The sequence below is a fragment of the Erithacus rubecula genome (genome assembly GCF_903797595.1).
Source record: "Erithacus rubecula genome assembly, chromosome: 6".
Classification (NCBI taxonomy): Eukaryota; Metazoa; Chordata; class Aves; order Passeriformes; family Muscicapidae; genus Erithacus; species Erithacus rubecula.
Genome location: NC_136688.1, coordinates 18,277,215 through 18,564,169, shown reverse-complemented (window position 1 = coordinate 18,564,169; position 286,955 = coordinate 18,277,215). Strand labels below are relative to the sequence as shown.

Here is a 286,955-nt window from a genome sequence, read left to right as displayed (position 1 = left end):
TTATTTTCTGGATGTAAGGATTTGGACCTGTGCAGGGTACAGTTGGCCCTACCTCAAAAAATTAAATCAAAATATTTCACCTTGCAGGTATAGTTTAATGTATTGCAAACAACAGTTAAAGAATTACTAATTACCTGAACTGAGGTTGTAAAAGAGATATTTTCCTTAATAACGTACACAATTGTCAATGATACACACAACCAATATCACTACTCAAAAGAACATTATTGTCCAAAATGAGATTTAACAACAGACATTAAACAAAATACAAAGAAAAGTTACTAAAACTAGACAATTTTTTTAAACACTAGGCTGCTCAAAATCATTGATTTCTAGAATAAATTACCTGAACTACTCCTCATACTTAAGCTTGGACTGCATATTAAGCTACTTATTCTTTATTAATTTCTTCTTTGGTTACCATTACTGGCTGCAGTAATTGTTTCTGCCCAGCAAATGCACATGGTGAAATAACCAGAGAGGAGCCAAAAATTAATGAAACCTTCCACCACAGAATAAAGGAAAAAGGAATCCCAAATGACTTGGAGTTTTGGGGAATGCAGGATATCACTTGCAGAACTTCTCTGTGACAGCAGGAAACCTTCCAAAAGTGCAGCCCACCCAGCAGCAGGTCTGGAGAGCAGAGCAGCAGTGCTTGTGGTTTCTGGAATATCTGAATGACAAGTTCTGCAGTGAAAACTAAAGCACTTGGAGCACTTCACTGAGACCTAGAAAAGAGAGGGCAAAGTTAAGAGAAGAGCAGCCTGCCACTTGGAGGTGTGCCCTAAATATTCAAGGAGGTTACATCCAAAGGTTTAAAAATGAATATATTGGTGGTACAGATTGCCAGATGAGGGAGAAGGATCGTGTTCCCTGCACGCAAATGCAATACTGAATTTTAAATTAACCTAGGGCTTTCTAGAAAATACACAAGCAGCACTAAAAGATTACCAAGATAAGGAAAACACTTTCATAATATTTACATTATTTTTGGACTAGTGTTATGTTTTTTAATAGGCAGAACACACAGCATTTCTTTGACATCCTCTGAACTCCTTCCAATTTGATAGACCCAAATCCAATGCTCAGTTCAACTTCCTGCCTCTCTTTTTCTCCTTTCCCAACACAACTGCACAAACACAGATTTGCTAGGTTCCTTGAAAATAAAGACATTTTCAAAACAGTGTAAATATTACCTGTAGTAAGTTATTGTAGGACTTCACAGATGCCTAGGATGAGCACGTGTCACGATTCCAAGGACAATTCCTGCAGCATCACAAAAGAGCAGCACAGAGGTTTTCTGTAATGCTGATAAGATCCTTCCCTGTTTAGCTGACTTGTCTCTCCAGTCACAGAACCTAATATTAACTTTGAAACATGCATGGTTGTGGAGCTGGAACCTAATTAAACTATTCCCAGCTCAGAAAGTATAAAAAAGTGTATTCTTATAAGAATGTACCATGGAGCACAGAGGTCCCTGGATGTTACTGTGCTTGGGGAGAACACAGACCTCAGTAAGATAAACAAGCATTCTTTACCTCTGATAGGGGTGTAATCATTTCAGTATAAGGGCACACTTCTTTAAATTCACTGCATTCTATTACACTGAAATAAAACAGCCCTAACAACTGCCAGTGAACCCATGTAAATACATCCCTTGTAGTTTGCTCAGCAGTGGAACACAAAGATGTTTTAGCCTTATTAAATTCCTGGTGGGTTTGGGGGTTTTTTTTCCACCATGTTTTCTGGCATTGGATTCATGCCTGGTGTTTTGGAAAACTCAGCATCTGAATCACCTCTGACTGTAAAGAAACAAGATTAATGTAGCAGTATCTGATCATAGTATTAAATATTTATTACTTGGTGAAATCACGATTTTCCCTTTCCTGTGAAAATGCTACACCTGCAGGAAGATGTTTAACTGGTCCAAATATTTACATATGCTTAGAAAAGAGGTGAAAATGTCACCAGCAGCTTCTAGTGAGGAAAGCCCTCATTAGCATCACTTCCAATCCAGCAAGGCAAACTCTCTGAGTCACTGCAGGCACCTCCCTGCTCAGGGAGGAGGTGCTGAGCTGGAGGATCTCAGTGGTCTCTGTTTGCCCTGCTCACTCTCCTGCTGAGCAATTCCCCTTCCCCATTTCACTGGCAGGTGCAGTGAGAAACCTGACTTGCTTTTTGTTTGAATTATGAATACTGTGTTGATAATTCTGTTAATTTTTTTGTTGGATGTATTGAAGTAGATAAGATATAAATATTATTATGATGATAATTAGTATATATATGTTCATTTTTTAAAGGTTTTTATAATGGTGTGAGATATTAATATAAAACACCTTATTAGTTATTTTACTTGTTGGCAAGTTTTCTTTCTGGAAAGTTCTTTATCATCAGGCTAACCTTCGAATTTACATAATTTAAGCAAGTTTATTTCCTTCTTCCAGGTTTAACTGGGAGAGACCAGGAAAAGTGAGAAGTCTTGAAATTATTGTGAAAAATATCTAGTGTATACAGTAATTTGCAAAATTGGAAGTGTCACAAATTGCATCATGCATGGTACAGACTAGTGTTCACATGCATCTATGCCATGCTGTTGCCACACTTCCCACATTTTTAATTTCCATATTCTTTTCACGTGCTTTCTGACTATATCATCACTGAGCACAAGGAAACATGGATAATATGCTGCTAAAGCATACTATTAAAATAAAAATGGTCTCTCCCTGCAGACCCTAAGAGATGTGAATCTGTTCACATCAACCCTCTTAGCACAGTGATAGAGGAAGATCTACTTGTGCTCTCAAGAAAACATTAAGTTGCTGGTTTTTAAATGACATTAAGGCATGTTATAAATTCAAAGAAGAAAGAATATCAAGCTGCATTAACATTTCACTAAAGGATTCTAATGCCTAACTTCTTCTAATGTACAGATACATCCAGTGTACAGCAGAAGACACTGCCTGGGTTACTGTCAGTTTTGAAAACCAGAAATTTCCTTCTCTGGGTTCAAAATAGCAGCACTTATCACTACTCCAATCATCTCAGGATTTGTCTCCTGGATACAAAACTCTAAGCTCAACTATTTCAGCTGTGACAGTGTGGACATAAATGTTTGCTAACTAGAAATAAATAATGCAAATATGTAAAGGCACTTCCCTTTAGAAATGTAAGAAAGTGCAAAACTGCTAATGAAATGTAAGTAGATAGTGGCAAATCACAAACTCAGCTATTTCCTAGTTTCAAAGCTGCAGCAACACTCAGACACTGAACACATCTCATGTACCTAAACAATAAAGTACAGACTGCTGCCATGTACTGAAGCAAATAGTCAAGGAACAGGACCAAACATAACCATGGATTCAAAATCAAACTGCTCAATTTTTAAAAATTGAACACCCACTTTAATTCTTAGTGCTTTCAGTTTTCCCCCTTCCTCAATTAAAAAGAAAAAATCAGCTAAATACTTCATCCTGAGACAGTGCCATGGTTTAAGCAGCCAAAGGACCAGAATCAGACTAGCAGTGAGGCTTTGAGAATTGTTTCTTACACCACAGATTTATTTCCAAACATTAAATCACAAAAGCATCTTCAAAACACCATTGGATGAGCACTATTTTTATTCACTTCAACACAGGAATTCTTGGTTTCATTACCTGTTCAGGAGCTGCCCTTTCAGTTTTCAAGAGGCTCTATAAAAGTGCTGCTGCAGCCAAGCACTGTACAAAAGACTCCCCTGAAGACCCTGTTAAATCCATTTTGGCTGTACAGAAATGTGGTGATCAAAGGGGATAAAAGTCCTTGCATATGGCAAAAACCACCATTCCAAGGCTGCCAAAACATGGATGTTATTGTGAGGCACTCAGTGCAAGCTTCATTAACCTCTTCATGCCTGAAACATGAGTACTACATGAGTGCCACCCTGGGTAAATCCACAGCCATGCAAATAAATACCATGGGGATACAAAAAGCGGATTAACAAAAGACAAACTACTGTTTCAGCCGGGCTCTGAAGGAAGAGGCTGAGGGAGTAGCCACAAATTAAGAACAGACTGAAGAATGGTCAGGGAATTAGCAGAAAATTTGCAGTTAGAAAACATGTTATCAACATGCTTTCATTTTTCTTAGAATTCAGAGGTGGGAAGAGATAAAAACCCTAAAAGACAAATGCAACTGCTTTGATTATCTTTGTTTGTAACTTCTTAGGCAATAGGGACAATAACCCTCTAAGGTCTGAGGCTTGCATTTTCCCTATTTGAGAAACCCTCCCAGACTGAAAAAGGAAAAATCTGCCATAGATTTGGAGTGCAGAGCAGGACAGGAGCTTAATTATGGATGCAAATCTTCCCGTAGGTACAAACAAATCCAGAACATCACAAAGTTTATGGATGGTTCTTATCCTAGTAAAGAGCATTCCCATCAGCAAGTCTGGAAGTTGGTGTCCTGTGAGTATTTGCATTGCTGGTGGTACCAAGAGCACAGCTCTGCCTGCAAGAATTTAAAATTGGTCTGGGCTGCTTAACATCAATCTTTTGTTGCCGTGAGGGACACAAAGGCAGCACCTATGCAAAGGCAGACATTTCCAGCACAGAATTCCATATGGAAAGCACTGTGGTAAATACTGCAGCAGCAGCCCATGATGACACCCCTGAGGCTGGCATGGAAGCCCTGCTGATTCATGCAGCCCTGCATTCCATGGGGGCACACCTTGTTAGCAACCAGCCAACCCCAAAACCCAAGCAGCCTCTTCCTTTAACAGCTGCCTACAAAAGAATGCTCTGCTGGAGACCTCAGTCCCAGGAAAGGGTTTGGAGCCAATCCAGATAATTGGAACTTGTCCCTACGCACGTGGACACCTCTGGAAGATGTGCCACATCCAACAGGCCCAATTAAAGCCAGGTTTAAATCACAGGTGAGAGGTTAAATGGGTACGCACCTAACTCAAAACAGCCAGCACAAGTCATTGCAAGGAAGCAACAACACTGAAAGAAATCTACTTCCCATACTAACAGCAAATATGAGATTCAAGTTGCATGGCCAAACCTCCCAACCCAGATGTTGAAGAAACAACTGCTCTGCAGACACATCTATTCACAAAGGCAATGACAACAAGGACAATCTTTTTATTATTTATCCCAGGTTAAATCAGTTCAATCAACAGATAAATCACAAACATTTGAAAGAAAAAGTCCTTTAAAAAGAATCAAAATGAGATACATGTGACCAAAATTATTGCATTTAGGAACTGCATTGTCTCAGCACTCTCACCACCCGTGCTCTGCCCTACTCTTTCAGGCAGAAGAGAGACTCCCAGCACCACAGGATTACTTTATCAGTGTACACCCCACACTCCGACAACTACTCACAGCCAGGCTGGGTACAAAGCACAGCAGCCAGGGGCCAGCAGCATTTCCTTATATATGACCCAAGCCACACAGGAGCCAACTTGCTGGGAGGTTTCCAGAAGCACTTCACCCACGTCAGGATGCTCTGTACACAAGTCCCTGCCCTGCCTGACTCATGCTGTGTCCACACTGGCATTCCCTGCATTTGTCCTGTGACAACATTCCCCTGCCAGGGCTCCAGGGCTGGCAGCTGACATTTCAAATGCTATGTAAGACCTCTGGCAGCTCCCTTTGCTGCTGCCAAAGGTAAAGCTGCAGTCATTAATGCAAGGAAGAGCTCAGCAATCCCCCAGCAGGCTGCAATGCTCAGGACACAGCACATTGCAAAACAAGGACAAGGTTGAGCCTGGAGAAGCAGGGAGCCAGCAGCTGGGTTCAGAACAAGCCTCCCCCAGCTCTGCACACATTGCCTAAAGGGTGCTTTAGGAAGGTCTCAGCACAGGCATGACAGCAGATGAAAAGTACCTTTCCTGCCCTCAGCAGTCCTAAACCAGCTATAAAATAACCAGGTGCAGCCCAGTACTCCTCAAAACAAAGTTCCTCCCATCACCAGTGGAAGAAAATTACCCAAGAGCACAGAGCAAAGCAGAGAGGGGTACCAAGCAGAGAGAGCAAGCACCAGTCAAGCAGAAATGGGGAGATGGTGACAATCCCTCCAGGAGAGGCTGGCAGGTGTGCCCTGCTGGGCACTGCCAAGCCCAAAGGCACACCACACCAACATCCTGCTGCACCTCCTGCCCTGGGACTCCAGTGCCTTTTCTGCCCTCCTCTCAGTGGAGCACGGGGTGGGGCCCAGGCAGCTGTGAGCTACCTCTTTCCACTGATTACCATGACAAAGAAAAGGTGAAGAAAACATATTTCATCCAGGGGAACGTAAATGTGGGAGGATGGAATGTTCTCTATGTGCTAGGGCATGCTGAGGATGGGAAACCACTTCCTGCTCACCCAAAGAGCTGCAAGCAGCATAATGAGCACTCAGGTGGAATATAAAACGTCACCAGCTGTCATCTGAAGAGTCACTGGGAACCCCTGGTGCCAAGTGAACTGTTAAATTGCCCGGGAGCCAAGGGCAGCTGTAAACACCTGACTGTCCCTATAGGAAGCTCCTGAGGGTGTCCTGAACGCAGGCTGCTCTGTGAGTCCTGCACAGGACAGCCTGCTGCTCACTGCTGCCTTTGTGCTCCCAGGCTGACACATGCAGGAGTGCTAATTCAGGGTTTTGATACACTGGCTGTGTCACTGCCAGCTGTTTTGAACCTCTGAAGCAACTGAGCCATGCTGGTGATTGCATTGCTGTCTTGGCATGCATTCAAGGCAGCTCTCCTTCCCTCCTGCTTTCTCACAGGCAAGGCTCTGCAGGGATTGCTCAGCCCAGCCTTGGACAGCACGGAGCCCACATTCCAGAGAGGATGCATGCACTGCACCAGGCTGCACTCTCCAAAAGACAGCAGACTTCCCAGCTGCTGCACATTTAGGTCCAGCAGAGCCAGCCTGGCCCCATGGCCAAGGCAGCAAACTGCATGTGAGATGCACTTGGAACTCACCCCCCTTCCCAAACTCATCACATGAAGTGGAACTTGGCCTGCCACCACACACCTTTTGCTCCCTGTGGCACCAGGAAGGTTTTGACAAGCGCATCAAGAGGTCAAACACCCCGGAACTGTGTTTTGTTTAGGCTACTAATGCCAGAAACTGCTCTGCAGTCACAGCACACTATGCTGAAAATTTTAAGCCAAGCTGGTAAAAGCACTCAGTGTTAATAAACGAATACACAATCCTGCAAAACTCTGCAGTGCTTCTCTTTACAGCTGTAATTTGAGCTCCAAACTCCTGTGGGAATTCATACATAAGGTTAGTGCCATCATGGAAAAGAAAACTAAATTCTTAAGCCAGTGTCTGAATACTCAGTGTCTTGAAACTAGAGTAATAAGACAATCTTTAACAAAAAACATCAATGAAACTTGGCTGCTGATTTATAATTAATTAAAATAATCCCCTACTGGTTTTGATCAAAAAGATCTTGGCATGAAATACCGTGTCAGAGGAGAGAAAAGCAGTTGCCTGCTCATAAAGATTATGGCAGAACACACTGCTTAAGAACCACAGAACACAATGTTTAGCACTGAACATAAACCATTTTTCCCGAATTTCATGATGTTTAATTTCAGAGGGTTGCTTACCTACCCATTACAATCACAAGACCTGCAACATTGGTCCCTCTAAAACAAAATAATACTTTTTCCACAATACATCTCCCATTTAATGTTTTAATTTTCCACCCCATTGTCAACTCTTTGAAATTCTTTACTTTCTAAAATTCTGCTTCAAAATACACATCTTCCAACACTAAAGTCTATATGGGAGTTTTAAAATACATATCATAGAAAAGAATTTTAAAATTTTTATCTTTAAAGTAGTATCTTGATTCCAGTGCTTAACACATTCAAGGAACAGTCTAAAATACTAAAATATAAAAGTCTCTTAACAGATATAGAATTTTTTAAAAAAGCAGTGTCCTTTTTCAAATACCTTAATTTGCTCTTTAGCCTTTTATTGATCTGTTTCAAACTTAAGGAGCTAGATCAAAGAGATTATTATATACCATTTTCTCCTTTTTACTTCTACTAATTCTAGTTGTTCTTCCTATTAGTTCTTCCCTCCATCCATATAAGGGCTGAATTTACCGATTCAATTTTTAACTTTCCTTATTGAAAGGACTGGATGACGCAGGCAGATTTTGAGATAAACACTCCAAAATGTGCTGTGCAACTGGGGAAAAGTTCCCTGAGGAGGCTCAAACAGCAGCACAATGACCTGCTGGACTGTGACATCCTGACCTTTCACACACCTCCCTCCGCTGCTATCAGTGGGTGTGGAATTGCCAAAGATTGGAAAGGGAAGAGCCTTGAGCTGTGTTTTCTGAGCGTGCTGCCAGTGCAGGAGAGCTCTGAGCCAACCCTGCACTGCTGGCAAGCACAAGGACTGCAAACCCCAGCTTTAGGGGGGAGGTTGAGGGTTTGGAGATTTTGGGGTTTTTTAGTTGGTTGTGGGAGAGTTGTTTTTTTGTGGTTTTGTTTGGTTGGGTGTGTTTAACAGGACAATAGAGAAAAAAACAAGCACTGCAATGCTGGCTCTGAATCAGGACATGGATCTCCCACTAACAGCCTATTTGAAAAATCAAAACCAGGTGTTTCAGAGAAGATATTCCAAACCCATGGCATTAATCTACACCATACTCTTTCCTTAGGCTTTCCATTTCAGACAGGTAGGATAGCATGACTTCAGGAAAGACATCTGTTGACAGCATCTAACTCCACTTGTGAGAGAGACAGATGGCAGCACTCCATTTCCTTCTTAGAAATTGCTCCAAAACTTTATTAATTATCTGTCAAATCCTGGGACAAGATTCAGTGACTCCTTACAGAGAAGGAGGAATGATTAGAGCACAACCTTTAAAGAGGTATCCCATTCCTACAGACTAATTTAGAAGTTCAGCATCCTTCAAAGTAGAGGTTTGCCATTTCCTTTAATCCTTTCCTTTAGTTTCCTTGATGCACTGACAGTGCATAACTGTATTTCCATTAACCCAGGGCATACATCAGTGTGACAAGCACTGTACTGACTGCAAACCCACACACTGCAGCATTTGTGACTCCCATTAATGTCTCTGAGCAAGTTTGGCAATCAACAGCCCAACAACTTTACCTGTACCTGCAAATCCAGCATCAACTGTAGCCTGAGACATCAGTTTTCTCCTTCACATTGAAAACAAGTTAAACTTGTATTAAATCAATCTTCATGTAAGGCCAGGATTCCCTTCATGAAACTCAAAATACTGCCTATTCCTCCTTAAGAAGTCTCACATAAAGAGATTAAATACTGTAGCATCCACAATTTACAAAAGCTCCTGGAGATTTAATTATTAACTAGAGATTATTACTCCATTAAAGATGTTTTATGCACACATGCTGCATGGGATGTTTGCACAGTTTTAAAGGTTGGCAGGAGGATCTAACAAAGTATTTCTTTAAAAAAACAAACTCCTGATTCTTATCTGACAGGCACATATTTGTGGTAGCCACATATTTGTGGTAGCTACCTCTTTATTCTAATAGAAAAATATATTTCAAATAAAGTCATTGAGTTCTGTAGCTTTTCCCCTTGTCATGCACAAACATCAGCAAAAAATAACCTGTAAAAACATTTTAGAGAGCCAAAAGAACTTTCCAGAGTAACATCTCTGAAAGTATCCTTCAAGTAACTACACATGTTGACATAATTTTTCACTTCTCCTGCAGTCATATCTTCTCTTACACCTAGATGCCTACAAAGTCCCCCTCAAAAAAAAAAAAAAACCAAAACAACAAACAAACCCAACTAAATCCCAAACCTTTTAATGCACAGCACAGCTGATAAGCGTGAGTAAAACTTTTCAGAAAGACATGAGTTCATTCATTTCAAACTGCCTTTTCTACTAAAAATCCCACTATTTTAGGTATTTTTCTTTCTGTTGTAGAGGGGTAGCTCTACAAAACCTTGTGCCTAACACAGAGTAACATTAACAGCAAGAGACTCACAGGTTGCTGTCTCAGTACTTGTTTTTATCATATTAGAGCTCAAAGGTCTAAGATGAGGGGCTTTACAGGTAAAAAATATTTCAAACTCACAGGGCAAGGGCTCCCATGTCAAAGAACCCTCTGACCTTTACAAGATAAATAACTTGAACCCATTAAGTTACATAATGCAACACAGGTTAGAAATGCACTTAAAAACTGCTTTAAGTTTTCAGTAAGAGTTTCTATGCTTGATTCAAGGAGCAAAATTAAAATAAAAAAAAACCAAAATCAACAAATAAAAACCAAACCAAACAAAACCAAACAAAACCACAACAAAGCCAGAAACACAGCATACTTGAAAGATTAAAATAAAACCACAGATGTTATTTACAGATATAATCATTTGAAAGCCTCTTAAAAAAAGCATTAATATACTGTACTAATAAAAACACTAAAAATATATCCTGATTCCAAAAGCTGCCCCTTATCTCTGAGAAAGCAGAGAGGAACCTGAGAAGTGACATACTCTGAACACGAAAAGGAAGAAGAGATCATTCCATTTTATCGACTCTTCAGTAGCATCCAGTACAATGGGTTTCAAAAATTACCCCAAAACTTCATGGACACAAAACCAAAAACTATCCTCAGTACTGCATTTTTCCACAAGGGGACACTAAAATAGTAAGAAAAGAAGTTGTGCAGAAATGTACAGCTACAACACAGCATCGTTCATCAGCCAAGCAGAAAGGTTTTCATTTATAAACTGTTTTGCAGTGAAGGAAGCATTAACTACTTTTCCTCTGGTGTGTGTTTTAGCCATTCCAGTGATTCGGCTTTTAGTGTGTTTCAGGTGGCACAAAAACCAGATATAGTTCAGCTCGTTGTGGACAAAAATCAACGATTAAGCAACGCCACAGAAATAGCCTCGCAGCGCGTTTGGAAACGAGCTACTAATCTCGGATTTACAGCGGGGACACTCCGCACGTCACGGTATGACTGCAAGGAACAGCTCCAGCAAGGGCTCGCATGACAGGCAAAGGGGCAAAGCGAATCCCAGCGGGATCCCTCTGTCCCTGCAGCCCGGGAGAAGAGGGAATGTCACCACACGGCGAGCGAATGTCGCACAGCCCCGTGTCCCTGCGGAAGGGGTGGCGAGGGGAGCGCTGAGGGGACGGAGCCGGGCGGCGGGGCCGGGCACTACGAGCTCCGAGAGCATCCCCGGCAGGGAATTAAGAGCTCCGAGCGCCCTCATGGCCGGGCACTACGAGCTCCGAGCCGCACCTGCGCCACAGAGTCCGGCCCGCTGCTCCATTTGCACGGACTCAATAAGCTCAAAAAACACCTCTGAGATCACCCAGCCCACCCCATGACCGAGCACCACCGCGGCACGCCCGGTCTTCCCCTGAACACGGTGCCCATTGCATTTATTGAGTCCCGCAGCCTCATGCCGGTCCCCAGGCCGGGATAACGTGACGGGGAGCGGCTGCGGACACCCCGTGCGCGGCGCGGCTCCGGTCGCCCGTCGAGGCTCCGCGCTGCGGCTCTGACACGGCCCCTGGTGCTCGGTGAGCACCGCGCGGCTCGGCTCGGCTCGGCTCGGCTCGGTTCGGTTCGGCCGGGAATGCACGGCAGCGGCAGCAGGCCCAGCCCCAGCGCCGCCATGGCCGGGCCCAGGGCGATGAGCGCGGCCGCACGCAGCGAGCTCGGGGTGGGGCGGCTCTCGCGAGAACCGCGCCGGCGGCCATTTTGCCATGGATTGGCGGCGGGGCGGAGCCGCGGCGCTGCCCGCGGGAGCGGAGGAGGTGGAAGAGGAGGAAGAGGAGGAGGAGGTGGAAGAGGAAGACGAAGAAGAGGAGGAGGAGGAAAAGGAGGAGGAGAAGGGGGAGGATGAGCCGCGGGCGTCCCCCCGCCTCCCGCTGCTGCTGACGACGGCGCTCGGTTCAGCCTGCTGCGGGCTCCGCGCCGCGCCGCCGGCCATGGTGCCCAGCGAGGAGAACCAGCTCGTCCCCAAGGAGGTGAGGCGGAGGCGGCGGGCGGCAGGCCCGGGACGCCGGCGGCGGATGGGGAGGGAGCGGAGGAGGCCCGGCCCGGCCCGGCTCCGCTCGCTCCCTGCGCAGCCCGCGGGCCGGGCCCGTCTTTGTGCGGGCCGGGCCGATGGTGCGCGGCTGGCGGGGCCACCCGGGGAGGAGGAGGAGGAGGAGGCCGGGCTGAGCCCGAGCGGCCCGAGGGCTGCACCTGTCCGTGCCGAGGCATGCGGGCCCGGCCCGGGCCGCTCCGGTGTCACGGGGTCGGAGGCGGCGCGGCCGCTCCGGCGGGGCTGCGGCCGAGGCCCGGGCCCCGCAGGAACCGGGCCGGCCCCGGTGGGTCTGGGCCAGGGGGCACCGCAGGAACCGGGCCGGCCCCGGCGGGTCTGGGCCCCGGGCCCCGCAGGAACCGGGCCGGCCCCGGCGGGGCTGGGCCCAGGGGCGGCTCCGGGAGCGCCGCAGAGCGGGCGGCAGTGCCCGCGGTGGAATGGGGTGAGCAGCTGCCAGTTTCCTTTATTCCGGGCCCCCCATCCTCCCCTGCTGCAGGAGAAGGGGAAAGGCTTGCTTTTGGCCATAGGCTGGAGATAAGAGCCCGGGTGAAAGAGGAAGGCGAAGCCTCTGTCCTGCAGCGATAGGCGAATGACACGTGTCAAGTTGGAGCGATACTGTGCTGGGGAAGGAGTTCGAGTGATGGCATGGAATGTTTGGAAACAGCTGCTGGTAGAGTAGTATCAGCATAAACTTTGTTTCCTGAGCAGGTACACTTACCCGTTTTGCCAACTTTCCTGGTAGTTTTGCAGTTCTGATAAGTTACTCAAACCCCTTCCATTGTTTTTCATCAAACGTCAGTGTTTGTTGCGTTTACCTGCCGTGTGTTCTTGCGGGAAACCTTGGCAGGCAAGGGCTCCGTTTTTGTGGAGCTTAGCAAAATGATGTGCTGATCCTTAAATGGTATTCTTGAGTAGATCTGGGAAGCAAATAACACTGAATATTAGAGACAATTTTTTTTGTGCGTGTGAATACAGGATATGTGTAGGAAAAAGGTAACTTTAGCTTTACCTCGTTTCCTTTCTTAAAATACTAAGGTTTATAGGACTACGTCTTGTCCTTCTTCCAGGTAAGTGAAATCTCCAGAAACTTTAAAAAAGGGATGGAGTGTAGCAGCTCATATGCTTAAATGTTAGCTTTTAACAAAAATCTTTAGAAATATAAAATCAGGGGCAAAAGATAGAGTAGCTGATACACTCAAAGATTTCATTTTAGAACCAAAGAAACATACAGATAAGGGATGGTGGCAGCAGAAACATTGTGGCAGTAGCTGTAGTTAAGTGGAATAGACAAGGTATTAATAAAAGCAGCTAGCCAAGGCTGTGTCTTTAGTTCTATGTATTAATAGTATCCCCCTTGGCTTTAGAGTTGTATTCAGAATATACTTATGATTCAGATGTGTATTTTTAACTGACTCATTGGACGAGGCTTTTGAATGCACTTTTATCTGTAGGGGGGGAAGTATGGGGAAAGGAAGATGAATATATGTGATCAGAGATATGGCTATCTTAAACAAACAGTGTGAAATCTATAAACTTTGTACACTGATAACGCTAACAGGAGTCGGTTTTTTCTCAGCAAGTTTTTTCAAGTTCTTTATTGTGTATTATGCAAAGTAAGTGAAACTGAACAGGATATTAATGAAATCAAATTGAGAAGGAAAACAGATGAACTATTTGTGTTAAGCCCATCTGGTTATATCTATATATATATATTGCAACAGAAGTTTGTCTTAGACTTTTCCAGTGTTTTTCAGCATATCCTCTTTTTTTTTTAGTGGTAGGGAGTTTTAATGCCTGTTACACTGCAGCATTCCCATTGAGTCCTTCTGAGATTCATTAATAGTCCCATTGCAGAGAACACTGAGTTGTGGGTAAACAGAATTCTCCAGGTCTGAGTTGCCCACAGCCTGCTCCTAGATATTCCTTTTGTGCCCCCCAGAGCAGCTGGAGGTGAAGCAGATCGTTTGGAGCCTCAGCTGTGGCCTCTGGATAAAGGAGCACAGCTCAGGGCTTCGTCCCCTCCTGGTGGGCTGGGGGTGTCACTGGTGCAGCTCAATGTCTGCTGCTGCTTTCAGACATTTCAGCTGGGCTCTGGACCAGCCTGCTGAAGACCTTCCTTGGCATTCCAGTGAGAAAGAACAAGGAGAAATGGAATGATGTTTGCTTTAGGCTGGTTTAGGGCATGACTAATCATCCAAAGGAGTTCATGGGAAAAGGATTTTGGTTCTGGGCTGAAGTCCGTGATGCCTTGGTAGATAAGTGGTAGGAGGTGTCTCACACTACCAGCCTGTGTGTGCTGGAGTGGAAGGGTGGGTAATAAGTTCATTGTGAGTCTTCAGTTTGTGTTTGTATCCTTATTTTGATGTGTTAACAGCAGCTCAGATTGCTGTTTGCAAAGTAGAATTGCTTGGATTTTTTTCATATTTTCATGGATACAAAGTGAATACAAAGTTTCACTGCTGCACTTCAAATATCTTTGTTAGTTTCTTATGAAAACTTTTCTTTTGGACATTGTATTGCTTCAACTGAATCTCTTAAGTCCAGGTAATCAGGGCCTTGTTACTTTCTCTTGCTCATAACTTTGGGACAAAGTTCTTTTTCCTTTGGAAGTGGTGTATTAAAGCAGTTCCTAATAATCCAGCATTGGGATTTCTTTTTGCCTGAAGGTTTTTGCCTGGGCTGTGCAGGCACTTAGTAGCTTAATTCTGGCATTCCTACTCTGATGCTTTCCCAGCTGTTCTGTTGTAGTGTGAGCAGTAATTCCTTATGGTGGGGGCAGTGGGAATCCCTGTTCACTGGAGCTGGGCTTCAGTGTTAACTAGTCCCAATTCCTTTTCCTTCCAATCCTCAATTACTTTGCTTTCTTCATCTAAAAGATTAAATTCAGTCTTCTTTTATATCCAGTAAACAGCAGGCACTGAGGAAAACAGTTCATTGCTGCACACTGGTAGCAAAATTTGAGCGTATTCTATAAAAGTTGCTGTATTAATAAGTGTGGATTTTTACACAGTAAGCCTGGGAAGGGAGGGTGAATAGTATGAGTAAGATAATTATGGAAACAAGAAGAGAATGATGCTATCAAATTGGAAAATATTCCTATGGCTTTCAGTGTTTCTTACAGGAAAAGTTGACTTGAAACTTATTTTGGGAACATCTGCCTCAAATAGGAAAAAATAAAATATTCTTATCAACACAGTTGGTGAGAAAGATGCCTGTGTGTGCTTACTGGTAATACAAGTGAACTTTGCAGAGACTGATCCTGAAAATCAAGATGTATGAGAACTCAGTGAGTATTGGTGAGAGTATGAGAAGTGTGTTCTGCTATGAGGTTTCTGAAGTGTTTGAGCTACTGATTAAATAAATGCTGTGCAGATGCTTTTTCCAGCATGAACTCTCCAAAGTGCACCTGTCAGAATAAAGGTGTGTATAAATACATCTCTGCTGCCATTGCATCGAGCACGGTGCTGTGAGTTCTCTCTCAGCTCACTCATGTGAGCCTTTGCACTCATGAACCCATTTTAATCTGCACTGAACAAATCAAATGTGTCTCTTGATGGATATCATTCTGACTTCCTCATTAGGAGAGCTGCAATCTGATTAAGATATTTTGCAATTCTCTTAAGTAAAGGGACGCTGTTCTTTTCAATGCTGATGACATCCTTGTTTTTTCATTCCCATGTATTAAAAGATTCTACAAGTGGTTACAGCTTGCATAATTCATCAGTTTTTCCTGCTTTCCTTCTCGTGCTCCATTGGAAAACATAAAGGTAGGATTGTGACAGCTAGAGAAACTGACTGAGAAGGTGTTTTGGAGATCAAATAAAAAATCCACATGGAATTCCACCAAGTCATTTGTTCTGAAGGATGTTTGTACAGTTACTGACTTTGGTGAGTAAAGCTTAGGAGTAGAATTCAAGAGCTTTTTTCCAGCCATTGGAATTCCCAGTTCCTGTTCACTTTCCTCTCATCTGGCTGTTTAATCTGCAGCATGTGAGGGTGATGATGATAATGAACTGTCAGCACCTCCAGACCATCTGATGAGCTGTTTTTGCCTAAGAGGTACCAGCTGCCTGATGGGCAGCACTTGGTGCTGGAGCCTCAGACTGTGAATGCTGCTGGTGGAGGTTACTGCTCAGAAGAATCTGACAATAAATAACTAAACACCTCTTCTGTTCCTGCTGTGATACCTTTTGAACATTACCACAAACAATAAATGCTATTTTTTCTCTACTGTTTTGTGTGTCACTGGTGATAAAAATTTTGGAATCAAAGCATCAGTAGTAGAAGTATAAAACCCTAGTTTGTTTTGAGTTTTTTTGTGCAGTTACACACTCTTTCTCAGACCAGTAATGAACTTTTCCTTAAATGGAGACTAATTCAGAGATTTGTTAGTGTTACATTCTGCACTCTTTGAGCTCAGAGTATCATATGCAACAAAAAAGTTTCCAGTGCTTTGTTTGTTGCCATTATGAAATAAAGTCTCCAAATGACATTTTCTGTTCTTTTTAAAACTTGTGGATATAATCAGTGCAGCCTTGCATCACAGTTTTTAAATGTTACTTGTAGAAACACTAATATACTGATGAAAATTATTACAGTGCTGCCTCTTTCTGATAGAATGTATTGATATCAATACAACATGAAAGCTTGTGGTGATTTACTGAAATAAACCAGTGCCTTGAATTTGTGCTACCTTTGAATTGCATGTTTTAGTCTTGTCAGAATTAAATGGAAGTGGGGTGGGGTTTTATTCTAAGCTTTTCCCCCCAGTACATTACAATTGGTACTGCACAGCACTGTATTATGTACACGTGTTCATATAGCCAGTCACAGCTTCACTCTTGTTGTTGTGTTTGAAAATATATTGGGTTTGTCTAAGAAAATAAAGGTGAAAGTTTCTGTAGAAAATGGAGTGATTGAATTACATTCAGCCTTTTTATTCAGTTTGAAAAAGTTATTAATTCCTTTTGTGAACATTTAAAACTGCTATTTTACACTTGCCCTATAAGATTTAATGTGGTGTACCTTTGGGTGAGCTGCCATTTAGCATTTTGTTGTTTTTCTTGTTTTGCATGAACTCTTCTCAAATAATGCCACTAGTTACTAAATAATTTATAATTGTGAGTATAGTAAGTCACAGAATTTTTTTTTGTGGAGTTCTGATAAAATAACAATGAACTTGACCACAGTTTCAGGCACTGGATTTCAGGCAAGGATTTTTGTTTCCTTTGGTTTTTGCAATCCTTGGCATGTAATCAGCTTGCACTGAGCAATGCTCTTGCACAGCATTGGCAGATGAAATAATTTCTGAAGAGGATGTTGTGCATGTTCTAAAAATACTAGGGGTGAAATTGGTACAGATCACTTGATTCATATAATTGTTGAGATTGTGATCACAAGGATGCTTTAGGTGCTTCTGAAAAAATGGCAACAGATTATTTTAGATTGGCATTTCTGTGAATAGCTTAGAGCTGGTATGGTGCTGCAGTTCAGGTGTAGCTTCTCCATGGGCATGTGACCAAAGCTGCCTCAGTAACATGAGCCAGTGTGCCTGAATTCCTGAGGATTGGTGAATGCTCTGCTTCCAGAGCTTCAGGAGAAATAGCTGTGATGTAGTGTGAAGTTTTCCCAGTAAATAGTGTCTGAATGTGTAAATGGCATTTTCCAGAGAAGTCTGGCAGTGTGCAGGAGCTGAAGGAATGCTGGCAACCATGCTCACTGATTTGTGTAGGCATTGGGTTGACATCAGTGGCACTGAATGAGAAGAATAGCACATACAGAAACTCCTCTTTTTTTGTAAATAAAATGCTCCCATCAGTTTATATGTGGAAAAATTGTCTAGGTCCTTTCTCACCTGGGCGTTGTCATCCCTGCTCCTTCTGTGGGACATGGCTCCAAAGTTGTGTGTTCTCCCTGGAGCCCTTTGTGGCAGTGGCAGCATTCACAGCTTGTGCCCAGGTCCTTCCACTCTGAGCTGGACCATTTGATCTGTGCAGAATTCCCAGAGAGCTGCACAAAGAATCTCTGCTATCTTCTGTAGGGAAGTAAACCTTCATTTCAAAATTGTCCATGAAGAGAAAACTCTTCTGAGTACTGGTTTTGCTCAGACTCTTAATTTGTTTTTATGCTGTTGCATTTGTAATTCAGTCTAGCCAAAAGTTCTTCAGAATAGGAGCAGAAAAGAAAAATGTTTCCATAAAATTCATACTTGAAAAAATGGAGGGCAAGTCCATCCACTGTTTCTGTGACTTACAAGCAAAGGAAGCTGTAGAAGAAGAGGCTGTTTCAGATCTGAGTGTAAAGGTTTTAAAGGATGTAGAGAGTCTGGGCAGGTAGTTTGTGAATGTAGAGAATTTCACTGACATTTAATTCTCACGATGATTTTAGTGTGGTGGCAAAACCCTTTTCAAGTTCAACAGCTTTGGGTCAGAGGAGTGAAGAAAATAGGATCGGCTGAAATTAAAACCTTTAAGAGAGTGAAGTACTCTCAATATCCAGTGGTTAAAAGATAAGTATAAGTATTTAAACTATTCCCTGAAGGAAACTTTGTTATTTCTTGTGTGATCTGCAGACTGACCAGGAAATATTTGCACTCTTTTGTTACTGGCAGCTGCTTTGCTTGACTTTTTTTAAGGGAAGTAATCTTGAATCACCTTAATTTACTGTATTTAAAAGGCCATAAGGGGATAAGTGATAGAAGACTGGTTCTTCAGGATGTCCTTAGTAAGACATATTTAAAGTCTTCTAAAATATGAAAAGTAACCTTCTGTACAAACTCAAAGTGGACATTTTGGTCTCCAGTTCAGCTCTCCCCAGACATATGTCCCCTCACACTAAATCTTTTTCTATAGTCTTTTGAACAATCTCCAGGCTTGTACTTACTTCTGGCCCCATCCCAACTTTTTTTGTCATTCCTGTTCATTGTTAATGTTTTTTTACAAATTATCCAGTAATACACAGCAGTAGGAGCAAACTCTCAAAGGGAAACACTAGCCTCATAACACACTCTCTATTTCTGAGGCACAGGGTTATTTTTGGACATGTTTGGAAAGTTGGAAGTAATAGACTTTGAAGTGTATATGTATTATAAAATAATTTGTCCCCGTGCATTTTCCAGGAGTGACAGATGACAGCTGGCATGCAGCTGGTTCAGTGACGTGGCACTTCCAATTCTTTTTAACTAAAATTTTGTTACTAAGGAAGCGTTTCTGAGAAGGTACCTTTGAAAACAATAATAATCTACAGAAGGCAGAGAAGAGAGTAAATCATATACCCTATTTTCCAAAGGGGGTGGGATCACAGGGGCTCTGCTGCAGACTGATTTTGTACCTCCTCCCTGAATCAGGGCATTTCCAGAGAGGAGTTTACTCCTCTTGTCCTGTAGGCAGCACTGCCATTTGCACACTCAAACCCTGCCTAGGGATTGCAGGGGGTCTCAGTTCAGTCTCTTAGGATACCACAGAAAATTGCAGTTATATCCTGGTGCTGTTGGTATTTAGTGATGTAAGCACTAGTGCATGTAATGCATGCATTTAAAATACTGCTACTTTTAACTCTCCTGAAAACCCCCCAATAAACCAGGGAGGGGGCAAAGGTTCAATAACTAGGACAAATGGTCAGAGTCAAGATATATATTTTGAATTGTCATGGTATTTCAGGCTCCTTGTGAAGCACTTTTTTTCTCTTACTTGTAAAGGGACAGAAGACCTCTCTTTAGTTTCACTAGATTCAGAACATTGTTGGATTGTGCCTGAAGTCTCCCCAGGTATAATAAAGAATTCAAAGGTGAGGATAAAGTTTGTTATTGAGGTACTCAGAAGCCTGATACTTTAAAGTCAGTCAGATTCAGAATTAAATGATTGTGTCTAAAGGTTGTTCAGAGTTTTTGTTTTGTTTTTTTTTTTTTTCTTTTGCCTCAGGAAACGTTCCAACAAGATCTGTCAAGTTAACAGATCAAAATTACTCTGTTTAAGATCTCCTGGGATCTGTGTTTTAAAAGTGTATTCAGTTTGCCACAAGTGTGCTATAAAATAGTCTTTGTAAGTGTTTTGTTTGGGCATTTGTAACAGGATTCTAAGTGCACTGTTCTCTCATTAACTCAGACTGGGCTGCAGCAAAGCCTCTGTGCTGAGTAACACCTCAGTGCACTGACAGCATTAGTTCAGTTAGCTGGATTTCAAAAAGAGGTGCTTCTTTCTCTAAAGTACAGCCACATCTGAGTGAGAGCACCTGCTCCATGCTTCCCTCATTCCAGTGACCTCTATTGTGCTGTGTTCACCTCCCATACAGGAACCCTGCTCACCTGGCTGTACCAGGGAAGCTGGCCTCTAAAAAGAGCTTCCTTGGGCTTGGAAAGAACATGGAGCAGGAGTAGCTGTGCTGGGTGAAAGGGGGTGTGGGTTGTAAGGACTCTGTGGTTCAAAAGCACAGGGTGGGAAAAGGGGAAATGGTGGGAACGGGTGGAAATTGGTACCCCAGTGCTCACTGACTGGTTCTCCCCTTATTTGCTGTCTATTGGTAAGATCTTTGATCTTTGCATTTTCTGCAATGTGCAGTGCTGTCAACATGTATCCAGTGTGGCATTAATGGATTTGGTTTCTTGCCGTAGGTGAAAAACTGTATTATGGTTGTGGGTTCTCAAGGAGCTGATTTGATAAAAGTTTGCCGTTGCTGAGAGAGAAAGAAACATTCAGACACTTGACAGTGGTTCAACTGGAGAGAAACTTGTTTCTACTATGTGATTGTACTTCAGAAATAAAAGGTGCAGATGCACACTACTTGAGTGTCATTGGAGCTCCAGATGTCACTTATGCTTGTAATTGCTGGAAACGTGCATGCAGTCACTTCCACAGCCCTGGAATGTGCACCCCAGAGTTTGGCCAGCAGTGACAGGCAGTGTCACTTAAACGTGCTTCCTATGGGAGTCTGAAGTTACTGAAGCTACATTAGCTTTGGGAATTGCTGTCTTAGGCTTCTTCATCCAAGTAATTCTGTGAATATGAGATTGATGTCTGCTGCTTCTACTGATCTCTTTGTCTTTCCTCTGTTACGGGGTGTGGACATGTAGAATCTTCTCTAGTGGTGATCCTTTAAGACTCAATAGGACATTAACTTTACTTGGCAGTAAAACTTCACAAGTTGGTTCAACTCTTGACCTGCAATTTGGAAATATTGAGTAGAATCTATATGAAGTTTGACCTTAGCTTTAGGTTTTACTTTCAGTCTCTGAAAATAGTTTTATTTAAATGAAGCAGTAGTTAAAATAGTGAAATGCTGCTATAAAATTTTAATTAACTCAGTGATTCAAGGCTGAAAAATAGCAAGCCACATCTAAATGCAGTGTTAAAACCACTGTAGTTCTACATTTATTGTTGTGACAGATCTAGTAACACTCTATTTTTATTGTTCCTTTATTTTCAATAAATACAGAACCTATATGGTCAAAGCAAATGTCTGTCTTGCAGATGGCACTAATAACAATGCTGCCTTTGTATATACAGAAATACAGCTTGAATTACTTCAGTGCAACAACATGCTTTATGCTCTGCAACTTGCAGGTGCAGGTCTTTCATGGAAGAAAGATTAATATTTTTTAGACAGGTACATGAATTGTAAATTCTCACATAGCATGGCCCTACTGTGGACCCTACCTATTTCCAGCCAGATCAGACCTGTGTGTTGATTGCATGTTGGTATTGTAAAGAGTCTTTTGTAAGTCTGGTCTCACAGTCAGAAATCTTCTACATGCAGGTTTATCATCATCACATTTCTAGAAATGGAACAATTTAAAGGGCCATAGAATGGCTTGGGTTAGGAGTGACCTTTATCATGCATGGGCAGAGATACCTTCCACTGGAGCTGGTCTCATAGCCACATCCAGCCTGGCTGTGAACACTTCCAGAGATGGGACATTCCTCAAATTCCCTGGGTAACCTGTGCCAGTGCCTCACTACCCCCAGGTAAAAAATTCCTTCTATCTATCTAGTCTGAATTTCCCCTTTCAGTGTGAACCCATTACTCCTTGTCTTGGCATACAGTTCCTGATGAGCAGTTGCTGTCTGGCTTCCTTGTAGGCCCTTCAGATGCTGCTGCTGGGAGGTGTCCGTGCAGCTTTCTGTGCTGCAGCCTGAGCAGCCCCAGCTCTGTCACCCTCTCATTGCAGGAGAGGTGCCCCAGTCCCTTATCCACTGCATGCCCCTGCTCTGCACTTGTCCCCACAGTCCCACGTCCTCTTGCACACCAGGGTGTCCCCAGCACTTGGGCTGGGGGCTCACGAGGGCAGGGCAGGAGCAGCACCTGCTCCCCTGACCTGCTGGCCACGCTCCATTTGATGCAGCCCAGGGCACATTTGGCTTTCTGTGCTCACAGTAAGGTTTTCACCAGCCGTCACCCCAAGTGCTTCTCCTCTCTCAGTCACTGCTCTGCACAGCCTCTAGGTGTGTTTGGCATTGTCCCAGCTCAGGTGTAGGACCTTGCACTTTGCTTTATTGAACTTCAGCAGGGTCACCCAGCCCCGCCTCTGAAGCTGTCATTGTCCCTCAGGATGGCAACTCTTCTATCCAGTGTGTTGGCAGCAGCACACAGCTTATTGTCATCAGCAGACTTGCTGAGGATGCTCTCCATCCCAGGGGATCCCCACCCTCAGCAAGATGGAGTGACTCGGGATGAAAGTGTCAGTGTTTCAGTGTTTTTTAAAATTACAGCTAACAGTTGAAAGTACAATTTCAAATATCCATTGACTAAAATATTAGCCTGAGAAGACTTCGGTGCTAAAATAATCATAGAATGATTTTGTGAATTGTAGCCTTAATTAGCAGTCTGCATTTGCCTTTTAGGTGTTTTTGCAGTTGGAGCTTGTTTTCCTAAGCTACTGGTGTACTATGTCACACTTTGGCAAAGTAACAGCATGGAGCTTTGAGGACTTCTCCCAAGTACTGGATAGATGTGCTTGCTACCTGAGTAGTTGCTCTTATTTCTTCTGAGGAAAAGGCAGTAAGATGTTTCTGCATTTGCCTGGGAATAGTGTGTATGTTAATTTGAAAGCCTTGAACTGTGTAGTTAATGTGTCTGTTGATTTTGTGAGGTGCAATAATTGGCTTGGTGCACTCCAGAGTAACTTTTATCAGGGTAAAATTAAGCAACTTTGTAGAAGACCTTTGGTCTCTTAATTGTACTTTAAATGTGTTTCCGTGCTGAGAGGAGCTTTTTGTAAAATGTAGAATTGCACTAGTGATTATTGTGAAGTTTATTTTGAGTGTTTGAGGGAACGCTTTAATTGAGAATGGAGAATGCTGCATTTGAGAGATGGACACATCCCTGTGATTTTAACAAGGCCAGGTGCTGTGTCCTGCACTTGGGCCACAACAACCCCGTGCTTTGCTACAGGCTGGGGAGACTGGCTGGAGTGGAGCCTGGTGGAAAAGGACCTGAGGTGCTCATTGCCAACAGCTCAAAGTGGCCAAGGAGGCCCACACCCCCTGGCCTGTATCAGCCATGGTGTGGCCAGCAGGAGCAGGGCAGAGTGTCCCCTGTGCTGGGCACTGCTGGGGCCACACCTCAAGTGCTCTGTCCGGTTGTGAGCCCCGCAGCTCAGGAGGGACTTGGAGGGGCTGGAGAGAGCCCAGAGAAGGGAACAGAGCTGGGAGGGGCTGGAGGGTAAAAGCCCCATGAGGAGCAGCTGAGGGTGCTCAGCCTGGGCTAAAGGAGGCTCAGGGAGAGCTCATCTCTCTAGAACAGTCTGACACACAGGAGAGCAGGGGGGATTGGCCTCTTCTCCCAAAAAACAGTGACAGAATGAGAGGACAAGCCGTGCCAGAGGAATTTCCTCATTGAGAGGATTGTCCAGCACTGGAAGGGGCTGGCCAGGGATTCCCCATCCCTGGAGGTGTTCACAAAACAAGTAGATATGGTGCTTAGTGCCGTGGCCTAGTTGACATGGTAATGGTCAGTTAAAGGTTGGACTCAATGATATTGGAAGTCTTTTCCAACCTAAATGGTTTTATGATTCTGTGACTTGTGATTTGTCTTGTCAGAGAAGCTCTCAGTTACTTCTGAAATTTCTGAACATCATATAAAGAGTATGATTTGTAATTCTATTTGTTTGATCTCTTACATGGAATTTGTTTAGTGAAAGTAGCTCTTGAAAATCTTCCAGCAGACCTTAACTGAAAAAAGCAAGAGTTGAGAAGCCAGCACAGGAACATTTTCATAAAAGAAGTAACCTGAAGGTAGTTCTGTGCAGGTGGTACCTGGAGCCTGTCCTCCCCTTCCACCCTCACTGTGTGCACCAAGTTGAATAGCACACTACAAAATGACATGTGCCCTGTGTGTACCAGACTTGGCCTGCCTCCTCTGGAGAAGAGTTCAGGCTAAAGTTAGGGTTCTCTGGGGTCCCTGATTAGGAGGAAAATTGGAAGTCTTAATTAAGTCTTTGATGCAGTGTTTTGGTGTGAAAAGACAGGTGTCTGCTAAGGAAGGTAGGAGCCTCTCTTGGAATGGAAAATGTAAATCCTTTCCTTCCTAATTATTATAATTTTACAATTAAGGGGCTCTCAGGCAAAGATATGAGGATAGGAATAACAGTTCTTTAGTAGTATGTATAAATAAGAAGTCCCTACAAACTACAACTTAATAGGAAACTTCAAATAAAATTCAGTAGTACAAAAACAGTGACAGAGTCAGAATCCAACCTGACACCTTGTCATTAGGGTGTTGGTAGCAGTCCTATTAAATGGTGGCTTGCAGTCTTCCTGCAGTGGCAGATGTGACTCAGTAGAGGGATGTAGTTTTACTGAAGGTCCAGTGTGGTGTAGAAGGGTCTGATCTTCCTCTGGGAATCCAGTGGAAAAAGGCTGCCTGTGGTGTTCCAAATCTCAGATTATATCCAGGTAGGAATGCCTGGCTCCTCCCTCTGGGAGAAATTTTATCAATTCCTTAAAGAGACTGATTGGCCCATAAACAGAGAGTACCTCCTGGAGGGAGGATGGGTCCTGGAACAGATCAAGAACACTGCCCCACCTGGATTTAACAGCTGGTAATAGAATACAAACCTGTGCTTACATCTTGCATTGCAACCTGAGGCACACAGGGCAATGTATTTGATAGCAATGATAATATTACAAACCAGCAGTTTCAGGTGTGTGGTTCTGGGACTTCCATTAACCTTGGGTCATTTTAACAAGATGTACGTGACTTTCGGTTAAGAGCAGGTAAAACCAGCAAGCAGCAAACATTTAAATTGTGTCATTTAAATCTGAAATCTCTCAAATCTGAAATTACAGACTGGTATGTAAAGGAAAGTGCTAAACACAGTCTTGTCATATTAAAACTTCCAAACTGGATCTTCAGTTCTCAGTACATGAAGAAAAAATTCTTGCCTTACATGTCATCCTGCTGGGAAATTAAATGCAGTAGTCTAATTTGGGCTATTTTTGTAGGTCATTTGGTGGGGCAAATAGGGCACGTCAGTAAAGATCATGTCAGTGGTTTTTGTTTTGATAATCCTTACTGAGGAAATTTGGAGAAGAACAGCGATGTTATGAGCATCTTCATTGTCACTTCCTGATTTTCCTTTCTGGAAAAGTACCAAGTGCACCACTTGAGATTCAGAAACTGGTTAATTTGATGTTTAGTCAGAAAACAATTTTGTGCAGTTAATGTTTGTTGTTGAATTTTTGATGGTACATGAGAGATACCAAGGCAGGCTTTCTTAACAGTGGTAGGAATGGTCAGTAACTTCATCTCTTTACTGCCTTCAGCTGCATGCTTCAAAATGGGCTCATACTAGAAAAATTTCCCTACAGGAAATACTTTAGATGTGAAAGAACAGTTTCATGTGAAACTGGACAGCTTCATAATTTATAAATACAATAATAAACTGAATTAGAGGGTTATATGCTAATCCTACCCTTGAACCATGGGAGGTAAAATACTTATTTATGTCTGTGGCACATTTTAAAGGTAATCAAGGAAAGTGTTAATAGAAATTTATATCTTGAAATTGTTATTTAGATTTTCTTACCGTTCACTTCTTACTCTGTGAAATGTAGTGTGTGTATTGCAACTTAACTGACATTGTCTGTAACACTGCTCCTATGATAATTTGAATATTAAAACAGGCTATTCCTTCTCAAGTTATTCTGTGAATGGTGTTTCCAAACTCAGTAATAATGTTTTTTTATACTATGAAACTGACTTTATATAAATGAAAGCCAATTACAACTTCCAATTATTATGACTTGTTAATTTTGTTTTCATATACTGTAGGATATGTTTTGGAGTTGCAGACAGAGTATCTTTGCTGAAATGAAGAAGAAATTTTCACAGGTAGACAGATGAAATCAACTTTATAAAATGATAATCAAGAAACATAATAGCAGCATGATGCTGTAGCTTCTGTTTATTTTAAACATGAGCATGAGCTATTGACATTGGACTCTATGTGCATGTTCTTGAATACAAAGATGATGTACCTATTAAATTCACTCTTAATGGTAGCTTCAGACTGAGTGTGTGTTTCCATGCTTTTACACTGGTCTGTGAGGCTTTGGCTCTCTATCTCTCCATTAAAAAAAGGAATTGTTTTGCTCTCATAGTGTATCAGATTATGTAATGGTTGCAATTAATTTCTGTGTTTCCCTTGTGGACTTGGTTTGGTAACAGTCTGTCAGAATAGCTGAGGGATCCCTCACTGGCCAGTTTTGCTTTCCACACTGTTCCTGCACTAAAGCAGCCCCAGACAAGGTGCTGCACTGTTGTCTCCCAGTTCAGTTGGTGTGTGTGAAAGCTCTCCATGAGCAGAGTTGGGCTGAGGTTATTTTTGCTTTATCTATTTACTACTCACAACTTGAAGTGGTGGCAGTGTGAATGAGTGACAGCTTAATACCCTTTGCTGTACTGGCCCTGAGCTAAACCAGTTCAGTCTGTCAGAATGACATCTGTGAGCAAGGCAGAGATCATTTGTGTGACGTGCAGCATGCAGCAACCCAAGCAGCAAATCTTCTGGAATCGTCTGTGATTTGTTCCCTTGGAGTTATTTCCATCCCTCAGACACTGTGTGCCTAATTATTTTCAGTAGCAGCTCTAGTGTGAGTCAGAGCTGCTTCCCCATCCCGGGTAGCAGGGGAAGGGGGAGTGGGAGTTGCTGGCTCTGCAGGGACTCCTGCAGGGAGCAGGGGAGTCAGTGCTGGTTATGTCAGGGCAGCAGCAGCAGCAATTGAGTGTCCATGGAGAACTGCTCATGAGGGATCACACACAGCAGCCATCAAGCTCCAGCATCAACAGAGAACCAGTGCAGGGACAATTCAATCCAAATTCACTCCTGTTTGCTGAGATGGACCTCTGAATAGTAGCAAATGCCTCTTAACCTCCCTGCAGTGTTCTCTAGAGCGGGGCAGGCTCCCACCCAGAGCAAGCCTTTACCACTGCTGAGGCACCTGCATGCAAATATAGCTTGATCTTACAACTTGGCTGGGTCTTAACTGCTGCTCACCTTCTCAAAAAAAACCCAAAAAAATCTAGAAAGAACACTGAACAACCTTTACCTCTCTTTCCTAATGACACAGTGAAAGAGAGAACTTGCTTCTTCAGAAAAAAAAAAGGAAAAAAAACCAAGAAAACAAAAGAAAGATGCTGTGCTGGGAAATTTCAAGGGAAGAGCCCAGGAGAAGTAATCACTGGTGAAATTTAATTTTAGTATACTTAAGTACAGCCCTGTGTGCCTCTGTGGGAGCTGTAGATGAAAGTGAGGAATATAATATGTCAAAATTACTTTGACTTCTAAATTGTGTTTTCTCCTTAATGTGTGGTTAATGTTTCAGGAATAGTTTTGTGTGTCTTCTTGGAAAGTAGTTCATAAATGTAAAATTCTCCCATAAAGATAAAATGTATGAAGTGTTACAGATTTGCTGCAAATGCTGCTTTGAATCTTTTTGAGCAAACAGTTAATGAAGGCTTTCACACAGGATACTTCATTTGATAAACATAAAGAAATTGGACTCCAAAGTGTTTAAAAAAAATCCCAGTCAAAAGCAAAGCAACATAGTACAGATGAGGTCAAGGGTGGTTTTATTTGCCTTTCTCTAACAACCTTTTGTGATGCTGATAGGAATAGATGCTGCAGTCAGCTAACATTTCATTGTACCCTTGTGTGAGCACTGCCAGCAGATCCTGCAATCCCCTGTAATGAAGGCATGAAGGAATGCTGTGTCCCTTTTCCAAGGGTTTGTGATGTAAGAGCTTTCAAAAGGACTGTACCACGTTGGTGCTGCTCATCTGTGCTGTGAGGCTGCTTGTGTAGGAATACAGGGGATTCTGAAAGTGTTCAGCTATCTGTGCTTCTCTAGAAGCTGCTTGTGATGTGGCTGAGAGTTTGAGCATGAACAGAATTATTGCCATTTGTTGTTCTTGTCTACTGAGAATCATCATAGCACTGCATGTGGTTTTTTGCCTTTTTGGATGCTGTGGCCTTTGTCCTTTATCCGTGGACTGAGATTTGGGCACTCTGACAATGCATTATTAATGCTTCTGTGTGTTACAGCTTGAAAAGGCTGAGTCCCTGAAGGACTAATTCTTTTTACTTACCTGATCTTTTCCTATGAGATATGCATTTAAATATCAGTTATTCCTACTTGTTCTACAGTTTGGGATAATTAAGAGAATTAATTGAATGTGCTTAGATCTTTGACTTCATGGGTTTTAATGTTGGAAAAATGCCATTTTTATGACTTATCTGGGTCCAGAAATTTTCATTCAAGATCATATTGTTGTGATTTCAGATACATTGAAGTTTCTGTTTAAACTCGATTTACTTTGTCCAGTAGCCATTTGTCAATGCTAATTTTCTTACTTTATTCAGGCAGAATAATACCTCTTGCAACTCAGACAGCAGCAGAGTTAGTGGCTTGATTATAAAATTTCTTGTTTAGTGGTCAGCTTCCTGGGCTGCTTGGAAGCTTGCAAGTTTTCTGAGTTGCATTCCTGAAAGTCACAAAAGGTATATTCTGCCTCAACCGGATTTATGATTGTGTCAAAGCAAAATATGAGCTAGAAGTGATGACTTGGAAGTCTGTTCCTGATTTTGAAGCAGTATTCTATCTGGTTGCTGGCTGAAATTCTGTGTGCAGCCTGAGCACTTTCCTCTGTCCCACACCCATACAAATTCCTTCTTGTTCTATAAAAATGGAGCTTGTTTTTTAGAGATTTTTCAAAAGTGGCAGGTTCTTAATTTTCTCATGCTTGCTTTGGAAAAAAAAAAAAGCCAGATTTAGGAACATTAGGCTTTGAAAGTATACAACACTTTATTGTAGAAGTTTTAATTTTTCAGTTAAGCTCCTAACTGTTGCTCCTTCTGGGTGGCTGTATCTGTCCTTGCAGGCAGAGTGTGCTGCTGAGGAGCCCCGGGTGCTGTGCATAATCCAGGACACCACCAACGCCAAGACGGTGAATGAGCGCGTGACCCTGAACCTGCCGGCCTCCACCCCGCTGCGCCAGCTCTTCCAGGACGTGGCTGCCAAAGTGGGCTACGAGAATGGCTCCTTTGAGCTGCTCTGGGGCAACGGGGACACTGCCACTGACACGGTAATGGCTCCTTGGGGCTGCTCTGGGGCAACGGGGACACTGCCACTGACACGGGGACACTGCCACTGACACGGTAATGGCTCCTTGGGGCTGCCCTGGGGCAACGGGGACACTGCCACTGACACGGTAATGGCTCCTTGGGGCTGCCCTGGGGCAGTGGGGACACTGCCACTGCCACGGTAATGGCTGCTTGGGGCTGCCCTGGGGCAACGGGGACACTGCCACTGACACGGTAATGGCTGCTTTGAGCTGCCCTGGGGCAACGGGGACACTGCCACTGACACGGTAATGGCTCCTTGAGCTGCTCTGGGGCAACGGGGGACACTGCCACTGACACGGGGACACTGCCACTGACACGGTAATGGCTCCTTGGGGCTGCTCTGGGGCAACGGGGACACTGCCACTGACACGGTAATGGCTCCTTGGGGCTGCTCTGGGGCAACGGGGACACTGCCACTGACACGGTAATGGCTGCTTTGGGCTGCTTGGGGCAACGGGGACACTGCCACTGACACGGTAATGGCTGCTTTGGGCTGCTTGGGGGCAGTGGGGACACTGCCACTGACACGGTAATGGCTGCTTGGGGCAACGGGGACACTGCCACTGACACGGTAATGGCTGCTTTGGGCTGCTTGGGGCAGTGGGGACAGTGCCCCTGCAGTGGGGACAGTGCCACTGACACGGTAATGGCTCCTTGGGGCTGCTTGGGGGCAGTGGGGACAGTGCCCCTGCAGTGGGGACAGTGCCCCTGCAGTGGGGACAGTGCCACTGACACGGTGTGCAGCACTGTTGTTCCTCTGAGCACCAAACACTGCCCTGCATGGAAAATCTCCTTGTCCCATGTGCTCACCTAATTCCTGTAACTCTGCATCACAGCAGGCTGATGTCCCTGGCTTGATTTGGCTGAGTTTTAGTCTCAAAGTGTGCTCTCTAATGACACATCTGTTTAATCATTAATCAAAAGCTAATACAGTTCAGATGCAGTGTTAGTTTTTGTTATCAATATATATCTTTAATAATAATGTCCGTGATAGTCTCAGTTTCCTGTGGTCTTGTTTGAGAAACGTTTTCTTCTCAGCAGCAGTATGTTGTGTAGTGAGTCCTGATGTTTCTTAGATCTATTTGAATATATTTTAAAAAATTATTATCACTCCTATGCTTTATTGTTAATCAGTGTTGATTTTAGTTAATGTTGTTTCTGTTGATGCACCTAGAAAGCTTTCTAAGGTTTGTTAAGAAATAGATGTTAGTTTATTTCAGGTCATGTTTATGCCTGCTGAAAATAATTTTTTTTTCTTTTAAAGAAAAAAGTGCTCGTAGTGGCTCTAGAGGACACTGGATAATGTGAGGTTCACAAGAAACTTAGAGTGTTTGACTCCTGAATAGTTTAACCAACTGTTAAGATTAACTACTGCATTAGACTGTAAAGTTTCTTAAACTGTTCCCAAGTTATTTCAGTACTGATGATGGTGTTTTGTTCACTGGATAATTATTTATATTTTCATAAATATTGTGGTCTTACTGTGTCAGCAACCACATCATGCAGTGTACTTGAATGGAACCTGTTAATTGCATATGGATCTGTTTCTAGAAAGTGTTTGTGTTTTAATCTCTTTTAGCAGACTCCAATAGATCAGAACAGTGACAAAACCATTCTTGATGCTGGTTTTGAGCCTGGGAAGAAGAACTTCCTGCATTTGACAGACAAGGATGGTGAGCAGCCTCATGTAATGCAAGTGAGTAAAATCTTCACTCCTTGTAGTGCTTGTGTAAGATCAGAACATGTAATAAAACTGGGCTGAGTATTTCATCCTAAGCTGCTTTGGGAACCTGACTATATTGACATCTATATTCACATTTCTCCTGAGTGAGACTAATTTCATTTGTAATGATTTGCTGTCATTCTGTTCATGCTTGTCAAATATTTATGTGATGTTTGCTGCAAGGGATTTTCTAAGGTTATATAATTAATCTTTGACACATTCAGAGATAAGTCTTAACAATACATATTTAATCATATATCCAATCCCTTTCCTCTGGGTGTTTGAAATTAATATTAGGCCTTTCTGGCAGAATTCTGAGAAATGGCAGCCCTGCATTGACAGCAGCTGGCTGCTCCCACATTTAGCTTTATGGGAAAATAAATAAATGTAAAAGAAGAGTTGGCAGTGTTGCTAGAAGCCACTGTTTCCCATAACAAGTACTTTGAAATTTTCTGTTTCTCAAATACATGATACATGCAGCTGCAATATATTCAAATCAAGGATTGGATAGCCTAGTGATATATTAAGTTTTATTACTTAGCTCTTGTATCAGCATAATGTTTGCTTACTTAGCCTTTGTGGAGTTTAATTACCTGAAAAAGGGAAAAAAACTCCACATGTAAATATTTGTGCCCAAGACCAGAATTTAAGAATAATTTTGAAAAGTGTAATAGAGTGAGATTTTTATGGCTGGAAAAAATCTTATTCTGTATTTCAGTGCAGAAAATTTGAGGCACAGGCAATGCTAAATTGCCAGCTTGCTTGTAATACTGGGTAATACTTGATTGTAATACTGGGTTTGGATGTGCAGTGTTCCAAAGGACCTTCCATAAGAGCAGTGTGTCAGGGGCTTGAGAATCTGGAGAACTAAAGTTACACTGTGTATCTGCAATTCTGAAAAAATGGTGTGATGTACTTAGCAAAATTGGGTTCTTAGCCATGGGAGAAGAGTAAATGTGGCAGGTACCTCAATGCAAAGGTGTTGTCTAACTCTGCACGTGGTGGGTGTGTTTGTGTTTCCAGGAGGAGGCAGCTACAGCAGAGGATGGAGCACAGGAGAGGTTTATAGGTCCCCTACCCAGAGAAGGCTCCATGGGATGTACCAATGACTATGTCAGTCAAAGCTACTCTTACTCTTCAGTCCTGAGCAAATCAGAGACAGGTATTGTGTTCTCTCTTGTAATGGCAATGCTAGTTTGTAAGGACTTTTTTTTAATAAATTGCAATTTATTTTAAAAATATCCACATCACTCTGCTACATTTTTTATTCATGTTTTTTATGATATTCTCCCATCACTTTGGAAATGGAAGAACTGTATTCCATCCTTTCCTTGCTTGGGACAGGGTAGCTCAGACTCTGTCAGGGATCAACAGAGTGCCCAGCTCAGGCTGTGTTCAGGGGGACTGGGCAGCCTGTTCTGGAGGGGCTGCTGCCACATCTGAGCCTGGCCTGGAAATTCCTGCCCTTCTCCTGCATCCCCCAGCCAGTGCCAGGGTGCTGGAGGCTGCTCAGCAGGACAGGAGGGGACAGATGACAGGTGCCAGCAGAGAGACTCCAGAGGAGAGGTACTGAGCAGCACAGAGCTGGCACTTGTCCTTAAGGTGCAGCTTAAGCACCTGCTTAAGGCTTTTTTACAAACCAGAAAGGCTGTCTGCCTTTTTTTTTTTATTTGATATAACTGAAAAGATGATCTACATAATGTAGATTAATAAATAAAGTACATATGTTCTGACTCAGTCTCTTCACAGAAGATGCCTGCGTGTTGAGTAGCTGCCTTTTCATTACCAGTCTGGTACTAAAATTTTTTTTCCCCAATAATTCTCAGAGCATAAATAGGCATTTTTATTTTCTTAATTATGCTATGCTTCGGTATATGCTCCTCACTTACCAGTTATTGCTAATATTACATATTTTGGAGAAGATCTTAAAATCACATCGTAGGTTAATGTAAGTAAATAATTTCATTTTCAGCTAGTAAAAATGACAGCATTCTAGTAGTTCAATTGGTTTTTATAATTAGTTATTTAAGGGGTAAAGGTTGGAATAGTAGTGTTGTGGGCACTTGAGATTTAGTTTTTTTTTATTTCGGATTTGAAATCAATAATAAAACCAGTGCAGATACAAATTATATTAACATTATTACTGGGATACTTCTAGCAGCATCAAAGAATAATTAAGCTGATACACAATTGTTCTTGTTTCTAGTTTATTCTGTAAAATATTTAAATCTGCTATTAAAATTTTACAGTTACCTACATCCCCATTGGTGTAGTATTCAGCATTAAATATTACTTTTTATTGTGATCAAAAAGACAGCTTCATGTCCTTCAGGAGAATTATTTTTATTATATAAACTGTTATTCTCTGTTGGTATGAGAGATGATGATATTCCCTCCATTTACAGTGTAAATAACACTAAATAACAGCAGACAAATACAGTTCTTAAACACTATCTCAGAACTGTTTTCTTGTCAAGTGTTTTAACTCTTGAAGTGATTTGCCATCTTTTTGCATTTTTTCCATCTCATTATTCTCGTATTTTTAGGTTATGTGGGGCTGGTAAATCAAGCAATGACTTGCTACTTGAACAGCCTTCTGCAAACACTTTTCATGACTCCTGAATTTAGAAATGCATTGTATAAGTGAGTATATAGAATCACAAACTTCTTGAATTTCTGCTGGTTCATGTTGGTAGGAGACCCTTTGGAATTCCACCTGTCAAAATTTCCATGTTTGGGTTACACAAATGGCAATGGAAGTCGAGCTGGATAGACTTATAAATTAAATCTGCTTAAAAGCTTCAGCTTTGCAGTAAAATACAAGTTACTGGTTGTGGCATGGATGAACTTTTTTCTTTTTCAAGAATCTTGAAAACATCAAACTTAAATTTGATGCTAAGTACAGTGAATGGCTTCAGAATTTTCATTTGTTTTCATGTTTATACTTTTGAAGAGTATATTGCCATTTACTGCAGCAAACAACTGCATTTGACTTCTGCCAAGAAACAGAGGTGCAGTTAACCTGTGACATGGCAGACATGCAATGTAGTAAATGTTGATTTAATGCCTTCTGAGTAACATTTGCAAAGCAGTTTATTTGTCAAATATCTTGTGTTGCAAATAGGTGGGAATTTGAGGAATCTGAAGAGGATCCTGAGAGGAGTATCCCCTACCAGCTTCAAAGACTGTTTGTTTTACTGCAGACCAGCAAAAAAAGGGCAATTGAAACAACAGATGTCACCCGGAGTTTTGGGTGGGACAGCAGTGAAGGTAACCTGCAGCTGTGTAACTGCTCTGCTTTGCTTCAGCTGCTGCCTGCAGGGGCTGAAGGGCTGCTCTGGGGAAAACACCAGAACAATTCTGAGTAATTAATAGAATCCACTTTTTCAATGGGAGCAGAATAGCCTGTGTGGATACTTTGTTGTGGGGTGTGTCTGATGGTAAAGAAATGGCGTCTGTGAGCTTTAGGCTGTTAAAGGAAAAAGCATTCAATTTCTGTAATTACACTGTCATTACACATGTTAATTGTTTCTAAGAAATAACTCTTTCTAAGAAGGAAACTTGCTTCTGTCTTGAATCACAGGTGTCAAATGCCCATGTTACATTTATAGAATTACCCATATTATTATCTTACTTCAAATCAAGCACTGTGTGTGTCTTTTTTATACTTGTGTGGTGTAATTTTACCCCATAACGTGTTGATTTTTCTATCGTCACATGTTGATAAGGAATTAGAAGTTGGGTTTTGGAGAATCAGCCTGAAGTAGAGCAGAAATCAGAAGCAGTTTGTTGTATGCCAGTGTATGTTAGCAGTTCTGTGTTTTTCACATATTTTTGCTTGTGTACACAGTTCTTGTTTATGCATAAACATTGTGAGCAAGCTGGCTGCTTATTTTTCTGACTTAGATTGAGAGGCAGCTGCCTGTGGAATAGAGCACTGGCCCAGTAGTGAATAATGCAGGTACACACTTAAACTAATGAGTAGTTTTTCAGGAAGCATTCTCAGGCTGCAGTCAGTATTGGGACTAATAACATCTCCTGTTGTAACTAATAATAGTTTCAATTTCTAACAGCCTGGCAGCAGCATGATGTGCAGGAGCTTTGTAGAGTCATGTTTGATGCTTTGGAGCAGAAATGGAAGCAAACAGAGCAGGTAAGCTTGGAAAAACCGTCTTCATTCAGAGGTGTAATATTGTGGGTGTTTGTTGGGTTTTCTAATGATTGTAAAAATCATTTAGTAAATTTTAAATGCCAACTTATTGAAAATCTGTAGTGGTTTCCAGTTTTCTTGTTTGATGCAATAGTTAAGCTGCTGTGATGTATGACTTTGAGGAATGTATTGCACCTGTTTTCCTCCCCCAATTAAAAGTGGAATATTCTGCACTCTGGATACCCAGTCTTTATTTGAAGCACAGAAAGTGATTGTGTAACTCTCACAGTAACTTTCTCACTGTCAGTATTCATTAGGCTTTGTTGTGGCCTCTTGAAGCTCAAGGTCCCCCTTCTTAATGCTGGAGAAAGTTAGGAATGTATTTATGCACAGGAAGCATTCTGATAAATGGCCACCTTCTTGCAGGCCAGTTTTGGTAAATAGGAGTAATTGGGAAATTGTCCCTGGAAACAGGAGAGAGTCAGTCTGTTAACAATGTCTGTGAGATCAGGTTCGTTTTAGAACTTCAGTTTGGTGCTTTTGTAGTCACTTGAGGCACAACTGGAAAGGACACTGAGGTTTATGTAACATGATTTGATAAGCTCATTTGATAGATGGAATCAGGGGGATGGATGTCCTGCTGGGGAATGGTATATTAAATGTGTAGCCATGCAATTAAGACTTAGTTGACAGCAAGTATTTCACGTAAAACTCAAGAAATACAGTGTTGGTCATTTTTAAAAAATCCCTGTTGCTGCATGTGTTTGTTTCAGGCTGATCTCATAAACCAGCTGTACCAGGGCAAACTGAAGGACTATGTGAGGTGCCTGGAGTGTGGCTATGAAGGCTGGAGAATCGACACGTACCTGGATATCCCTCTGGTCATCCGGCCCTATGGCTCCAGCCAGGCCTTTGCTAGCGTGGTGTGTACTATTATGGTCCTAATAGTGCATCCATACACACATAGAGTACATAATGCCCCAGTGCTAGAATTGGTTCCCTGGTAAGTATCATCCTAGATACTCCATCTTGGGGTGTTCGTCTTTGTGCAGTGAACCAGCTAGCAAGTTCTAGAAGATTTTTCTTTTATTTTGGCTTTTTGGTTTATTTTTTGGTTGGTTTTTTTGTTTTTCTTTTGCCCTTCAATGAGTCCTACTGGTGCATGTATAAGGGAGGGGAAATGCAACTTTATTGCCTTAGAGCTGCAGTAATCAATTATTTCTTCCTGATAAAATCTTCAGCGTTTACTGAGAGATTTTTATGAGATCACAAAGTTTTATTTGGGTTGTTCTTTTTATTGGCACATCCGCTAAATTTTCATAGCATAATTGAAAATGTTAGTGAAGGAAGAGAGCATTGACATAAAAATTTTACTTCAATTGTCATGTTGTTGCTGTGCTTTTTAAAGATCACTTCTTAAATACCATATCTTTTAAATAAGGAATTTGATGATGATTCAAAAATCCTGTTCTGCATCAGTGTTCGTGGTCTCTTTTGCTCCAGCTTTACTGGTGCTGGCAAGCAGAACTATTGCTTAATAAATCTGTGGAAGTTGTTTTGTTTGAGTTTTTCCACCCCCCTGAAATGAAAAGATTACAAACTGTGAAATTCCACAGTATACTGTGGATGGAGTTGTGAGAAAGAATAGGAATAAACAAGTCTTTCAGTAAAGGTTGTTTTAAATGAACTTGTGTAATTGGCTTGTTTATTATAGGCCAAGTATTTTTCCTTCTGTATTTAATGTGCTGGCAAGATTTTTAAAGCACTAATAGTCCATAATTCTTAACAGTAATTCTGTTAAGAATGGTTAGAATAAATTTTAATTGCAGTATATCTTCAAAGTGCTTCATACTTTGAAACTTTAAATAACAGTCTGAGAAGTAGTAAAGGTGAGGGACATTGATCTTGGAAAAAGGATTCAAGTTAGTAACGTCTTTTGAATTCTTTTTAAGATTGCATTAAAAATTTTCTGGAACTATCCAGCTAATTAAAGCTGTCTTAATACAAATGGATATTTTATACAGATGGCTTCTCTTTTCACCTTTTAACCCTAATTTCTAGCAGTATTCCCTGAACCAAATTTTTTTTTGCTTTAATTTTTATTCAATAATTAGATTTTTCTGATCATTAAAATAATGAAAACTATTCAGTTCATGTAGTTTAATTCTGCATTTAAGAATGCATTGTTCATGTGTTTCAGATGAAAAATATTTTTCCTTAGTGGACAAGTCTGTAATGCAATGCTAAAAAAAGACTTTGTCTATTTGTAAAACAGAAAACTTGAATTAGTAAGAAGTTAAATATCAGATTACTTTTAATAGTATTTGATATTTTTCCTTTCAGTCAGCATTTACTGGGTTACTATGCTGAGGAAAATAGTTTTAAGATTTTTGTTACACAAACATACATGGTTGCAATTTGTATTGATGCTTCAAATTTTGAGCTTTTTCAATTCCTACTCTGATTACATTCAGTTGATTCTCCTCCCTGCATATGTCCAATGGATAGCAGTTGTAATTTTTAGTTCTGTAGTCTGCAGCAGTGGGGAGATATGGAGGATACTTGCTTTTGGAGAAGGGAAAAATCGCCTGTTCTAAATGGAATTCTCTGAAGGTAGTATCCTCCATTGATCCATAGATGATGTGATTCAGTAGGTGCAGGCAAAAGGCTCTGGGAGATCAAAACCTTCACACATGCGCTAATAGGGCTTATGGAAGGGAATGGAAAACTTTTTAGACCTTGCTAGTCAGCTCCTGAGGGAACTTGCAGCAGGCGACACAACCCAAGATAGGGGATCTAAGGAGGATACTACCTTCAAAGAACTCTAGTTAGAGGTAAGTGATTTTCCATACTTCAAATGAGAGAGTGGATGGATGAGCCTCAAGTAAGGGGAATCTGGAGAATGCCATTTAAAGAGCATTATCCCACTGTTTGACATTGTGTACTACCAAAAAAATGCAGACACTTGAAATGTTTGTTTCATTTATATGTGTATTACTTCTCAATACATGGGAACATTAAGAACTGGGAGGATAATGTCATGTTTTCTTTATTTCCTGCTGTGAACTAATTCTGAAATCATTCAGTGTGGTCTTAAGGTTTGCATTTTAATTTTTCTGATTGCCCATTCCATCCCCCAACTCCACATAGCATAGCTGCCAACTCACTAGGGCAGCTCTGGGCATTGAGATGTTGTCAGTGTGTAACTCAAGATGGTATCTGAAAAAGTACTATGTAATCTGCAATATTCAAGGGTATGGTTATAAAAAACCCCTGAATCAGGCTTTTCTTGAGGTCAGTAGAAATCTGGACATAAAAACATTTGGCTTATTTCAGGGATGTAAACAGGAGCAACAATTCACATTCTGATTTTTGTAGGTACTAGTGTCTTTTGTATGGATGCCTGATTTTAACAGCACTAGGCATAAGCTGTAAAAGAAAATACTTTGCAGGATGAGCTGTGGAGAGAAAGGTAGATGCAACTAGAAACTAGCAGTGATGCTGAAATTGTAAACCACTGAGAGTTGATTTGTAACACCAGAAAACTAATAATGATCCAAGTGTTCTGGAGATGTAGCAAATACAGTCGTGTTTTGTTAGGTGCTGTTAGTTTTCAAGATCTTTTGTACCACAGCTTTTCTTTTGAGAGTGTAAGTATGTGTACAGGTAGTCCTTCTTAGGGCAGAAATTAATTTGAACTCTATGTGAACTTACTTGGTGGTGTCCTTGCCAAACTGTTGAAGGCAGAATATGGATGATGTGATAATTCCTTTTTGTTTTTAAAGCTAGATCAGAAACAAGGTCTTGTACTTTTCATTGCATATGCTCTTTGAACACAGGGAAACTGATAAGCTCTGAAAACCTGAGATGGCAGTTGGTTTCTGGCTTTTTCCAAGAGCAGTTTGGCCTAAATGCCATTTGCTGTGTAACTTTTCATAAAGGTCCTACTGCTCCTATTGAGAGGTTTTACAGATGTACACACGTATGAATGCTTGCAGTATGGCACCTGTCAAACTACTGACTAGGTCATACTGCATCTTTATGGAGGGAAGGTTCCCTGCAATGTCTCTCTTGAGCCATAATTAGGTCGAATTGTTACAGAATTTTAGTTGTGCTAAGTGACAGAAATCTCAGAGTATTAAAACCTGGATGCACTCACAGCTTGGCTGGACAAGGCTCTGAGCAATATGCTTGAAGTTGGACCTGATACGAGCAAGGGATTAGGATCAGATGATCTCCAGCAATTTCTTTCAGCCTGTATTGTTCTTTTGATTCTTTGAACTAGAAAGAAGTTTAAAGAGCTTTTGTCATCCTAATCTGTAGCTTGATCACTTACACTTTATTTTGAAGCATGTGTAGGGGGTTTTGGAAATGCTCAGCAACTCCAAGGGTAGGTAACAACTGCCACTTTGAAGGTAACTCCTAAGGTAGCACTGGCTTGTGGTGGCACTGCAGGGCAGGGGCTGTGTGCTGTGACAGGCTGTGCAGCTTTGTCCCTGCTTTTGCTGACTAAACTGTCAGAGCAGAGAGCAGTGAGCTGCACTAGAATAGGAATTGGATTAAGAAACCTCCTAATCAGCAGAACTAACCTCGGTTGTAAAGATCGTTGTAGGAGGCAGAGAGTCTGGTCATGATCCAAGGACTGAAAAATACATGGCTTTTTATATGGCTCAACAGTCATAGAGGTCCCAGGAGCTGCAATCAGGCCTTTCAAAGCACAGCTCACTCTGTGTAATAAGCAGTGAAACCTCAGCAGTGATGTAATAATGCTTCATTGCCTTCTCAGGGGTCCAAAGCATCATCACTTCTTGCCTTATGTAAAAATCTGTAGGGTGTTTCCTTGTTAAATTGCACATCACGAGTCTACATTAGCATTACACAATCATTTGTGTCCCATCCTTCATATATTCCCATTTATATTCATGTTGATACATGAGCTGCAACCTTTTTCTTACACTTGAAATATCTTTTTCTTGCTTTAATTGGCACTTGGCTCACAAGGGAGAATTCTGTCACTGTGATTATAATGTCATTATGTGATGTTTTCTGATTCATGTTTTCTATGTTGGCCATTAACTTTTTTTGCTTTCCCTTAAATAATTCTGAATAATAGTCAAAATGCAGCAATGCATTTCTTCTGCTTTCTTTTAAAGCAGATTCTAACTTTAGTCCTTTTTTCTTACATTTTAGAATGAGATTTCTCACATTTTACTACATAATCTTACTAAACATTAGCTGTCTTTGGCCCTGGTGTAAACAGCAACTCAGCCTCTGTAGCATTTAGGAAGTAAAATATAGACAGCAGTTCAATTCAGTCTCTAAAAGGTTTTTCACATGTCTGCAGAGTCTCTGCCCAAGAGCTGTGGTTTCAGGGCTGTTCAAAGGCCTTTCTGGCTGGCTCAAAAAATGGGAAATTGAGATGACTGCCCTCACTGTACAGTTGTGCTGTGATTGTTTGGCAGCTCTTTCATTTGTGAATAATTGTCACCTGGAATAGAGTCTTTTTTCAAAAGTTCTTTCTCCTAGAACTGCAACAGAGCTTTTGTAAAATGCTTGCTTTGTTGTTCTTGCTGCTTGCCTCCATTCTTGGAAAGAGAGAAGGGAAGATCTGGAGGCTTTTGTGAAGAACTTGGCATGCCCTTGATTTGTTCCCAAAGTGGGATTTTCCAAACACCACAATTTAGAAACCAGTCTTAAGTTCTTTGCCTGCTCTCTTGGGACTACTGAGTTTACCCTTCCCAGTTAATCCCCTTCTTACTTACTGAGAGTTCAGGGGAACAGCCACAGCCCTTCATTAACAGATGATGACTTTAAAAACCTTGTTGCAAGTTGTATTTGTTTTCACCTCCATGGGTGAACAGAGAAATTCTGGCTTCTACGTGGAGTTCAGAAACCCAGAGCCTCTTGGCTTGCAAGATGACTGGGTTATAGGTTTTAACTTTGAAAATCTCTAGGTGAAATTCTTCAGTGAACCCATCTCAATATTCTTAATGAATTCTGTTTGAACGAGTTTGTTCTCAAGTATTTACATTTTAATGTGCAATGTCATTGCTGTGAACTGTGTTAGGGAGAGGAATAATGATCAATTTGGTTGTATTTTGAATATTGTTTGCTATAGTGAGGAGCAACGTAGAAATCATTGAAGTCCCAGGTGAAAGCATTAGTAACAGAAATTTTGGGGTTTTTTGAACTACCCCAAACTGTCAGAAGACAAAATTGCAGTTTTTGCTTAGTTGCCTCATAAGGTTTGGCTAGGAACCTCTTTCTTTCTTTATAGGAGATGTCCATCTGATTCTCACTCCTTTGGGAGCAAAACTCAAACACTCTTCCCTCTGTCCTTTCCTCAGCTTTTACTTAAAAGCAGCATCTTCAAATGTGAATTCCTAGGACTTTTGGTAAAACAGGACTAAGGCTATCTTCATGCAGTGCAATGAGAAACCAAGTAACATTTTTTTTCCTGCCACTTCCTCTTTCCCCCTCTAAATATCGGATTGGATCTCTTGAGAAAAATTGCTTTAGAAATGCAGAAGAGCCATCTCAAAATTCTGGGAGAGCAAGGCAGGGTTTAAAAATAAGCTCATTTTCACAGCAGATGACTCTACAGACATGACTAAATGTGATGTGCAAGGTAACAGGAGTAAATGTAGCTATTAAACCAAAGACAATTGGGGTTCATGAAATACTGAATGAGATACAGTTTACACAAGTTGTGGATTTATTGTTTACCTTGGCCTGGATAGGAGGGTTGATTCTGGTCATGTTCACCTGAATATTGTGTCTGTACCAAAGTTTTTCAATCAAATTTTGGTGGTAGATTTAAATGAAGTGTTTGTATGTGTTTGCAATCTCACTGTAAATTTATAGCTGCATAGTAAACACTCTCTAAAAATGGGGTAACATGTTTTTGTTCTTAGGAAGAAGCACTGCATGCTTTCATTCAGCCTGAGATCCTTGACGGCCCAAATCAGTACTTTTGTGAGAGATGTAAGAAGAAATGTGATGCAAGGAAGGTAAAGACTGGTCAAATGACTTTCAGAAATTGCTTTTCATAAATACCAGTCCTGACAACAGGAGCATAATGTTGTCCTTGTTTCCTTTAGGGTCTGCGGTTCTTGCACTTCCCCTACCTGCTGACGTTACAGCTGAAGAGATTTGACTTTGATTACACCACAATGCACAGAATTAAACTCAACGATCGCATGACTTTTCCAGAGGAGTTGGACATGAGTGTCTTTATTGATGTTGAAGATGAGGTAAAGTATTTGGTTTCAGAGAAAAGCATTTAACTTCCTGCAAGTTTCTCATCAAGAAAATCAAAATTCCAGTCTTATAAACCCATTTTAACAACATTATTTGGCTAACATAAAATGTTCTTTAGCCATGCTAGTGCTATAATTTGAAGATTTAAAATCTGTCCTTGTGGATTTTTATTTTTTTTTAAGTATTGCCAACAAAACATGTTCTCTGTAGTTGGATTCCTGCTTTCATAAAGAAGCTGTTTCAGATTTCTTACATCCTCACTCAGCACATTAAAAAACATGAGTCTCAGGGTTTCTACATATATTCTGCAATTCCAGAGTGGGTTTATCTGAGTCTTGTGTCTGAATCATGTTGGTCATAAGAGGTGACGTAAAGTTTCAAAACTCTGAATACTGAAGTTAGTCCAGAAATCATTAGCAATGAATTCCTTCCCTCTGAATCACCATGTAATGTATACTGTAGAAATAAGATTTTTAATTTTTTTTCCATCCATCTTCTGGCTTTTTGCTTTTTGGGTTTTAACCAAAGTTCATGTTATGCAGTTACATTCACCAGTAAGTATTTACTGTGCCTTTTGCATTGAAGACCAAAGTAATTCCTCTAATTTCATTCCTGAAAACATCTGCTGGCTTGCACTGGTATCAGGCAATACTGCCTGGATGTGCATATGGAGAGGCTTTTCTGGCTCTGTACAAACCCTTGTCTTAGGAAGGATGCCATGTAGACAGTTTGATACCTCTCTAAGTGTCACTGGGCATGGGGCATAAATGACAGTGGAGATTGATCTGGGAGAATAGAACTTAGATAAAATGAACTGTCAGGAACTCAAAACCATTATCCAGAGGCAAGAGGATCAGGTGAGAGGTGAATATACTGAGTAGCTGCATTCACAGTGTTGGTGACACCTGCTGTTAAGCTAACAGAACAGTAATCAGTCTAACTTAATACCTTGGCTCCAGTGAGTTAAAATGTTAAAAAAAAGGCTTTGGTTGTGATTGAAAATATTTTCAGTCAGTTCTGACTAAACAGGGCCATGTTGCAACAGCTTTGTTGTTTGGTATCAGTCTTCCAGGTATTGAATTGGGATAGCTAGTGCATGGAACAGGCTAGTAACAAATAGAACCTTGCCAAGTCTGAAAGCTGCTGATTACCCTTTGGTTGCACATAGAGTCCAGGAGGACTGAAGTGGACTGAGGACACCAACAGAAACAAGTCTGTTCTTGGTGCTGAATTGCAGAGGTCTCTAGTTTTTTTTGAGGAATTTAATTGCTTCATAGACTGTTTCTTGTTTGTTTTTTTCATTTTACAAACACTCTTATTTCTTGTTCCATGCAACTTTTAATGTTGTGTATAATGTTAGTTTGTATGTCTTATTTTTAAGAAGTCTCCTCAGACCGAGAGTTGCACTGATAGTGGAGCTGAAAATGAAGGCAGTTGTCACAGTGATCAGATGAGCAATGATTTTTCTAATGATGATGGAGTTGATGAAGGAATCTGCCTTGAAAGCAACAGTGCAGCAGAGAGGATCTCTAAAGCTGGCAGTGAGAAGGTATGATAACACTGGGGTGTGAGAAGGGTGGGCAGGAGGCTGGCAGGAGGGACACAGCTGGCAAAACTGACCTGGATTCACCACCAGGACATTCCATGCCACGTTCCCTGCTGTGCACCTTCATGCTCAGCAGGAAAAACTGGGTGCTTTCCAAACTTGCTGTTGCTCAGAGGCTGGCTGGGCATTGGTCTGTTGTGGGGAGGATGTGGTGCTGAGTAATGCCTTTGCATCACTGCACTATTAATTTTTGTTTCTGTTTCCTTTATTTATTAAACTGTTATTGACTCCAACCACAAGTGTTCCCACTTCTGCTCTTTCTGATTTTCTCCACCATCCCTCTTGAGGGGAGTAGTGACTGGCTGGATGGAAGGGTGCTTTGTTCTTGGCCAGGGTCAACCCACCAGAAATGTAATTTATAGGAATAAAATTAATTCTGACATTGGGGGTGAGGTGAGGGGTTGGGAATGTGTGAGTTTATTGAAATTTTCAAAAATTGACATTACGACAAAGGAAAGAATTCAGCTGATTTGGAGGTCACCTGAGAATCAAGGTCTTCCCAGCTTGTCAGACTGAGAATTTCCAGCAACTTGTTCTGGCAGCAGGCCCTTAACCTGAACACCTGTCCTGCCCTGTCTTGGGAGCAGTGTTTTCTCTTGTGGCTAGCTGCCAAAGGCCTACCAGATTTAGCTGCTAATGCATCTTGCAGACTAGCAGAAGAAAATTGAGAAGTTTTGATCAGTGGTATGGATGAAGCCAAGGGTCTAAGCATTAAATATTCCTTCAGTCATCTTAATGTAAAGGGGTTAAATAGCAAGTCAGTCCATCTGGCCCTGCTTGTTGTTACCTTGAATCATTTGAGAGAGTTTTTTTGGTATATGTACTGAATACTATTGGTCTGAGTTGGAAGTGATGAAAAAAATTAATTCAAATCAGACCAGACCAGACCAGAATATTTTAATGTGTCTGTAATGCAAATGGGATGTCCAAGTATTGACAGTAGCTTTGGCCAGTTACTTCATACTACTTGTTCTCAAGGCAAACAAGCTGTCAAGCCAAGTTTTTTGGTTTGGATATCTTAGTAATGGATGTGGGATATGCTGAGAACATTCAGTCTTTCTTCTACATAGTCTAAAAATATCCTTATAACACTTGTGAGTCAGTATGATTCAATTTTATTGTAGTTTATATGCAACACTGAAGGCATGTGCTTAGTGCCCTGTATTTCCATCCATTTCTCTAGGAAAAACAAAAGGTGTATATGACAGCAAGTGTGGAGAAGGGTGACAGCAAATACACCTAGACTTTGTAGCTACAAACTCCTGTTTGTTTTGTAAAGTTCAGCATAGCAGAGCTCTGGTTTTCTTCAGTGCCTGTTGCATTAATTAATTTCCATTACACAAAGCCACTCTTTGCATCCAACTATTTACATACCTGGGTTTGTGTCCTTGTTTGAAAACTTTTTTTAAATTAGCATTTGCTTAGCTTTCCTTCACTGGATATGTATGACATCTTTTTCTTCTCTCCACAGAGTTCTTTACTGTATGAGCTCTTTTCTGTCATGGTTCATTCTGGAAGTGCTGCTGGTGGCCATTATTATGCCTGTATAAAATCTTTTAGTGATGATCAGTGGTACAGCTTTAATGATCAGCATGTTAGCAAGGTAAAATTTGTATTTTTAGTTATGTTTTCTACTCATAAATGAATTGATAAGTTTCTGTTTTGTGGTTTTCCACTTGACTGCCCATAAAACCAGCTTCAATATGTATGTCAGGTATTGCCTTGATTTCATCCTCTCATCCTAGTGTCCTGCCATATGCATATATTTCACACATAAGCTTAACTGACTTCTGGGGGTTTGGAGGTTTTTTATTTATTTGTCTGTGTATTTTTGTGTGGTGGGGAAAAGGAGTGTTTGTCCTTGGCAGTGATGGTGGGATGGTTCCCAAAAAAAGCCTTTATTCATGTACAGAGCAGATTGGATGTCAAATTTTGCATTCTGTACATGTAAAGAACATTTCTTGCTTAGAGAAGTGTTTGTAGATCTGTTCCAGCCCAGCCTGTGCTGTTGAACTGTGCAGCTGATGGAGGTGTCCCAGCTATCATCCATAGGTACTATTGCAATCAGGAACCTGGCTCTTTTTCTCTGAAAGTTCCTACTTTGAAAACTAAAAAGTATGTTTGCATTCATTGTAAAATGGAGAAGCAAATCAGTTTGAAATTGGTTTTGGAAGTCAGAAAATAAGCAGAAATATTTTAAAAATTTGAATTATTAATATAGTGTTTTGTGTAATGCCATGTTTCCTAGTGAGAATAAATGCATCTGAATTTGTGCAAATTTCTCAAATAATCATTACATTGATTTTCTGTTAGATAACTCAGGAAGATATTAAGAAAACATATGGAGGATCTTCTGGAAGCAGAGGCTATTATTCCAGTGCTTTTGCTAGGTTAGTAGTACTGTAATGTTACTTTTCTTTCTAGTGGTGTTTTAGTGTAATCAAATGGATGGCCAAGGTGCATGTGCCTAACATGTTACCTTAAAATTAATAGCAGATGCTTCAGTAGTAAGAACTACTCTGACTGCTGTTTCAGATCATTAAAATAATGTGATATTTATTTTTGAAAATCCTTCTTGGTTAGTGTATTACTTAGATATGACACAGCTTCTTACTGAAAGATAAAGAAACCAGAGCAGCTTCTGAAGCCAGTATTGTCTCCTGAGTGGTAAATTCAGCTGTCTCTTCTCTTCCCCCAGCTCCACAAATGCTTACATGCTGATATACAGACTGAAAGATCCAACAAGAAATGCAAGTAAGTCAGACATCTGTATTTGCAGAAGTTGGGTTGTTTTTTTTTTAAACTTAAGTGTTGCATGTTGTGGTTTTGTTTCTTGGTATGAAACCATGCAGATTAGTGTGCTTTGTGACATTAAGTATTTATTTTATCCACATATAGATGATATCTTGAGACTTCTATTGTCAACAAATTCACTTTCTAAAAGAGAATTTCCATTTATTGTAAAAACAGGATCAATGCAGTCATCAGCTTTAGTGTATTTTTTTACTACAAACAGCAAAGCTTTGTGTACTGGTACTGGAATCTTTTGCTGCCATCACTTTCTTGTGCTGCTGATAACATAAGTAAGGGGAATAAGAGGCTGACTTCAGTTTAATTTAAATACTGAAAAAGAGAACAGGGCATGGTATAATGGGAAATTTGTGTAGAAAAAAAGAAAGGGATTAAAAAGCAAGAAAGATAACTCAGATATACCTATAATGCCTTAAGGGTTTGCCTGCTGCAGAAAAACTGTTTCTTTAAACTATTGCTTTGTTTTCACTGACAGAGTTTCTTGAGGCACATGAATATCCAGAGCACATTAAACAATTGGTTCAGAAAGAGAGAGAATTGGAAGAACAAGAAAAGAGGCAACGTGAAATCGAACGCAACACATGCAAGGTTAGAAGTTCTGCTGGACTGAGTAACTCTGCATTGCTAGTGGGAAATGTTTCTACAGTAGACAGAGGTTTTTCTACAATACAAGGACTCCTTTGTGATAAATGTTTGCACTAACAATTCTTTTAAGTGAATTGCACACCTGTTGGAAACCTGGGCATAATGCAGGAGAAGGATTCACCAGACATTTCTGTTGAATTCATGTATTGCATGTGGATTTGAATTGGTATCAAAACCAAATCAAAACTAGTTCATCTGGCATCACTTAATTTTCAGCAAAATTACTTCCAAAGAATGTGTAATGCTGTATGTTAGGTGTTTTGTACTGTTCAGTCTTTTCATATTGTGACCCTTGACTTTGTGCAATGGTGTTTCTTAAACTAATTCTAAATAGTTACTTGGCAGAAAGAGCAGAATTTTTTCCAGCCCTAGATCCAATAGTAACAAACAAAATAGGAGCTCAGTGCCTTACAAGCGTGGCAGTCAGCTGCTCTATCTGTGAATCAAGGGGTTGTTTTATGAGGAAGTTCTCTCATTGCAAAATGTGTAACTCTCTGTGTGAAAAAGGAATTTACATTCATTGTTCATATGTGTATTTTGCTTTGAAGCATTTGCTCACTGCCTGTGACTACAAGGTGATCTGGTTATAGAAGCTGTACCCTAGCTGGGAGAAAGATTCAGATACACACATACACCTCATGTGCCTTTGACATTTCCTGTCTGCAGCTGTGTAACAGCTGGAAGGAAACTGTCCCAGAGCTGAAGCAGAGCTAAAGGTGTATTTCATATTAGATTGATTGAATATGGACTTTGCAACTTGAATGGAAAGATGTTTGAAAACACCTTCATGAGCATTTTTCTTCCTTTGTATTTCATAGATTAAATTATTTTGTATGCATCCCACAAAGCAAATAATGATGGAGAACAAATTGGAAGTTCATAAGGACAGAACACTGAAGGAAGCTGTGGAAATAGCTTACAAGGTCTGCCATGCATAACAAGATGGTTAAAGTGTTTGATGTAGTGCTTTCTGCTGTGTATCTTCAGACTTTAAATTTGTAATACTGTGGGAATGCTTGAGAGGGCTTGGCTGTGGGGTATTTTGGGGGCTGGTTCTTGGGAAGTTCTGTATGGTGATGTTTTTGGTTTTGTTTTAAGGATGTTCTGGTTTGCCATTGTTGCCTAAGTTTTCTGCCAGTAGCCATCAGCTGATGACTGATGGGAGTGATGCAGCCTGCCCTTGTAAAAGGCAGTATGATCTGGCACACCCTTGTTTTAAATTCAGACAATGAGAGCTGCTGTTAGGCTCACCATGGCCTCAGCAAATTGAAAGAATTCTGAACACTTTCATTTGTGTGGCAGTAAAAACCTTGTATTAGATACCTAATGGCTGGGTTCTTGAGAATCTTCCTGGGCAGCTATTTCAGCAACAGGAGTGAACATCAAGGCTCCTGTTGATCTCTGCCTCCCACAAACAGGTGGGGGCTGAGGACATCAATTCTTGCTCACCCGTATAAAATATCTGTGCTGTGTTTTCTAAAGCCGAATTGGCCGTTGTGAGTTCAGGGGGTTCCTGGGTGTGCACGTGTGAGGTATTTCTAACTTGCAGGTTAGAGCTAAGCTCCCAGCTGAGGGTGTCACTAACATCTGGGGCTCTGTGTGTGCCTGTTTAGTTGATGGATTTGGAGGAGGCTGTTCCCTTGGACTGCTGCCGCCTTGTCAAGTACGATGAGTTCCATGACTACCTGGAGCGCTCGTACGAGGGGGAGGAGGAGACCCCCATGGGCTTGTTACTTGGAGGGGTCAAGTCAACCTACATGTTCGACTTGCTGCTGGAAACAAGGAGGCCTGACCAGGTTTTCCAGTGCTATAAACCTGGGGGTAAGATCTGTAGTCACATACATGCTTTTAGTTTGTCCTTGCCTATGTTGTGTGATGGCACAAGCACAGAGCTGTAAAACAGCTTCAGTATGAGGTGCTGAAAGAATTTTACAGTCTGAATTTTACAGTCAATATTCAGAACTACCTCATGTGCTGTGCTGCTGACTTGCTTCTAGTTGAAGGTATACTAAAATTTGCCAAACCGGAAGGTTTTTTTCCTTTTTTTGCATTAAATTTGATCAGAAAATGTAATTGTGAAGTTGGACTGCTTTTCAAGTTCTTACTGTTTGTGTTTAATGCAACCCCTTAATTATTGCATCAGACAAGCATACATGTGTTTTCTTTGCCTGTTGAATTTTCTTTGTGTATATATGTGACTTTGTTTGCTTTTTTCTCCTCTCTGCAGAGGTCATGGTAAAGGTTCATGTAGTTGACCTGAAGACTGAATCTGTTGCTCCTCCAATCAGTGTGCGAGCTTATTTGAATCAAACAGTTTCAGAATTTAAACAGCTAATTTCAAAGGTATTTTACAGTCCTTAAGGACTTGTATTTACGAGTTTTCATTCGTTGTGACTATGAAATGTGTCATAATTTACATATCTAAAATGAGAGCCTGCATCTTTTGCAGATCATGCTGTGAGTCCTGTCCAGTAGGGTTCACTTAGATGCCACAGTTGAGTTTGTCCACCTGCTCACTCCTGCTGAAGCAGGCTGCTTCTTGCTTCCATCCATCTTTAACAACCTCACTGAGAGTCCAGCTGGTGACAGAACTAGTGAGCTGTTACCATACAACTGAACCAAAGTGTAACTTCCCTCCCAGTTTCAGTATTTGACACCTAACATCCAAAGCTGTCCACATTCATTATACAAGCTCTCCTTTTCATCCCAGCAGCCACTTATTACTGAGATGCAAATTGATTTTTACATGGCTTTAAACCAAGGAAAACTACTGCTTCCATTGCATTGGAAGATGGAGATTGCATTTGCCCATTCCTGTGTAAAATAATTTAGTGGTTGATGTAAGTTGATAATATTTGTTATAAAATGTAATTCCAGCAATGTGAGTTCCGTGTAAGAATTAACACTGTGCAGAACCTGTTGTTCAAGAATATTTTTAATTTTCAATTGGTTCATACATCAAAGATAAGACCATTGTCATAAATGATTTTCCAGTTCTCTGCAAAGCCAGCCCATTTTATGCCTCTGACCTTTTGGAAAAACTGGTACTTGCTACATATTAAAGGGTGGAGGAAAGGCAATGGGACTGAACAGGTTTGGGAGGCTCCCTTGTGTTCTCTTTTGCAATTTCCAAGTTGATAAACAAACCTGCTGCTTTCCCTGTGAAGAATCCCAGAAAGGAAGCACTTTTTTCAGTTTTGGAGGTGTGTGTAATGTCCCTGTCCTGTTCCAGGCCACACAGCTGCCTGCTGAGACCATGCGGGTGGTGCTGGAGCGCTGCTACAATGACCTGCGCCTGCTGAACGTGTCCAGCAAAACTCTGAAAGCTGAAGGCTTCTTTAGGAGCAACAAGGTACATGCTCTGGGGTTAAAATCCTTCATTCCTTGTGTGTGTTCACCTGTTGTGCTGTAAAAGGCATGGAGGGGGTATGGAGTTGATACTGGGTAAGTGACACGTGTTTTGCTCTGTAGCGTGTGGGGTTTCTGTGCCCAGTGCACTGGTGCTCATCAATACTCTGGGCTATGTTAAACCAAGTGTACACAGGAGAGAATCCACCTGCTGTCAGTATTAAACCTATTAAAAAAACAATATCAAAATTAAAAGCAAGTTTTTGGTGGGTTTCCATCTTAAATTCAGTAGTTCTCACTATGAAGACTCCCTGTGGACAATCTATATTATTTTTTCAAAAAGGACTTCTAATGTTTCCAATAATAATTGTGTAATGCATTCAGAAAAAGAGTAGCTTACTCAAATAACTAACATTTTAAATGCATACACTGCCCTGTACTTCTACTACAGTAGAAGTAGCACATCTTTTAGTAATTTCTGCACATCCTCTGTCTCTGAAGTTGAAGTTCAATGTTAAATCTTCTTGATGAAGAAAGAGTAGGGAAAACTTTGATGGCTCACAGCTGAGCAAAACAATGGCACTGAGTTGTTATTCAGTTATTTAGAGGCCTTTGGAGCCCTTTGACAAAGGGAAGAGAGACACTTGATTTGCACTATTGCTTGCACATGTATACATTTAAATCCCCCTTATGGCACTAGAAAATAAAGAGAGTCTGCTGCAGTGTTGGGGCTCACTGCTCTCCAAACAGTGCTGTGCACAGGTGAAGGGTGCACATGCAGTATTTATGAATCCCCTTCTCAATGTGTTCTGGAGCTGGTCAGTCTGCTTCCAGTTCACTCCAGTCTTAAGATGATTATGAAAACAAGGCAAGTGAAATCATTATTCTGATTTTAACACTTTGATAAGAGGTGGTGTTTCTCGATGGCGTTATTTCTAATGCATGTTCAATCCTGTGTCTGCTGTTGGTGCATTTATGTAAAATAACACTACATGATGGGGCACTTCTCTCCTGTTCAGGTGTTTGTGGAAAGCTCAGAGTCCCTGGACCGCCATGTGGTGTACACAGACTCTCAGCTGTGGAAGCTTTTGGATCGCCACGCCAACACCATCCGGCTGTACGTCTCCTTGCCAGAGCAAGCTCCTGGCTCTCAGCTCAGGAGGGCGCTTTATCAGAAGTCTGGTGGGGCTGCAGGAAACTTGGAGGAACCTTGTGAAAGAGTAAAAGGACCTGTAGGCAATATGAAATCTGTAGAGGCAATTTTGGAAGAAAGCACTGAAAAACTGAAAAGCTTGTCCCTGCAGCAACAGCAGCAGCAGGAGGGAGATAATGGAGACAGCAGCAAAAGCACAGAAGCCAGTGATTTTGAAAACATTGAGTCACCTTTAAATGAAATAGACTCTTCAGCATCAGCAGAAAACAGGGAACTTGAGAACCAGATTCAGGTTTCCGACCCGGAGAACCTGCAGTCGGAGGAGCGCTCGGACTCGGACGTCAATAACGACAGGAGCACAAGTTCCGTGGACAGCGACATCCTCAGCTCCAGCCACAGCAGTGACACTCTGTGCAACGTGGACAATGCCCCCCTGCCCCTGGCCAACGGGCTGGATTCTCACAGCATCACCAGCAGCCGGCGCTCAAAGGCCAACCAGGGCAAGAAGGAAACCTGGGACACGGCAGAGGAGGACTCTGGAACGGACAGTGAATACGATGAAAGTGGCAAGAGCAGAGGAGAAGCACAGTATGTGTACTTTAAATCAGAGCCCTACGCTGCAGAGGAGGGTTCAGGAGAAGGGCAGAAATGTATGTATTCTTTTTTAAGTGCCTTAAAATAATTCTGTGGGGTTTCCTGCTTAATTCACATGCTGTGTTTAAAAAGTCTAATGGCAGTATTGAAAAACTTGATTATAATGTGAAATTAAACCTAGTGAAAGCACAGACAGGATGCGATGTTCAGCAAAAATTTTGCCTAATTTTGATCTTGTAATAAGTGATTACATATTTGAGAAGTGTCTTGCTCTTTTGTTTCCAAGAAAATGAACATCTACTTACGTGTATTGATAGTGTTCCCTGGAGAGCAAGCTGAGTTGTCTTCCAGTGAAAGGATCATAGTTGCATCTGCTGCTGATGATTCACCTGTTTCAGAAGGCACTTACTTGATGTGCTTGAAGCAGCATATTTCTGTTACCATTGAGACTAACAAAGCTAAAAAGCCCTAGTCATTTGACTGTAAAGGAAATTGAAATACACTTGATAGTGACAATTTAATTCAGTAACTGAAATACAGTGGGTACAGTGAGGCATAAGACTGGCATGGAAGTGTCCAACTGAGTTCAGTATAAGAGCCTCAGGGGTATACAACTGTGATAAAAATAAATAATTTCATTAATGCTCCGTGCCTGCATGTGCTTTATAACTAACAGAATAATTTAAGAATAGCAGGATGTAAGATAAATATTTTGAAAGGCAAAGGCTTTTGTGTCAATCCAGAAACTCTGATTGTGATAGTAATAGATAAAGAATTTCTCACAGAGAAATTGGTTTGCATCTACTAAAGCTTTGGTAACATTACTCCTTTGGCTGGGAATGGTCTTTGTTTGGAGCTGACTGTGAACTGCTTTCATTTTTCATGTTTTATTTTGGTAGGTCTAGTTGGATTCAGGAATTCTTTGTTGGCTGTAATTTTGATGTGTCCATAGTACACTGTGTAAACTATTATCCTGAGGGGAGAGCTTTTATTTCTTTTTAGTATAATTCAAATGATTTATTTGTTTACTTCAGTATTCTGAACAGTTTATTCTAGAGTGTCATGGAGTTCTATAATCACCACACAGTTTGTAGTGTAGTACAAATTGCATGTATTAAAAAACATACTTTCTAAAGATGAACTATTCCCTTTACTTTCCAGAATTTCATGTTACTATAGTTTTTCCTTAATTACAGCATTATTCCATGAAAAAGTCCCATAATCTGGATATGTCTTGATACCCAGTGGCCTTCCAGAGCACAGAATTAACCTTTTCAGTGCTGAAAGCCAGGAAGGAAAACAAGGGGTTGGGTGGCCTGTGCCTGGCCAGTCCCAACACCAAGACAATCCCTTCTCCCTTGAGGCAGGGAAAGCTGTAGGAGGATTATCTGCAATTGCTCCATGGAATTGTGTTTGTCTTCTTTCTGAACAGACAAGGTACTGCTCTGCTGTGCTGCATCACTGAATGCAAGCCAGGCAGTATGGAGTCCCCCAGAAATACCTGCCACAAACACTTAAAATAAAGTTCTTAAAGGTTGCAATAACATCCTTAGATAAAATGTGCATGTAGCATTAACCATAATTCAGGCTTTTCAGTACTGTTTTGCTGCTAGAGCTAACTCTGAATATGTGGAAATATGAGAGTGGGTTTTTTTTGGTAGCAAAGTGTTTCATACCATTTTTATCTTTGTTTTTGCTTAGGGCTGATGGTGCATGTTGATAAAAGAATTACACTGTCTGCCTTCAAGCAACACTTGGAGCCTTTTGTTGGAGTTCCATCTTCTCACTTCAAAGTCTTTAGAGTCTATGCCAGCAATCAAGAGTTTGAGAGTGTTCGGCTGAATGAGACCCTTTCATCATTTTCTGATGACAATAAGGTTGTTTAGAAGTTTTTTTGAGTCATTGAAAGTGTATTGATACAATATAGATAAAGTTCATTTACAACAGGTGAAATAATTATGTGGGTCTTGGTAGCATGTTAAAAAACACAATTCTGATTTTGACATCAGATCTAACATATTCCTTTTGCCTTCTAGATAACTATTAGACTTGGAAGAGCCCTTAAGAAGGGTGAATACAGAGTTAAAGTCTATCAACTCTTGGTAAATGAGCCTGAGGTAAGGCATTGAATGTTTCAAGGCTGATTCATGAAAATATCAATATGTGCCTTGGCCAAGGTTTTGCTTTGGAATCTTGGGCAAAAAATGAAACTCTATCTTCACATTTCCCTGCAAGTTTTCCTGGATTTAGAAAAGGAGTTTGAGATTTCTGTTCCAAGTAAGCAACTGGAATGTGATTTACACTGTCTCTCAAGTGTCTTTATTTCTGTAGTGTAAATGGAGGACAAGTGAATTGTTTCTTTGTTTCCCTTAAATGCATGATAGTCACGTAGCATTCTCTCCAAAGAAGAAGCTGTGTGTGCTCGTGGCTGTGGTTTTCAGTGATGCTGAACTGATCTAATTGATCCCATTCATGTGCTGCAGATTGTGCTTGTCAGGGGGGTTATCTGGGTAATGGGCCCCTCTGCAGAAGGCAAGACTGAAACAGAAGTGCTTCTTTTGCAGTAAAGCAGCTCATAAGCTTGTTACATCTTTTGGGACATGAAAAATACAGAACTGGGTATATAGACTGTACACTGGATAGATTGCAGTCTTTAGAAGTTGACTTTGTGTGCACTTTAATTTTATTTTTTGGACAAAACTGCAGAATATGGATGAGTCTAAGCTGAACTGCTAAAGCAGGGAATAAGATAAATGTAAAAGCAACTTTCATTGAGTCATGGAGTTGTGTGTGATCCATGAAAGCCAAGACAGTGGAATCTTTTTGGTATGGCTTATTTAATTGGAAAGCTCCTTTGCCATTGTGTGCAATGTGAATGCAATGGTAGCAGTAGCAGCACAGTACAGGCAGGCAGAGGCTTGGAGTGCCCTGCCAAAGGGCTGTGCTACACTAATTAGTACACCCCATCTTAATGAAGTCACTGCCCACTTGTTAATGAGAAATCTTCTACTGATATTGCCAGGTGGATGGGACTGGTCACAAAGCACAATCAGAGCAAAAACAGAGTTTTATGTTCAAAAGAATTCTCTTTAATCTCTTTCTGTTTTTGTTCACAGCCATGCAAGTTTCTTCTAGATGCAGTTTTTGCTAAAGGAATGACTGTCCGACAGTCCAAAGAGGAGCTGCTTCCTCAGCTTAGAGAACAATGTGGCCTAGACCTGACAATTGACAGGTAAACCTGATTAAATATCATTTTAGAATATGTGTTTGGGGATTTCCTTCCTCTTGTGGAGAAAGAAAAATAAATTGCTGTGGTCTTCGAGTCAGTTTGTCAATACAAACACTAATTCAGCAATTCTTGGCTTCCATCTCATACAGAATAAATTCTGTTTGGGATAATATTTCCATAGAATTGCCTGTGTGCAACATGTCTGCAGCTTCAGATCTTTCTAATGGTGATTTCCTTCAGGAAGGGAAGCATTAAGTAAATCAATTCTTGAAAAAGCCCCCTGCTCTCTACATGCAAGCCCAGCACAGATCACCACATCAAACTGCTTGTGCACATCATCATGTGTGTGTATACAGCACTGGTCTGGGCTGTTTGCCCTCTGCCATAATTGGGTAATTCCTAATTAGGAAACTGTTTTCTTCCCTTAAATTCCCTACATATTTCCTACACTGAACAAGTGGAATACAGAGTCGTTTCCCTTGTGCTTATGAATGGCTCAGCACTGAGCCACCAGTGATACCCTGCTGTCAGCACTGTTTCTGAACATTAAACTGCACCAAGCCTTGATTCAATGAGTTGGAGTGTTTCAGTTTTGTCAGAAAACACTCAGTTTTGATCTCTGCCAGTGCTAAGTGTTCATGTGCAGTAGAAACTCACTGGAGTTTTTTGTGGTGTATTCATAGGTTTCGCCTACGAAAGAAAACCTGGAAGAATCCAGGCACTGTGTTTCTGGATTATCATATCTATGAAGAAGATATCAATATTTCCAGCAACTGGGAGGTCTTCTTAGAAATACTTGATGGTAATTGTTTATTTTTGAATTTGTATTGGTAATGAATAGGTGCAGATACATAAGACACTGTATAATTTCAGTCATTTAGTAGTTTTCAGACAGGATTGAGATAACACTTCTGTCATGAAGGAATTTGGAACAGAAACCTTTGTTCATCAAACAATTTTGGAATTAAATGTCAGAGCACAGAATGCTTCTGAAATTTTGCTTAAATATCATTTAAATTATGCCATTTCTTAAGTATTCCTTTGCATATACACTTAAAATTTTGATCCTGAATGCAAAAGCATAATTTAAGGGTAAGAAAAGTAAGCCATGCTCTCTGGCCTGTAGATTAACAAATACTGCAGTTAATGTGTAGATGAAGAATGTGAATTCCATTCACTCAGCAATTTTCTTCCCAAGCATTCCTGGTTTAAGAAGTCTCACTTAGCTCTTAGTCGAGTATTTTGGCAGCTGTGTTCAATTCTGGTATTTTCAGTTTTAACAGAATTGTGCCAATCCACAGTCTGGAGTCAGCCTCTCTTTGGGTTGGGTGGATAGATCTGCTGTGGATGACTGAGCTGGGCCTTAAAGAAAACTGCCCTGTGCCTTCAAGGAGGTCCTGCCCATGAAAAATGCCTTTAAAGGGGCTGATAACAGAAAACTTGACCTAATCTTAGTCCTTTCCTCTTCTCCTTTTTTGTAAGGGAACTGCTTGCAGCACACTGGGTTACTTCATTTGTCCATGTATCTGTAGGGCAGCCTTCCATATTAGAGTATCTTTGAGGAGACAAACCCTAATTTAAAATTGGGTATTTTGTGATGTTAATACAAACATTTCTCTTTCTTTGCTAGGAGTAGAAAAGATGAAATCCATGTCACAACTTGCTGTTTTATCGAGGCGATGGAGGCCGTCAGAGATGAAATTAGATTCTTTCCAGGAGGTAGTACTAGAAAGCAGCAGTGTGGAAGAATTAAAAGAGAAGGTAAAATGTGCAACATGATGCAAGTTTCTTGTGATGACCAAGAGCCTTTTTGATGTTCTCTGGTGGGAAGCACAAAGATGTCATAGCTCCAAAAATCCTGTTGCATGGTTATTATTTCTCCCGAGGAACTGATTGCCTATCCCATCCCATTACCAAACCACATGAATTATCAACTTTACTTCTTAGTTTCACATAATGGTCTGGTCTGAAAATATTCAGGTGAATATACATGGAAAAAGTCACATCTTGAAGTTTATGCAGCTTAATAGTACCTGTGTCCCTTGTCCTCAAAAACACAAATGAAAGAAAAGCTAAGTTATTGCTTCCTGGTGTTTTCTCAGGCTAATGTTTTGTTATTCCAAAGTACAAAATCTTTCAGCCTGCGCCTGTTTGAATTTGAGAGCTGTTGCTGTATCAAGTAGGTTGAAGTATGTTTAGGTTGGAGAGAAGGGTGGCTGTGGTGTGGTTTGGTTTTAGTGAGGCCAGGATGCTCTAACAGGTAAGCAGGCCTGGGGGATCCCAGCAGAAATCTGGAGTAGGAGTGTCTCCTGTTGAGACTGTTCTGTTAATCCAGAGTATCACAGGGTTCCACTCATGGAGAAATGTTTATTCCTATGTGGCAATACCCAGTTGTTAGGAGGCCACCTTGGATGTTGAGACCAGTAAAAGTGCTGGTGTCAGTGACCCTGAGAATTGATAAATTAAGGGTGTTAGTTCACAGGCTGGGCTTGTGTTTGACACAGTTAAGCTCTGGGCTGCTTTCTTGCATTCCTGAGGTAGAAAGGAAGTTATGACTGCAGGTTCTTGCACGCAGTCAAGAATTCCTTCTCACTTGTATCTGAAGAAAGAGTTGACTGCCCTTGTTTTCTTGCCTTAAGAATTCCCTGATGTGCAGGGACAATTTTACTTGTTGAAGTTGTGCTAGGAAGTGGAGATGGGTTTTAGTCATGTGTATTTTTTTGCAGCTGTGCCTGCTCCCAGGTTGGCTGGATAACACCTTCCATGTCACACAGGATTTAACATGAGGCACTTGTGTCTTGGAACTTGAATGTTATTCATGGATTGTTTCTATGAACTTTTTTGTCTCCCCTTCAGTATTAAGAGAAGTGTGATGAAATGCTGTCACAGCAAGCATCACTTGTGGCACACACTGGTAACTTCAGAAATGTTAACAATGTGTACTTGTCACTGTGATTTTGTACACTGGAGGACTTGCAGATAATTGGACTTCTGGATTTGTCAGCTATTGACTTTGTGTAGACACTGTGTAATATTGCGTTGGAACAGTATTAAATCCACCATTTCTCTTCACAGCTAAGTGAAATAAGTGGAATACCCTTAGAAAACATTGAATTTGCAAAGGTGAGCAAGATTTTGTGTATTTTTACCTTTTAATGGCACAGATGTGTGATGAGTTTTATTGTAATCACTGAATAATTGCTTTTTTTCAGGGTAGAGGAACTTTTCCATGTGACATTTCCATACTAGAGATTCATCAAGACTTGGACTGGAATCCGAAAGTATCTACACTGAATGTCTGGCCCCTGTACATTTGTGATGATGGTGCAGTAATATTTTATAGGTGTGTATTTCATTACAGTATAATAAACCACACAAAAAAAAAAAAAAAAAAAGGTGTGGTTAACATTTGTGTGGTGATGTAATGGACAGAAACATAAAATACTCTTTGTTACCTTAAAGAAAAGGTTTAAAACATTCAGCTGAAATATTTAAAAGCCTGAATATTAATTAACTTTAAAAAATGAGCACTGCACCTTTTTACTCAATCCTCCCTCCTAAACCACTGAAATTAAAGGTAGTTGCTATGCTTGAGTGTGGATCGGGATTTAATTTCTTAAAATAGAACCATATTCCACGTGGAGTTAGTGAGAGTCTTGCTGAAGGTTTTGGAGAGCAAGGATTTTATTGTCTGAGCTTATTCCTTTGAGATATTAGTATGGATTTTTTTCTAAAAAGCCTGTTATGCTAAAAATTCAGTTGAGTTGAAAAATGTTGATCAGGGCAGGAGTTGATGAGGACTGAGAGCTTGAGTATTGTCATTTCTCCTCTACTTGGTAGGTGGGGCAACCTCATGGGCACATTGCTGTGGCATTTTGCATAATGGCACATGAGCTGGGGCAAAACAGCTGGTTAATGATGAGCTGGTCCTGATGAAAATTACTTGGGAGAACATCTGGTAAGGACTGGCTGGCACTGCTTGCAGCTGTTAGCACTGAGACCAAAACAGAGCAGAGCTGCCTGTCTATAAAGAAGAGGAATGAGAGGGATGGAGGACTATGGGCTTGTTTCTTGCTCTGGTCTGTAGTCAGGCAGCACACTGAATGTTTCTGCTGGAAAAGCAGGTTTAGACACATTGCCTGTTCCTGCAGAGTAAAGCAGTCCCTGAGAAGTATTATGCTTAGTTGTGGTTTTTACTAAACCACAAAGAAAAAAAAAAAAGCAGAAGTCTACTTGTGTTTACTGTATTGATCTGAACTTGAACCTGTGTTTGCATTTTAGGGATAAAACTGAAGAATTAATGGAATTAACAGATGAGCAAAGAAATGAACTGATGAAAAAAGAAAGCAGCAGACTCCAGAAAACTGGACACCGGGTAACCTACTCTCCCCGTAAAGAAAAAGCACTAAAAATTTATCTGGATGGAGCACCAAATAAAGATTTGACTCAAGACTGATACTTGCTCTAGCATTTTCCCTGGGGAATTTTTTTTGTTTCCAATGCAAAGGTTGGCTCGGAGCGTAGCGCCATTGCGGCAGGACATTCATTAGGTGTGAATGGCAGCAGAGGGGCGGGCGGCGCCGGCCGCGGGCACCGCCGGACTGCAATCATGTCGTGCACTAGAGTCACACGTACTGTAAAGATAAAAGGGATGTGCAAACGCAGATTAGAGCTCAACGTGGGTGGGAGGGGAACGCTGGAAATTGAGGACAGTGTGCACATAGTAGCTAGTGAAACTAGCCTCCAACAGGATACTCAGAGCTTAATAATAAAAGCTGCGCAAAGGCCATGAAAGAATCTTTTTTCTGTTTGTTTCACTGATACACGCATTACCTCATCAGAGAGTCTGGAGCAAACCTTACCAGTGGTAAGGAGAGCAGCGGGAAGGGCCGTGGGGGAGTGCTGCACGTGGCAGGGGTTAGAGAATCTTCCAGAAAATGGGGTCTGAGGTGCTGCAGGAGGCTGCTGGCAGGCAGCTGTTGTTGTTTGGGAAATGCTGTTGTAAGGTAAAGTGGTTTTTAATAGGTTACTGACGAGCAGCTCTAGTGTATTGCGTTCGATGTGTAAATAAAATCTGCCCTGTCCATTTACCAGAACTGCAGTTCAGCTATTTACCATGCTATTTCTTTACACATATCAACATGCGTTGTGTACATTTGGAAGTGTAGTTGCCTATTTAAATTTGTATTCATTTTATGTTTGACAATGCTGGGTACTTTAGGGTTGTACTTCCCCCTGTTAATGAAGTTTTTGTTCTGTTCCGCTACTTTTTGTACATTTTGTTTTTAAGACTATTACAAGTTTGCATCTTCTCCACCTGCTGAAAGTCAGTTTGTTTTTCCCAGAGTTGATTCCATAGCTACATGTAGTCAAATATTGGGGCAACCTCTTAACACCTCAATGTATGAACTCGGTAGTTCAGGCTGTGGTGCAAAGACTGATGCAGTCAACATGATTTCATTGCAAAGCCTAGGAACAGCAATTCTTTGCTTTGGTCCATAAAGATCAATAGAGAACAATTCTCCATAGTTTTTGGAAAAAAACACCTAATTTATAACAAAAGATTTTGGTAAACTTTTTCATGCCAGATGCTGTTTACAACGATGAACATGCCAATAAAATATTTGTTCATTCTGTTGTGTTATTTTAATCATTAAATGCTGTGTTTTTTATTTTAAAAAAAGTATGGAATTGTTTCATGGAAATACAGAGTTCCCCAGGGCAGTGCTGGAATTGCAAGGCTGTGTGTTTGTGTGTATGTGCACACCCCCTCCATGTACAAGGTGTTAGAGGAGCTGTTTTGGAGCCTGGCTGCTGCTCCTCTTTACATTCACCTGTGAGTTTCCTTTTCCAGAACTGAATTTCTCACCAGTGAAACCTCCAAGTTCCAAGTTTGATTGGCAGCTAAATTCTGCTCCAGAGGGAAAGGGGTGTTCAATAGCAGAACCTTCAGTTCCTCCTTGCATGCTGGCCCACAGCAACCTAAAAATGCTGAGGAATCTGGTAGCCTGACAAGCAGGCATTGCACAGAGCCATTCCTCCTTATTCCTCTCTGACTCTCCTGTGCTGCCTCTGGGCCAACGTGTGTGAGGCTGGAAAGGGAGCAGAGAGGAAATGCCATCCCCTAGCTAGGGTACTTCATTAAACCACCATTTACCACAGTCAGAGACTGCTCAAGCATCCTTTGAGCTTTTGGAAGAGAGAAAAATTGCCTATGCAAATGGATCATGACTTTTCTTCAAACTCAGGCATTTGGAAAGGCAAAAATGTAAAGATTAAATCTGGGAGTGGCAGCACCAAGAACTTGAAAGGAGAATACTGTCCTTAAGAGGGCAGTAGTTACAGCCAGTGGCTGGGCTCTTAAACAGGAACATTGCTGTGGCACTCAATTCCTTCTCTTTGTGTAGATGGGGCTGTCTCTAAAGCACAATAATTTTATCAGGGATAGAAAGGGAGGGTGGAGTCAGTGAACTCTGTGTGTGTGTGCTGGTGTGAGAATGGATCATAGAATCCTTAAACCAAAACTCAGGCAGTTACTGAAATATCCTCACTGTTTATAGTGACAGTGGTTATTAATTAGTACTTCTGGTCCCCAAGGAATTTATAGAAAACCCTCATGCACTGGAAGTGATGAAGGATGTGCAGAGTGGTAGCACAGTAGCTCCTGTTGTTGGTGCTGTGCTGTTCCAAACTAGACATGAGCAATAGGGATTCTTTGGGAAGAAGGCCCATGAAAAGTTACTTGGCTGGAAGCTCACATCTTGTTTTACCATGTGCAATAACATCTGTATGCCAGAAAACCATTAATAGTGGAGGAGCCATGGTAGCAAACTGGTGAGACACTGGGGAGTTTTGGGGTCAGATTTTACCCTTAGCTTGCTATTGATTTTTTAAATCAGTGACCTTTCAAAAGGGCAAAAATGATCACATGCTGTGACATGCACAGATTTATGCCTATGAAGTGTATTAAAAGCACAAACCAATTCTAAAGAAAAAAATTAAAATTCCTTTAAAAATTCCTTAAAATCTGTAACTGCAACAGTGTCAGATGGTTTTTTTACCCTAGGGAAATAAAACAACTCTGAACATCCATACTCAAAGGTCACTTCTGTAGTTCCTAGTGATTTAAAATTATTTATGCTTGTGTGTGTGTTTTAATGAGTACAAGCACTAGGGAGTTTATTTCTGACATACAAGGGGAAAGTAAAAATCCAGAAGAGCGCTGCCATGGTTCCCATTGGGCAGAATGTTTTCTCCAGGGCTGGATGAATTCCACAGTGGCTGGGACATGCAGGTTTGGTGCACAGAGAAGGATGCTCCTTCAAGACCTGGTTTATTGCACTTCCATCCAGCAGTGTGTGTTCAGGGTTCAGAGAAGCAAGACACTAAACAAAAAAATCTAGAAAGAGCTGACTAAACTGGTGCTGGGGCTTTAGATTTCATCTGCCAAGAGCAGCTCCTGAGCTGAGTCAGGCTCAGGTTTCAAAGCTGCCTGGTCCTCCAGGCTCTGCAGTTCCCTGCGCACCTCCTGGATCACGCTGCTCTCCTCGTAGTCAGAGAGCAGATCCTGGGGCAGCAAGCTGAGGAAGGGCATCTCATCCAGCACTAAGGGATCTTCTTCTTTTTCAGGGTGCTGGGTTTCATTGGCAGGCAGCTGGCACACAGATGTGGTGCTGTGGCTGTTGGGAAAAGGCACATCTGGTCATGCAGAGCATACAGTACATCACTCTGTGCTCTCCTGCCAGGCTGGGGAATTCTCCTTCCCTTCCCCACATGGAAACATGTTAAATGCACCATGGATGTACCCTGGCTGCCTTCACGTGCACCTCATTCTTACATGCTTGGCAGCTGGAGAGTTATAAATGTGATTTCCACATACAGCCATCCTAACAGCACAAAATGTTTGATCCTGGTAAATGAGAGCAGTGGCCTCAAAAAAAAAGAGGTAACAAAAACCTGTTACTTGAATCTTCAAATTCAGATAGAAAATTCTGGGCAGTTCAGCTATATTCACACCCTAATTAATTTCTGTGTTTCTGTACCCTCACCTGAAACGTTCTGACTCAACCTGCCATTTGCTGACAGACCTCCCCTGAGGTTAATGGCACATTAACAGAGATTTGGGTGCTGAAAGGGTGGGATCAGTTCTGCTTGCTTCCTCAGATGACATTTATGAAACAAAATGTGACCCAATTCCTTTTCAATGAAAAATTCCTTTTCAATGAAAAAACAAGAGTCAGACACAAAAGAGAGAAATATTAATCTGCATCTCTGTCCCAGCTATGATGTCATGTTGGGAGTTCATATGATGCTGGTAGTGTAGGAGCAAACTTGGAGAATTCATTTCATAGAAAATGCGGGGTTTTTTTACAAAATTGAAATGATCCTTGTGGGGCCAAGCAGGAGGCTGCACTGCTGCTGATGAGAAAAGCTGCCCAAACCCTTTCTAGTGGGGCAGAATCTGTCAGTTCTGTAGCTCTTCACCCCAAACCAAAACCCCCCTGTCCCAAAGCCCCCAAACTCCAGGCTGCTCTCCTGCCCAGCCCAGTGCTCACCTCTGGGGCTGGCAGCTCAAGCCACTGGCACAGGGGCACCTCTCCAGTGCTCCATCAGGCTCCAGCTCCCAGCTGATGAGGTTCAGCAGCCTGTTGGAAGGGTCCTGGCAGGGCTCCCCTTGCTCAGGGAGGGGTGTGCACACAGGGAACAGCAGCTCTGCAGACCAAGGAAAGGCATTTTAGGAGAAGTCCTCAGCTGTGGGTGAGCCCACGTTTAATTCTGCAGGCAGGATATGAAACAGGCTCAGTCTCTCAGTCCCCTTACAGACAGGGAGCCATGACCAGGCATTTCCCACTAGGTGGGAGTAGGACACTGAAATTCACCCTCAGTGAGCAGGATCAGCTGGACTCAGGCTGCTGCCAAGGCAGCACAGCACAGCTCCAGCCCCTGGAGATCCCACACCCTTCTAATCCCAACACAGATAACACCACGGGGAATCCTTTGCAATGAGCATTAATGACTGAAATCTGAATAGAGACATAGCTCTCTATTTAATATCTCTATTGTTTTTTTTTTTTTTTTTATTTCTCTGCAGAGGCTGCAAATACAGAGCAACTGCTCAGAAACTAATGAGGTTACAAGAACTACAACTCAGACATTTAATTCATTTTATCAATTCTGCTGTCTGATGGCATCTGGGGCTTGGCACCCTCGTTTCTACACTGAGCTGAATTTCAGCCTGTGTTTCCTCATGTCAGTAACTCCCAGCTTCAGTCTGGAATTCAGCTCCTCCAGACATTCCTATAAAACCTCCCTTCCTCCTCTTGTCTTCAGTCACCTCATATGGCAGGATAAAATATGAGAAGAATTCAAAATCTAAGTTTTTAAACCAGATTTGGTCAAAAGACAGATATATGTGTGGGTATGCACAGACATGTGCTTTACTGACCTATCAGTTCCCAATTTCAAAACACTATATTCTGAGCAGCAAGTGCTCCACAAAAATATTTTATACAAAAATACACATCTTTATTAGGACAATCATTTGCAATACTCCAAGTCCTGAAAAAGCCTAAAGTCCTGCTAAGCAGACAGCCATAGGGAATAAAAATAAATTGGTGTTAATCAATGGCACTATTTTATGCTCTAATAAGAGTATTCTGTCAATGTTCGTCAATGTTTTTACCTACTGATTGATTATGTATATATAATATATATAATTTTCTCAATAGCTATATATATATATCTATATATATAGATATATATATATATCCACACACATACATACATATAAATAAATAAATAAATAAATAAATAAATAAATATAAGTTATATATAAGCTATATATATATATATATATATGTATATCTTGTTCCTTCCTGACCAAACTCACTCAGCATGGTGTGATGCCCTGGAAGGCTCACATGGAACTCAGGGTATGGAATTATGGAATGTGTCTGCAGCCTGGTTCTGATGGGCTGCTTGCTGGGAGGAAGGAGAGGCCACTTTCAGCCAGCTCATTCGTTTCTCCTGCAGATTTTAAATTCTCCCCTGGGCTGGGCAGAGGGCAGGGTGAGGGCTGGGTGTGCTGTACCTCTGTGGAAGGCACAGCAGGTGCCAGGCTGGCAGTGGTGCTGGCTCTCACAGATGGTGCCGTTCTCCCCGCTGGCCCTGGAGCTGCTGCACCGGCCCCAGACACAGAGCTGCTCCCCACAGCACTCCACATCCCTGGAGCAGGGCTGCAAGGCAAAGCAGGGCTCACACAGGGCTGCCACTGGGCACCCAGGGTCAGGGGCACACACACAGCCAGCCCAACTGCACCCTGAGTAAGCCGTGCGTGCAAATAAATGGAAATTCATGTCCTGTGGGCACTGCCAGGGATCCAGGGGCTGCCCCTGCCCACCCTCACAGGGAACAATTCCTCCCCAAATCCCTCCCAGCCCTGCCCTCCCCCAATTTAAAGCCATCCCCCCTTCTCCTGTCACTACAGGCACTTGCATGTCCCTCCCCAGTCTCTCTCTGGGACTTTAGGAAATGCTGCTCTAAGCTCTCCCTGGGGCTCTCACTTCTGCAATCCAAAATTAAATAATCAAACGTCATCAGTGGAGAAGATTACTGATGGTTTCCATTGTCAAATGCAGTCAGGAATTTACAATTTGTTCAGAAGAATTGTTTCCAAAGAGCAAAGCAAAAAAAAAAAAAAAAAACAAAACAAGTCTGACTAAAACCCTTACTAAAATTTTTTAGTTGTAATAAGAACCAGATCTCATTGGTAACCAAGAATCTCTGAAAAAATCTCTCTGAAAGAAATCCCTTTGCAAATCAGAAATGCAAACCTCTAGCAGAAGGTTGCATTGTATGACAATTGCCCCAAGTGTTTCCACTACACACACTCCAGAAATCAACCTAATAAAAGCCATGTGTGTCACTTTGTCTCCTCTTTCAGGTAGTTTGATTAACAATCTTGTGGAGTCCTGGCAGGTCAGAGTTTCAGCAGCTTTTTCCTGTCTGGGCAGCCACACAAAGCCTGCATTTCTTTTCCACAGATCCCACAGGCAGTGCCTAACACAGGGCAAGGAGTGGGGGGACTCCACTGGCACTACTAAGACCCTAGTTAAGGAGAAAAATGCTCTTTTTCTCTAACTATTGAGGTTCTGGGTCAGGGAATTGATCCCTCCTTCAGCCTGAGCTCACTTCACACACAGGAGCAGCTGCAAAGAACATGTGGGGAGGGGGGTAGGTGTTGGGCCATCCCAATCCTGATTTTTAGTTACTCCATGTTGACAGGAAAATTGTTCTACCCTCAAGCAGAAAGCTTTGCAACTCCTTTTCTGTCAATTCTGCCTTGCTGACATTGGCAGCAATAATGCCTGGATTTTCTAAAGATCCCAAGAAATCCCATCTCAGGCAGGACTCACTGTGTGCTGGGGCTTGCAGAGCTGACATTTGTATTCCAAGCTGGAGAACTGGCAGTATTTCCCTGGGTCACAGTCTTCATCAATGATACACTCCTGGAGGAAAGATAAAGGTGTGATTTGCCAGAATTCAGGCCTCTCCTTGAAATACCAGCAGCTCCTCACTGATCATATGTCTGATTTGGGAAACAAAGCATAAAGTTGTTTGGTTTTATTTCCTTTCTGGGGTTCTTTGTGCAATCACAGCTCTGTGCCCTCTCCCTGGATTTTCTAAACCCTCTGACCCCAAATTTCTTGGTGGCTTCAGCCCCTGGGCCATGGCAGTGAGGAGAACAGAGAGTGATGTGTCTGCTCACAGGGAGAGGGGGTGCCTCTCAAAAACTGTGTGATTAACCCTCTTCTCCAAAATGTCATTTATTTGTGTTGTTTTCTCCAGGCTGGAAAGAATGTAGACAACAAAAGAATAAATTACAGCAGCATTCTGAGTCACCTGTACTCCAGCACTGTTTTGTGCCATTGCTAGTGGAAAGAAAAAGGGAAAGAAGGAGAAGGAGAAGGAGAAGGAGAAGGAGAAGGAGAAGGAGAAGGAGAAGGAGAAGGAGAAGGAGAAGGAGAAGGAGAAGGAGAAGGAGAAGGAGAAGGAGAAGGAGAAGGAGAAGGAGAAGGAGAAGGAGAAGGAGAAGGAGAAGGAGAAGGAAGAAAAGGAAAAGGAAAAGGAAAAGGAAAAGGAAAAGGAAAAGGAAAAGGAAAAGGAAAAGGAAAAGGAAAAGGAAAAGGAACTACACAGATTCTCTGGATTCTCTGAAGTAAGCCCTTGGCTGCTCTCTGGCAGTCTAATCTCACTTGCTGGAGCAGATCATCTGTGCAGCCCCTGCTGAAAGTTCCCATTGTTCTCTTCAGATCCTGCCCAGGCTCAGCCTTTGGGGGTTCCTGCCTGTGTGAGGAATTCCTGCAGGAATCAGCCTGAGTTCCCCATCCTGGCCACCTCAGATGTTCTCACTGTTTGATTGCCCAGAACACAGAACAGAAGCCAAACACACTTCTGACTCTTCTCACATGCTCAACTCAACATTCAGGTTATGTGTTTATAATTCAGAAGAATTCCTTTTAGCTGCCTCAAGGAATTAGTATCACCAGGCCTAGGCTGCTATAAACCACCACATTTTTCAACTTCATTATCCCAGTACTGTGTGTGTTCTGGTTTTTTGTTTTGTTTTGTTCTTTTTTTTTCCTTTCTTTTCTGTTTCTACATAACCAGGTGGATCAAATACCCAAAAATCCAAATGTTATACCTCCAGTATGCTGGAGGTTTTGTGGCTCCAAGTGAGCAGCCAGCCACTTCTCTCTCTGTTTGTGGCTTTGTCAGCTGCTTTATGAGTGCCCTGTGTAAACCACACCAGAGCAGACTGTACTGTTTCATTCCTCTCCATCCCCTTCCAGGCAAACAGCCAGGTCTGCCTGCAGTCAGGTTTTCCAACTGTCCTTCCCCACAAAGGAGAAATCCAGCCAGGATTGCTTTAAGCTCATGGAATAACTCTCTTTACTCTAAACCACCAAAGCTGCAATTCTCCAGCTGCTGATTTCTCCTGGATTCATGAGCCCCACACCAGAAAACTTTCTCCTCTTACTGAATTGTGTCCCACCAGCTCAGACATTCTGTTTAATGAGGACTTCCAGTCAGGGAAAAAAAAAAAAAAATCCTTTTGTGGTTTTCTTTCCTGGTGTGGCCAAAGCTTCCTTTCATGTGTGCTCAGTGAAACTGTCCCACACTCCAGAGCAATTCACCCCACCAGACACATGCAGATGTGCAACCATGCATTTTATTATTATTTATTTTTTCTTACTTAATCAGGCAATTTTCTAATTCAGCTGCCTTTGGAGATGTTGGACAATGAGCAAATCTGAACACCTACATCAGCTGGTTGTCAGTGGGTTATCAGTGGGTTTATCAGTGGGTTTATCAATGGGTTTATCAGTGGGTTTATCAGTGGGTTAGCAGTGGGTTAGCAGTGGGTTAGCAGTGGGTTTATCAGTGGATTATCAGTGGGTTAGCAGTGGGTTTATCAGTGGGTTATAAGTGGGTTAGCAGTGGGTTAGCAGTGGGTTAGAAGTGGGTTTATCAGTGGATTATCAGTGGGTTAGCAGTGGGTTTATCAGTGGGTTTATCAGTGGATTATCAGTGGGTTAGCAGTGGGTTTATCAGTGGGTTATCAGTGGGTTAGCAGTGGGTTTATCAGTGGGTTTATCAGTGGATTATCAGTGGGTTAGCAGTGGGTTTATCAGTGGGTTATCAGTGGGTTAGCAGTGGGTTAGCAATGGGTTTATCAGTGGGTTAGCAGTGGGTTAGCAGTGGGTTATCAGTGGATTATCAGTGGGTTATCAGTGGGTTAGCAGTGGGTTATCAGTGGGTTATCAGTGGGTTAGCAGTGGGTTATCAGTGGATGTGCTGGGAGCCACCAAGCACAGAGGCCAGGATGGGAATCCCATGCCAAGGACACACTCAGCATCCTGAGGACTCTTACTATAATATTGAGCTCTGCAGTGAACATCCTGCAGCCCCTGGAAGCTATTTGGGCATTAGGATCTATTCCAAAACCAACAGGGGAGAAAAAAAACCCAACAAAAACCCACCCAACAAAAAAAAAATTAAATTATGGAAAAGGTTCCTAAGCCTGCTGAAACAACTGCTGCTGAAAGAAACTTCAGGTTTCTTGCCTTTGCCAAAGATGATTGCTTTCCCACAGAATGGTTATTGTCCATTTTATTTGCAAATAGAGCTGAAAGTGATGCTGGTGGCAGCTGCAGGTGGCAGCCCCAGACCCTGGATTTGTCCATTTGATTTGTCCATTTGATTTTTCCATTTGGTTTTTCCATTTGATTTATCCATTCCCTCTCCCCACTCACACTCACTCTGCCTCCTCAAAAAGTTCTTCTGCAAAGAAAACTTTAAACAAAACTCCCTCTTCACTGCTGATATCTTCAGCCAGTGTTTGTCAGGGACTGTCTTGAGTGATGCTTTCTCTGCTGGGATATTTTCTCTTTAGTTGAGAACCCAAGGAAGCAGAGGAAGGCACAGTCATGAGTTAATACACAACCTTCTGTGGTTCTCTGGCATGGGGGCAGTGGGATTCCAGCAGGAGAGCCCCTTCTCCCCTCCTTGTGTCATCCACATGGCAAAGTTTGCTGGTTTATTTAAATCTGTGCCTACAAACTCCTGCAGCAGCTGGGGGGAGAGGCAGGATTTTTGTGTTTTCTGCCCAGCTGGGAAGCCAGAACAGCCCTTCCAGAGTGTTCATTCCTAACCCTCTGTGCATTTCAGGTGTAGAGGCAAAAATCTGTGATTTTGGAGAGGTGAGGAAGCTCTCAAAGGCAGCAGGCACACAGTGCCACTAAAGGCATTGGTGTGACAATCAGAAAATGAGGTTTGGGGGTAACCTTGGGAATGGATGGGAGCACCCCTCACTGCATTTCAGAACAGCTGTGTTCCAAAAGTTCTCTGCACAGAAACCCCTTTGCATATATTAAAAACCCCTCACACAAAGCAATTCCCTTTCCAAAGACCTGTAACTCAGGTAAAACTCAGCATTAACCCCCCAAAACCAGAGCTGCAGATCCTCCCCAGGCAGAGCAGAGCTCACCTGAGCCAAGAACAACTCCAGGGCTGCAGAGCCCTGCTCACACTGAGCTGGCACCTCCCAGCAGCCAGCCAGCCAAGAGTTAACATTGCTGTGTTTGCTAATCCCCCTCCAGGTTCTGATTTAGTTTCTCCAAGTTGTTTCACACAGGGCTGCTCTCCATTACTGCAGCAGATGGCAAAAACTGCTGAGTAGTAGGGAAAAAAAAAAAAAGAAGCATAAAACCTGTTTTATATCCTGTGAGTACTAAAAAAAAAAAGGCAGAATTACATAGAATGGAATATTCTTTCATGGAAACTACTGCCTTAATTTGAAATGCACTAGTATTCCAGTTCCTAATCTCTCACTTGTCTAGACAGGGCACATAATGCATTTGTCTTTAATGAGATATGAATTAATTTGCCTTGAAACAGCTCAAAACCTCTGTAATACTTTCCAGCAGTGCAAACCTCTCCCTGCTGCCCTGCCAAGCACACAGCACTTGTAACATGAGGAGCTCCTGTTGATAAAGGACATCCCAAAAGGAGCAGACATGGGCTGCAGGCTGTGCTGGGGGCTCTTTGGGTGGCTGTCCAGCAGGAATGTCACTGCTGAGCTCCATCCCATAAACAACAGAGCCCTTGGCTTTGTCCTCATCCCCTCCACAGAGCCAACCCCATCTGAGTCCTTTTTCCCATTTCCCAGAAATATTTTATTTGGGAAAAACTTCATTGCTTGTTCTCCACGTGACAATATAAACAGAGGCAGAATAGGAGAGAACTGAGGCTGGCCTGGGAGGTTTGGGCTTGGCTTTAGGCACCCCAAGCAGCACAGCCTTGACATGCTGCCAAAAAGGGAATTACTGAGGCAGCTGTGACCCCACAACCTGCCCAGCACCAGGGTAAGGACTGCATCCCTTCCCACTCCTCCTGCTTATTCCCACACACAAACTGGGATCCTGCCACTCACCAGAGCCTTGGGCAGCTAATGCTCAATGCCAAAAGAGGAAATAAATCAAATATCATCTTATCTTCAAAGAAATTACTCCATTGAAAGAAGAAACTACACCCAAAAAACAAAAACTAAAACAAACCCAAAGAACAAGACCCAAAAAAATCCTGGCAAAGGCCTCAGAATAATGAGAAAAATGAGAATAATGAGTTCCAAGCACTCATTCCAACCTATTTTGCCATGGCATCAAAGTGGGCATGTGAGAACTATTTGAATTTAGAAGAAAAACCCAATAAATTATATATCTGACAAGTAATTAATTTAGTCTGAAAACTAAGGGCTATCTAACAAGGAAAGGAGAAAAGGACTCTGTGTGTGTGTACGTTTGTTTGATTATTTGTATATGTGAGGTCAAAACTCTGATGCATGTTTATAAACAAAGTTTTCCCAGTGAGTTTGCAATTGATGGTCCTAACAGAGAGATGCTTTTACCTGTGGATGTGTAGATGGGAGAAAAGCAAATCTTTGGTCTGGGATAATCAGGAGATGAGTACAAACCCTGGTGGAGTGAGAAATCCTGGGTTCCATCCCAAAATCCTTGAGCTCAAGGAGACTCTCTAGGTCTGGAGTGCCAAAATTTGTGAGCAGCAGAGATCACACACTCAGCCCTGGGCAGGGATGATCCCATCACACACTCAGCTCTGGGCAGGGATGATCCCATCACACACCCAGCTCTGGGCAGGGATGCTCTGATCATACTCAGCCCTGGGCAGGGATGCTCACCAGGAGCTGGGCTTTGTCCCAGGCTGCTCCTGACAATTGGCAGCTCCAAAGCTCCTGTGATTCACCACCCAACCATGTCAGCTCTGCTGATTCCTGAAAGCAAAACAACAGAGTAGCTGTGCACAGGGAGGATGTGAGACCTCTGGGAGGAAAGAAAAGCCTTTGAAAAAAAGATTTCTGCACTTAATAGCTGCTGGCTGATCTTTATCACTAAATTAAGAGTAGCACACTGAGAGGAAGACATTGGCCTCAGTGAAATGATTTCAAAGTTTGAGTCCTGTGGGCTTTGTTCCTATACAATGTATTTTTTTTGTAGTGTACGGTTTCAACAGACAACTCTGTCTAAGGTGCCAGCCAAAGATAATAACATGGAACAGAAGGACATTGGTGAGGATCCACACTCAATGGATTTTGCCCATGGCAGAGTTGACAGTATGAGGCTGTTTTTGCTGCAGAAGAAAGGGAACAGTTTATTTTCCATGAGCTGTAGATGGAAGAAGGGGTTTGAGTTACAGCAACAGCATTGGAATAAATCAGGTCCAGCACTTGAGGATTTTGGGAACATGAGATCCATGTCTGCCTAAGGATGGAGCAGGAATTGGGTGATAGCTGTTGGCTCTTTGAAGCTTTGTCAAGACCTCCTCTTTGGGGCATTTGTTGTGATTACAAAAGAGCCTCTTTTATTGTATAATTGCCTTAATTTAATCTTCCATCTGAAATCATGTGCTAGGGGATATCAACAACAGGAGAGGATGACAGTTCATGAATATTCATCCCACTTCCTAAACAAAGACAAATGAGGAAGAATTTAAAAGCATCTCCAGCACAATTTTGTCCTTCCAAAAGGGGCATAAGCACATGAATGCACTTCAGATTTCCACCAAGTGAAATCCAAGACAAACACTACCAGGGGACCAAAACTCTCCCTTGCTGACAGCTGTGAGATGTCCTGGACCCAGGAAACCACCAGGGCTGCCCTTTTCCTGACACCATGATGTCAAACCCTCCACACACCCTAAGATACTTCTTCTCCCCCTGGACTTCCCCAAGGAAGAAGTTTGAGGGATTCCTCATGTGATGCAAATCCACAATAGATGACTCAGGCTCTGAGTCACTTCCAGACAGAATAAGGAGTAAACAGCCCCAGAATTCCCACCCACCCTGTGATCCTTCAGTGCAGTCCTGCTGTGTTACAATGCACTGCTGGCTGGAGGGGAGAAGGGCACTGATGGGAAGGGGAGGATCAGGACAGGAGAGAGGATCAGGAGCCATGAGCTGGCAGGGGAGCAGTCACCAGAGGTGTCCCCAAGGGCTGCCAGTGACTCAGCCCCCCAGGCCAGGCAGGCACTCACAAAAAAAGCCAAAATGCTCTTTGTGAATCTTGGGAGGGAGGATAAAGCTGAGAGACAGTTGACACAGAAATGCATTTCTCCAGGCACTGCATTTCAAACCACCATTCTATTCTACAGAGCTTCTTTACTCTTTCTTTTTCTTTCTTTCTTTCTTTCTTTCTTTCTTTCTTTCTTTCTTTCTTTCTTTCTTTCTTTCTTTCTTTCTTTCTTTCTTTCTTTCTTTCTTTCTTTCTTTCTTTCTTTCTTTCTTTCTTTCTTTCTTTCTTTCTTTCTTTCTTTCTTTCTTTCTTTCTTTCTTTCTTTCTTTCTTCTTTCTTTCTTTCTTTCTTTCTTTTCTTTCTTTCTTTCTTTCTTTCTTTCTTTCTTTCTTTCTTTCTTTCTTTCTTTCTTTCTTTCTTTCTTCCTTTCTTTCATTTCTTTCTTTCTTTCTTTCTTTCTTTCTCTTTCTTTCTTTCTCTTCTTTCTTTCTTTCTTTCTTTCTTCTTTCTTTCTTTCTTTCTTTCTTTCTTTCTTTCTTTCTTTCTTTCTCTTTTCTTTTCTTTTCTTTCTTTCTCTCTTTTGCACAGCAACTCTGCCACCATACCTGTGACACCACAGATGTAACCAGCTTTAACCATTTATCTGCACCCTCTGCATCTGTCTCAACCACTCCCAGATTATAACAGATGCCAATAAAAGATGAAAAGACAAAACACCTCTGCTATACATCCAGTACTGTAGCCTGTATTTCCCAAAGCCTTGGCTACTGTTGTTACCCTTCCAGCTAAGGCTTGCTGCTTAATTAGATAACATGGTTTCAGCTAAAACCTCAAATAAGCAGTTGCTGGAGCCAATGGATTAAGTCATGTAATCAAAACCAGTGGAAAAAAAAAAATTCTCACTTGCCTTAAAGCTTTTCCTCTCATGGTTAATTTGCTACATGTGCATGGCAAGAGGAGAGAAACACTGCTGATAAATCTTCAATAAAGAAAATCCATACCATGACCTCTTAACAGACTTCACTAGATCACAAAATTGCCACCAGCCCACACAAAAGATTCACTCTCCTGAATGGATGTTACCTTAAAGAGAAGATGGTTTATAATCTGCTCTCACTAACCCTGCCCAGAGCACTGGATCAGCTCTGGGCACTGTCACTGCATCAGCAAGAGCTTTGGAGGGGAAATTTATCACAAGAAATCTTTCTCTCATCAGCATTTAGCTGCTCAAATAATCCAGAGAGACAAAAACAATGAGGTGACTCCTCAGCCACCTTGATAATTTTTTTTTTTTTTTTGGGGGGGGGGGTTTAGCTGGAATAGAAATGAAATAGAAATAGAAAAAAAAAGTAGAAATACAACACATGAGGTTCTGGCAAGTTTCTTAACAATTCTACAATACAGGCACAAACTGGAACTGCTGATGAAGACTTTTGGAATATCCCAAGTTAAACCCTCAGTTAAATCCCCTAAAAGCTTCTGCACCACTAGGGAGCATTTGCTGCCTGTGGAGCTGCCTGTGGAGTCCCAGAGATGAGCACACAGCCCATCACACCTTTCTCACAAGGATGAGTCCCTCTCTACAGGAGTCACAGCCTGAAAACACTCCAGATTAACAAGAGCAGCTCAGAATGATCATTGAGCAATTGTTCTCATCTTCAGCTAAATCCTCTCTCCCTTTGCACCCTTCTCCACATCATTTCCTGCTCTAACAAACACAGGCTGCTTGTCCTCATGAGCACTTCACACTTGCCCCAAAGCTCCATATTCTACATTGCCAAGACCAAAACTGAAAAGGGAGCCAAAAAAGGGGGCTCAGTAAAACATTATGTCTAACCATTCCATGGCTCCTCTCCAAAACAAGCACAATTTGCCTTATCTGCTCCTCCAGCAGGGATTAAAGGAAAGAACTGCACTGCTCCAATGATGAGTGGAGCAGGCTGCACAGCTATCAGAAAAGCAGACTCACCAGGGAATTCAATTATTGAATATACACAGCCTACCAGACTTGGATATTACATGATTTTTGGCAAGACAGAGACCTGGATTTCAACCCAGGAATGCACTTAGTGTGTCTATTGATGGTTTAAGGTTGTTGAGTGCAGGTCAGCAGGGACTCAAAGTTCTGTGGAAAAAAAGCAGCAGAGGAATTGGACCCAAATATTAAAAACTGCCCAAAACAAGAGAGACATGAGGGAGCACAAGTCAACACCAAGATGCTGCATTTTCAAACTTCTGCCATTGACTCCTCTCCTGCAGTGCTGCTGATGGAAAAATTGCAATTTCCATTCCATGGACTCTTCCTTCTCAATTTCCAAAGCTTTCTTCCTACAGAGCACTGTGGGAAATGCTCTCCCTGGAGCAGTATGGGCTTCAGGGAGGGCAGATCCAGCACATGAGGCTGAGCTCATGTTTGGGGAAATCACATACAAGGTGCCCAAACAGGAGCCAGGTGGCTGTTTTGGCACTTCTTCATGTCAGAGAAGTGAGAGCTTGAAGAGCTGTGCCATTCAAACCACTGCTTTTTCTCTAGAAAAGGAGAAAACTGAACTGTTTTCTCTCTTTTTACTGCTGGGAAAAGGTTGAAATGGGGCTGTAACAAAAGGGATGGCACCTGCACAAAGCAGGAGCTTCCAGGTCAGCCTGTGAAAGCTGTGAGGAAATGGAAATGACCCTGGGAAAGCACCCTGGGCATCCCACACAGCTACACCCCACCCTCCACAGACAGACTTTGCCCTGTGTCACCAAAGAGGAGGCACAGCCCTGCCCTCAGCAGGGCCAGGCAAACACAGAGAATCTCTTCCACAGGGCCAAAGTGAAAGGAGAAATGCATTATGCTCTCCCAGTTCACTGCTTTGCTCTCCCCAGACACCAGCATCATCAAAAATCCCTTCCAAAAAAGAGGATTGAAAGCTAGCAGATATACTCCTATTAGAATTTGGAATAAAATAAAAAAAATAAAATTAAAAAAAAAAAGCCCACAAAAACAACCTAGCTAAAAAGAGGAAGTGCTTTTTGAAATTATTTATCATATTACTAGAGACAAGAAAAAAGCTCAGGTACACTAGCTTTGATTTAGAAGAGAGAGCTTATAACAGAAGAGAGAATAAAATGCTGCTTGACTGGAAGTGAGAAGAAATACAACTAAACTTAGTGCAGCAAACCTTACCAGTACCAATTGTGTTTCCTTTTATTTTCCATCCTTGCCTTCCCTTGGTCTGGCCAATGTATCACAAGTGAAACAGCTCTAACCAACAAGCTGGGAAAGATTTTGGTTTTCAAGGGATAATGGGGAATGCTGTTATTCTTGCTGTGCTCTGTGCTTGAACTTTTGACTGAAAATATTCTAATTATTTGCAAGCCAGCAGAGACCCAGAGCACTCTGAGAGAATGCTGCTGCCATGCACAGCAGGGGGAAATGGTCTGCAAGGAAAACTCTGTGTGTGTGTGGAGGATTTCCCCTCCTGTTCTGTAATACCTGCACTTTATATATGTGCACATGCATATACAGATTAATTTCCATGCACTATTTGTGTGTTGGTACATGCACTGTGATTTGAAATGCAGGCATATTTTCTACCCAGCTGCTTCTCTAGTGCTGGATTTCTCATTCCAGCCAATAATGATCATAATAATGGATTTATTATTGCAATGCAGACACATCTTTGCCTTCCTGTGAGGCTCTGGTGTCACCTCTCAAAGCCCAAAAATGTCACATGAAAACCTTCCAGTGATTCCAGAGGCTTACAACTCAGCATAGAAAATAAATGTGGACTGAGGAGGTGTGGGGTTCCAGCTACCAGAAATTACTGCAGTGATAAATCACATTTATTTCAGAGAGGGCAGGTTTTGACAGTGCTTGGAAAATTCTTTTTCCCACCCAGATTTGTACCTAAAGGGCAGGAGCTGTGGGAATCCTGAACTTCTAGAAAATAAACTGAGCCTGTGAAAATGGAGTCACTCTGCCACCAATGTCACACAAAACTCCAGGTGTGAAAATTGGGGTGCATCAGCAACCTCAGGGCCCAGTGCAAAGCTTTCTGCACCTCATCTCCCAATTCTTTCACCTTAACTTTACAGATCTGTGCCTTTAAATTTGGACAAATTATTTCAGATCCCTCCACAGCACCACTGTTTTCCTTGCTGTAACCCAAACCTTCCAATTCTCAATTACTCCTACCACGTTTCTTTGCCCTTGCAATAGCAAAATGGATTCATATTCCTCCTCAATGTTTAAAGCACTTCCAGGTTTAGTGCTGTTGGGCATCTCTGGGTCACATTAATCTCATGCTGCCCCCAAATAAGCACCAAGAACATCTGTGGGCTGCTTTTCCTGCAAGTTGGCAACCTCTAAATCAGGTGTTTGTACCCTGGGTGTGCTGAGAGCTCAGTCTGGGTGTAGGGGGAATAAACATTAACAACTGCAGCTCTGTTGGGACCAGATCAGGCTGTTCCTGCTCCAGAGCTCAGGAAATCTGGGCTGCACCACAAAATCTGAAAAAAATTCTGTGTTCAGCCCTCAAATCCCTCATCTGGAGCACCAGGAGCTCTGTGAGTTCTGGGTGCAGCAGAACTTGGTAGCTTCCCACATGGAAAATGCAGCTGTACCTTGATATATGAAGCTTATAAGGAACTCTGCATGAACCCTGGAGAAAGTTGATTTGGAAATAATTTTTACAGCTGTGAAGAATGGTTAGACACCACAAGCAAGGCAAGCACATTATGAAACACCAGTGGAGTTGTGCTGCAGGGCTAAGAAGGTTAAAAAGTTTGCCTTTGTACGCTGGGTTTGAAGATGATGATCACATTTTCTAGGAAAAAAAATTAATTTGGATTGTCTTCATTAAACATAATCTCATTATTAAAGAGTGTTCTGCAGGATGTTAACACTTTGTATAAAATCAGCTGCAGTTTAGAATAGTTACAATTTAATTTATACCTCGGGTTTTCACTTAAGCTACAAGCTTTGCCAAATAGTCATAAAAAAAAAGGAAAGTTGCTTGTGTGTGCTATATTTTGCTACTTGCCATTTTCAGACTGAAATGGCAGTATGAAAACATGAGCTGCAAGAGGGAAAAATGTAGGAAAGAGGCACTAATTTTAGGTTCTGTGTCCATTGAAAATCGGAATTACTGACGTAGTTTTTCCATAATTATATTTATAAAATAATTTCCATAATTATATTTATATAGTGGTTACAGAGCTGCTTCTGTGAAAGAACTGGAGGTAAGTTACTCCAAAAAAAAAAAAAAAACAAAGCCAGAGCATGTTGAAGTAAATCAAAGCACAGGCTATTAACCAGCTATCAGAGGAAACCTGGCAAGCCCAGGCTCAGCAAGAGCAGGAAAAAGAATCAATTTTGGAAAAGCTGCAACCAAAAAAACCCTATTTTTTAAAGCAGAGCTGGATTTCTCATGTGACTACTGATGTTTGGCAAATGTACCTTGCAAGGCTTGGGTAAAGAATATTCTTGATCTTTTAAATTCCTTTGAGATTCTTTAAACAGCCATAGTTTGAGAGGAGGGGGGTTTATTGTCCCATGTCCCTCCCTTCTCCCCAGAGTGACATTTCTAACCAGTTATCCATCACTGTGTTAGGCTGAAAAGCAAACAGAGACAGATGCTGTTCCAAAGATCCCTCACAAATAAATAATCTGGGGTTATTTGCAACTGCTGAAATCCAAAAAGGAGATTTTCAATGGAAGACAAGATCACTGTTATATTAAGGATTTACCCATACTCATTCGAAGGGGCTGTGTAACTATCTGTGCTAATTAATATTTACATTTGACAGACAAATTGAATATTCTAACATGTCAATTAACCACAACAATGAAACTCTGTTTCCCAGTCTCATTATTCCTAAATTGAACTAATTGAAAAACACAAATATTTTTGGCTTCTTACCCAAAGGTTTAGAGTGTTTCAAAACATCCCAAAATTTTTTTAGGTGAACTCTGTCACAATCTTCTGATCAAGGAACCCAAAGTATTTGTTTGATTTTACAAAGGGAAGAAATGTGCTCACTTACATGATTCCTTTTGTTTTCTCCATCTCTTATGGATGTAATAACTGTCTCAGAAAAAACTGTTGATCCAGTTTTGTTATCTGTAACCTGATACAGGAAAGGAACAAAATCTCAAACCACAGTTTTTATTAGCCCTTTGTTACTCTCAGTCCTACATCCTGCAATAATTAACCCACTCCCACCCCCTCTTTTTTCCCCATTTTGCTGTCACTCCTAATAAACCCTACTCTGAGGGGAAAGCAGATGACAGAGCTCCCTCCTTGACACTGTAAAGAAGAAAAGGAGCAGGAGATGGTTGGGTTTTTGTGCCCCACATAATAGTTGTAGCTATGTCCTATTTTTAGCAGCCCCTTTTTTCAAAATAAATTGTTCTTTCCCACTAACCTTTCATGACAGATGTCCTTAACAGCATGACTAGCCAAGCACAGAAGATACAATCAAACCCCAAAATAATTATCATCAGGAAAATTCACACTCCGAATTATTTTGTGAACAAACATGTTTTGTGAACAACACTAGGGTTTGTTTGTTTTTTTTTTTTTGAAGAAGAAAATAAGAATGGAGAGCTCACCACACAGGATTTTCTCATACCTTATCAATTTCCTGATGAGTGTGAACAGTTCTGTTGCCCACTCTGGTTTCTGTGTTGGACTCGTTGTGGAAGTTGGGAGGTAACTCTTCAAAGCTGACTTCTGACAGCTTTTTTGCCCCTTCCTCTTCAGCTTCCATCTGCCAAGTTAAAAAAAAAAACAAAAAAAAAAAACAAAAAAAAAAAAAACAAAAAAAAAACCAACCTGAAAATTAGCAAAAATGTCACAAAGGAGACCCAACCATGCTTCTTGTGTCAGGCACTGCCTGCAGCAGCTCTTTCAATGGGCCAGAAAAACAGGGCTGAGCTAAACCCTGGAGCTCAGGGGTGGTGAAGCCAAAGTCAGTCCCTGCCAGGGAAAAAGGTGTGCAGACCATGGGCAATTTGGTGTCTGCACAGGCTGGGGTCACTGAGAGCCCAGCTGACTGCTCCACACACACAAAAAAAAAAAACACTGGAAACTTAAGGCAGAGTTTCCATTCTGATAAAGGAGAGAAAACATCCTGGCAAGAAACAAAAAACCCTGCAGTCAACAGAGGCAGCCCTACAGAGGAGGGTGCACATATCCAGAATATAATTATCTATCTCAGTTCCTACTGTCTTTGTGGGAGGAGGAAGGGTGTGAGTCTGTAAACACACCAGAATAAATCGTGTCCTTTTGTTTTTTTGCAACTGCTATAACAGAGCTAGGAGGCCACAAGTTCAACCAGGATGAACAACAGGATTTTACCCAAGACAAACCCTCTCCTTTCAGAGTGTCTGTTTATTTTAAGTAACAGCTGCAAATCTTTCTAAGAGCAAACCGTTTATCCCCCAAGACTCTGCTCAAACAATTCACACTTTGTGCTGCACACAGATCATTCTTCAATCCACAACTGACTACAGAGAAAAAGGGGCAGAAATGCTGATTACATCCTTGAGCATCTCTGCAGCACTGAAATGAAGGGTTTGTCTCGATGTGCTTGCAGTGTGAATGAAGGGGAGAACAGAGGTAGATTTCAGCAACCACCCAGATGACAGTAAAAGCCCAGAAATCACCTAATTATGGTAAACCAGGGTCTGTTTCTCCAGCAGGTTGCCAGCAACACGTTTTGCAGACTAAATATTTTTGAATGAGAACCTGAAAGGAGGATTCTTAGCAGGAAGGGGAATTAAAAGCACACAAGGGAGGGGAGTGCAGGGACGAGGTGTTTTGACAGCCATATGAGACAATTCCTTTGGGTCTGGTCTCAGCTCCTGGGCCAGCAATTCGAGACCAAGACAAGCGATTTCATCGCAAGCAAGCTGCTTCTCCGAGCGTTTTCGGGACACTGACAGCCCCGAATCCTGCTTTGGGATATCCTCACTCTCCCCCGCGCTCCTTCCCTGCCCACGCACTGTCCCTGTGTCACTCTGGGCTCCGCCCGGACCGTGTCCCGCTGCTCTCCCCATCCCGGGATGCTCACGGGGGATGCGGGCACGGAGCCGGGGACGCTCGGGGGATGCAGAGGGGAGATCCCCGGCGCCCTCACCTCCTGCACGGCGTTGCGCAGCTTGTGCTGCGTGTCCTCCATCAGCGCCTCCACCTCCCGCAGCATCTCTCCCAGGCTGGCCGCCCGCCGCCGCCGCTCGCCGCTCGCCACGGGCCCGCACAGCGCGGCCACCAGCGCGGCCACCAGCGCGGCCACCAGCGCCCAGCCGCGCATCCCGCTGGCCCCGAGCTGCCGCGGCCCCTCCGCTGGCCCGCGGTCCCTCCGCGCTCAGCGCCGGCGGGCGGAGCGATGCTGGAGCGGCGCCGGGCGGGACCGGGCGGGCGGAGCGATTCTGGAGCGGGCGGAGCGGGGCTCGGAGCGATGCTCAGGGCGGGACTGGACCGGGTGGATCGGGACCGGGCGGGCGGAGCGATGCTCGGAGCGATGCTCGGAGCGATGCTCGTAGCGGGACTGGACCGGGCCGAGCGATGCTCGGAGCGGGCGAAACGGGCGGAGCGGGGCTCGGAGCGGGACCGGGCGGGTGGAGCGGGGCTCAGAGAGATGCTCGGAGAGGGACCTGAGCTCGGAGTGATGCTCCGAGCAGGGCTCGGAACGGGCGGAGCGATGCTCGGAGCTGGACCGGGGCTGGAGCGATGCTCGGAGCTGGACCGGGGCGGGTAGAGTGGGGCTCGGGGCGATGCTCGGAGTGATGCTCGGAGCAGGGCTCGGAGCGGGATCGGGGCGGGTGGAGCGGGCTCGGAGTGATGCTCGGAGCGGGGCTCGGGGCAAGGCTCGGAGTGAGACTGGAGCAATGCTCGGAGCTGGACCGGGGCGGGCGGAGGGGCGGAGGGGGGCTTGGAGTGGGACTGGAGCGATGTTCGAAGCGGGACCGGGGCTCGGAGCGGGACTGGAGCGATGCTCGGAGCTGGACCGGGGCTGGAGCGATGCTCGGAGCTGGACCGGGGCGGGTGGAGCGGGGCTTGGAGCAGGATCGGGGTTCGGAGGGATGCTCGGAGCGGGCGGAGCCGCCCTGCCAGGGGGAGGATGCTGAGAGACGCGGGCAGATGCCGAGGGAAAGCAGCAGCGCGAGTTTCCCGTTCGGGACCGAGAGCTTCTCTCTCTCTCTCTCGGTGTTTTTGGACAGGTTTGGTGGGAAGAGCTGCGGGCACCTCCGTCACGGGCTTTGCTTTCAAGGCTCTCAAAAGATGCTCTCGACTCAAGACCTGCGTCTGGCTGGCCAGCACCCCACTGACTGACGGATTCCCTCAACTGTTTTCCAAAAAATATTCAGGCAATATCATAATTTTGTATCTGCACGTGTCTTCCCCAGTTTCCACGTCGTTTTTCTCCCTCGTGCTGTGTCCCAAGAATTTCACGGACATTTTTTGCTGCAGTCAGCTCACGGCTCCAGGACAACACTGTTGTGTCAGCACAGAACTGTCCTATAAGTCCCACTTTATTTTGGAGCCTGGGTGAGAGGCAATGGTGGGAAAACTATTAAAGTCCAGAAAAGTAATTATCAGGGATCAATTAAGGGTTCAGCTATGTTCTGTCACATTGCAGGAAGTGTGACCAACACAAAACTGCATTGGCAGAGAAGTATTTAGACAAGATATTCCCTTTTCCACCTCTGCCTTTGTGGTTAGGCTTCAGTTCATCCTCAAATCAGCTTAATAATATTGACAATGTACAGTTGACACTTGGATAACATCTACAATTTTAACTCAGCTTCAAGCAGCACCTGAATGTTAGATCAGGTATAATGAATAAAGTTTAAAAAATGTCTGAGGCCCAGATTCCCAAAGAACACCAGACTCCAAGGAAACAGCCTAGAACTCAGATACTTCTTTGTAATGCCTTTGTGAATTTGGGCCTCAAATTCCCATAAATCCCAGAGGGACTTACACTCTAAACAGAATAACTGAGGATCAGGAGTTTGTACTATTGACACCTCCTCTGGTTGTTTGTTCTACTGTTTTTATCTTGTATTATTAAAGCAACAGAGACAACCTCTCCAATAAATAAAAAAGAAAAACCAAACCAAACTCATCTGTATTTAATATGAGGGAACATTTGTAAACAGGCTCTCTCTCCTGTTTTTTTACAGTGGGGAAAAAACTCATGTCTGTTGAAAGTCCTGCTTCTGCATAAAAGCAAACATTGCACAGTAGGTTCTTATGCTGGACTGGAGCAAAATCTTATCCAAAATGATGTTAGGTAAAGGATGTCAGGGAATATGTTTTGGACTACAACACATTTTTATAGGTAGGGTGCAGCCCAGAGAGCTGAACTTTTTCTGAGGCAAACTCCCACAGCTCAAAAGCATCTCACATACAGCACAAAAAAACACACATCACACAAACCCACACACGATATTTTCACCAAGGTATAATTTATTCTTAGGCCTTAACTTATTAATTTAGAAAGAACACAGTGAGACAGAATAATTGTAGAATATATTCACACATAGTTAGAAAAAGCACATTTCCCAGCCATTACATAAAAGGGATTTGTAAGACTTAGATCAGTGTCAATACAAGCCCCTGGAGGCAAAACCAATTCCTTTCATGGGGAACGCACTCTTGTCAAAGGCATCATCTGAATCAGTGATTCTGGAGAATAGAAATCACCTTCTGCTTGGATGAGCCTGGAGACAAAAGCCCATGTTCCTGAAAGCAGCAGCCTAGGGAGCTGCACATCTTTGATTTTTTTTTTTTTTCCCCACACATTGTTTATTCATTTAGACACAGTATGTTATATTCTGCTCTCTGTTTTTCAAACATCTGGTTTTGTGAACTTCCATTTACCAATTTAATTAATAGTTATCTTCCTTCTCCAACAATTTTATTGTGGACAATCAATCAGTCAGTTGCAGGGAAAAAAAAAAAAAAAGAAGAACAAGATGTTGTAAGAATATTTTTCTACTTTCATGAGGCTTTGCAGTATGGAAACTTGTAAATGCTGGGACAAGAGCTTTGAGTTACTGGAATAGTGTAAAATTTCCCAGTTAGATTGTGATATGTCATTAAACACAGGGTGTCTCTGACAGCTCCCTCAAACACAGCCCTCGTGGGGCAGCTGCACTTTACTCAGGAAAAACAGAACTGTGCAAATACAGATACTGCCCACTTTTAATGGCTCATTATTCAGCAGGGCAGCAGCTGCACATCTGAAACAGGAACACACTTTGACCTCATTTTTATTGTTTTGTGGGCTGTATTTTCCTTTCAAGGTACTCCAGGTTTTAAGTGGTGAAGATCTAACAAACTCCCAGATTTTTTTCCTTATTATGCTTTGCATTTGAGCTGAAGCCTAAAAAAAGGATTCAAAATTTGAATAATAAAGTCACAAGTGTGCAGTTAAATAAAAGTGCATAATTTCACATGATAAAAAGTTTGAAATTTAAAGTTTTTATGGTGTTATAATAAATATGAAACAAAATGAAAAATTTTAAGTAGTATCTCTTTCAGTATCCTTCCTCCTTCTTCTTCATAGTTTCAAATAATAATTTCTGATTAAACAATTAGTGCTACAGTAAAACTCACAAAAAATAATTATTAAATTAAAAATATAAATAATATAAATATTATGTCTCTATTAAACTATTAAGCTTTTAAAAACCCTTTAACCAACTAAATCATTCTCCATTTTGCTTGCTTCCAGCTAATGGCTAGAAGTGTTATTAAACTTTCTATACTTTAAGTAGAATTTAACAAACAACCAAACCCAAACACAAAAAAAAAATTGTTTGCCTCATGTATTTTTTAATCCTAACTCTAATAAAAACAAAAAAAAATCATTTAAAACAAGCCATTAATTAACTAATACAAAACACCACCACCATTACACTTCACCTCCATTTAAAAATAATGTGGTGTGGCAATAATGCTTTGAAAGGTATAAGAAAAAAATCATTCATTTTTACTTGTAATGCATAAATCCATGGACAGGAATCTTTTTGCTCCTCAAATATATTGTCCATGTGCACTCAGATGTGTGGATGTGACTTAGTGGACTCTAAATGACCTTAAAACCTTTTCCCTTCCCAAAATTTCCGTGATCCTACACAATCACTATACACTCCCTGCATGCCATTTTTTTCCCAGCTTCCCAGGGAGTACAATACTGCCTGAAGAATGAAATTTTTTTTTTTTTTTTTTACAGAAGTGTGTGCTCATGTTTTTCCTGGAGAGTGTCCACTGTCAGCCCACAGCTGCAAACACCCTTGTGAGGACTGTGGCAGTACCTCATGCTTTGGTTAAAAAACTGGGAGTGAAACACAGAAGCTGCACCTCCTGGAGTTTAGCAATGTCATAAATATTTATTAAGCCAGGAGGAATTCAAAATTATATATTAAATCATAAAAACATAATTTTCATCAAGGCCTAAAAGAATAGATTTTTCTAATTAAAACACCATGAGCTTTGTTATTCAAATGTTCTTTTTTATTACAGAGTCAAAACTTAGTTTAATATCACTGTCATTTCAAAATACAGAAAAATGCAAACAAAGTGATAAAACCTTGTAAAAAAGTCATTCATATACTCTGATTCCCCATTTGCAATTTTAAATATTTTGAAAACATTTCATCCCTAACATCACATTGTTAACTTCACAGAAGTCAGAACAGAACCCAAGCCAAAATTAGGCATTGTCCTTTCACAGATTTTAGCAGAATTTGCCTTTATTTATACCAATGTAAGAGGAACAGCTCCAGCATTTCCGCTTTAGAATTGCCTGCCATTCTGAATTTGCACATCTTTCCATCACAGAATTGAAGCTGGCTTGAATCAGCATTCCTTCAAGGATGGGTATTGCTGCCTTTTTTCAATTTTTTACTGTTTCATGGCACACAGTTTGTAGTGGCTGTTATGGTGAGTAAGTTTTGAGAACAGAAATCCCACAATAAAGGTTAGCCAGTCACAGCTGGCTGCTCCCCCAGGCTACAGAAAAACACAGGAATCCTTCATTTGGAAAGATCTGACTTTTCAAATCCATAAATCATAGATGCTCCAGTCCCTTTGCTCAGGCCAGCAGCAGCTCTCACTGGATCTCCAGAGTCACTGCCACACTGTGTTCAGCTTGCACATGCTTTTTGTCAAAACAACAAGGAAAATATTTGTTCTGCAGGGTTCAGAACAAAGAAATGCATTTCATTAAGGAAATCTTGCTGCCCCCTCCATCTCGACTTTCCTGGGCTTGTCAATCATTATAAAAGCAATTTTTGTTTTCATTTGTATGGCTGGCTTTTAACTTTAGCACTTCTCTGTGTATTTGGCTGCCTTTTTCCACCCTGTTTTTTTATATGTATTTTCCTGGCAAGGTGCTTACATAAGTTGCTATTGAAATATGGAGGGCAAAGTTCATAATCCATATGGAATACCATCTGCAAAAAAAAAAAAAAATAAAACAATCCTGAAGCACATCCCTCTGCAAGTTCACTTTATCTGCAAGCTATTGAAACTCTTGTTCTTCTTTAAATTTCTTATGCACAAAAAACATTTTAAAGCAATTTTCTTTTAAATACAGGATTTTTTAAAATTGAAAGTAATGGACTGTGGTATCCTTTATGTTTTTTGAAACAAAAAAATTATTGCTTATACAAAAAAAGCCCCCTAAATCTACTAATATAACAGAATAGAGACTGAGTCATCTACAGATAAAGGTTTTCATGAGCATCCTGATTTTTTAAAAGATCAAATATTTCTGCATAGTTCAGCACAAGGGAGGATTCTGCTTTTGATGGAGGCCTGTGTTTAGGAATCAGGAAGGATCCATGAAAATTAAAACAAATTATTTTGAAATGCTTGGATACAAGAGGGTCAGAGTGCCCCTGTGGAGTGAATTTTTGTGATCACAGTGAAGGAACAGGGGCTGCCAGCCCCAGGCAAAACAAAACCCAGGCAAAACAAAAAAGATAAAATGTGCTAGAGGAGGGGCATGTGGGCAACAAGAATTGCTGCAAAAAGTGTGAAAATAAACAAGCAATGCCACCAAAGCCATCTGGCCAAAGCTGCAATGTGGGGACTCTCATCCACCCTAAAATGCTGCTAAAAAATGATCAGCAATGCCAGGAGAGGGTTTGGCAGCAGCAGATGGTGCAGCTGACCAGGGCAGGGCAGGGGGGGGTTGCAATAAATGCTATCAGAACATTTATTTATCAGAACATTTATTTATCAGAACATTTATCAGAATGTGTGTGGCTGCACAGCAACAGCTGAGAGGGTCACAGACTGCTGGGGACCAGCATCCAGCAAAAGAGAGAGCTGCAAACCCTGGAGATGAGCTCTGGTGCTCATCCCATACCTGCACAAATACAGGGAAAGGAAGAGTAGCTGGAAGGAATTTGCTCAGTGCCACCAGATTTGTCATTAGAAACAGGCTGTCAGGAAGAATAAAAGAAAGGCTGATGATGTGTCTAAGCTTTAAACAAAGAAAAGCAGCAGAATCACAATGCCTGCTGAAAAGCAGGGTGTGCACCAGCTGTAGGGAATAACTGGGGGGAGAAGTACAAGTTGTGGAGAGAAGGCAATTGATCAGAGAAGAAAATTCATCAAGAACATCTCAAAAGCATTAACAATGGTCACTTTATTATGAGCTCGTTCAAGACAGGAAAAAACACCTAGGATTTGCCCAAAATATAGGGGTAAAATAAATCACCATTTTTTTCAAAAGAGAGAGAATCTGGGGAAGCTGAGGGAACATGATGTGTGTGACACAGCAGCCAGGCAACCAGTGATTCAAGCACAGTCACACTTCAAAATAAACCAGTGAACCAACACAGTTGTCAGCCTGCAGCAAAACCAGCCCTGGCAGCTCTGTGGATGAGATCAGGGGTGCAGAGCAGTGTGAGACAGGGGCAGGGAGGCACCCAGGGGTTTGCCCAGGGGGACTGAGCCTTTTTCTGGCCCAGTGGCACAAAGCACATTCTTTTCACCCAGAAAGATTTAGAAGCTGGGGAGTTTTGAACTTCCCACTTATGAATAGTGTGACTTCCCTGGCCTTTGGAGATGTGTTAGTCTTCCAAGAGCCTTTTCATAAACTTTTTATTTCAGCATCTTTGAGCCTCCTTCTGGGTTTCTGAGCATCAACAGGCTGTATCCTTGTCCCTTGTGGAGCTCTTCATGTGCTGATGGAAGAGTTTCCCACACCATGTGTGAAACCTCTGCATTCACCACCAGGTTGGTGCTTGCTGCAGGGGATGCTCCAGCTTTTACTGCCCCTCCAGCTGCAGCAATGGAATATTGACTGTACAGAGCTTTTCATGACCCAACAAGGAGTCTGGCACCAGCAAAAGGGGCTGACAGAACCACAGATCCCTAAGAGCTGACTCTAAAGTGGTGGTGCACAATTCTGTGTTAAGACCTTTTTTTTTTTTTTTTTTTTTTTTTTCCCTATCATCTCTACTCTGGAACAAAATCTGGGAAGGAAATAAAAATGTATTTGGGTTTTGGTAATCTATATCACCTGATGATTCTGCTGTATCTGTGCCATGAAAACACATCTTGCTGCAGAAATAGAGGAGGAATAAAGTAAATGCTGCAGCCAGAAGTTTCTGTTTTCTCCTCACCAGAACAAAAAGTACTCTGGACATGCAAGGAATCTCTGACTTCTATGCCCTTCTGTATTTCAAGGGTTGTGATTTGTGAGTTTTCTCACTTTTTCCCAAGGCTGAACCAGCCTCAGGCAGCAGCCCTGTGGCCAGGAGCTCACTGGAGACACATCACCATCAGTGAGCTGGAATAAAACCTTCAATATTCAGCTTCACAAGGCTGCAGCCTTGCTTGTGTCCCTGACTGACTGCTCCAGGCCCCAGACAGACTGACAGACACTTTCATCACTGATCTGCCAAGTCCTGCCAAAGCAAAGCCCAGTTCCTGACCCTGCTGCATCCTTCATCCTGCTGGGATGTGCTGGTGGTACAGACATAGCAGGGGACACACACCCTTGAGTCTCATTCCCCAGAAAGTTGCAATATTGCCATCATTTAGGGTAAAAGGCAGCTCAATAAGCCATCTCAAAGTTTAATTAACAAAATAATATGCTATTCAAAGGACAGGATTTTAAGATGCACATTTCTCTCCAGCACCATTCACAGCAGTGGGTGGATTTGTATTTATTTGCTGCATGCCCTGGGGCAGTCATGGACAAGGAAGGGTTTCACCCTGAGTTATCTGCCTTTGCAGCACTGTAATATTGGATCCATTCTGATTATTTTTTCCATTCCAGTCAGAGCCTCCCTCTGGGTTCTTCTGGGATAATTGGAGTTAGGATGGGAGGGTTGGGCTGCAGGACCATGCCACACACTGAGCTCAGTGCTGGGCCTAAGCCTGGTCTGGCTCTGCTGGGTCTGATGCCATGGGTCACTTCCAGCTGTTCAGCTGCTGAGAGTGGCTTTTAGATGACATTCCAAACAGCTGTAGGCTCTGAGCAGTTTAATTAAAACTGTTTCCCTCTCTCCTCAGTGGTGGGGATGATGTGGAAGGATAAAGATGTGTTTGTGTGATAAGAGCTGTGAGAATGGGACTTGCTGTTGAGCAACACAAACCATGACACTGGTGGCATTTGCATCAAGAGATAAGGGAAGGTCAGATTTGCAGTGTGGAACACAACAAAGCTGAAACAAAACCATTTTCTAGTGAGCAATATTTTTTTTTGTAAATTCCAGTGTTAAAAGTGACTCATTATAAGTGATTGCCTTTACTCCTGTCTATAATCCATATTCTGCTTTGGGCTTGTTCTCAGCTGCTGTGCACCACTCTCTTTTCAGCTCTGCAGGGCTGGAAGAAAAAAAAAACAAAACAAAACAAAACAAAACAAAAAAACAAACAAGCATGGAAATATTGAGAAAAGCCTTCAAAACAGAGCTGCTGGTTCTTTTCTTCCAATGGTGTGTAGTCCAACTGAGACATAAGTTGCTCCCCACAGCACTTGCTGTTTTAAATGAACGGGATGTTACAGTTTGAATAAGCAGCAATTTGCTTATAAAAACAAAAAGAGACTGGGCCAACATGATGTTACAGAGGGTACCTTGCTTCACAACAAAGATTTTATTTAACTTGTCCTGGACAATGATTTATGGCAGTTCCACTGGGTTGTATCACTGATGCTGGAAAGTTGTCCAGAATTAAACTTGCACTGATTAATGACTGATGGTTTATTTCAGAAAAACCTTCAGGCTGTGGATGCACTGTCAGTTTTCTTACTCCTGCTGTGTACAAGCAAGGAGAGGGGCTGTAGGTTGTTTATACATACTCGAGCTTAAAGCATGTCTCTAATTTGCCATTTCAAATACTTCTGGATAAACAAATTAAGAGGGGGACAGAAGAAATTTATTCAGAGAATCTGAATTGGAAAGCCAGTGGTGTCACAGAAATACAGCAAGGAACAAAGAGTTAATTTGCCCTGATGGATCATCCCTACTTTCCCCAGCCACCAGCTGAGTTCTTTCTCAAATGCCAGCCAAGAACTACTGGCAGCTGGCAAAAATCCACAGTTGACAGTGAGATGGAAAAGAGGTGAGACCAAAAACCAGAGCAGTGTGTCCCTGCTGATAGTGAGGTGTGGGTTCCTGTGCTCTGACCCAGCTTCTGGCCAGAGGGAATAACAAATAATTACACAGATAACATTCAGGGAGTGAATAGTTAACAGAGATGACATTTAGGGAATAAACAGTGAAGGAAGATAACATTTCTGCAGTGATTCAGCTCCGTGGTATTTGTGGTGACTTCCCTGGTGTCTGGAATCTGTTTTGTGCTGTGGAGTGTGTGAGGCTCCTGCAGGACCTGTGGAGATCATGCAGGACCTGGTTTCCCTGAGGCTCACAGGGAGAAAGCCCATTTTTACTGTGAGTGACTTCAAGAAATAGCAAACAATTAGTTCTTCAGTTATTTTGGGAATGGCACATCAGGAACACAGAGAGGCAGAGAGTGCACAGATGAAATGCTGGTGAAAGAAGACAGGAATCTTTTAAAATCATGACACTGTGTGCTCATCCTGGAGAAAAAAGGGGGTGAGGGGAGACTCATCACTCTCCAGAGGAAAATAAGGCATATTCCCATGTTCTGATGCTAGCACCTGTAAAGAAAAAAGGACCTCATAAAACCCAACATTTCTCTATCTTCTTATCATCAGAATAAGTGACTGCCACATGTGGGCTTGTTTCCATTGCACACAGACCAGATTCTCACAAGCTGAAAAATATTGGGCTGCAGAAAAGGATTCTACACAAAAAACAAAATATTCGGATTTTCCAGCAAACCTTTTAGAAGTATTCTGCAAACACTTCTGAAATGCTTCTGAGCTTAAATCTTGTTTCTACAAAAACCAGGAGGCCACTGAAAAACTAGTCTGTGCCCAAGTCTTGCATGTCTGAGCTCCTTAACTTTCAAATAGAATTTACTCCAACAGTGGGGTTTTCACTCCACTCAGGCTCTTGAATAAATCTACATGTGCACAGGCATGTGCTCATCTGGTCTCATGTTAAAAAATTATTTGGACAGAAATCCTGCCCCAAACTGCCCAGAATCAGTATTTTGTGACAAACAAAAGCTGATGCTGCCCAGAGTGGAGGATGAGAGAGGTGAGTGAGCTGTGCTGGTGAGGCTGAGCCCTGCCAGCAGTGTCCCATGGAAATATCCCCATCTAGTGGGGTGAGGACACACTGGGACACTGCCTGCTCTCTGCTTCAGCTCCACTCTATTTTCCTCACAGGAAACGAAATTGGGAACCTCCTGCTGTCTGTAAAATAATTTCCAATTTTCCATGGGTACTCCAAAACCATGTACAGTAATTAATATGGAATTTCTATCATAGACTGCTCTGCTTTTTTCACTGCAGGGTCCCTTACCCCTAAAACCCACAAGAACATTTCTGATGGTTTGTCCAGAAATTTTCAGAATCAGTTTTAAAAGAAATAAAAAACACTGAAAATTTTCAGGCTTGACATAGCCTCCCCACAATTAATGCTTTTCTCAGGATACATTTTACATAAGAAGGAGTTTATTAGGGTTTGACAGTTGGTTGTTTGTACTTGTTACTATCTTCAAGACAAATTAATGTGAAAAGATGAAAATTATTATCCTCATGTGAAACATGGCTAGAAAATCCTGTATCTGCTCTCTCTACTATCTTTTGAGGGAGTTGTTCTTAGCTGATGGAGGGGAGAAAAAATGTTTTTTCTTAGACACACTAAAATCTATGGGAATTTTGACATTAAAACCTGCAGTACATTCAGTCCCAAAGAAGGTACAGTCCTCATGCAATGGTCACCCCATTATTGCCTTTTTACTTGCCTTCCTCAGAAGGGATTAGTGGTTGCAATGGTGTAAGTTATTTAAGCATGGTTCAATAATGGCATCACCTAATCAGATGCCTATTTCTGGTATTTGTCAGCAAGGCTTCAGCTCCTCCATCATCCCATCCAGGCTGGCAATTTCTGCCCTAAATCCAGCAGCACAATCCAGGTGGAAACTGAGAAGGTTTTCTGGAATGAGCCATGCAGCACCTCAGGTGACTGGAGTTGTAAAAAGTCCTCATCCCTCCTTGTCACATCCTTTCATGCTGATCCTGTTATCAACACACAGAATATACCTGGCTTTGCACACACATATATTCCTAAGAACAGGTGAGATTCTTCCCCTACAAACACATTTATGAGTGCATACTGCTTTCTTACACAGCAGGCTTGTCCTGTGCTTGCACATTTATCCTTTTCAGCAAAATCTCCCCCAAACGGTTTCCATAACATCTCCCCAAAGTGTTTCCAGTAAAATCTCCCCCAAAAGGATTTGCAGTAAAATCTCCCCAAGAGGGTTTCCATAAAATCTCCCCCAAATTATTTCCAGTAACATTTCCCCCAAATTATTTCCAGTAAAATCTCTCCCAAAGGGTTTCCATCCAATCTCCCCAGAGGGTTTCCATCCAATCTCCCAAAGGATTTCCACCCAATCTCCCCAGAGGGTTTGCAGTCCCCAGGAGCTGTTCTGAGCTGCAGCCCTGCAGGCTGTGCTGTGGCACAGGGGGTTTCTGTCCCCAGCTCAAGGCAGGCACCATGGGGACAGGTGCCAGCCCTGTTCTCCTGCCCTGCCAGGGCTCTCCAACCCTGATCTGCAGCATTCCTGCCATTCCAGCCCCGGGCCCCTCTCGAGCCACATTTTATCCTTTATTTGTTCCCAGCCACAGCAGTGCTTAGAGAGAGGCAGAAGTTATTCCAGTGAACACCTTGTGTGCATTTTCAGCTGTCACCTTTCCCTCTGCTGGCTGGATCTGTCTACTCCTTGGCAAGGGAAGGTCCCAGATAAGAGTCAGGCTGGCACTGCACTAATCTGTGATTCTGAATGATCTGAATGCCAAAAGCAGAGAAGTTAATCACTGCTGGTGATGACTGACTCAGCCCTCTAAGCCTTTTCCTTGTCACTGTGCCCCTTGGGCTGGTTCCTGAGGGCTGCACTCTGTGTGCCTGCTCACAGCTCAGTCCAGCAGGGAAATCATCTGGGAGCTCCAGGACCACACCTTGCAGGAGGGATGGGCACTTCCAGCTCCCTGGACATAAAACTTGGTTATTAGTGGCTGGCTTTTTCTCCTCTGCCTTCTCTCAGAGTCGGGATTGAGGCATGAGAGTTGGTTTTTCTTGTTTGGACTCAGTTGTTTATTAATTCTTATCTAAAGTACAGAGGGTTCTGCAGCTAGCAAGCTAAAAGTGAAAAAATGGAGCTGGATCTTGCTTGTTACAAGGTTAACTATCCAATTAAAAGCTAACATCTATATTATTTATACTTTTGACCCAATGACCAAGCACCTGTGACCTGCTCTGCAGGATTTTCTATCCAATCAAAAATTCCTGCCTGAAACCAAGAAGAAGGAACAAGAAGGAAGAAGAGCCAACACGCCTGCTGAATCAGCACGAGGACAGTTTAATCTCATTTTTATGTCCTTCCATGGCATCCAGCAGCCCTGGCAGAGGGGCAAGGGCAGCAGAATGCTGCTGATGTGTTTGCACTGCTCTCCCCTGAGGACTGGGGCTGTCACACACCTCTGGAACATCCTGCTGCAGAAAGAAATTGAATACCGTGCTTTGCTCCTGCTCTGCTCACCTTGCATACCACCAAATAAATGAAATAGGAGTACTTGTAACAGCGACAAAGTACAGATTTGGCTTTTTTAAAAACCCTGTGAGCTGACATGATGGTTTCTAACAGTTTTCCTCTGTTCTTGCAGGGTCTGAACCTGAACCTTTTCCTCTGTTTCTTGCAGGGTTCCCCTCCTCTGCAGAAGGGACCAGGTATTTACACCTTACCAGCAAGGCAAAATGAAGTTCAGAACTATAAACCACAGGATCACGCTGCTGATGTTTCCAGTTCCAAAAAGAAAAAAAAAAAAAAAGAAAAAAAATCTTGATTTTAGTTTCTTAGAGCATCCAGCTGGTGGTGCCAAATAGTAACTGCAAAGGAGAACTTTCTGTAGTTTTGAATGCTTGGAATACAAATTGTTTAGATAAGGGCCTAGACTCTTTTCACTCAGTGAATTTGTGGAGTTGACTTTGAGCCTCTCAAAGTCAACTGAGTGTTTGTGCCTCACCCCAGGGAGACGAGCCCTCTGCTCAGATTTATTTGATTTGACTGATTGATTTGCTCTGTGTAGAAGATGCATACACATGCTCATAAGATCAGTCCCAGGACATTTTGGCCTGGCACAGCGTGTTTGTTGCTTCATAAATCAGGGGAAACCTTGAGAACACACAGCCAGCTGTTGGGTGGTGAGGATCTCTGTACCTGGCACTGATCCCTTACGTGCCCTGCTGTCCTGTCCAGGCTCTTGAGGAGCCCAGCCTGCTGATGATTCAGCTCATGACCTTCTTTCCCTGTGAAGATCAGTGGTTAAAAGTGTTTAGCTTGGAAAGAGATACCTGTTTTCAAATTTAACAAGGGGGGGCAAGGGGGAAGGGGTGAAGGAACAGCGTGTTGTGTTTCCTTGGCCTGACAGTGACCTATAAAATGTGAGAACAGAAAATGTAAAGCACCACTGGCTGCAGCCACAGTTTGTTTACATTCTTTTTGATATTGGATTATCAGGACTCAGATGTTTGTTAATTCATATCTATGTTACAGTGAGTGCTGCAGCACTTCTAGCTAACAAGTTAAAATACTGAAATGTTGATGTATCTCTCTCTAGAAGGTCTTTTCAGGCTAAACAGCCCAATTAACAACCAACACCTAAATTATTTTTACTTTTGACTCAATGACCAAACACCTGTGACCTGCAGTGGGGCATTTTTTATCCAGTCACAAAAGTACCACAGAGACCCATGAAGAATAAGGTAAAAATGAGAAAAACCTCCACCCTAAAACCTTCATACTGCTTTTCATACATTGCTGTATTCTAAAACCCCAAATTCCAAACCCTTCACCATGAGATATTGCACACTTCTATTCAAACTACACACCAGTGCAGGAATATCAGAGCTACTTAATGGGTGTGGCCTCTAATTACTGGGAAACACCTGCAATGGACCCTGCATTTTAAAGAATGACTGGAAAAAATAGGGTTTGTTGAGCTTTTTGAAAATATTTTATTAGGCATTTGTAAAATATATTTTATATATATTATATATATAAAAATATATATATTTATATTATATATTGTATATTTATAAATTATATAATATATTATATATATTATATATAGATTTACATATATATTTCTATATTTCTATTTTTTCTTCCAACTGTTGTGTGGCTTGAAAACACCAGCCTATTTTCATACCCTGTCACCTTCACTTTAAACAAATAACTTTGCACTCAGGTTTTCAGTTTAAACCTAATTGACACGGAATTCTGTGCAGTAAATAATGGCAACATGTCCTTGTCTTTGGACAGAAAGTACAGAAAGATACTTTGATTAGTGTCTTGACTTTTCATTTGTCTTAACTGAATTTTAGAAATTTTGTTTTTTACATGTAATGAGAGGGGGAGGGATTTTATTTGTTTATCAGGGATGAAATCAATCCAGAAGCAAGGCCAGAGGACAGATTTAGAGACTGTGTCTCTGCAGCCTGCACAAAATGAGCTGGATCCTTACTCAAGGGTTGGAAATGAGCTCAGAGGGGAACATTTATTTATTTATTTAGTTAGTTAGTTATTGTAAATACACTTGCAAAAATTGCTTATTTATGTGAATTTATGTTATTTATTATTTATGTAAAAAAATTATTTATTGTAAATAAACGGCAGGTTCTGAGCAAAATTAAATTCTTAATTACATGCTAAAGCTTTTTCCTTCATACTGCACTGTTCAGTATCTGAAGAATTGAATACAGGCAGGAATTTCAGACAGGCAGGAATTTATGAACTTACTGTTCATACTCTGGTCTTGTCCAGTGTTTGTTCCTCCTGAATCTTAATTGCACACTGATCTGCAAAACCAGCATTAATTATTGTTGGGGTTTTTTCCTGGTTTCATTTTTATTACAGTGAAAAAAAGAAAAAAAAATATTTGTAAAAACTGGAATTCATCCTTTGTGCATAAATTGAATAAACCAGATTCCAGGTCCAAGCAGTTGTTTTGTTCCTCTTTTTTTTTTTTTCCCAGAACACTTTTAATTTTTCTGTGAGTGTTTATTCGCCCTGTGAAAGAAGATGTGTAAGCAGCAGGGCAGAGGATTTAATGACAAAACACCAGCCTAAGCACAGCAGGGCTGTAGCAGAAATACTCATGGAGAATTAGATTAATTATCCAATATCAAACAAAGCAGTGACAAAAAAAATACTTCTCACCTGACACATCCATAATCTGCCCAATTTTTAAGAATATATTTTGTTTGGACACCTTTATGTATTCAGTTCCCTCTTCCTCCCCCCACTTAAACACACAAAACCTGTTTAAGAAATGAAACTTTTTTTCCCTTTAATTAAACTTCCAGCACTTTGCACAGAAGGTAAGAGGACAAATCCACAGGCAGAATTTTTCAGGAGCCAGGGGCAGGGTAGCCTAGCTCAGCTGAGGGCTGCAAACACTTGTTGCTCTGCTTTGAAATTAAAGAGCAGCTTCTCTCTTTCAGCTCTCTTGTTTCTAGCCTTATCTTGGTGGTTGTCACAGGTAAAAGCATCACATGCTGAGGTGTCCAGTTTGGAGGAGGATGGTTAAAAAAAAAAAAAAAAAAGAAAAAGAAATTTAGAAACCAGAGTGGTAAAACACTAAAATAGGCATTGGGTCAGGGCAGAGTGAAGAATATTTGTGTCAGAAGAAGGACTGCTATGGCCCAGTCCCTATCTTTTGCATGCTGATTAGGATCCTTTGAGGCTGATAGGAGTGAAGAGCTGTGGGTGAATTGAAGCTGATATCTAAGTCCTGAAATGCTGCATATTCAAGAGAGCCAGGCTCTCTCAGCAGCCACCCTGACTTTTCCCTTGCTTCTGCTGCATCCTTGACAGATATCACCAAAGCTGGAATTTGCTGAATGCTCCAGTTGTGACCCAGGTCCTGCACATGATAAAGTTATTTGCAAATGTTAAATCTTGGCAGGATTATGATCTAAAGGAGTATTAGAGTCTGACCCAGCTACTTCAGAGGGCTGCCCTAGATTTTGGTGATCAGTGCTTCAGAGCCATCCTAAGGGGATTAGGGTGAAGGCAAACTCTGCCTAAAAGCCCAGCCCAGTGTCTGAGACAGGCAGGGCACATTTGCAGGGCTCACCCTGCTGGGGCTGGCACCTCTGGTGGGGCACAGGAGCCTTCCCTCTGTGCCTCCATCCTCCAGATGCAGGGCAGTGGAAATATTTCCCCTGTGTGGCTGCACACAGATGTATTTGCCCACACAGTGTGTGAGGCTGTGCCTTGCAGGAGTGTCAGGGTGTGGGACAGGGACAGGGTGTGGGACAGGGACAGGGACAGGGAGGGAGCTTCTCCATTCTTCCCCCTGGCCTCACTGGTTCCCTGCACCAGGAGAAACTCCCCACTGCTCTCACAGAACTGGGGAAATGAGGGACAGATTCAGCTCTTTTCTCTATCACCTGCTGGCAGCAGGCACAGGGTGACCCACAGTGGGACAGGGATGCTCTGAATGCCCAAGAACCAGGCAAAAAAAAAAAAAACAACCCAAACCTCTTCTTCTCTTGGTGGTTTCTTTTTCTGTGTGTTGTAAATCTGCTATTGCACCAGAAAGGCTGCAGGCCCACAAAAGGAAAGCAACGTGCTGGACTGAAAGACTTTATCTACAGGAAAAAAAGAAAAAAAAAAAAGATATTTATTTTCCCCCATGCCATTTATTTCAGACCTACAAAAATGATGTTGCCTTGTCTGATGTGATGCTGGCCCTGTCATGATGTGCTATATGGTGTGCATGTGTATCCAAGCACTTTCACACCCATCACAAACACACATAGTTCTGCTAAGAACACTAGGAAAAAACCCCACCCTTTTATCACTTCTCCTTTGTGGTCAGGGTCTGTGATGTAACTGTGCAGCAAAAGGGCAGAAAACTTCGTGGCAGCCAGAATCCAAGTTCCCTTGCCAGATCTCAGTGTCCAGTTTAGGAATATTTCCTTTCTCATTGTGTTACATCATCAGGAACAAATGACATTAACTGGTGTAAAATAATAATTCTTGCATAATGCCTTTACCTTTCATCTTGGATTTCAAAGCACTTTACAATCATTAATCTTTACTTCTTAACCCACTAATCACACAAGTAAAGTCTTCCTCACAGAGAAGAAACATTTCTAAATACTTTTACATCCTGTTGAAGATGAGAGGAGAAGCCAAGTTTACCCAGACAGGAACTGTGGTTAAAACTCAGTGCATCTGCTGTCCCTGAGCATTTTTCTTCCTTTCAAACATATCCACAGATGCAGAGGACCAGATAAATATTGACATGTAGGTGGTTTTTGGTGCACATGTGAAACCTGATGCTGCTGGGTGTAATTTTAGGCAGTGCAGCTGACACAGCCCTGCTGCTGTGCAGGGCCATCCTCTGTCCTGTTTGCTTTCTGCACTAACTGGGTTTTTTCAGGGTGTATCAGCAGCTCTGCCATATCAGCCCAGCAGGGCTGGGAGCAAGGATCAGTCTCAGCCAGGTGAAGAATCCTCTCCCATGTGCATAACTCCTAACCCACTCCATTATTCTGTATAAAGTGTACAAACAGAATCCATCAACGGAGCAAGAGCACAGCTTAACTCACAGCAGTTTTCAGAATGTTAACTGCAGGTTACTGGAAGATTTAAATTCTTCATAAAACATAAAATTCTGCTTGACTTTTCAAGGTCCAACATTATTTGTCATGTTGAGTGTGCTGATTTTACCCTGGTTATCAGTGTCATACCATGTCAAAAACCATGTTTTTGTTCAAGGCTTAGTGTAAATGTGAGTTTCCTGTGTGAGAGCCAGGAGTGCCAGCCCTGTGAATGAAATTATTTCTTCTGATTGATAATTCTGCCAGAGAATTCCATAAAATCAGGTTTGATCCCTGCAGAGTTGCAGTGCATGGTGCAGTGCAGCCTGTCCCTCTCTGATCCAGCAAAGCCTTGGCCATCCTTGTGCTTGTTTCTCATGACCAAAAAATGCCTTTTTGATATTATTTATCTTTAGAAGGAATAGGGCTGAAAACCATCTGGCACTGAAGCCTTCTAAATATAACCACTCACTGAATTTACTGATTTTATTTCTTTTCTTTATATGGGATTATTTTTCAGCTACTGTACCCTTTTGGACTCAGGCTGTTGTGCTATTTTTTAATCTTCCTATTGAAGATTTCAAGTATTTCAAGCATTTGAACATTTTCTTTTCACCACTTGTAGGAGAGCCCTAGGCTTTGACCCTGTCACCACCCAAAATGTTTTGAAACTTGCCCACACCTTTATTTACTTCAGGCTGGATTACTGTGAGCCCTGGCAGGCTTCCTGCTCACACACTGCTGGCAGGAGGTTTTTACTACAGCCAACACAGTGAGAGCAGAAACATATATAAATATATAGAAAATGATTATTTTTTAAATTTTCAAGTCACTTTATTATAGATTCTTTGCATTGTGTGATGATATATGTCCCTCTTGTAATTCATTTTATACAAAAAACCCCATATTTTCAGCTTTGATGGTAGTCCAACTATTCAGGAATATAGCTGGGATGATTAAAGTAGCATTTGTACCAAATTGTAGGCTAAAATGGACTAAAACATATGATATACCAGTACTTAAACTGGGAAAAAGTATGGATCAGGATCTTTAGAGCAGTTACGTTTTGTCTGCCAAAATCAGGCAAAATTCGAGATGGTTTGCAAAAGGAAAATAAATAATTGATGGAAACATAAAGAGTGTCAGTTGACAAAGTTTTATGGGTGATGGAGCTTAACAAAGGAAATGTAATGTGTATTTGTGAGGGTGGCTTATAAACACACCTGTGTTGATTGAATATATGATTAAATTGTCCTGAGAACATTGGACATTCTGATTAAAAACAAACCAAAAAAACAAACCAAAAACCAAACAAACAAAAAAACAAAAAACAAAAACAACACCAACAAAAAACCCCAAAAAAACAAAAAACCAACCAAACAAACAAAAAAAAAACCAAACCAAAAAAGAGAGAGAGAGAAATGCAGTGTTAAATACCTGATTAAATGGCAGTAAAGGAAAGGTGACTGGGAACTGCATAACCAAGCAGAAGAAACATCCTAAATTTGGAAGTAGAAACTAGATATGTTCAAGCTACAAATAACCTACAGCAGCAGGAGTTTTTTTTATTCTGAGTCAAGCTAGATCTCGGTGCAATTTTCTTTGGTGTTCAGAAACTTTAATATTTCAGCCTTTTTAATAAGGCTAAAACACTTCTAAAAGGGGTACTATAATGTTATATACAGAAAGTACATAGTTAAAAATTAACAACCAGTGTTAGGAAATCAAATTAAATTAAGATAAAGTTCCTCAGATATTCATTTATGCATGTGTCTTCCTTTGAGGCCTATTTTCCTTCTGATTACCACTAATCTCTGCTATCAAGGGTGTATTCAACCTGTATTGACCTGGTAGAAGACATGGCTCCATTCCTGGTATTTGCTATTTCACATACACCTGAAACAATCTGCACAGAAGTTTATCAGGACTGGTAAAAGATAATTTTAAAAGAAAAAAAATTAAAAATAGAATAAAAATTTAAAAATAATTGTTTTAGTAGACTCCAGCACTCTGAGTGTTTTAATGCCCAGTTTCAGTGAAGAGCATGACCTAAGATGATCCATCCACTTTGCAGTGTGGGATGAGGGCTGGCTCTCACAGGACATAATTCAGAAATCATCCAGCCTGGCCTCTCCCTGCAGGTCAGGCTCCCCTGTGGAGTTTGTGCTTCTTTTGGAACCATTTCTGCCAGAATTGACAGATTCTTGCTTCTCCAGCATTTCCTAACCAAAGGCCAGCTGATCTGCTGCTCCTTGGGGAGCATTTCATTGTTCTGTCTGACAGGAAACATTTCTATCAGTTTGTAATTCGTTTACCTTCATTGTCCCGATGGAGTTGGAAGTTTTTTTGGGTTTCCCCGACCCAGGAAAGGTGCACAGTTACCTGTGGCCAGGCTGAAGTCACCCAGGTGTGTTTTGTGCATCCACTCCAAGCTCAGGGCAGGGGGAGAGTGCAAAGCAGAGACCAGGCTTACCCTGCACAGAGCAGAGTGAAGGATTTTTCAAGAACATGAGAAAAACAGGGGCCTTGGAAAGTAACACTGGTGCCCAGTGTTACTTTCTGTTCTGCACACTACTTATGTTGCTCCATCTAATCTAAAAAATGCAGTTGTATAATGACTTTTTGTTAAATAAAAGGTACACTGTTGAGCTGTTTAATTATCCTTTGGCTGACTTGCTTGTATTTCCAAATCCTTATTTCCTAAGAACTTTAAAGTAGATGGAGTTTTCCAAGGTCTCTCTTTATTTCACCTATGTTTACTTGGGGAGTTTTGTTTTAATCCAATTTCCTCCCTCTTTCCCTATTCCCTCCTTCTTTGCCTCTTTCTGTTGCAGAAAGCAGCACAGGCATTCAGACTCGGGCATTTGTCCAAATCTATTTTAAAACAAAAATCTAAATCCAAACTTCTTGCAGCTATAGGGAGAGGGTGTTCTTGCCCTGGGTCAGCAGCAGAATTTGTGATGACATTGCAGACCCATCTCTCTGCCCACTCCCAGTAAATATGTGCATTATAAGCTATAAAAAAAAATTATTTTTCAGAAGTCAAGGTCACCTGAGACACTACTCAGGTTCCAAAGGGTCAGGAATATTCTGGGGATTTTGTCCAAACAGATTAGGACAAGACTTGCAGGCGAGGCTCTCTTTCAGCTAAATGGCTGAATTATCAGAAATGTGGTGCTCTTACATCTGGACAAAAGGAAATATCCCTATTTTTCAGCTGTGGAGTGTGGAGGAATTTCTGTGGTTGTAGCTGTGATGAATCATGCAGATTGCAGTTATGCATCACTTCTTGTTTTCGGATGTAATCTCACCCTTAGTTTTTGATAATGCTCCTGCTCTTGAAAGGAGAATTGAGAATGCTTCTGCTCTCAATTCCAGTTCCACCTCCAAATTTTTTTGCAGATAAATGTGCTGGAGAAGGTTTATGGATGATTATCTGAATCATTTTTGTGCATAGAAAATGCAGCAACATCTCATTTTCTAGAGCTGCAAAATTAGCAGTGATTCAGTAATAAGCTGAAAATCACAATTTTAACCAGTTGTCTGTAATTCCAATGTATTTTCTTATCCGAGCTAGAAGTATCAAGCATTCCTTCATAATAATGCCCACCCCAGACCAAAGAAGAGCAGCAGGAGACTTGTCCATGTTACAATTTTTGGCCATTGTTTTTGAAATGTAATATTGTGGTAATTACAGAGATGGAAAGCATTTCACAGTGAATGAATGAACAAAATATTATCATTCTTGGGGAGCAAGTACATGAGTGCTCCCAATGACAAGGTGAGCAATTTCTAACATGTACCTTTAGAACCAAAAAAAAAAAAAAAAAAAAAAAGAATTGGTTTAATCAGTATTTTGACTCATCACTCAAATTTTGAGCATGCTCGTGATTTTCTGCCTGGATTTGAATCCCATGTTTGGGAAGTGACTGGACTGATGGGCTGAGTCATTTTCTGGTGTCTGAACAGGAAACATACTGCAAAAGGCTTAGGGGGTTATAAATAGAACATGTTCTGAGGGAAAATTGTTACTCAGGGAGCAGGGTTTGTTGATACACGACTGCAGAGACTTTGTCTGCTGTACACCACCAGCATTTCTAAGGAATTTTTATTTTTTTATTAAATTTAGATCTCTTAAATTACTTAACACTATTTCTTCACATCTTTATTTTATTTAGATGAATGTGTAGGGAGAGTAATCACTTTATAACTTCAAAATAAACTGCCTTAATAGTTGTCCTTTTTTTTTCCAGGGCCTGTGCTTTTGATTCCAAGAACATGTACTTCTTAAAACTTGTCAAACTGACAAAATCCCATTTCCTGCACTCTTCCTATGGGCTTTCTTCTGTGACACAGCCTGGAAATGCCACATGTCACATAACAGAGAGAGCAGAAATAGGACATGGGCTGGAGATTACTATGCTGGAATAACTTCTGCCATTGACTAGGGAGTCACAAGAGACCAGTTTTCCTCTAATTTCCCTATAATTATATATTTTATCTATATATTTATAGATATATCTATATAATATCTATAAAATAGCTATAATTTTCTAGAATTGTGATTTACCTTCATTCTTTTGAAAAGGTGGGATTCCCCCATTTCAGAATGCTGAATACAAGGAATAATAGGGCACTGGATGATTCCCCTGAAGCCAATGACTGTCCACAAACCCAAAACCAAAAGAAAGAGGCTCCTTTCACCCTTCTCCATCCAGCAGCAATCTCAGGGTGCCTATCTGCTCACACTGCAGTGTAATTTATTTACAAATCCATCATTGGAAAGAGCAGTTCTGTTTAAAAAGGAGCTATGCTGTTAACACAGGCAAAAAATACTGTGGACAAGTCATGGAAATAAAATGAAACTCCCATAATTTAGAGCTAACCCGAAGCCAGCAGGAGCCTTTCCACTGACTCCATCAAATTTTGGATATTTGTGCTGCTGGTAGAGCCCAGCCCAGCCCTGGGAGATGCTCTTGTTCTCAGCTGAGCCCCTTTGGCCAGAGCTGCTAGAGCAAAATGAAAATCTGGGGCAAAAAAAATACTGCAGGAACACTAAACTAGAAAAAGTTCTCATAAATAACAGGTCAATGGGAGCAGTGTCATGGGCTCTTGTGCCTCCAGGCAAGCACCTACACATTCATAAATAATGACATGCAGACATTAGCTTAGTTTAAGATGCTTGTTGGTGCTTTGTAGATGAATGTTTTAAGCAAAACAGAAGGCAAAACCTGGCCAGTTTCCAAAGGCTGGATGTGTTGTGAAATAAAAAATACAAAAATATAAACTTTCTCTCCTGAAGCACACAGTAAAATGCTCTTTAGCTTGCTGAAAAGCACTAGGAAAAATGTCCTGCTCTGTCACTGCCTGGAGTAAATGACAAGGGAAGTGCCATGAAGGAAAGCAGCCCTTCAGCTCAATTCATTAAAATGGGAGCCTGCTCAAGATGCAGAACTTCCTTTTTTTAATAAGGAAGTCTCATCTTGGAAGTTTCACAATAAACCATTCTCTCAAACAGTCTTGGACAGCGTTCATGTTGCACTGAAGTTCAACATGAATTATCCATGTACAACTAAACTTTTGTTTACCATCTGATAACAAATATTTGTCTCTGTGAGTGAAAGTAAAAGGCCAGTGATCTCCTGCTCACCAGGAAGTAAATAAACCATTTGAATGCTGTGGAGATATTTCAAACTGACTTTTTCTTTAATTCTGAAAATGCCTTTTAGTCTTTATCAGTGTGTTGGTGAATGGGTGACAGCAGAAAGACGTGCATCTTTTTTTTTTAATCAAAGAATACTTTTTTTTCTTTTTCTTTTCTTTTTTTTTTTTTTTTAAATGCTGGCACTGGCACAGGAAAGAGACTGGCAGATGGTGCAAGTCTGCAAAGGTCTCCCTGCAAGCCATGCTTGTTTGTGTGAAGTTGCTAACACGACGTGTTTAAACACTGAATGGAGAAGTTCATAAAAATATTTTGCAGGTTGTCAGGAACAATATTGCTCGTGCTGTGATGGGAGAGATGGTGTGAGCTCAGGACAGCCAGGGAAAGGAAGGGAAAGGGAAAAGGAAAGGGAAAATGAAAGGGGAAGGGAAGGGGAAGGGGAAGGGGAAGGGGAAGGGGAAGGGAAAGGGAAAGGGAAAGGGAAAGGGAAAGGGAAAGGGAAAGGGAAAGGGAAAGGGAAAGGGAAAGGGAAAGGGAAAGGGAAAGGGAAAGGGAAAGGGAAAGGGAAAGAGAAAGGAGCTCATGGCAGGAGATGTGGTCCTGCAGAGCCTAGGAGAGCAGCAGCTGCAGCATCCTCAGCATCCCCAACCCACAGCAGCCCCCCAGAACGTGGCAGAGGGATTTTGGCAGCCCCCATGTCTGTGCACATCCCCAGCATCCCTGGGAGCACAGATGTGATGGAAACCTCCCTTCCTTCCCCAGTGCTTCTGGAAAAATGACAGTGCTGGCAGGGGGCCAGCTGAACTGGGAAAACTGAAGCTGACTAAGCTCAAACAGTTTAATTATCCCACAAGGTTAAACAGGAAAATGGCTTTAGGCCCCGTTTAAGAAACCAGGGATGAAAGGGTGGTGGCAGGAATAAGCTGTGCTTTTTTTTCTTTCTTTCTTTTTTTTTCCCCCTGTGATCAGATAAGAAATAGAAATCTTCAGCACTGCTGTAGCTGGATATAAAATTAAAAGAGAAAAAAGCCCAGAGTTCTAGTGAGTAGTTAAAAAGCAATTAAACTTTGGAGAGAGTATTCCTGAGCTGCAGGTTGAGAACACTGCTGCACTTTTACCCAGCAAGAAGTGCAATCTTTTGAGGATAATTTTCCTAAGTTAAAGGTAGTGATTAGAGACCTATGGCTCTCAAGTTTGTAATATCAGCATTGGGGAAAGTCTCTTGTGTGTCTGTAGTGTGGGCAGCCTGGCAGTGCCAGGAACACCTTCACAACCATTCAGTTGTGTTGCTGTGCTGCCATTTGTTCTTACTTTTTTTTTCCTTTTTTTTAATTTTTTTTTTCCTTTTCTTCTTTTCTTTTGGCAGTTGAGCAAGTCCAGAAGAAAAGCTGGTTACTGGTTTAAACGAGCATAGCATTGACTCCAGTGAAATGTAGGAGGCTGGATGGATTTTCTCTCTTAACAATAAGAATAGTAGTGCAAAATACCAATATGCACATTTCACTGGGCATACCTCCTGGACCATGACAACCAATCAGTTTGGATCAAAGTTTACATATACAATTATTTGTAACATATTTAAATCACACTGAAAAGCAAACCCACAGGCAAAACAAACTTTTATCATTGTGTAGATGAAGTATGTTCAGCTATGATGAGTAAAACTTATGTGGAAGCTACAGGTCCTCAGTTACTCCCCTGCTATTGACAGGATCCTTTGACCATAAATGGCATTAAACGTGCATAACTCTTGTTTCTTAGCAACCTTATTTTTTAAACAAAGGGGGTTTGATTACATATAATTTATGAACTTTATGCTGTCAAGGCAGATAATAATGTATAACAGACAAAGCTCATGCCCAGCAGCTGCTGGTTGTTTTCTATTATCTCCATAGAGCAACTCAGAAACGTTTGTGTTAGGTCAATTTTTTAAAAGACCGTATCTTCTTCACCCATGTGTACAGAGTCACAGTAATTAAAATTAAAAAAAATTTCAGCAGCACAGACCAACTACAAGGATTCAACTCGAAAAGAAAAATCTGTGAGATCAGGAGGATGGCACTGAGAAGTGTTGAGGTTTCAACCTTGAGTTAGGCAAGTATGTTTGAGTGTTCAGCTGTGTGAGAAATGGTGATTTCCCTAAAATATCTCTGCATTCAGACTCATCACGATGGTCCTCCCTGCTTCAAACCCTCTGTCATGCTCCCATTAATGACACTCAGGGAAGTCTTTGTTCAGTAACACCCACAAAACACAAATAACATTTAATTAAATAAAATCTCTGCTAAGATTTAATATGCTAAGATCAAAGCATGTGGAAAGTGATCTTTGTCTCTGACAGGAGGTTTCCCACAGACAAGAAATAATCTACGTTCTTGCTGACAACACAGAGAGAAAAGTTAATTTGTATTAAGAATGTGTTTACAGAATGTTCCCCTTACTCACAGTTTTGAGGAACTGCTTCCACACAGGTGTGTGAGTTGTTTCTATTGTTTGTGTGTTTGGGTTTTTTTTTTCCTTTTCTCACAGAATTTCCCCAACAGAGCACTGTGTTTTTCTCCTGATACCATCAGAACCCTCTCTGCCTGTTTTGCAATGTGACAATCCCTCAAGCAGTTTCTGGCTCGTGCAGATGTTTTAGCACCCCAGCAAAGCAGAATCTATTTCCCAGCTGCACACAGCCTGGAATCACTTGGCTTGGAAGAGTGTGCATGAACTGAAATTCCTTTATCACTTTATCACATTGAGGTCTCATTTTTCTCTGCAAAGCCCTAATCTGAAGTGTGGCCAGTTTTCAGGGAAGGTGCTAGCAGGGCAGTGCAGGAAGGAAATCTTATCAGCTTTGCTGAGCTTGGTGGGTGAGTTGTACAGAGAGTGTTTGTCAGCACAATCCACAGCACTGGCTGGGGAAACAAGCCCTGAGCCCAAGCCCATTGAATCCATGCAAAACAACATTTAATTACTCCATCCTTTTCTCTCTGAAGTCAGTGAGATGCTGGCATTTATTTCAACAGAAGCAGCTCCACGGCTTTGATATCTGTCATGTATTTCTCAGAGTACTGACTTCTGCAAATCAAAGCAGAATCAAAAGCTTCTTGTTTAATTCTTCTGAGCACACAAACCATCAGAAATGAAAATAGAAAATATCTGTGGAATAAACTCTGATGACTTAACATTGATAAAATGAAGGCTTTTAGTTGTATTCCTAAGGGTATGAATAAAAACATATCTTTATGAAAGACCAAATCTTTTAACAGCTGACTAAAAAACTAGCTAAAAGAAGGAAAAAGATGCAACTCTTTGTAATAATGGTTTATTCCACCCTTCATAATGTCCACCTTATTTGATTATCTGTCATATCTTCTCAAAATTCAAAGACACCTTACAAGATGGTTTGTGCCCCATGAGAGGTTTAAAACTTCTTAGGGTTGTGACTGCTGCTTTACAGAACTGAAAACATATTTCCAGGATATGTAATGACAACATCACCTGAGCTGACATTATCCCCTAATGGAGTAAAATGACACTGAGATGTGACTCCATTAGAGGAATAAATATGGGACCATAATTCCATGCTTTACTGAAATTAAAGTTATCCAAGAGATTCTGAGATTAGTTTATTCTGCCTCCAAAGAAGGAATTTTTTTGATTCGTGAGCTGAAGATTTTGAAGAGGTGAGTGCTGGCTAGCTGATCTCTCCATTAAATTGCATTTAGCAAAGTGTCTTAGGAAATGAACCAATGCTGAATGATACCAGGAGTAAGAGACCATCCTGTGCCCATATTCAGTGTATTATTAGAAATTTCACATCACTAAAATCCTCTTTAGCCTCAGGGAGATTTAGCCAGCAAAGACATGTGCCCCAAAGAGTGAAATTTCCTAGATTTGTGTCAGTAATATGCATCAGGAGTGTGTGAGAAAGTGCTCATGTGAGGAAGGCAGCATGATGAAGGACCCATCCCCAAACTTCCCTAGCAAATGAACTCCCGTGGGAAAAAGGTGGAAAATTAGCTGGGTATGCTTCACAGGTACTCCTGTCTGCTTTTTCTAATGAATCAAAGTGGTTTGAACTCTGCCTCAACAGAACCTGTGTAAATCTGTTCATGTGCTTGGAAACTGGAACAGAAATGTTGTTTAGAAGGTGGCTCCCACTGGAACAGTTCCTTTATATGCTAAGGGTATTATCTGATACATCCAGGATTGGGTAGGAAGGGTTATTTCCTGCACATGTGGTAGGAAAATCCAGCTATTCCAGGCCCCAGGAAAATTACATGCTCCCACGTAAAGAATCCAGCTTCCTTTCCTTAGATCTGTTTTCTTTTCCTCACTCTACAAAGCAAAATCCCTCTAAAAGAACCACCCTAATGGCTTTTTATGTTGATATAAACCAAAAAGCATTGATGAAGGAAGAGAACATGAAAATTTGTATTTAGTTACTGAGTCTCACCAGAGTATGATGAGCAACTTCAAACACCCACAGTGAATGTCACAATGTCACAAAAAACCACAGCAGAATGTCAAGGTTTCATCCTCAAATGAGGGCTTCATCCTCATAACCCCCATAAGGGAAAGAAATCCTTGCCCTATAGATCACAAACTGATACATGATGAATTCTCCAAGTCATAAAGAAAATGAAGGAATGAGGAGGGAGCCCAGCATGGTGTCCTGAGAGCCAGCCCACAACCAGGCCATCCCTCCTGTATGAAAAATTCAGTTAACTTTGAAGACACCCACAGTTCATCAAAAAGGATGAGACAAGTTGTTTGAATACCACAAGAAGGGCTCTCATTGTGCTGGATATGCAGATAGGAAGGCATTTGCAAGAATTTGAATAGATAGGCTTGCACATGTCAGGAGAGGCAGTGCTGCACATCACCAGCCTCAGAGAGGGACCCAGGTCCTGCAGCAGAGTTAGCAGGCACAGCTTTACACCAGATGGATTGGTTTTTGTAAGGACCATTCTTCTTCCCTTTTCCTCTCCTTTCAATGGAGGAGAACAGGCTAGGACTGAACAAAGAAAAAATAAATTACAAAGCAGCCACACTGTTAAGAAAAGGGTTAGGAATTTGGTCTCAGGGGAAGGGGAGGCTGTGCAGCACCCGTGGAAATTGGTATTTCTCTCTCTACCTGTGGGTCCCACACCTCAAAGAATGGAGGGTGGGCTAGGATATCCCAGAGAGCTCCATGTAATGCCTGATTAATGCCAATTCATCTAATCTTTAATTGATGTGTGCTCATCTTAGCCCAGAGTGACTAGACTGTATCTATTAAGAGAGAGGTAGGTGTGACTGTGAATAATGAATTTCTTCATTCTGGTTAAGTAACATCTAATGAAACGTAATTTTTAAAGGTGGTTGTGATAACAGCTTAGTGTGAATGATACTGTCATCCTCCAGCCACTTTCAAAGATCAAACAGTTAAGGACAATGAGTAAATAATTGTAGTTAGTAAATTGCAACCTTTCTGTTGGTCTTCATGCAGCCCCCGATGATGCAGAAAAGTTTTGGAAGAACTTGGCAGGAAAGGGTTATTTTTAATGGACTTATTAACGTTTTCTGTGTGGCATGGAGGGAAGAGGACAGTTGTGAAGGTGAACATGTGGGAGACCAGTGCTGTAAGCATCTTTCCTAACCAAAAAGGAACATTTATCCTGAAGAAAGGAGTTTTGGAGTATTTTCCAGTAGGGGCTAAATTATTTCAGACTTCGTATTTTCTGGGTTCTCTGGCTCTCAGCGGTGGACGGAAACTAGCAAGAGTTTGCAAAAAATCATACAAATATGATTTCTTTCATAAACATATTCTCCTTTGCTAACTACAGATAATTTTTTTTCTCCTGGAAGTTTGCCAAGAGGATTTTCTGATTCCTTTTTCTTGCCTTCCCCAAGGCTACTAAAGATGATAGTCTTTTAGATAACAGGGAAATGGTATGCACCATTATTTCTATATTCTTGCTTTTATCACTTTGAGGAAAGAGTACAGTTAATCTCCTGAAGTTAAATCAGCAGACAAACATAGCGCAATTCAAAGTTAATCATTGAGTACAACTCGGGTTCAGCCAAGCACGATGCGAAAAACTAGAAGACAAATTTCAACCCAAACGAGAGGTACTTTCTACAACAAAACTCTTGCCTTTAGATCAACAAATCACTTTAGAGAGTCGGCTGCAGCACTCGCGTCACTAGATAGGATGTGACAGGCGGGGTGTCACAGCGCCAGCGCTGTTAGCTGACCTTGAACCTTCTCCCCAGCGGTTCTCTCTTTGCCTGCGGACCGAAACCTCCCCGGCCCTGCCGAATAGGTGCCACCATTCGCGCCTCCTCACACACAGAGCCTCAGCGGCCGGGAGGAGCCCCCGCGCTCCCCAACCCGCGGCGCTTCCGAGCCGCTCGGGGCCCCCGACTCCTCAAAACGACCCGCAAGGGCGGCGGGGACACAGCCCCGGGGAGACGGCGGGGAACGCGCACCTTGCGCGGGGCTGGGCCGGGCCGGGATGGGGCGGGCGGGCCGCGGGCCCCGCCCCGAGCCAGGGCAGCCGCGCCGAGCAGCGCCGGCAGCATGAGGAGCGGCGCCGCCGCAGCCGCCGGGTCCGCGGGACAGCCGGAGCCGGAGCAGGTGCGGCGGGGAGGGAGCGGAGCGGGAGCGGAGCTGGAGCGGGCAGAGAGGGAGGGAGGGAGGGAAGGGAGCGCCCCGAGCCGGGCTCTGCTCCGCGGGCGGCGGCGCTCGTGGCTGGCCGGGCTATGGCGAGCCGTGCCAAGACTGGCCATGCCGAGCCGGGTTGGGCAGTGCCGTGCCGGGCTGTGCCGAGCCCCACTGGCAGTGCCGGGCTGTGCCGGGCTGTGCCGTGCCGTGCCGGGCTGTGCCGTACTGGGCTGTACCGAGCCGGGCTGTGCCGTGCCCCACTGGCAGTGCCGTACTGGGCTGTACCGAGCCGGGCTGTGCCGAGCCCTACTGGCAGTGCCGTACTGGGCTGTACCGAGCCGGGCTGTGCCGAGCCCTACTGGCAGTGCCGTACTGGGCTGTACCGAGCCGGGCTGTGCCGAGCCCTACTGGCAGTGCCGTACTGGGCTGTGCCGAGCCGGGCTGTGCCGAGCCCCACTGGCAGTGCCGTACTGGGCTGTACCGAGCCGGGCTGTGCCGTGCCGGGCCGGGCTGTGCCGTGCCGGGCTGTGCCGTGCCGTGCCGTGCCGAGCCCCACCGGCGGGTCCGGTCCCGGTCCCGGGCGGTGCCGGGCTGGCTCGGACGGCCGCGCAGGAAAAGTCAAACCAATCTTTTCGCTCGGTGAGCACCCTGCGATTAAGGCTCTCCGAACGTGTTACAACACTGCAGCGGGCTATTAGTTTGGACGCGTCCTAATGAGTGTGTTAATGAGCGTAACATCCTTCTCTACTCACCTTTTGGGCTAATTGGGGAGGGCACCTGCTGAGTTTCTCCTTGCGCTTTGAAGTGTTTGTTAACCTGCGATAGCGATTGTCTTGTCGCGCTCGCTCCGTTTTTCATGTGTAAATTCGGCATGTGACTCGAATTCAGACAGCTGCCTCCTGGACTGGTGGCCGTAGATTTATTTGCCTGTAAGGTCGAGACAATATCAAAACTTTTACGTTCTCTCTCAAGCTTATTGAAAAAGATCTGGAGGTGTCTGTCGGCTTTAAAAACTTTTTAAAACTTTTTCTCTATTTGCAGTAAGGTGGAGCAGCGCAGTTCTGCTGCCAGTCCCAGCCGGGGTGTAGCTGCCCCCTCTCTGACTCTACTTTTGGTTTTGAGGAAGTTCTTAATCTCTCTGTGACTCACTGTCCTAATCTTTGAAATGGCTTAATAAGACTTGTCACGCTTGCCTCCCAGGGACATTAACATCTAATTGATGCTCACGAAGTGCCTTGATCTGGGAGAAAGAGGGCATCTTGCTTCCCTCATTTCGCCACTTTGTTTTGGGTGCTAATTACATTACATGGGTTGAAAACAGATTATCTGACAAGAGAGCTGGAATTCACGTCTGTTATCCTTGACACAGGCACTCTAAGGGAGTGTGTGCCCACTTATGCTTAGTTTGAGGTGTCTGGGTGTTTCTCTAAAAACTGAGTGCTTTGTCTTTTCTGGAGGGTGCATCTGAGAAATTACCCTGAAGCAGCAATAGACTTTTGCTCCCGACACTAGAGATGTCACACAGTTTTTCTCTGTGCATGACGAGGTCAGTAAAGGTTTTAAGAATTAAAACTGCGTTGACTCAACTCTCAGCATGTCCCTAATCTTGAATCTTACGTCAGTCTCAGTTTTTGTCACGTTTCACTTCTTTAGAGATAGAGAAAACATACAAATTTGCAGTTCTCTGCTTGAAAATAAAAGCTTTAGAATATAAAATGCATCTTTTTAACCGTTTTACTTGCTGCTCCATGGAGCAATTAGCCACTTTACTCCCCTGATTTGAATTTTGCCCCCTCCTCCTTATAGCTGCTGGCTGCCCCTAGGCAGAGAGCAGAGCTGCAGTGGCAATAGTGGCTGGGACATTGTTGTCACACCTTTTAAAACGCTGGTTGATGTTTGTTAGTGTCCTCTTCATGGTACTAGGCAAAAATATTGCAGATGTGTCTTAGAGTGTGTGGTGGAGAAGTGAAGTTCTGAAGGGAGACCAGAGCATGCTTCATTCCACTTCCTCTTGCCATGTGGTGTGCAGCAAGTGATGTGACTTTTCCTGCCCTGTCTGTAAAATTAGGTGAACTCTTAAGAAATTGTCATAAAGAAAACTATACAGAAATGGGAAGTTGTGTCTGTTTCACTCTGAATTTCCTCTTTGTTTGTTTTTAGTGGATTGCCTCAATGTTGCTCTGAAGTTGCCTAGCATTACCAGATCCCTGACATCAGGGTGGTGCTGTTTGTGGGGAGATGACATTTCCTTCAGTTTCCCCTGGAATCTAGATGTACGATCTGAAGAGGTTTGGTTTTTACTGAGGTATGCTGAAGCAGGGTTTTCTAGTCGATATCCCGTTCCTCGTGGAGGCTGAGAGAGCCTGTGTTTTGGCTGGAGATGTTCTTGAAGTGTAAGAAACCATAAAACAGGAGAGGTGACTGCTCTCCAGTTTCTCCATGAGTGTGCTTCAAGTCTTTCACCTCTTTTAGCACATATCTGCTCCAGCTGTCTGGCTGCTCTGGCATTTTATAACTGGTATCTTGAAAACTCCAGGGAAGACTTTGACGTGGTATGTATTTCCCATTGGGACTGTGACATTTGCTGTGAGTAACCTGTATCTGTTCCTTCTCCTCACTCTGATTCCCCTGGTGTCAGCAGAAAAGCTCTCTTTCCTAGGGGAAGAGGTTTTGCTTCTTAAGGCCATGGTGTGTTTTGATTACCTTAAAATGAAGACAATTTCAGGTGTCTGAAGATGACGTCTGCTTCCCAATGGTCCTTTTGTTTTCTCAGCTTGCTCATGTGTTGGACCTGGAGCCAAGGAGCTACAGAAAGGCTGAGTCTTGCTTTCTGTGTCTGTGCTGGCAGCCTCTGTAATAGATGTGTACCTGTATTGCAGGAATTTGGTGCTGCACCTTTCCTGTTCAAGCTCTTTCTGTGTGAGGAGCCCCTGCCCTGTGTCTGGCAGCTCAGCTGTGCAGGGAGGGCACTGCTTGCTTCTTATCACTGGCACCACTTTTAGAGGTGTTTGTGCAGCAAACTGGCTCTTCCAGAAGTGATCTTAGTAGTTCAGGGTATGTTAGACTGATTCTGGAAAATATAGGTATTCTAAATTAAGGTTATTAAGCATCCACTGATTCAGTGACTGTGCAGATACTGTGCAGTTAATATTGTGTTGTGACACATTCTGGAAATTGCTGTGTTTATTTTTGACCTGGAGAAGATGACTAACTCTTTCATGCATGCAGTTACATTTACAAGCAAGTAAAAAGTTACCCAAAATTATCTTTAGACTCCAAGTTCCATGAAAGGAAAAAAAAAATTCGGACTTGTCCCTAAATCTGAGCTGTGTGTGCTATCAAGCCCTCTTTCTGCTGTGGCTTGATAACCCTGTGTTCAGTGGGGGTTATGTTTTCAGGGGTTTTCTTATCTCCTCCACATTTTTGTGGGCAGTTTACTGTGTGGGGAGAGGAACAAGAGCAGCCCATTCTGTGTTGGGAAGAGTAGGTGGTACCACAAAACAAATTAGAATACGCTACTGCCATAGCTTATGTTTAGTTAAATTCTGATTGTTCTTATTTCAGTGTCCCAGCACCACTGGTGTAATTAGGAGGACATTTGGCTTTGTTTCTTCTTGCTTTTAGCCCCTTAGAGCTGTGATGGCAAAACCTGGTGAGGCAGGTGGTGTATGGAATTTTGTGATGGAAACAGGGGACTGGATTTAAACTTTTGTTCTTGGCTCTGGCATCTCCTCAGCCGTGCTCTGGAGAAATAAGGGCAGCAGTTTCTCCAATTGCTGCATTCAGCCAAGGGGACATTACCAATTCAGATTTTGAAATGACTGAGCCTGGCATTATGTGTTGTGGAGTTTTGGCTTCCTCAAAAGCAGTTTCTTTAGTCCACATAAATCCTTCTCAGACCTTTTAAGCTGGCAGCTTATTGCCTGTTTAGACTGCAGTAATGCCCAAAGGGGTGCTGCAGTTCATCCTTCTCTATTGCTGCCATCACTGAGCATCTAAACAGAATTCCCAAAGCCATGCAAAGTCTTTGTTGGGAATAAGCAGGGATGCTTTGCAATCAGCTTTAAATAGTGTGGTAGTAATTCAACAGACCTTAGCCACCCTTCCAGTACCAAAAGGAGCTACAAGAGGGCTGGAAAGGGACCTTTTGCAAGGGCAGGTAGTGATAGGACAAGGGGTAATGGCTTTAAACTGAAAGAGGGCAGGATTAGATTAGCTATCAGGAAGAATTCTTTGCTCTGGGGGTGGTGAGACACCAGAACCGTGATATTTTTATTATATAGTGGTACATTTAGGAGACTAAGGACATTAAATGAATACCTGATTCTGATAACATTTTGCCATTTTCTTACCTGAATAGGCGACTCCCGTAGCTAACTGGAAGGCTTTTAAATGTTCTAAGATTTTTTTTTTCCTAGCCTATGGTGTGCAAAAAAAAAAAAAAAAAAAAAAAAAAAGGAGCAGTTTTGTAAACAGCAAAGCAGAAGGTGGAGCAGAAGACAAAATTTCCCCTCTGAGAAGCCTCGTGTTTGGCAGATAGTGGAATTCTCTTGTGTGTGTGATAGGATAAGAGTGTATTGCAAAGAGCATAATCTGTGTTATTGGCTGAGGTGAGCCCCATCTGTTAGTGGTGTCAGGGGCATGCAATACCCTTGCCCTCTAAACTCCTGCACGCAGGGAGCAGCACAGAAGGATTTACAGAAACAAATGCAGGCTGTTGCTAAAAGCAAAGGGAGGAATTCAGAACGGAATGCAATGTTCTCTGCTGACACTCTTTCTAGCTGAGGAAAGCCTCTGGTTAAAAAAAGAACTTTACAAGATACTGGGTGCTTTTTGGTTTCTGCTTATTCATAGTTTGACCTTCTTTCAGACAGGTTCACCTGTTGTATGTGCTTGTTATCAGGCCGCTTCTTATTGATTGTCTTTATGGCCCCTTGTGCTGATCTGGGGAATTATGTAAAGCAGCAATCTGAGCTGATCAGAAGGAAAAACAGGGCTTGTGTTGGGCTTGACTTGGTGGTGGTAGATGCAGTCAGTGCTAATGACCCCCGTGTCACCATTCACCCCAGCTGTGGGTCGGACACAGGATCTGCCCCTGCACTTCAATTACCTCTGCCTTTCTCCTCCCAGAGGCAGCAATGGGCATCCTGACACAAGAGCTTACTTCTGCAGGTCTCATTTCCATCCTAGCTGAACTCAGAGACCTCCTGATGGAATGTGATATTTGGGCTTGGATAATTTATGTGAGCGAGTTCTCGTTCAGATCTGATCTCCTGGCCTGCTGCTTGGTATTTGATTTTCCCCTTTCACTGAGTGCTACAAATTCTTTTGGTTGCCACCTATGCAGCCAACTGTTTCTGTCAGTTCAGAAAATCGTTTCAGTAATTTCATGGCTGTAGGGACAGAAGAATATGGAAGTCTGGAGCCATTTTTAAAATTTCAGACTATGAATGTGGAGTGTAGGTTCCTCCCATTTCTATCTGTGGATTTTTAAAAATAACAACTGACACCTCTGTGTACATTATTTGTGTTCAGGACATTAATGTGCTTGAATGAATGTCAGGAACATGCACATGGTTAAGGCTTGGGCGCAAGCTCCATAAATATGAACTATTGGTAAATTCAAAAACTGAGTTTGCTGGACTTACTCTCTGAAACTCTGCCATGGCACCAAGTCAACATTAGGTCTCCCAAAAATGCCTCAGCCACATCTCATTTGTAGCTGGGATGCTTAGATAAGTAAAAGTTTTGTGGATTCTGACCCGGAACTTGTTTGTGGGGCAACTTGGCTTGTTTGAAATCACAAGCCAATAGAACTACAAACACTGGCTTCTGCAAAACAGCTGTGTAATTATCTATCTCTCTTAGTTCAATAATTTCCTAGGTAAATCCAGGAATGACACCACACAGTATAGCAGATTTACATTTGCACACAAGATTTAATTTAGAGGTACATATTAATGCAGATATATCACAGGGTTTTTTTTTGCTTTAATGGTTGTAGTGAATGAAGAAGGTGAACCTCTAATTTTCAATTGTATTTGCTCTACTGAATTAGTCAAGGATGGCAAGATTTGCCTTGCCACTTTGCCCAATCATTTGTTATCCAGCCAGAAGGCCAACCCACACGCAATATTTATTGAAAATGTGGGCAAGAGAGTTACTGGGACTTCTACAAAGTCAGCTTAACTCATGGCTTTGCCCAACTTCCTGCTGGGTTTCAAGAGGCATTGCAAGGTTGTGAGCAGTGCTTTCTGATGAGTCATGGAAGCCATTAGTACATTGTTTTAATGACTGTTTCTCTAATGAAAAAAAAAATACACCTTTGTCCTAATAGAGGATCACCTCATATTTTGAATCCCAATTTTCTACATTTCTTTTGGGTTTTGTCTGTTGTATATTTAGCTGGGATGTTTTGCCAGTCACAGGGCTGAAATAGTGTTTCTTTTAATTTGGGAGAAGGAGGTGAAGTCAAACAGTGTTTTCTTCCTTTTGGCTGATGATTCTGTTATGATTATAATGATGATTCTGATTTCTTTGGGAAGACTATCCAGAAGAATGAAAGCTTTTCTCTATTCTGTGTTTTCTCTATTTCTCTATTCTTTCTATTCAGTGAGAGGCCTGGGGAATTTAAAACGAAAAGTAGATTATTATTTTGGACCTCATCACTAGAAACTAGCATTGGCAACATAAATATTACCTCTCACAATTAGAATGAAGCAAAAAAAGGTAACATTTACATTAATTATTGGATTATTTAATTACCAAACAGATGTGTGTTCACATGGAGAGTCTCCATGTATTTCCTGTATTCTGGTGGGTGGGAGGGGGAGGTAAGGAGGAGTTTTCTTCATTCCAGGTGGGTGCTGAGTCATGAGCTGTGCTGATGCAGTTTCGCCTGGCACACCCTGCCAGGTGCTCTCAGCAGAGCCATCCTGTCCCTGCTGCAATGGCAGATGACTGGGTTTGTTTTACAGCACTGACACTCTAATGATAACCTTGCCAGTGCTCAGGAGAGGTGGAGACAGCTGAGCTTTCTGCCTGTATAGCATGTTTTAAAATTTCACTCAAGATACTGTGATTTGAAGGTTTTGGTCAGTGTCGCTGTTGTGAACTTCTGTCACCAAGTGTCAGAGTGGCAGCCAGACTTGGGCCCAAGGTTCTTCTTTCTTCCACCAAAACTGTGTTTTATTGCTCATTCAGTTTCTTTGTCTTTACCTTTTCATTTTCTCCTCTAAGCCTATATTGTAGATTATATTCTTATCACTTTTGATTAAACTTCCAGCAATAAAATTGTCAGCTTTGAGCTGTGAGGTGTGTGTGCAGCCTCACAGGGATGAGAAAAATAGGGCACAGGTGAGAAAGGAAAGAAAGCCACCTGGTAATTGTGTAGGTAGCTGTTGCTGAAATCTGGGGTTTCCGTCTGGGAGTGCTGGGATGTTGTATTTACTGCATTTAGCCCCAGAAGTGCCTGTGCCTGTGCAGTCACACAGTCTGTCAGAGCTGGGTGCTCTCTGCCCTTGTGCCCAGGCTGTTTCCTCTCCCTCTCCAGCACTTTGCACACCCAGGGTGGTGAAGCCCCAAGAGCAGTGGCAGTGCTGGACTCCTTGCTGTGATCCTTGCCCCTGCCTGCTGGGCTTTGCCCTAGGCTGATTTACTCAGCTGACCTTTTAACCCTCTGGGGATGATGAGAGCCCTGCCCAGGAGCTGCCAGACAAGACGCAGTGACTCTGCCAGCAGAGGTAAGAGGAGCCAGCACCCAAGTGCATCACCCAGCAGCAGGAGGATGGGCTGCAAGGGGCTGTGCAGAGCTGCCAGCTTCTGTTTTTGGAAGGCAAGGGTGCTCTCTGCCTGGTGCTGTGCTGACCTGAAAGCACCAGGTGAGCTGTTCGTGCCAGGACGCCTTGGGGAAATGGGCTCTGCAAAACATGATTCACAATCAGTTGATACGCTGGATATTAGCAATCCAATCAAGTGCTGCCTTCTGCACTTTTTTTCCTAGCAATTTCCCTGAGGCTCTGTTTATATATTCATGGGCAACATAAGGAGGGTTGTAGCAGGCAACCCGACATCTGTAACTTGTACCTCTTCACAATTTTTTTAGTCTTCTTTTATGCAAACCTATGGCATCTTTTGTCCAGTGAAGAAAACAGGATTCTAGCACAATTAGCTTGCCCTGTAAATCACACAAAGCCAAGAATAAACTATTCTGGATGTCACTGACTTACACACCAGGGCATCTGGTAAGCAAACCTTTCCTTTCCAAGGCTTTTGAGGTTTTTTTCAGTGTTGCCTTGTGCTGCTCCCCCAGGCAAGGCACTGGTGGTCATCCAAGGGCAGGGGTGGAAGAGCTCCTGCTGTGTGTGGTGGAGGGCAGAATTCTGATCTTGGAGGACAGATAAACCATCAAATGAAATAGAGCAAGAGCTTCTCATGGGACCTCCACATCATTAGTGGCAGCAGGAGCACAGCAGCATGTGCTCACAAGCCAAATCCATGGCTGTGATATTCCCTGGATATGTGTGTTTTGTGGATATGTGGTTTTGAACACAGCAGTCAGAGGTAGCAGGTAAATCTGCCTAGAGAGGAGCCCTTTTCCCCAGACACAGAAGGAAGGAATTGCCTGGAGTGAGTTGATAACATCAGAGAAGAAGCTGAGCTCAGCCGGGCTGGGGCAGGGACAGGAGGTCTGAGAGCCCTGCCCAGCTCCAGGAGCAGCACCAGGGGCACAGGGATGTTCCCCTGGGATGTTCCCAGCCCCTGCTGGGATGGTCTGTGCTGCACACAGCAGGGTTTGAACTTCTTGTGCTTGACAGTGCTGTGTGCTGGCAGGAATGAGGGCAGGGGTAAAGCCTCTCGTGGTGTACCTTGAGAAATGAGGAAATGGACTGGCTCAGTCACTGCTGCAGTCACTTCCAGACTTCCTTTCATAAGGTTTTCTGATTTAGAAATGCATTATGGAAATGCCTGGCCTGGCATATGAGCTTTTTAAATGCCCTTTTATCCTTTTCTTTTTTTTTTTTTCTTTTTTTTTTTTTTTTTTTTTTTTTTTTTTACACTCTGGCTACTGGTGTGAGAGTTTTCTTTTAAGTCATGTCTGGCTGTGGTATGACTTGCACACAAAAGAAAGCACTGTTTCTTGAAATTTTTGCTTCCAGAGCTGATATAAATTCCCTTTAATCTTCACCTGAGGTTTAGTTTTTATGTTGACTCAATTATTTTTTTCCCTTGATGGGGGGTGAGCTCATGACATGCAAATTGTATCCTTTTGGACCTGGTGTGCCAAATGTCCCAAACCTTTTTTATGCAGTGTATCACTCTCTTGTTCTTTTTGGTAATCCAAGTAGCAGTTCCAAGCAGTTGTTGGGAGGGGATAAAATATATTTTAAAAATCCCTGTCTGGGTAGAAAAGCTGAGTTTCTGTGCTGTTTTCATGTGTTTATGACCTCCCAGAGCCTGTGTAGTGATGTCCTGCATTTGAAAGATGCTGCAACAAAGCCTGTTCTGTGCAAATGGCTTTTGGGGCACTGGTTGTGTTGGTATTTAATCAGAGTGGTAATACAGTATTAGGGCATTCGCCAACTCCTCATTCCTTGTTAACTAAACCTTGATAACTAGAGCATAGATGAAGATCTGGTTACACATTTCAGTGAAATAAAAGCAATCCTGTTTGCCTGTGTGCAGAAGAGAGGGAGAAATATGTGCTAATTTAAAAACAGAATGAAGTCCAAGCCAATATAAGGTCTTGGGCTCAGTAACAAAATGTTGTTTTTTTAAAAAAAAACATATTTGTAAAGTGGAGAACTAAATAGTATTTCTTTTGTGAATAGTTTAGATTCACATTTTTATCTCTGTCCTTTTTCTGAAGGTCAGTTCTCTGTTTTCCTTCTTGGTCTCTATAAATTGGGGAATACTTCAGCTGTTTGAACTGTGTATCAAGGAACTGTAATGATGGAACACGTCTTCAGTGTTTTCAGTTGCTCTGCTTTGTGTAGGCACATGGCTGAATGAGTTCTAGGTTTCCTGATCAGCAGTTGGATAAAAACTTCCAATGTTCCAGCAGTTCCTATTCCCCAGTCCCTGCTCTTGGCAGAGCAGCACAGTGAGGGAGGAATGTGGTGCCCAGGGGATCAGCTAAAGCAAAACCAACTTGACCCAAGATGTTTTCTGCAAACCACTTGCCTTCCTAAAGTGTTTTCTCTCATTCTAATCAGCACCTTGAGCACTCTAGGAACTCAGAACAAGTGAATCCCTTCGCTTTGTGAAAATTACAGGCTGTTTGAGAGTTGGGGCACCGAAGCAGCTTTAGTTCTGCCTTCCTGTAGCTGCAGGAGGAAATGTGATGCCTCTTATCTGCTGTGCCCTGAGAGCACCAAGCTGAGGTAAGCACCGTGCAGTCACACATGGCAGCATTTCAGGTCCCCAAACAGCTGTGGCTGCTCCACATAGCTCATGTCAATATATGGGAATGGAGCAGCAGCACTGCCCTGAAGCTTCCTGGGTCTGTGTGACATACCTGGGATGTTTGTGCTCTTACACAGGCTCAGCTCTCTAAAGGCACTGCTCACGTTCCCTCTCAGGTATGTGTGCTGGTGCTGGCCACAGATGCGTGCTTGCACTGAGAGATTTTGACTCTTTCTGTTAGAAAAAATGGACATTGTCCTTTGCCGTGGCAATTTTTAAAAGTGCTTGCACTCCTGTGGTGTCTGCCCACTTACATGCAGTGAAATATGGGTACATGATAAAGTAAGTTTTTCAAATGGATGACTAATGAAGAGCATGATGATAACATCTATGTATTACAGCACAGGTCATCCAGTTTGGGAGATGACTGGAAGCAAATGGCCATTGTTACATAAAAATTTCAATAGAGAAGGTGCAACCACCTCTGACCTCCATTACTGTTGACAGGACTTATACAGAGAATTTAAACCCTAGGCTTCTGGAGCCAGGCTGTGTGATGAACAATTACTGTTAAAAAGTGGAGGTTTTTTTTGTTTTAAACCATGCTGTGCTGGAGAAGATGAATCATTATTTAATCCTGACTATATCTCAGCTTGCCTTATGAAAACAGGGATGCATTTGTCATCCCTCCTGTTCTTGGTTAATGATGTTCTGCCCTCAGAACATTTAATTTCTTGATGGGACTGCTTCCTAGCATATTAGTCCCATGGGTCTTTTCTTCTTTTTTAAGTGGATGTCCCAAAACTAATATTTCAGGATGTATTCTATAGCTTGACTGTGAGGATTTTTCTGCAGCAGAAATAGATCATGTTTTTGTAACTCCCTTGGCATCTTTATTTCGTTTTTTTTTATACTTTGTTTTTCTTCATTTTTTGGGAAGTCTGGGCAGAGGGAGGGTAGAAATTGTCCTGACATTTTCTTCCAAAAATACTGTTTCTACTTTCAGAAACTATGTCTTTTCCAATCTCTTCTGGTAACTGTGGGTGCAGTTTACAAGGACAAAAAACATAAAACAGATACAAAGCTAACACAGTTGCTTTCTTTCTGTTTTTGTCTTTTTGTGTAAATGCTGCTTGTAGCAGAGTTTTGTGTTTAACCTAATCTTCTGGTTTCCCATCACCCTCTGGCTGACTTGTCCGGGTGTGGCTTCTCAGTTCTCCACTGCCATTCAATGGCTGTTTATTGGTGGTGAATTGGCATTGCTGCACCCGAGGAACCTATCATTTACAACTCAAAACTGCTTTGGGGTTTCTTTGATTCCTTCACTTTGTGGTTCCCATGGATTTCAGTGTGACTGATAGCAATTAACGCCCCAGTAAAACACAGGAAGAACTGTGTGCTACCTTGAGTTGAAAAAATAAAAAAACTACACTGTTGGAATGTGTTGATTCCTAAAAATGTGTGTGTATGCATATGAAATGCTGCCCAGAATGTTTCATTTCTTTGATCATTGGCAAAGCAATCCTGTCTGTGTTTTCAATGGATTAATCCTCGCTACTGATCTGGAAGTCTGATGTCTACAGATGAGGGCAGCTCTGCCAGATGAATTATTGTGGACTGGAGCCCTCAGGGTCTTGCAGCTCTGGTGCCAGCTGTTTATTCCTCTTGGGTAATTGCCACAGCCCCAGCAACCAGAGGGACACGTCCTGGTGAGCAGAGACCTACAGATCCATGCTTGGAAAGATAATCTGAAACACTCCTGAGAGCTTTTGGCACATATCTATGAAAACCAACACTGGTGCTGTTCTTTTTCTCTCCAAAGATATAACCTGGATTGTTTGCTTCAGCACAGCCATCATTTCATATTTTTGCTTCAAAAAATCCTGAACAAATATTAATTTCCTTTCTGACAGAAATCCTGGGGAGAAACAAAAGACAGCCTTGCTTTGACTTCCAGCATTCTCTGAGGGCACTTTCTGGTGAAAGTTTTTGATGTTTTTGGGCAGCTCTCAGAGAAGCAGCATTGCTGCAGACCTTTTTTACTTTCTGGGCTGGGAGAGATCGCAGTGAAGGGACAGACAGGCTGTACCTGGGCATTGTGTGGCTTCAGGGATTCCAGACTGGTGGCACTCTGTGTGCCTTCCTCCCTGCCAGGCTGCTCCAGAAATCCCATATTGCTGTGCCAGTTCATGCCTGCCTTGCTGCCCCATCCTTCTGCATAATTCCTGTTCTCAAAGTGCCATGAGCCAGCACCATGTCTGTGACTGCTGACTAAGAGAGTCTGCTTTTTAGTGCTCCATGTGTTTGTTTTCTTTGATGGTGTATTTACTCCATAATTATGTCCCCGTGCACACAAAGGGAAAGCTGCACTAGGGGAACCTCTGCTGAATGTGGCTCAGTTTTGTTGGTATAGCTTTATATGTGCCAGGGGTTTTGCTGACAGGGCTCTGTCAGCTACAGGGTATGCTTTTATTTGTCTTCCTCGTGGTCACAGCGGTGGCATCTGAGTTTTGCCTGTGACCTGAGGGTGAGGAGCAGAGAGGAGGACACAGGGCTGTGAGAGAAGTGGGATGTTGAAGTTCCCACTGGCAGCTGGGCAGGAGTGGTGCCAGAGTTCCCTCTCCATCATCTTCTTGTGTCATCCATCTCTGCTCAGAGTGTCCTGCCATTCCATCTCCCTGCTGCTGTGAGTTTGGGAATGGAAAAATAGAGTATTACTTGCCCTCCAAGTTAGTCTGGCTCAGTGTTCTAAACATCCTATTGGAAGTAGAAAATCTTGTGCTGATCAAAAAGTCAACCAGCCTGCCTATTCTGTGATTAATATCTATGCTGTTCCAGCTTGTGAGCTTGAAATTAGAAGTGTTACTGTAGGAAAAGAAAGGCAGGAGTTTCAAAGAGCTTGAAGATTGTCCTTTAAATTGTTTTCACTGAGACTGCATACATAAATTGTCTTTCTAGCTTAAATAACAGGTGCCTTTTCTTAAGAGGCATGCTTTTTGTAGTCTGATGTTACCCTTCTGTCTTCCTTTGTTCTTGTGATCCTAACCTAGGAAAACATCAGCATAAACTTTCTACTGTTGTTTATATTGTGTTTCTGATCTACTACAAGAGAGCTGAAAAATGTTCTTCCTCATAACCAGTCTAAACAAGAGTCAGGTTTTAATATCTTGTTTATGCATTGCATTAACCCCAAATGACTGTGGTATAATCATCTACAGTTACCTTTGAAGATGCAGACTACATGGAAACTTGGGACTTTGCAGCAGAGCTTTCAGCAGCCCTGTAAAAAATAATTTTTAATTACATCAGCTGCATACAGATGCCTGGGTGTCATTAATTTGAAAAACCTGTGCCTTTGCTTTGCCAGGTGAGGATCTGAGGGGTTCAGTGATGCTCACAGGACAGGACTACCTGTGCAGGCAGCAGAATGGTGTGGCTGCCAGTTCTGTGCTGGATTTATCTGGAAGTGCTGTATCCCAAAACAGCCTATTTTTAAGCTTCCAGCTATGAAGCATGTGGAATGTGACTTGTTCTGTGGCAGATAAAATCCTACAGATAGGTCATTTTATTTTGTACATGCTGTGAATGTATCTCAAATAGCCCATGCCAAGCCTTGGTGTGCTCATGCACGTGTTCCCAGCTGTATTTTATCACGGGTGCTTCCAGCTGCAGCAGGTTAAATGGGCACAGCAGCACTTGCTGGAAGGTTTGAGCTTGAAATGTCTCATGAAACTTGAAATGTCTCATATAACCACTACTGCAAAACAAGCTGATAGTGTGCAGGGTAACCTTGTGAGTTCACAGGCACACAGTGTCTCAGTGGGAGCTGTTTTGAATTCCATGCTTGGCCCCAAAAGTTATTTTGCAGGAGTTCTGTGGATGTTGGCTTTTCATAAAAATACAGAAGAGTAATCTGGCTGTTTACAAAGACAGTTTGTGAGACTTTCTTCAGAGGCAGCTTCCCTTCATTGATGTTTCTGGTGGGGCTGAGCATCTTAAGGAATGGGTTGTCTGCTTGTGGCCAGCACAAAACTAGTATTTCAGACCAACGTGCTTTTAACTAGTTTTATAAGCAAAGCAAATTAGAGCTTCCCTTGTTACCAGAATCACATATAATTCTCTTTTCCTTTTATGTCATTTTCAGGACAACATGCAAAGAAACCAAACCACCAAAAAGCTGTGTTTCCTCCAGATAGAAATCTTTACATTTGAAATGGCCTCCACAAAAACAGAGTGCATTACAGTAGAAACTAAGCTGGAAAACTCAGGGGGTCATGTAACATGGCCAGTTTCACTTGCAGATTTCACTTTTTTATGATGGCATTGATCTATTTGACAGTTCAGTCAGGGAGAGAGGCAGCTGAAATTCTGGAGTTTTAATTGATGATGAGGAAGGGCTGCAGTACATGATTGCTATGATTACCAGGCATTGCAAAAGGCAGTCTTTTGTTTCTGTTGTTGTTTCTAACCTTAAGCCAACAATAAATGTATTGTATCCTGCATGCCAAACTGGAGTCTTAATAAAAGAATTTAGTCTTGGTAAACCATGGCAGAATTAGGGCTGTATTGGAAATGGAATCAGGATTAGTGGTATTGAAATGCTAGGAATTTAATCCTTTTCTGATCTCCCCGAGGAACATGTTCTCAAGTATTAGAAGCAGCGCATTAAGGGACTAAGGAAGAACTTAAGTGCTTCAAGTTTGAATTAAATTAGGGTTGTTCTCGTTCCTGTGTGACAAATAAGCCAAAAGAGGTTTTTTAATTTTTGTGGGTAGCACCTTGAGACCTTGCTGACAAGCAATTTGTATGGGGCTGCTGTCAAACGTTGTGTTATTTTCCTGTAATGACTCATATATGTCAGCTTTACTGCTTGCTGAGCTTGCTGCTGAGAGACTCTGTGTGCGATGTGAACAAGCTCCATACATCCTTCTGACTAGAGACACTTGCTGGGATTGCCCTGACAGTGGAGCTGCTTTTGTCACTGTTCTCAGGATTGTCTGCAGTAGCAGAGCTTGTTTTGCTGGCAGCAAATACCAGCCAGGACTGGAGGCATTAGCTTTCCTATGGATATATCTGTGCACGTGCCATTGCTTTAACTTCTGCTTTCTCTCTGCCCCTTCTGCACTGGCTTCCTTTTAGCTGTGACAAGATTTTCACTTTCTTCTTGGGCAGCCAGCAGGCATGAGCAGCACTTCTCAGCTTTCCTTATCTGACATTCCTGTTACCCTGGCTGGAGGCAGAAAGGGGACAGGGATAACTTCTTACAGTGGAGAGGCCATGGAAACTGAGCCCTTCTTCTTCCCAGTGTACTCTGTGCCCTCCAGAGGCTCCTGCAATGCCATGGGAAGGCCAAGTTCCTCTGAGTGCTTAGTACAGCAAGCATGGGACCTAAAATGGCAATTCTTGTCTTAACCCATGAACGCTTCAGCTCTGACTTAAAAGAACTGTTTGTCCAGCCTATTTCGTGCTCTCTCTTTCTTTTCCTTTCACTGACCCAAATTCTTATTGGGCTCTGTACCGCTTCATTTAAATAAAATGCATTTTATTTTTTGGATTGTGCTACTAGAGGAAGTTCAAAAGTCTTTTTAAAAAGCATAGTTTGCAGTTTTAGCATCAATAGTCCACCTTGATTAAATTTTTGGCTCTGTATTTTGTCCCTGTAGAGTGATCTGATCTGTCATATGATGCAGGAAGTAAAAGGATAAATGATAATACTCTAAGAACTCAAGTACTTTGCCAAACACTGTTAATTTTTCTACTACAGGTAACCAGTTAATGCATTGCCTCTTAAGTCTTTGAGGGAGTTACGGAACAGGAAACTTTAATTATAGGCAAGAATGACCCTGTTGAACTTCTTATTCTTATTGCATTGCTTCTAGTGAGTTATATACAATACTGCAATGGAATATCAGTGACTCCTCAGAAAGAAATGCAGACTTCTCCATCAGCTCATCTACTTAGAGCACCATCTTCAGCTCTGTCATCTGTCAACACAGTGTTCATGCCAAAAAAAAAAAAAAAAAACAAAAACAGAAAATGCTGGTTTTTCCAGCAATCCAGAAATCTTAGTAACCAGTCTCCTGTCTCATCCTGCTTTTTTTGACCACAAAATGTTACTTTTTTGGAGAACATGACCTCTGACACAGCAAGGAGAAATGCTTCACTAGTGAGCAAATGTCTCTTCTGAGATGCCACTCCTCAGTTTTTCAGTATGGGCGAGATGGGAGTGTGTTGGAAGTTCCCGAGGAGGAGATTTTGTGCCCAGAACAAACAGAGTCTCAGCTTTGTGGTGTTGGAGAGGGAGGCTCTGTGTCTGGAGAAGGTGTCCTGCCTGGAGGAAGGCAGAGGAAGGCCTGTGTGTGTGCAACACTTGCACTCCATGCTAGGAGTGTTTTTGTGCTTTGCCTGCAGCTTTGCCTGCCTGAGCTTTGTTCTCTCTGCTATCAGCACTGCCACATGCTGCTTTTCTTCTCTGCCTGGCCCAGACACTGCTCTGCTCTTCCCTGCTGAGGGCAGCAGCCCAGGCCGGGAACTCCGAGCTCTGAGCTCTCCTGAGTCTGTGCAACTTTATGGCACTCCACTGCTTGGAAAATCACATCTTTTGAAAGGCAAAAAGTCCCTGCTTTTACCTCACAAAGCTCTGCAGAAGAGGGCATGAAACGTGCTATAAATGAAGTATTCAGAGGGGAAAACAAAAATTTCCTGACTTATTCTTGGCACCAAATGTTTAATCATGACATTTGGTCTAAGAAAATGTACAAACTCTCAATGTTGCCAATTTATTTTACCCACAAACCCACAACAGACTGATGATGTGCATACAAAGGTTATTTATTTTGAGCACAGACAGGGAATGTGAGTATTCCAAATGCTCCCTTATATCTCCCTGTGGGATCTCTTTAATAAGTTGCATAATATTTTTCTGTATTAGGGGATGGTGAGACAGACATGGTGGGTCTCTTCTTTACTTAAATACACTTAGTTATGTTTTCTTTATTTTTGAAGGAAATGCAAGCAGAGAATGAATAGTTTGTGAACAGTGTTAAACTGAGAAGCATGACTTCAAAGGCCTTTCTAAAATTTATTCTGAAAACTATCAGCCAACAGATGACATTCCCAAGTAAAATAACTAATTATGTGGGAAGTTAGGCAAGCATTGATTAGTTTTTGGTTCTTGGACTGCAAGATAATTCTTAATAGCAAGAAAAAAATACGTGACTTAAATTTCTGAACTTGAGTCCAGGTAAACTTTCTTCTGCGGACAAGTTATGCATAACCTGTAACAATTTTCTTGGAAAATGTGAAAGCCACTTGGATACTTTCTGTGGACCTTGGCTGACTCTAAAGATGCTCCCCATTAGATGGGAGAACAAGGTTAAAGAAGGATACGGGTAGTGCCACAATGAAAGTATTTTAGTTCTTTGAAACTCGTGTTAATTTAGAATAGCATTGCTCTTGCAGGATGTCAGGGTATTTATCTGGAATATCAGGCACAGTTTGACAGTGATCATGTTACTAGGAAAAGCCAGTGGGGCTTAGCAGGCCAAACATCATTACTTTATATCATCAGCACATGACAAGGTAAGGCTCCAAAGACATAACTTCAGTATGGAACATGTGGAGACGTGGAGATAAAATTCCTTTCTCTGTGCTGGAGCACCAAATCCTTTCTCATTTGGCAAGAGTGGTAGGAAAAGGGAGGCTCTGCATGATTACTTATTCTCTGGTTTCTTCAGTTCTGGTGTAACTTGTGTTTCTGTGTAGCCTGTTTTGTGTATTTGCTTGTGGCAAGCAATTGGTGCCAATTCTAAATGCTCTGGATAAGCTGCACCTTGGCCCTAACTTGTGCAGCAGCATTAAAAAAACAATATCCATCAAACCATCTTGACTTCTGGCTGCAGGTTTCCCTTGAATTCTTAAGATCAAAATATCACTTGCTGTTACATAAATTCTGCTGAGGGAAAGAATCTGGACACTGGGGGTTTGTTCATCAGGTACCTAGGGACTGAACAAAAAACAAAAATGAAAGAATCCTCAAGCTGTCAGTGAAGCTGGTTTTGCTGTAGCAGTAGGCTTGAGTTAACAGGGTTTATAGCAGGCTTTGTGAGTACAAATCATGGCAGCAAGAGTGTGTTATGTTTGTTTGTAACACTTGGGTAGCACTACCAACTTTTTGTGCTTTTTTGTCTAGTCACTGTATGCTGGGGTTTCATGCTCATACTGTGTGTGCAGTTGTGTGTTTAATTTTATCATGCAAAACCTGCTTAATATGACCTGTATTTTTCTTTTCTAGGAATACATGTGTGGAAGTACTTGCTGTTGTTGATCACCTGTACCCCAGCACAAGAGCTCCAGCTTAATCATTCTCCTCCAGCTCTGCTCTCAGAACATGGGGGAAAACGATGATGAAAAATACAATCAAGCTGGCCAGATATTTGAAAACTTTGTGCAAGCATCAACATGCAAAGGCACCATTCAGGCCTTCAATATTCTCACTCGCCAACTTGAACTGGATCCTTTGGACAATAGAAACTTTTACACCAAGCTGAAATCAAGAGTGAACACGTGGAAGGCCAAAGCTTTGTGGAACAAGCTTGATAAAAGAGCAAGTCACAAAGAGTATAAACGTGGCAAGTCTTGTATGAACACTAAGGTAAGTGGAGTTCAGTTTTGGATTTCATAGCTTGGGGATTTTTAAACTTGTTTTTCTGCAGAAGCAAGGTTTCTGCCATCACATAGAGTGTGTCTGTTCAGTACTCTTCCTTTAATGTGCTGAAACTGGTTATGCATTGATTCATACAAATTTTAAGGTGTTTTTTCTTCTGAAGGTTCTGTGGAAACCCACAATATAGAAGAGTGAGGCTTAAAACATCCTGTTTTCCAGTCTGTCTCAGACTTTCTGTCCATTTTACACCTCATCACCAAACAGGTGTAAGATGCAACCTTCTGAGGAACTAGGCTGCATTCATCACAGGCTCTCTCCTTGCTTTATTAACCAGGGGTTTGCAAGGTACAACCTGTAACATATTCAGTAAACTGCTCAGCAGTTTTATTTAGTAAAGAAGTGTCATTGCAGCTGCTTGCACTGTGTTCCTGGCAGGCTCTACTTTTCTCCTCTCCTTTTTCCCTTCATTTCCCTTTTTGACCTGTTCTTCCTTCCTCCCTTTTTGTTCTTTGGAAAAGTCCTTGAACATATGTCATGGAGCATCTTTGTGATGAAAACAGACAGGAAAGGGAAGGAATGAGAAAGTGTCTGATGATTAACAAATTATAGGAAATATTCCACATGTAGCTCACCATACACATAGAGCCCCAGATCCAAATTTCCATGGTGGTGAGTTTGAGGAAGTATTTACAATACAAAAAAGCAGTTTTAAGAGCCATGTGAAGTGTAGAAACTAACCTCTTCTCTCAAATGGTGCCATTATAAACCAGGGCTTTGTTCTGTAAACTTCCTAAGCAAAGTAATTAATTTTTATTTTGTGAGAAGGCTCGTGGAGATGAGTTGGTACATAAAATATATAGGCTGTGTACAGCTTTACAAGGCTGCCAAGAGGAGGTAATCAACACCTTCCATGGAGTGCCCCTTGAGATTAAAGGTTTATTTTTAGTGGCGTGGTGTAAGTATCTGCAAAAATTCTATGAATACACTAATGACCAACTTGCAGAGGCCATAGAATGTCTGTATGTGAAGAGTGTGGGGATAGATATTCTGTGAAATACTTGGAGATCTTAATCATGAGCCTGGCCCATGCCCAGACCTGCACTTGAGTGTGTCATGGAGAAACATCAATCTTCAGATGGCTGGGGATATGAGAGCAGGGCTGCAGTCTGGGCTCCGTGGGATATCTCCCAAGCATTGCTGGGCTGGGGGGGGGGCAGAGCTGGTGCCTGTCCCTGGGAGGAGGATGCTGTGCAGAGGTTGTGTGTGCCTGTCCCTGGGGAGGAGGATGCTGTGCAGGGCAGGAGTGTCCCTGGGGAGGAGGATGCTGTGCAGGGCAGGAGTGTCCCTGGGGAGGAGGATGCTGTGCAGGGCAGGAGTGTCCCTGGGGAGGAGGATGCTGTGCAGACAGGAGTGTCCCTGGGGAGGAGGATGCTGTGCAGGGCAGGAGTGTCCCTGGGGAGGAGGATGCTGTGCAGGGCAGGAGTGTCCCTGGGGAGGATGCTATGCAGGGCAGGAGTGTCCCTGGGGAGGAGGATGCTGTGCAGGAGTGTCCCTGGGGTGGAGGATGCTGTGCAGGACAGGAGTGTCCCTGGGAGGGAGGATGCTGTGCAGGGCAGGAGTGTCCCTGGGGAGGAGGATGCTGTGCAGGGCAGGAGTGTCCCTGGGGAGGATGCTGTGCTGTGCAGGAGTGTCCCTGGGGAGGAGGATGCTGTGCTGTGCAGGAGTGTCCCTGGGGAGGATGCTGTGCAGGACAGGAGTGTCCTGGAGAGGAGGATGCTGTGCAGGGCAGGAGTGTCCCTGGGGAGGATGATGTGCAGGACAGGAGTGTCCCTGGGGAGGAGGATGCTGTGCAGGGCAGGAGTGTCCCTGGGGAGGATGATGTGCAGGACAGGAGTGTCCCTGGGGAGGAGGATGCTGTGCAGGGCAGGAGTGTCCCTGGAGAGGAGGATGCTGTGCAGGACAGGAGTGTCCCTGGGGAGGAGGATGCTGTGCAGGACAGGAGTGTCCCTGGGGAGGAGGATGCTGTGCAGGGCAGGAGTACAAACCCTACTTGTTAAAGCAGGATCACAACTCCAGTACTGAGCTAGAAGTGGATTTTTGCAGTTGCAACTCTGTAAACAGAGACAAGGTTGCTTGTAGGCATCATTTAAAAAAAAGAGAAATCTGTGACTGCAAGGCTTTGAAATGAGGTCTGTGCCTTGAATGCTGCAGCTGAGCCTGCAGCTCATGGTTCTTAGATAGGGCTTTGCAATCTTCCCAATCTTTGGAGGAGATAAAAAGATGCAGTTGAGTTCTAAATGACTCATGACTCATAGGAGGTTTTTGGTCATTGGTTGGTTTTTTGTTTGGTTTTCTTTTGTTGTTTTTTAATGAAAATCTGCTGCCTCATCCCAAAACTGTTTGGGGTGGGGGTTTTTTTTGTATGGTATTCAAGAGCTGAATGCTGTACTTGTTGATTTTTGTGCTTGTAAACTCTTCAGCCACACTTAAGTTACTCATTGCAATATACACAAGTTTTATACATACAGAACGTTCCACTCCAGCTAAATAACAATAATCCTGTGTCTTAACTGCTCTTGAAGAACATTGCCAAATATGGCTTTCAAAGTTTCTACACTGATACAATTTTAAGTTGGATGAATAAAACCAGTTGAGCAATTTTCAAGGAGTTCAAACCCACTGTTATTTCAGAGTTGTCTTACTGGAGACATTATTTTTCCTTGAATTCTTTGTAGAAGAAAAAAACCACAAATGCCCCCAAATAAAACCAGGGTGCTGTAGAAAGATGTGCTCAGAATTGGGGCAGAAATAAGTTTTCTGAAACTGTAGAAGTCCACCTCTATGAGTGATAAATCTTCACAAAACATAAACTTCCTTCCATCTTGAGCTTGTAAGTTGGGAATGGGTCCTGTTCAGGATTTGTTTCTGGAGCTGGCACCTGCCCAGTTCACCAGAGAGGAGCACAAGTTTGCAAAACTATCGCACTATGATTTTTGCAAATATGTGCAGAAAAAGCATAAATTAATTATGCTGACAAAATTTCTCTCTGGTTTTCATCTTCTACTAATGAATACAGAGGAGCATGGTTGGACTCTGTTTCTTCAGCTGGACAGTTGAAGAACATGAAAGATTTAATGCATGTTGTTCCCTATTCTGGCAGTTTGAATGCCAGTCTGTTTTTGAACATGTAAAACATCATGCAGTGATGAAGCAGAATTCATGCAGCTACTGTTAGTATATTCATTAGCCTTTTTAAGACATCTGTGAGTGTTGCCTCTGTGTATGGAGCAGATTCATTACTGGCCCTTGATTTACATTTACTTTCAGTTTACCTGTGCAAATGATACGAGTATTTGCATGCACATGTAAGTGAGGCTCCCACTGATGTTTGAGAGAGGTGTGAATATGTATCAGGGGGTAGGACCTGGCTCATGCTGTGCACCTGAAATTCAGGCTCTCCCATGCTTCAGGAGAGCAGAGATTTCTGCACATGGAAGCATCCCAGGCTCACTCTGAGAGGTGTTGGTTCTCTAAAGCATGCAAATGTGGTGCTGCCTTCCCCTTCAAAGGTGCTTGCTGTTCTTGCAAAACACATGCTTACCCCTAAGCACCAAGAAAACGTGTTGTTTTTTTAAAGTTTAACTTTTTAAAGTGCTGCCATGTAGTTACCAGCTGCCTTGGTAGACTCTGGTGTTTCTCTCTGGATGTGCAAGTTTGGGACAAACCTCTCCAGTGGAGGAGGGACAAACTCCTGGGCACAGCTTTGGTCTTCTGAGCATTATCTGTGTTTTGGACCCCACCTTGGGCACAGTTTCTGGGCAGGGAACTTGTACAGTCTGAGCTGCTGTTTCAAGGCTGAACAATATTAGCATGAAGCAAGGAAATAAAATTAAGCTAAGACGTTTTGAAAGGTTCAAAACTTGAAAGCTTCAAAAAAGAGCACCTAAAAACATACATATATGTATATGTATATATGGAATCATATAAAATCCTTAAAAAATATTCAATGATCTTGAAGTCTATCATAGAATCATTTAGGTTGGGAAAGGCCTCTAAGACTGAGTCCAGCTGGTTAACCCAGCACCACTGTGTTCACCACTAAACCTGCTCCCCAGGGGCCTCTCTTTTACTCATTCCTGAGCTCAGCCTTTCAAATCTTGTTTTACAGTAGGTGAGGTTTCCTTCCAAAAGCTCCTGTTGGGAGACTTACTGCAGGGGAATGACTCTGGAATTGCTTTTAAGCTTGTGTCCCTGACTCAGGTGAGGATGGAGTGGCTCTTGTTGGTCCTGTCATGGGCTGTCAGTCTGGCTGGCACTCTGTGTCGGTGTCCCTGCTGCAGAGAGGGCTCCATGGTGACAAACATTCCTTCTGCAGCCTTACCCCTCATGGTAAATCAGGCAGCTTGGGTTCCACATGGCTTCCCCTCCCCACCTTCCTCTGCCTTGCTAAACAAATGCTTGACTCTCAGTTAAGCAAATCATGCAGCGTGTATGAGCCTGCAGCTGAGGTGGCCAAATTTCCTCCCCAAGTGCTGGCATTTGCTGATCCTTCAGAGGCAATGGGGGTTTTCAGCCAGGTTTCTCCAGTGCTCTACATACCAGCACAGAAGGCAGTGAGTTTGTGTTCAACTGACATGACTGATTGCATCCCTCAAGACAAACATTTGGTTTTTAATTGAGTAATTGAATTGAAAGATGAAAGCAGGGAAAGCCAGTTATGCTCCAACGGAAAAAATATCCATATTAAAATGAAAACTTTAACCTCTTTACTCTATGAAGAGTAAATACCCACCCCTTTTGCTGGATTTACTAATTTCTTTGAAATAATTATTGGAACCTTATAATCAGGGTTTATAATGAACACACCAAACTTGTTGCAGATATATTAGGTAGTGTTGCTTATTTTAATAAACAGTCATTCTTGTGAAGTCCACAAGACTTGAAGTAGTCAGCCAGAAGTTGACTGCCAAGTTAGGAAGCTGAGTGAATGAAAGGTTGTGGCTTTTTGCAAAGAGGCATTCAGCTGCTTTGTGTGTGTGTGTTGTGTTTTTTAAAAAACAAGCAACACTTGGATAGTAGAATCCAGAGGCTGTTAAGGTTTTTGGGAACATTAAAGGCCACGCATTCTACTGACTTTTAAAGTGGCACCTAGGTGTGTTTGGTATGCTTGAAAGACAAGCTGTTTATCTTGATATATTGGTGCTTCTTGGCTTTTGCTTTTTAGGACAGGGCTTCTAAAGCCTTGCGATTTCCATTGTAGATTTATTTTTAAGGATTTTAATAAGCAACTTCTGTTTCAAAGGTATAGAAAATATGGGACTAATGAGGGTGAGTGGCAAGGAGGGTTTGCTTGAGATGAGTGGAGAAGCAGTAAGTCACCCTTGAACATGCAGTGAAACCACAGTTGTTGAACACTGCATTTGCATTCATTTCTCTGAGGATTTTTAGGTTTTTTGGGAGAAGCTGGGGTGATGACAGGACACAGAGCAGACAGTTCTTTGAAAACAAAACATAGTATTTGACTCTTTGTGATGTGTTTGAAACTGAGATTGGGCCAAATTACGTCAGCAAAAGCAAATGTTTGGCATGTGATTTGGTAATGAAATCACTTTATTTTCATTATCCTGGAGACACTTCCACAAACACACAGTTTTTTCAGCTTTATCAGTCATGAAAAGGAATGAAGCCTGGCCAGAGCAGAGCAATCAGACAGCCTAGATAAGACTTTTTAGGCATGTGGAATTTAAATTGTTTTTGGCTTGGAAGGTAACAGTAGCTTTACATCTGTATTTTAACAGGACTGTGCTGTTTCTCTGTCCCTGGCTTAATGGCTTTGCAAGTAATGGAGAGAAGGGAACTGTCCCACCCTGACCTGATTTCCTCGATATTTTGCAAAGATTCCCACAGGGAGTGACACGCAGTTGCTTTCACACAAGCCACCACTATTGTCACCGCGAGTGGCTTAATGAGGTCTGAATGAAACAAAAGGTCATGGCAGGGTGTGTGTCCTGCCCTGGATCTTTGGGCTGTGTCCATCCACCAGGCAGGCTGGTGTGGGCAAGGGCAGGATGCTGTGCTTCTCCTTCTCCTGCCTTCCAAGAGACCTCTGTGGTTGTTCCAGATGTGCTCCTTGGGGTTTTGTTGCTGGCTACGCTTCCAGCTGTGCTCTGCTAACGTTTGTGTGCTGATAAGTGAGGAAATACATAACTTTTGCTACCAAGAAGTGATTAAGCACTTGGCTGCTAAACCCCAGGTTCCAGACAATAAGGCAATTTCCTGTCTCCTGCAGCTGAGGTCCTTCCCGAGGTTCCCATGTCTGCCCTGAGAGCAGGGGGTTTGGGGATGTGGTTGCTCTCTTTCTGCTGACAAACAAAATTCTGCATTATCTGCTGCTCAGGCCTCAGTGCAGATGAATACACTTTTCATGGAGTGCAGAATACCACAATTCTAAGATGCTGTGTGAGAAGAGAAAATGTAAAATGTTTTAGCAGGAGATTATTTTTCTAAGCAAACAAGAAAATTTCTAGTTGTGTTTTCTCTCTCAAAACCCATAGCATTGATGGCGTTCATGGTGAAAAAAGAAGTTTAGCTGGTATCTGTTGAAAATAAAATGTAGAAATTCTCTTTTAATGGCCTTAAATCAGTTTAATTTGCTTTACTTTCTCTGCTACACTGTTTAAAAGGGGATTATTTTTGTCAGACAGTTTTTGAAATTTCCACATTCCCTGACAAGTCTGCACTTACATAATTTGTTTCTACAGACAGCCAGGTTTCTGCAAACTATTTGCTATCTCAGGTCTCTGGGATATTTGTGTCTTAACCAGAGATCAACAGGGTAAAATTGCTAGAAGCTACTAGGAGATTATGAACCTTCCAGAAGAGGAGTGTAATACCTGGAGAAAATTGGGAATAGGCTGCAGAAAATGATCTGGTGCCTGTCAGGACCCACACATCCAACCACCTCCTTGGGGCAGGTGAGACCCCAGCTAAAATATTGTGGCAGGATAACTGGGGCAAGTCCAGAGCAGAGCAGCAGGAGTGGTCAGAGCTCTGGAGGATGTTTCCATTCCTTCACCTCACCCACCCTGGGGTTCTTGGAGCACAACCAGAGCTGCTGTGGCATTTCACCTTGTCTCTGGCTGTCTTGCTGACGGTGATGGAGCGAGTTCTGATGAGCTTTCCAAAGTTTGTGTTTTGCCCTGGACATTTGCTGCTCCTGAAGAACAGCTCTTGTTTTTCCAAGAGTGCTGTTTCTAATTGACAAACCAGCTGAGGGACACTGCCTGACTTGTGTTTCACCACTCTGGGTTTGTTCACCTGGCTGAGGTGCTGTCTGAGCAGAAACCATGTGGTTCTGCCACGCTGTGAGTTAGCCTCGTGCTGTTTCCTTCTCCTTGCAAAGATTTATGAGAGCAGCTGTGAGCAGCAAGTGTTCCTTCCTCCTGGCCCTGTCCTGCCTGCACTCTGCCATCCTTGCAGCATTTACAGTTCAGGTGAAACAACTGCTCTGGGGTAAATTGCAGCTGAGATCAGAAAACACTGCAGAGATGGCAGTGAGCCTCCTGCCAAGGACTACACACCCAGAGCACTAATAACAAGGCATGCAGATCAGCAAGTGCTCGGGGCAAGGCAAAGACATTCCTCTCAGGTTCCTTCTACCCCCTTCTTCTCTTACTTGTTCTTCAGCAGGGTGGGAGACAAGGGGCTAGGGTAGGAAGCCATTCCTGGCTGCTGGGCCAGCCCTGGTTCTGCCCTAGCCCTGGGCACCTGGGCCAGGGAGTTCAGTGCCTGCCAGCCCAGGTGCAGCCCTGGTACTGGCAGAGCAAGAGTGGCCAGTGCTGCTGAGGCAGGTGCCTGCATCTGCATTTCACCCTGCCTGGAATGCACAAACAGGCTCATTAAATGTGTAAATAAACACTGCTCATCTCCCTTCTGCTGCCTCAGATGTAGGTGTCACAGACTATTACACCCTGGGATGTGCAATTTGCTGCCAAATGTGTCTCCAGCTCTCTGCCACTCTTCTTGAAGCACACTTATTTTTTATGTTTTTCATCATTTTGTATGTATTTTCTGAGACTCTTTCCCTCAATAACAAGGGTTATTATGCACCACCTTTGTTTTCAGCCAAAAAAGGTATTGGAAATAACAGCTAGAGGTGCTGAAATGAAACTTTCACTGTGTGATGGGTTTTCAGCAGCCTGGTTTGTGGGTTCTATGAGTGCTGTTAACTTTCCCCACTAGCAGAAGCTTTCTTAAAAAATGTTGTGCTAAAGGTAAATATTCTTAATTCTGGTTGGTTGAACCATTCAAGTCCATCTTGCTTGCTGGAACTTTTGGATGTGTATTACTAAGAAGTGCTGGTTGGTAATTCATAGTGTTCTCAAATTGTAAGAAAAAATGTGAAAGGTAAAGGTATTGTCTACCTATGGTAAACTGGTTCATGCAAGCAACCAGTTAAACTAGAAAAAAATCAGATTATCATTCTTTTTGGAGCTCTATTGAGATTTATTAGTTAAATGTCTGTGAGTGCTAGCAGTGGAAATGCAGTGACTTTGAAGGCTGCCTGATGATCTGGGGGGAAAAAAAAATACTCCAGGAGCCCAGAACTGTTGCCTTGCCTTCTGATACAGTACTGCATTTTGAGCTCATCTATAGCTGATGATAGGATTAAATGATAAAGCTATTTTAAAGAAATAATTAAAATTTAAAAATCTGGATTCTGACTCAGATTTGATGTCTAGTTCTATATGGGCTCATTTACTCAGGACTGGATTCTAAAAGCCATGTCTGAAATGGATATTGATTGACATTTCACCTGATAGGAAAATGGATTTTAGAACATATTTGAAAATATTCTGTGAAATACCCTCACAGTAACTTGGCTCCCCACTTAGGTGGCAAAGCTTCCAAGTGGGAGCTCAGCTTGTTATTAGATTGTTGTGACGTTTGGTGCCTTCATTCCTTTCTCTCTCCATCAGCTCTTTGTCTCTGGATGTGTCTCTGGATGTGTCCTGGTTTCGTTCTGGGCTCTCCTGGCTGAGTTTTTGAATGTGGCCCCGGCAGTATCTCAGTGTGACAGGCGTGAGCCTACAGAAAACAGGCCAGGTACTCACATGCTGCCAGCCCTGCTCATGGCTGGGATAGTCAGGCAGCATTCTTTCTGCAAGGTTTATCTTGTTTTCCTTCTGATTGTTTAAGCAGCTGGCCAAGGAAAGAAAAGAAAGCAATCTCTTCTGGCTTTTGGGTGTGGGCTTGTTTTTCTTTTCTTCCCTGTGTTTTGGTTACAATGAAAGGCAGGTAAGAAAACAGCAAACACACTTAAGCCCTCCAACATCCTTTGGAATTATTTTGGGCTTTATTTGAGGAGAATTTTGGATTAAAGCATTTGCCTGGCTTCTGGTGGATATGTTTACAGAAATCAGTGTAACATTTTTTTGTTAGTAATGTCTAGGTTTTTTGGATAACTGGAACTGATGCAGGTCGACAGGAAGTTTCCAGTCGTACTTTGCTGTATTATGACTGTCAATTGCAATTTTTTTAAGAAGCATTTTTGCAAATTTTTCCAGAAAGTCTGAGATCAAGTCACCAGATTTAACAAATGCCACCTGAGAGAGCTCTTCAGAAAAGCTCCAAAGTCCTGACAGCTCTGATACATCATGGAAGGCACTCTTGGCTTTCTAACACCCTGAGGGTGTTAGAGGGGCACACAGCCCCTCGTTAATGTGTGGCATAGCAGAATGTGAGTTTCAGACGTCCTTCATACCATTGTTTTAATTTCAAACTATGGAAAGGGTTTTTTTTTTTAATACACAGGTCTAATATTAGTACATGTATCCATGTGGCAGAGAGGCTGGATGTACAAGTGTGTCCAAATACATCCAGGAAAAATGAAGGCACGTGCTTTTTTTCCATGTAGAAGCTTATCTTCCAAAACAGAGAAAAAAATCCCAGTAAAGATGAGCCAGATGAATGCAATAAATGTACTAATGTTTCACTTGTGGCATTTTGACTCCATAGAACAGGAGGGCAGTAAAGATAGATCCTGTGATCCCTGGCTGTGCGCGTCCAGCTGCGAGTGCAGCAGCTGCAGGACACGGGGCTGGGGAAACAGCTCTGGCCAAAGTCACCCTGCCTTGGGTGGCCTCACATCCATGGCACAGTCCTAGAGGAGAAAGAAAAATATGTTTATGCCAATCGCTGATCTGGGAGAGGACAAAACTGCACATTTCTGAGGTGCTCAGCTGGGAGTACAAAGGGTAAAATACTGGCGGGATTTAGAGCAGCAGTGGGCTTGTAGTGAGGCACTGAATTCATGCACTGACACAGGGTTTTGTTGCAGTTAGGGGTCTGAACTTCCCCAATAGTGGTATTTATGTGGTGTTCACTCTCTAAAAATGCCCATTTAGCAAGATCCAGCTAGTCTTAATAATATTTTAAGGTAGATTTTTAGGTCTATCTGTAGCATATTTAAGCAGTCTCCACATAACCCTTTGGAGAGTTAGGATGTCTCATTAAAATGCATCTAAGTGAATATTATTTTTGTCAAATGACACATCTTTTAACCTTAGCAATTCTATAAGGAGCTCATAAAACAGTGCAACAGAGAAAAATACCCTTTTAAAGGTTATATAATCTTTGTAGTAAAGTTTAATTAGCTCCTAGGTCTTCTTCCCCCCCCTTTCTTGGTGGGGGGGGGGGAAGGATGGAAAAATTAGTTTTTATTAAAGACAAAGCTTCAGCCTGTGACATTTTTAACGTTGTCTGAAGTGGCATATAGATTTGCATTTTACAGTGTCTCCCATGATGATGTTTCCAACTTTAAATTGATTATTCAGTGGGTTCAGGGTGCATTTGGCTGCAGTGCTGTATCCGGTGGCTGTCAGTGAATTTATGTGATAAAATCTGGGGCTGCAGATGGGAGATGAACTGTAAGTCAGTGAGTCAGGAATGTCCTGCTGAGCAGCCCTATTTCTGCCAGAAACATTTTCATATCTAGTCAAGGGGATGGGCTGGAAAGCATGGTGGTGGAGAAAGCTCCTGGTGGCCGTCTGCCTTAGCTGCTTATGCAGCTGTTTTTCTTGGGAGCCTTTCCAGGAGAGCATGTGTCACTGCTGTTCCAGAAAATGTCTTGTTTTGTGCCTGTCTCATGCTGCAGTGCATTAAGCCCTATCCCAAATAAACCCTTGTCCATATCCATGTGGGATGTGACCCTCTGGGATCAGCCCAGCCAGTCCTTGGTGCCTCCCTGTCACTTTGGGTGTTGTGTCCCTCTTGCTTTCCTGCCCTCCTATTTTGAGTCATATATTTATGCATTATATACAGGAGATCATCTCAAAATCCTGTGCCTGGCACAGAAGCCACTCTGCTACTGCAGAGGTGACTTGTGCTGCCATTTAGCTCAGCACTAGGAATATTTCCTGGAGATTTTTAACATTTGCCATTCCCAAATATACTCAGAGAGAGAAAGTAGCATCTCTTGCAGTCTGATTGACCCTTGAGTGGAGTCAAGCTTGTGAGAATTACCAAATTCTCTGTGTGTTAATATTAGCAAATGTAAGTGAAAATTTCTGATACGTTTTAATTGTAGAAGGAAGAAATCTGTGAAGTTCTGCTCTATTTCAGTCTGAAGATAAATAATGCATTGTGTACTGTGCTTGGTTGTAGTGTGGGACAAGATTTATACAGAAGCAATTATATTTTAGGGAATAGTACAATGCTTTTTAACAGTATCATAGAAACAGAGTATTTACTCAGCAACTTGAATAAACATCTAATAAAAAATATGCATGGGTTTATTAGTGTTTTATTGTTGAATGCAAAAATGTCCATGCTTTGCTTATTAAGTATGAATTTAAAGTGAAATAGTCCTAAGTTAGTCACTAGGCAACTATTACTGGCCTGGAAACTTGGATTTGTCTTGTTCAATGGGAATTTTGTAACCCATATCCTTTCTGTAATTTTGCCTTAACTTAGGTGCTGTTCTTGGGGAATGCGTTAAATTCACTGAAGCTTCTCTTTTGACAGAAAATATTCAGGTACATCTGCAGGCAGAAGATCAGCCATTTGTGCTAGGGATTTTCACCAAGGAAAATGTATTTTCTTGGTATTACCTGGCACTAACATGACATACTCTCAGTAGTAAAACAAGGTGTAACATCCCACATGATACTGATTCTTCAGGCAGGTCACAGAAATCTTATCCTTCATAAACTGCCCTGTAAAACTATACAAGACTTTCTCCCTTCATCTCCAGCTTGAGCAAGAAATATGCAAGAACTCTTTGTTCTTTTCAGCATCTGTTACTTGGAATGATTAGTAGGAGATGGTTTGAAAAGTCGAGTTGCCCTTTAGCTTTGTGGGGATGGTCTGGCACTGTTAGAAGGCAGTTGATGTGAGTGGTGATGTGGGCATTTGTTCACTCAGGATTGATTTTTTGAGGCTCCCTCGTGCAATGCCAGCTGTCATGATCTGTGTTAAATTGCAAGAAATTAGTTCCAAAAGCAGGTCCTGGTGAGCCTGGGGTAACAGGAGGGGGAAATAGGATGCCATTCAAAGTGTGTGCTGGGCTGGCTGCAGGAACGTTTCTCCTGGGACTCTTGGCAAGCAGAGCTCCAGGGAGTGGCAGGGGCCCTTCCCTGCCTTAACAAAAATAGGAACACAAATTTAGCAAGAATTACTTTTGCAAGGGTTTTGTGCTGGTTTTGACCCCAGAAGTTTCAAAATGGGATGAAGAAGTGCCAAGAGTAAGTTCTACACCAGCAGGAAGCGTCCTCAATAAATCAAAGAACAAATAGCTCTGTGATGTAGATAAATGTGTTTCTGGAGGTAACCATGGCTGGTGGCAAACATACAAGCATTTTTCATGGTGTCTCCAGGCAATTATGAAGATACTTTGTCAATGTGATAGGAGGAGGGGAGAGGGCAGAATCCTCCCTAAAGTGCTAACAGAGTGTGTTGCAAAGCACCAGCAGGAACGGAGGGTTTTCTGTGTGGGCTTTGTTACTTGGCAGGGTCTGCTATGACCAAATCTCCAAAGACTGCAGTTTCTTTTTATTTTTTATGTTCTTTAAAGTTGCATTTATTTGTGTATTATACAGTTGGTAAGTGAAAAAAACCAACCTCACCTTATCAGACCATGTAGGGGCTTTATTTGTGAAATGTTTCTAGCTGCCTGTCCAGCATGACTGGAAAACCCTGTAGCTGTGAAGGCTTTTTAATATTCATCATGCAGTGAGGAGTGTTCATCTGAAATTGCGAATTAAGTAAATTCTTTTAAGAGGTACAAAGCCAAATGGCTAAAGCAGCAGCCTGACTTGAATATCTCTGGTTAACAAAACACTTGCCTAAAGTGAAGCCAAAGCACCTCACAGGAGTCCTGCTTTCAATGGGAATTTATTGGAATTATTTATTAAATTGAAAAAATACATTTTTGCACTTCAATGATTTGGATTGGACAAAAGTCAACACCGGATACTTTTTGCTTAAGTTGTTAAATCTGAAAACAAATGATGACCAAACCAAAACAAATAAATGACTCTATTTTCTGAGATTGCAATGTGATGGGAACCAGGCTGGGATCCAGGGAGCCTGCAGATAGAGCTGTGCTTGCTCTGGAAGTGCAGTCAGTGTCTGGCTCTGTGTGCAGGACTCAGCAGCGTGTCTGACATGGGATTTTCAGCACAGCCCAGGCTGTGCTGGAGCTCTCCTGTCCTCCCAGACCCTCCTCAGCTCCCCCTGCTCCAGCCACAGCAGAGCTGGAACTCATGGCATGAGTTTTGTGAAGTCTAGGAGGGCTTGGGGCAGTGGAGGGGGTTTGTAGGAGGTATGGGAACATGGCATTGTCCAGCTATAAGACTGCTTCTAATAAGTTTTTAGTAATCAGTCAAGGAAATGTAAGCATTAGATATGCTTGGGGTTTTATGCTTTTCTGGAAATCCTTTACCTCTTAGTCTGTGAAAAATTACAGCTGTCAACTAAAATTTGGGCAGGAATCCTCTGTAATGGTTTTGGCTGAGCACACCCACACTCATATTTAAACTCCTTGAAGTGTGATTGCCCTAAAAGTGAGGGTGTTTAGCACTGGGTGAAATGGAATAGGACAGGATGAGTTTCCTGGCAGAACAGGACAAGTGTGCTGAGTTCCCTTGGCATGTCCAATGTCCATGCTTTACATCAGTAGGTGAGGCAGGCTGTTACATCCACCCTTGCTAGAAAGTGCTAACACTGTAAGGCTACTGGCTTATCATAGGTTTGTCCGGCAAATCTAGTAAATGTACACCCATTTCCTCTTTAAAATAAAAAAAGCCTGCACTAAGACCATTATTTCCTTTCCCCTCCCTTTTACACAACTGTAATGCTGCTTACTGCAAGCACTTGAGAAATGCTCAATGGAAGTTGGAAATGTACAAGCAGATGTTCAAACATGTTTGGCTTTTGCTGTTTTTTCTCTTACTTCTCTTCATCAGATGCTTTAAGCACTGTTTATCCTCTTTTTTAAATAGGTTGAACACCACATGTAACACAAAAAAAATCCTTTTCATCGATTTAAGGGAATTACTTGTTTGTGCTCTCAGCAGTGCAAGCCCAGTTGTATTTCAAGACATACCAATAGGTTAAGTTGGAAACTGTGTGGAAGTGCTACAAAACTCAGTGTCACACTTTTCCCTGGCAGTGTTTAATTATTGGAGGTGGCCCCTGTGGCCTGAGGACTGCCATAGAGCTTGCCTTCCTGGGAGCCAAGGTTGTGGTCGTGGAGAAGAGGGACACTTTCTCAAGGAACAATGTGCTGCATCTCTGGCCCTTCACCATCCACGACCTCCGGGGACTGGGAGCAAAGAAATTTTATGGGAAGTTCTGTGCAGGATCTATTGATCACATCAGTAAGTATCTGAGGGTGTGGGCACTGTTTGGGTAAGAGGTTACAAGGAGAAGAAGATTGGTGGAGACGTTTTTGGTTTGGCAGAAAGTTCATCTGCCTTAAGCATGTGCAAGTTCATGTGTGCACACAGAGGGGTAAAGAAATGGTCTTGTTGAAGCAAAGCTACAGTCTTATAGAGCAGATTTTTTTGTTAGTCTGGTAAGGTTAAACAACCAAGTTTTTGATTGTGAGGTATGGAGAATACTGATATTTACCTCCAGTATGTTGGAGATAGACACAAATAGCAGAGTGCACAGTTTTACAGGGAAATATGCTGTAAAACTTTGTATTCTGAAACATCCTGGTTAGCAGATCCTTGAAGTGTCATTAAGAGGCAAACCTCTACAAAAGCACTCTAAGAAACTCGACTGAAATGAGTTTTGCTGACAAGACTGTGCTGCAAGAGGAAAAGGAGGCGGAAGAGAACAGCATCCTGTGGTGGTTGCTCTGTTTGCAATGATTACAGCATGGGAAATAGAAATGCTGCATGTGTTCACAGTGGATTTCAGCTCTCCAGCAGGCTGGGGGCAGCTGGGGCTGCTTGCTTATCCAACATCTTTGTCACTTGCTCTCCACAGGTATTCGACAGCTCCAGCTCATCCTCTTCAAAGTTGCACTCATCCTGGGAGTGGAAATTCACGTGAACCTGGAATTTGTGAAAGTCCTGGAGCCTCCTGAAGATCAAGAAAACCAAAGTATAATTTATCATAGTACAGTTCTGTGCACAGCAACTTCTTTTTGTGCCTGATGCTACGTGAAGTCATACAAGGCAGTTTAAAGAAATTAGTTTTTTTGTCCCTCTTATTCAGCCAGCCTTCCTCTGTGCAGTTACAGGCATGATAAGTGTCAGTGTGACAGAGCACTGATAACTCTAAAAATACAACCCAGGCTGAGAGGCTGAGGTTTTGCACTATGCCTTCTGGCATGTGTTTGAGGCTTTGTAGGGAGTCTGGATGTGGCTTCTTGGGATCTTCTTGCAAAAACAGATTTTGATTGATAATATAAATATTGAGGATGGATTAAATGCCCAGGGGATTGTTTTATGTTCACATTTAATGTAATTCCCACTGGCACACAGAGTCTTATCAGCACTCTTATTCAAGATTTTTAAACCACAGAAATAGATTTCTAATTTTCTGGGTTTTTAAAATATTAGTATTTAGGATATAGTATCACTAAAACATTTTAAAACTTTAATTAAAACACTAGGTATCTCTTCAAAGGGTCATATAGTGACAGTAGAACAGGTATGTTGGTTTAAGTAGTTAAAAGAATATGCAATTTTAAAATATGGGCAAGTGCAAACACTCTCACATAATCAGCTTTGTAAAAAGATTAAATTTAGCCTTGTGATCATGCTTCCTTTTAATTTCTGTTTAGAAGACAATTAAAAGCATTAATGGTGGCATACAATTTTTTTTCTTTTAGTAGCCAGCTCTTCCTTGCTGTAACCACATGTGTACTGCCCTGCTAAGGTGGCTGTGGGGTCGTTTGTGAGAATCAGGTGCTTGAGCATCTTGTGCTGTGAGAGAAAGTTACTGCATTAAATAATCCAGAGAATGAGAAATGCCCCCTTTATCTCAGTGCCCTTTCCTCAGACTCTGAAATCAATTCTCCACTGCAATGCTGAAGAATTAATGAATGTCATTTGTGTTTTCAGAGACAGGTTGGAGGGCTGAGTTTCTGCCCATGGATCACCCTTTGTCAGAGTATGAATTTGATGTTATCATTGGTGCAGATGGCCGCAGGAACACGTTAGAAGGTGAGTGGATGTTTGTTTTTAGCCTTTTTAGGGGTCTTTAGGGTACCCTGAAAGATCTGACAGCCAGAGGAGAGCACAAAGCAGCAGATTGCCTTTCATTGCACAGTCAGTGTGAAAGCTGTTATTTTATGTGGCACCTTTTGGTTTTGTTGTTCAGTTGTAGCTCAAAATAAAAGACATTCAATGTCATTTCTGCTTCTGAGCTCTGTGTCTCTGCCCTGCCTACAGAATAAATGGTGGTGCCATTGGGCCTGCTTCAAGGTTAGCTAATTATGTGATGATTTAACTTGGAAGGAGGCTGACAAAGGGCATGTCAGGAATTGCATAGCCTTTGCTGTTGTGCTGTGAATTTGTCCTGTGTGCTTGAACTCATGACCAAAAAGGTGACTGCTAGGTGCTTAATGAAGGCAACAGAGGCTTTGCTTCTTTGTAAATGAGATGAACTTCAGAAGCAGTTACTCTAGAAACACTATCAAAAATAATAAATAGCTCTAAGGGTGTGGGAGAAGGGGAGTGAATGTTTCCTGATCAGTCACTGCTGAGGATTCAGACCAACTGAGCTGTATCTCTTGGAGAGACTGGATAAGCTGCTCCTGCATCACAGGAACAAACCTGTTACTTAATTATGTATTTCCCTTTTAACTGTAATTATATCCATGCTAGTTTCCATTCTCTAAGTACACTTTTTCCTTTTTTTTTTATTAGCTTCATAGTTTGTCTGCTTATTCTTTTATCTGCCAACCACAATGTGCTTACAGCTAATTCCTCATAATGCTGCACTGGAAATTTCCCTACATTGTTATCCAGCTGTCCACCATAAAAGACTGTTTGAATAGTCAGGCACCAGCAAAACCTTATTATTCTTATCTGAGCTGCAGAGTGTGTTGAGAGGTTAATGTTTATCATCATACCAGGATCCAGGGGAGTGATTGGTGTACAGAAGCTGATGTTGTCACATCAAATCTATCCCAGTGAAATAATGAGAGCATATCAAGAGGCACAGAGACAAAAATTCATAACCAATTTATTTCTTGTTGTAAAATAACATATTGTATGAAGTCATCAGCAATGGGATAAGGATACTCCAAGGATCCTCTGTCCTACTTCATAATTCAATTACAATGGAAAAACTTCAACGTGTGATTGCAAGATTGTGGCTTAGGGGGCTTTTTTCAGTGAAAAGTTCAAGAAAAGATGAAGCAAGGAGCTTCTTAACAACAGTTAAGCCACTGAATACTTTTCAATCCCAAATATCTGTGAAAAATGTCATTAGCTGGTACTGTGTGCACCTAAGCACTGCTACAGAGGTTTCTATTTTCCACATTGTTCTCTGCTGCTTTTGGCTGCTGCTCTCTTGCCTCTTTTTTCATGAGGTGTTTACCAGCTATATAATAAATACCTAACTTGCCATTTAGCATGTTAAAAATGCCTCCCTCCACTGAAATGGACCTGTTCTATTTCCAGACATGTCAAAATTTTTTTCATGTTTTTCTTTAGTCATATTTTTTTCCTTGACTTCTTCCCTTAGTTCCCCACCCAACCATTTTTTTTTTAGTCAGACTCTATGTTGAATGCAGCAGAGCTCCAGTTCTGCAGCTGAAGGTGGGAAGAAAAGATTCTTTACATTCAAGGGAATTTTGGAGGCATGATGGAATCCACTGATGGTGAGCTCCCTGCAAGTCCAGTCTGGAGTTTGCAGTGGTTTTAATCCCTGTCTTTGCTCCCCAGGCTTCAGGAGGAAGGAATTTCGTGGAAAGCTGGCCATTGCAATCACTGCCAATTTTATAAACAGAAATACAACTGCAGAAGCCAAGGTAGAAGAAATTAGTGGGGTTGCTTTCATCTTCAACCAGAAGTTCTTCCAGGACCTGAAAGAAGAAACGGGTGGGTGCATCCTCATTTGTTCCACTACCAGATACAAGAGGGAGCTCTGTGTGCCAGGCCACCCTCTAGTTACTGGTAACATCAGGTTTGAGTAATGTGGATGAAAAATTTCCAAGTGATAAAATGTTGTTGATGTCAGAAGCTTGCAGATGAAAGTGTCCATTTATGGTACAGTGGGATATTTTTTTTTAGCTTGGGTGTTGCCACATCATGGCTTGTTTTAGTGTTTAAATTTTTCTCAACTGCAAAAATGTCTGCTATGTTGAACAAATTTGGAAGAGCATTTTCAGGGCCCAGAGATTTTCCCTTAAGACATGATTTGTTTTGTTTCTATCTGTTCACATGCTGAACAGCTTAAACCCTTTGAAAAAGTCTCTGCCCTTCTGGGAGGAGTTTATTCCTGCTTTTTGATGTGTGGAGCTGATAAACTGAGAAGAGCTAGAATCTACCATAAGTACTAAAAATATAAACTGTGAAACACATCTTAATAGAGAGGAGTTTCAGAATTCACTGTCAGTACAATCAATTCTGTTGGTGATTTACAGCTTTTTTTTTTTTTTTTTAATATTATTATAATTGAAACCAAACCAGTGCCAGAGCCCTAGCAACCCAAAACCCACTTTGTTCCTTGGTATAACCCTGTTCTAGCTCAGGAGCTGTTAATGCTGTAGTTACCTGGCTGTTCCCTGACAGAATGCTGAATAACTTCAAGCTGTGCTGAGGAAAACTCCTGTTGGGCAAGACCAATCTCCTCTCTAGTGTTGTTTCCTAGCTTTTTGCCCACTAATCCTTTATCTCAGCTGGGAGAGTGGGTACATCCCAGGAAGGAAAGGCACCTGCTGGGATCAATCCCACATTTGTTAGAAATGACACAGGCAGGGCACAGCTCTCTGACAAATGTGTGTCTCTTTTCAGGGATTGACCTGGAGAATATTGTTTACTACAAGGACAGCACACATTATTTTGTGATGACAGCAAAAAAGCAGAGTCTTCTGGACAAAGGAGTGATTATTAATGTATGTAAAAATGCTGGTTAACCCCTGTTGTATTTACTTGGCCCAGAGTAAGTGTGAGCAGCTGCATAAATGCTGTTGCATGTTAGAGAGGGTGTTTATAGACTTAATCACTTCATGCAAGCTCAGGTCACTTGGATCTTGCTCTGATGTTTTTAGAAATTGCTTTTCCCTCCAGTCAGCTCAAAGTTTCTGCAGAGAACTGAAAATCATACTTCCTAAATTAATCAGGTTTGAAACTGGCTGAAGTGGGATCTTGACTCACCCTGGAAGTACGGGGTGGCATCATCACAGCAGAAAATGAAAACCTCAGTTGTTTAAGGGGAAACTTAGCACACCTATGTTCAGTTTTTTCAGGCAAATAAGGAAGCCTAAAAACCTACCCCAGGCTGAATTGCAGATTCTCTAAAGTGGGAAAAACATAAAGAAGGCTGTAAATATGATGACCTTACCTTTCAGGGGTCATTGGGTTTTGAGGTATTTTTTTCTTTTTCTTTTTTTTTTCATTTTTCTTCTTCTGTAAAATATAGAGTTTATTTTCATTTGTTTCTAAAAAGTGTTATGGCACCACTTAAATTTCCCTTCCTGGAAACTCAAGAGAGGTCAATTTTTCTTGCAAAGCAAGACTGTGCCAAAACAGCCAAGTGTAATTTCCTGAAGGAAGTACTTGTGGGGAGCTGTCAGAAGGTCTCTTGGCTTTCTGATGGGACCACTTAGCTCAGTGCCAATGACTCCCTGCCCTTTGGGAGCCAGGGGCTCCTAGGGCAGAGCAGGGAGAGAGGAAGGCTGGAATCCTGTGGGGCTGATGTTTGTAGGTGGGGGCAGTCCCAGGGGATCCTTGGGGAGTTTGGAGCAGAGGAGCAGCAGCTGTGGCTCATCAGAGCTGTTTTCCTGACCTACTCACCTCTGAGTGGAAAAAAAAAGCCACCTCAGTGTGTCTGGAACAACTGGGCTAATAGGGGTTCTGTGGTATCATCTGTGATTAGGGGTCTCATCCATGATTAGGCTGGAAATAGAACCTGTCTTATTAATAATCACTGCCTTTAAGCAGGATGACCTGTAAAGGCAGGGCCTTCACCACTCTGGCCATAAAACACCCCAGCCCAAAAATGAACAGAAAAGCTGCTAAGATCCAAGTTTGGATGTGGAGTTGTTCCTGAGGTGTCAGCCAGACCTGGAGGCTGAGCCCCATGTTACAGCAGCAGTGTTTCTGCTCTCCTGTGGATTCAGAGGTGGGGTGCACACTTTTCTGTGTGTGCAGAAAAGCCTTGCAGTGATGTGGACAGCATCTTTTGTTGTGAGGGAAGCAAACATCACATAACCAAGGAGCTGGGAGGAACTATAATATTTTATTGCAAACAAAGCTGCTCGTTCACTGTGGGCAAGGAGAGTTTCTTTGGGGCAGTACCTGTGAACCTTTTGGAGGAGATGACAAGTGTCACTTGTTTCTTGTTGCTATGAGATGTGTGAGGCTGCAGTGTTCCAGTTCAGAGAGGATATTGGAGTTTCTCACCCCACATCCTTGTCTTCTTGCAGGACTCCATTGACACTGAGCTGCTGCTCTGTGGGGAGAATGTGAACCAGAGCAATTTGCTGTCCTATGCCAGAGAAGCTGCTGACTTTGCAACCAACTACCAGCTGCCTTCCTTGGATTTTGCAATTAATCACTATGGGCAGCCAGATGTGGCAATGTTTGATTTTACCTCCATGTATGCATCTGAGAATGCTGCACTGGTGAGAGAGAGGCACAGGCATCAGCTCCTGGTGGCCCTTGTTGGAGACAGCTTGCTTGAGGTACATCCTGGAATGCATTCCAAGTAGTGTTTTCAGGTTTTTTATGCTATTTCCTTCATCCAACCACTCAAATCTGCCCTTCAATGTAAAATATCCTCTTTTATATGTCCTGACACAGTGGTACCTTCTTTGGAATAACTTTTTCTCACCTCTTTTCTTTTCTTTTTTTTTTATGCCATGGTTTGTCATAGCTAATTCTTGGCTGGCAGCCTCTGGCTGAGATCCTGTTTTGCTTTATGCAAGTTTCTGTCTGAAAACTGTGAGCTCTGTGTCCTCAGCTTTGGGTGCATGGCATAATTTTACTGAATTCCATCATAGACAAAAACTTGATCCAAATTATTATTGCAGCCTCTTTGCCTTAGTACCTTTCCTGTTTTTTTTTTTTTTTCTGAAGTGAAAAGTGTATGCTGCAACTTTTTTTTAAGCTCATGCTGAGGCATTTGAAAAGAACAGTGCAAAGCAAATTTAGAAGGTGAGAAGGGCATCTTTTTTGTTGTTCCTTGATTAATTATCGAGTCTTTTTTTTTCTCAGCCTTTATCTTTTGAGACTAAGACATATGCTGTTAAATATAGAACTTTAAAAAAGGAAAAAGTGAAATAAATAATCTTTTTTTCCCTATCTAATACTTAAAGGAGAGGCACAAAATGCCTGTAAGAGAGATTCATTTTGACTCGTGTCAAAATTAGTTTTGTATTTTGACCCTTTGTGGGTTTTTTACTAAGATGCTATGAAACCTTAGACTCCAGACTCCCACTGGGAGCTGCTTTTGTGGTGAGAAGTGCCAAGGTCTGAAGTGTGGGTGTGTGTTGCAGCCCTTCTGGCCCATGGGCACTGGCTGTGCCAGGGGGTTCCTGGCTGCCTTCGACACGGCGTGGATGGTGCGCAGCTGGGCGCAGGGCAAGCCCCCGCTGGAGATCCTGGCTGAGAGGTGAGTGCTGCACCCCACACAGCTGCCCTTCAGCTTCCTGGGCGTCCTGGCACTGGCCCCCAGCACAGCACTGCTTTTCTCCCTGGGGAAGGCTTCCACATTGAATGGTGGAGTTGGAATCACAGGCGCGTGGTTAAGATTTCACATGGTAAGAGATGGAAATTTAGGGGTTTTATGATATAGTAATAGGTATGGGGCAAGATGGAGGATTTGGGGTGTTGTCTCCTTTTGGTGCTCATCTTCCTTCTTCATAACAACAGGTAGTTGTTTGTGGTTGGACAGTTAGTGCTGCACTAAAAGTCACAGGAATTTGGTCAAAAGTATAAATAATATAGGTGTTAATTCTCTGTTAGACTGCTTGGCTTTAACAAATCTTGTGGCAGCTGGATCTTCCTCCACTTTTCTCTTCTCTAGCAGGTGGCTAGAGGTGTTGCTGAGCTCTCTGTACTTTAGATAAGATTTAATAAACAGCCAAGCCTAACATGAGAAAATCCATTTCCCTCATGTATTTTTTAATCCTGGCTCTGAGTGAAAGCAGAAGAAACTTCAGGCAAACCACTAATTAAGTGGTGCAAACACACCACCCTGTTACATGGCCCCAGCATTTCCAGTACTGTGAAGAGCCACAGTGGTGCTGGAAAGCAGTAGGCTTCAGAATGCTCTCAGGAGAAATGTTATTAGGGTGCAAATCACTGATTTATACCACTTAAGTGTGATCCTTGAAGAAATGAACTGAAGAGACCTTGTATCAAAAACCCCAAACCTCCAGCCATCTCAACACCTGTGGAGAAGCTAAAATAAAATCCTGAAGGGAATCTAAACAAATAGTTCTTCAACACTAACAGCTTTGAGAGTTGATCTCTGATTTTAACTCTGCAGTTTGGCTTAGTGGTGCTCTCTTTAGGCTGATAAATACGTGGCAAAGGAGAATTGTTATAATGCTGCACCAGAAGCTTTTTTTGACTGGAGCAAGAAAACCTGGTGTCACCATGGTCTGATGGTTGAAATTGCTGACTTAGGTCCTGCTGTGTTCCAGCTGCCCAGGCTGTTTTGGGGCAGATATGTAATGGGGAGAGTCATGGCTGTGGGAAGGCAAGCAGGAGCTTTACTAACCCCAGCACTTTGAGGTACAAGCCTGTGGGATGACTCAAGCAGGGCCTAGTCCCAAATGGAAAATTGAACAGCATAGGAAAAAAAAGCTGTGGTGGTTATAGGAACTGCAGGATGACAGGATTTAGTGCTGCTATGTGGTAAAGAACTTACTCCTTGAGTAGATGTTAAAGCAAAACCAGATGACTGGATGATGTAATCTCCTTTTTTATTTTTTCCCTTCTTTTTCTTGCTCACTTCCTGCCTCAGGAAAATATGGGCATAAGCTCTTAGTGTCTGTCTTGTTGTCCCTTTTCTGTCTGGCATCCTTCTGTTGAGTGAGGATAAGAAGTGGAATGGATGCATTTAGTCTGTAACACTTGTCCTGGCAGAGCCAAAATAAGTTTCAGGCAGCTGCAAAAAGAAAAAAAACCACTCTCTTTATATAATAAATATTTATTCTAATACATAACTCTTGCATCTTTTTCCTCTGCAAGAGAGAGCATTTATCGACTGTTGCCTCAGACAACCCCTGAAAATATTAATAAGAACTTTGACCAGTACACCATCGACCCAGGGACAAGATACCCCAACTTGAACTCCAGCTGTGTTCGACCTCACCAGGTCAGTACTGGAAAGGCCTGCTTGTGAAATCACTTCTTTTTCTGTCAAGGGTAAATAGAGCTGCAAGGAGTGTGTAAACAAAATCTTCAGGAGACTCCTTAATTTAGAACCAGCTGCTGATAAAGTTAACCTGGAAACAAAACAGATTTTTTTTTGGTTTTTTTTTTTGTCTGGTGTTATGCTGGGAATTGCTTTTCCTTGTAGGTGAGGCAATTATATGTTACCAATGAGCTGCATCAGTGTCCTCTTGAAAGGGTGAGCTCCATCAGAAGATCAGTGAACCTCAGAAGACAAGGTAAGTGGCACCTCCTGTTTGCTGTGCCTTCCCATTTGCTTCTGAGCATGCAGAAGCTGACAGAAATGTTTGCTGTCCTGTTTGTGCAGAGTCAGATATTCGGCCAAACAAGCTTTTGACGTGGTGCCAGAAGCAGACAGAGGGGTACAGGAATGTGAATGTCACTGACCTGACCAGCTCCTGGAAAAGTGGCCTTGCCCTCTGTGCCATCATCCATCGCTTCAGGCCTGACCTCATGTAAGTGACACCTGTGGAGCTCCCTGGCTGGGGCATCTGGGCACTGTGACACCAGCCAGGACACCCCTGACACTGCAGCCCCTTCTGTGGCTGCTTTCTGCAGGGAGGTGCACACCATGGCCAGGTTTGGGGATGGTCAGGGTGGGGTTGGCTTTGCTCTGTTCCTTCTGTATGCCCTTGCATGTTGTTTAAAATGAAATAGATGTGTTTTCAAAGAGCTAGGAAGGCTTTGAACCCTCTGATTTATCATGTTTGTAGGAGTCATGTGTCTGTCTAAAACGAGGTTTGCAGTTCTGGGGGAAGGTGTAGAGCTGTGTTCCCAGATCCCTGGAGTCAGGTTTTAGCTTTTGTTTGAAAGCACAGCCATGAAACAGTCCTGAGTTACAGAAATGCTGTGTGAGCCTGGAGTGAGCCATCCTCTGTGTGCTGCACTGGCTGCTGTGACAGTCAGACAGGGAAATGTGAGTTACAGAAATGGTGTGAGCCTGGAGTGAGCCATCCTCTGTGTGCTGCACTGGCTGCTGTGACAGTCAGGGAAATGTGAGTTACAGAAATGGTGTGAGCCTGGAGTGAGCCATCCTCTGTGTGCTGCACTGGCTGCTGTGACAGTCAAACAGGGAAATGCTGGACCAGGAGATGGAGGTTTTGCACAGATCTGTCCAGGAGAGCACAGAGCCCTTTCACATGGGCACAGCAAGGGCTGGGCCTTGAAAATGAGCTGCCCTAAGGGTTGAGTGTGAGCCAGCTTTCCCTTTTTGGCACAGTTTCTGGTGTCCTAGTGCTGCATGACCCAACTTCATGCATCTGAATATTCTGTAATGTCCCATAGTTAGATACAAGTGTGTCAAAGGAGTCAGGAAATGGCAATTGCTGGCACTGCTGGCTGCAGTCAGTGGGGTGACTCTCTCTTCTCACCAGTTCCCAAAATGCAGTGGATGCATTCTCTTGTCTTCCTACAGAGCCTTAGGAGGCACACATGAATTGCTGTCTACCTCCCTTTCTTGTTGGTAAATGAAAGGAATGGTTGAGCTTTTTTATGAGGTGTGATAAATTGAGAAAAATAGGAGTGGTACCTAGGGTGCTTGTTTGTACAGTTTTGCCAGAAGAAGAGCTGAGACTTTAGGAATATGATATTTTTTTTTGCCTTGGGTTAGTTCAAAACAATTGGAAGTATGGCTGTTTTTGGGGGAGAGGGTACAGAAAGCAAAGTAATCTTTGCTGCCTGTGGAAAACATGTTCTTTACACTGCTCTCTATGAAGTGGATAAATTTATCTTCCTGAGCTAACAGACCTCCTGCTGTTCAATTAATGTTGTGTTTGGATCTTGTTGGCTTTTTGTATTCAATGAGCCTGCAGGAGGACTTGGCTGGATGAACTCCAGGCAGGCAGGAAAGGTGGCTGCCAGTGACAGCCCCCAGCTTCAGAAATGGGCAGTGGGTGGGAGAGGGAGGAGGAGAAATGCTTTGGGGATTCAAAAACTCACATTCCACTGTGAGGAGAAAGAAACTACCCTGCTTGGAGCTTTGTAATTTATTCACATGTTTATTTTAATCATGAATTTTGGAAGCTGTTCAAAAGATCAGAGTCTTAGAATAGGTCACATAGAAAATGGATTAGAGAGTGGATAACAGAGTTCCAGATGTGTGATGTACTTATTTAGTGCACTGCTAAATTCAGCTGGGACCTGGACAGGAGGTCCCTGCTCAGACTGTGCATGTAACACTTTAAAAAAGGAAAGGTGGTGCCTGTGCATGTGTGTGCACACATACAGCATGCTACTTCCTTAGAATGCTGTCCTGAATTTATTCCTCCTTGTTTTGATGATTTATAGAACTAATTGAGCCTAAGTCATCTGTTGCCAATGGATGAAGCCTGTAGTAGTTCAGCTGTATTTGGAGAAGGAAAAGGTTTCTTAGCACTTAAGAAGAATTGCATCTCTCCATAAATAAGAGGATCTTTTCTTGTGGGACTACATCAAGGTCCAGTTCAGTGAAAAACTTTGTAAACTGCAATTGTGGCAAATAAAAAATATTTTTGCAGAAAGGGGATTAGTGTGAGGCTCTTACTTTTAGTACTGTGTATACACTAGGATCTGGCCCAGTGAGATGTCCATGCACATGTTCCTGGTGCATATTGTACCATGGGCATGGCAACAACACTCTGTGTTCCCAGGGCAGCAGGCAGTCAGTGTGTTCCCAGAAGGAGCAGGGATGCAGTGCTGTTCCCAGAGGAAGCAGGGATGCAGTGCTGTTCCCAGAGGAAGCAGGGATGCAGTGCTGTTCCCAGAAGGAGCAGGGATGCAGTGTTATTCCCAGAAGGAGCAGGGATGCAGTGCTGCTCCCAGAAGGAGCAGGGATGCAGTGCTGTTCCCAGAAGGAGCAGGGATGCAGTGTTATTCCCAGAAGGAGCAGGGATGCAGAGCTGTTCCCAGAGGAAGCAGGGATGCAGTGTTATTCCCAGAAGGAGCAGGGATGCAGTGTGTCCCCAGGGACCCCAGGGATGCAGTGTGTTCCCAGGGACCCCAGGGCTGCAGTGTGTCCCCAGGGACCCCAGGGCTGCAGTGTGTCCCCAGGGCTGCAGTGTGTCCCCAGGGCTGCAGCGTGTCCCCAGGGCTGCAGTGTCCCCAGGGCTGCAGTGTCTCCCCAGGGCTGCAGTGTCTCCCCAGGGCTGCAGTGTCCCCCCAGGGCTGCAGTGTCCCCCCGGGGCTGCAGTGTCCCCCCGGGGCTGCAGTGTCCCCCCGGGGCTGCAGTGTCCCCCCGGGGCTGCGTGTCCCCGTGTCAAGTGTCCCGGGGCTGCAGTGTCCCGGGTCCCCCCGGGGCTGCAGTGTCCCCCCGGGGCTGGCAGTGTCCCCCCCGGGGCTGCAGTGTCCCCCCGGGGGCTTGCAGTGTCCCCCCGGGCTGCAGTGTCCCCCCGGGGCTGCAGTGTCCCCCCGGGGGCTGCAGTGTCCCCCCGGGGCTCAGTGTCCCCCCGGGGGCTGCAGTGTCCCCCCGGGGCTGCAGTGTCCCCCCGGGGCTGCAGTGTCCCCCCGGGGCTGCAGTGTCCCCCCGGGGCTGCAGTGTCCCCCCGGGTCTGCAGTGTCCCCCCCGGGGCTGCAGTGTCCCCCCGGGGCTGCAGTGTCCCCCCCGGGGCTGCAGTGTCCCCCCGGGGCTGCAGTGTCCCCCCGGGGCTGCAGTGTCCCCCCGGGGCTGCAGTGTCCCCCCGGGGCTGCAGTGTCCCCCCGGGGCTGCAGTGTCCCCCCGGGGCTGCAGTGTCCCCCCGGGGCTGCAGTGTCCCCCCGGGGGGTGCAGTGTCCCCCCGGGGCTGCAGTGTCCCCCGGGGCTGCAGTGTCCCCCGGGCTGCAAGTGTCCCCCCGGGGGCTGCAGTGTCCCCCCCGGGGCTGCAGTGTCCCCGGGGCTGCAGTGTCCCCCCGGGGCTGCAGTGTCCCCCCGGGGCTGCAGTGTCCCCCCGGGGCTGCAGTGTCCCCCCGGGGCTGCAGTGTCCCCCCGGGGCTGCAGTGTCCCCCCGGGGCTGCAGTGTCCCCCCGGGGCTGCAGTGTCCCCCCGGGGCTGCAGTGTCCCCGGGGCTGCAGTGTGTCCCCAGGGCTGCAGTGTCCCCAGGGCTGCAGTGTCCCCAGGGATGCAGTGTCCCCAGGGATGCAGTGTGCTCCCAGCAGCTCCCAGTGCCCTGTCCCCGCAGAGATTTCGAGGCGCTGCCGGTGGATGATGCGGTCAGCAACAACCAGCTGGCGTTCGACGTGGCCGAGCAGGAGTTCGGGATCCCGCCGGTGACCACGGGCAGGGAGCTGGGCTCGGCCGGGGAGCCCGACAAGCTGAGCATGGTGCTGTACCTGTCCAAGTTCTACGAGCTGTTCCGGGGCACCCCGCTGCGAGCTGTAGGTGAGCTCACCCTGCTGTGCCTCTGCGGAGGGCGGCTCCTCTTCCCGGCTGCTGGCCAGCACTGCTCTGCACCCACGAGCCCTTTCCAGCTGAGCCATCGGGCCTGCAGGAGTCACCTCTCCTAACACAGGAAAAGGGGGGAAAATTGATGGAAGACCAAGGTTTTGTGGGCCCTTGGTGGTTTCAGGGGGGAGGAGCTGCCTGACCATGAAGGTCAGGTCAGGTACCAAGCTCTGCTGTGGTAGGGATGATCGCACACAGCACATCCATGCTTCTGTTTTTCTTTTTTTAAAAAACATTGTATGTACTTTTCTATTATGTATATATTATTATTTATTAATATTATGTATGTGTTATTGTATTATGTATATACAATCTACCACATTGTATATATTCACTTTTACTTCCCTGTGTTTCCTATATATAATTGCTGCCGGCACACAACTGGAAAGTTTTGCCGTAGTCAGAATAATTAAAGAACAAATCTAGGTAAATACCCTAAGCAGCTGTTCTTTTCAACAGATGCTGCTGAGAAGCAGAATGGAGAGAATAATGATCTTGGTTCAGCAAAACCATCGAATTTCATCTTTAATAATTATATCAATTTAACTTTGCCAAGAAAACGAGTACCAAAGGTGAGTTGTGAAGCAAGACTTGCCCTATGAATCTTTTTTTTTCTGAAAGGATGAAAATTAACTTTCAGGCTCAGAAATAAGGGGTTTATGTATACACTGCTATAATTTTCTGAGCTATTTCTACCTGCAAGAAAAAGAGTCCTGTAGCTGTGTATTCTTGGAGTTAAATATACAGCCATTCTATTACATACCAGCTCAGATAATCAGTGCTGTGCTAGACTGTTTATTGATTGAGAGGGACTGCTGCTTTTTGGAAAAAAAAAAAAAAAAAACCCACAGTGATTTGCACAGTTTGTGGATGCTGTCAGGGTTCTGAAGGGAAGCTTTCCAGCTCTTACAGGATAAACCTGCAGTGGTGACAAACAGTGGGCAGGGTGCTCAGCAGCTCTGGGATAACAATCTCTTAGTCATGCCCATGTACTTTTCTCTCTTGGTCACTTATTAATGAAAACTTACTGACAGGCCCTGTTATGGTCCTGTGTTATAAAAATATCCATGCCCATACATGCTGTGATTGGGGACTACAGAGCCTTGAAGGCAGGGCCTGAGTTAACACATGCACACATCTACTGCATTTCTCAGTATTTTAATATACTGCTTTTTGAATTTATTACTCTCTTTTCTTGTAAAAATGTGATTTTTTTTTTTTTCACCTGAAGAATTACTCCAGAATTTCCAGATACTTCCTACACTGACTTTTGTCTTGAGTATTTTCCATCCACAAACACTTTTTCAAAACCTGTAGGCAGCCAATTGTCTGGTAATTCAAATATCCTTGTTAGGAAATTATTTTTTGTGCCACCCACATATAAACAAAACTGACATGGTTCCCAGATATCCAAACACTGAAAAACCAAACAGGCAGAATAAACTTTGCTTTTTCTCGTGGGTGACTTCTAAAGAAGAAGAACCTTCATCATGACCACAATGTTGATTTTCAATGAGTTGTTTGCAGAAGTAAGTAGATTTTTAGCAGTGGGGAGAGCTTCCCATTTCAGAGCCCTAGAGCCTGTGATTAACCTCCTGTCATGAAATAAGCCTTCTGTCATAGCAGGAGCTGCAGCTCCTGGCAGTGCATGAAAGCACGAGGTGCTTTGCTTGGAGGGCCCCTGTGGTTTCACACTGCAGGGGCTCATTGGGAACCAGAAGTGGAAGTGTTATTTCCCAAATCAGCTTGGGAAACGAAGCATTTTGTGTGAGCTTTTGCAGCTCTGTCCTGGTTGGGCTGTGAAACCAAGCAAGGTACTTGGGTTAGGACAGATTTGGGAGTGCCATAACCAGCTGAAACTGGCTGGGAAGTGAAGCTCCTTGGAAAGCAGCTGCTTGAGTGTTAGGGTTCAGTTTTAGGGTTCTTTCCTCTGGAAAAAGTGGTGCTGAGGATTAGCAAGATGTGTAGACATCATCTGTTTTGTCCAGGCTTTAGGAGAGCAGAGTGTTGCTGCTGAGCTTCCCGTGGCATGCAGTTTGTCCTGGGAGTGGGCTGGAGGAGGGATCCTTATCTGGGCACAGGAAGCAGAGCCTGGAGCTGGGGTGGCTGTGGCTGTTCTGGCAGCCTGTGCTGAGCTGGATCATGTTTTCCATTCTCTGAGTGTCAGCCCTGCTGGAGAGGAACTGAGATTTCCTGTGCTCCAGACTAATAAATGAATGGAGGTGTTTACACAATGCAGGGCGCAGCCCTTTTGGAGTCTTGCTCGGCAATTAAATTGCTTTGTCTTTCACTTCTTTGTCAGCATGTTAATGAGAGTCCTTTATGTCAGATTTCTGAAAAGGAGCATCTTGCTTCCTCCATTCACTCAAGCAAAATCTGCTTTTATGTGGCCAGGGTTTATTATGCAGAATACATTGTGCTGTTGTGTGTTCACCCTTTCTGGGTGGACTGACGACTGTAGGTACTGCAAAGCTGGGTTATATTGATCTGCTGCATGAAAGACAACGTAGCAAAAGCAGACAAAGCAACTGAAATATTGTCATCTGATTCTTATATTGTCATCTGATTCCTTTGGTGTTTGCCCACAAGTTGTTTGGGATTACTCATCTTCAGTGCACAGTGATTTATTGCAAGCAGTCTATATGCTAAAAGGAAGCCTGCATTCTTTGATCTTTCTCTCTTTATTGGTTTTTGGGGATTTTTAAGTTGAGCAGGCACTAAGTTGCAGCATGGGTAAATGCAAATAATGTAGTTTATTGTTCATAAATGATCACTGTATCAAATCTTCATGACTGAGTGTTAAGAGAAGTGATAAAAATTTCCAAGCCCTGACTACTTTTCAAGTTTGTGCAGACTGAGCATGAAATATTGCTGATTGTGTAATCTCTGGTTGAGTAAAACAATGAAATATGTGTGTGGCTTGAGCACAAAAGAAGCAATTAAGTATTGTAATGTTCAACCAGAGTCAGGGAGGTGAACCTTATGAGGGAGACAGACCTCTAAGGCAGCCAGTAATTGCTCAAAAAAGGAAGTGTGACTGTGCTGTGAATTCATGCTCTGCATGCAGACAGATGGGTTAAGAGAGGTTTGGGGGCTATAGTGAAAGAGTGAGGGGTTTCTGGGTTTTGTTACTTCTGTGGAAAACAGTGCAGTCTAGCTGAGAATTCACAGAATAACTCGTGCTGTAGAACCTTTTTCTTCAAGGACGTGTTAGTGCTTTATGAATTAGAAACTCCTCAGCAGTGAAAGAGGGAAGGATAAACACCCAAGCTGTAGGGGCTGTGTCCAGCACAGTGTTCTCACACACTGGAGTCCAGTGAAAGCTTCAGCCAGGGCCTGTGGTTCAGCTTTTACTGCAGGAGGAGCAATCCTGCTGAGCTGGATGGGGCAGTGAGACCCCCGATGCTGGCACTGCCCCTGGGCACAGACTCACCTGCCTGGGGATGGGACTGCTTATCCTGGAGGAGCTGCTGGGCTCAACTGGGAACTGCTGCACTAACTGGAACTTGCTCTGGCTTGGCCCTTTCAGGCTGAAGGGAAAGCAGAAGAAAACGAGACAAACAAGAGGCGTCGGAAAGGACTCTTTGGTGTCTTTGAGCAGGTTGGTGTTCAGTGGTGCTCACCCCTGTCCAGCTCCCTGGTGGGAGGGGGAAAAAACCTCTCCCCTAAAACCTTGAATTTACTGTGGCATGCACTAAAGAAGAGCTAAATGAATTTAAATCGTTTGGTAAGGAGTAAAGCACTGGCTAAATTGCACTAGTTTTTTTTTCTGACACAAGAACGTTTTAGGTATTGGGGATTTTTTCCTTTTCCTAATTCAGCTATTTAGACAATTTTTGATTTGAAGAGTTTGCAGCTTGGTTTCTAGCTCTTCTCTGAGGAGTCAACTTTGTGACTCTGCTTTATGAATAGCAGGACTGATTAACATTTCCTTTTACTGTACTCTGGGACCCAGAATATATTTTTTGGTGACTTTTGCATGCTAAACATGTCATTTTAGTATACTGCAGACTGTATTTCCTTTCACCCTTTGCTGATAAGGATGTTATCTCTCTCACCTCTCTCTTCACGAGTGCCATAGGAAACCTAAGAAAAACACAGTTTGTTGTTTCCTTGCAGACTGCAGTCTTGGAAAGCCAGGGAACAAACAATGGGAAAGAACAGAGTGACAGCAGAGAAGGACTGAACCAGAACAAAGTCAAATCAATGGCAACTCAGCTGCTGGCAAAGTTTGAAGAGAACACTTCCAATACAACTCTACGGAGACAGGTAGGTCATAGATGAACATGAAAGTCATCTCTGAAATTAAACTGTGGTCCCTCCTTGTGAAGGTGGTGCAAATTTCCAAGGGAAGACAGGAATCTGGTTGAAGTGGGTTGTCTTTTTTTAATACTTCATGCAAATTAGAAGTATTTCTCTCAATGCTTGGTAAACAAGTACAACTCATACAGATCGACTAATTCATCTGAATATAAGATATTATTACATGTTATAGTGTCTAGAAATCTCATGTGAGTGAGTGTGGAATCTGTGTTATTTGGAAGTCTAAGCTGGCTGCATACAGTATTGCAGAAGGCCTGTTGTTGCCTGTGTTTTTCAAATAAAGGACACTGCATATCCTGTGGAGTCTGTCTTTATGGAAGATCTAGGAACTGTCAAAAGGAAACCTAATCTTTTGCAAGATGTGTCAGGCTGCCATTTCCATTCCTAGGCAGAGTGTTTGTGTGTTGTACAGCATTTTCATGGTTTGTTGTTAGTGTGACTGGAGGCGTTTTAAAAACAATCCCCTGCTGCCAGGGTAGGGATGAGAAGCTCAGAATCACACTTCAGCCAGGAACAGGTTGAATCAGCAGAGTTTGGACCTGTCACCAGAAAGATCTGAAGGAAGGATGAGCAAGGTGTGCATATTTTGACAAAGATGGTGGCTTTTTAAATTTCTTTGTCCTTGTATCTGTTTATTTTAAATATTTAGGTCCTCCAGTAGGGTAGGCTTTATAGATGCCCAGTGACTTTCTCTGTCCTTGAACCAAAGTTGTTTGCACACTACCTGGCTACTTGTCAATGCCCTGAGCTTTCTGTGTGTGGTACGTGGCCAGAGATTTCCTTGGCCATGCTGAAGGAAGTTATTTTGATCATAAACTCTGGTAAAAAGTACTGAATGTGTTCAACTTTAAGTGTATCTTTGATGGTTGGAGCTGCTAATAAAATGTGTGGGCGGAAAAAATCTGCAAAATGTGTTGTTGAGCTTCATAGTAATGTGTCTTTAAAAGCAGCTTTTACTTCTTTCTGCCTCAGAACTTCTTTGAATCCTATTTACTGTCTGTCTTTTTTTTTTTTCCTCCTTCACTCTGTCTCTGCAATTCTAAAAATGCTTTCCAAGGAGCTAACAGATAGACCAGCCCTGCTCTCCTCTGAGCCTCCTGTCAATCCTCGCTTTGCTAAACCTGTGGATCCAAGCCTTCTCCCACCTCAACCAAAAAGGCAGGTAGGAAGCTTCTGTAGGTAGCAGCTGGCAGGCTCAGCATTCCTCTTACTGCTGGGAACTCAGTTATTGCAGGGCTACATGAGCTACAAAACAATATTTGCAATTGGGGTGGGATCTGCAGAGTTCTCAGGCACATCTAGCTGAGAATTGTGAACACCACAGAAGTTCATTTTACACCTGCTTTGCCAGATGAGAAGACTCTCTGAAAACCTCACTGTGGAAATACCCTGAAAACATAAGTGTTGATTTCTGTGTTGGCACATCTAGGCTCCAAATTGCCTGAATGTAATTACACAGCTACCTTTAACACATGAGAAAACTGTAGCAGTACCCAAAAATCTGTGCATGTGCTCGATGCTTTGGGCTCTTGTAATGATAAGGCTAAGAGAGAAACCTGGCAAAAATGTCTAAGATAAAAGCTTGAGCATTGAAAAGCTGATATTGATGCCCAGGTGTTTAATTTCTCTAAGTAGAACTTGTGATAGGAATTTCTGCTGAAAGCTCTTTTGCAGCATCACATATATGGGGAAAAATGTTGACAATGTAGCCTGAATTTTTCTCGTAGTGCTTTAACTGAAAGCAATCTAATCTCAAACAGTATTGATATTCACTTTACATCAGTTTTAAATTGAAATAAACACCCTTCAGTGGCACTTCAAGTGCAGTCTGAAGTGAAATGAGATCTGTATTGCATGTGGAAATCTGCAGGTCAGAAGCTGTTTTATATGAAAACTCAAATTCAGAGATGTGTTATGAACTCCTCAGAAAATGCCTTAAATCAGACTAGACCTAGAGCTATGGCAAGAACTGCATCCTCAAAAATATAATTTGATTATAAGCTTAGTTTCAGGCAGATGTGTTACTAAAATACCCAGCCCAGAACCTTTGCTGTAAGCCCAAGAAGATGATGTTCTTCTGCACTGCTGCTGTGTGAGGTTATTCACAAAATCTCACAAACCTAGAGAAGGATGTCATGGCCTGATTTCAGGACTGATTTCAGTGCATGTGCACAAGCACCAGAAGTGTGCAGAGAGTGGTGTGAGAACACTTCATTTCTAGTTCTGTGCATGACTGTGCCTGTGCTTTCAGAAGCATCCTTAAAAGCTGCATATGCTGCATGCTAGTGCAGAAAGCAGAGTTTTGTTCACTTCAAGTATTTCCCAGTTTCAGGTGGTAGCTAGGAGTGAGCACGAGGTCAGGGAACCCCAACAGTCTTTAAATGGTTCTGATCATATGGCCAGGAGAGCAAAGGCTGTGCCCAAAACAGATCCCCAGCCCAGTGTGTCAGAAACCTCTGAAAATCTCGCCTCTGCCTGTTCTGCTGCCTTTGTACTTTCTGGAGTGCTTGAGCGTCTTCAGCACCTGGAGGAAAAAATGAAACAGGTGACAAGCAACTTCTTTTCCTTTCTGTCTCTAAACTGCCTGTGATAATCTGTGTACTGTGGTTTTGCTGGCTTTGTTCTCTGTTGATTCTGTTGTATTAAGATAAGTCTTTCTGCAAACTTCTGTGTTCTGTTGATGGGCGTGGTTTTAACTGAAATCTCTCTCTTTCTTTTTCCTTGGCTGTCCTTCCCTGGCTGTCCCTGCAGAAAAGAGCTCAGACCATAGCAAATAGGGAATTCCATAAAAAGAACATTAAAGAGAAAGCAGCACATCTTGCCTCAATGTTTGGATACATGGACTTTCCAAAGGTGAATTTTAAGTTTTGCACCTGAAGAACTGTTGACTTGGAAGATGTATAAAAACTCACGAAGGGGAAAAAAATTGCAGTGGTTTTGGTTTTAACTTCTTTTCATCCTGTATGGATCTGAAAAGTAATGTGGATGCCACTGAAAATAGTAAAAAGTGTTTAAATATAATTGCACAGTTTAATCGAGGTAAAACAATGTGAAAACAATCTAAATCATAAAGCTAATCAGAGTGCTTTAGCAGGATAGAAATGTGCTCAAATAAACTCTGTTTTGTGCTGAAACACACACTGCTGGCTCACAGTTTCTAACCAGTTGGTGAGCAGTGGTACTTGGTGCACTCTCCTTTTTCATGGATTTCATTTTGCTTTCTCCCAGCATGATCTTACCTTACTGCCCACTGAGAATATTTCTATTAAGAAATAATACAATAATATCATTTACCATGAAGATGCCATGATGATTTCTGTGGGCCCTTTCTGTGCAGAGGTAGTGAGAAGAGTAGAACTGTCATTGTTGCCTTTCTGGTTTCTTTGATGCATGTCTGTGAACTTAACCTGTGTTGATGTCACTGTCTCTTGGATAACTCTCCTGTTTCTGCTCTACACAGAATAAGCTACCTACTAAAGGCTTATCCCATTCTCAGCCCCCAACTCCCTCTTGCCCTCCACCTCATCATTCAGCTGTTGCTGCTTCATCATCTGTTGGTTCAGCCTCCTCTGCTGTTTCTTCTCAACAGGTACTCTATTAAGAGATTTTTCATGTAAAACTCAAACTTGTACTCAAGCTGCTTGAGCAATGGCTTGGATGGAAGGTGCTGCCCCCAGACCTGTTGTATAGGTTGTAATTCACATTTAAATCAAACTTTTCTTTTTTACTGCTATTAGTTCTGCATGTTTGCAAGAGAAATGTTGTCATCAAAAAGGGCTCAGGTGAAAACTGAGAACAAAGTTAACATTTTTTTTACTTCAGTTCTGAAAATTCTGCATTGCTGCTGATTTTAAACAATCTGCTGTTGGATGCTACCACTGGCATGCTGAAGAAAGCTTCACATTATAAAGAAAACTGGTTGCTGTGGGGTTGGTTAGTTTTCTTGGGTGGCATTTGTGGTTTTTTCATGAGAATATCTGTCTGGTCTGCAGGGGAAAACCTGCACAATGATGGTTGTTTTATTTGTTGTCTTAGAACGGGCATGTGTTAGAAGTGTATGAGCACTTAGCAATACAGACATTCTATTACTGTTTGTTTAGTTATTTGTACTTTAGACTTCTTCTGCATGTGAACAGCTAGAATGCAGTTCTTTGTAAGAGCAGACCTTGTGGAGAGGAAACATCCACCCTCTGGAAGGAGGAGAGGACACTTGGGCCAGAGTTTATACTGCTGAGGCTGATGTTGATGGGCTGCCTGGCTCCCAGTCCCCAGGGAAATGCAGGGGACACAGCCCTTCAAGGACATTGCAGCCTCAGCAGGTGCCTCCCTGCAGTAATCCCTTAATTCCCTTCAGCTCCAGAGTAATTCCTTTGCCTGGATTTACCTCTTACTTTTTGTGACCTAAGAGGTATAGCATGTGATGGGTTTTAAGCTAAGTCATGGTTTCCAAAAGATTGGGGGCTGATGTTCATCTGATTTGGAGAATTATTGTGACTCTGCAAAGAGAATAGGACAAAAACCCCCAAACTCAAGCTATCTGAAAAGCCCTTCAGAATATGAGAATAGGCTTTTAATCATATGGGAGCTCTGTGAGCAGTAATTTAACTGGGATTTCAACATCTCTTCTTGGAGAACATGTGTCCTGAGCAATCTTTTTTTTCAGATATTTAAAAAGCTGCATTTTGTTTGAAGTGTCCTGACAGCCTTGATTAGTTTCCCTTTGTATTTAAATGGTGTGGCAATAGTTTGTTGTGACTTGGTTTCACTCAGGCTGTGTTTACTTCAGCTGAAAAGTGCTGCTCTCTCTAGAGATCCTGGCAGGATGCAGCTCAGCTGAAGCAAGAAAATCTAGTTCTGTCAGCAGCACAGTAAATATATATTCATCTCACTGGGTAAATATTTGGCTGCTTAAGTAGGACTGCATTTGCACTTTGGCAGATCTACATGCATGAGCATCTTGATGCCTGCATACACAGCTCCAGGTGTTGTACAGGCTCAGGGCCTCTCCTACACCATGCATTTCTTAGGTGTAAATATGGGGCATTTTGTGGGGCATTTTGTAGAATTTTTAAGCAGCAGATCTGTTGATCTAATCATCAGGTGATCTTTTACTCCTCCTGTCAGGGACAGATGTGGCAATAGAATCTGTCCCTGCCCTTTCATGGTCAAATTGTTATCCCTGTGTTTTATCCTTATAGATGGAACAGAAAGTGAAAATTTTATCCTGCTCTATAAAACACTGACTAAATGTGCAGTGCTATGCTGTATAAATAAAAATTCAGTGGTATTTCAGATGTACAGTGAGCATTTTCAGGTGCTGTTCAACAATACATTTGAGCCTCTCTGCTGTGAATATGTACTGGGAACAGCCCATGTCTCTGCTATTTGAAGGGGGGTTATGGGTCACAAAATTTGTATTTCTAGTCTCTGTTCTGAGAATTATCATTAGCCAAGTGTAGACATCAGTATCAGAAAGTGTTTTGGGATTGATGAACCAACAGGAAGAGCTGTTCTGTGTCCTGCTCTGTGTTCCTGCTTTTTGCCCAGCAGAAAAACAGAAGGTGATAGAAGTGGTTTTGAGTTCTGTAAGTCATCATGATATATGACCTATAAATATCAGCACCCTCCCATGGTTTTAAATAGCTAGTGCTGTCATTTTAATTTCAGGTGAGTTCTGAGGTTGTTGCCAGACATGGCAATCCATTGCACCTGTTGAGTGTTCCTTGGAACAGTATTAGTTATGGGGACACAGTTATTGAAAAGTGTGGCAATGAAATCATGCTAATTACAGAAACTTGTTATTAAGTCTAAGTTCTGAAAGGAACACTTGAAAAGAAGGCTGTGGCACAGTATTGTTCCTTTCAAGACGTGCAGTCATTATGACTTAGAATTACTTTCTGTGTGCAATATGCCAATAATAATGAAAAGTACCTTCTAGCTTCAATCAGCTGGCAGAATTCACAGAGCTGGAATGATGAGTTAGCATATATTGTATTACAGGCTGGGCTTTGGTTATTCCTGTTTTCTGCTCAAGGTTGGATTGACCTTCAGAAAACTCTGTGCATCTGAGCTTTGCACAAGTGAATCCCCACAGTGTGTGGTAAGAACTGGGAAGTTTTTGCAGTCAATTTGCTCCCTGCAGAGCTTGGACCAACGATTTCCCTTCAGTGACCTGCCTCTAATTACCAGCATAAGCAGGGCTGGGGTGTTTCCTACACACAGTAACTTATCACTCAAATGTTGTTTATCTCAGAGGGAAAATATACGTAGCAGCTTGTACCAAAAGTAAATAAATCACCCTCAAAGCAAAATAAGACCAGGAAAATCATTAAGGATATGAAAGAACAAAGGGAAAGCATTGTATGCTTTTGGAGGCAGAGTGTGTTTCCTTTGTTTTATGAGAATGTTACTGAGGCTTGCTTGGCTGGCTGTGCAGTTCTGAATAAGAAGCCAGGAAAAGACAGGAGGCAGCTTTCTCTTCATGGCAATAACCACCCTGGTCAGCCTGCTGAGAGGCAGCAAGCCATGGCAGCTCAGCAGAGTGAGGGAGTCACAGCCCCTGGGATCTTCTGCTTGCACCCCTGAAATTTACCCTGGCAGGTGACTCTTCAGGTTCCTGTTCAGCACAGGCTTCAAAGCTGCTGCCATAAAGCTCCTGAGCTGGGAGCAGTGGCCTGGGGGCACTGGGGACATTCTCTATGTCTCTGGGTATAGCAGGTGCTCTTGAGGCTGCTGAGGATGATCCTCATCCTGCCCTGCTGTCTCAGGTTGGTGACTCAGTGGCACTTGGACAGAACAGAATAGTTCTTTTGGAAAGGGTGTACAGCAAACACCTCCTGCCTGACCGAGTCAGGGCTGACCAGAAGTTAAAGGGAATTGTGGTTAAATTAAATTGAAATCTTACTTGCTTTTACTTGCAATGTGGGTCCACGTTTATTACAGGAACATTTCCCTTTAATAACATTTCTGAAGTGTGTATAAACATGCAATTTTCTTGTTTTGACTGCTTTAATGTTGACATAGATTGTTCCAATGGGTGGAGAACAGAAATCAGCCAACCTGCTGAATTTCAAGGTGTAGTTCAGGCTCAAGGATACTTTTCCTGAAATTCAACTACTTGCACTTTACCACAGCCTTGTTATTTGACTGATTGCTCCAGTATTTATCTAGTTCAAGGAAAACTTTCTGCTTCAGCTGACTTTGAACATTCTTTGACTTTCAAGCTTATGGACAAGAACTTGTACGTGGCCCAGAAATTGCTCAGCATATTCAGAAGTGCTGAATTTGTGGAGGAAAATTTTTTTGTTCCATGTTCTTAAACAAATCAAAGGAATGTAGTTTTCCTCTAGTGGCAAGTAGCACTTCTTGTAGTGGTTTATAATTTGGTGTACCACTTAGGATAGCATTGTGATATGTAATTAGTAAGTAGTTAGCTTTGCACTTGTTACCCACAAGTTGTCTAGATATTGAATAATAGTTTAAAGTCTTTTTATATTAAACAAAACCAAACAGGACAGACATTTGTCCCTTAAGTGGCTTGTGTAGTCTTAATGTGCATATTTTGTACCTGCCTGGATATCAAGTTAATTATAACTCTCAAAAGATAAGGGGAGCTGTAAAGAGTTGGATGTGTTCCCTTTAATTTTTTTATCTATAATAATTTTTGAAAACACACCCACAGTGCACTATTAAGTGTTTTTTAAGCTTGATAGAAAATACTTTAAAAATTGTTTTGAAGCCTTCCAAATACCATTGCATTTATATTTTTCTCCTTTCTTCTTGGTAACTTTCTGGAAATTTAAAACCTTCAGTTAGCAGGACTTGGTGAGGTGGCAGTAGACAAATCATTTTACTGAGAAGATGGGGAGAACCCGCTTCCCTGAGATTTGGGCCCTGTGAGAGACAATTGGAGGGTTAGATAGGATATCGCTGCCTGGAAAGGGTGACCTGGAACAGAGACTAGGCAGAGCAAAAGGAATAAAACAGAAAATTTGGTTCAGGGTAGAAAATATTTCTGTAAATCTGTGAGGTCTTTACTGTCTTTTTTTCCAGGAGCAGAGTACCTAGCTACTTGCTGCCACTTGCACATGCATGCACACACACTTTTCCCCTTCTCCAGTGGCCAGGAGCTTCTCCAGGTGTGTTGGCAGGGGAGTATGGACTAATCCTTGCCCTGCCTGCTGTGCCCCTGGAGCCACAGCCCAAGCAGCTGCTGGCTCCTTGCAGGCCTGGTTCATGCATTTGGTTCAAACCAGCCTAGCTTTGGTGGCTGCAGCAGTGTGACCGAGCAGATTAAAGGAGCTGCTTCCCTCTCACGAGTGTGGTTCCTCCAGTTTGCCCTGGCATTGCAGTGAGTCACTGGGGAGAGGGCAAATGTTTGCCCTCTGAGCACCAACAAAACACTCTGTGTGGGACTTGGCTCCCATATTTTTTTGTAGAATGTTCCTTGAAATGTCAGTTTGGGGAGTGTTAGTGTGGAGTTCAATCCCACCCCTGCTCTGAAATGTAACAACCAAGTCCCAGAGAAGCTGAAGCAAACAATAGGGGTTTTTTTTAGCGTCAGAATGTCCAGCTCAGATAGCCAGGCAGCAGCTCCCAGCTCAGCCTTTCATGGGCACAGCAGGAAGCCTTGAGGAGGAGCACTTGCTGCCATCAGGAGCTTCTCATCCATCCTCAGGGAGAAGCCTGTGGGCTGCACAGGAGCCTCCTCTGGCCCAGCTGGACCACACTGGAGATGCATGAACATGCTTGTGCTCTGCTGGACGTGCCCTCTGCTCTTCCTTCTGCCCCCCTGAACCCATGTTTGCATGTGCCCACATCATTCTTGTCCTTTTTTGTCTCTAAATTCTGTTTCAAGGGTAACTAAAGCTCTTCCTTCTGTTCTTCATCTTCTCCCCTTTCCTGGTCAGATGACTGTAGGAAAGGTCTCACGTGCCATTGGAGCTGTGGCTGAAGTTCTTGTAAATCTGTATGTGAATGACCACAGGCCCAAGCCACAGCTTGAAATGGTAAGAGTAAACCCACAAAGAAACACTAACTTGACTTAAGAGCAGTGTTCCCAGAATGCCATCCTGACTTAAGACCCCAGTTGTGGAGCATTTGAAGCCTTATGAAAGGTCTAACACTTTAATTAAAGAATAAAGTGCACATTGGCACAATGTGCTGATGGAAATGTTGCTCACCGCATCTTCTATTTATATTTCTGTTACTTGACTGCGTGAATTAAAACTTCAGGAGGCTTTTATTAAATGTAATTGCTGTAGAATTAGCAACAGAAGACAATTATTACTCAGGGTGGCTTCTAAAGAAAGTTTTGTGCAGGACATTTATGCAGTTATTTTTAACACCCTGCTGAATCACTGTGCCTCCTTTTGAAGAGGGCTGTTTCTCAACTCTGACACTGTTCTGTGTTGAATTCAGAAGCCATCTCTGGACAGAGCTGCAGGCTCTTGCCCCATTCCTCACTCTCCTTCTGCTGCCTCCAGTGCTCAGAGATGTCAGGTACTGGGAAGCCAAGCAAGGTGTTGTGTTGTAGTGATGACACTTTACTTATCAGCCAGCACTAAACTCCGTTGTTTCAGCTTCACTGTAACTATCTGATCTATTAACACCATGGTTTTAAAAACACATCTGTGTGGGTTTTCGTTTGCATGGTTGTTTGTTTGGAAAGATCCATGCTCTAAAACGATCCATCAGAGAAAAATGGATTGCTAATGGCAGATCTGGAATAGAATTCTCAACTTCTAAGCACAGGACTACGTGACAATGACAACTGTGAGTTCTACTTAACATTAAAAACTGTTTCCAAGGGTGCCTTTTGCTGGAGAGATGAGTTGTGTGGACTGTGTGCTGCTGTCTGAATGTGCCTTGGACTTCTCCTACTCTATCCCAGGGTGGAACCTTTCCTGTGGCAGCAGGGATGGTGGAAGGGGGGAGGAGATGTGATGGATGTGGCAGGCAGAGCACACTCACCTGTACCCACCTGTAACCAGCCATAGCACACAATGCAAAGTAACATCCTCATACCTGCCTCTAATAAGGAAAGGGAAGTCCAGTGGCATCTAATCAATCTCCAGTTCACTTTTCTATACCTTTTGCATGTATATCTGAGAGGGGATGAGATTCATGGCAGTTAAAGGGCGTTAATTACCAACCTAATTTCAACAAACTTTGAAAATAATTCCAGGTTGTTAATACGGATTGTATTTTGAATGTGTTAAAAATGTTCTGGATGCATGTGGAAGGAAACAAAGTGATTTTGGAAGCTAACCAAGCCCAGGCTGGGCTGTAGTCTCAGGGCTGAGAGGGGAGGCAGGGCTCTGGCAATGGGAACACTGTCTGCTTTTCCTCCTGGCTCTTAAAGCACAAGCCAGCATTTTCTTCCAGTGTCTGAGCTGAGTCTTCAGGGTGGTGTTTTTTTTTTTTTTTTGCTTGGCTGCAGATGCAAGTCTGCTGTTTGGGGCTGGTGAGGTGTGCCCTCACCTCCTGAGAGAGACACGAGTCCCTGAGCCAGGGTGGTGCAGGGTGACCAGGGAGTGATGCTGCTCCTGGCCCTGAGTAATCAAAATGTTGGTGAACTCCCAGAGGGAAATTGAATGCAAGCCTAGCATCAAAGCCACCCCTTTAAAGTCCTTGTGATGTCTGATTTATTAATTGCTGCATTAACCCACAGAATTGCAATAATGAGTAATAAAGAAGCTGACTGATGCTCACTGTAATTTTGCTTGGAGGGTGCTGTGCAACGCTTGAAGCAGCTAAAGCAGCTGCCCCCTCCATAAGCATTGATATGTGGGTGTGGAGCCAGAGCTTTATGTTGTGTTTTTCTCTTTGAACAGGGCTCTCTGAGAAAAGAATTCCCCAAGTCCATCGGGGGGAGTGACATTTGCTATTTCTGCAAGAAGCGGGTGTACGTGATGGAGCGGCTGAGTGCAGAGGGCCACTTCTTCCACAGGGAGTGCTTCAAGTGTGAAGTGTGCTCCACCACCCTCCGCCTAGGAATCTATGCCTTTGATGTTGAGGAAGGTAATCATGGAGGAGCTGTTTAGGAGTACTTGGAAAGGTCTGAGTGTTGGTGCTTTCAGTGGAGCCAGGGAGGAAGATCTGGCCCCGGTAGCACATTCAGGGGGAGGTCTGCCAAGTGTGCTGCTTGTGTCCCTGCTGATCCTTGGGTCCTTCTACTCTCTAAAATTATGTCCCATTCTCTCTAAATGAAGAAATCCTCAGTGCAAAATAAGTTGACCAAAATGCACTTTGTCAAATCACAGGTCGAAGTAAGGTGGGGGGGAAAGGGGTGAAGTTTCTCCAGTATTATAATTATTCTTATCTCCATTTAAAACTGGCCATTAAATAATGTGATCTATAATGACAAGCCATAATAGTGGCAGATTTATACAGAAGCAGGGAATGTAGGTTATTTCCTTTAAGATGTTATGGTCAGGAGTTGAAAGCAGTAGGACTGGCCAAGCGCAGTGTGATTTATTCCAGGCTCCAGGCTGCTGTAGATCAAGAGGTTCAGATCTTGGGTGCTTCATTCCTCCTAAATCCTGGGGGTTGCCTTTTTTTTTTTTTTTTTTTTTTTTTTTTTTTTTTTTTTAGATTAGAATGAAATTACCAAACTGCATTGAAATTCTTTTGCCCCTTCCAAAGTATTTGAGTAGATCAGAGTATTAATCTGATCTCCTTCTGTGACAGGATTAAAAATTCAAACTCAAAGTGGTTCATTTCAGTGTGGAAAATCTGCAAATACGCCCTTTTGAACTGATTATTTGACCTTATTTTTTTTTTTTCCTGCTTGATGTCCGGTATTGGTTTGTGACTTTGTATTTATGGGATGTTGTTTTTTTGCTGTTTATTAATCTTACACCTGAGAGATAGATAAATGACCTTGTGTTATTGAACTGATGTGCAAATCTGTGAAAGAAACTTATTCAGAATTGTTAATCAGTCAGTGCCAGGTTTCCCATTCCTTTTGCTGCCCAACTGTTCATTATCCTGGTTTTGTTTTTTTTTTAATAGATGCAACAGTGATTTTCAGCCCCTTTATGTAGTCTGTACGTATACATAACGTATCTATACATATCCTATAACTATCAATATGTATCCCATAACGTATTTTTTCCCTCTTTTAGGTAAATTTTACTGCAAACCTCATTTTATACACTGCAAAACCAGTACGAAGCACAGAAAGAGAAGGGCAACAATACAGATCCATGGACAGGTATGGAGTGGTTGTATTGCTATTGCCATATTGGGGCAGGGTGCGATACCTGTGTGTGGGCGCGGATGTTTCCTGCCTGGTGTGCAGTAAAGGCAGTGCTAAAATCCAAGCCTGGGTCTGTGGCTTTGGTGTGTTTCTCATCTGGCTCTCGAGGGAATTTAGCTTTTCTGTGCAAAGTAAAGCTGAACTTAAGAGCAGATGGAAATGCAGATGTATGGAAGGCAGTATTTGCACGCTTCAGGGGCGCATTTGACTCTCTTTATTTTCAATGCTTTTCCCAAGGAGGCTCTAGAGGCGTGGAAGAAGGTGGAAGCCAAGGCCACAGAGATGAGCACAGCAAGCACTCTGCCCACTGCCAGCAGCCCAGAGGACAGGTCCCCAGGTATCCTGACTTCCTTCTTGGGGGGGCGCGCTAAGCTGGCCCCGGCGGGCGACCAGGGAGCTGCTGGCCATCCCCGGCCGCCTGGCGGCCTGGCTGCACGGTGTCCTGCAGGCTGCCCAGCTGCATTTCAGGGACAATGCCCATAACTATGCCTACCTGTACGAGCTGCTGAGCCTGGGGGTGCCTCTGCTCTGCGCCCTGCTGGAGGTGCTGGCTCTCATGTACCGCGAGGCAGGGCTCTCCCTCCAGAGCCTGCTCCAGCGGCTCCGCGGCTGCTGCGGCCTCTGAGCTCGGCCCTGCCTTGCAGCTGCTCACATCTGACTGCCTGCCTGGCCTTTTTTAACTCCAGGGGCTGGCTGTTTGCTTTTGGAGGGGTTTTTTGGGTTTTTTACGTGACTTGGTTGGATGGTGGGCTCCTTGTGATAGAAGCGAGGTGCAATCAGAATTTTCAATGTAAGATGTACTGTATGTTAGAGCATGAAGGAGTGTCCAAAAACATTTCCAGAACATGCACTCAGATGAAGGATATTTTCTAGATTATTTCCCCCGTTTTGTTCTGTGATCAGAACCATTGGAGGAGATGGTACATTTTGAAACCATTTTTCCCTAGCTTTTTTCTTCTTTTTTTTTTTTTTTTTTTTTTTTTTTTTTTTAGACCAAGAAAGAATGTGTGTTATTTCAGGAATATTTCTGATAAATGACTGGGTTTTGAAACCTGAATATGGCACATAGCTTTTTATTTTTTCCTTGCTTTCATCTTTGCTCTAGGTTATGAGGTTTATAATTTGCATGAATATGTTTCAAAAAAAGATAATGTGCATAACTTACCTTGCTCCTAGTCATGCCTTTTACATTGCTTGTGAAGGATTCCTTTTGTTGATTGTAGGTATTATCTGTTCTACTAATTTATTTGAAGAGCAAATGATAGTTGAGGGAAGGCTTGACTGAAATTTTAAAATTAAGGAGCTGGTAGGAAGAAGTAGACCAGACACTCCTCAAGTCAAAGCTTCCTCATTTGGTGGCTGATGTGAGGAATATCAATTTATGGAGCACTCCTCTGTAACTGAAGTCACTCCTGTTGTGCCTCTAGGCAGGCACTGCTCCCAGTATCTTGGAATTATTTTAAAAATGCAGTATTCTTAGGCAGTAACTTCTTACTTGGGTAATTCATTTCAATGCGTGCAACTGGAAAGGTGAAATTCTATTATCTGGAGCAGCAGATGAGTAAATTTCTTTCCGATGTCCCTCAACAAGGTCTACCTTAGTCTGTTAAACAGCAAGGACACAGTGACATCCCAATGCTCATTACTTTCAGCCTAGTTAGCCAGCCAGGTAAGCATGCTCCCTGCCTTTCAAGTACTTATTTATACTCAGAAGTTTACCAGGAAATAGGTAAATCCTTAAACATGGCAATGTGTGTAGCCTAAAAGGAGAAGCATCTGTAGCATTTATTTGTAGCCAGAAGAATGTGGCATACACAATAGGAAATAGTGTTGCATTCAGTTGGTACCAAAACTGAGGATCACCTGCCAGTGGTCTCAAATTACTGTGCTACCTATGGGCTGGCAGATCTTGGGGTTTGTTGTGTTGTTTTGTTTTGTTTTGATTTAATATAATGTGGGAAAAGATGATTTGAATTGTTTTGCCTCTTAGGTATGAAAAGGAAATGTGTCTGCTGTTTAAAATAAATTGACAAACTGGATCTTTTTTTCTAGATAGTTTGATTTTCTTTAAACTTTGAGGATGAGCTTTTCACATTTCAGAGTGGTTATATATTTTGGGAGAGAAATTGTTATTTTTATGCACAGAACTTGAAAAAGTGCTTAAAGAAAATTGTTAGATATAAGGTAGCATTCGTTGCAAAAATTGCCATTATTGCTCCAACATGTATTCAGCCAAACTTTGCTACAACATTGAGTGGATAATAATTGCAATAATTGCAATAATTGCAGTTACTCAGTGGCCCATCTGTATATATGGAATGTATCTGCACCTTTCTTACAGCATTTTAAAAACCTGACTTGGAAACACTGTATTATTTTTAATTATTTGCTAATGATAGCAACTGCTTCACCCTAAAAAGGAGACAGTCTGCAGTGTGCTTGGTCCTGTAGCACAGCAAGCTACTGAGTGGTCAAGTTTCCAAATTTGGTCTGCCATCAGTTTTGGTTTCAGTTTGTCAATAGGAGAGGCTTTAGGAACATTTATTCCTAAAGTTTTCTCCTGCTGCTTACTATGGCATAGTGAGCATAATGGTAAATGTAGAGAAAATGGTGATGCAGTAAGAAACTTGGAAATCTCTGGCCAATGAACTTAATCCAAATGAATCTTACTAGTAGAAAATGTAAAAATAAGATTTTTAAAAAACTTAAAATATGGTATTGGTTTTATACAGATTTATATAATGGGACATAAATCCCTACATTTTCACAACAGAATTCAGGAGCTTGCATAATGAAAATGTTTTTAATTACCATGCATATTGCACTGGGATTTTGCAAGTTATTCTATTGGCATCACTCTAATTGGTCTATTTTTTTTTTTGATTTTCATCTTCCTGCTCTGCTAGTAATATTCATACCTGCTTGTCCTGGTTGATAATTGAATGAAGAAAAGGCAGTTTCATTTGGCCAGTTGTTCTCTGTACCAATGTAATCTTCCTGATGCTTTCCTACATAACCAAGTGAAGTTCTGTGTTTTCTTCCCTGCTGTCTTCTCTGCCAATCTCCCTCATTGCTTTTAGTCCAATTCAACATTCCGGTGCTGCACCCGCTCACTGGCTGAAGCCTTTCTGCTCTCAGGTGATTTTTTTTTTCCCAGTTCCAAAATTACATGACTAACCCTGTTGTTTGACATAATTTCATTGTGTGTTTTGGGTTTTGTGTTTTTTTTTTTTTTTTTTTTTAACTGTTGGAGCAATCTGTGTGTCTGGTATATTAATGGAGCTTTGGCATGATTATTTAACCTGTTGCTGAGTTCACAGTTCTAGACAAAAAATGTCTGTGCTCTTTGTAGGGAATGTTTTTCTCTCTGTGTCTGTGCATGTGCGCTTCCCTGTGCCTTTAAGGTAAGTTAGGCAAGCAAAGGGTTTCTTGAAACAACTTAAGGCCTTACTTCTTCCAGAGAGCTGTGAAGGAAAGGTTTAAAACAAGGCCAGAGTGTGATTACCCAGCTGGTCCTCCAGGTTAACCTGTTTGCATGGAGCTCACACACACTCCATGAGCAAGCAGTGTCTGAGCATTCCCTGCTTTCCTACTGGAAAAGTCTGGTACAAAAGGTTCTGCAGGAAAAAAAAAAGCCAAAACCAAGGAAATCCTAGCCCTCCATCCCAGGTGACATCTTTAGGCAGGCCTAACAGTGCATGTGGTTCTGGGGCTGAGCTGTCCACAGCTGGTTTTATTCCCTTGGTTGGTACTCATGGATGGGTTTCTCCTCACCACCCCTCTCCACCACCATGATTTTGTGTGTATTTTTCACATGATTTCCAGCTGGTATAATCACTAGGGGACAGTCTGGAAGGGGAGATGAATCCCAGCAAGTGCACCGAGCCTGGCTGATGTGGTCCTGACCCAGCTGGGGATCCCTCTCAGAGGGAAGAGCCTTGAACTGATCTTAGGAGCAGTTTTAGGAGGGCCAGCCATCCTCTGCCATCTGCCCAGATTTCCCAGCTGCAGGCAGCATGCTCCTTGTCCTGCTGGTCTGTACATTTGCATGACTCAGCCAATAGTATTTATTTGTGTGGGTATCCTAAAATGACTTGAGGGCTCTGCAAGTCCCCAAGCTGTGCCTACACAGAATCTCTCAGTGTTTCCAATGTCACTTCCTGCACACATGGCTGGGATGTGACTCCCAGTGTATTTCAGGGCTGCAGTGTGTTCTTACAGAGCTCAGCATGCTTTAATATGAAGGTCATGACATGAAGGTCTGCCATTTCAAACCACTTCCTATTGCTGTGTTTTTTACTCTCTGTTGCAGAGTCTTCCTTGCTCTTCCTGCCCAGTGAGGATTCTGTCCTTCTCCTCCTAAATCTTCTGTCTTCATTTTACTTGATAATCTTAACTGAATATTTTTATTAAGTAGTTTTTAACTCTGTATTTAAATTTTCACATGAAGTTCTGTATTTTGCACACGACAAAAAAAAAAAAAAAATTGTTCTAGCTTTATTTATGATATCTGCTGTAAACAAAAATAAATGTAGTTCTTTATAAGTCTCCTTGTTTCATCTCTTCCTTTTATACAAACTTCCTGGGTACAGAGACTCGGTAGCCACTTCACGCTGGTTTTGCACCTTCCTCTTGTGGTGGAAGCTGTGGTGTTGCCCTGCTTGTGGCCTGAGGAGTGTCCCAGAGGCCCGGGAGTGTCCCTGTGCTGGTGTCACTGCATGTGTGTCCCTTGTGGGAGGGCTGCCATCAGCACTGTCCCCTCTCTGCAGCCCAGGGCAGTGGTGCTGGCCTTTCCCCTCCTGGCGTGGGCAGCTGGTGTTGGTGGGCGTGGGGCACACACAGCACTGTCCTGCTCTCTGGGCCTCTGCTGCCTTTCCCCACGCTGCTGGTGCACACATTGACACCTGCCATCAAGGGAATAAGGGACTGTGTTGGGCTTTTTGGTGGTGTTCAGGAAAAGCAGGTAATAACCCAGGATGAATCTCTGCTGCTCGCTCTGGAGTGCTATTCCCAGTACCTTCTGAACCCTGGAAGCTGCAGCTCGTGGTGACCCTGTTAACAGTTGCCTTGCTTTATTTAATTTATTTTTTAAATTTAATTTTTGTATTTGAAGCTGGTGGCAGAATTCTTTTTAAACAGTAGGTTCTCCAAAAGAGCTTTCCTAAGTCTTCCCTTCCTTTTCTTTCTTTTGCTTACTCTGCAATTCTTAAGCTATAATCTCTTCCTTTGCATTTCAAGAAAAAAAAAAAAAAAGAAATCCCAGAAAGAATAGTCCCAAGAGTTTAATGGAAAGATTGTGAAAAATGAATTAAAACTGAGCCTCACTGGGGCTGTTTGAATGACAGAAATTATTTTTTTTTTAATTGTTGCTAAAGACAACATTGCCAAAGAAGAACAAATGTTATTCTCAATGAACTATTCCATCTTCCCCACCAAAAGGAAAAGCCACCAGGCACAGTAAAAGTTTGCTGTCCAAAGGGGAAGATGATATTCATTATGAAAACATGGGGCAACAAATACCACTGAGGACAATGCTTGGCACTTAATGGTAACAGACAAAGCAATTGGGGTAAAGCTGAATTTCCTCTTTGCACATTTCACAGTTTTAGGCAGTGGCAGGGAAACATCAGAAGAGATTTTTTTTGCCAGCAGAAGGTGATGATTTGTTTGGCACTGAAGTGTTGAGAGGCATCAGATGCTCATGCTGTTCTCATAAAATGTCACTCCTTCCTGCTAAATATCAGTAGAATAACTTGGAATTGGGGTAATGTGGAGTGGATTTATTTCCCCCAGAGGTGCAGAAGGCCCAGGCAGTCCCAGACCTGGCAGAAGGCAGCCCAGGCACTCGTGGGCAGGGCAGGACACAGAGTTTGGATAAGAAATAAAGCAGATGCAATGATCAGCACCAGAGGAGGAAATCTGTGTTGGTTCCTTCCCTCCTGGCCCAAACCATGACACAGCACCACCACATGTTCCCTGTTTTGCTGCTGTTGGGAGAGCAGATTGCCAGATGCTGCTGGGAGAGCCTGATGTGTGAAGGTCTGTGTGAGTTTAACCAGCTGGGCTGGGACTCCTCACCTTGCCCTGTGAGCAGGAGACCTGCATCTCCCTCCTGCTCTGCTCTGGAGCTCTCTGCAGAGCCTGGCTGGCAGCAGTGTCCCCAGAGCTGTGAGCTATGTTCCTCACTTAAATTTCTATTTGTTTTTTTTTTTAAGCCAGGCCACATTAACTGCCTAGATGTCAGTTAATGAAAACCAAACATGTCAGCATTGACTAAAGGTAACCCACCTTTATGATAATTGTGCTAAGCCTTTAAAATTAAAAAGATCTTGCACTTGATTTGAATAGAAGAATACAAAGCTTCTTAAAATGGCTCAAATTCAAACATCAGCCTTTCATTAACTCTACCAAGAAGAGTAATTTCTGTTCCTCCAAGTTTCTTCTAAATTGCTACAGCTGTAAAATGCCAGTGAAAGTTGCTTCTGTGTGTCTTCCAACCTCAAGCAAAGACTATAGTCTGCATTTTTCCACAGCATTATGGCAATTAGTTACTATAATTGGCTTTAATTCACTTCTGGCTCACTCATTCCTCACATTCCAGTCAAAACACTGAGGTTTGAAAGGCACTGAGTTCTGCACTATTATTTATGTTTTCAAGGACATGACATGTTTGCAGATGACTTGGGGTTTTTTTGCCTGAGAGACCATGCAACTGAAGATAGGAAGACATTATGTATTAATGCCTGATGCAAGTATATGTATTAGTCATGGAAATATGTCCCCAAGTCTCTTTCCTTCTCTTCATGAACTGTGCTCACATATAAAGAAGGGAGGCTTTAATCTCATCAGGTGGTGGGCTGCAGACTTGTTTGAAATGGATGGAATTTCTGAAATGTTTCTCTGAAATGTGAAATGATGAAATTTCCATGTTGCTGTAGTACTGAATTTGCCCTTTCAGCACTTGTTCTGCAGGTATTCATTCATTCATTCACATCTTTGTTTTAAGGTTTTTGGTGCTTTGAATCTGTGTCCAAAAATACTATTCTGATGGACACTGGAAACTAAAAGTGGTGTTGCTGCACTCCAAATTCATAATTTATACATGCCTTAATATACCAGACTCACACAGATTGCTCTGATTAAATATATATTTATTCTAAAATGATAGAAGTAGTGTGCTATCATAGCAGGTTCTGTTTGAAAATCCATTTTTCCTAAATACACGTATTAAGTATATCTAATAGGTTTCCTCTAAGTTTCCTTTTTTTTTTTTCTCCTTTGTCTGTTAATTTTTGTTCAGTTTGCATTAGCACGTAAATGTGCACTGTCCCCTTAGATGCATTAAAAAATTGTGGGGGTCTCTGTCTGGCTTGGAGAGCTTCAAACTCCCTGGCTGTATTTTGTGCCAGGACTCAGAAGTGTTTGTTTACAAAATAAGTGATGGAGACTTGGAAGATTTCTGACCAGGGAACCCCTGAGCTCACTGGGTTCATTGCAGCTGTGCTGGCACACAGCTGTCCACACACCTCCTTTCTGTCCTGGAGCACTGTAAGCTGGACTCAGGTTGTTTTTTTGGTTTGTTGCACAGTGAGAAGGCAGGCAGTGAAGCTGGGTGTGCTACAGATCCATTTGTGGTCTGCTGACTGGATTTCCTAATGCCAGTTCTTGCTGCCAGCTGGTGTTTGCTTTCACCACCAGAGCTGCCCACGTGTGTGAGTGACTGCAGTTCAGAGCTGCCCACTCCTGCCAGGCCTGAGTCAGCAGCTCCATAGAAGGGCAGGCAGGGTGCTGTGCCTGTGGCTGAGGGATGAGGTGACAGGGCTCAGGATGGGCAGGCAGGCAGGATGCCAGCTGGGCTGGAGCCTGCAGGGCACTGTGCTGTGCCCTCTGCCAGCCCTGCTGCCAGTGACACATCTGGGTGCTGCCCTTCACTCAGGAGCCTCCCACTCAGCCCCCTGCCACTCCTCGGTGGCTGGGGCACTTTTGGGTAAGTACTGCTGGACTGTTCCTGCTTCACAGCCCTCAGTGTGTGCCAGAGGTGGCAAAACATCACATCCCCCTGCACCTGGGACAGCTGATTCTGCAGGGCCCATTCCTCCTGCCTGTCCCCCAACAAAACATCACATCCCCCTGCACCTGGGACAGCTGATTCCAATAGATCCCATTCCTCCTGCCTATCCCCCAACAAAACATCACATCCCCCTGCACCTGGGACAGCTGATTCCAATAGATCCCATTCCTCCTGCCTATCCCCCAACAAAACATCACATCCCCCTGCAGCTGGGACAGCTGATTCTGCAGAGCCCATTCCTCCTGCCTGTCCCCCAGAAAGACCCACAAGGAATTGTTTCTGCTTTTCCATAGCTGTGGAGCTGCCTGTCCTCGGGGCAGGGCAGCTGTGGCAGTGTCCCATTGCACTGCCAGTAGCAGGTAGGGATAATTATTTCTTGTCCCCTCTGAGTGCCCTGCTAGGTGTTTTCCACCCAGTCAGCCACCAGACCTTGTGTTTGGTGTGTGGGGACTCCCAGCCTGGGCAGGTCAGGAGTTGTTGGAGTTATTTTCTGGACCAACCTCCCCCCAAATACTTTGTTCCTGACCACCAGTACCTTGAGTGTGTTGTGGGCCAAAGAAGAAAGACAGATATAATTCTAAAATTTGGTGTTTCCTGGCTCTGACAGTGCTAATCATCTGCCTTCAGGGGTGTTCTCTGGGTTTGTGTGAACTTTCATATTTTGGTTAACTTGGTGAGGTTTGCTCCTCTTTTCTTCTTATGTGAGGCTCCCGTTTGGTCTGACTCGCTTTGGCCAAGAAATCCCACAGGATTTGCTTAAAAAGTAATTCCCCTCACATGACTTAAAACCAGCTGAAGGGTAGAAACGTGAGCACCTGTGGCCCAGCAGCACTGACTGGGTGGGGAGCAGGCTGCAGCTGCCCTGGGTGGGATTTTCAGTGGAGCATCTCTGCCCCTTTTTGTCCGTGCTGGACAGGCAGAGGCACGTGGGGAGCAGAGAGGAGCTGATCCAAGCCAGCTGGTGTCTGAGCTGCCTGGCACGGGCTCCTGGCAGGGAGGGGAAGGATTTTTTGGCAGATCCCAGGCTTTGTGCCTCTGTGGGCAGCACGTGCTCTGCCTGAGCTGGGGAGGAGGCGGCGGACCCGGTCCAGCTGCCCCAGCAGGAGCTTGGCTCTGCCCAAAGCTGGCAACTTCCCAAGGCCTTTTCAACCCAGTGCCAGGTCACAGCAGAGGGATGGGGCTTGGCACAGCAGCCTGGCCAGAGCCAGAGTCAGGCTGCCTTGTGGAGCAGGAGTCACAGCATGGACAGCATCTCCTGGTCCCTCGTCCCACATCCCAGGGAATTTTTCCCTTCTTGTTTCTGGGTGTTGGGATGGCTATGGCTCTTCCCAGTGATGTTATTTAAATAAGAAAAAAAGGCAAGAATGCTTTTTAGGTTATGGTAGATTATATTAATTTATTAGTATTATATTCACTTATTATTACTGACAGATTACTGTCACTCTGTAAGCAGTGTGAATTTTACAAGCCTGTCATTGAGAGAATCAGGGTTGCAGAGCTGTGCTGGGTTTCTCTGCTTTTGGTTAGCACAACAATGCCTTCCTGGAGGGCTCAGCCAGGGAGAGCATCTCCAGAGAGATGAAGGAAAAGATCTTTCATAATGTCTTTGTCCCTCACTGCTGCATCTCTGACTAACTGGAGGCCTGGTGCAGACCTTGCTGTCTCAGATGCAAAGGTGAGCTGGCAGAACATTGAATTAAAACACTTGGCATGACACTTAATGGAGAGAAAACCAATGTTTTGCTGGAAATGGGTTTGTATCTGTGTCTGTCCATGGCCAAGCCCATGGATTGCAGTGAGTTTTGACCAGCCCAAAGCCCTGCAAGCTGAAGCCTTAGGAACACCTCTCAGTTAGCACAGGGCTGAGCTGAACTCCTGCTCTGTAAGAACAGTCATTTCCATGAGAGGAGGATGAGGTGAGTTTTGAAATGTGGACAAAGGAGAAATTGTTTTTATCCACATTTTCCATCGTGTTTGAGTGGGAAGGCCAGATGAATATGTGATTGTTCTGCTCAAATCACTGGCTGTGTTGCTGCTGTTTAAGTAGCTGAAGGCAGCTAAGTTTTTAAAAATTTAAAAACACCAACCAACCAAAAAAACAACCCCCCCCACCCCAAACCTTGTTATTTGGTCTATAAATGCAAGTCAGTCAAAGACTGGGGCAGGATTATGGATGGGAAGGACCATCACATGTGGGTGACAGCAGAGCAGGGGGGAGATAGCAGCTGAAGGAATGGAAAAACAAAGATTCCTTTAATCCTGACAGCAAGCTGGGGCTGTGTAGGTGCAGACCCCAAAGCAGCAGGAGCAGCTGAGCTGTGCTGCCTGCAGGACCCTGCAGGATTTTGGCCAAGGATTAGCAAGGCCTGTGCTCCAAAGGGTGCTGTGGAGCACAAATTCCCTGCTGGAAGTCTCTCATGCCAAGCACAGGGAGGAGGAAATGTGGAGTGAGCACGACGGAAATGAAGTCAGACCTTACGTAAATGCTATTTTGGGGGAGCTGTTTCCTACTTTGGGGGGGGTGTTTCCTACTTTGAGGGGCTGTTTCCTATTTTGAGGAGGTGTTTCCTATACTGAGGGCTGTTTCCTGAGGATTGGGGCTTTCTCTGTGCCCTATGGCATGGCACCACAGGCAAGAAGCAGGGCTGTGCCTTTTCCATCCTGCACACAGGATACCTCTGCAGCTTTCACCTTTTGTGAAGCTCAGTCCCTTGGCTTCTAATGGGTAATCTGTCCTGGGGAGGAAATGATTAGGGTGCTGGAGCATCTCTCTTATGAGGCTGGGAGATTTGGGCCTGGAGAACAGATGACTGAGAGGGGACCTGGTCAAGGTCCATCAGTATCTGAGGGGAGGGTGAGAAGAGGGCAGAGCCAGGTCCTCAGCAGTGCTGAGAATAGGACAAGAGGCAATGCACAGAAATTGGGGCACAGGAGGGTGAGAAGAGGGCAGAGCCAGGTTCTCAGCAGTGCTGAGAATAGGACAAGAGGCAATGCACAGAAATTGGGGCACAGGAGGTTCCACCTGAACAGGAGGCAGAACTTCTTCACTGTGCAGTGATAATGCACTGGAACAGGCTGCCCAGAGAGGATGGGGAGTTCCCTCACTGGGGATACTGCAGAGCCCCAGGGAACTGCAGCTGATATGTTTGTGTTTGCTTGGGTGGGGGTTTGTGGGTGGATTGGGCTGCTCACAAATGAAGGATCTCTCAGGAGATGCCCTTCTGTCTCACTCACCTGGCCTTTATTCTTTATTCCTCCTTTATTTATGGATGTGGAGTTCAGGGATGGTGCTGCTTTTCCCACATCAGACTCTGTATTTGCTGTGTGCAATCAAAGATAACCTACAGGCTCTGTGTTTAGGACCATCCTAAACTGACCTAAACCTGCAGGGTGAGGCTGAAGGTTCAGCCACCCAAGCCAGGTTGGTTCATCTGCCTCCCACAACACACAGCTCCATATGGGCTGGAAAAGAGCCCATAAAATCCTGCAGGTGTGGCTGGTGTCCATCCCACTGAGCAGTGCCAGAACCTGCAGCTGCAGAAGCTGAGGCTGCCCCTGGAGGGTCCAGGCTGTTCCTGGAGGGTTCAGGCTGCTCTGGAGGGTCCAGGCTGCCCCTGCAGGGTCCAGGCTGCTCCTGGAGGGTCCAGGCTGCCCCTGGAGGGTCCAGGCTGCCCCTGGAGGGTCCAGGCTGCCCCTGGAGGGTCCAGGCTGTTCCTGGAGGGTTCAGGCTGTTCCTGGAGGGTCCAGGCTGCCCCTGGAGGGTCCAGGCTGCTCCTGGAGGGTCCAGGCTGCCCCTGGAGGGTTCAGGCTGTTTCTGGAGGGTCCAGGCTACTCCTAAAGATTCCTTCTCCATGGATGCAAGCTGAGGAGCCCTGACAGGGCTGTACTGGGCTGCAGGGGTGTCGGTGCCATGCCAGGCACACACCCTCAGCCAAGGAGCACTGCACCCAGGGGTGAGGTGCCCCACAGCCTCCCTGCTCCCCTAACAGCCTGCTGTCCCCTTTGTGCCTCCCCAGGCTACTGCCTGCCCATGGCTGACCAGCCCACATCCCCCAAGAAGGCGAAGAGCATGGTGGAGCAGCAGGAGCTGGAGCTGCAGCAGGAGCAGGAGCTGCAGCAGGAGCAGGAGTGCTGGCTGTACCCTGAGTGGGCCCCTGTGAGGATCATCCCTGAGGAGGAGATGGCTGAGCACAACCTCCTGGCTGTCCGGGTGATGGTGGCCAGTGATGGCAGCAGGTACCTCAGAACACACCTGTCCTGCTCTGGGGGGCAGGTGTCTGCCAGTAAAGGCAGGAGCTTCTCTTTGAAATGGAGAGTGTAAACGCCATCCCTCCAAATTATTATAATTTTGAAATTAAGGGACTCTCAGGCAAAGATATGGGAATAGGAATAACAATTCTTTACCAGGAAAATTAAAATAGAAATACTTTATTACAAAGAACAATCCCAAAACCCTGCCAGAGTCAGAATCCAAACTGACACCCATCAGTCAGTCAGGGTGGTGGCACAGTCCCATTCCATGGTGCTGCATCCTCCTGCAGGGGCAGATGTGGCTCAGCTGGAGCAGTGCTCCTGGAGAAGGTGCAGTTTCCTCTGAATGTTTAGGGGTGATGTGGAAGGGTCTGGTTTTCCTCTGGAATCCAGTGGAAAGAAGGTGCCTTGGTGTCCAAAATCTCAGTTTTTCTCTGGGTAGGAAAGGCTTGGCTCCTGCCCTGGCTGGAGCATCTCCCAGTGGGATGATGGAATTTTATCAGTCATGCACTGGGACTCAGTGGCCATGAACAGGAGATATCTCCTGGAGGGAGGATGGGCTGTGGGAAGATAAAGATGATTGCCCAGCTGGTTTAAAGATGGTCCATTAGCAGATAATGTGTGCCAGGAGATCAGGGTCACTGCCCCACCCTGCAACAGATGGTGACAGAATCCACATTTCTGGCCACATCCTGTATTGCAACCCAAGGCAACACCTGGGAGCAGCTTGGTTTTCTCTGGAATGCCAGGGAAAATTGCACAGAATACTGTGCTGGCTGTATGTACAGCTAGGGGGGGAGAGAACAAAAAAAAGCCCCCATGAATGCTCAGAATAACATTTGTTCTTAAGCACAGCCACAAGGCACATGAATCACTTTGCAGGAAATCTCCAGACATTCCCATCCCACACAGGGGCCTGAATCACAGGGATGGGCATTGCTGTGATCAGTCTGGGTTCAGCTCATGGAATGCACAGTTTTTGTAGTTTTTGAGCACAGGGATTTGGGCAGGGGTGTGTTGTGGCACAAGGTGCATCCTGTGACGTGGCCCCATCCTGCAGCTCCCCACCCTGGGTTTTGAGAGCCTGCCCATCCCCAAGAAATCTGAAATTTGATGAACCTTGGGGAGCTGTCAGAGGAAGCCCAATTTCTACACACTCATTAGAATATGTTTGCATTTGGGAAGGGTTCTATGGCAGCTCTCATCTGCTCTCATCCAGGCAGTGCTGATTGCCCTGATCTGAGGGATCAGCCCCTTTCCCTGCTCTCATCCAGGCAGTGCTGATTGCCCTGATCTGAGGATCAGCTCCTTTCCCTGCTCTCATCCAGCCATGGTGATTGCCCTGATCTGAGGGATCAGCTCCTTTCCCTGCTCTCATCCAGGCAGTGCTGATTGCCCTGATCTGAGGGATCAGCTCCTTTCCCTGCTCTCATCCAGGCAGTGCTGATTGCCCTGATCTGAGGGATCAGCTCCTTTCCCTGCTCTCATCCAGGCAGTGCTGATTGCCCTGATCTGAGGATCAGTCCTTTCCCTGCTCTCATCCAGGCAGTGCTGATTGCCCTGTAAGTAATGACCCCCCTTCCAGCAGAGATGAGCAGAAACCTCATGCTATAGCACTTACCTCCTTGCTGGCCAAGGAAAACACACGTTTTGCTCTTTAAAACAGAGAGATATCAATCAATGTTAATGACAGGGCTCTTTCTGTTTTTTTGGTGTGGCATTCTGCCCAATCTCAGCATGGTATCTCCCCATCCACATAGGGTCTCAGCTATCAAAGCCTTCATGTATTTATATTTTTACATCTATATGTCTATATCTATCTGCTTGAAAGTCAGCTTAAAAAGTGTGTTTTAGCATGAAATTCAAGGCCATTCTGATTCATCTTTCTGCTGAGAGAGCAGTGCACCTGGAGAGGTTTTCTCTGCTGTCCTGCCTGCCCTGGCCCCCCAGGACTGCTGGTTTGATCTGGGTGAAGCTGAGGGGTCAGGACTGCTGGGTGCTGCCCAAATGTGTGGCTTTATAGAGCCTGCAGCCTCTCCTTTACCTCTTCTTCCTCCTGTCACAGCAAAACCTGCTTTCTGCTATGTGGACACAGAGCAGCATTCTGCTTCCCCAACAGGACTGCTCAGGGTGTGAGCTGCTCTGGGTTGGAGCTATTAATCACCACAGTAAATCTAGAAATTAGTTTGGCTGTATTGTTTGCCTGCAAAAGAGGCTGAGTTGTGTCCTGCTCCACTCATTCATGGCAGTGGGAATGTGGTCACATCACAAGGGCTGGCAGTTCCCTATAGTCTGGACTTCAGAGATGAAAGGAATGGCATGATGGTTAGAAAAAGGGCTAATAATCACCTCAAACCATTGCTGTGCCCTGGGGCAAGGTCAGGACGTGCATGTCATCCACAGGTGTGTTTGTGTGGTGTGTTTTTAATTCCATTTACAAAGGGGATGCCATAATCTGCCTGTGTGATCAGCTCAGGTGCCTCCCTGCCTGCTCAGTGTTCCATGGGCTGGCCCAGCAGCTCCCAGGAGTGGGGAGAGTCTGTTTCCTTTTTCCTACAGACACCTTCTGCACATTTGAAGGCTGCTTAGGCAGCTCCACTCAATCCTCTCTCTTTAGACTTGCACTTAAAATTTTCTCCAGCTCCTGGACTCAGCCTTGCTTGCTGGGCTATTCTCACATCTCCCCTCTGGCGTTCTTTCTCCTCTTATTTTCAAAAATCTGCAGGAAGCAGGTGAAAGGTGCAGAGTTTTGACCCTTGAGCATTGTTTGCAGGCCAATCCCAGCATTGCAAATATTGAAGTAATTCCTCTGCCTCATGCTGCTGCTCAGCCTTGCTATGTGAGCAGGGAGGGGTTTCACCCCAATCCCTCTCAGCAGCACCTCGATTCCAGGAGCTGGCTGTGGGTGCTAATCCAGAGCACTGATAGCTCAGTGGAAAACACCTACAGCAAATCATAATAACAGTGGTGAAAGAGGGAGAATGAGGCCATCAGCTCTGGCTGCCACACAGCTCTTCCTCTGAAACACCCACCCTGCTGCCATGCTCGTGCTGGTGCTTGCTGCACCCCTGAAATGCCCCAGTGGAATTGCCCCAGTGGAAATGCCCCCCTGGAAATGCCCCAGTGGAAATGTCCAGCTGGAATTGCCCCACTGGAATTGCCCCCCTGGAGTTGCCCCACCTCTCTGCTGCCCTTTCCCCGCAGCTCGGAGCTGGAGTCGGATTTCACCGGGGGCTCCTCCAGCTCGGAGGTGGGCGAGGGGCAGAGCTGGCTGCCCGAGCCCCCCCGCTCCAGCCCCCTGCAGAGGTGGGCATCCCTGGCCAGGAGCCCCGTGCTGCCCGAGGACACCCCCAGGACATCCAAAGTGGCTGATGGTAAGCACTGTCCTGCCTGGGGGAGACTGCAAAGTGCAGGGAGTTCCTACAGCTTGTCTTTTTGGGGGGTTTCTGCCTTTTTGGTGCTGTAACTCAAGCATAATTTGCATGGTGGATCAAAAGCTGGAGGAGCTGTGCCTCCTGCTTGGCTTGCAGGGGTGGGATGGGAGGTTTCCCACTGGTGAAATGCCAGGGTGGTATTTGGCAATGCAGTATCTGCAGCACTGCCTGGCCAAGGGTGAGGCTGGGAATCACCAGAGAGCTCTGCTTGTGAAAATTTGGGGTTCTGCAGGGAGCTGCTGGGGGGCTTTGTAGCCAGGGAAAGCACAGGGAGGAAAGGATATAGGATTTATGGCAGGGAGTTGGGGACAGGCTTGGGAACAATCTGCCTTCAAATGGAAAGAAACTCTTTTCTGCAGCTGGTCAGAACCAAAAGATGTGCTAAAAGCAGAAAATAAAAGGGCACCAGATTTTGTTTCTTCCTATCTTCCACCATCCCCACATCCATAAATTCATTTTTAATCCAAGCAGAAAAGAGGGGATTTTATACAGCAATTCAAATCAACTGTTGAATAACAGAGCCCTTGTTGAAGGCAAAGGGACAGCAGCAGAACCCAAAATGTGCCTGGCAGGGAGTGGCTCCAGGTAGCCACTAGAGGATTTCATCCTTTTTGTCCCTGGTGTCACACTGCCACCATCCCCGGCTGCTGAGGCACCATCCCATCCCATCCCATCCCATCCCATCCCATCCCATCCCATCCCATCCCATCCCATCCCATCCCAGTGTATATTTGGGGTCCCAGCCATTCCCATCCCAGTGTATATTTGGGGTTCCTGCCGTTCCCATCCCAGTGTATATTTGGGGTTCCTGCCGTTCCCATCCCAGTGTGTATTCCATCCCAGTGTGTATTTGGGATCCCTGCCATTCCCATCCCATCCCAGTGTGTATTTGGGATCCCTGCTGTCCCCATCCCAGTGTGTATTTGGGATCCCATCCCATCCCATCCCATCCCATCCCATCCCAGTGTGTGTTTGGGATCCCATCCCATCCCATCCCAGTGTGTATTTGGGATCCCATCCCATCCCATCCCAGTGTGTGTTTGGGATCCCATCCCATCCCATCCCAGTGTGTATTTGGGATCCCATCCCATCCCATCCCATCCCATCCCATCCCATCCCAGTGTGTATTTGGGGTCCCTGCCGTTCCCATCTCATCCCAGTGTGTATTTGGGATCCCTGCTGTTCCCATCCCAGTGTGTATTTGGGATCCCTGCTGTTCCCATCCCAGTGTGTATTTGGGATCCCATCCCATCCCATCCCAGTGTGTATTTGGGATCCCTGCTGTTCCCATCCCAGTGTGTGTTTGGGATCCCTGCCGTTCCCATCCCATCCCAGTGTGTGTTTGGGGTCCCTGCCGTTCCCATCCCAGTGTGTATTTGGGGTCCCTGCCGTTCCCATCCCAGTGTGTATTTGGGATCCCATCCCATCCCATCCCAGTGTGTGTTTGGGATCCCATCCCATCCCAGTGTGTATTTGGGATCCCTGCTGTTCCCATCCCAGTGTGTGTTTGGGGTCCCTGCCGTTCCCATCCCAGTGTGTATTTGGGGTCCCTGCCGTTCCCATCCCAGTGTGTATTTGGGATCCCATCCCATCCCAGTGTGTGTTTGGGATCCCTGCTGTTCCCATCCCAGTGTGTGTTTGGGATCCCATCCCATCCCATCCCATCCCATCCCATCCCATCCCATCCCATCCCAGTGTGTATTTGGGATCCCTGCCGTTCCCATCCCAGTGTGTATTTGGGATCCCTGCTGTTCCCATCCCAGTGTGTATTTGGGATCCCATCCCATCCCATCCCATCCCAGTGTGTATTTGGGGTCCCTGCCATTCCCATCCCATCCCAGTGTGTATTTGGGATCCCTGCCGTTCCCATCCCAGTGTGTATTTGGGGTCCCTGCCGTTCCCATCCCAGTGTGTATTTGGGATCCCATCCCATCCCATCCCATCCCATCCCATCCCATCCCATCCCATCCCATCCCATCCCAGTGTGTGTTTGGGATCCCTGCTGTTCCCATCCCAGTGTGTGTTTGGGATCCCATCCCATCCCATCCCAGTGTGTATTTGGGATCCCTGCTGTTCCCATCCCAGTGTGTGTTTGGGATCCCATCCCATCCCATCCCAGTGTGTGTTTGGGATCCCATCCCGTCCCGTCCCTCTCCCCGCGGTGAGCGCTGCCCTCTCCCGGCGCAGCTGCCAGGGAAATCCGAGTCCTGCCCCTCTGCTGCTCCTCTCTGCCCTTCCCCAGCCCGGCTTCGGCTGCTCTTGCTGACCCGTGTCCCCTCTGTTCTGCTCAGCACTCCAGAGAGCCAACACCTTCCAGGCCTCGGCCTTAAATAAATACCAGAATTGGAGGAGAAGGTTCCAAACCAGTGAGTACAGCCTGAGAAGTGCTTGTGTCCTCTATTCATGCTCTTTGCCTCTCTTTTACTTGTCTGTTTTCCCTCCTTTCCTTTAGAATTTTTGAGTCACTAGTTGAGAAAACGGAGATCTAAACCACACCAAATGTTCATTTTCATTTTCTTACCCTCATAAGATCAAACCCCCTTTCTGTGTGACTTTTCTGTACCCATCAGCAGGTGGTCTCCACTCTAATTCTCCAGGTGGGAGCACACACCCCAGTCCCAGAGCTGCAGATTCCATCTCTTCTCCCACACTGCCCTGTCACTTTTTTTTTGAGTTGGAAAAACCCTCCATGTGATACTGCTGGGTTGGTGAAAGGGAGAAAGACAATCCCAAGAGGTGAGCTGGTGAAAATATTGTGGTTCTTGTCCTGCAGCAGCTTGCCTTGGTTTGGGAATCAAGGATTTCCCTGTGGGAATCACACAGGAATGCAGTGATTTTGGCAGAGATTGAGAGTGCCACAGCTTCTGAGTGCTACAACTCCTGAGCACCAAGACAGATGTGAGAAATGGGTTTGTCAAGGATTTTTAAAGCACACCTCATCTCAAAGTTTACATACAAATACACAAAAACCGTGTAAACTTTCAATCAAGCTTTCCAAATCCTGGCTCTGCTTCTGAAACAAGTAGGATCTGTGTGCTCAGGATGGGACCAGTGCTCAGAGACATTTCAGCTTGCCTGCAGCTCTGGCAGTGGGGTGTCCCACCCAGGGGACATGCCTGGCATGGGGAGGTGCCATGAGAAGGTCACAAAGTCCCCTGACATGCCTGCCAGCCTTGGCTCTGCCTCTTGGGTACTGTGAAGACACAGAATTTGGCTCCACCAAAGGTTTAAAGCCTTGCCTTAATTGATGTTAGTTTTAAAAAGGTCAGTCAATGATGGTTCTTGATCCAGGTTTGTGTGTGGGGTAAGGAAGATTGTTAGACAGGAAAGCAGGGGAGACTGGAGGGGATGTCACTCTTAATTCTGAGTGATTTTCAGTTTGTTCTCAGCGAGGGCATTACTTAATGGTCTGCTAGTTAATTTTTCCATCATTTTGTTAAAATCTTCCACGTGCCTCAAGGGCTCTAGAGGGAGCCAAAAGCCTTTGAGAGGGAAGCAATGTGCTGCATGAGTCTGCCTGAACCTCAAGTATGCTGTTGAAATGAGGTGTAAAGCACAGCCAGCATACACTGGGAGCAGAATAAAAGCTTTTTTTTACTCTCTGGAGGAAGGCTGTGAGCCATAGTTTCTATATTTAATCCAATTTGATTACAGGAATTCATATGATCATCAGTCACATGAAAAAAACCCTCCCTCTGCTTTTCAGACATATTTCCCCAAACACATATGTTTCATAAGCAGCACGGGCTAGGCAGCCAGGGAGAGGAAATCAGTGTCACAGCTATATTGGCTGAAAGGCTCAGAGCAGGATATTACCTTTCAAAACCTTTAATCCCCACTGCACAGCCACAGGGAACACCGTGCTCTTAATTTATCTTGGGATTTTGGGCCAAGCAGATCCTGATAGTGCCCTGGGGAACTTTTTGTTGGGTTTTTTTTTTGTTGTTTTTTTTTTTAAATCCTGTTTTGAAAGCAAAGCTGCAAATACAAGTTCAGCATGTTGGTGGGAATGGAACCCTGTGTTCTCCCTGTGACAGATGGGGAGCTGTGGCTTTGTGTGCAGCAATGTTGTGTGGAGCTGGGGTGGGAAGCAATTCTCCCCCCTGGGCTGGGGTTTCATGCCCTCATCAGTGCTCTGGCTGTCTCTGCTGCAGCACTTGCATTTCCCCCAGTGTCCTGAGCCATGACATTTGCTCCTGTCAGGAGGCTAAAGGCTTTAGTGGATCAGGCTGAACCCCCCTGGCTCACTTATGCAGGTGGTGATGGTGGCTTTTTTTTTTTCCTAATTGTGGATTCTCATGTTTTCCTGTAGTTCAATTACAGAATATAAAGGTCAGGCTGGTTGCCATCCCTGCAGGAGCTCCTTGGCAGCTCCAGCACAGTGTGTCCCTCCAGTCCTGATCAAAGGAAAAACATAACATAGAAAACATAACAAGTTGCATCAAGGTTGGGTACAAATAGGTGAGACACAGAGGGAAGGAAACTCAGCCTCCCTCCCTGGGTTTGCTGAAGTTCACATGCAAGAACTCTCCTCTCTGCCCCTGGAGTGTTGCTTTTGTCCTCGTGCACCTTTTAATCCCCATGTAGAGGAACCAAAGTTTGCATGGATTTCAGAACTAATGGTTGGGTTTGGGAGTTCATAATTGAGTTGTAAATATACTTGTCATATTCCAGCTGGACATGATAATATCTTGGATTGGGGATACTCTTGTTTATCCAAAGATTATTTATTATGTAAAATTCTCACAAGCACAAATAGTGGAAAGTTCTCCTGCCTCTCTGCAGGTGCAAGTTGCCTCCTTTAGTAATTAATTACTTTGCCTGATCCTAGCAGAGCCCCATGGTGCTGCCTGTTGTTCTGGCTTGGGAGACTTTTTTCTGTCCTTGCATATCCCACGTTTTTCCCGTTTGGATGGACAGCCCTCTCAGAAGTCAATCCAGTTTTTTTCACTTCTTGGAATTATTCAAGGTTCAAAAGTCACAGGTTGTTTTGACTGCCTGAAAGCCCTCTGAAGAGAACTGGTTCCCAGACAGTTTCCTGGAGCTCAAAAGCTGCTTCATTACACCCAGCCAAGAAGGAGAAGCAGTTCAGGTCCACCACTGAAAATATCAGCATGTGTTTGGCACAGCAAACACACACACACACAAGGCACAATGTTGGAGGTCACTTCTTCAGCTTAACTCTATCCAGGAGAGCACAGCTCAATCTTCTCCTCTTTTTTAATTCACATTTCAGAGCAAGCCAATCCAAATGGGAATGTAAAGGTTGTGTCTGTGTCTTTTTCAGGCTTTCCTCTGCTGTCAGGCAGGAAGCCTGGGCTGCAGGGGAAGGACAGCTCAGGCAGCTGCCAGGCTGCTGCTGCAGAGGAGCACTCCCCAGCACAGGTAGGAAGGGCAATGGTGCACAGCAGAGGGGCTGGGACTGCAGCTGGGGCATCTCTGCTGCCAGCAGCCCTGCTGCTTTGGGTGGGTTGGGTCATCAGCAGCCTCTGAGGGTGGGGTCAGACCTGTGCTGAAGGGATGTGATCCCTTGGATTTGATGTCATCTCTTGGATTTGATGTCATCATTCCCAAATCAAGCAGCTGTGAGACTCAGGCTTCCATCACACAAGGAGTTAGCCACTAATCTGTTGCACCAGTCATAAAATCACAGAGCAGTTTAGACTGGAAAAGGGCTTCACAACTCCTCACAACTGCTCAGGGGCATCTTCTGTGCCCTGCAGGACACCATTTCCATGGTATTTTCTGGGGTTTTTTTTTAATTTTTAGGTGTTTGAAGGCTGGGGAAGGGTGTGGCTGCCATGAGCGCAGCCCTGCAGGGGGATGGTGACTGAGCTGCCTGCCCCACTCAGCTCCTGCTCTTCCAGCACTGCTCAATGGCTTTTCCTTACTCTCAAAAGCAAGGATTAAGAGGGTGTTTATTTGTTAATTGTGCTGCTTTTGTTTTTTTAAATCTGAGATCCTGGCCAGTAACAATTTTAGCCATCAAACAGAAGCATGAAACAAAGTGGAAGCATCATTGCCTTACTTCTGATGCTGCTGGGAAATGAAAAGCCAGACAGATTAAAGGCTTCACCCCTGTGAATTTGGGTATCTGGCACATAAGTGGAAGCAGGAATTCATTCTTCACACCATCCACTAGCACATAGCACTGATGATAAAATACCTCCCTTTTAAGCAGGAAGGAAGAACTCCAGTTTTGTTTGGCTACATAAAGTGGGTATTTATCCCTGTTACTATTTTGGTGGCTGAAGTAATGAATTTAAACCTTTACCAAAGGAAAAACAATCACGAGAGGAAACTAATCAAATTGTTTAAAACTACCATCTTAGATTTAATTATCTTTTCTGGGTCACTTCTTCCACTCCTACCTGTGTTACATAAATATGCAATATTAGAAAAACATTTGGATAATGGAGGATGCATAATGGTCTCTTTTGCTTGCTCAAAACTCTAAGGTGGTGCAGCTGGGACACAAAGGAGACAAGAGCAGATCTGCTCTTGTCTGTTTTCCTGGAGATAGGACTGTTTCTTTTTAAAGAAAATATTAAAGGTAATTCATAAAGATATGACAGATTCTTAGCATGAATAACATTATTTCTAGACTATTAAAATTTCCAGTAGTATTAGATCTCTACTCCTAGAGAAATATTAGCCCTTTAGGGAGGAAAGCCTTTCTCACATTATCATCTACATGTGTATTTGTGTATAAATTAAATATTATGTTCATTGCTATTATGTTAAGATAAAAACGAATTGCAATATATTATGAAACAGAAGCTACACAAATCAGTGTTTTATATCCCTATAATATGTATTTTTTTAATGCACTTCACAGTTGGCTTCTTACAAGAAGCCACCAGAAATTCCAAGAAGACCTTTCAAGACCTGGAGCCCAGTGTTACAAAGAAAAAAAGGCAGGGAGATGCCTGAAGACACTCACTGCTATGTTCCCCACCGTGATCATCTTCAGAGCAGCAGCACAGGCCCCCCAGGGACCCCTCTTGGCAATGGAACACTGGCTGCTGGTTTCTGTGAGCCTGAAGACACAGACAGTGACAGTGGGACACACCCAGCCTGGCACTGGAAGGGAGAAGCACAGAAATTCACCTCTGAACCAGAGCACTTCAACAGGAAGGGCAAAGCACTGTCACCTGTGGATTGGAAGGGGAGAGATGGCAAAAGCAGCAGGCACCTGGAAGAGAAGCTTGAGCAAGAGTTGAGGGAGACAAAGCAGAGGCTGGGGCTTCGCAGTCGCCAGCAGCTGCTGTCCGGCTCCAGCAGGAGAGCCCCGGGCAGTGATGGAGCTCCGGAGGAAAAGGGTGCAGCCTGGAGAAAGGCAGTGCTCCAGCACTCTCCCCCTCCTGGCTCTCTCTCACTTGCCCCCCCAGGCTCCCCAGGGCACACCAGGGGTGCTGTGAGGGTGCCAGAGGTGGCCAAGGAGCGCGCGGCCGGCCAGCCCAAATCCCCGCTCAAGCTCATCGCCAGCGCCATCAAAAGGTCCCTGTGGGACCCCCTGGCCTCAGCTCCAGAGGCTCTGAAGCAGGACTCAAACAGCAAAGCCAAAGGCTCCTCAGAACACAGCTTCTTCTGGTTCCCCAGCACTCTGGGGTATTCCCTAAGCAGAAGGAACAGGAACAACAATAACACTCAGTCACAGGAGCCTGAGGTGTGGGAGTGGGAAGGAGAAGACTCGGGAGAAGGGAGCCCTGACTCAATTCTGTCTCATCCTTCTGTGGGCTCTGAAGGGATCAATCTAAGGGATCACAGGGAAGAGGTGTCCTTCACACCCCACAGGCCTCCCAAGACAGCCCATATACCTCAGAAAGCAGCTTGCACTAGGATGGAGGAAGTCCCAGGGCTCCTGGAGAAGTTTACCTTTGAAGACAGCCCTCTAGGGACTCCCGTGGATGAAGTGTGTATCCCTAAGAAAAACAGCACTCTTCTTTCATCTCCAGAGCCCAGGAACTCCCTCGAGGGCAATCTGGATGCCTCTGCACAAAAAGAGTCACTCTTCAATAGACTGAGAAGCAAAGCTCTTGAAAGGGAACAGAATTCCTTGGTGTTATCTCTGCCTGTCATTAAGGACCATTCTCCAGAAAGGTTGTGTTATCCTTTCACAGGTGAGGACCCTAGTGGGGTAATTATTATTATTATTATTATTATTATTATTATTATTATTATTATTACTACTGTGTAATAGCACTTTAACCTTTAAAAGACCTGTGCATGACCACACAGGCACACGTCTGTGCTGTGCTATGTTTAATTTCTAGTTGTTTTCTACATAGGGAAATTTAATAAACACATTTTGTGGCTAAAGTTTAGGAGTTGCTGCAGATTTAAAAGGAGGGGAGTGAATCTGCAAGCAGAAGCAGCTTGCTGGATCCAAGCTTGGTTTGTTGCTGGCTGCTGTTGGGATGTTTGGGTCAGGCAATTGTCCTTTAGAGGTGGCAGGGCAGAGTGGGGTGCTGGGCAGAGCAGCTCCTGCAGTGACACTGGGCTGTGGAAGGGGAACTGGAGCAGGCAAGCAGAAGGACAAGCACCAAAACCTGTTTTTGCAATGCAGAGAACATTTGTTTCCCTCCCATGAGGAACCAGGGGCTGAAGCCATGTGGGTGAAGCAACAAGAAGCTCTGCTCTGTGTTTGTGCTTCCTCAGCTCTCCTGTCAGAGAGACCACGCTGTGGACATACTTTTGGGATTTTTTCAGTGTCATTAATATCCCCTGGTTGTTTAATTTGAGAGGAGAGAGCAGCCTATTGACCTCCTCTGACCTGTTTGTGAGTCTATCTGGGCAGTGATTAAAAGGCATCAATTTTCTTGTTTGCTTGCAAAAGCAAGGTTAGTATTGAAACTGCAGACAAGTCCAAGAAATATTGATGCCAGACCAAGAGCAATCTGAGTGATCTGAGCACAGGTTCAGAAGGAATTAAGTGCAGCACAAATTCAGGTGTGAAATATGAGGCATGAGAGCTGCAGCCACCTCTTTTCTCTGTGCTCCATCTTCCCACTGCAGAAAGTCTCAGTTATTTAACTCCATAACCTATTGAATTTTGTCAACACACCTGTCTGTCTCTTGCTTTATGCACTTGCCACCCAAACTGGAACCCCAAAATGCAATAAAACCTGCATGTGGAATGGAAAGTCACTGACCTGTTCCCACTGAGCTGCCAGATCCTTTTGCATCCCTTTGCTCCAGAGCTGCCACACACTGTGAGGAACATGCAGGACATAAGGCACTTGATCTGAGCTCATTAAAACTGATAGATAACTCCTGATAGATAATTGATAGATAACTTCTGAAAGATAACTGATAGAAAACATAAAACTGATGGAGTAATTATTGATAGATAACAACTGATAAATAACATAAAACTTATGGAATAACTCCTGATAGGTAACTTATAGATAACATAAAACTGATAAATAACTTCTGATAGCTAATTGATAGATAACATAAAACTGATAGGATAACTGCTGCTCTCGTTCCTGGGTTCTTGGATTGGATCCTTGGAGCATCCTTTATCCAACAGCTCACAAAACCAGGCACTGCCATTGAGCCAGAAGATGCTGAGGGCTGCTCTGGAGCCACAGAGCTGCTGGCTCACACTTCTCACTGGGTTTTTAAATGGGAAACTCTTCTCAGAGCCTGTACCTCATCACTGCCATCACCTAAGCCAGCCTGACCTGCTCTTCACTGGATGCATGACAATAATTGGTTTGCTCATACTGAAATAACCCAGGGATCACCTGGGAGCCCCCTCATGTGACACCTCCCTTGTTTTTCAGAGCTTTCCTGGGAAAATGAGTCCCTTGGATGTTGGTGTTAAGGGGGGGGGGGGGGTTCTCAAAAGCACTGCACTTTGATTGTTCCATAGGGAGGGAAAGCTCCAGTATAACACTTGCTAATTTGGAAATGAGGGAGATGCTGGAGTACTCAGGAAATAAGAAATACATAATAAATAACTCCCAGTCTGAAGGAATGAGATGCCTGGAAAGTGAAAGTCCAAGTCTAAGAGACTTGAGTTAATATTTGGAAATGAACCTATGTTTTTGAGATCAGCTCTCAAAAAAGCTCAGCTCCAGCTTTAAGGCTTGGCATAATTGGAGGCAAATTATTATCATCCAACTTCAGCATTGCAGTTCTAAATTTCAGAATTTAATGGCTCAGTAAAATTGCCTAAGTTTGAACATTTTTGTGCTTGTTTTGTCCAAATCCTCACAGCTGTTGGCTAAGTTCTGCCTATCCCATCCTGTTTGGTTTGAGGGGTTTTTTGGGTTTTGGTTTGGGGTTTTTTTGTTGTTTGTCTGTCTTAGTGTGTTGGAGCAGGCTGCTTCTCCTCCAGACCTTGCAATGCTTCCTAAATTATTGATGTCACCCAAAGGGGGGGGAACAGGACCCAAGTGTGCTGCACTGAGCCCTCTGAGCTTGCAGCTTCACTGAGCACAAGGACTGCTGCTTCTAAAACTGAGATTGCTGAAAAAAAAATAAAAAATTAGAACTTCTGCCTCAAATTACTTGGATTTGTTTTATTGCTTTACTGTCTGGGATGAACACACTTCACAGATCCTGAGTTTCAATTAGGGCTGGAGGCAAAAGTCCTACTTTTGGGACCCAGAGAAAAAACATCTACACTGGGAGAAGGGGAGGTGATTTTAATCTGAATACACCCAGAAAGCCAACTGTTGCCTTGTAGATACAAAGAAAAATGAACACTGTTAGCTTTAAATAATGTACATTTCCAAGATGCCCAGCTGTTAATCATTAACCCTGCAGCAGGTTGAAGCACAGGCACAGATGTTCCAAAAGCAGTTTTATTTTCTGAAATAAAGAGAATGGAGCTATGCGTTAGACAAATTAAGAAGAAATTCAAATATTTACACCCAGTTGAAACAAGATGCTGGAAAAACAGGCATGATAAAATTGCTGCAATTAAATGTAATTTAATTTATAATTCTGCAAGCATGCTTCTTGCAAAGGCAGACTTGGAGTTTTCCTTATGGAGTGTATTGTTGTGATGTATGGATTTTCCTGACTTCTTATGGCATTTTAATCAACAGCCCAATGATGTGATAATATTCCTAAAGCAGGAAAATAAGTGACGTTTGTTTAGACATAATTAATGAAATATTTATGTTGCATGAGGCTGGGTGATAAAGCCCTGTTCTCTTAGTCCATTTGCTTCTGATTACATTTGTGATTTTTTTATATGACCAGACATTCTGACGCCAACTATTTTACACTGAGCAGATGTCATGTAGTAAAAATGGGTGCCAGATGCTACAAGCCACATAAGGGTAATTTGTTTAAGAGCTGGCTCAGACTTGGTGCATTCAATTACACTGTATAGTGAGCCTTATACAATCATTTGGGTAATATGGCTAACTTCACATATGCATTTTAATGAATGTTGAGTGCATTCAGAACAGCATGATACATGGAATTAATTTATTTGTTTGTAGTACCTAAGGAAAAAAAAAAAAAAAAGATAAAATAAAACATATAGCCAGACAGTTTTTGACAGGGATCAAAAAATTTAATTAGTGCTGTCAGCTGAATTTCCAGATTGCTCTAGGTGCTGCTGATTAGCACTCAGGGCAGGTGCAAAGTGTCTGAAGTTGTAGAACAGTATTTTTTGCTTCACTGACCATTTTGTTCTTGTGTTTTAGGATATGAACACCTACCTGTCAGAAAACAAGCTACTGGGTATTCTACTTCATCCTCTGATGAGGAATTTGAATCCAAGCCTTCATTGACACACAAGGTAATCTTGAGTGGGAAACAGAAAGGAATTTCTTTAGCAGAGCTGTATTTAAAGCCCATCATGTGATCTAGATCTAAACCACACAACAATTCCTCCAAGTGGGGATCATTGGAGGTTATATGTCACAGAGAGAAAACACGTGAAGGGAGATGAACATCAGCATTTCTTTCACCTCTTTGCATCTTTAATCCCCCCAGGTTATCCCAGTGCTGACAGAGGGGGTCTCAATTTGACAGACATGTTTCACTGAAACCACTTTGAAGCTGATTTTTAAGTGGCTTTAATGTGTAGCAAACCCTTGAAAAAAAAAAGAAGCAAACAGATGCAGATTTCCTTTGGGGGAATGCAGATTCATTTGAGGAGTGCTGCAGGAGCACACTCTGTTTGTGGCTCCCACACTTTTGCTAAGTAGGATAGAGTCACACCCAGGCCCTGAACCCCAAATGGGCAGACTGCAGGAGCTGGGGGGCTGCTGAACCCCCTTCCCAGCTCTGAGGTGAGACAACACAGCTTTTAGTATCTGAACAGCTCATCAGAAACGTGTTCATCTCTTTCCTCTGCAGAATATCAGTAAATGTCATTAATAGTATGAGGTGGCCTTTTGATCTGCCTTTGGGGGTGGGGGGGAACAGGAAGGAAAACAAACTACTGAAAAATATGAGAACTAAGTGGGACCTAACAGAGGAACCAAAGCACAGCAATGTGTGGCAGCACTTGTGCCCAGTGGCTCTGTGTCAGGATGTGCTGACATGGCAGGATTCTTCATTCACCTTTCCTGTTACAGGAAAGACAATCTATCGTACAGTCATGTCATGGTCAAGTAAAAAAAGGTTTAAATAAAAGAGAGAGAAGAAGGGAGACATGGGAGCTAAGTGGATAGAAGAACCCCCAGCAGTTCAGGCAGTCACAGGGAGGGCAGGAGAGGGCAGAGCTGCAGGGAAGAAATGGGAAGAAGGATCAGCAGCTGCACATGGATGCACATTCCCCACTCTGTGTGCTGCTTCCAGCTGCCTCCTGCCATCCTTTTTAATGCCAGCTCTGCCTGCTGCTTTCCCAGTGCCACCATTTTATCTGGCAAAACTCAATGGGAAAAATTTTAGTGACTTCCTGGCTGGTTAATTTTTTAATTGTCCAGTCTGTGGTGCTCAAGCATCCTGCCTCCTCAAAAATGGGAACACCACAGCCTTGAAGCACTTCAGGACAGCTTGGGTGAAAGGCAGGATGGAGCAATGGCAGTGATTCCTGCCCAGCCCTGCAGCATGTGCTGTCCTGATCTCCTGACAGCAGCAGCAAGTGCCCTGGGGAAAAGCAAAAATCTCTGTAATGCAGCACAGACATGGCATTAGGGGAGGTTTCACAGGGCTTCCCATGATGGGAATTTATCACTTTGTAGCTACAGCAATGGGAATGGGTTGAATTTCCTCAAACTGGTGCTTTCCCCAGCCTATGCATGGCCATGGGTAGTGGGATGCTGTATGCAGTCAGCTTTGGGATTTGGAGAAACTCACTTAGGGGTGCCTTAGGAGCCTGAAATGCTTTAAATCCAGCACAACAAATGCATGTAAATGTTCCCCCCTGCATGTTTCCCTTCTGCCCCTGCAGTAGCTCACCCTGCTTGGGGCAGGGATGGGCTCACACTGTCCCCAGGGTCAGTCCCAACCCCAGTGGCTCTGGGATTCTGGGGAAAACTGCTGTGGCACACTCGTGCTTTGATTGCCTTTTTCTTTCCCTCTGTGTCTTTTAAAGGCAAAAAGGGCTCTCAGAAAGAGAAGGAAGCTGGAGAAGGAGACAAAGCAGTTGATTAAACAAGAGGAGCTGAAGAGGCTTCACAAAGCACAGGTGAGAATGGAGCTCCCAGGTGTCCCCTTTGTGTCCCTGGGGGCACCCAGAGGGGGCTCTGCACCTCCCATCACTGCTCAGCAGGGCTCACTGCCCTCCCTGCTGCAATCCCCCCAGCCAGCAGCAGCAGGGAGGTGCCTGTGGCAGGGCCCTGCATCCCTCTGGGGGACAAATCCATGCCAGTCCCTGCAGATCTTTGTAACTGCCATCATAATTTTGTAAATGTGCATGAAGAACAAGGGGGACAGTGACTGGCAATAAGAGAAGGGAGCTGAAGAGGGAAGGAGATAGAGAGGGGAAATAACATCAACCCTGTAGAATGTAAGAAACTCAGCCATTACCTCTGTGCATTACAGGAGAATATAAAAACACAGTGATGGCTTGTGCTCTCTCCCTGCCACAACAACGAAAATTAATCCATTTTTTCCTTAATGATGGAAAGTCACTTCATTTTATACAATTCCTGCTCTTCAGAAAGTGCTAGGAAAGCTCTGGACCCTAGTTATATATTATTATTTCCAATTACAGTTTAAGAATTGCAAATGCACTTCTGCACAATTTGATCTCAGATGTATCCTATTTAGTACAAGGGAAGAGGAGAAGCTCTGTTTTAGTTTTTATCTGAGAAATGTAAATTATCTCAAGGTAACATTAGATGACTCCTATTTTAATGCTTTGTGGGGACAGTCAAGTCCAAACTTTTGGAATGATCTTTTGTATTTGTTAGGCTGTTGCTGAGGGCTTGGCTTGGAATGCCCTAACACAGCCTGAAATGGGAACTGCTGAGCATGTCTTTGACATTTCAACCTTTGAAGGTGTTTCATGCTTTTTATCCCCACCACACCTCTAGAAATCTTATTTCAAAGGGAATGGACAATGGATGTAGAAATCCTTCCTGAAGTGCCACTGAATTGTCACATCTCAGCTATTGGACCCTTTTCTTTCTGGGTCAAAAGCTGGTGAAATATGAAGACAAGACAAACAAAATCCCATGGAGAATAAAATAGCTAGCAGAGCTTTCCAGCTGTAAACCCTCCCTGTTTATATGAGCTTGACTAATGTAATAGCTCACAACGTACGTCTGAATGTGAAAGTATTGACTTTTTACACCTTGTGAGAAATGTTATGATCTCTTTTATTTTACAATGGGAGAGCTAAAACTCAGAAAAACCTGAGGTTCTTTTGGTGCCTGTGATACTCACTCACATAAAATTGTGATGGACACCTGGTGGCACATTTAAATTGCTTTGGTGCCTGGTAAACTCAATGAGCTGGCAAGAGCCAAGACTCCTCTGAGACCTTTCCAGGCTGTTTCTCTAAGCACTGGAAGCATCTTTTGCCTCTGAATTTTGGAGCTGTAGCTTTTCTATCCTTGCATTTCTGCAGGCAGTCCAGCGCCAGCTAGAAGAACTGGAGGAAAGACAAAGAGCTCTGGAGATTTTTGGTGTGGAACTGGAGAGAGAACTAAGAGGAGAAGCAGGTACACAAGGCAGAGTTTGCTTGTTTAGTGGTGGGATTTTTAACCTGCTCCAAAGCAGAGGGTTTCAATGGTTGTCATGGAAATAGTTTGGTGCAAAATCTGAAAAGGAACAATAGCTGGCAGGACAAAAATGATTGATAAACCCTTTTCTCAAACTCTCTGTCAGCTCAAGCACCTTTACATTGAATAATTTAAATTTCCTGTTGGTTATCACAGACTTGGAATTATTGACAATGCTACCAGACCTGAATTTACATTTCCCCAAACACCACCCCACCCATCTTTTTTTTTTTATTTATTTTTTTTATTTAAGTGCCATCCTGAGCTTAATTTCATCTTGTGGAGGGAGCCAGTGAGGTTTCCAGGAGCTGTATCTCAGTTACCAAGCCAGCAGCAGCCTGTGCCTAGTAACAGAGTCCTTAATGACTTTCCTGGAGTGTGAAATGCCATTAATATGATTAGAGCCAGTGGCCATGCTATAGCAACAGCAGCCTGCAGGCACACACACAGACCCCAAGAGCACAGCTCTCCCCCAGCAGGCAGAAGGTGACAGGGGTGTCACCCTGGCCCCAGCAGAGGCTCTCCAAGCAGCCAGGGCAGTGAGATGCTGCACACAGGGGTGAAGCAGAGGGACATTCCCCCTGGGAATGGGGCTGGGAGTGTCAACCATGCCCCTCAGGGACTTCAGAGGGGGCTGTGGCTCTGTGCTGGAGGCACTGGCAGCCTGAATGCAAGTGTGTCTTTATTTGCCTCCCCTTTAGAAAACAGAGCCTTGTGTTTTCCTGACAGGCAGTTGCACAACATGGAAAGCCCAGATATGCTTTGGCACCTGATCTCGTTGCTGTCTTAACCAGGCAATCCAGTCCAACCCCTCCACGCTGGCCTTTTGAATGCCATATTTTCATAGCAGCTCTCACCCCTATTCTGGCACTGCACCAATCAGTTCAGCAAGAGAGCATTTGCCCAGCCTTTTATATTTATTATTAACTAATTTCCTAGAATTGGTTGTGTCAGTCTATTCCAAATTTTATTTAAAAATTTATCATCTATTGTTCTTAAATGAAATCATACTCTTTTATCAAACAGCACCCCACTTTCTGCCCATGAGGAAGTCTGCTAAAAAGGCTGTGAGAATTTGGAGAGTTAGCTTTTTTCTTCTGATTTGTATAAAGGTGTTTTTTTGGGGGGAACCTCAGAAAAATAGAGAGGGGCAAGAAACTTCTAGCTCTTGGGATAGACACCAAGCATCACCAGGATAAATGGCCCAGAGCCACTTCTTGCTGTTGCTGTTTTGACAATCACATTTCCTAAAGAAGGCTGTCTGCCAAGAGATCGATGCTTCTCATTCTCTTACCATCCCCGGTAATTGGATTGCCCTCATTAAGGTGAAAGTACTGCTTTTTTCTCCCTGTTGATTGTTTGTGTGTAGGTGGCCAGTTACAAATAGGGCAGATACTGGAAGGTAGGATGTTGCTGTCTCTCAATAATAACTCTTGTGGTGCAAAAGCATGAAGCCATGAGTTTCCCAGAGAAGATTGTGAGTGCTTTGTTGCTCGTAGAAACACATGTGTAATGATGCAGGAATTGCTGAGCTTAATATTCTGTTCAAGCTTCCTAAAAAATAATGAGCATTATTGTTTAATGAATGACCAGCGTTGATTAGGTTAAGTTGTATTTAAGCAGGTCTGGGCTTATGCAATTGAAGTGATTGAATAGGTATTATTAAGGTAATTAGAAAACGATCACAGTTCAGCAATAATATCGAGCTGCAAAGGTTGTGAATAACCAAATTTAGAGGCAGGCCTGCAAACAGCAGTCTGCAGTGACATTTATGCAACTCTGCTCTAATAATTCTGTGAGCCTGGGATGAATGGCCTCTTTGTTAGGGGGAGTTATTCATTAGCTCCTCAACTGAATTAGAAGGGAACATGCGTGGGTGAGAAACAACTGCCATGAAGACTGATGAGCAAAATGAGGTTTTGATGATCTTCTAATTGTAGTGACAACAATTCATGCATTAGAGGGGAAAAAAACCCCAAAAAACAGCCCCCCCCAAAAAACACCCCCCAAAAATGAGAATATCAGTCCCATGAATAATTTTTCATGCTTCAAAATACCAAATAATAAATCACTGATGCACCATTGCTTTGTTTTACACTGACATTTGTGGAGGCTTATGGAGAGCTTCTGCCTACAAGAAAATACAGAAATAAAAACCTCACAACACTGTTTTCCACTGAAATTAGCATAAGGGCTCAGTTGACTAAACAAGCAATGAACAATGGTGGGAAAGAAGAAAACCTACATTGAGAGAGTGTTAAGAAATGTCTCTGTTCACTTTTGGAAGGTGAACAAATATCTGCACATGTTGTAGCTAGTTTTGGATTTCACAAAAAACATATCTCAGAATTTTCAACAGAGTCAAAAGAAATCAGTTGCAAGCCTGCAGAAATAAGGAATGTGAGGTTGGACTGTACCTAAAAAGGTGCAAATTGGCCAAGATCCCTTTACTGAGTGGTGACTGTAAAGAGGGACAGTGAAGCATCAATGTGGAGAACAGAAGGTTCAGGTTTTGAGAGGAGTGTTCAGTAAATACTCCTCCCCTGCCTAGACAATTCCCTCAGAAGTGATGAAAATAGAAATACCTGTGATGTAATTAGAAGAATGTCTGACTTTCAAATGGATCACAGTCAGAGGAGACTGGGGAGACCAGGAGGAAAGGTTTGCTTTAGCAATGCTGCAGGGAAAAGCCACCATGGCTCACAAAAAGCCTCACAAGCTCTTTTTCCTCTAACCTATAAAAACTGCAGGATCTGTCAAGCTGCATTATCCAAAATGCTTCTTTCCTTGGAAAGCATAAAGCACTCCATCAAAGTTAAATAAGAATTAACATTGGTAGTAACAAACATTTGAAAAGCTCAGGGAAAAAATGCCCCTGGAAACACTTGGGGGCATTCTGTGGGATGGAGGAGGAGGCAAAACAAGGGCTACATTTATTTCATCTTGCACTGAGGATTTTGTGAAAATTAATGTGGTTTTTTTGCATAGTGCATTATCTTTGCTCACCTCAACCAACCTACAACACACAGCATTTTATTAGAGATACAGAGCTTTAAAAGTGTAAAGAGGAAGAGTTAAAAGAAGGAAACAACAAAAATGGAACAGTTACCTTTTGTGTCTGTGCATTGTTTCTACTGACAGTAAAATAAATCAAATTTTGATGATGCCACCATTTCTTATGGTGGCCCACAAAGATCTAAGGCTCAGCATCTCTGAAGTGGATTGGTGAGAAACTGGCATGGTCCAGCAAGGATCTCTCCTGCAGTCACTCCAAGAAAACACTTTTTATCAGAGCTTGCTTGGGAGAAAGGCTGTCTGTCAGTGATGCCCTGGCCCAAGGGCCAGTAATCACAGTAATCACAGATTTGTCATTCCAAACAGATGCAGATTTAGTTGACAAAGTGAAGTTTGCAGAGGATTTGGTAGTGCATCTGGTGTGCACTGGAAGCAGGGTGGTGCTCATGAAATATGCACTTAGACACAGTTCAGCTCTGAAGCCCAGTTTCAACAGACACTGTCTGATCAAAGGCAGAGCTCAGAGACAGAAATCGTGCCCAGTAAAGTCTGTGTGATTATTTGAAAGGAAAAAACTGCATCTTTAGCTGCAGCAAGCCACAAGTGGCAACCAAAACCACACAAAAAAGTCATACCTGTTGTACTCAGCCAATTTCTGGGGTTGCATTCAGCAGAACCATCTCCATTTGAAGTCATGTAGGCTTACACAGGAGGACTATTGGAGGAGAACTTAGTTGGCAAAAGCATTGGAAAGAAAGCTGGTAAAGCACACTGAAGTCTCCTGTTTCACACAGATTCAGGCACAAAGGATGAAAATCAGATGCTACATGAATGGTTTGAGCTGGTCATGGAGAAGAATAAACTGATGCGTTACGAGTCTGAGCTCCTGATTATGTAAGTAAGGACAAGCATTAGTATTAAAAGATGGGGAGGGCAGAGGTAAAAACTGTACTCACAACTCACAATCACCTGAACCCCTTCCTGCATACTGCATTTGAGACTGTTGAGGAATAAAATCCAGAGTAGCTACAACCCGTGTTGAGCACAGATTTGCAGCTGAGGCCTCCTCCTCCTTCCCTCTCGCAGTGGTTCAAACATTTCAGTTCTGTATGATCCTCTGAACCAATGTGGCACAGAGATGCTCTACATTGAGAAGAAAAACAGTCTGGCAAAGCCATCTGTTTTTGTATAAAAAAAAAGTCTAGAAATTCACCAGAGCCATGAAACAAGCAGATACACCAACACAAGAAGCCAATAAAGCCCACCTGAGATGTCGTGGTGCATGGAATGTTTGCTGTAGCTCCCTCACCTCGCCCCCCTGCAAACTCTCAGACAGGCAGAGGTGACTCTCAGCTATTTCTCCACTATTCATGGGCAATGTGGGAGCCTCAGCAGTCCTCACTCACCCCTGGGTTTGCCACCTGTACAGGCTGCTCATTGCCATTTATCATTTATCACTCATTTATCACTCAGCCCAGCCCTGAGCTCCAGCTCTTTCTTCCCAGCTGTGCTGGTGCTGCTGGGGCTGAGCCTTTCCTGCCCCTTTCCTTTGCTGTGGTAGCAATGCTTTATTCTCGCTCTGTGAGTTTAAAAGGCAACAGTGGGCTGCTTTTGGCACTGCAGGGCACAAAATGTTGTTGTCTGGATGTGTTAATTCCTTGGCCTCAGGACTTCTCCTGTGCAGAGGGTCTGGTGAGGCCCCGTGTGGGTTCATGAACCTCATGTGTGGGTTCAGCCCTACAGAATTACACTGTGGGTGCCACCAGCAAGGCACAGATGGCTCAAAGCCTTAAGCACTGCTGTGTGTGGGGGAGTTGAGCCCCATACATAATATAAAAGGTGGCACTGGTACTTCTGGAGCTGCTCTGGAGGTGTTGGCACAGGCAAACCTTTCGGTGTTGGCTGCCCACGAGGAGAAAATACTGGATAAACAGAACACAGAATCTCATCATTGAAATAATTTTAACATATAGGTCCTCACTGGAAAAAGCTTCTTTAACATACTGTTTGCTGCACCCAGAGCCCAAGAGCTGGAATTGGAGGACCACCAAAGCAGGCTGGAACAGCAGCTGAGAGAGAAAATGGCCATTGATGGTGAGTCAAAGGGGACAGTGTGCTGCAGCCCACAGGGACAGACCCTGCCAACCCTGCTTGCTCCAGAAAGAAACAGGGTGCCTGGGGCTCCTGTGCAGCTCAGGCAGCCAAATGTGGGGTCTCCTCCTCTGATTCCTGCTGAAGACAGCTGGGCTGAGCTGCCCAACTGAGCTGGAGCAGAAGCACTGCACAGGTAATTACACTAATTGTGCTCTCCAGGCAGCAGTGTCCAGCTGAGGATGGACAGCAGTGGAAAGTAACCCTCAGACACCTAACAGAGCAGGTTATCTGCTCTTAACCAGCTTTGCTGGTTACCACAGTATTTTGGAACTGCTTTGTGGTGCTTGGGATCACAGTTCGGGCTTGTCCTTTCATTTGGGATTGGAAAAGGAGCATGGGGAGGAGCAGTGCAGGGAGAAGAGTGGTTCCATAGCACGGAGTACCCCAAAATATCCTGTTGTGTTCTAGGCATGTGGACTGCAAGTGATGGCAGTTTTCAGTAGACTTTCTGAAAAATGCTTTCCATTTTCTTACAGGTACTACATTTCATGTTGGAATTTTTACCTTATAAACTAAATTTAAATTACGGCTGAATTGCTTCTATAATTTAAGTAGTGCTTTTTCTACTGCTTCCAGTCTAAATTTTGTTAAAAGATCTACTCTAGACCCTAGGAACTCTTAACTTCAAGTGGCCCAAATCGAGGAGAAAATTTCCCTGAACTGTAACAATACTAACTGCTATTTGCTATATTAATCATTGACTATAATGTTAATTCAAGCTGTGCACTAACAGTTAAAAGGTAAGCAGTGATCTGGTTCTTCAGCTCTTTTCTGTGACCTTTTAGACAGCCTCAAAGACGAGCTGGATCTGAACGAGGAGGATGAAATTTTCACCGAGATGATGAAAGTGGTTGAAGAAAGGGACAGGCTGGTTTGTGCCTTAGAAGAGCAGAGAGTGAAAGAAAGAGCAGAAGACCAGCACTTTGAAAGCCTTATACTATCCACAGGTTATCAGCTGAGCAGGATTTAGACAGCCACAATCAAATAAACATCCTTGAAGCAGTATTCCCTGCCACGGAGACACAGTCTTCTGGAAAATGAAGGAATTCAAATTTAAAATCAGCTTATTTGGGAAACACCTCAGTTTGTTATCTAAAGCTTTAAAGCAGTTCTTTTGCTTGTACCAGAGACAGTCATTTCACTGTCAGCACAAAGGATCACTGGGATACAGATTTGGACTGAATTTGCCTGTCTGATGGGCACCAGGGTCTGTGAAAGGGAAATCAGAGCTCCATTATTCTTTTGGAGTTTTATTTTAATGCAGAGAGTAGAGTTTCTGAGGAACATGATGACATCACTGAGTATTTCTGAGACAGCCTTACTTTCCATCTGTCTGTCTGAATCTCTTTGTGGCTTTGTTAATATTTTGGCACAGCCAAGCCATGGTCTACTGTAGAAAAGTCAGAAAACAAGCATCTCATAAAAATAGGGTTAGTCTTTATTTCTGGTGGAGGAAGAGTCGTTTGACTAATGACTGCATATAAGCACTTACTAAAACTACTGTAAATGCAATGTCAGAAATTAATTTTTCAGGTATTTGTAAGTTTTATTGCACTGTGTATTTTTGAACAAGAAGCTAAAGCAATATTAAATCCCTGCATTTTGTAAAATGGTAAGGGATTAACAAAGAGGTTCCTATCCTAACAGCTGTTACAAACTCCAAAAAGTTTCTGTATATCAGAGATTAAAGTCTTTACATGAGATAAAAGATAAGGTAAAAATAGTAATTCAGACCCAACTGATATTTATAGGGCAGACTTCACCATGACAGACTTCACAATTTCTTCATAAAATACATCCCAAATTTTGTTATTGGGTGTAATAAATGGTATAGCAGTTAAAGGCCTCCCTGAGAATCATCCCATAAAAGGACTGCAAAAATGTTGAATTTTTAATATTTGATATACAAGATTGATATAAAAGATCGGGAGTATTATTTAAATTACACTTATCTTGCTGCTTGAGAATATATGCCTATTTTTTGCTTAAAGGGACCATCTCCTATCTTTTTTGTACATGCATTTGTGGATATTGGCAAAATAGCATGCAGACATTCTCCTAATTTAAGTAACTTCTTAAATCAGAGATAATTCTGCAGTTCAAGATTGGTAGTATTCCCAACTGTATGCATGATGCACTAGATTTTCAAACTGGAAAGAAAAAAGGGAAACTGAAAGATTGGGTTGTTGTTTTTTGTTAGTTTGTTTTTGGGTTTTTTTTTTTTTTTAATATTACTTTACCTCGTGCTCTGGGAAGATTTGATGTTCTCATTATTTTGTGAATGGTGCTAATTTGCAGCATCTGCCTATGGTACAGCCAAAGATGGAAGCATTCCTGTTAAAAAAAGCTTTAAACTGAAAAACCTCTTGGTGAGTACTAAAACAAAGTCACAGACACACTGGATCCTGTCACAATAATTTATGAGTTATCTTCAGGGGCTTGTTTTGTTGTTTTGTTTTGGTTTTTTTCCTGCATTGCAAGAAATTTGAAATACCCTTTCTAAAGGTAAAAGCAAGTTTTTGCTATTGGCCACAGATGAATAATGTACCTCTGTTGGTGCAAGCTTTATACTATTGCTCTGCAATATTTATGTTTATTTATTTCTTAGACTGTTTAGAGAGGGTAAGGGTATCTGGTTGCATTTTGCATTTTGGATGTTGGCTCTGATTTTGATTGAAAAATGTGTATTTCTAACAGCTGTGTAAAGCAAAGCTGTGCACTGTAGACAGTAGCTTTACAGATTTGGTAAATAATTAGCAATAAAATATGAATTAATATTTTAAACAATGTTCTCAGCGACCATAACTTGAAGGGATGTCCTTAAAACACAGAATTCAGGGCTTTAACATAGAATTTGTCTTTCATCGCAGTGAAAAGACACAGAAGAATCATTAAATGTGTTCCAAAATAACCACCAGACTGTTTTTTCCCCTTCTCATTCACAGGCTAAGCATACCTGATCTTCAGATGACATTTTTACTGAGATGGATTGCAGTGATTTATTTTTTTAAACTAACTCTATTACTTCAGACTGACACAAAGTAGGAGAGGCAGAGCAGCAATAAATATTTTAATTTTCTCTGTTGAGATCTGCTGGTATTTCCAGTTTTGCAGAGAAAATTCCTGGATTTTATCACTGTCCCCAATCCTGCCTCATGCAATCCTGTAGAAAAAGACAGTCTAGGAAATGTCTTAGTTTTCTGTGAGACTCACACTGATTTCAAGGTATTTTTAATAAGATTGAAAGCAAAATTCTTAGAGCTTTGCACAGGAGAATTCAGGGATTTTTTTTCACCTCACTTGTACAATTAAGAAGTCCATTCACATTAGTGTTGCTGTTGCAAACAAGCCCTGAGATTTCTGTTTACAGCAGCTCCATGTTCAGCTATAAAACCAAACTCCAAAGGGTGGTTTCCCTTCAGCTGCATTCTTGAGAGTATCAGAGTCCACAGGAGCTGAGGGCCATCCAAAAATATTCTTTGCCAAAGAAACACTTTTCTGGATGCCTTGTGGTTGTTAGACATACTCCACCCAAAACTGCCTGCTCTTGGGTGGAAAAACCTGTCAGGCTACTGCTGCCCTGCCTGACATTAAGTACCTCACAAGATTAGATCAGAAAATAAACCATGCAGATGGTTTAGAAAATCATAAACTGCTAAGTCACTTAAAGCAGGGCATGGAGTATTGTGGGAGTAGAGAAGGGGGTTGAAAAAAGGAGAAGCTATGTGCACTGTTCACAGGTCAATTCCAAGTGGTTGGCTTGCACTAGAGATGTGTTTAAGCACTGGTTTGGTTATGAGTTTTCTTGCTGCTCAATCTTTTCTGTAACTTGGCTCACTAATTTATAATAGATTTGTTCATTTTTAAGTTCATGGCACTGTCATTTCAGGGTACAATGTGTTGTGCTGGAATGTACTGAGTGTGTCTAAATGGGCTGGTTGTGAGAAATTTTCTATTGGAAAGAATAAAATTCTGTCTCACTCTTTGAAGTCCCTGAATAATTTCCATAGAAATTTCTCTCCACTGACACCTACAGTGCAATAATGTGTGATGAGGACAGATCTGTAAGAAATTAAATCATCTTCTGAACTCATGTACTGGTAAGTAAATCACAGCATTTTGCAGGGCACAGATCCCTTTGCAGTTCAGAAATAATGACACTCTGAGGCTGGGGGGCATCTTTAACAGAAGAGATGACAAACCCCAGGAGACTGACAGCTTCAACATGTGCTTACACAGCAATTCACCAGCTGGTTTTCTTGGCCTTGACACACAAATGGAAGACTTGGAGGAAAAGTGTTGATCAAATGGTAATCAAACTTTTAATTGCGAATTAATTGTCAATTTTCAAATGCCACTAACTTTATCAGGTCATTTTGTTTTGTTGCTTTCTAGCAATGGGAGTCTTGCTGGCCAAGACAATGTGCTGCCCAGAGGAGAGAAAATAAGCAAGACTGGGCCAGCAGAATTGTCCCCTGCTCAGTGACTTTGGACTCATTGACAAGTATCTCCCCCTCACAGGAGAGCTGCTTCCCTTCAGAGACCAATGTGATTTCTGGCATCTTTGAACTGAGATTTTCCTTTTAGTGTCATGCCCTTTCCCTTCCATCTTGTGGAGTTTTCTGGCCCAGGAGAAATGCCATCACAGGAATTTACTGAGGCTCTTCTAATCACACACACCCTCCTTGCCCCCTCTTCAGAAGATCACAGGTCTAAAGAAACTCAGTTGGTGCTTAGGGACATGGTTCAGTGGTGGATTTGGCAGTGCTGGGTTAATGGCTGGACTTGGTCTTAAAGGTCTGTTCAAACTTAAACAATTCTGTGACTCTGTAAAACAATTTTGTAAATAACTGTTCGAATCAAGACCAATCAATTGGCCTCCAAGGCAAAGGGAGACCTCACTGATTTTTAGTGTGTTTGACCTTAGGAAACAAATTTAGAGGCCTTGAAGCTTCTGTTTTGTAGCCCAAAGCATGTGTGATTTCCACTAAGATTTTCACATTAGTTTAGCTGTCCTTTTCCAGATACACTCTTTTCTTCCTTGCTTGAGCAAGTTAACAGGATGTGGCACAGCAAATTGGAGATTTTTTAAAATATCTTTTAAGATATATCTTTTAAGACTTTGCTTCTGCTAAGATCTAGAGCTGTCCCTGCTGGGTTTTGCACATTTTGGCATCATTTAACACTATGAGTTTGCCATGGTAGTATGCAAATACTGTCCCTTCAGTTTTCATCTCATAAGCCTGGGTCCTGGCAAATACTTTGTAATGGGAAAGGTATTTGCTGGATTTCACCCAGAGCTCTTCTTTGCCTGATATTTATGAAAAAAATAAAGTGGTTTCTTTGTTGCTTCTAATGAACTATGAAAAGATCTGATGGCCCTGCATGCCAGTATTGTGCTTGCTGGAATATTCATGTAACACACCTGTACATAACCACAGGCCCAAATGAAGGGCACAAATGAAGCTTATTAAGAAAAAATAAAAAAAATCCTAATACTGATTTTTTTCCTAAAACTGTCTCAAAGAGGGCAGTTGCAAATGCAAGTAAACTTGGCCCAGTTTTTGTAAATAACTAATTGATGTAACATGTTACCCAGAGTAGTGAGTGCCAGGATCACCTTCCCATTTTACCAAAAAGTTTTAAACCCACTTTCTTTTCCTCTGAAGCTTTGGAATTATTAGTTTCTGTGGCTGTATGCAACATGTTATATTTTATCTTTCATATACATTTTTCCTCATCACATCTTAGTCTATTTTGCTCTTTGATGTGCAAGAAAAATTCATCATATTTTAAGAATCTGTTTGGAAATACTCTGTTACTTTTGTAAGTACTCTTATAATGCTCTTTAACTTTTATAAAACTATGTTATTTTGTTACATTATTTGAACAGAATATTCTTATACCAAAGAAGTTAGAGTAGAAAGCATAGGTGTCATTTAAATTCCAGCATGTGCGCATGCCAAATCTTAACCTCACCTTGTGAGCTGGAAAGAAATTTCAAGTGTGAGTTTTAGGTGATGCTGGCAGTGAAAACTTGGATCCCTTTTATCCCTGACAGGATGTTTCAGCTGTTCTGATGCAGCCACACAGAGATGGTGTGGAAACCCCTTCCCTGCCCAGCAGGCTCCTTTACTGTGCTGTCAACTATTACTCAGGGAGGGTTGGGCACGTTCAGCCATTCACCACACAGAGCTGGCAGGCCAGCACTAGGCTGACTAGGAAAATAAAAAGTGTAGACTTTGGTCTAGTTCTCCTCTCCCTGAAATCAGCCAAGGGTGCTGCAGTGGGCAAGCACAGCAGCAAGCAAGTTGATAAATTGCTTTTAAAAATTCCACTTCCATTCTTGAAATGACCGAATGGTCAAAAGGCTGGAGCAGAGGTACACCTAGGAGAAAAATGTTAGTATAGAAAAATACTCTAAGGCAAGTAAATTATTTATTGCAAAGTTTTAACCAGCTTGGCTTCTCTTTCTTGCCAGCCCAGCCTGTGGTTGGGATATTACATACCTTGCCTCTTGTGTTTCATTGGGAAAGTAAAACTGCTCCTGAGCATTCTGAGTCTCATATTAAAAGAAATAAAAACCAGCTGTGCATGGACAGATATGCAGGTGAATGAAAATTATTTGAAGGATGGAGGGGAGGAGGGGACTTAGCCACCTTTTACTGCCTGGCAAAAGCACATATGTGAGCAGGATACAATTAATTTGATGTAATGCTTGGCTCGTGTGTCCCAACAGGGCGCTGACAGGGAGCGTGCTGAGCTCCCATGGTCTGCTCCTCATTTCTCTGTGCCAGGTGCAGCAGGGCCAGCCTGAGCAGCAGCCTGCTGACTGCTGTGTCCTGTGCTGGGATGGAGCAGCACCAGCCTGGAAGTGTTCCACTGTCAAATATAGAGCAGAGCAAACCCCGTCCCCACAGCTGCCACAGCTTAGACTTGTGTGTACCCATAAAGGCTTTTCTCATGAATGCAATATTAATTGAAGGCCATAACTTAGACCTTGTGTATACCTACAAAGCCCTTGTGATAAATGCAGTATTAATTTAAGGCTGTATGTTCATATATATTCCTACATGAAAAGAAAAAGAGGGTAGCATATGTAATTCTGAATTTAAGATACAGGGGGAAAATGCTGTAACTATCCTCAAAGAGAAACAGTCACAACTGGAAAAATACTGCAGTAATGTTACAATAATGAACTGCACATAAGCCCTGAATGAAATCCCAAAATCAAAACTGTAAACTTAGGGTCTGGCTGTTGCTTTAGCATCATTACTTAAAACACAGTTATTTGAGTTTCCAGGTCTGATAGAATTCATTTTAAACACATTGTTTCATTTAACTTTTTCCCCTTGTGATGTCAAACGGACATAGTTCATGAGGCTAATAATAATATTGTATTTATCATTAATTTACATATACTGAATGTTGAGAAATAGGAAAGATTCTGGGTCTTTTCAACAGTTTTGTGAGGGACTTGGAAAATGCATATAGAATTCTGACTACCCTGTACTGCACAGCCCAGTACCTGTTGCTCTTTGTAAGGTATCTGGCTTGTTCCTTCTGTGTTTACCACAAACATAGAGGTACAAAGGCAAGCAAACTTGTGCTTGCCAAAATGTTCTCTCTTCTGCTGTGCCCAAAAAATCCTACATGTACAGTTATGTGGCTCCAAATGGAGATTTAGCTGGATCAATGTTCTGTTTGTAAATTCCACAAATTTACAGGCATATTTTAAAAACTGCTTGATGTATTTCTTCTTTTGAAAATCACTTCTATTCTTTTCTATTCTATTCTATTCTATTCTATTCTATTCTATTCTATTCTATTCTATTCTATTCTATTCTATTCTATTCTATTCTATTCTATTCTAGATTCTATTTATATTATTCAAAACTATTCATCTCCTAATACATACACCGTATAAGCAGTGCTTCTGTAAAAAGAGAACATGTGAAATTCAGGCTGAAATTTGTGTAACTGGTTCTTCAAACCAGAGAGCAAAGGTAAGGAAAGGATTGTGCTAAGGCTTAGGCTCATTCCTGCTTATAACTGATGGCAGGATGGATGAATTGAGTTTTTCTCCAGGGCACATACTAACTGCATGCAACAAATAGGCATTGATGTCTATCCCTCATCAGCTAACCAATGTTACCAGCTTGTAAAAACACAACAATTATTAGCTGATTTAGAAATATCCTCATGGTAATTTCATTTCACTTACTATGCCTAATGGATAGCTAGATATTTGCATGAAGTGTGTGTGGCTTTTTGCCTGAATTGTTAATCAAGTGATTAAGTGGTAAGTGAAAGTGGTGCATCCAGATGACATTAATGCTGTTCCAGTCCTGGATGCCTCCTGAACCAGTCACAGCAAATTATCTGTTTTAAACATACTTCTCCCTTAAGCTGCTCATCTGCAAATCAATGCAGGGTTGGTATAGGCAATCTATCGTGTTAAGTCATCTTTCCTTCCACAGGCTGGCATTATTGGTCTGACTACAGCAGTTGCTTTGTTTTGTAGAGGTGGATATGACGGTGCCAGCTGCTTCTCACCACAGCCACAGCTGGAAACTGCAGGCAGAAGAGCTCTGCAAAATGTTACCCAGATGGAAATGCACGGAGTAAGCCTGAACTTTAACTTGCAGGAAACTATCTAGTGACACTTTATCACTTCATGAGTTGTGTGTCCAGGTCTGGAGCCTCCAACACAAGAGATGAAGTAGATGGAGCGTGTCCAGAGGAGATGCTCAGAGGGTTGGAGCGCTTCTCCCATGGACACAGGCTGGGAGGGCTGGGGTTCTTCAGCCTGGACAACATTCCAGGGAGACCTTCCAGTACTTAAAGGAGGGTCACAGGACACCTGGGGAGGGACTTCTTGCCAGGGCAGGTGGTGACAGAAGAAGGGGAAATAGCCTTGAGCTGAAGAAGTGAAGGTTTAGACAAGACACTAGGAAGGAGCTCTTGGGAGGGCGGTGAGGCTCTGGAACAAGCTCTCCAGAGCTCTGCACACTCCATCCCTGGAAGTGTTCAAGGCCAGGTTAAACGGGGTTAAATGTAATTGAAGGTGTCCCTGCCCATGGCAGTGTATGGACAACTGGATTATTAGATTGTATTACTAGATTCCAACCCTGACCACGATGCTGTTTTCCTATGGGTAGAAACATCCGCTGGCAGCCGTGCCGCTCCCATCCTTCAGGCCCGTCACCGCGGGTAGCAGAGATGAGCTGGCGGTGTGAGGCTGACCCTGTGTCCGCATCTCCCGTCTCCGTTCGGCACGGTCCCCTGCCCTGGGTGACCGTCCCTCAGCCCCGGCCGGGCTCCGCAGGCCGCTATGCCCGGCCGCAGGGAGCAGCGGGCCCTCCCCGGCGGGAGGAGGGCGGGAGGAGGGAGGGAAGGAGCGGGAGAGCCGGGAGAGCGGAGCAGGAGCTGCCTCAAATGCTTGAAATAATTCCGCTTCCGTTCAGAGCCGGGAACAGCCTCCCACGGCACCGCGGCCTCGGAGCCGCCCGCTCCGTCCCGCAGCGCCGGCCGCCAGCATGGCGAGCTCCCCGCAGAAATCCCCTTCTTCCCCCAAGTCCCCCACCCCCAAATCGCCCCCCTCCAGAAAGAAGGATGACTCCTTCCTGGGCAAGCTCGGCGGCACGCTGGCCAGGAGGAAAAAAGCCAAAGAAGGTAAAAACTCGCAGGTTTGTATGTTTCCTGGGAGTTACCTTTCTGGGGGGGGGGGGGACGGAGGGAGGAGACAGGGGGAGAGGAAAAGGCTCTGGGGAGCGGGAGGAAGGGGCTGGCGGGGAAGGACGTGCGGGGTGGGGTGGGCAGGCGAGCGGCGAGGGAGGAGCCGCCCCGAGCCCGCCGCTCTGGGGACACCGAGAGGGGACAGTGCCCGGGCACACCGCTCTGGGGACACCGAGAGGGGACAGTGCCCTGGCACACCGCTCTGCGGACACCGAGAGGGGACAGTGCCCGAGCCCGCCGCTCTGGGGATTCTGAACCGGGCACACCGCTGTGGGGACACTGCTCTGGGGACAGTGCCCCGGGGACAGTGGCCTGGCACATGACTCTGGGGACACTGCTGTGGGGATTCTGACCCGGGCACACCGGGGTCCGCTCTGCCGGCACCGCGGGGGCCGCTCCTGGGGCAGCTCCCGGGCTCTGTGCCCAGTGTCTGTGTGCATCTCCCGGGGTCTGTGCCCGGTGTCTGTGTGCAGCTCCCGGGGTCTGTGCCCAGTGTCTCTGCAGCTCCCGGGGTCTGTGCCCGGTGTCTGTGTGCAGCTCCCGGGGTCTGTGCCCAGTGTCTCTGCAGCTCCCGGGGTCTGTGCCCAGTGTCTGTGTGCAGCTCCCGGGGTCTGTGCCCAGTGTCTCTGTGCATCTCCCGGGGTCTGTGCCCGGTGTCCTGCAGCTCCCGGGGTCTGTGCCCAGTGTCTGTGTGCAGCTCCCGGGGTCTGTGCCCAGTGTCTCTGCAGCTCCCGGGGTCTGTGCCCGGTGTCTGTGTGCAGCTCCCGGGGTCTGTGCCCAGTGTCCTGCAGCTCCCGGGGTCTGTGCCCAGTGTCTGTGTGCAGCTCCCGGGGTCTGTGCCCGGTGTCTGTGTGCAGCTCCCGGGGTCTGTGCCCAGTGTCTCTGCAGCTCCCGGGGTCTGTGCCCGGTGTCTGTGTGCAGCTCCCGGGGTCTGTGCCCAGTGTCTGTGTGCAGCTCCCGGGGTCTGTGCCCAGTGTCTCTGCAGCTCCCGGGGTCTGTGCCCAGTGTCTGTGTGCAGCTCCAGGGTCTGTGCCCGGTGTCTGTGTGCAGCTCCCGGGGTCTGTGCCCGGTGTCTCTGCAGCTCCCAGGGTCTGTGCCCAGTGTCTGTGTGCAGCTCCCGGGGTCTGTGCCCGGTGTCTGTGTGCAGCTCCCGGGGTCTGTGCCCAGTGTCTCTGCAGCTCCCGGGGTCTGTGCCCGGTGTCTGTGTGCAGCTCCCGGGGTCTGTGCCCAGTGTCCCTGCAGCTCCCGGGGTCTGTGCCCAGTGTCTCTGCAGCTCCCGGGGTCTGTGCCCGGTGTCTGTGTGCAGCTCCCGGGGTCTGTGCCCAGTGTCTGTGTGCAGCTCCCGGGGTCTGTGCCCGGTGTCTGTGTGCAGCTCCCGGGGTCTGTGCCCGGTGTCCCTGCAGCTCCCGGGGTCTGTGCCCAGTGTCTATGTGCAGCTCCCGGGGTCTGTGCCCAGTGTCTGTGTGCAGCTCCCGGGGTCTGTGCCCGGTGTCCCTGCAGCTCCCGGGGTCTGTGCCCAGTGTCTCTGCAGCTCCCGGGGTCTGTGCCCGGTGTCCTGCAGCTCCCGGTGTTTCGAGGGAAGGCAGGCAGGCAGGCAGGCAGGAGCGCTGCCCGCAGCAGCCCCGCAGCTCCCCGTGTTTTCCCGGGCGGGATGTTCCCCGGGGCTGGGTGCGGGTTCCCTGCAGGCCGCTGGGACTCACCGCAGGCCTGTGTTCGGCACTCGGCGCTCTGTGTAAAGCTGGCAGCTATTCAATGTTCCTGGCGGCCCTGGCTCCTCAGCGGCTCCACACGCTGAGCGAATACCCTTCAGGCTCTCGACAGCGCCCTTTGCAGAGCGCCCAGAGTGTGCAGCAGCCCGCTTCTTTGTCCGTACATGTGAACTCATTAATACCCACCCCCCGCTGAACTTGCCTGGGTGAAATCCCATGAGAGAGAGAGCTGGAATTTAACCTCGCTCACCCATCGTTTTCACAGCGGGGCTCGATTTAAACGTGATGCAAATAGAGCCAAAGTAACACTCGCTCCAAAGTAGTTTTCCAGGCAGAATTCACTGGTTGTGAGTGTGAAGAAGGGTGTGGGGCTCAGCAGCACCTTGCTGCTCGTGTGCAGATGGGCAGTGAAGCCACGCACACACACACACAGCTCTCACATCACCTTTCTGTCATGTACACCCTTGCTTTTCTCTTAAATCCACCTTGTGCTCACATTCTTTGGCTTTTTCTGGTCCTTGCAGGTGGACCAGATGTTGGTGAAGCAGTAAGGAATGACACCTCTATTAATTGCCTACTTTTTAAAGTTATTCTGGTATATTATTGTGGCTGTTAGCCACACGGAACTAGCAACATCTTCCTTGATGAGTGTATATTGATAGTAGGTGTGTTTGGAAATCTTTAAGGGAGCCTGTGTGGCAGTTTGGGTGTGTCATTATTATTGTTTTTACTATTATATGCTTTTTCCTTAGTGACAGATGTTTGAAGTCACAAATCTCCAGCAAACTCTTAGAGGCAGCAGTTAGTTTTATTCACAATCTTGTAACTTTACAAAAAGATGTATTCTGTGAAATCATTCTTCTCATTACTTTAATGTATTACATTTATTGATTAAAACCCACAGCTGCCATTTCATTATCACTGTCTGTCCTTTTGAAACTGCATTGTCCTTGTCTTCTGTGTTTCCCAAGTTTCTAAGGTCTGTCTAAAATTAACAGTGGTTTAGAGAGTTGGGGTTTTTAAATTAACTTTGTGAGGACTGTTATTTGTTGATGGACAGAAATGTACTGTGTTCATTCACCTTAGTATCCTTTTCACTTGGGTATGTTTGTGATATTTCTCTGGTGGAAGCAGATACAGAAGTGAAATTGATAGTATGCTATCTTATCTTTCTGTTTATTGATTTATGGGGTTTAACACTTTCGTATAGCTTCAGCCTTATCGTGAAGCCTGTCCTCTGTCTTACTTGCTAATTTTTTCTCTACTGAAAATAAATACAAGTTTGCAAGCTATTAACTCCTTGCTGGATGTGGGTTCCATCTTAAGTTGTGCTGATTTTATTTTTTTTTTCTGGTAGGGCTCCAGGTGTTTTTAGAGCCTAGCTAGTGTTTCCTACTCCAGTGTTTCCCCACAAGGGCTAAGAACTGGTGGTTTTTAATAATGCAAAAATGTTTTATCTTTGGCAATAGAGCCAAAATGCTTCACCAAATGAAAATACTTTAGGATCTGAGGAGACTTTATGATCAAGAGTAATGCAGATTATCAGTGAAGAGAGTAAAGTTTATGTAGTTTCAGGTGTAGTAAAAATAGTTTATAATACAGGATAAAATGGTATTTCAGTATTGACATTGATTTATATGCATAAATATATATAAAATGTATAGCAAACCTTTGGTTATGAATTTCAGAGTTCTTGACAGAGGTCCACCTGTGGAAGGGGTGAAGGTAGCCTAGACAAGTTAAATGAATTCTATAATATCAGAGCACAACTTACTGACCAAAACAAAGAGAGTAACCTGAGATACTTGAGATATCACATGATGTAAGCAGAGGTTAGTCGTACCATAAGACATATGTTAATATGGAAAATACATTGCCATTAAATATTAGAGAGTATTTGATAAAATCTGGAATTTGGAGCTCGAATTTGGAGCTCAGATTTGTTTATGTTGTCATCTGTCACGTAGAGCCTTAGTGTGGTTTTGATTTACAGCATCTCATCACCAGGGCTGTAAATCAAGGATGAGAACATTGTGCTTTGGTCTTCCCTGTGAGAGCATCTGCAGCTGCATCTTCAAGTGGAGTATAAATTCTGTTAAGGTAGCAGAATTACAAATTATTCACTATGTTTGGAATGAATCGAATTAGCTTTTTAGGCAGTGAAAGAATTGTAAACTATGAGTAGAATCTCTGCAAACTGAACTGAGGTGTGCAGAAGTTATTTGTGGTTTTCAGTAAGGTTCCATCCCCTTCATTGCTGAAAGGCATTTGAGGACTGGCCACCCCATATATGCTAGTGAAGGATCCCAGTCCTTATCTATCAGGAATTCAGATATATGGCAGAGCACATCATATGAGCAAAAAAACCCCACAAATTACAGTTTTTAAGCTCCTTGTAGTAGTCTGTACTGTGTACTAAACATGCCTTTAAACCTATGTAAGAAGAGTGCAGAATGGCCTTTCTTAAAAATATGTGTGGGGGAAGTTTGTGTTATCTAATGAATTTTTCATGGTGGCTTTAGTAAGGTGATGTGTGATTGTCCTCCTTGAATTTTCCTGGCCTGGCAATTAACAAACACAGAAAATTTGCTCCTCCTAATAGCTTACCTTAGTGGAGAATGTAAAGAATTGTTTCCTGACATGCTGATAAAACTGTGGCACATTTGGGAACGGGGAGTGGAGTTCAGAATTGCTCCAATTGCAGAGGAGCAGATGGGAAGCAGACAGCTTGGCCCCATCAGTTTGGTGGAGAGCAATTGTATGGGCTCAGTCAGTTTTCCAATTGATGTGACAACCATTTCAATAATTTGAATGCTCCTCTGCCTAATTTGGGGTTGATGGGCAGCAGAAAGAATGAATTTTCTGCTGTCCTCCACTTATGATATTTATTCTTTTTTGTGTATCTCTTGATTAAATTTTGGTGTATGGGGTCACAGTAGGCAATGCCTCAGAGGAGAGTATGTTAGCAGTGTAAAATATTTTAAATTCTGGTGGGTTTTGATGATAGCCTTAACTTTCTTGATCTTTACTTCATGTATTTTATACATGAATAACATAAAATCAGAAAAATCTAAGAATGCAAAGTAAGAGTAAATGTAGGGTGATGAAAGCTTTTCAGGTGTTTTACATGAAATGTTTATCTTTCAATCAATGAGTGAAAGATGGTGCTGGCCAAAACCTGGGAGCAGCACCACTGAAGGAATCACTGCCTTGGAGCAAGCTCTAAGTGCATAAATTGCTTCTGTTCTGTGGGAGGAATGTGGAGAAACAGAAAAATGGAGGGGAGGTCCACTCACTTTGTTGTCATTTCACTGCTTCAAGCCTTCTGAGTACACAGAGCTCCTCAGGAGGACAGCACTGGGGTGTTGTTTGTGTTCTCTGCAGCTGAATGGTTAGGGATGTGGTGTTGGGGAGGCCTGTGCTGTGCTGGTGGAAAGGAAAGCTGAGCACCCACCTGTTTCTTGGCTGGGCTGGAGATGGCCCTGCAGATGCAGCTCCCAGCACGGGTGTGAATGACAGCTGTGCCCTGCTTGGGGCTGCCCAGCATCTGTCAGCCAAGCTCTGCCCTTTTTGTCCCCCTTTTAATAGCCTCTGGCTCCAGCTGGTGCAGTAAAGACATGAAAATATTGTGAATGTGTTTCTGAATCTCAGAAGTAAAAGATAACCCTAAAATTATTCTAAGCAGTTCATTGTTTCAGTCCAGCAGGGCTCAGTCTGGTTAAGCTTGGTCCGTGTGTTTCACGTGCTCAGATCTGCAGGAACCCAGTGCCAATGAGGTTATTGGGTGTATATCAGAGTTATGCTGTCATGGCAGAGCTGAGTGTGTGCCTGCTCTTCCTGAGTGCCTCCCAGCAGGTGCAGAGGGGTTGGATCACACAGGTGTGGGATTGTGCTGCCAGCATTGAGGTGAGCACGAGGCACAGCACTGCCAACCTCTTGTGTGCCAGACAGGAGGCAGGGAGGGATGGGTGTGAAGGGAGCACAGATTACTTGCTGAAATTTACTGCTATGGGATGTTTTGGATGCCAGAAATGTTTTTTGAAAGGAGTGGGAGGTGGGGGCTAAAAGTGTGTCTGGGTGGGTCTTACATGTCTCCAGTGGCACGCTTGTGAATCACACAGGCCATCACAGACTTGTGTCCAGAAATCATTACATATCCATTGGGACATCTGTTAGGATTAGGAAGCTTATACAAAATTCTGTTGGCTTGCCCTTCCCTGTTTGTGTTGTAAAGAAGTCCTTTCTGCCAGGTACCAGGGCTGTGATCCCCTGCTCTGACCCAAAACTGCCAGTTCTATGTTCTCTGACTACCTGCATGAGGGCAGTAGAGCCACTGAACTCTGTCTTTCCATCTGAATTGCAAAAGCAGCTTGAATTACATGGGCAAGCCACTGCTGCAGAAGTATGCCTTTTATTTCCTGACTTTTTCTCATTATAATTTCATCATCTGAGCTGAGATTTCAGCTAAAACTAAATGTGCATTGCACAAGTGGCTGAAGAGCCTCCAGTGCTTTCAGATCACAGGGTAGAGCCATGGAAAAGAGGAAAAAAAAAAACGGCTAGGAACCAGCTCAGACTGATGAACCTTTGTTTTGGTGCTATTTTTTTCCTCTACATCTCCAGATTTAAAGCTTAAATTCCCTTGGATCATCCTCATAAAAACATATCTCCAGTTTGCAGAGTGAAGGTGGGGATAATTGAGTAGTGCTGTAGAATAAATATGAGGTGCTCAGCTAAGGATGAAGTTTTCATCCTCAGTGACAGTGAGTGAGCTGTTAAGAGAATCTGATGTTTCCCATAGCATTTAAAGGAATCTGCCCTGAAGGTAAGAGAAGACCTAGAGACCAAGAGAAGAATTCTCACTGGATCTGATTACTGCTTGTGGGCTTTTCATCTTCTGAAACCCCTCACCTTAAAGGCAGCTTCCTCTAATAACAGGTCTGTGCTTCTGGAAATCTCCCTTGGACAAAATCTCTGGGATGTATCCTAATTTTTTTTTTTCTTTATTTCATGCCTTTCACAACCATTAATTGATGCCCTCCCTGCAGACCAAATAGTTTAATACTGGGCTCTCTGCTGTTCTCATGGAGATTAAGAAAAGGACAGTCCAGTTCATTTGTTATGTCACTGTATCCAAGATCAACTTAATCCAGACTTCTGCAGTCTTTTTCTGCTGGTGTTGCTGAAGGTGGAAGGAGCAGTTGTAGGGACACAGTTCTTTGTGAAGTGAAACTTTAGAAAACCAGTGATTGGGGTGTACCTGAAATTGTGTTGCTTTTCCATCTGCTGCTTTTGTCCTGCCCCTTTTCCTGCCCACAGCCGTTCCAGTTCAAACACAGTTGTTGTTGTATCCCTAGTGGTGAGCAGTTTTATCAGCTGGACTGCAGCCAGCCCCCAAAGGAGACACCCTGCAAGGCCAGGTGACATGCAGGTGATGCAGCCAGGCTGTGCTGGAAGCAGTGTGATGCCACTTGATGAGCTGCAAGGCAGGGTATTTTGCAGTGCTTCACATTTCCACTTGCAGCTGTTCCAGATGTGGGCTGGGGCTGAAGGTGCAACTTGCTCTCTGTGTGTTCTGTGTGTTCTCCAGTTTGGTGTGCTAGTACTTACTAATAGATAACATTATTTGACTTGAATACCCTTGTCCCTGTTGGAATTGGGTGTGTGTGTGTGTGTTGAGTGCACCAGAGGGTTCATTCACTTTAGTGACCAAACTGAAATACAAACAAAAGATGTCTTAGACATCAGATCAATAGCCTTTTGTGAATCCTTAGTCTTCTCTGTAACTATGCCCTGAAAAGCTGTGCTCAGGCCAGAGAAAACCAAGGGAAAAAAAAACCAAAACAGAGAAAAAAACCAGGGATGTGACTGGTCAAGAGTGAGTTGTACTGGCAGAGCTGTATTAGGAAGATTAGCCACCATCTGTTCACCCAAATCCTGCACCTGGCTCTAGACTGTGCCACTGTTCATCAAGCAGTGATCTCTCTCAAAATATTAAAGAATTGAAGGGTGAAATGACAAGGTTCTACAGTCTCCCAAGTGCTCTGGTTTCCTTTCAGTTTTGTAGTAGTCTGTGTGAAATAATTGCATGTGGTGCTATCAAATGTTCTTATCATAATGCTGATTTAATAAAAAAATTAGAGAGCACCTAGGTCCTGACCTAGCAGTACCACTTTCCTTTTAATCTTTGCACTTCTCTTCCTGAGCTTTGTATCAAGCAGCACACAGTGTACCAGGGTTGACAGTATGTTACTTTTTGTGGAGGAAAACACCTGGAATATGAATTTCTGTGAGTCATTCTTGGTAGTTGCAGTCATGGTTAAGTCCCCCTGGCTTCTCTGATTCTTAGCATGGCCGTTCCAGTGGGGTAGTAGAGCAGCACTGACCCAGTGATGGATGATATTAGCCTTTATTCACAGTGAAACCTATGAAATCCCACTTGGGAAAAGGGGCTTTGGGAGGAGAGGGGCTGCAACAATTGTCAGTGAGCACTGTTCCCCATCAGAAGCTCTGGGCACAGACTGAAGGTCTGGTGGAGAGAGAAGCAGCTCCAGTCCAGTAGTGATTTCCCAGACATAAAAATACAATCTCACACTGCAAAATCCTTGAAAGAATAAAAAATTCCAAATGTAACCTAAACATTATCATTTCCTGAATGTTCCTTTAACATCAGGTTCATAATTTTTTAGTGGAATATGTGTCCACAAGAAGAAAAAGTCTGCCACTGCATCTGTGTAAATCTCCTTGGGAGTTACCAGCTCTTTTCCACTAGCCACGTTTCTTTATCATTTTCACACGGTACCTTGCCATGTTCACATCTACTAAAAATACCCAAAATTCTGTGTTACCAGCGTGCAGGTAGTGACTGCTGGGTTCTGTTCTGTGAGCCCTGCAGCTTCTCATTTACTGCAGGAGAATTGAAGTTGCTTCTGGGGCCTTTTATGGGTTGTAAGAGGAGCCAGTGTCAGTGCTGTCGTGCAGCTGCACCTGCAGCTCTTTGGGCCAGGGTGTGTTGTTTCCCTGGAGCTGCAGTCTGAAAGGCTGGGTGTTAGTGATCACTGGGCCAGGGACAGGCAGCTATCACCCTCAGCAAGCACCTGCCCAGGTGCAGGCAGCCTGCAGAGCACGTGTGCTGCAGGGCTGGGACTCCAGGCCAGCATTTCCCAGACAAGAATGCCTAAATTGCCATGCCCTACTTATCCAACTGTGAGCTGGGTTAATGAAAGGGAGAGTTCAGACAGAGAAGTACTTTGGGTACATTCAGTGGGAGAAGAGATGTTTTCTTTTGTGTCTGTACAGGTGGTCCTTTTGAAGCAAGCCAAAATAAGCTTCCTCACCTGGGCAACGGCCTGAATAGATTGGCAGCGTGTGAATCCATTTTCAACACATGTTAAGAAAAGTGTAACAGTTTGCCAGTGCACAGCCTTTCATTTATTTTTTCCTTAGCAAGTTTTTTCTTTGGCCATCGAGTTAGGTTGAGGCCTAATTTTTTTTCTTTTTCTTTTCCTTTTTTTTTTTTTTTTTACCGTAGGCAGTTCTAAAGTAGCAAACTATTAATAGTGAAATATTGGTTTAGAAGAACACTAATGCACAGGGGATTCTAGAGCAAACGAGGCAATGCTGTCAATGGTTCAGATTGTTCTTAATTACAATAATGGCATTATAGGAGCTGCAGTTGCTGTCGGGCACAAAAGAAGATAATGATAATGTCAGAGTGCTCAGAGTAAATGCAGCATAATGTATTGCAGTGCTGAATTCAAAAGATGATATGCCTAACTTGTCGTCAGAGTGCATGAAGAAGAAGAATGGTAAAAGGTCAGAACACTTCTCATTGTAACCCTGTAGTTCAGGGGTTTGGATTTTGTGGTTTGTTTGGGTTTTTTTGTGGCCTGTTCTTTCAGGCTTAAGAAGAAATGTCAGGTCTTATGTGCTTAAATGAAAAGTATTAATTTTATTAGAAGGTGCAATCACATCTGTCCTGCCCACTTGGAATAAAGAGCATCACTCTTGCTGTGAGAAGGAAGGGAAATATCTATTGGCTCATATCCTCAGCATGTTTGATATTGATCCTGTCAGAATAAAAGAACAGGAATATGGTAGATTTGGCCCCGAGTCAGAATTTGCCCCTGTAGCCTCTGGAAGTATGTCCAGACCTATGGGATTCACGTGATCCTTATTTTATAACGAGACCAAAAAAAATAAACTCTGACTTTGGGTGTGTTTGAAAGCTGCATTTGAATTTTATGGCTGGAGGCCAGATCTGAATTGCAACACTTTTAAACATTTTTATGCTGTGCACTCAAATTCATTAGTGCAGAGGAAGAGACTTTGCTGTTTGACTGCAAAGTAAAACTCGCAGCAGAGCAGCTCGTGCTCTCACATTTTTGTCACTGCTTTGTTACATTTCTCCATCCTATGTAAGGGCACAGAATAATCTGGGAAATAGTGGTGGTATTCCCCATTATACCACGAGTGCTCCAAGTGACTTAGTGTCTTGCATAACTCTTAGAACCTTACTGCTGTGGCGGGTTGAATTGGGGAAAAAAATAATCAGCATCCAGTTGATTTACAGCTGTATTAATTATTTTGTTTCATTTTTAACTGACTTGAAATAGTTTCCCACAAATAAACCATCTTTAGCAGATTTGATACGGTTACTCCCAAACGGAATGGTTTATGTAGAATCTGAATAAATATTTCCCCGGAGCTGCTGTCTCATGCAGAGCCGAATGTGAGCACAGTTTTTGCTCAGCAGAGCAGGGTGCAGGTGCTGTGCAGGGCACAAGGTGGCTCCAGCTGACGAGGAAAGCTGGCCAGAGCAGCGATGGGTGCAGAGGAATCACTGCTGCTGTCACACCGGAGCTCAGCAGCTCCTGCTGCACTCCTGCTATTCTGGAAATGAGCTGAGCCCTCATGCCCAGCCTTAGAATCAGGACTGTACTGGGGGGGGGGGTCTTGTATTTAATTTCTGAACGAGTTACCCCAGTGGGTTTTATCAGACATGCTGCTTTTGCTCGAGTAAAAGGTGACAGCTCTGTGCAGAGCAGCATTCCCAGGGTGAGCTGTCAAAATAAACAGAGTTGGTGTACGCAGTGAGAACACAAATGTAAAGTAAGCCAGGCAGAAGATAGGACAGAGAATGAAAGCTTAACGAGAAGGGGTTAGGGTTTTTTCAGGTTTTTTTGGAAACAGGTAATTATAATTTAATGGATAGAGGAGAGAACAGAATAAGTTGATAAGTTGATATTATAAACAGACAATCAGAAATGCTTTGTGTCTGTTGTTGGTGTTGCACCCTGTAAAACAGCATTTTTGTTTTCACTGCCTCTTAGCTAATTGCTTGTCCATTTAAGTTTCCAACATAGTATTAGGTGCTAACAGTCTGCCCTTACACAGAACATCTTCATCTGACTGAAACACCTGAGAATTTTAAGGTGAGGTCACAAAGGAAAAATGTTTGTTCTGCCTGCACCATCTGCTTGGGTAACTGAGGCAGAAAAGGTGAATTGATTTACTCATGTGATCTTCTGCAGGCAAAGAAGTGGAAGGAGCAGTGGTCTCCTCATTTCTGTGTTTAGTCTTGCCCCATTAGGCAGCTTGATGCCATTCACAGTTTTTGTTGGTTTTTAACTCTCTGATGCATGTCCTGATACAGTTTAGATTTTTATATGAAGCTGAACTTTTAACTGATTGTGGTTGGCTGGTTTTTATATGTGAACTAGGTAGAAGTTTCCTGGGGTTTGAATTCTTAAATATGCTTTATATACAGTAGTAGCAGGAATTATATTAAATAGATATACAAAGAAATAACATTTCTTAATGTGATCTTCCTCTATCCCAAAGAAAGAAGGTTTGGTTAAGATTTTTAAGATGTTTTACTTAATAAGTATTTCTCAAAGTAATGTCAGGTGTTAAAAAAAAATAAAAATATAAATCTAACTTTGCTGTATTATTTCTTTTAAAAATCTTGAAGTATATAGTTTTCTTCTCTAACATCTAATGTTAAAGACAGTGAAATAGATTAGGTACCAGACCTACATAGAGTTAATGTTAAAACAGTGCAAAGTGTAATTTTGATGTAGTAAATTCTTTGTATTTTCATTTTTACAAATGAATTTTATCAAAAGTTAGCTGTGGGCATGATTCTAATTAGTAGCTCCCCCATATCAGATGTAATCCCTTTTTAATTCATTCAGACAGAACACCCATTACGGTCAAAGAAAGTTTTGACTGAATAAGGAATACAACAACTGGCTGTAGTTTTAGTACATATAGGGCCAGATTGTGGGTCAGGGCCAGCTTAAAGTGTACAGCTCCAGCAATTCCACATCTTGTGCATAATAGGCAGATCCTTCACACTGTTATGGTGGTGCTTTATTAACATGTCAAATACAGAAGAAAAAAAAGCTGACAGTGTTATGGCTGCTCAGAATTTTATTAGCACATCTTGGTGTTTTGTGTTTCTGAAATGATGCAAATATGGCTCCAAAAACATTTCCCTGTTTTCATGAGAGAGCAAAGAAAATAGAAGTAATCAAAAATGGTATTAAATACTCAAATAGTTTGGCCAATTAATAAATCTGCCGTTGCAGAATAGAAGGTCTGTGGGCTGGAGCTGGCTCTTAACTTAATGTTAACTTACATTTAATTAGCCAGACCAGATGGAAGCTGGCTAAGCTGTGCATGAAGGCTTGTGGGAGAAAGACATAATCTTCCATTTTGTCAAAGGAACTAATACCACAGATTAAAGGTCGGTGTTCTTTTCAGAATTTAGAGAGTGGATGCACCGTGCCTGACAGCAAGGAACAGCAAGGGCACTAACAAATCAGCTTAACCCCTGCATGTCTGTACCAGCTCTGCCTCATTTGCTTCCCCAGTTCAAACCATCAGTCTCCAGCTCCAGCCATAAATCCCAGGGAGATAAGAGCATCTGTAAATTTTGTTCTTTTGTCAGGGAAGTAGAGTTGTGTGCAGGCAGTTAGCATGGCTAGAGACATGAAGTTCTGGGAAATGTTTTCTTACTCAGTGGAGTAAAACTTCTTGCTGTTCAGATGCTAAGCACTCGGGATCAGTCTGACAAACCACTTAATTCCCTGCCTGACAATGAGCCTGCAAGGACACAAGTCAAGGAGGCAAGTCAGGAAACCATTCATGTGCTCAAGGAGGTGCATACATGGGTCATGTCAGAGCAGGCAGAGCTGAGGGACTGAATCAGGCACTAAATTCCCTGCTCAGGCTTGGAAATGCAGAGCAGAGAGGGAATGGATCTATGAGACTGAACCTTAAATAAAGCTGCATGTTTTTAAAAGTGAGGAAATGAGAGTCTATTAGAAAATGAGGAGAGGGGAGGAGGGGAGGGGAGGGAAGGGGAGGGGAGGGGAGGGGAGGGGAGAGGGTTTATGCTAACTGTTTGAGCATTTAACCAGTGTTTGGGGATACTTCCCAGGAGCTTCAGTAAAGTAGGAGGGAGTTTTTTCTGAGGTGGAGGATATCTACACACATACCAAGAAATAATACAAATTTGGAGTGGCTATGAAGCATCACATAATTGTGCAGAAAATAAGGCACCCTCAGCAGTATGTAATAATTATTATGACTTTGGTCTGCCACCTTTGTGTACCTTATTTACAGTGGAAATACCTGTGCACAGTCTAGTTTGGGAAAGGAAGCTGGGAAATAAGCACCTGCTGTTTGAGTGAGGTTTAGCCTGTGTTCAGGCACAGCAGTAGGGAATTAAATACCTGTTGGACTTTCCCAGCTGGAATGCAGACACCTGTAGAGCTGGTAGGAGTCTTTTAAACACCCAAATAACACAGCAGATCTAAGTGCTTCAGTTCCACAGCCATAGCCACTTAAGTTCCCACAATGTGTAAAATGCCCCTGCCAGTCACGGTGTATTTTTAAACACTTAAAAAAAAAGCGCCTTTCAAAACTTTTTGACATTTGGTAAACTTTTTGCTACTAGACTACATTGGATGATACAGGGTCAGCTCTTTGAAGGAGTGGAGCATTTTGCATATCTCAGTTATGAAATTGTGCTTGCTGGCTGTCCCAGGAGAGAGGGCTGAGGACCTGAAAGAACATGAAAACTATGGGACTGTGCAGCCTATTTATGATTGCCTTGTGGAGATGGAGGTTTGATATGCTGAGGTGTGAAAATCTGTGCTGCTGTTTACTGCGGCTTTTTTAGAATGTGGATAAACACAAGATTCCAGCACCACGCTCTGCAAGGTGCACAGAGTAACAACATTAATTTTAACGTGGAAAGGTCTTCTACTGTGTCAGCTGAACTGGAGATTTGGAATCTCACTGAGTACTTTGAAAGCTGTATGCACATGTATTTATGTTGATGCTTTCATCTCTTCTCATTTTTAAATAACTGCATCCTGGGGAGGGAAGAATTATTTTACTAGTCCCTAAGCTGACCACATTTATCTATAGTTACCAACTGGTGGAGATACCACAGTTATTTTCCATTCTGAGTTACTGACATATTTCTGATACCACTTAGGGACAAGATATTTGAAGGGAATGGCAAATTTTAAAACCATTGTAGCTGCAATGGGTGGAATTAGCATTTACTTATCAAGTAGCTCATTCCAGCTGTTAAAAAAGCAGAGAAGTGTAGGAGTAGGTAGTATGAAAATATTTATTTTGCTTTCTTTGTCAGGTAAAACTTAACAGTGCACATCCAAACTCAGCTTGTGTTCTCTGGGAAACGTCCATAGAGTACAGCCCAGTAGGATTTGTCCCAACATTTGGAAAGAGCAAAGTCATTCCTCTGCCTTTGCTAGGTGTGTCAGGTGGGGATCACACTCAGTTTTGTAAGGGCACGAGTATAAATTCTACTTTCATTAAACTGGAGAAAGGCTGTTGAAATAAGAAGAGTTTGGAGCTGCCCTTTTCAGGGAAGTACTGTGCAGTATGAAACTTGCCAAAAACTAATGGATTGTTTGCAGGAAATTGGAAGTTAAAGTGCATGAGTCAGTCTACTTCAAGGCTGAACAGTTTCCACTGAACTTAAATAATGAATGCCAAAACCTAGAGACAGTACAAGCAGCTGCAGCGGGTTTCTTCAGTTGTTTCATCCAGGCACTGTAAGAGATTTTATGTTTAGCAGAGTCCTCCTTGTCCTTTGGTTCTTCAGGCTTTAAAAGAGTTGCATACATCGTTGTTACTGACATGGAAACCTTTGCACAAGAAGCAACAGCATTTTTATTTTGGCTTCAAAGCAGTTACTACAGAGTACAGACCAGAATGTGCAGTTTCAGGGGTTTTATCTGCAGGAAACAACTACCTACTTTTGTAATGACAACCTGAAGAGGAGAGGATCATTTTTTTTTTCCTCAGAAGTGATACTTGTTAGCCTCACACTTCTCAGAATAGTCAGGCCATTTATTTCCTGGTGTGTACAAGGGTTTCAATATACCTAATGAAATAGATCAAACATTAGATGAAAGACAGAATCATTCTCAATAATTTTAATTTGTGACAGATCTTATGCCCAGAGCATATTTGTTCAATAGACTGCTTTATACCAGGCTACTAAATGAATCTAACTCTTTGTAGGAGTGCAGGAAAGGAATGAGGTGTTTTTGTATATGCATGTGGCTTAGATTTCTTTAATTTGAATTAGTTATTTGATGTCTGTGCATGTAGAGAGTAGTTGAGGGTATGTATGGCTGAGCAGAGTCTTTGTCCTGTTCTGTTCTCCTGTTCTCCAGTTCTCTCAATATTTGAACCTTCTGAGCATTTCTGAGTTGGAGAATATCTCTGACTGCTCCATAGCTTTGGGTCTCATCCTCATGAGAGGTGCTCCAGGTCACTAATCCCCTTTGTGGCCCAGAACTGGGCACAGCACTCCAGGTGTGGAAATGCAGGTGCAAAGCTCTTCCCTGTGTCAGTTTTCCACCATGCACAGCATCCATGCAGCTGTGGTGTGGGCAAGAGTACAGGCATGAGATTTTAAGAAAATCAGAGTATTTTGCTATACAAAATTCATATGAAGATGCTTCTTGGTGAGATCTAGTCTGAGTAAGCCTAACATTATTTAGAAAAGCAATTACCTAGTTTTGCAAATAGAGAACAGTCCTGAATCAGGAGGAGAAAATTATTTTGGATTTGTTTTCTTCTTAGATCTCTTTTCAATTAGATGGAAACACAACTGAGGTTTTCAAAGGCAGCTGCAGAGTTTGGTTGTGCTGAGTCAATACAGCATTCTGTTACCAAGTCTAGAAAGGTGCCTCAGAAATAATGGCCACAGACCTGAGTGTGTTAATTTATGTAATCCCTTTACCTCTCAGTTTTCATCTGAAGCTCCTTCCTGGCATCATTTATCATAAGCCCATGTGAATACTTGCACCAGAGATGATGATCATATGGGAGTGAGGTTCATCAGCAAGTTTGGAACAAGGTGCAATCCCCCCTTTGAAAAGCATGGCCATGGCACAGGTTGCTGCATTAGTTTGGGATATTTAATTACTGTGTGCCTCAGTTTCCAGATGTGTGAAGTGGAGCAGTGACGGGGATTTAATTTGGAAGAACCTTTGAGCTTTCTTGATGAAAAATGTTCAGGGTTATTAAGTGTGAATGTGGTGAAAGGCTTAGCAGACAGGTGTGGATTAAAGAAATGGTTTGAAATCCAGTAATTTAGTTCTAGGTTTAATTAAAAGTTGTAATCCCAGCAATTGGTGCCAGTGTCTTCCAGGATTTAAAGCCAACGCACTGGAGCGTGTAATTTAAGGCTTTGCAGAACAGTATTAGTGCTTATATGTTTATCACCCAGCACGTGCTAGCATTATTCCTGTGGAATGCTCTTCATTAAAGTCCAGGAGCTGCTTACAGTGCATTGGATGCTGGCTACCATGAGCACTGGGTCGAGTTAGCAGTGAAATAAATGCAAGGGATGGTTTTTCTCCCAGCTGCAGTGTCACTACAGGCGCTTTTGTAAGCAGGAGCCTTCGGCAGCAGATTCCTTGTTGGTCAAATGACTTCTGTTTTCATTTTTCAAATCCTAATATTAGCTCAAGTAGGAGGAAAGGGACTTGCAGTTGGTACAGCAGAATGCAGGATGCTTTTTGCAGCAGAATAGCCATTAGGGCATGCCTCGTTTACACACTGTACTCGAACGTCTCGTGTTCAAAGCCACATTTGTTTTGGAAGAGCTGCACCCAGAGAATCTCTTGATGAATGGGCAAAATCTGTTGTTCTGTTTCTGAAGGGAAGGAACACACACCAAAATAAGTGTTTTGTAACACAGTATTGCTTCTTTCTGAAATTTTGCCTTGTTTTTTGAGGCCTAATGCTCGATAGATAGGGTTAATTGTTTCAGTGTGAGCAACCAAAGTTTTGAACATTAATTCTAACTTTTTGACCCCATTAATCATAGAACTGCCTGATCTTGCTTACTGTAACATTGCTTTTTTTTTTTCAACTGGTGAGTCATGAGCATATATTAAATACAATTTCTTTAAAAACAATTTTTAAAAGTCCTTCTTGCATCTTAAAATGATTTTGCAAGCCAAGAATTCAGCATGTGTATGTCAGTACATATTGCAGTGGGCTTATGATATAATAGCTTCAATGAAAATTAGATCTAAATTAGAGAAGACTTTGAGAAAGGGTTGTGGGCACATGTTTTTGGGAGTGGCTGGAAGAACTTACTGTAGGGGAAGGTTCAGCCCTGTGTGTGCTCTACCTAGAAACCAGATAGGCTGATGTTTCTAGTTAAAGCAAGATGCAGAATTTAAAGCAATGAACTGCTGAATATGAAAATTAATTTTTGTGTTTACACAGAAAGAAAAAATCCCACTATGCTCTAATTCATTTTCTTTGCTTTCCTTTCCAAAAATATGTTTAGAAATTAAATAAAAAGCATTGAAGTATTTCAACAACCAGTTGGTTGTGGGTTTTTTGGTTTTGTTTTGGATGTTTTTATTGTTTTGTTTTGTTTTGGTTTCTATAATGCCATTAAAACTTCTTTGGAGGATAACAACCCTCTTGGGGACCCAACCCTGCCCTGTTACAGCCAATGCTCGAGGGGCTTTTTAACTCTCTCTGTGCACAGAGAAATCACAGAACTGAGAACTCACTGAGCGAAAAATGAACAAAGACCCGTGACAAAATCCAATTCTTTCTGTTGCCTGGTCAGAAAACAAGTGTGTTTGGAAATCCTTTCAGAAGGGCAGGACTCTTTAACTGCTGCTGTGCTGCAAGCCCGGGCTGGCTGCTGTTCTGTGTGCCAGGATGGAGCTGGGGAGCCCCAGGGCTGCGGGTCCCTGGGGAAACTGAGGCATGGATGGAGCTGGGGAGCACCAGGGCTGCGGGTCCCTGGGGAAACTGAGGCATGGATGGAGCTGGGGAGCCCCAGGGCTGCGGGTCCCTGGGGAAACTGAGGCATGGATGGAGCTGGGGAGCCCCAGGGCTGCGGGTCCCTGGGGAAACTGAGGCATGGATGGAGCTGGGGAGCCCCAGGGCTGCGGGTCCCTGGGGAAACTGAGGCACGGAGGGAGATGGGGAACCCCAGCACTGCTGCAATGCTGCCTCTGGATTTTGGGGATCCCTGTGCTCTCCCTGCTGGCTTCTGGGTGAACCCCAGCACTGCTCCCTCTGGATTTTGGGGATCCCTGTGTCCTCCCTGCTGGCTCCTGGGTGAACCCCAGCACTGCTTCCTCTGGATTTTGGGGATCCCTGTGCTCTCCCTGCTGGCTCCTGGGTGAACCCCAGCACTGCTCCCTCTGGATTTTGGGGATCCCTGTGCTTTCCCTGCTGGCTCCTGGGTGAACCCCAGCACTGCTCCCTCTGGATTTTGGGGATCCCTGTGTCCTCCCTGCTGGCTCCTGAGTGAACCCCAGCACTGCTCCCTCTGGATTTTGGGGATCCCTGTGCTCTCCCTATTGCTCACCCTCTTCCAGGTTATTTTGTCCCTGCTCTGCTTTCACCTTTTTGTCCCTGAGACTGGCCAGTTGTTAATTTATCTGCAGATCAGAAATTGTGTGTACCATTAGCAAAAGCCTTCTTTGGTCGCATTCACCCTTATCCCTCCCTCCTGTTTTCCTCTAATTCCTGGTGACCCTTCTGTGGCTTTTATTACCTTTTAAGAAGTGGCAGAATCAGGCCATTAAGTCGAAGTGAATTATGAAATACTTAACCCTCTTGTCTCCCCTCTGAATCTCCAACCCCACACACACCAGTTTCGCACAGAGAGTTTTTTTTACAGAAAAATTTGACGTCTGAGTTATGTCTGCAGTCTGAATTGCAACATCCATAAGAGACAAAAAGGATAAAACCAGAAACTGAATTTTTCTCCCTGTCTGAATCCCTCATGTCTCCAAGACCTCTACTTTTACCATTTTAAATACGAATTTTGGATTAAAAAAAAAAAAATGCACTGCGGGGTTCCACACTTTATTCAAGGAGTTAAAAGTCTGGAGCTGTGCTTGATGAGCCAGATGGTCTTCAACAGTAACATTGTTCATATTGTTTAGATTATCCTGTTGCAAGTACAGTGCCTCCTTTACCTTTTATGGAAGAAAGTGTGGAAAATTGACCACAGATGTAAGTAACCAAGAATGATGGCTGAGGCAATTCTTACCAGGCCTCCCTCTCTAACACGCCTGATCCTGCAGATAAAAATAAATAGAGAAATGTGAGGCAGCATGAGAAATATCTAGTGTTACCTATTTAAGTGTTTAATTTGAGCTCTGCGAGCTACTAAAATCTTTATTTTCTTAGACTGAGATTTCTTCATATTGAACTGGTTTCAGTCTTTTGGTGTAGGCAGCCTGAATGTAGATTTTTATCCAGGTACTAAATAGCACATCATTATATTTTTTTTTTTCCATCCTGGTTGAAAAAAGGGGTGTGGGAAGAAGCCAACTGCGCTGACCTCAAACACGGTTTATGGTCCAAAAATCTTCATGAGAAGATCAGTACCCACTTTGTGCTGTAATGAGAGAGCACAAACTCCCCATTAATATTGATTTGATTGGTATCAGAAGCAAAGGACACACCAGATTAATTAGAAGTAGCTCATTGTTACTCCTGATAATGGGCTGCTGAATTAGTGAAGCATCTTACAAGTCAGTTTCAGATTGAAATAAACTTTTTTAGACAGGTATCTCTTTTGTGCAGTATCTGGAATTGGAAGGCTCAACAGAACAAAGGGAAAACGCTGCAAATGAAAGCAATAAAGCCCTGTTTTATAAAGTCCTTTTGTCTCCTATCACTTTTCTTTCTCTCCCTCATTTCCTTCCTCTTATTAGGAGCTGCTGTCAAAGTGCATTTACTTATGGCAAGTGGTTCCCTTCGGAGCCCCTGAGCTGATGCTGCTGCATTTGCATGCAGGTGCTGCTGTGGTGGGGCACAGCTCTGGCCTGGCAGGGCAGAGACAGCTGGAATTCTGTAAACCCACAGGTTTTGTAATTCTGTAAACCCACAGGTTTTGTAATTCTGTAAACCCACAGGTTTGCTGTGCGAGGGGCCAGGCACTGAGGATCTCCTGTCTGCTCCTTGGCTGCCTCGTGCTCTTTCACAACGTGGTAGATTCCTCTGACTTCTAAAGGCAACATCTTCCCTTTCTTGCACTAAGCCTCCATTGATCCAGGGAATATTTTCTTTTGCCTGTGCAGTGTTTTTGGATTTGGTTCTGCCTACGCTGGTTTCGAGAAGCGTAGACTATCAGGTTCTCTTGTTAACACTGTTTAAAGACTTTGAAGAAATTAACAGGAAGAAATGTTTTACAGGGAACAGAGAAGGTTGCAAATTACGGTGAGAAATAATCTAGGATGTAATGTAAAATAAGCAGTTAACTCTGGAAACAGATTTCTAAGGCAAAGTTCAAACAGTCAATCTAAGGTGCCACTAAGCAGGACAAGAGAGAGTCAACAATAACCTTCATATTTTTAATACCTGCATTCAAAATATGATAAATTAGATTGGCAACGTGGGGCACTGTTTTCCTTCATGTACCTATCTGGTTCTGCTCCCTTTGGGATCTGGAAAACAAGATCCTCTGGATGTGACAGCTCTGGCTCCATGCCTGCAGCTGTAGGGTGGAGAAAGGGGAAACTGTGGGGAGGAGGTGGCAGGAGCAGCACCAGATTGGGAGGCTGGAAAGATGATAATAATCACCTTTAATTATTTATTTATTTGTATTTGGGATATAGACAAGGGGAGAGCAGCGTTGAGGAGGTGCCCAGCTGGAATTAGGACAGTGGGAGAGAGTGATGGATGTGGGGTGACTGAGCCTGGGAGCCAGCAGCCCCTGAGCACTAATCCTGTTCTGTTCTGAGGCTGCATGCAAATTCTCTTCCTTTTTTTTTTCTCTTTGTGTCTGTTCTCATATTCATGAAATAGTGATAATGACCATTGTCTGCATCAAAGTGGTATCAGGAGGCTTAAAGTGCCATTGTAGTTCTGAAACAGCAGAGATGTGTTGACCTTCCTTTGTGCCCACAGTTGATAAATGCTTACCTCAGTGACAAATTAAGGGTTTGCTTTCTTCTTCCTGAGCAACCACAGCTATGAAAAGGGTTTGGACACCATCCTGTACTACAGCAGACTTGTTAGCTTAATTGCACTCGGGCTGCACAAGTAACAAAGGGCAGGATTCGCCTGACATGCCCTGTAGTACTAATGAAAATGGAAACATTTGAAGAAAAACAGAAGCTTTCAGGTCCTGAGTTAGGATTAACTTGCTCACTGATGTAACATTTTGCAGCCGACTTCTAAAACTGATCCAGATCTGTCAGGTCAAGTTTTGTGCTTGAGCTGATCATTCAGCAGGGAAACTTCACCTGTGTTTTAACTCATTCAGACTAGAAATGATTTGAAAGATCAACTGAAGTCTGAATGTTACAGAAAATTGTTTTAAAGCAAGGCTTCCCAGGGATGAACAGAGATTTCCATCTAAATAGAGCTGCCAACACATGATTCACAAGACCCCAGAGATTTTCCATTAGATAAAGCAGAATTATTGATCTCTGTTAGCACTCTAGAGAGATGAGATGAAAAAGTTTCATTGTCTGGGCAGGACCAGTCCAAGAGAGCAAAGAGATACACACCAGTGTCACACAAATTCCCCAGACTGATGAGTGATACACTTGGCTTTTGCTGTCATAAATATCCTAGAGACAAGTGCTGACGACACAGAGCTGCAAAGAATTTATCTGTGGAGATGGGTTTTACACCAGTATTCAATGAAGGGCCTCTCTGTTAAATTTTACAGGAATGAGGAAAAAAGTGCTTAATGAGTGGCAGCTCACAATAATCAATAATCAGTACAGCTCACAGTAATCAATACAGCAGTTCAGAGTTGTAAAAGTAAAACATGGTAAAAGTCCCATATCCATGGTTCTCATGAATCACAAGGGAAGCAAGTTATCCCTTTGGAGGCAGAGACCCTCCTTGTAGCCTTGCAGGTGTGGGAAAGGCCAAACAGACCACAGAAAACCCAGGTTTGTGGATGCAAAACACCCACTAATAGTGCTTAGAGGAACTGGAAAGTCAGCTCTTTTGCTAGCTCTCCTCAAAGCTTGGAGAGAACTTTTTAAAGAGCTTGTATAAAGGTAAATCTCGTGGAGCAGAGCTGTGCTGCAGAGGGACTGTGAATACAGAGTGGTTTCTCAGCAGGACACGAGCCCAAAGCTCCAAAAAGTTGATTTATAGAGCTGACTAAAGCCTTCTAATGAACAGCCCTATCACATTTTTAAGTGGTGTACCCTATTACTCCTCGTTTCTGACAGATATGCTGGGAATTTCCTTTTTAACAAACAATGCCTGTCTTGGTAGAAGCCTATTTTCCATGACTAAAACTATGATGAGAGCATCAGCCTAGTATGGTTCCAGGAATAACCTACACATTCAGCTCTACTCTGCCAAGAACCCAGGGACTGGTTATTGAGATGAATGGTTTTGGTTAATGTGCACCACGAAGTAGGAAAAAAAGATGCCTATATATTTTAGATAGATAATTATCAAGCAATTGTGTATAAAGAAAAATAATGTATGGTAGGGGAAGAGAAATATAAGCCTTGAACTTCCTATCCTGAAAATATAAATCACTGCAAGTTTTAAAGCACTTGCATGACTCATATGCAGAGGTCATAGACCAAATTTGCTGATGGAGGCAGGATGAAACAAATTCGGCTGCATTTTTATGATATTTTTCCTGCTGCTCTTAGCTTTTTATTTACCCAAAGTAATATAATTTTCCAGAGAAGTGTAACAGATCCAACATATGGAACTGCAATCCAGTTCAGTGCCGAGGTGCAGAGCTGAATGGGAACAGTGGTGTGTCAATAAATAGCTTACTGCATGTCAGGCAAAGTAGTCTCTCAGGAACTGTATTGCCAGCTTGGCAGGGCTCTGCAAGCAGAATATCCAGTGGAATTGGGGTAATGCACTCACTGAACAGGGCCCAGCCTAGAGGAAATCCAGCTCCAGTAACACAAACATTAAATGGAGGGCAGAGAGAGAGTAGCAAGAAAGAGGCACTTGTTAACCTGTAGGTTTATAAACCAAGGGGTTTTTCCTCTCTGGCACAAACTTTGAGCCAATTCAGTGCATCCCTGAGAGCCAGTACGCTGTACTTTTTCCACTTGAGAAACAATGACATAACACTGAGTGAACTGTTTGGTAATCAGTTGTGTTGCCTACTGCTGAGTAACATTTTTGTGCCACAAGAGAAATCTGCAGGAGTTATGATCTGGGTCTGAACTGCCTACTGGTTTTGTGCTGTTGAGATTCTGTTGACTTTGAGGTTGTTTTTGTATTTTCAGTAGCGTTGCTGATGTTTAGATTTTGGACCAACACAGCTTAGAAAATGAGAGGAGAGTTTTGCCTGCATTCAGTTTAAAATGTCAACACATAGCAAGTCAAGAAGTCTGGCTCCAGGTGAAGGTTTTAGGCTGAATGTGTCTTGATTTGATGGCAGGGAATGAGGCTGGTCTGTTAAGAGAGAGAGGCTGTATTACTGAGTGCTCCAAACAATCCCATTTTGTGTGCTTGTATGTTGTAGTAAAGGTTTTGTTTATGATATGAGCATAAAACAGTGTGTGTGTTTATAGGTACAACATCATTCTATTCCTCCTGTGTGTTTAGGGGAAAAGGCAATGGGCCTGCCTGTGTTGAATAACACTTGGACCTTGCGAGCTGCATTGCAAATAAAAGTTACATTCTGGGAGAGCTGGAATTCCTCAGGTTCTTGTCAACATAATTTTTGCCATGTGTCAGTTATATTATGGGTGAACTGTGTCATGTCAGTAGTGTTTTATTTTTCAAGAGTCTAATTTCTTGCATTTGCCACTTAAATCTAGTTGGAATTGCCCCCTTTAAATTACTTTTGTCAGCGTTCACGTGTGTTATTTGTGAAGAACACCATTTGATAATTTGCATGATTCATTATAATAATTTCTGAAAACATAACTCTGGTATCTACCTCTCCCCTTGCGCCGCACAGCCTGTGCTGGAATTCCTCACTTTTGGATTTTAGCCCAGGTGAGTGGGGAAGGAAGGTTAGATGTCACCCACACCCTCAGTGCCAGGCTTTCTGGAGGGCAGGGGGTGGCACAAAGGCATTTGGAGACACCTCCCTCCCCACTGCAATTACACCAGTAGATGCTGGCACTGCCAGGGATCTAACCTGTAATTTCTTGGTAAATGAGCACTTTGTGTGACTCTCAGCTTGTATGACTCTTGTTTCTGCTTATGTAGAACATGCAAGGTCTGTCATCTTTTCTTCCATTCTTGTCATTTTAAATTCAGGTAGATTAGATTTAGACTTTTTGTAATGAATCTGCATCATTTTGTGTTCTGCTTGCTCCTGAAATAGCCTGGGGGAACCTGATAGACACGATTTATGTGTATCATTTAGAGGCATAAGAAAGCATCTGATTGATTTAGTCTTTCTTTTGTTAGCTCTTTCCTATAATTCTAATCATCATTTCACTGTAGCATTACACCATTGAGGAAAGTATGGGTTTTCAAAGGCAGGATGTTTCCATATTTAGAAGTGGTGATGCTTAAAGGAAAATGGTTTGGAGGTCTTTAAGCAGATTTTCTGCTACTTCTGGTGTAGCTCAGATCACAGTTTGCAAGGTAGAAAGATGTCTGGCATTTATGTCACCAACAGTAAGTTTAGTGATTTCATTTTGTGCATTATTTCCTGGCTTGAGCAGAATCTGCAGTGGGTAGGATGCTTCTGTGCATCCATTCTGAGCCCTGCTGCTGCTGTTGGTGTGGAAGCAGAGCTGGGTGCTGATGCTGCAGCCCATTTCCCCTGGCAAAGGGGAAAAAGGACTGATGAGATTTGGCTGTGTTTGTTACTGTGCTGCTGGGATGCTTGGAGTCTTCCATGTGGCTTCTAGTCTATCACTTTTACACAGAGCAGGGTGAAGGAGACAGAAACAGTAAGGAACTGAGGCTGGAATTTTCCAATTGGAATCAATCAGTGTAAACACTGGGGAGAATACTCTTCTGATATCAGCCAATGCTCTTCTGTTGGCTTTAGTAAGGCTGAGCACATTTGCTGCAGGAGCTGAGGATTAAGCAGTTGCTCTCCTCCCAGCCTTTCTGATGACTTAACATTGTTTTTTTGAAACATAAAAGTGCTGTTTTGGGTCTGTGTTGCTGGCTTATGTGTTTAAATTGAAGGCTTGTCATTCCTCATGTGACCAACACTCTGAAGAAGATCCACCAGAGAGGTTAGGTAAAACTGTGGGCTTTTTCCCTGCTACTATCTGGATTTTCTCAGAACCTAGATAATTTTATCCCATTTGCATCAAACATGCAGGTAACTTTAGAATCCTGCATCTGTATTGTTTCTAGGGAAGCAAAATAAAATTACAAATGACAGTAATTGACATTACATGCTTTAATTGAATTTCCTCCTCTGTGAACCAAAACCTTTTAACCAAGTATTGCAGTGCTATTTCTGTATTTATTTGTTACATGGGTTAATGTGCTATGTGGCAGATCCAGTATTTATCCATTTTCACAAATTAAGCTATCAGTGTCATGTTGCCTTTGAATTGTTTCCTGTATTGATGGCCAAAAAGGCTTGAATAAGACTTTAGTCCTCCCTGGCCATATTTCTGTTTTTCAAAGCTGAAAATTGCAGGGTTGAAAATGAGCCCTTAGGAACAGTTTGGGAAACTCTAGGCCCAAAGCATCTTACCAATGTGCTGGCTTTTCTCCCTGCAGTGGTCTCTGCTGAGGAAAGGGAGCAGTGCACAGGCTTTTTGAAAGGTGATGTTGTTGTTGTTATATGACAGGGATTAGAAATCAAGCCCTGATTGAGTTTATGTTTGTGGCAAGTGAAAATGGATTGCAGAGAGGAATAGAAATTCCTCTACTGTGTCCCCAAGCTGTGCACTTCAGACCTGCTGAAGTTTTCAACTACTTGTCATGTTATAACCTCTGAGAAAAGAACTCTGCTTTAGCTAATTTGCAGCTTTCTTACTCTGCTGCAACCTCTCCTGTTACCTGGGCATGATCTGTCTGCTTCTATAGGTATAAAAACTCAGAATAAAAGAAACAAATCTCATTTAGTGTTTTTTGTAAAATAACTATTTTTGTGCGTGCAAAAAACCACCACTTTATAAACAGATATAAATAATCACTTATAAAATAGGTCGAATTGTTGATGCAGCTGTAACTTCAGATTTCCTGAATTTTCTTAATACATAATAATTTCCAGCATCCTTCTTGACATTTCAAGTGAAGCATTGTTTTCCTTTAGCTGTGCTTGTGTCCCAAACAGGATTGCCATAATGAAGTATCTGGGACACTTATGATTCTATTCAGAAATGAAGAAAAGGAAAGCTTGGTGAAGAGCTGCCAGCTCAGTATTGTCCATAATTGAATGCTGTTATTCAGCAGTCCAGCAGTGCAGGTTTTCAGTGCCAGAAGGCAGTGGGGCTCCAGGAGTCAGAATGGGGAGCCCCATTACTGCTTGTGAGTGCAGCATGAAATAGAAATGTTGGCAGGGAGAGCTGCTTTTAGGAGTGACCCAAAAGCTGCAGAGCAGTGTCTGTCAGAGCCTCCTTAGGACTGGCAAAGAAGAATGTGGTGTCAGAACACTTAGGAGAGCTCTGGGGCATTTTCTGCAAGGAATCACACCTGGGGGAGAAATGTTGTGTAGCACAGCTGAGTAATCCTAAACAATAAATACCACTCCATTCTCCATACTTGTCTTTTGGCACTGCTGTTGTAAATGGAGTTCCATTGGAAATTAGAAAGGTAACTAACTACTTTCCATGACTTAGAAATGAGCCAGGGATGTGTCACTTCCCTCCTTCTGCTCCAAGTTGAAACAAACTTAGACATTTTATAGCTTCAGAAAAGTTTTAGTCTGTAGAAAACTTCATAGGAATTCGATTTTAACCCAAGTAAGTAATTGCTTTAGATTATATTTTCATTAGTGTCCCCCTTTGGAAGAACCCAAACACCATAAAACTAGTTTATTTCTTACCAGTAGTTTATTATTCTTTTGGTGGCTCATACCTTTCCTTTCCCCTGCTTTTTAGCTTTTGCCTGTTTCAGGGCTAATCCTTGATCCATGTGAGTGTTGCTAATTATTTCAGTAGGGAAGTACTTGCAGAGAAAAGAATACTGTGATCAGGATGTGAATTTAGTAATATTTGTTGGGATCACACGTGCATCTCAATTCAGACAGCAGGATTCAAGTAACTCCTGCTGATCAGACTTTGCTGCACAACAACAACGAAAACGAAAACAAACAAACAAAAAAAAAAAATAAAAAAGAAAGAAAGAAAAAGACATTTCCCATCCAATGTGGCAGTGTCTATGCATAGACTTCCCCTGTGCTTTATGGGGAACTGTGACTTTATTCAGTTGCAAGGGGAAAATGTACAAGTTACCCAGAGCAGAAACAGACTGGGATCGCTAAAAACGTGTGTTTTGCACTTGCCCTTTGAGCACTTTGTTCGGTTGTATGACTGATAACAAAAGCACACAACCAAAACTGCAACTCACCAAGCTGCAAAAAGCAGCTTTAGTTTCTTTTGCAGATGGTCTATGAGTCTCATGTGGCATCATATTAAATTATATAGGCAGTCAGTCGCTTGTTGTGAAGCGATGCTCTGAGCCGGGAGCTGTGATGAGCTTGGACCATTCTGCAGGAAAACAGCTCCAAAGCTGAACCAGCTCCTGTGAGGAGAGCAGCACAGGGGCCTGCCAGGGGCTTCCAGCACCTCAAGGACTGCAGCTCCCCCTGGGATGCACTATGAGGGTGACCCTATGATGGGCTGTGGAGCATTTTGCCCTAAAGGTAGGAGCCCAGACTGACTCATCTGCTTGTTTTGCTTTTCTGGTTATTGCTTTCTGACCCTGTGTTTTTACAATGGGAGTGATTCTTTTGCTTGCAGTAGTTTGAAGATTAGAATGAGAGTTTATTTTCTTCTTGCTTCTCTGAGACTTTGTTTTTCCTGGGTAAAAGTAAAAGAAAATACAGCAGTTAGTATTTAATGTTATTCCATGAAAGTATTTCTGCAATATGAAATAGAATTAGCTGTTTCATCCTAGTGGTGTTGCATAAGGTTATGTGTTTCTGTTAGCTTCAGTTTGGAGTCTTTGGGTAACTCCAGTGTGAAAATAGTGATTTTTATTAGCTGAATTTGCACTCGGGGTGAGTTGTCATTTGTAGTTAAAAGCATGCTTGGTATAGCAATTTTCAAATGGACTATGTATTATACAGTCATGAAGTTTAATATTCATGCTTATTAAAATGAAAACTTCATGGTACTATGCACTTTCTAAGAGGAATAGTAATACAAACTCACTTATGACATCAAAGCTGAAGGCTGCAGAATATTTCTGGGAAACTCCAGATGTGTTAGTGCCATGGAGTAAAACCCATTTGAGGTTATTTATGTGGATGATTGCAGGTTTAGGTATGGCCAGCTGCAAAGTTGGAAATGCAGCCACAGGTAGTGTTGGTGTGGTTGTTCCTCATGATGAAATCAGTACATTGGCAATGACAGCAAGCCCAGGAAATGCATTTGGCAGGTGGGAGTTCACCCAGGGGAGTTTCCCTGTCTGCCAGCTCTTGACAGGTGCTAGCAAGTGCTGCTCCAAAATTCCAGCTTGTTTGAGATGTCCTGGAATAGGCAGTGGCAGTGCATGTGCAGTTCAGAGCTGGGCTTTACCCTGAGGGTGCTGGTCTTCACAGAAACACCAAAATCAGATGAACTCTCAGTTTGATGGCTGGTTTTAGGGCATTTGGGAGTTGGAGCAGCTGTTTGATTTTATAAGGAAATACACAAAATTAGGAATGCACAGAGGGTACCAGGCAGGGCCTGTGAAGGGCAAGCCACAGGGCTGGATGAAAATTATTATTATTGGTTTATATGGAAAAAAAAGGTGTTTTCTTTGCCCTGATATGAGTTTGGAAAGCAAGAGGTGCAGGTATTCCTGTCTGCTCTGTCAGGCTAATGTAACATTAGAGACAAGCTTTTAAGGCTGTATTTTAAGTGCCAGGCTTCCATTTTACAAGTGCAGTTTGTCTCCAGAAAGGAAACATGTAGATGTATTCCTTAAACTCGATTTTTTTTTTTTCCTGTGCTGCAGAATGAGGATACTGCTGTTTTCTTTTGTTAAATGAATTAATTCTGATTAAGGGATTTGAAAATCTAGGCTGGAGAGTGTTGGTTTATTTCCTGTGCAAATTGAGAACAAATTCTGCTTTCCCAAGCCAAACAAGATTTCTAGTTTGTGCTACCAAAGTCCTGTCTTGCATCATGATCTTACATTTTAGTGTAAATGTGCTTTAGGAGGATAGCACAGCCACACTGTTGATCACACCACACTGTGATTGATGCCAGCTGACCAAAGTCCTCCCTCTGGCCAGGGATTTCCACAGACAGCCCTGATTGATCCTTTTTGTCCCTGAACTGCCCCTTAGTGCCAATTCCCCTTTCCTCAGCTCCTGCTGTAGCACTCAAAGCCTGAAACTTTTCTGCTGTCAAATGCACAAATCCACGTTGGCCAAGAGAACCCTGAAGGGCAGTTTGGTCTTCAGGATGCTAGAAGATACATTTCTTCCATTTTAAGGTTTCTTTTACCAAATCCAGCCCTTTTCCTTTCAGAATATTGCTGGTTTCTGCTGATCCAGCCAAAGCCACAGCCTGTTTTTGCCATGTTGAAGGCCTGACTTTAGATTCCAGTTCCCAAATTAGATCCCCATTCTGTCCTTCACTACAAACTTCAGTCCCCTAGGACATGTTGCAGAGACTTCAAGAAACCATCTGTGTGTTAGGCACAAATATTAAACATTGCAAGAAATTGAAAATCTTTTCAAGTCAAGGGGAATAACAGAATTAGATGTTGCAAGTCAATTCAGCTCCTGAATCTGAGAGCCATGGTTAGATGCTCAGGATTGACACAGAAGGTAGTGAAGAATGACTCCAAATGAACAGTTATGCAAATAAGTAATATATCTACATATTTGTATTCATTATTATTTTAATTTTAATTTGGGGTAATTTTAATTACCCCATCTTTGTTGTGTTTGCTGCTTCCCCAGCCTTGGTGTCAACCCCAAACTTCATCCTAGTCAATTTTGATTATAAAGAAAGATCTTGAAGCATGAGAGGCTCTCATAAGATTCTAATGTGGCTTTGGTTTTTTTGTTTGTTTGGTTTTTTTTTCTTTCTGGGATGTAGAAATGCTTGGCCATTTATTACAAATCTTTTACTCTTTTGTCACAGAGTCTTTCCTTGAAGATGACGAGATGCTTATCTCAAAACACAAGACTCTAGGAGCTGCAGTTTGAAAATGGGGGCCATGTGTGACACATAAACCAGTTTGCAGTGTCTGAGAAGGAGCTTTAACTTTCCAATGAAAGTATTCATTTTTCTATTTCTTCAAGGAAAAGCACTCAGCTAGGTTGCTGAGATGCAGTTGGTCTCTCTCAACTTTTTCTCCTTCAAAAACAAGGCTTATAAACTCAAGAAGAAAACAGCAAGAAATTCAGGAAATCCTCAGCTTGCTACTAGTGTGCCCTCACATTCCTGTGTGCTATTTTTGGGTTTTCTCTTAGGAATAGCTAGAACTTGTTGAGCTGGGAAAGACTTCTTGGAACAGATCCTTGGTTTTGTCTTCTCCGCATGAGCGCCTCTTGTTGATGTTGGAATAGCTGCTCTTAGCTGGTTGGTGATTCACAAAATGAGGCGAGTCAGCCCTGTAAAATCTGCTTCTGCACTCCACAATGTTTGGAAAAAATGGTTGCAGTAGGCTGGTGAGCATGTAAGAAGAACAATTGCCTCCACTTGCACCAAGAGGTCTGTCTGCCTGTCTTCTACCCAGAGATTTGTAACTTGAGAAATATCAAAATGTCAGAGAGATGCTTTCCCTTCTTCTCTGTATGGCCCCAAGTACTCTGTGTAATTCTGAGATCCCTCAGTAAATCAGTTCAGGGATCTCTCAGTACACTCCTCAGTAAGTTGGAAATCTTAGCTGCCAGAGGGTTTGTTTCCATAAAGTACTTTGCTGTCCAAGGATTTGTTTCTATAAAGTGCTTTGCATTTAGGGGTGCCACCAGCTAACACCCTGTATGTTCCTGTTGCACAAACACCCTGCCAAAGTATCTGAGGCTCTTTGGAGTTTGTTTGGGGATCAGATTCCACACAACACGTTTTGATAAGAACTCAGAATGGTCTGAGCATTTCTCATACTCATAGTTTGTTCTTCAGTGGGAATAAGAATCAGCATCAATTGAACTCTTGTCTGTGTTCATTCCCAAAATTGCCTTTTGGGATTTTTCAGTAGGGTTTTAAACACTCCAATAGGGTGACAAGCTTTTCAAAACATCTGCAGATACTGCTTATGTGTTTTAAAAGATGTGATGAGAGGATGTGTAGAAGGAATGAATGGAATGACTGGCATCTGTGTTAGCTTGGCACTTCACTGCTTATTACATCTTAGAAACTAGAGGGAAATTCTGAGAAAGAACCTTCATCCCAAGTGAAATGTGAAAGCATGGGCTGCTTAATGAAGCTGGCAAAAGAGAATCACATGTACTCTTTTAAAAAAGGACTGAGTTTGCTTCCTGATTTTTTTTTTTTTTTTTTTTTTTTTTACCTACCCAGACCAGACATCTGTCTGTCTGTGGAGGGTTTTTTTTCCCTGCCAATTGCAAAAAAAGGAAGAAAGGAACAGAAAACTACTCACTGGGGTACTTGAGAGTGGCTTTAGACTTTAAAGAAAGTTCAAGGGAAAATGCCTATAATTTGTTTTGCATACATGAAAATCAAATCATAGCATTTCTCCCATCTCCTTTTGTGAGCAGCATTACTCCTGTTCTTTTGTGTTCATGCCATGTTTGGTTTAATGGAGAAATGAGAAAAGAAAATAGATTCTTTTTTGGAGACTGAGTACTAATGCAGAAACATTAAAGGCAGGCACATTGTTGTCAGCCAGTTTGCATATTTATTTACTTTTACAAATGGTTGGCTTGGAGTCAGCAGTTAATGGAATGAGAATGATGTTCCTGTACAGATCATTTCCTGAGAAACATTTTCAATTACAAACATATCTCTGCTTTTCTTCCCTCGTTTGTTATGTCTTGGAGAATAAATGGGGAGTAGCATTTACAACTTAAGGTTTATGTTCTGAAGACAATTTTAACAATGATCCCCACATAAAAAGGCCCTTTTGTAGTTGCAGACATATGTTTATGATGTTTAGTGCTGTGAATATCAAATTTCTGGTGGACGCTGTGTCACACTCTGCAAACTTGTAAACATCTATAAATCCATTGGATCATTTTAGTACCATGTGTAATGCAGATTTATTGTCTTTTGTGTGGATTTCTTTTGTTTCAGAGTTAAAGTTGAGCTGCCAGAACCCATGCGTAATGAATTATGTATCCCAGAAAATTAGGCAGTACTATTTTAGATTAATATTTTCTTTTCCCGTTGTGGACTTATATGATGCATGTGCACAGGTATTAGAAATTGACATTTTTGGATAGGTGGCCCAGAAAGTAATTATGTTAAGTTTGCTTGACTAAATAGTATAATGAACTATGACTTTTTGAAAATGTTTTTTCCTTTTTTTTTTTTTTCTCATTCTCTAGCTGTCTTAAGTAATTTCAGTCAGTTTTCTCATTTCCCAGTACAAATCCAGAATTAGCCCACTGGAATAACACGGGTTTATAGAACTGGAGTATGTGAGAGGGAGCTGGTATAAATCAGCACAAATCCACAGAGATCTGTGTGGATACAGTCATTTACACTCAAGTGTGCATTACAGGCTATCAGGGCAGTAGAACTAAAGCTGCTGTTGTGCACCAGTGGTTACAAAAGCAAACCATCGAGGTCGTGGGCATTTACCAGAAATTTGCACCCAATAAAGGGAATGTGAAACCCAAACCAAATTAATCTAAATTTGGCTCAGCTCTAATTGAGTGTATGTAAAGCACTGAGAGCAGTAAAGACATTTTGTTCTGAAAATCAGCATTTTTCTAAACTGGCTGTAGTTTCTGGCTAAGTATCTAAATGTATGTAGCACAGGTATGCATGTTTGAATGTGGGCATATGTACAAATATCTAGGGTTCTTCTGGTACTAGGATGTCTGCAGCTAGCCTTCCAAATGGTGCTTGTTCCAGGAAAAAATAGCTCAAGATACAGACATGACACGTAAAGCTGCTGCCTACTGTAGCAGTTGAAAATACCAGGTAGATCTTGACTTTCTTATAGAAAGCTTAAACTCTTGGAGTCATGTGAATGTCAGCAAATCTCAGCTTCCACCAAAAAAATCCCGAAACAAAACAAACACCAAAAAACCCCACAAAAGAACCTAAACAAAAAAACAACCAAACAAAAAAAAAAAAAAAACCCAATCCAATGTATGTGAAACCTTAAAAATGATGAAGAGCCTGAATGGAAGACCCTTACGCTAGAGAAGGAAAGGCAATTAAGGACCTGCAGAAATGCTATGTATGTGTATATGTGTGTAGGTGTATATGCATCTGTCTAAACCTCCTGGATTTGAAAGACTGAGATTAGAAGCTCCTCCAAAATTACGGTTTGGTTCTAGTTAATCACACACTTTCAGAATTCATCCATTCCTGTTGTAGCACTACAGTAATATTAATTTTGTAAGTGCAGAAGCAGTTACATGGGGAAGACATGGCTGCAGCACTCAGAGGACAGGCTGTTTTACTCTGCATCTTGCTGTATTTATTTCATGATGGATATAAAATCCATCCAAACCACAGAGAGTGCACTGGGTGATGTGGCATCGCTGAGCTCAGTTAAATAATGAGATGTGTTTCATTCAAATCAGAATAACTCAAAGCCCTGAATACTAAATAGGGCAGCAAAAAGCCTTCAAGCACACAAAATAAACGAGTAAAAAAACCCAAAATGAAACTGTCTAATAAATACAATGTGGAGCAACAGGCTGCATGTGCTGGAGGAATTAAGGCAATTTGAAGCGTACGGGCAGCACTGCACTCCGAGACGTGCAGCTCCAGTGGCAGCTGGATGCACACATCACAGGGCAGAGCTCAGAGCACACTGGCTTTGATAGCATAGGTTTGTGACCTCGCAATCCCAGAGCATCTAGAGCTGTAAGAATTGCATCCAGTCTAAAATAGCTGCTGGAGTTGCTGTTGATACAGGCTCGCAGGCTCCGGCGCCAAATTTGGTGCTGGTGTGATGGGAGGAAGTCTGTTGACAGCTGATAGCAGTGGAGTTGCACTTGGTTACATCATAAGGAATTTGGCACGTGGAGCTGAATCAGAAGTCTGAGCAGAAATGTCCTTTCCTCATCCAGAGTTAAAACTGGGACTTTCACATTGCCAATCCACAGAGATTTGTCTGGCCCAGATGCAGCTGCTGCTTTTCAGGGTCTTGCTTTTGAGAGTGCATTCCCCCAGTTCCACTCAGTATGGTGACTGAAGAAGAAAAATCCTGAAGGACTTTGCTGTCATATCCAAAGGGATGAAGTCCCTTTCTTCCCAATGTCATCACAATGAGCACAAGTCCTGTGGTAGCTGATGAACTTACTTAGGCTGTAAGGCTCAGAGTGCAGCTCTTACTGATGCTCCAAAGCCATCCCTCAAAATATTTCCAGAAATTAGATTATGTTATGTTAATTTCAGCTGCTGCAAAAATTGCCCCAATACTGTGTTCTTGCTTTTTATTAAAATACTAAGTTGCTGAAGTGATTTCCATGAAAATTAATTAAAACAAATTAATGAAAAGCAGCTGAAAAATGGACTCCTCTACTGGAACTGTGGTATGCAAACTCTTAACCTCAATCACATATTTGTGGTTGCTCTTTAAGCACCTAAGTGTATAGCAGTGATTTGTCATGATATTTTTTGATAGAAATTCTTAGAAAGTGAGGCTGTACCACATAATACATTTTCTCTCAGTTTACATACAACTTGATATAATGCATGTGCTTACCTGCTCCATTTAGTAATGTTATTAATCCATAGTTTGCTCTTCAGTATTGGGAAAGAAGTGAAAAAGATGCTGTCAGACTCAGGGTTTCTCCATCACATTTTCAGCTTGTGGGGGTCAGCAGGGCAGGAGGAACCTTTATTGTGGCTAATACCAGCCTGGGGCATGGGTTGTGAACTGCAGAATGCTGAGGAGGAGCTGTCCTCTCTAAAATCTGGATCCACCTGGGATCTGTGGATCATCTGGAGGTGTGGTGTTCTGTAAATGGCTCTGGCAGGTGTGCAAAAATCTGTGCTTTCAGCAGTGTACAGAAAGCAGAGCTTGGCCCCTGCTGTGCAGTAAATGTAACACTTGCATTCTAGAACACGTCAGTGTTTTAGTTCCCCATGTATATTTATTATTATCTTATTTGTGTTTTATGTTCACTTCTCATGCAAAGATGTGGCAGGGGTTTGTTTGCTTTCTTTTCTCTGAGAATATGATGGAGGTCATGTTAGTGAAGGTAGAATGTTGTGCACATTAGAGGACAGGTACAGCAAGGTTCAGTGGGCCTTGTCAAGAATTCCTGGCATAGCCCTCAACCTTGAAATGCCCACTCAGCCTCCTTGGAGAACTGTCAGCAAGCTCTGCCAGCAGGCTGCTCCCTGGGGACAGCAGCCACAAGCTTTCATCACTGCCCTTCACTGGGAGAAGGAGCTGACTGCTTTCTCCAGTGGGGCTCACCCAAGCAGAGATCCAGCCCTCTGGGACAGGACAGCTCAGTGGAGGCACTTGGCTTGAGTAGATTTTATTTACTGTGCTCCCCTTGGGAGTGATGTGAAAAAATCCCATGTTTTCTGCCTAGGAAGCTTTGTGCAGAAGTCCTCCAAGAGCTAAACATTTCAGAGCAGAAGAAAGACCTCCACAGGGAGGTTTTCTACCCGCTGACATTTTTATGCCCATAACCATTTTAAACAAAAAAAAAAAAAAAAATTAAAAAAAAAATCAAAGAGGTTAATAAAACCTAGAAACCAACAGTGATTTTCTCTAAGGAGTGCTAGCAGTTTCAACAATTGCCATTAAGTGTGAGCAGTTCTCGAGATTGTACGTGCTGGACCAACTTCATCCTTGCTATAACTCCTCAGAACTCAGTGGAGTTACATGAGGGATTAATTTGGTCCACTGCTTTCAGCCATCAGTTGTAGAGAATATACAACAGTCGAGGGAACTGTTATTGTCAGCACTGTTTTCTGTCCCTTTAGAGCTGCTCAGTATTTGTATGTTACAGATACATAAGCAGGGTGAGTGTATGGAGTGAAGTTATGGCTTCAGTGTTGAAGGTAGTGGATTTTTCAGAGTTATTTTTGTGTCATTAAAAGGAATAAACATTCCAGCAGCCATTATTGCTGTGGGTCATACATAGATGCTCGAATACAGCTACTCAGATTCTTGAAGCATGCACAGAAACATTTCATCTGGCAGACCACAAAACATTTCATGAAGCATTGGAAATATTTGGAAATTTCTCTGTCCTGTTATCACACCAACTGACTGATGATCACAGTGTTTGTGTGAATTTAGCTATACTTACTGCACCAAGGAAGTAAAGCTAATTATGAGGCAGCCATGAGGGCAGAGACAAAACAGAAGATCTTTAGAGTACTTCTCTGTTTTCTTAGAAACCAAATTGTCTCTGTAATTGTCAGAATAAACCGAGGAAAGCATCAGCAGCTAAATCTGGATTGTTGGATAGTGAATCTTGCTTCTGCACATAAGTCAGATATTTCAGTAGATGTCAGAAGGTGTGTCTGAATCCTTATTAAAGTTTAAACTCTGACTGGAACAGGTGAGCTAACAACCAGTTCTGTTGAAGGTGTGTGCACTGGAGATTGGGCGCTCAAAGCTACATTATGGATAAGACAGTGAGCCCCTTTCCTGTTTGGTAAATCAGCTCAACATTTACACCACTTCTCTGGATCTTTCTGGACTTTTCTTCTCAAGAACATTGATTTTTTGCAGAATTTTGGGACTTTAGCTGAGTTAAGACCTTGTCCATATTTCCTGGCATCTCCAAACTGTGGGGTCTCAAATTACTTCCCCATTCCTATGTCTGAGTTCTTTCCCAGCCTGTGTGGACTCCACACTAAGAAATGTCAGCACCATTAGCATGCAACTGGGTCTTTTAAGAGTTTGAGGACAATGGGCCATATCCTGGAAAAGATTTGAGGTAATTGCCTTGGTTCCAGCACCATTATCCATGAAAAATGTACTCATACAAGTAAAGGTTTGTTGGCAGGGCCTCCCATTTTTGTTAGCTGTGCTTTATTGCTGTAATTACACCCAGTGGCTTATCTAATAGAGTCATGTTCTTATAAAGAAATTAAGACAATTAATGCTACTTTTAGTGAGAGTGAAATAGTAAGTAAAATTAATTTGAAAATTGACCAAGCTTTTCTTTTTTTATTTCCCAGTGTCTGAATTACAGGAAGAAGGAATAAATGCCATTAACTTACCTCTCAGTCCCATTCCATTTGAACTGGACCCCGAGGACACTATGCTAGGTAATTCACAACCATTTTACATCTCAACATGAAAGCTTGATGTAAAATAAAGTGTTGTGCCTGGGATGGTTTCTAATGTTTTGCTTTTAAAACTTCCAGAGGAGAATGAAGTCCGAACAATGGTGGATCCAAATTCAAGAAATGATCCAAAATTACAAGAACTGATGAAGGTAATGAAAACATGTAAACCCTCTCAGGAAAGTGGAGCTATTTTTAATGCCATCTCTGCCTCTTTCACTTGGATACTTCAATGCACAGGTCAGATATTAATTAGTTGGAACCACGTGGTGCATACATCCCAGTGAAATGTGGAGGTCATTTGTGGCAGGATCTTTCTTTAGATGTGACACAGGAGACTTAAAAATTTCTACTAAAATCCTGAGTCCAGAGTCTCAGTCCCATCCCACCCCCAATCTGAAATCACACTGGCTTTCCCTTGTCCTTGTGATTCTTGGGGTTAGAACTTTAGCAGGACTCTTCATGAAAATCAACTTCAGCACCTTTTGCTTCACAATGAGATGTTAAAATGCTACTGAAAGCAAGGGAAATATTTCACTCCAGAAGACTCTGCATCAATTAGGTTTTGCCTAGACCCTGTGGTGCATTGGCACAGCCACCTCAGAGGAGTCCTTGCTGAGTCTCTCCTGTTTGCTCCTGAAGGTGTGTCAGACTGTATTTTGAGCCACTGCAGCTTTGGTATTCTTTCTGCTAAGAAAAATGACATGTGTTTTAAATTGCAAATGAATAGTGTATAATACTGCCAAATTTGTGTTTCCCACATAGGTACTAATTGACTGGATTAATGATGTGCTGGTGGGAGAGAGGATTATTGTGAAAGACTTGGCTGAAGACCTGTATGATGGACAAGTATTGCAGAAATTATTTGGTAAGAGGAAACACACGTGCACAGTGTCAAGGCACTTTGTCAATAAGTGGATCTCTTGTTCCTGCCCAGGAGCCTGGGTATCACCTTACATTTATGCCACTAATGATATAAAAATAGCATTGTGTTACAAGACCCCTGAGCAGTGGGCTGCATGCACAGCCCTCGTGGCTGCAGTGCAATGAGTGGTGCTCTGCAGCTGAGGAGAGCAGCACAAAACCTACCTGGGGTGCTGCAGGGAGGGCTCTCTGCTCTTGGCAGCAGCATTCACTCCAGTTACACTTATTATCTGCATATGGGCTGCACAAACTTCACTGTGTTACAAGTGGAAAGTAAGTTTGAAGGCAAGGGCATTCTCAGTACCATGGTGGATGTTTTTAATCTCTGCTCCTTCCATAGTTTATTTTCAATAGTTTATTCACATTGCAAGGTTCCTCTGGAAAGCTGGAATTTCTTTCTGGTTTGATGTCTGGCTTTTAGTATGACTGGGGTAATGGTGCCCAGTGGACTGCAAACTGAGCTTCAGCTGAGAAACAGATAAAGAAACTGCTAATGCAGAGTTGGCATGTGCTTTTTATACTGTTGGCTTGAAAGCCACTTTTTAGTTATTACAGCTCATAAAGTCTCCAGTAAATTTCTTTCCAGTATCCTAAATGAATCTTGAAACATCGTGTGAGCACTTCTAATAAAGACTTCACAGACTATTCCCTTCTATGAATGGTTGAGCTATTGAATATCTTGTGATGGCCTGGATATGCCCAGACTGAGCAATTGGATTGTCATGGGCAGACCTCCAGTGACTTCACTCAAAATTTAAAAAATGTGTATCAGATGCAGCCTGACTCTAAATATGCATACACTGATCCAGCATTTATTGATTTCAGAAGAATATTTTCACTTATGGATCAAGTCTCTGCTTATAAATCTTGTGGTGAGAGTATGCACAGATTTCTGAGGAGGTGCAAGAAACCCATGGAGATAGCAGCTCTTAGGCAGGATTAGGAGATAGCAGCTCTTAGGTTGGATTAGGAGATAGCTGGATTAGGAGATAGCTGCTTTTAGGCAGGATTAGAAAATAGCTGGATTAGGAGATATGTCTCTTAGGATGGATTAGGAGATAGATAGCAGTCTCTTAGGATGGATTAGGAGATACCTATATTAGGAAAAAAACTCTCTTAGGATAGATTAGAAGATAGCAGTCCAGATTTTTAGGCTGGATTAAGAGATAGCAGCTCCTAGGCTGGATTAGGAGATAGCAGTCTCTTACACTGGATTAGGTGATAGCAGTCTCTTAGACTGGCAGTTTAGGTTCACTCTCTTTGGGAAGATATTCAGTTGGCTTTGATGGGACCAAGATCAGCTCTTACCAAATAAGATACCTCTTAAGAAGAAAGCCTTTTGTAGAAGTAAATTGATAAATGACCAAGCATTTTGTTTCTGGTGTTGTCACTAGGGAGCTGCTATATTTTCTTTGCTTACTCTTTAAGGGTAAACAGTAAACCATGTATGTATATGCATAGCAACTGTACTAATTATAGCAAACCAAATCATAAAGTATTTTAAAATCTACTGCAAATTTTGAGTGCAGAAAATGGCTGTGGTTTCATGGAGGGGAATTGCCTGAGGTTTTAGTTGCTTCCACGAAAACTTGTTTGCCTTGCTGTGATGCATCCTCTGCTTCTATGAATATGGAATCCCTTCAGTTTTATCACTAATAGGCAAGTGAAATTTTTATCTCCTGCATCTGAGGTAGAAGCTGGGAGGCTGAGACTGATGAAATAAATCTTAAAAGTTACTGTCAGTTTCCAGGGTTTGATGGTCTGCTGTACAAGCCACTTGCATACAGAATAACCTTTATTTAGAAGTAACAGGCCTTACCTCCAAGGCTGGTGCTCCCCAAAGAGAGTTGCAGTAAATGTTTGTTAGTCAGGGGTGTGGAACAGAGCCTTCTCCTTGTCAGTGTGTAACTAAAGGCTAAATGTGAACTTACCTTTAGGAGCCCAGAAGTGCAGAGAGAAAGTGGCTCTGGAAAAAAACCTTAGATATAATTAGGAAGTCTGATGTCACCTGAATGTTCCTCTGGGTGTATGGAATATCTTTGTGTTCTTCATGGAGCTGACAGTTGTTTTTCCTCCATTTTTTCTTCTATCACTTCAGAGAAGCTTGAAAGTGAGAAGCTGAATGTTGCAGAAGTTACTCAGTCTGAAATTGCCCAGAAGCAGAAGCTACAGACAGTGCTTGAAAAGATCAATGAAACCCTTAAACTCACTCCAAGAAACATTAAGTGGAACGTTGACTGTAAGTTTTGTGTTTGCTGTACTATTCTCATTTGGTGGCAGCTGGGAGTTCATCTGAAATTCTGAAATATCCAGTGGTAAGGGAGGGCTGAAACCTGGGATTTATGGTAGGAACTGCTCTGAAGGGCACTTCCAGATGTGCCACTCTATCCTCTTTACTGCTGCTCAGCCTTCAGTTTCAGTTAGGTGTCTTCTCAGGCCTGTCCTAGTGTGGTGGCTTTGCTCTGAAGCCCATGTGCATGCCAGCTTAAGTGTTGTGTTGCTAAATTGGTTTGTTGAAAGAGGCAAATACCTGCAGAAGTGCAGTAGATGGACATAAGGAGAGTTAAGTCCTAGAACTGTGTGTAAAATTTGCAACATGGATATGAATAATATTGCTGATCATTTCAGGCTAAGTCTGAACCACTAGCTTTGATTACAAAGCTCTCATCATGCCTAGTTCTGCACCCATCCTCTTCTGTTGTGTTAAGAATGAGCACAGCAGTGCCTAATAGAAATTCCTTCAGTTGCCCAGCATGAGACACTTTGGTGGGTGTGTGTTGCAGAAAGCAGGTTATCAGTTTTAGAAAATTAGGCCTCCTAATCTCTTCTAAGTTTGGTTTTCAGAATCATGTCATGCTGGTGTGTACCTTGACCAGTACATCACATTTCACCTGTCTTGTGCTGAGCAGCTTTGTATCCTGTTCCATTCACAACAAATTAGTAAGAAGGAGGGAAATATCTCAAGAGAAGAAGAGTGAACATTTGGCAATTTGATTTTCCACTTTCTGTGGTCCTGCTGAATTTTTCATCCCCTTCTTTTTTCAACCTCCCCCAGATTTTCTTTCCATTCTCTGTTATGCAGCTGGAGGTGGGGTGTTGGAGTGGCCTGACAATTTAACTTCAAGTTTTAATCTAATGTTTTACATGTGTTTTAGGGCTGGAGTAGAGCTGGAGAGCAGCAGCTGGGCCCAGCTGTAGCACACACTGGTGGCAGGCAGACAGATATCTTTGTAGTGTTCTGCTAAAGCACCTCATCTTTGACCATGGGCTCTCCAGCAGCATTTGCCAGCAGTGCCACATCTTATATGGATGTGTGTCAACATGGCATAGCTGAGACTTGCTCTGTAAGATTGTGAGGAAGGATATTTAAGTGAATCTGATGTGTTCCAGCAGTGCAGTAAGGTAGTATTTAATGATTAGTTCAAGTACAAAAAGCCCAAGTGCACTGCAGTGTCAGAGATCTTTTAGGAATGCTACTCTGGGAAATGCAAAAACAAAATAGAAGAAGAAAGGCAATAATAAGGATTGGAAATTATCCACATTCGTGCCAATGGTTTGATACTTGATCAAGGATTTCATACAGTATGGCTTTTGATGTCTTGTCAATTGTGTTAGTGGTAACTACCCATATATGAAACCTGCTGCAAAAAAGCTTCAATAACAGAACTAGAACAACTTCATGAGGAATGTTTGAGTCATTGAGTTTAATAAGTTATTGCTTAAGGCTTGTGCCAAAACAGGCTCATTTATCATCCTGCAGACATTGTGACACTTAAAAATGAATAAGTGCATGTTATGAGTACAAAAATACCTTTCTGATAGTCCATAAATCCTTATTGAAATAAAGGGAATAAAAGAGAGGCAGGGAGAGTACAGAGACAGCACTTAAACTGTGATGCATAAAATCTGGCTTTTGGATTAGCTTTAGATTTCCACCTCCCCAAGCCTGTGGCATCCAGACATGTTGCAAGGAGACCACTGTGGATGGGGTGCCTTAAAAGTGCCCCCTGGCTCCAGTGGCAAGAGGAAAAGAGTCCCACCACCCCTGCATCCTAAACAGAAGTAAAACTCTGTGCCCTGCTTACTTTGCAGTTTGTAAGTTGTGCTTTCAACATCTCTTTCAGCTGTCCATGCTAAAAGTCTTGTAGCCATACTTCATCTTCTGGTTGCTTTATCTCAGTATTTCCGAGCGCCAATCCGACTCCCTGACCACGTGTCCATTCAGGTGGTTGTTGTGCAGGTAAGAGGGGCTTTAAACAGCTCTTGGGGGTGATGTGAAGTTGGCTGAGGGGTTTCTTGCAAAACTGCTCCTGGTTTTCTGGCTGGGTGGGCATGTCTGTGTCTCTTTGCCTGACAGAAAACACACGTGCTGAAAGGCACGAGTGCTTCCCCACACTGAGCTCTGGCTACAGCATCTTACTTTGAAATGGCCAGACTGTGACATTAAAAATATATGAAGCATTATTATTGTTGTATTTATCACCCAGTATGATCTCTAGAATTATTATTTTCCCTATTTTTTGACGCTCTTCTCACTTGTGTAGAGATTCAAATCATTCCTGGCACTGAATGATGAATTGTCACTGTTTATTACATTCAGATTCCTGTTAGGTGACTAACTATTCTTTTTCAGCCCTGTGCATGCTAATTTAGTCTGATTACAGTGTTGGTTTTTTCAAAAGCATGCAAAAAAATCCCCATCAACTAAACCTTTTGTCAGTCTCCTTATTAGAGCCTCATCCATTCAAACTCTTCATGTTTTTCTGTTCATCATTTTTCTTTCAGCTGAACTTGTGCTTTCTCTATCTTACTTGGCCTCTTCCCATTTAATCTGCTTTTCTTTCTCTCTAATTAACTTTGCCTTTATTTTTCACACTGCAACTGTCTTTATGTATGTCTTTTAACTGATGTTACCCTGAAGTAACTGATGGAAAGAGCTATTGCTCAAGTTTTGGGTGGCTGAAAATCTGCAAGACAGATCTAAGAAAGTAAATATTCTCTGTTCTAGAATTCAAATAGGGCAAGTTTTGTAACATAGGGAGAAATCTGAAGGCGAGTCTCTGGTAAATGTGTCACTGATGTCTGGTAGTGACTCACTGACTCAGATTCTGCTTCATGGGTTTCTCTGCAGATGAAGGAGAATCCCTGAGAATCTGCACTATGTGTCTAAGGCTTCAAAGAAACAGTTCCTTTGGCTATTACAACTGTATTATTTGTACTGGTTTATCTCAAAGTTCTTCCAAAACCAGCTGAAGAAATCTGGACTACAGTGAGCAGGGTATCTTTATTATGGAAAACTTAATGAGAAAAATAACAGAGTCCTAAAAGAAAGAACAAGAACCTTTGCTGTCTTTCCATACCTTCAGACAAAATTCCACTTGAAATCAGTGGGCACAACTGTCCTCTTGTTAAACAGGCTAATTCAACAGCAAATCCACTGAAGTCGGGACAGATAAACCAATTTGAAACAATAAGTAGTGGGAGAATCTGGCTCACTCTTAGTTGCACAGCTGCAGCTCAGGCACCAGTGGTTTGCAGGGAGAGCAGTTGCACCAGAATAAAATCCAAGTGATGCTGAAGGAGATCTTGTCCTGCAGACCCTGACCTTGGTGAAAGCCCATGTGGGAGTCCAGAGCTCTGCTGATTCCTGCTAACAGAGGGTGGGGGCCTGTATATTTACTGTAATTGTTTGAGACATTTCTCATTTTTATTTTATGCTGGGCGAGGTTTCTATTTTTATTTTTTTAAATGTGTCACATCCTGTGGGACTGATTCTGTATCATGCATCTTGTACCCTTTGAACTCACAAGAGTTTTAATCAACCATCAGCAGATCCTAATGCCTAATTTAGTGGTCAGGCATGCACACCTCATTCTAAACACTCATGCATTCTGTAAAGAAAGATCAAGCCTAGGGAAGCTTAACAGACTATGCAGTAGCTGTTTTAAAATTATGCTGTGTATGGTTTGATAAAGAGAACAGGAGAGAGACAGAAATGAAAGGATAAAGTACTTTGATGAAGTCTTTTGAGAAAGACTCCTTTAATTCATTTCCTGATTTTGTTAGGCATAGAAACACATAAAACGTGAGGGTTGCTGTGTTGGCTGGATGGAGTTCATTGAAATAGAAAAAAAGGTATTTGTGAAACAAAAAATGTGCTCATGGCCAACAGGTAATCAGCCTAGTTCTTATGAAAGCTTGTTTCCTTTGGCTGTTTTGTACAAAAGCTTTTAGCAATGAGAGTAATATGAAATCTGGGTTTAAGCTGAACTAGGAAAAAATGTGATAGTTGGACCTTTTGTAGCTACTCTATTATTTTCTTTTCCTGCCATACCAGTAGAATAAATAACTTTGAACAAAGCCCAGGCTTTGTTTGATGATATCTACTGAAATGACTGAGAGCTTTTTTGGAGAGCTGGGTCTTGTCATCATTTTGCCTCTTCTTAAAAATTATGTATTTCTACCATCCACGAATGGTTGGATGACAGATTGTTTGTATCCAAGAGATGGAAGTCAGAGAGTGTAAGAATGCATTGGCAGAGCAGCCAGAATGGCTTCAGCATGTTCTGGGACAGCAGTTCCTGGGTGCATAAGCTACTCTTAGGCAAAGCTAGGGAATTATTGAGATTAGATGAGTGTGTAAATCACAACTTTAATCAGAGATCATTGGTACCTGGGAAGGTCTGAAATGTTTTGGAGCAGCACTGCCTCCAGGTTCCAGTGAAGTCTTCTCTGAACCTGTGATGAATGTATTTGTTCTTTCAAGCTCCAGAATAATTCTGCATTTCACTTTGCTGGGGCAATTATAAAACACAGTCCTCCAGGTGAAATGAGTTGTAACAAGATATGGGCAAAAAGCCATCCAAATAATGGCAAGATTTTCAGACTGGGGCTTTGTGGGGGAAATTAAACACTTGGCCCTCAGTTACAAAAAAATGCTGACACAAAGGGAGATAAGAAGAGATCTTTTCTCTTTCCAGATGTGCTACCCCAGTTTCAGTTTTGTTGTTTTTTTTTTTTTTTTGTTCTAGGATTAGTTGCCAATTTTAAATGGTAAGTGATTAGGAATATCTTCAGGGTCTTCTCTGAAGTCTTTCAGCCTTGAGGGAGGAAAATGCCAAGGTCTTCTGTCATCACTGGAATGCATGTCCAGCTTTTGTTTTTAACATGGAATCTTAATTCATGCCTCTTTTTTCAGTGGCTGTCAAACAGTTGATGTTGATTTTTATTACAGTTTGTTGTTTCAATTTTAGCCACTGTTACCTTAAGGAATGTGCTGGACAGTCTTTCAGTCCCCAGTAGCACCTCTCTGTATTTTTGGGAATATTGTGTCATTCTCTGTCTGGTAAAACCTCTCATAGGTCACATCACTGTTAGGGTCAATTTTGAGGAGTTTTTGAAGTGAAAGAGATGCATGAGAAGCAGCCTTCAGGGCAGGTGCTCAGACCAGTGTTTTAAGATCCATTCTGTTGGGAATTCACCATCTTTTTACAAAGTAAAAATATAGGAAGGTCTGTCTTGACATGGGCTGGTCCGGTAAGTGTCCAGAGGATGCAGATTGTACTTGGGCACTGTGGAAATCCCATCAATGTTAGTGGTCAGGCACCAGACACAAGACAAGGGCTTGGGATCATTTTGGCTTGGGGTTTTTTGCTTGTTTTTGTTGTTATTGTCAACAACAAGATTAAGGTGCAGATTTTTTTTTTAATTTTAATGTATTAGCTGCAGTTTGCAGAAAGGAGAATATTTGTAACATCAGTAGAGCAGCAGGGCTCTTGCTGCATGAAGCATCAGTGGCGTGTCAGAGTCATGGTGAGGAGGAAATAAAAGTTTCCTTTCACCCTGCAGCAAAGGGAAAAATAAACAAAAACACCAAACAGAGTGGAATTCCTAGCTGAGCTAGCAGGAACTAGATTGTAACTTGAAGTTGCTTCAGTTAGTGCTGGAGACAGCACAAGCTGGGAGTGGAGATTGCCCTAAATGATGTAATTTTAATTCAGACTGAAGGTGTGGGACAGGCAGTGCCTCTGCAGCTGTGCTGTGACCCCTTTCAGTATATAACACCCTGGACTCTCCTCTTTTTAAAAAATACCTTTAAGTGCACACAGGTCCTCCCTGAATGCATTTATACTGTGTGCAAGATACCTAGAAACAGGACTTTGAAAAATATCATGGAAACCCCCTGAAACTGTCATCTAGCTGAAAGGACAGTTCACATTACTCCAAATGACTGGAGTGACTCAGAATGCCTGGTTCAGCTTTTCTTGCAGAAATAAATATATTTCTTGATGTCTTTTAGTGTAGAAGGGAAAATATATCAATAAATGTATTTTAGCAATGCAGTGTAGAAGGAATAGACAAAGCCTGGTTTGGCCCTCAGCACATCACACAGGTAGGGATGTTATTCTCCTTTTCTCTTTTTCACCTAGAAGATGGGTCTAGGACCAGCATACATCTATTTTTCTCATTTCCTTGTGTGACAGGGAGTGAAACATCGTGAGTATTTGCCCAGTGTCTAGACTTTAAATGGAGTTGTCAGCATTTGCCTGACTTTTCTCTCTGTACTGAAATTTTTTGGTAATACCAGCAAACAGAATTGACAGAGAGAACCCAAAGAGAGGCAAAACATATGTGTGGTATTCACAGGGGCCCCAGATGAGTGTGATCAGCAAACTGAAACAATGTCAGACTCTTCAAGTGCTTCATTTTGCAGCTGACTCCAAGAGCAGTGATTGCAATGATTCTGCCAGGTTGGGCACAGCCTCTGCACAAAGCACCAGCCAGGAAGGGTTTATCCCATCTGAGGAACATCATAATTACAGCTGGAGCAGCATGGCAATGTCAGTGGAAGCTCCAATAGACCTCTTTGTCTGCAGAGAAAGGAAACACTGAAAAAAAAACCCAAAAAGCCCAAAAAAACCCCAAAAAACAAAACAAAACAAAACAAAACCCCAAAAAAAACCAAACCCAAGGAAAAAAAATAGGGCAGAAGGAACAAATAGCCTGGGAGCAAGATTTTTGCAAAGGACAACATGGGCACCATCTGCCAAGCTGTTCATTGAAATGAATTCAGCTCACCTAGACAAACCTCCACTAAAATACTTACATATGTGTTTGAGTGTTTCAAATGTCTCCCTGAATTGGGGCCTTTAAAAGAAAAGTGAATTAAGAACAATGGAGAAAGGAAAAGAAATACTTCCTTCTGCAGGTGGAGTTTCAGGTTTCTTGTTAATGTATAAAAGAGTTCTCTGAAGTACTTGCAGGGTCAAATAATATATGACTGAAAATTCGTGTAAGTGAAGTTCTCCTTCTGCAGGTTTCTTATCTAATTATGTTTGTGGATCACAAATTTTTACTGTATCCTAAGCATTAAACTTCACTGAGAAAAATGTCCCTTTTTTTTCCTTTTTCCAGAAACGAGAAGGAATCCTCCAGTCTCGACAAATCCAAGAGGAAATAACTGGTAACACTGAGTATGTCAACACCACTTTTGCCAGCAGTTCAGTAATTGAACACAGATGTGTCACAGAAATTCAAACATTTGCTGATATTTAAATTTCAGTATTGGGGTTCCAGGGAAGATGATACATCAGCCAGTGACTGTATTTTAGCCTTTTCAAGAGCTGCAAACAAGCATCTAAAAATACAAAAGGGGGAGGAAATAGAGAGGTGGGGAGCTAAAAGCAGGACTTTAAATGTGTAAAGTGGTGGGAGTGAGTCTTGTATGTGCCATCTCACTGAACATTTTATAACAGAAAAGTGTTCCAAACCAAAAGAGAGCAGTAGTAGAGTATCCTGGTTTGTAATTGAGTGGAGAGAAGCTGCACTACTGACTTATCATTCATCTGTATGGATTTATATGTGGTAGCTGTATGAAGGATCAACTGGAGCAAAATCCTGCAGTCCTTAAGAACCCAACCCAAGCCTTGTTTTTGGGCTGGAATTCTATTGTAGCTGGTGTGGTAGATGCACCTTCAAAGCAGAGGGAAGAGTTTTCACAAAATGGACATGAAAAAGCCATCTTTACTCAGGCTTTGGTTCAAAGCAGGGAGTATGAGATCTGACCTCCTGTGGGACTCTGGTGAAACCAAGAGATGTTCTACTGGTAGACTCCAGGCTAGCCCAGATCCTCAGCTGGAGTAACTTGGTGAAGTTATTCACAAAATTCTCCTCATTCCATAAATCTACTCCATTATTCACCAAGCTGAAGGTCTTACCATGTATCTGGGTTTTTTTGCAGCACAATATCTGTAAATGAATTATATGTAACTGTTTTGTTCTTTTCCTTTTTTTCTTTTTCCCCACAGGGCATTATCAGGAAGGCATGGTAAGTTCATATGATTATTATATCTTTTTTTTTGAGGCAGCCAGAATTCTGCAGTGGGTGGTCAGTTTCACCAAATGTCAAAAAAGGAGAGGATTTCAAGTTGTCCTGGCAAATATGCACCACAGGCTGTTGTGGCAGCTAACAGAAGGGGAAAAAAACCTTTAAAATCACTCTGACCATCTTTAAAACACATTTCATTGCTTTTCAGCACATGTTAATTTGCATGTGCTTTGTGGTTTAACTTCCAGAACATTACTGCAGAGGTATTAATGGTCATGAGTTCCCAGCATAATGTGACATGGTGTCTTATCATGAACCAGCTGGTGAATTTTGATATTCTACATCCATCACCTACTTATACTTCAAAGATGTTGAATCATTATTCAGCAGGCCTGCATCTTGCTTGATGTAAAGTCTGATTTTTATAAATGCCTTTGGGTCTACTCTAGCTTTTGTTTTGTTTTGCTCTGTTTTTAAATTGAGGAATATGAATGTTTGTTGAGTCATTTGCTGTCATTCAGGTGATTGTTGGAGCAGAAATTGCTCAGAAAAGGCTCTGGTGCCTTTTTATGTATTTTTCTGTTTTCCTCAGAAGGTGACTGCAGTAGCACTCCAGTCATGCTACCTTAGGTTGGCTGTCCTGCTGATAGTGCCCTAAATTGCATCTGAGAATGGCCCAAAACATCTGTACAAAGGATTGTATTGCAGATGTGTAATCATAAACCTGTTTGAGATGCTTAATAATGCAGTCAGTGGCCCTTGGGGCAAATCTTCTGTGGATGTAGTGACTAATGCAAACTCCTGTTCTTCTGCAGAAAATGATTTGGTTACTTGGCTGTCTGTATCTGTCTGTTTAAGATTTTATGCATAAAGATATTATTCTTTGCTCATTTTTGAGAAACAGGGTCTTTAGGTAATCCAAATCCTGCCTGATAAAGATGCTTTTTTTTGTGAATAATAGAGAATAAGTTACTAGCAGCTTGCAGCAAGAGAGAAGTGTGCAAAGCTACTTGGTACTTGGAATACAGAGACTATATTGAACCATTTTCTGACTGTTGTCTCAAGTGAATGTGTGTCTCAATAAGTGTTTATTCTGCACTGGAACAACTGCTGCTCACTATGTTAATGGCACTGAATGTTTTACAGAAAGAGATGCATTCGACACTTTATTTGACCATGCCCCAGACAAGCTCAATGTAGTGAAAAAGGTGGGAAGGTTTTTATTTTTAGAATACCCAGTGTGTTCATGTGCATGCTCGTGTGTATCAGATGGTGTGGATGTGGTGAGTGTGTGTGGATGTAATGTACAACTGGCACGCATTGCATGCATTAAATACAATTAAGCTTTATGCTTAAATACACAAAGTTACTTTTTATTTAATGTTTAGCGGCATGAACTTAATTTTGGAACATGGAACAACATAAAGTTATCAAAGTTTCCATCAGGAAAGTTCTCCCAAAGTGTATGTTGAGTAGAACCCAACTGGTACATTGACTGTACTGATGCCAAGGAGATATCCAGTTTACAGCTGCCAGAGCTCTAACCCTAGAGTATTTTGGCTGCTGTCAGATTTGAGTGGAGTCCAATTACCCACTTCCCCATAGTCTGCTAAAAATTTGGGGGTTTTCTGTGTTTCAGCAATATGTATACACACACACACACACACACATATATATGTCACATCATATTCATTTTATTTCTGTTCTTCATCTTGTAAAAATAGTTTAAAAACAATTTTTCATGTCACATTTCAATTTCGAAACTTGGAGACTGTGTTGCAGTCTCTTCACTCGTGCAGATTCTCTTCTGAGTGGAGTTCATACTGCTGGTGTTGAGCTGCTGCCCTGCTGAACAGGCCTTCATTGCACTGTTTTCATATTTCAGACTCTCATCACCTTTGTGAACAAGCATCTGAATAAATTGAATTTGGAGGTGACTGAACTGGACACACAGGTAGAATTTTGTAGCCTTTGTTAAAGGGGAGAGGTAGTTGCACTATGTTATGCACTGTGCCCTCAGCTTTATCCAGAAATGTCACTGAATTATTATTGAACAAGCTCTAAGATGTTATTTCAGCAGGAAATCCTTCCTTTCTAAATATGTTTGTACTAAGAAGATCCTCACCAATTAAGCATCTAAAACAATTTTGTGCTTCCATTAGCATAAAAATTAATTACCAGCTGCTACCTTCTGGTAGGGCTGTAAGGAGGACCTGCTTGTTCTGCTCAGGAAGGAATTCAGTGTCCTTGGTTTGCTGCAGCTGCAGGCTGGGCAGTTGTTTGCTGCCCACCTTTGCACAAGCACAATGCCTCTGTTCAGGGGAAATTTGGGATTCTGGGGAGCAAAGCTGCTCCAGATGTACAGCTGGGCTGCAGGCTCCATTGCACCACAGAAACAGTGTGCTGCATGCTCTTCTGTCTTGTTCTCAGCTGCTAAATTGGCTGAAAAGAAGCTCAAAGAAAAGCTTAATCCTGCTGTATTAATACCTCCCCATGTGAACAATTGAGGCAGTTATCATAAGAGAATTGTGGGGTCAGGCAGGAAGGGGTGGGATCTGCACTACCAAAAAAAAAAACCCAGGTGTCTTCAGGTCAGGCTTTATTTTCTCTTGATTCATGTTATTAAGAATCTCTGCTTTATTTAAACACCTACCAATCTGAGAGAGATTTTTCAAATTTAATATTTAGATAGAAATCATGTGTAAAGGCTTTCAAGGCTCACTGCATTGTTTACTTTGGGGGAAAACATTCAAATGTACCTATAAACTCCTTAAGCATTGATCTGGAACAGCATTCCCTAAGATGAGAGGTTGTATTTCCATCAGTTGGAAGAAAATTGCCATCAGGAAGGTGATGGGTTGCTAATAGACCTGATGCCACTGGGGTAGGGTGAGAGGCCTGTGACAAAACCACAGAAACATGGAATGGTTTGGGTTGGAAGGGACCATAAAGATGATCCAGTTCCACCCCTCCTGCAGGGACACCTTTCACCACACCAGGGTGCTCAGAGCCCCATCCAGCCTTGGTCAGTTCCAGGGATGGGGCACCCCTTCTCTGGGCAATCCTGTTCCTGCACCCCATTGTTCCATTAGAAAAGCAGTGAGATGTTTTACAGAAAATATACTGAGAAATGTTTTTTTTCACAGTTTGCAGATGGAGTGTACTTAGTCCTGCTAATGGGTCTTCTGGAAGGATATTTTGTTCCCCTGCACAGCTTTTTCTTGACTCCTGATAGTTTTGAACAAAAGGTAACTAGATTTCATTTTCCTGTTAAAAACAAACATGTAAATATGTGTAGTTGTAGAAGGTTAACACAAATTTTTCTGCATAAGTTAGCTGCTAATAGCTGAAATCAAGAATGGACAGTACTGGTGATCATTTCATAGTATTTTAAAAAATCAGCATTAATACTTAGCTGGAATAAAACAGAATTTTATTAATGATGGGGTGGTTAGTAAGTATTAACAGATTTTGGCAGCTATTGTGTGGTGCTGTCATTGAATGAGACCTACTGTTCATTAATGTATATAGGATTACCCACAAGCACCGATGACAGAACTGATTTTTTGTGTGTCCAAAATCCAAGAATTTAATGTTGGAGAGGTTTAATGGGTTTTGGAAGCATAAAGGCATTTATGTACCATGTGTCAATTCAAGACCAGCATTACATCAGCGTCTGTAGCTATCCAGGCAATTCATCTGGCTGTTCAAGACAAGAGCACTTCAGGGGCCATCATGTTCCAATTTTTGAACTTGTAGGAGGTGGGCTGAGCTTACTTGTAAGTCATTTTATTAAGGGTTATGTTAGTTCATGTTAACTTTCAATTACCTCTATCTTTCTGCAACTCCCATCACCCAGAAACAGCAAAACAATGGATTGTCTGGATTCCAAAGACCAGATATACAGAGCCCTGACTATTTTTTCCTTTGAATATCTGGGTCTGCAACTTCAAATATATCTTGTCTTGACCATTTGCACTGTTCAGAGTTCACAAGAGTGAACAACAACAACCTGCCTTTGTTGCATTGCCAGGTTGTCAATGTGTCCTTTGCATTCGAGCTCATGCAGGATGGTGGATTGGAAAAACCAAAGCCAAGACCAGAAGGTACCTATTCTACCTTTTTTATGTCTTCTTAAAAATCTGTGTTGGATCCAGATTTTACAAGGTTGTGATGTGGCTAAATGAAGGTTAAGTAAACAGCAAAATGCAAGGTACATTTTGTAGTGCTCCAGAACTCTGTATTTTAAATGCACTTTTTCAAATGTTGCAACGCTTCCTTTCTTCATTGGCCAAACATAAGCAGTAATACTCCCTATTCCCTGAAAGAAAGACAACTCAGTTGTGATTGGTGTCACTGGCATGTGAATTGCTCCAATTGCTCCACTTTCCTCACATTTTCATGCTAAACCTTGAGTATTCCAGTAATTTATAAGATTTTAATGAAAGAGGGAGATGTTGTGGAAGGAGAACTTCACATGTTAACATAGATGCCTTTGAATGTAGGATCTAATCTTGCATATTTAAATTAAATGTGGAGCAGGGGACTGACAGAAGAATGTGCTTCAGGGAGGATAAAGGTTTTGCTGCTGACTTGAGGAGCCTTGGACCCTTTTTTCATATACATGCAGTGTCTAAATCCAGCTTTTCAGGCTGGAGGCAGAGCCCTTGACTCACCAGTTCATGGGTATTTCTTGTAGCTCCTCCTGTGAGAAGTCACCACTTCTTACCATGCAGGATCTGGGCATGCAGATCCCACCAGGAATGGTGTCTGGGCTCCTGCTGGTTCCCTGCCATAATCACCAACGTGGCTGTGTCTTTCAAAACCAATTTCAGACTTATATTCTGTGGTGCTCATGGTCTTTTCCTGCCACAACATTGGATTGGGATTCCCCAAGGAGCTGATGGCAGTGTTGCTTCTAACAGAGCTCTCTGGAGATTCAGGCACTCCTTGCTGCTCCATTCAGGATTTCTTCCATCCCTCCCAATTTCCAGGTTGTAACAGGCACAGAGACAAGCACACACACAAAATAATGCATCTCAGGATTGAGCCTGTGCATTAAATCTGGACCTACCCAGCCTGGTTCTTTTTTCACTTCTTTTGATTGCTTGAACTCTTATCCACAGTCATGCTTGGCTAAACCACTGCTGAGTGTATCACAAACCTTTAAGTCTGAACTAGTCTAAGTGAGAAGGGGGAAACAGTGAAATCAAGGGATCCAAGTAAAACACAAGAGTATCTGTGATCCCTTACTCCCCATGGAGGTTTAAAATTCTTATGGCATTTAATTTTTCAGGTATTTATTGCTCTAGGGGACAGCTAATTTTTCCAGTATAAATCAAGCCATAAGGATATTTCAGCATATATAAGACATTTCTTGTGCAATTATTGAAATGCTTAATATGAAACTTCCTGCCCAATGTGAATGGAAAAACACATCTGTTTTATGTGTTGTTACATTGGGCACAATGCCCATACTTAAAATTTCCAGTGAGCAAAAGAGCATTGAAAAGGATCTTACCCTAAATCTGTACACTAAATACTCTTTGAATTCCTACACTGTTTCTTTGAGGTTCTTGAGGAAAAAAATATGCTGAAAAGTGCTTTAGAATATGAAAAACATATTTAGTGGGAAAAAAAAATGCAGTTAAATAAATGAGTATGAAAACCAATGATTTTTATGGGGTCAACAGTTTATTTGGGTTATTTGCAATATAATTGAAAAGGTCTTAGAAAGCTTTCTGTGACCTTTTACTTTAAAAATGGCCAGAACATTAATCTGCTGAGTCTGTAATGAATTCATTTGCAGTTTGAGCTTTTTCAGATTACTCCTTGCAGTGTGTTCATCAAAGCCAAACTCAAGCTTATCTTTTAAAAAACTTGCAGCCAGTGAAATGTTACATGTGTTGGTGGAACCCATGTAGCAATGGAAATAACCCATCTTTCCCTGGGAGGTGCTTCTTTTACTGTGAGCCCCTCTGTGGAATTCTGTTGTGGTGGTGGTATCTTTTTTGGTGGCAAAGACCTAACAAAGTTATTTCTTTAATAGTTCTGTTTGAGAAAAAAAAAGTAGTTCTGCACCTTCTGCTGGCCTGGAAGAGGAAACTTCCAGTGTTGCATGCAAACAATATTGCAGATTGCAGTGGGTTCCTGCAGCTTTTGGCATTTCTTCTTCATTTTGTACCAAGCATTTCCCACCTGATTTATAAAGAGCCACGAACTCATGCTGTCTCTGGTTACATGACTGTGCACAAGCCCAATATAAAATTGAGGGTTTCCACCCTTTGTCCAGGATGTAAATTCAATTTCTTTAGTTGGCATACTTTAGGACACCATGCTTAGGCTTGATTGGATTAATTGTTCAAAGTGTGACCCTCACAACTTGTAAGAAACATCAATGTAGATAAATATAATTAATAACTCTGATGATTTCAATGCACCATTTACTGGGCTTACTTGGAGGTTTTGGCCAATTCCAAGAACCACAGTCAGGAATTTGAGTTCCTGTGCATTCATTCAACAGAAAGAGAGAGGACAATTCTAATTCCACTCTGCTCTTTCTGTGAGCAATGCTGATTCCCTGCTTGAGATTGACTAAAGCACTAGTGTAGACTGCTGCAGTAGTACTTGTCAGTTTGTTTTATAGATTTCTTGTGAAATAATATTGACTTTCTCAAGAACTGCTCTTTGAAACAGAAGGTATTCATTAGCTTTTTGTTTCATATAAATCCTTGACTTCAGATGTTGAGTTTCTGAGGGCTGATTCAGCCATGAATGTCAGCTAACTCAAAGAATTTTCAGATGTTTGTTCAGGGAGCACTTGTATACCTAGCTTCTTTAGATCCTCTGGAAAATTTAAGCTTGCCCCTAACTATTTTGCTGGAATTAGGCCTAGTGTAAAAGATGCTGCAGCCCAGAATGTGCCCAGTCCTACAGTTCTTACATAACAGGAAGGTTCCATTGGTTAATGCCAATTTTTTTCCCAAATCAGCCACACCTGGCTGAAGATGAAGTTGTACCAAGTGTGTGTGATGCTGGGCACACTTTGGCTCAGGAGCATCTGAGCTTGGTTACATTTCAACATCTGCAGCAGTAGCTATTTGTATCCCTCACTAGAAGTGGTTAAAGCACCAGGTTTTGGGTTGCCAGTTTGAAAATTGTGTTTTATTGATATTTCTACTCTTTTTTGCTATCCCTGTGATCTAATGTTCACGGGTATTGATGTGAGCAAGGGAAAGGATAGAGAACGGAGACTTGTTTTTCTAGAAAACATTTGGAGCTAATGAAGTTACTAATTTGTTTTCCCTTGTCTTTTTTCTAGATATTGTAAATTGTGACTTGAAGTCTACACTGAGAGTACTGTACAATTTGTTTTCCAAATACAGGAACGTGGAGTGAAGAATTGATTTAGGTCACAAAGGAGTGTTAACAAAGAAAACATCATAACTAGCATTTCTGTCTTTGGTATTCCTCTGCATCTTTATCATGAAAGGAACTAAACCATTTACCTGAAGAATTTCTTGTTATTAGTTGGTTATTCTGGCACTACTATTTTCATAGTAGATGAAAAACTAATATAACTTATAAAGAAAAAAAAAGGTTTGGGGTATATTCTGGGAGAACTCGTGTCTTGGTTGTCTTCACACTGTTTTTAATGGGTGAAGCAACAGTGAGAAAAAATTTGGTAAGTTTAATTCAAATCAGCCTTTGGGGCCAATCATAGGAATATTGTGTACTGGGTACTTTGTTATGTTTTACATATAACTTTTTTTAATCTGGGAAGGGGAAAAATATTTTCTATCCATGATAAGACAGTTCCATTCTAATTGTGAGGAATGTGCACGGGGAGAAACAGTTAAATGCACTTAAAAAGAAGGAACTTAACCTGGTGAATATATAGTTCCAGTGCTATCATTAGAATTTAATTTTATGGGTACAAACTGAAGGGGCTACTCATTCTTTCAGACTTATTATGATATGATATTCTGCTTCAATATGTGCTATTGAGCATTCCACAGAACCACACTTTGCAGCTTGTCACTTTTCTTTGTTCAAGGCAGAGATCTTTTTTTGCAAAGAACACTTTTCAGGAAGACATATCTGTATAATACAGCTTTTTTTATATTTTTATTGTTACATAATATTAGAAAGTAGAAGAATGGCTTGTTTTTATTTTGGCAATTTAGTCACAGGATTATGAGATTGTGAGTTTAGATGATTGATTGATAAATGCAATTTAGAATTGTCCCTTTGATTTTGTGATGAATGTGTGTTGCAGCATAATGTTCAACACAAAAAAAAATAAGATTGATTTTCTGGAAATGGTCAAAACTACTTCCATCTGCAAAGATTCCACTACAATGTAAAGTTCTTTGGTGATTTTACATGGCTACAAAGATTTTTTTTTAAATTTAATTGCCACCAGTTATAAGCTGTTATCTGTTTTGGTTTTAGCTTTAACCAAGACACAGAAGGGAAGAGGAAAAGTGATCTGTCAGTTCTTGCATCGTGGTCAGGAGAAAGGCAGGGCTGGCAGGGACTGCCAATAACAGCTGGACATTCCTCACCACGTAAAGCATTGCACACTTCTCCATTTTCCAGGGATTTTTCCTTTTTTTCCTTATATGTAGAGCTGGCAGTACAGCATTAGCACAGAGACAACTCCAGCAATTATTTCCTGTCTTTGCTAAACAACAACTGATGTTTAGTAGTAAGGTGTAAGGTGATACTGACTTCTGCTGGGAGGGCTACAAAATTATTTTTTGAGAAATAATATGAACTTTTTCAAGGAGAAGTCAGTGTTCAATTCAAAGGACACTACCTGGATGTTCTCAGATCTCAGAAATTATCTGGTATAATAAGCACTCTAAATATCTTTACTAAAATATTTTCTTACCTGTGTGTTTTTAACTGAGTTTCTGAAATTAGAGGTACAAAAAGCAGCAGTTTCTTGCTCTTTAGAGGCAGAAACAGCTGGACATTTTGACCTCAATGAAAATGAATATTTTCATTATATCTTGAATATCTGAGAAGCTAAACAATTAACCAAACATTTTTGGAGCAAACTGAGGCAGAACTTCTCATATATCAGCAGCAATTTCAGCTTATTTTGATGTTTAATGTGCAATTTGCACAGCTAGTAGTAATTGTAATAGCTAATTAAGAAACTAATGATTTTTTTTTTTTCTGCAGACCATGCTCAGCTGCAACTCTTTAACATTTCAACAGTGCCAAAAGATTTTTGATTGCCTTTGTTTTCAGGAGTGCACTTTCCTCAAAGAGGAGATTTATATGTGTAAAGTGAACAGTAAAACTGTTTTCTTTGCCTGGACTTGCAAATAAGTATTTCTTGTGCTATATTGGTATAATGCTATTGGAGATTGATCTGTCAGACTCCATTTCCATCCTTATAAAACATACAACTGAGACAGAATTATTAAATCCTCATGCTGAAATGCAATTATGCAGAACCACAGAAACCTTTAAACAATATCCAACCTTTCCACAATTATCTATCCTATGGTAAGAATTTTTGTAAATTAAAATCTGCTATATAAACAACATTTCTTGTGTAAATATAGATCCATGTGATAGTTTTAACACCTGCACACAAATAGTATATGCTGCCATGTAGGAGTGGGTCACTGCTTATTATTTTGACAGTGTAGATTTAAATAGCTATCAGATAAATACGAAATTTAATATAGATATTACATCTAATATTTATTGCTTTGATTCAGAATACTAGAGAAATATATAACACTACTGTAGACAGCTTGCTTTTCAGCAGTTAGTGTAGGCCAGCCTTTCCTTCAGGGAAGGGAAAAGTTATCTGGGTTTCTTTTGTGGCTGATGGATCCTGGTGCTCTTTCAACCACACAAAACTTACTGTTTGGGTTGTTTTAAAGGGGAGCTTCAGATTTTTCACAGTGTGTCTGTCAATAAGGTGGTGTCAAAATAATTACCTAATATCCTAATATCCAGAGGTCTGCTCTTTTTAGATTTCTTTCTCAGCTGACTGGCTGTTATTTGCCATAAAGAACAAGTCCTGTGAAAAGGAACCTTTGCATGATTTTACCCAAGACACACTCATAAAGCCCAGAATTGGATTGCTCTGTATTTCTGATGGAGTCCAGACCAACCAAGTTTCCTTCTGAATGAGCTGACTGCAGAATATCCAGTTCTTTTCCATTTCCTAGTCAGGAGTATCTCCATGTTACAGAGGGTAGCAGCCCTTGCAGCTCCATAGCTCAGGAATTCAAGTGGAGCAGCAGGAGCTGGATGAGGTCCCAATGGGCTTCAGTGAATTGTGGAGCAAGTGTTGGGAAATCACCAGAGCCTCTGTTTTACAGAGGGTTGCAGTGCTGGGGAATGGCTGCATTCAAGCAGACCATGGTGATCGAGGTAAATTGCTGCTTGGTTGACTTTTGTTCTGGCTTTTTATCCTGGAAGTACACTTTTAAATCCATATTTCAGATTATTTTAGCAGACACCTCACTGCAAGCCACAGTGTTGTAAAGCAGAATGGCTTTTAGAAGTTTATTTCATTAGAGAAAGATATATATGTGATATTTAATATACTAAGTGCCAGCCTTAGGTCTAGTTGTTGTTCTTCTTGTCTTCCTCTCAAAACAACCTTCATGAATGGCCAAGCTTCCAAAGAGAAAGCAGTGCCTTGAAGACCTCTTGCAAGATTTTTACACTGTTACCTGTTAGACTTCTGTCATTTTATTGTAAGATTAGTGTGAGCTAATTACAGACTAAGAAATCCTTTGTAAAAAGTTACAATTAGTTTGCATTGCAATATTTTATTTTCATTGTCACAAGAAAAATTGAGATAACATCACCAAAATTTTTTAATTAGGCATACCTCAGTATTCACAGATTTTTCAAAGAGGTTTTGAGTCATTTACAAGGGCTAATTTTATGTATTCTGAAAATATTTTGTGTGAGTTTCTTTTCTGCAGTAATGAGATTCTCTTTTCTGTCCATGCACTCTGCAACATTGCTAGTCATCTGGTCCTCAATTTCAATATCAAACTAACTGAGACAAAAGAAAAGAACTAAATAAAATTTGCTAAACATGTATCTGAAAAGAATTACTGAAGTTAAGCTGCATTTCCTTCACAGAATATATGTACTCTGTAAGTAAAGGACACACTCTTGCTGATTTTTTTTTCTCCTGTGCTTTTTCTGAAACCTTTCGTTATGATCCACAATAAAATTTGCACCTGAAAATCGACACTGCATGTTGTTGTTGGGTGGGAGGGTGAGTTGTCTGACAGAAAATTCGAGAAACTCTGTGTTTTTTGTGTTCTCAAAACTTCCAGCCCTCTGTGTGCACCCAGCCCTTTTCCAGCAACCCCTTTGTGGGTGTGCAAGGTGTTTATTATTATGTTCTGTGGGGGCTGGTGACAGCTGAATGTGGGTTGGCAAAAGCAGTCATGTAAACATGTGTTTGAAATGATTAACAACAGCAGGTCAGGGAAATGCTGTCTTTGACTCCAAGTAGCAAAGTACACCTTTCCTTTTGACATTGCCATGCTGAGCACTTCAGTGGGGGTATCCCAGATGGATTGATGCCATTCTCTGCAGAGCAGTTTTGTTAATTTCAAATCCAACAAAATGTTAGCAAAGCATTAAAATTGAAATTATATCGTGTCAGAAAATAATTGCATTTAGGAAGATTTTGAGATCTGTTTTTTTAATAAACTTGTTTGTGTTGCAACCCTTGAATGCAGGAGCTTCAATGCAGAGCTTGGAACCAGTCCAAAATATAGGCATCTAAAGTGCTCCAGATCAACATTTATAGCCACTGAATGACTGGCCTGAATCCAGAAGCAGGTGTTTGATCTTAAGGTCTGCTTGTAAATCTGAAACCAGCAGGCAGAGCTGCCTAATCAACAGGGAGCACTAAAGACAGGGTGAGTTTTAATGCCAGTCTCCAGTCCTGGGCTGTATAGAAGCAATTCTGCTGGCTTAGGATCCACATTCTTAACCCCCACCATGGGCACTTGGAGCTTTTGTCCTGAATTTTCTGTTTTTTGTCCTGAGGAGCAAGGGGACTTGTTCTTCTTCAAGCATTGACAGAGGTCATGGTCTGGCTGCCTCAGTCTGCTCAGTGCTGTTCACACAGAAAGCTGGGTTTAGCACCCTTCTGCAGCCATGGGAGTTATTCCTCCTCCTTTCTAGAATCCTGCAGGATGACATGAAGGTGAAACTGTGTTTGTTGGACGCCTAAGGTGAAGTTACAACTCAGTGTGCAGAGTAACTCCGCATTAACTGAGACAAGGAGAGCAGGAGAGGGAGTGTAGCTGGTGATTAAGCTGTTGAAAAGGTGGAAAAGGTTTTGGGGGGAAAACCTGTCTTCTGGACCTCCTGTAAGGGCTGCTTCTGTATTTCAGTCAGTGAAAAGGTCTTAAAATTCCCAAACATATTTTGAAGAGAAAACAGACTGGCATTACTTAATTCTGTTTCAGTGCTAAGTCCCTGCTGAGCTTTTACTTTCTCTCCTCTCTGCCAGGACTGTGCACAATATGTATGTAATGATACACTGAATTCATGAATGATGATGCTGTGATAAAACCCTTGTCTAGAAAGGCTCACAGTCCTGCAGGAGGAGGAGAGCTGTGACTTTATCTCACCACAGAACAATAGGTGTGGATTAGGGAGTGAGTGCCCCTTTCTGGACCTTCCTGCACTGAAGCTGTGGGGTAAAACAAGGAGCTGCAGTGACCAGTGAGGCTGGTGTGGGTGCCAGTCCCAGGGGCAAAGGGACCAGAGGAGGTAAGGAGGCTTCTAGCTGAGATTTCCCCATTTCTGTGTAGAGCTGTAGTGCTCAGCACTGGGCACTGAGTGTCTGCATTTCCCTGGGGGAGGAATCCTTCCCCTGCAGGTGCTGCAGGGCCATCAGCCTGGGGGAATATTAGAATATTACCAGCACTGCAGGCTGTCTGCATGTGGCTGGGACTCTGCTCTCTGTGACAGTCACTTCAACATTTCCATGTGTGCATGTTTGTTGCACTAACACAGCTTTGAATCAATCCTGCATTTCTGAGCCTTCTGTACCTCCAGATCCTTCTGAACTGTTTGTCACAGCACTTGAATAGGACATCATTAGAGCAGGTCTGTGTTCTCAATGGCATAAAAACCTTGTACCAGCTCTCACTCCAAACAGTCATAACCTCCAGCTTCATTTTTTTCCTGTTATCAGGACAAATTAACCCATTAGCTGCACAGACTCTATTGTGAGTCAGAGGTATATGACTCATGTGAATAGAACCCTTTTCTATTCTGGTTTTAATTAACTTGGCCTCCACCCAAATCCTCCTTAGAAATGAAAGATACTAGATTAGCTGAAGTGTACAACACATTTTTAGAGTTTGTGCTGAACTTAAATGTGTATTTTTATGATAATGCTACAAAAAAAAAAATCTGTGAATGCATTAGCCTGAAAGGTAAGCTGTACTTGACAGACTGTTAAAGTATTGTAATTAATTTATTTTAATTTAAACAAAACCAAATTAATTTGTTTGCCCTGCAAACTGTAAGAACAACAAGAAAAAAAAAAGAAATTCAGAGTTCTAAGTATATTGGGAAAATATTCCCAGTCTTGATTCAGATAAATGGAAAATTAATTTGTGGTGGTTGGAATTTCAATAGAAGTGCAGTCTTAAGGTGGCACTTCCCATTGTGATTTTCATCATTTTCCTTTTCCTTTCCTTTCCTTTCCTTTCCTTTCCTTTCCTTTCCTTTCCTTTCCTTTCCTTTCCTTTCCTTTCCTTTCCTTTCCTTTCCTTTCCTTTCCTTTCCTTTCCTTTCCTTTCCTTTCCTTTCCTTTCCTTTCCTTTCCTTTCCTTTCCTTTCCTTTCCTTTCTCAGTATCTTTATCAGTGTTTCTAATTGGGTCATTGTGCCTTCTCTTTATAAAGCAATACTAAAATCAAATAAACTCCTCAAATGCAAATTGCAAGGAGGGCAATCTCAGCCACTACTCTGTGTCAAAACAGAAGTGATACTAATTAGATTTACACAAGTTTAAAAGAATCAAAAGAAAAGCAAGGAAACAAAACCACCCTTTTCTAATCCTGACAGAAATTCAAGTGTGGATCTTACTCATGAATTGATCCAGAATGTGCTCTGTGTCTGTTCTGGTTCTGCTTTGGTTACCTGGAGCATGAAGAGGAGAGCTGGAGGGAAAAGGGCAGGTTTGAAAAGAGCCTTGGTTTGAGGTGCTCTGAAATGACAACTTGCATGTGAGCCACTACTGCCCAGGCTCTGCAGTCCCACAGGTTAATTCCAGTGGCTGAGAGCACTTAATGCAGATCTGCCCTCAGCTCTGCCTGCTGCCAGTTAGTCCTGATAAAGCCCTAACTCGCCTTCTCTGGGTGATGTTCACTGATTGGTGACATTAAGGCTTTCATCAAAGCAAGGAAATTAAAGGCACGTAGCAGACTCTGCTTCATTTAGCCACAGCTCTGTGTGCAGACCCAGAGATTTTTCTGTCTTGGACAGAGCACTGTCCTCCCGTGCAAGAGGAGGTGGTGTGACAGTGAATTGTTGCAATCTGCACTTCCCAGTCACTGGAGATCATTACCCAGGTGCTGGGAGGCAGAGTTAGGGCACAGATTTATCTACTGATACTGTAATACTATGATATTGTAATATTGTGCTGCTTTTCAGGGACCTTGTGTATTCCTCAGCTGAAAGTTTTGAGCATTGTCTTCTGAAATGCCATTGCTGATAGCTAGACCTTGCTTTTCATTTTTCCTTGGCTACAGTGGATTTTTTAATGCCATCATTAGCTGTGGTTGGATTACCAAACCTAGATTCCTTCTTTAATGCTTATATAATGTCCCTCTATTGGACACAGCTCCTTTAAATAATCTATAAAGCCTTGTAGATCTGCAGCAGGGTGCACAGGGTGATGTGATGATTTGCCAGTAATGGGCAAGCTTCTCTGAGCCAGCTTTCCCTCCTTTGGTGATATTTGTACAAGGAAATCTGTATCAAACCTCAGGATGCTCCTGTGCTCAGTAATGGCAAAGATCCAGGGCTCTCCTTCACTTTGTACTTGAGGAATGTTTACTTGTGCCACTAGAAGGGGGAAGAAGCATTGGTCCCCTGATGTGAGAAAGGGGATGGATCTTGCTGGGCACAACAGTCCCAACACCTTCATTAAAATATTTCCCAGCAAACCTGTACTTTCCCTTCTGAGCACTTACAGGAATTTAAGCTGAACTGTCTTGTGCTGCTGGGTCTTCAGC

At 42.9% G+C, this 286,955-nt stretch overlaps 4 protein-coding genes and 1 long non-coding RNA gene across 14 annotated transcripts; 3 read left to right on the top strand and 2 right to left on the bottom strand.

Annotated features, from left to right (window-relative positions):
* The first annotated feature begins 11,690 nt into the window (after positions 1–11,690).
* On the top strand, positions 11,691–61,803 carry USP47 (ubiquitin specific peptidase 47). 9 transcript variants are annotated; one of them, XM_079310117.1, is made up of 29 exons: positions 11,691–11,973; positions 26,298–26,357; positions 29,406–29,609; positions 31,229–31,345; positions 32,396–32,534; positions 33,919–34,015; positions 34,497–34,642; positions 35,446–35,525; positions 36,296–36,445; positions 42,437–42,532; positions 42,623–42,775; positions 44,167–44,331; positions 45,860–45,991; positions 46,702–46,778; positions 47,087–47,142; positions 47,675–47,787; positions 48,663–48,767; positions 49,458–49,665; positions 50,072–50,187; positions 51,077–51,196; positions 52,212–52,995; positions 54,641–54,816; positions 54,976–55,056; positions 56,056–56,171; positions 56,852–56,970; positions 57,799–57,929; positions 59,244–59,291; positions 59,381–59,511; positions 60,450–61,803. In XM_079310117.1, the coding sequence occupies exons 1-29, from the start codon at positions 11,710–11,712 to the stop codon at positions 60,622–60,624; spliced, it is 4,359 nt and encodes a 1,452-aa protein (XP_079166243.1). In that variant the 5' UTR covers positions 11,691–11,709; the 3' UTR covers positions 60,625–61,803. The 9 variants fall into 9 exon arrangements, with proteins under 9 accessions (XP_079166243.1, XP_079166242.1, XP_079166241.1 ...); XM_079310116.1 differs by having other exon boundaries at positions 11,692–11,973; positions 31,232–31,345; positions 44,164–44,331; XM_079310115.1 differs by having other exon boundaries at positions 11,692–11,973; positions 44,164–44,331.
* A 1,517-nt stretch (positions 61,804–63,320) lies between these two features.
* On the bottom strand, positions 63,321–82,637 carry DKK3 (dickkopf WNT signaling pathway inhibitor 3). Its single transcript, XM_079310182.1, has 7 exons — positions 82,385–82,637; positions 80,876–81,013; positions 80,288–80,371; positions 67,583–67,675; positions 66,259–66,403; positions 64,724–64,880; positions 63,321–63,847 (listed from the first exon to the last, which is right to left on the bottom strand). Exons 1-7 carry the CDS (start codon positions 82,556–82,558, stop codon positions 63,601–63,603), a joined length of 1,038 nt encoding a protein of 345 aa, XP_079166308.1. The 5' UTR covers positions 82,559–82,637; the 3' UTR covers positions 63,321–63,600.
* A 30,041-nt stretch (positions 82,638–112,678) lies between these two features.
* On the top strand, positions 112,679–215,443 carry MICAL2 (microtubule associated monooxygenase, calponin and LIM domain containing 2). The gene is made up of 36 exons (XM_079310109.1): positions 112,679–112,765; positions 131,490–131,849; positions 146,533–146,740; positions 147,357–147,473; positions 148,439–148,540; positions 150,269–150,424; positions 151,340–151,440; positions 152,974–153,231; positions 154,045–154,160; positions 155,747–155,873; positions 156,078–156,168; positions 156,258–156,405; positions 160,081–160,280; positions 160,803–160,915; positions 163,873–163,944; positions 164,463–164,612; positions 165,724–165,828; positions 166,999–167,211; positions 167,418–167,519; positions 168,127–168,255; positions 173,576–173,674; positions 174,087–174,167; positions 175,502–175,688; positions 176,795–176,883; positions 177,166–177,265; positions 189,016–189,235; positions 192,455–192,624; positions 194,976–195,050; positions 197,972–198,069; positions 199,523–200,807; positions 204,357–204,451; positions 206,198–206,290; positions 207,677–207,770; positions 211,640–211,739; positions 212,866–212,939; positions 213,785–215,443. The coding sequence occupies exons 2-36, from the start codon at positions 131,586–131,588 to the stop codon at positions 213,967–213,969; spliced, it is 5,817 nt and encodes a 1,938-aa protein (XP_079166235.1). The 5' UTR covers positions 112,679–112,765; positions 131,490–131,585; the 3' UTR covers positions 213,970–215,443.
* LOC306804063 lies at positions 215,204–219,798 on the bottom strand. Its single transcript, XR_013774795.1, has 2 exons — positions 219,186–219,798; positions 215,204–216,162 (listed from the first exon to the last, which is right to left on the bottom strand). It is a non-coding gene; the product is annotated as an uncharacterized lncRNA (long non-coding RNA).
* A 2,643-nt stretch (positions 219,799–222,441) lies between these two features.
* Positions 222,442–281,169, top strand: PARVA (parvin alpha). Of its 2 annotated transcripts, none has more exons than XM_079310180.1 (13): positions 222,442–222,674; positions 260,332–260,421; positions 260,521–260,591; positions 261,205–261,307; positions 263,462–263,602; positions 265,488–265,603; positions 270,778–270,836; positions 271,671–271,690; positions 272,837–272,898; positions 273,576–273,644; positions 274,837–274,938; positions 275,724–275,796; positions 279,012–281,169. In XM_079310180.1, the coding sequence occupies exons 1-13, from the start codon at positions 222,539–222,541 to the stop codon at positions 279,086–279,088; spliced, it is 1,119 nt and encodes a 372-aa protein (XP_079166306.1). In that variant the 5' UTR covers positions 222,442–222,538; the 3' UTR covers positions 279,089–281,169. The 2 variants fall into 2 exon arrangements, with proteins under 2 accessions (XP_079166306.1, XP_079166307.1); XM_079310181.1 differs by lacking the exon at positions 222,442–222,674 and adding an exon at positions 250,433–250,736.
* The last annotated feature ends 5,786 nt before the right edge of the window (positions 281,170–286,955 follow it).

Excerpts from the sequence above, each read along its gene's own strand:
- MICAL2 (XM_079310109.1), top strand. The coding sequence starts at position 131,586 with ATGGGGGAAAACGATGATGAAAAATACAATCAAGCTGGCCAGATATTT. Across the intron at positions 192,625-194,975 it reads GACATCCAAAGTGGCTGATG|CACTCCAGAGAGCCAACACC; the intron begins GTAAGCACTGTC and ends TGTTCTGCTCAG. Across the intron at positions 207,771-211,639 it reads AGAACTAAGAGGAGAAGCAG|ATTCAGGCACAAAGGATGAA; the intron begins GTACACAAGGCA and ends TGTTTCACACAG.
- USP47 (XM_079310115.1), top strand. The coding sequence starts at position 11,710 with ATGGATTGGCGGCGGGGCGGAGCCGCGGCGCTGCCCGCGGGAGCGGAG. Across the intron at positions 32,535-33,918 it reads CCTGAGCAAATCAGAGACAG|GTTATGTGGGGCTGGTAAAT; the intron begins GTATTGTGTTCT and ends TCGTATTTTTAG. Across the intron at positions 57,930-59,243 it reads TGGAAGAATTAAAAGAGAAG|CTAAGTGAAATAAGTGGAAT; the intron begins GTAAAATGTGCA and ends TTCTCTTCACAG.
- PARVA (XM_079310180.1), top strand. The coding sequence starts at position 222,539 with ATGGCGAGCTCCCCGCAGAAATCCCCTTCTTCCCCCAAGTCCCCCACC. Across the intron at positions 265,604-270,777 it reads TTCAGGTGGTTGTTGTGCAG|AAACGAGAAGGAATCCTCCA; the intron begins GTAAGAGGGGCT and ends TCCTTTTTCCAG. Across the intron at positions 272,899-273,575 it reads AGCTCAATGTAGTGAAAAAG|ACTCTCATCACCTTTGTGAA; the intron begins GTGGGAAGGTTT and ends TTCATATTTCAG.
- DKK3 (XM_079310182.1), bottom strand. The coding sequence starts at position 82,558 with ATGCGCGGCTGGGCGCTGGTGGCCGCGCTGGTGGCCGCGCTGGTGGCC. Across the intron at positions 66,404-67,582 it reads TCTGCAAGCCCCAGCACACA|CCCTGCTCCAGGGATGTGGA; the intron begins GTGAGTCCTGCC and ends TTTGCCTTGCAG. Across the intron at positions 64,881-66,258 it reads CTGCTGTGCCTTCCACAGAG|AGCTGCTGTTCCCTGTGTGC; the intron begins GTACAGCACACC and ends CTTGGTCTGCAG.